The sequence below is a fragment of the Clarias gariepinus genome, chromosome 19 (assembly GCF_024256425.1).
Source record: "Clarias gariepinus isolate MV-2021 ecotype Netherlands chromosome 19, CGAR_prim_01v2, whole genome shotgun sequence".
NCBI lineage: Eukaryota > Metazoa > Chordata > Actinopteri > Siluriformes > Clariidae > Clarias > Clarias gariepinus.
In genome coordinates, this window is record NC_071118.1 from 17,819,563 (window position 1) to 18,076,379 (window position 256,817).

The 256,817-nt window shown below is 38.9% G+C and overlaps 2 protein-coding genes across 8 annotated transcripts; both read right to left on the reverse strand.

The window, feature by feature from the left end:
* Positions 1–5,806: 5,806 nt before the first annotated feature.
* dennd1a (DENN/MADD domain containing 1A) lies at positions 5,807–205,105 on the reverse strand. 6 transcript variants are annotated; one of them, XM_053478386.1, is made up of 23 exons: positions 204,967–205,105; positions 178,532–178,590; positions 163,327–163,370; positions 158,460–158,509; positions 158,266–158,385; positions 158,112–158,181; positions 156,758–156,838; positions 144,138–144,191; positions 143,701–143,811; positions 126,969–127,069; positions 124,300–124,345; positions 97,402–97,500; positions 97,169–97,294; positions 95,570–95,671; positions 72,113–72,200; positions 65,520–65,560; positions 65,379–65,450; positions 63,161–63,217; positions 62,954–63,079; positions 32,790–32,860; positions 11,375–11,503; positions 10,677–10,944; positions 5,807–10,556 (listed from the first exon to the last, which is right to left on the reverse strand). In XM_053478386.1, the coding sequence occupies exons 1-23, from the start codon at positions 204,987–204,989 to the stop codon at positions 9,627–9,629; spliced, it is 2,868 nt and encodes a 955-aa protein (XP_053334361.1). In that variant the 5' UTR covers positions 204,990–205,105; the 3' UTR covers positions 5,807–9,626. The 6 variants fall into 6 exon arrangements, with proteins under 6 accessions (XP_053334361.1, XP_053334360.1, XP_053334362.1 ...); XM_053478385.1 differs by having other exon boundaries at positions 97,402–97,503; XM_053478387.1 differs by lacking the exon at positions 156,758–156,838 and having other exon boundaries at positions 97,402–97,503.
* Positions 205,106–214,760: 9,655 nt separating this feature from the next.
* irf1b (interferon regulatory factor 1b) lies at positions 214,761–217,729 on the reverse strand. Of its 2 annotated transcripts, XM_053479173.1 has the most exons (9): positions 217,585–217,729; positions 216,994–217,085; positions 216,758–216,857; positions 216,448–216,659; positions 216,197–216,305; positions 215,952–216,071; positions 215,838–215,863; positions 215,523–215,655; positions 214,761–215,354 (listed from the first exon to the last, which is right to left on the reverse strand). In XM_053479173.1, the coding sequence occupies exons 2-9, from the start codon at positions 217,078–217,080 to the stop codon at positions 215,221–215,223; spliced, it is 921 nt and encodes a 306-aa protein (XP_053335148.1). In that variant the 5' UTR covers positions 217,081–217,085; positions 217,585–217,729; the 3' UTR covers positions 214,761–215,220. The 2 variants fall into 2 exon arrangements, with proteins under 2 accessions (XP_053335148.1, XP_053335149.1); XM_053479174.1 differs by lacking the exon at positions 215,523–215,655.
* Between the last annotated feature and the right edge of the window lie 39,088 nt (positions 217,730–256,817).

Sequence of the window (256,817 nt, forward strand, 5' to 3'; positions counted from 1 at the left end):
GTGTGTCTGTGTGCACGAACGTCATTGGATACCATGCCCCCCCCCAACACACACACACACACACAGACCCCTCCTACATTCGCCTTCACAGACACACACACACACACACAATCTCTCTGCTCTACACAGAAACACAGCTCTGGCGCAATTCTTTTCAAAGGTAAAGTGCAGGTTAACTTGTTTTATTTTTACTTTACAGCAGTGATTCCGCTAATGTGCCACTCAATCAAGTGTCATTTGAGATATTTTTTGTTTTTTGTCCAATAAAACAGTGTTTCAATTGTGTGTGCCCGTGTGTGAAAAAAGTGGAGGAAGAGTAACTGTGTAAGACGAGAAGGGAGAGAGGAGCTTACTTTAGCTTGTCACACACACACACACACACACATACATACACAGCGCCTGCGCGCACAAAACAGAAACACTTATTTGTCTGAATTTATTTGTACTTTTTTTTTTACAGGTAAAGTGCAGGTTAATTTTTTTTTTACTTAATATTTTTTGTTATTTATTTTTATGTATTTATTTTTTGGGGCTGTGGAGTGAATCATTTGAGTTTCCATTATTTCTTATGGGATAATTAACTTTGGTTTATGATTGTTTTGGAATACAAGCCCACTTCTGGAACAAATTATGCTCGTAATCCAAGGTTCCACTGTATTGTTTTAGTTTTTTTAGTGAATGGTGTAAAATATGCATTTTCCTTTTCTTCCACCTTTTTTTCGGGATTGTTTTGCATACTGTTTGGTTAATAATATTAGGTATTCTGTTTTTAAGTTCTTCTATTTCTGTTATACTTTAAATGAATTCTTCCGCATATCTCGTGTCTATATTTTTTTTTTACATTTTTTTTAATTTTTCCACTTAGCTTTCCCCAATATTCATCTTTGTATTTTACTTTCCTTCTTTTGTCTGTTGCTTACTCCTATTTTAATTAATAATGGTCACTACCCACTGTATAGTACTTTTGGGTTTTCCATGTACATATTCCTGCGATTTCATTCAATTCAATTCAATTCAGTTTTATTTGTATAGCGCTTTTACCAATTTACATTGTCACAAAGCAGCTTTACACAATAAAAACTTTTCGACACCATTGTTAAGTCTGTTGCACTCTCTGTGTTATGTGTTCTGTTGTATCCAGTTCCCTCATCGTTGTTTATACATACTTATATGTACTATTTATTATAAATTTCTCTACTACCTCCCCATTTGTGTGTTTCTCTGCTTCCCAGAGTGCACATTGAAGTCACCACACCATATAACGTGTTCTTCCCATTTTCCTGTTATATCTTCCAGTGTGCTGTATTTAAATTTTTTACATGGATTGTAGTAGTTTACTATTTTTATGCCTCTTTCCTCTGTCCATATTTTGACTGTTATTGTTTCATGTTCTTTCTTGCTTTCTATTACTTTATATTTAGTTTCTTCTTTTAATAATATTGCTACTTCCCCTCCATTACCTTTTTCTCTATCCTTCCAAATTGTTGTTTAACCTAGTATCTTGTATTTCCATTTTGTTTTTAGCCATGTTTCTTGTATGCATATAATTCCAATGTAATACCTTTATTTCAGGTTTATGTATTGATTGCACTCTCATTTAATTTTTTATGGACTTTTTCCCAACTTAGTCCGTCTATCCCCAGGTGTTTTTTGGCTGCGGTTACTATGATTTTTATTTTCTCTGTTGACTTGTTTCTTGATTATGTCTACCATTAAGAGCACAAAGTGTTTACTATCAGAGTGTCCTCTTTAATGTGGCTACATCTAATGTGTATCTCTTCACTCTTTTCCGAAACCTTATAATTTTTTCTTGTTTGTAACTTTTAGTGCCTCAGCATATGTTATTTCTTGCTCTGTTCTAGTCTTCTGTGCTTCCATCACTTATTTGCTAGCTTCACATTCACTGTGTTCTCCTGCGCATTTAAAGCATTTAAGTTTGGTTTCTGTCTTGCATTTTCCATATTAGTGCTTCCCTGCACAACTCCCACACTTTTGTTTTCCTCTACATACCGCTGCAATATGCCCATATTTTTGGCATTTGTACCATTTTAGTAGAGGGGAAATGTAGGGCTTTACCTTATAGCTCATAAACCCCACTAATACTCTATATGGTAATTTACTTTCCTCAAATTTTGTCACTGACAGGCTATCGCATCTCATCCCATTTCTTGTGGTTTTTAATGTTCCTTCCTGATTAGTTTCGCTTAATTTTTTTAATTGTTACCATTGTTGGTGTCCCCCGATAACTCCCCAGGCCCTTCTTTCTTCTATCTGCACTTTTTTTTTTGTTTTTAAATTTTTTTTTTCAGATTTTCTTCCCAATTTAGTCGTATCCAATTCCTCCCCGTCACTAGGGGGCTCCCACATTAAGGTTCCTACTACCACTCAGTCAGGAGGGCCGAAGACTATCACTTGTTTCCTCTGAACCATGTGACGCCAGCCAACCGCATCTTTTCGAACTGCTTGCTCACGCACCTTTGGGGGCAGTGTAACACATTCGGAAGACAGTGCGTGAGCTCACAGATGCCCCCAATTGGCTGTTGAGCCATGATTAATGTGGGAGCACGATCCCTCATTTCTCATCCCTCCCCTCTGGGAGAGCTCGGCCAATCAGCTCTCTCTAGACCTCCGGCTGTGAGAGGTTACAGCATCACCCGGAAGGCAAACCAGCGTTCTCCGGATGATAGGCTATCTGCACACTTTTGACTCTTTTCCTCTTAATTTAATTTTCTCGCTTTTCCTTGCTGAGCTTTGTTCTTGCATATTATTATTAGAGAGCCATTTCTTAATATTTTGCCGCTTTTATTATCTCCTATTAGTGTTGTTATTGTTCCTGTGATTTGTATTGGCTTCCAGTCTCTAAACGACACTCCTTTGTGTGTTCATTTCAGGATTACTTTATATTCTTCTTTTTGTACTGCACTTCCTGTTTTACCTTGTCCTGCATCAGTTTCTTCCGAGTTAGATACTTCACTTAGCTGGAAATTGTGGGAAATTATGTCTTTATTAGAATCCATATGTACTGTAATCTTAATTGGGTTGGCCCCCAAAAATGTTAAACAGTCATAAATGTATAATTAATCATAGGATTGGCCTTAAATAACTTGTAGACAGAAATCACTGAACACAAACATTATCTCATTGCTTCACTTTTTAATAAAAAATATTCTGTATATTGTATTTTAGTTCTTTATTGGTAATAAAAATTATACACATCATTAAATTTTTATAATGTAAAGTAAGTTTGCAATTTTTTTTGCAAAAATTTGCCAGTTAATTTTTTTTTTATAAATTTAATACTATTTAATAAATAAGGTTCAATAATAATTTCAATAAAACAATTATAAGTATAAATATAATGTTTTTGTCTGCATTGCAATATAAATATATATATATATATATATATATATATATATATATATATGGTCCATTCATATATTGCAATATATTAATACATATATGCACTAGTTTCCTATATATGGAAATGTATTATTTAATATATAAATTATAAAAAAAATATTTTATAATATATTTCCATTTTTTCCCATAAGGCCACAATGTTGTCCTCCTTCTCTTCTTCTTGATTTACCGGGAGTTGGCATCTATTATGTTGCATTATTGCCACCTTCTGGGCCCATATTCACAAAGTGACTCCTAGAAATCACACCAAAAGATAATTATGGGTATTAGGATATAAAAGTTATTTATGAAACTTCCTACTCTGACTACTAATGACTTTGACTTTAATGACTTCTGGCCTAACTTATTCTGGTTAGGCCAGAGGATCTCATGCACATTGGCTATGTCCTTCCTGGCCAAGCATCAGGGTGAAAAAAAACAACTGGCATGGCAGATCCATACCTGGCATTGGAATGAATCTGCCATTCGTCTGCGCAGACGACAGAACATGCATCCCCCAATACCTGGAGTAGTGCTACATATTCTTGGGGTCTGCATTCGTATACGTTTCACTGCTATGCCTAAAAGTACTCTTCTATTGAATTTAAAAAAAGGAAAGGTGGTAGAAAGTACAACGTTACAAAACATGGGTTGTTGATGAAACAATCATGACCTGGTGGTGATTTTATTCCAAATGACAACATGCTCTTGTTCCACTTCATGTGGGGGGATGAGGATATTTAAATTCATAGATTATAGATCTTTTTTGTGAGGTAATAAAAATGGTGACTCTGGGGTATTGCAGTATTTAGGTCTCTCCCTTTTTTTTCTTTTCCTGCCAAAACTAATGTCAATGTCAACAGAAAATTTAAACAGCTTCAAAACATTTCCATGTAAAGAAAGAAAAACGGGATCTTATGGGTCTTATGCTTATGCCAGCGGTTTAGGACACAAAACACACACAGGTCTCTCTTCTGCCCTTACCATCCCCACCATGAATCCAAGCACAACATAGGCTTCATCATAGGCTTTTTGGTTAATTAGGCTGATGATGCTGAATCACCTGCTTTTTTGTGGTCCATGTAACAAATGTATCCATTGACGTTATTATGCTCACTACATACAGTACGCTACTGACCCGGTGTTATGCTCTAAAATGCCCCCCCCCCCCATATAATATTTGATGGGGGGGGCAATCCGTGGCAGGGTTGCATTTTAGCGCATAACACCGGTTTGTGTCCGCGGTAAAGTTAGTTTGATATTTGCATCTCCGAATTCAATAGATGCGTAAATAAACCCGCGAATAAGATACCCGCATATATTTCCTCTCTACATTGTCTTTAAGCTACATCCGCCTTAAATTATACAAGTTTAAAAGCATAAACACCATTATTCTCTACGGTGCACAAATGATTTAGGGATCATCGCAAAATGCCGACAGCAACAAAAAGCGTAGAACGACATTGATCTTCCCTTCTGTTCAGCGCCTAAAGGATCAAAATGCAAACAAAAATACAGAAACATCAGCATACACAAATACAAATCTGAAAAGTGTGCCATGCATTTGTATTCAGCTCCCCTGTGTCAATACTTTGTAGGACAAACTTTTGCTAAAATTACTGCTGATTCTAATTAGCACAACTCTTTAGCAGAGCTTGCTCAGGTATGGCAGCAGGCATGTGAGTGCATCTGCATGCACAATGAGGCAAAGACTGTTGGAGGATGACCTAGTGTTGAGGAGGGCAGCAAAGAAGCCACTTCTTACCAGGAACATTAGGGACATACATTCTCATCAGGGGCAGACTGATATTCTATCTATAAAGGGATTGGACTGCTGCGGACTTTCTCTGATTAGCATCCAGAGACCATTAATGTGTTGTGTTGCTTTTCTTACAAAGAAGTGGGCTCACTCAAAATTTTTGCCCAAGCACATAAATAAATACAACATGATCCTCCAATAACAACTTCTCCCAACCACCCAAGAACAGTTTGGTGATTAACAATGCCTTTTCCAGTATAATGGAGCACTTTGCCATCTGGTAAAAGTGATAACCTAAGTGTCTCGGGGAGTGAAACATTTAACTTTTGAGTCAATGGTCAGGAAACTCTCAAGACCTTAATCCCATTGAGAACTTATGGTCAATCCTCAGGAGGCGGGATAACAAACAAAACCCACAAATTCCAAGCATTGCTTATATGAGAATATGGCCTATGGCTTATATGGCCCAAAAGTTGATTGACAGCATGCCAGGACAAATTGCAGAGGTCTTAAAAAGGAGTCAATACTGCAAATATTGCCTCTTAGTATAAAATTAACGTAATAGTCAATAAAATCCTTTGACACTTAATGAAATCTTATACAGTAGACCATAGTAACATCATAGACAAATAACAAACACTGAAGCACTTTTGGGAAATTTATATTTGTCATTCTCAAAACTTTTGACCATGGCTGTAAACTACTGTCTGAACAAGACCACTGAGGAACTTGTCATATACATTTCTAAGTGGAATATTTTATTTAATTAAACATAAGGTGGTAATTCTAGCTATTACACAGACTCTGAAAACAGGGCAAAAGGTAAAATTATAGAAATATGCCTGAGTAACAACTAAGCAATAAAACATCTAACAATACATTTTATAATTTAACGTCTGTGTTTGATTGCAAACTACTAACATACAACATGAAATTTGCTTTATGTTTATATAAAAAAGAAGGCTATAAAATAATAGTCCTCAAGTAGGGACAAGGGTTGCTAAATTCTTAATAACACCGGTCTGACGTGACACCACCACCGGCCATGTTGACAGCTACGCAGTGGAGAAAGATTTTTGATGCTCATCATCCCCTGGAGAATAGACCAAGGTTAACCAGGAACAGTATTTTTTAGAAAAGACTGTTGTTGCATTTGAAGTTACAGTGTCGTGTTTTTGTGTTATTCATTCATTTAAATTCTGTGCCTGCTTTATTCTGGTCATGGTTGTGGTTGATCCAGAGTCTATCCTGGGAACACTGTGGGTGGTGTGTATGAAACAACTGGAATATTTGACTTCTGTCCAGTCATATGTCAATTACTTGCTCTGTGACTGAGGAGTGCTAAGCCCATCCTCATAAAAACAGGTTTGGGTTTGTAAATGCAAAGACTGAATTGTGAACCCAAGGACAGAAAGCAAAGCAACAAAATAAATGTAAATGTAAGTCAGGTATATAAAGCATAATACTAATCACCTGTTTACTTGAAAGTTTTTTTTTCTTCCTGACAATCAGTTACATTGATTATAATGTTTAAGGTTTAAGGGTTACGCTTATGATTTAAATGGCATTTATGGATTTATGCCATATAGTATCATAATTTAATTATGGTACTTACGTTGGTGCTATAAAGAGTATTATTATAAAATAATTGCTAAGAAAAGATTTTTCATTATCTTAAATTTAAAGTCTGTCTTAAAATTTAAAATAATGTGGACATTAAGAACGTCCACATTATTTTTTTTCATACTTTGGTGACTTTTCCTTTTAATTTTCGGAAGTTTAATCAAACTCCAGTTGGCATCCACAAGCATTTTACAATACATGGCTGGACTTTTTTTTTTTTTTTTTTTTAACCACCTCTCTTAGCAGAATTAATATAACTCTGCTTTATCTATATGTCTTTGCACATGACCTTTGCATGGCTTTTTAGGCACAACATTGTCCCTCTTAATTTTTTCCTTAGTGTGATTATCACACTAATCGCAATCAAAAATTAAGTTTAAAGTTTAACTATATATGGCTTCCATTCTAATTATTAGGAGGCATATAAAACAGCACTTGATTCAGAATGCCCTATAGCATTTCATTAATTAATTAATTAGTTTTGTGTACTGACAGCTGATGGTGTGCACAACTCAAAGTCATAGACATGCCAAATTATGTTTTATTTCACTATTTTTAGTTGTTAAACAATGATTTGGCTTATATTAATCTCATTAAAGAATTCAGGGATAAGCTGTTCATGCAATCATTTATAATGCTTGCAGAACACTTTACGTGTGTACTGCAAAAAAACAGCAAGTAAAACTATATTAAATATAGTTATATTCATCTACTATTTCCTCATATAAGATTACAATAAAGCAAACATGAGCAAAAATCTATTATAAGACAATGCCCTTCCTAAAGACCAAGTTTTATGGACATAACAAAAGACATCATAGGGACACCTGATTAAGGTCGCTCAGAGTTTAATCTAGATTATTAAAATTTAATCATCTATATGATTAAAATTTAACTGTTGTTTTTTTTGTTAATAACTTAGTGACTAGCAAAAGAAAATGTACACATAAGCAATATCGTGAAATTAGCATGTTATTGCCTTAACTTTTTAATTAATTAAAATAAGTAAAGAGCAACATGCTTTCAGCAAAAGTTATACAATATTTCTCTCAAACAATAAAGAGAAAAACCACTGTCTCATCTGATCTGTATGAATTTTACTGTACAGTTTATATACAGTACTTTGGGTAAAATTTTAAAACAAATACTAAAAAGGCCACACAGTGCATACCCACAGGTGACATTGGTAGTAGTTGCCCTTAAATGCTAAGTACATGTTGGTTTGCCTAACTTTATTTTTGTTCACCATGGCCTTATGCTATAGAACAAAGGTAGTTCAACTGGCGAACTGTTTATACTCCTCATATGGTGAATGTCACCAACTGTCTCAGGAACTAAGAGTATGAATGAATATCTGGAACCAGAAAACAATGGAATTAATTTCTGAAACAAGAATATTATGTTTCAAAGTAAAGGAAATAAACTGTATCTACATGTCTCAATTCCATTTGATAGTCACCACATTGCTTACACTGATAACTGTGCATTATGGCACATCACACCTTAGTGTGTGAGCTTGGGGTAACCAGGGAAAACAGTTTTTTAAATTATATAAATTGAATAATAATTTTAAATACAGTAACAATATATTTTTTCTTCACCAAAATGTTGACTAGGCCCATCAAGGTCTCTGACATAAATGTTGGGATTATTTAATAAATTTGACAACTTAATATAGGGATCTAAAAAAGTATCTAAAAAGCATACATCTCACACACATTAGAATTTTATGATCTAATTTGTAGTGTTTAATTTAATAATTACCACTAGGACAACTCAAGCAGCAGTACATTCTGCAAATATACCAGATTTATTATGTTTATATATATATTATATTTATTAAAATATATATATATTTTTTTTACTTTTATTACAAGGTATTATGTGTGGCAGAGGGAAATTTTTTTTATTTTTATTAAATACTTATGTTTCTTCTTGATTTCAAAATGTCATATGGATTTTGGAGCGCAGTTTTCCATAAATATTGACATACATTTTGGACCAAGTAACTGATTTAAATCACCATCTCTGAACATTAATTTTCAATATTTCATGTGACAGGGACTCAAAAGCAAAATGCTTTGCTTGCAAGTTATTTGCTTGTCGATCTGTGTTAAATTCTCTTGAATATTTGCACTTTAAACCTAATCAATGGAACAACTTTTGATTAGGGTTAGAAGAGTTGTTGCTGGCCTTTATATAGCTTTGCTTTATAGGGGAAGCAGGGATTTAGTCCCCAAATTTAATTGAAAACTGACTGCATTTTAATCTAAAAACCATTAATGTCAGGGTCAGGGGTAGCTCAGTGGTTAAGGCATTGGACTACGGTTCGGAAGATCCCCTGTTCAAACCCCACAACCACCAAGTTGCCACTGTTGGGCCCTTGAGCAAGGCCCTTAACCCTCAACTGCTCAGATGTGTAATGAGATAAAAATGTAAGTCGCTCTGGATAAGAGCGTCTGCCAAATGACTAAATGTAAATTAATGAACAGTAATGTTTTCTGTAACATATTGGTGTATTTTTTTGTCTGAGCTGTTTAATTAACAGTGTATTTACTTATTTCAAATGATTACTTGTACTATCATTTAAATCAGAATAAAACTTTTGTGCACTTCAAATGTAGTACTTAGCAGAAAAACAAGTATTAACAAGCAAGATCACTGTTGTCCAGATAGGATAATGTGGTTAATATTTGGACTGCCCAGTGTCAAAACACCTGGCTCATTGATATACTAGCTGAAACTTTAATCTAAGAGTACAAAGTAAATCTTTAACCTGGTTGAGATATAGATTGTCAATTTAAATATCACTTATGTTTACTGGTTAGGAGAGAAGTCAGATCACTTAGTCAAAAGTCTCCCATTTTCTATGAAGTTCTTCCATTTTCCTTTTTGTTTGTGTAGTGATAACAGTGGATGATGTTGCCATGGTGAGAAGGTCACTGAAGGGGTCATTAGATTTTTCTGGCAGGTGACTGGGGGATAGAGCCTGGGATAGACAGGGTGGGGTTGGAGAATCAATCAGACTGTATAGAGAGGTGCTACTCCTTGAAGCTGGTGAGGCTCTGTCAACAGGCCATGCCCCATTCATTGTGGTTCTACCGACAGGAGAAGTCTGATTAAACATCAGTGGAGTATGAAAAATTGTGGCAGTAGATTGTGGTGAAAAGCAGGCATTGCTAAAGGGGTCATCTGGAGGAACAGGGTTATAGATTTTTTGGAGGAAGTAGTGGGGGACCTGAGTAAATGGGTTAAGAGAGTGATGGCCTTGAAATGGAGTAAGAGTTGGCTGTGGTGGAAGGGATGCTTTAAAGGGCTCTCGTTCTCCATTTAGAGGGTCTAGCAGGTGGAGCAGGTCAGGTTCTGAATCTGTACTTAGTGGTTGAGACTCTGTCAGAGAAGATGAATGGAGAGTCTGTTGAATCAGGTGCCTTTTTATACTTTCCTCCACCTCTTTTTCACCCTGTCTCAGACCTTGCAGCAAAGTCACTGTTGGTGAAAGCACAGGTCCTGGTTCCGATATTTTTTCCTGTGCGTGTGGCCGTGGAACACTTGTACTCATTTTCTTGGTCATCCCTGGGGCAGGGGAAGCTCTATCCTTGCTGGGAGTGCAGGGTTGCAGTGGTAGCACCGGCAATGGTGTATTAAAGGAGGACGAATCTTTGTTGGAAAAGGCCACACTGTCTGGTAGCTTCTGGCTCCAAGATTTGTTGTAACTAGAGTGTTTTAGGCCCAGAAAAGTCTGATTATTTTCATCACCACTATACTCCATGTGCTACAGACACACAATACACAAATAAAAAGTGTAAGAACATTTAAACAAACACATTTCAGATTGTATGTAGAAAGGAGAAGCAGGTGTTAATCTAACTGAACATTTCAATGTAGAAAGCACCTGGTAGCTGATGTTACCATGCTGTTCAACTGGCTTGCAGACCAAATTTAGTTCCTCTTGGCGTTGTCCTGAGTGTGTGTTTAAAGTATGTAGTGAATATGGAGCCTTCTTCTGCTGGTTGCTGAAGGAATCATCTAAAAGACTTAGCTCAGAAAACTTGGAATGTATTGGCCCATGCATGGTTGTGTTACCACGGAAACACTCAGTTTCCACTTCCACTTTCTTTTCCACAAACTCTTTGTCCTTCAGAGATTGGTATGACTGAGACCTAGTGCGTGCACACACACACACACACACACACACACACACACACACACACACACACACACACACACACAGTAATTTACATGGCACTAACCATTTTTATACTGTATATTTTTAACGTTATTTTCTAACACAGTTATTTATTATTGGTGCTCTACTTTTAAGCCCCTTTTAAGTAACAGCATTCTCATGTAAGTAACATACTCAATAGTTCACATTTATATTTAGACTATAATTATTTTGGGGAACCTAATTGTCCTAAGCCCCCTTGATACATTCTGTAACTATTGCTTGTTTTATACCAATCAGTGTTAATTTTTTTCAGGCATCACAAGCTCATTTAATTAAATTTGAATAATTACATCAGGTTAACTACTGGCAGAAAATAGGGGTGGGTGTAAGTGAGTGGTTTAAAGGCAGATTAAACAATACACCATTCAAAGGGTGAGGAGAGAAGGAAGTGGTCAGGAAAAGCAGACATGAAGTCATCATCTTGTGACAGCTCATCACCAGAGGAGTCTTCACACAGAAACACAGTGTAGTGACGTGCAGGGTGCACAGAACTAAATGCATTGAGAGAAAGAAAAAGAGAGAAAGACAAATAGACAGACTGTGCAGGAACATGTATATGCACACAAAAAATAAGAAGCTAGGTGTTACCTGTGAATTCTTTAAAACAAACCACAGACACACCAAGCCAAGAGGAAAAAAGAGAATGCAATGCAGAGAGAAGAGATTATGAAAGTTGTTTGCCTAAAATTATGCCTGATTAATTATTATACATAAATACATATTCTAAAAACAATTCTATATAAAATACTGTACATAAGCGTGCAAGTTTTAATTTTTTATAAAGGTAAATCCACATTTTCAACACAGTGGCCAACTGATTTCAAAAAGAATAATTCCTAAAATCAATAAATAAACATAAACACTGAGTGCATATGCATATGTTGACTTCATGCAAGTTAAAATGATCAAAGCATTAAATCTGTAAATTTCTCTATAAAAACAACTTTAAATAAATTGGTATTTTGCTGCAACAACGTCTGCTGTTAAAAATGCTTTACAATACCATCATTTCACTGAACAAAATTAGCTATGAACCTCTTCTAACATCCCGATTTGAAATTGGCTCCCAAGTCGTTGCGGTCAATATGAATTCAGTTAATTTTAAATGTCAAAAACCAGTAATGATTTAAATAATTCCGTAAGAATATGAAAATGACTCTACAGTGCATTTTGACACATACTGAGACAATAATAAAGCGTTACATTCTCGATAATGAGCTATTAAGGATTTGAACAACGTTCAACAAAGCCATAAATTTTTTTTATAATAAAAGCATACCGTCGTAATAGACATTAGGCAAATTAAAAACAATGCTTCAGACTACTACGTACAAATTATTAAAAAGGTGTTAACAATATGGTACTAACCTCATATCGTCCCGTTAATGGATAGACGTCGACCTATAGACCTTGGAGGAACTAGACATATGTCCCATACTGCCACCTGTACTCTCTCACATACAGTACATGGCCGGAACGCACAGGCAAAAGGCTCCACTAATATTCGAGTAATCCAGTAATGAGACATCACATGTAACTGAGTTACAGTCACACAAGCAGCATAATCCCAATTTGTATTATGTATCTTTATTTTTCCATTTATTTTCTTCTCTCCTTCTTTTGTATTAAGAACGATTCTTCTTTGACGGTACTTTCTACATTCATTATTATAAGTAGTAGTAGAAGTAATGCTTCTTACTTAATGATTATTAATTTTATTACCTTTGCTTTTTGCTTTCCTTATTTTTCACCCCTGTTCTGGCTGGATATATATATATATATATATATATATATATATATATATATATATATATACACATACAGGTCCTTCTCAAAAAAAATTGCATATTGTGATAAAGTTCATTTTCTGTAATGTACTGATAAACATTAGACTTTCATATATTTTAGATTCATTACACACAACTGAAGTAGTTCAAGCCTTTTGGCATACAGCTCATAAAAACCCAAAATTCCTATCTTAAAAAATTAGCATATCATGAAAAGGTTCTCTAAACGAGCTATTAACCTAATCATCTGAATCAACTAATTAACTCTAAACACCTGCAAAAGATTTTTGAGGCTTTTAAAAACTCCCAGCCTGGTTCATTACTGAAAACCGCAATCATGGGTAAGACTGCCGACCTGACTGCTGTTCAGAAGGCTATCATTGACACCCTCAAGCAAGAGGGTAAGACACAAAGAAATTTCTGAACGAATAGGCTGTTCCCAGAGTGCTGTATCAAGGCACCTCACTGGGAAGTCTGTGGGAAGGAAAAAGTGTGGCAGAAAACGCTGCACAACGAGAATAGGTGACCGGACCCCGAGGAAGATTGTGGAGAAGGACCGATTCCAGACCTTGGTGGACCTGCGGAAGCAGTGGACTGAGTCTGGACTAGAAACATCCAGAGCCACCGTGTACAGGCGTGTGCAGGAAATGGGCTACAGGTGCCGCATTCCCCAGGTCAAGCCACTTTTGAACCAGAAACAGCGGCAGAAGCGCCTGACCTGGGCTACAGAGAAGCAGCACTGAACTGTTGCTCAGTGGTCCAAAGTACTTTTTCGGATGAAAGCAAATTTTGCATGTCATTCGGAAATCAAGGTGCCAGAGTCTGGAGGAAGACTGGGGAGAGGGAAATGCCAAAATGCCTGAAGTCCAGTGTCAAGTACCTACAGTCAGTAATGGTCTGGGGTGCCATGACAGCTGCTGGTGTTGGTCCACTGTGTTTTATCAAGGGCAGGGTCAATGCAGCTAGCTATCAGGAGGTTTTGGAGCACTTTATGCTTCCATCTGCTGAAAAGCTTTATGGAGATGAAGATTTCATTTTTCAGCACAACCTGGAACCTGCTCACAGTGCCAAACCACTGGTAAATGGTTTACTGAGCATGGTGTTACTCTGCTCAATAGCTGTGCTCAACTCTCCTGACCTGAACCCCATAGAGAATCTGTGAGATATTGTGAAGAGAAAGTTGAGAGACGCAAGACCCAACACTCTGGATGAGCTTAAGGCCGCTATCGAAGCATCCTGGGCCTCAATAACACCCCAGCAGTGCATTTACATTTACATTTAGGCATTTGGCAGACGCTCTTATCCAGAGCGACTTACAAAAAGTGCTTTAATGTTTACATAAAAAGTGCCACAGGCTGATTGCCTCCATGCCACGCCGCATTGAAGCAGTCATTTCTGCAAAAGGATTCCCGACCTATTAAGTATTGAGTGCATAACTGAACATAATTATTTGAAGGTTGACTTTTTTTGTATTAAAAACACTTTTCTTTTATTGGTCAGATGAAATATGCTAATTCTTTGAGATAGGAATTTTGGGTTTAATATTAAAACAATTAAAAGGCTTTACCTACTTCAGTTGTGTGTAATGAATCTGAAATATATGAAAGTCTAATGTTTATCAGTACATTACAGAAAATAATGAACTTTATCACAATATGCTAATTTTTTGAGAAGGACCAGTATATATATATATATATATATATATATATATATAATATTTTTTTTTTCAGTTGACTGGACAACTACAGCCAATGTGATCAGGGAGGGTACTTGGTGTATCATCAGGTAAGAGAAAAGTGGACAAGGATACTTGGTGGTGGAACGAGGAAGTCCAGGAGTGTGTACAGGGAAAGAGGCTAGCTAAGAAGAAGGAGGACTCTGAGAGGACTCAAAAGAGTAGACAGGATTACAGGGAGATGCAGCGTAAGGTGAAGGTAGAGGTGGCAAAGGCCAAAAAAAGAGCATATGAGGACTTGTATGCTAGATTGGATAGTAAGGAGGGTGAGGTGGATTTGTACAGGTTGTGAGGCAGAGAGATGGAGATGGGAAGGATGTGCAGCAGGTTAGAGTGATTAAAGATAGAGATGGGAATGAACTGACAGATGCCAGGAGAGTAATACTGTAGGAAGATGGAAGGAGTACTTTGAAAAGTTGATGAATGAGGAAAATAAAAGAGAACGTAGAGTAGAAGACATGACTGTTGTGGAGCAGGAAGTAGCAAATATTACTAAAAGTGAGGTGAGAAGGGCGTTGAAGAGGATGAAGACTGGAAAGGCTGTTGGTCCTGATGACATACCTGTGGAGGTATGGAGGTGCTTGGGAGAGGTGGCAGTAGAGTTTCTGACTAGTTTGTTTAACAAGATCTTGGAGAGTGAAAGGATTCCAGAGGAATGTAGGGGAAGTGTATCGGTGCCGATTTTTAAGAACAAGGTAGATGTGCAGAGCTGTAGCAATTACGGAGGCATAAAGCTAATGAGCCATACAATGAAGCTGTGGGAAAGAGTAGTGGAAGCTAGATTAAGGGCAGAGGTGAGCATTTGTGAGCAGTAATATGGTTTCATGCCTAGAAAGAGTACATCAGATGCAGTATTTGCTTTGAGGATGCTAATGGTAAAGTACAGAGAAGGTAATAAAGGGTTTCATTGTGTCGTTGTAGATCTAGAGAAAGTGTATGACAGGGTGCCGAGAGAGGAGCTGTGGTGTTATATGCGGAAGTCTGGTGTGGCAGAGAAGTATGTTAGAAGTGAAGCGGAAATGCTGTAGGTGACGTCAGACGCCATAGACTTGGCGGAAAAACTGAATGAACAGCCAGGACAACGAGGAAAATTTGGAAACTCTTCAGGAATACATTCACTGGTGCTTCGACGTTATAGTCATGAAGAAAAACCAAAATGCATGTTCCCCAGCCAAAAGCGAGACGTGCGTCCTCGAAAAGAAGTCGCCCGGCAGAGTAAATGCTTACCGACATCCTGGATTCAATCGACAACAGTTTTTCAGCTTCGACGCGAGGTTGTCCCTGGTCGAGATCCTGCACTGGGAATTCAAATCCCTGAGGGAATTACTGGAATTCAGCCAGCAGCAGGTGGAAACACTCGCTGCTGAAAATGCTACACTACGGAACTCGGTCAAGTCTCTTACTGAGAATGTGACCCATCTATGTGAAGAAAATAAAAAAATAAAAGAGACTGTCATCGATCTCCAGGCCTGTAGCATAAGAGATAACCTGGTGTTTTCAGGCATCCCGGAATCTGCCGAAGAGGACGCAGACATACCTGAAGCTTCCGGAAGACACCGTGGAAAACATCTGCTTCGAAAGAGGTCATCGGATGGGAGCGAAGAAACCTGGAGCCCCGAGGCCGCGTCCTATTGTGGCCAAATTCGGTTACTTTAAGCAGAAAGAGCAGGTAAAGAGTCGCTGCAGAGAGCTGAAAGGAACAGACTTCAGCGTAAACGACCAGTTCCCCAAAGAGATCCTGGAGCGACGCAAAATTCTGTTTCCAATCCGACGCAGTCTCATCGAAAAGGGCTCCTGAGCTGTCATCGCCGTGGACGGGCAGCTCTACCGCAACCTCAGTAGCGCTCCCTGGTTATACTAACACCACTTAGTGTTATACTAACACTTCAGATAAGAATCAGTTATTTTTTTCTTTTTTTTCTTTCCTCGCTTGGTCTTTCATTAACCTAAATTTAACTATTTATGTCAATTCGCTAATTTAATACGATATCATAAACACGATACCGTCAGTCTCCGCAGCGTTTAAATGTTGTTTTTCCCTACATTCCTCTCTGCTTGCTTCTTTGTATGTCTTTCTTACTTTCAACTCCTTTCACTGCACCGATCACCTGCTTTACTACTCACACACATACAACACCCAATATCACACATCAATACGGCACGACCATGTACATATATACTCAGCATCAACGCAACCATTCCGACCTTACAGCGCACAGAGCAAACAGCAGACATACTCGCACACAAGCGCGTACACGCCCGCTCATATCTTATTTATTTGAGCATCACACGCAGCGAGCAGCATTAGCTACACACACATATCTATGGGCGCACTGAGGTTTGTCACATGGAATGTGAATGGAGCTAGCTTCAGAAAGAAGAGGTTAAAATTATTTAGCCAGCTTAAAAAACTACAGGCAGACGTTGTTTTATTACAAGGGACACATAGACCTGCCACAACTACAGATGAACTTAAAACAACTGAGTTTCCTAATGTGTTCTCAGCCTGCTATAACTCTAGGCAAAGGGGGGGTAGCAGTTTTAATACATAAAAATCTTAATTTCACGATACTTAACACAGTTATAGATCCAGAACGTCGATTTCTAATCATTAAATTATCTATATTTAACAAAAAGTTATGTATTGTTAGTATATATGGTGCAAACGTTGATGACCCATCTTTTTTCACGTTTTATTTACCGCACTCTCTGAACACCTAGATTGTGCACTTGTTCTTGCGGAAGACCTCAACTTTGGACTACATAAAGAAATAGACAGGCTCAGTACAGCTGGAACTCAGCGCAATTGGAAATCCACAAATATAGTTAAACAGTACATGAGCAACTACGGACTTTGCGATGCATGGCGTTCTTTTCACCCACATCTGTTCTCTGGGAAGCAGGCAAAGCTGTGATGAGAGGTAGAATAATCTCATTCTCATCGCATAAAAAGAAAAGGGAAAATAAATGTATTCAGGAATTAGAAGAAACCATAAAGACTTTAGAAGAAGCCTACGTATCCTCCCAGGAACAGGAAATGCTGAAAAAAATAGAATTAAATGAAATTATTAATTTAAAAAAACTTAATTCTTAGCCCAAAGACTTCGCTGGCAAAAATTTGAATATGGTAACAAATCAGGGCAATTCCTAGCGAACCAGTTAAAAACAAATAAAGAAAAACTATGTGCGCTTTTAAGGTTTAACTGGGGATACAGTATATGATGCTGAAAGAATAAACGACACTTTCAGGGACTTTTACAAATCTTTATATTCTCCACAGATAAACCCATCTAAAGACAAAATTGACCAATTTATTGACAATATAACTCTTCCGAAATTATCAGACAATCAAATGATGGCATTAGATTCCCCACTGACATTAGATGAACTTCAGAAAGCCCTGAACAGTATGCCCAATAAAAAGGCTCCAGGTCCAGATGACTTTCCAGCAGAATTCTATAAAGAATTCTGGGCAATTCTGGCATTCTACAGAATGTTGCAGGAAACCAAGGAAAATGGTAGACTTCCACCAAATATGAATTCTGCCAACATTAGTCTCTTGCTAAAACCGGGAAAAGACCCTGTATTGCCTACCAGCTATTGTCCAATATCACTTATTAATGTAGACATTAAAATAATCTGCAAAGCTCTCTCAAAAAGAATTGAGAAGATAACTCCTCTCATAATTCATCCTGACCAAACTGGTTTCATAAAAGGGAGGCACTCCTCAACAAATACATGTAAATTACTTAACTTGATAAGATTATTCATGCAATAAAAACCTTCAAATGACAATATTGTCTCTAGATGCGGAAAAAGCTTTTGATAGGGTCAACTGGAATTTTCTATTTGCAACTTTACACAAATTTGGTTTTGGAAACTCCTTTATAAACTGGCTAAAAATATTATATAACTCTCCAACAGCATATGTCAGGACAAATGACCAGAAAGAGGGGCACCAAGCAGGGATGCCCCCTCTCCCCCTCACTGTTTGCAATTTTTATTGAACCACTAGCCGCAGCAATTAGACAGGCTACAGTGATTAAAGGCATTAAATGCAAAAATGTAGAGCATAAAATTAGTCCTTATGCAGATGATGTGTTACTTTTTCTTCAGCATTCACAAACCACTCTCTCTGAGATAATTACATTAATAAACTCTCTCTCAAGAGATTATTTAATAAACTGGTTAAAATCTACGGTTCTTCCAATTAATTGCTCCTTCCAGAACTCTTCCACTCCACTGCAATCTGGAAACATTAAATATTTAGGTATTAATGTTTCACCTAGACTGGAAGATTTGATTAAATTAAACCACATCCCACTTTTAAAAACGGTAGAAGATGATCTAATCAGATGGAAGTCTCTACCCATATCAATTATGGGAAGACTCGTTTTAATAAAAATGATGGTTTTGCCAAGAATTAATTATTTATTTGCAATGATCCCGAGCAAACCATCACCTGAATGGTTTAGATCTCTGGACTCCTCCATCTCTAAATTCCTTTGGAAAGGTAAACCCCGCGTACTAGCTTAAAAACACTGCAAAAGACCAAGGATAAAGGAGGACTAGATCTACGTAACTTTCACCACTATTTCTTAGCCAACAGGCTTCAACACATTTCAGGGTGGTTAAAACACACCATCTTAGATGAGCCTTGGCTTGATGTAGAACAGGCATTATGCAATAATATAGAGATTTCAGATCTGCTGATCATTCTTCAGCTCGATCATCAAACGACACGCATGCTTCAAAAGCATCAGTATCAGCTCTTCTCTGACAGCATGGTGGGAGTTTCTAAAAATTACTGAGTCTTCACTAATCCCATGCAAACGTACTCCCATCTGGAATAATCCTAACATATTGCTAAACAATAATATGATAAACTTCACAGATTGAAGTTGTAAAGGTATCAAATACCTGGAACATATATTTGAAGGGACAGACTTTATTCCCTTTGACATATTAGTTAAACAATATGGGATTAACAAAAACAGATTTTTAGAATATCAACAAATTAAATCTATAGTAAAAAGGAAATTTAAGTCTAATCATATCAAATTACAAATACCACCAAGTGTGGCAGATTTTATTAATCTCAAAATCACCAAATTAACGTCTAAAATATACAGGACACTTTCCAAAATAGATGAATTAGTATCACTTTCTATTGCAAAATGGGAGGCAGATCTATCAGTAAGCTGGGACCATAATTTCTGGTCTCAGATATGTTTAAAAACCTTCGAACTGACTAGAAATCCTGGTTTACAATTAATACAATACAAAATCCTGCATAGAGTGCACTACACAGGTCATAAGATGTTCAGGATGGGTTTTACAGCTTCTAAAAACTGCTCACACTGTCAAGGCAATACACCTGACAATTACATCCATGCTCTATGGTTCTGTCCACCTGTTCAGAGTGTTACGTTCCCTCGTGTATTTGTTGTTTTTTTGTATCTGTTTCTTTGTCTCCTCTCTCTAAAGTATACTGCAGGTTCAGCACAGTGGTTGTCCGGGGTTCGCCAATCCTCCAATGAAACAAGACCAGTCGTTATAAAAGAGGCAGGGCTCCCTTGACTTGCCGTCAGTCGTCCTGCTTTCCGGCCAGCGGGCGGCTGTCCATTTTGTGTTGACTGCGCTTTGGTTTTGTGGTGAATTTAAGCTTGCCGTGTTTAGTCTGTATTCTGTCTTCGGTGGCTATCAGTTAGCCTGATTTTGCTTTAGCTTGTTTAAACCTTCGAACACTCGAGACGTATGAAACACCTGCTACTGAATGACGTTTGTAACGAACCTTAAGCACTGCTTTGCCTTGATTAATCCAGCTTTATTGTTATTTAAGTCTGGCTAAAATACCCAAGAGAAAGGAGACAGGTAAACTGGTAACTTAGAATTTAGTTTTTTGTTAATAGCAGGTAAGGAGTGACCACCACCTTTGTATTTTTGTTTTATTAGTTAGAGTAGTTTAGTTTGGGTGCCGCATGCGCTGAAGCTTCCGGTTTCTTTTCTACATTTTTTGTTTGGTAATTAGAGTATTTGGGTTGGGGTTTAGTTATCAGAATTTCTTTTGCTTTTGATAATTTCTTTGTTTTGGTGTCACTCAGTTTTCTCCTTTCCCTTTAATTTCTTTTGTTTTACATTTTTGAAATTGGTTAAAATAAAACTGCTTTTATCTTTATTCACTTGCCTCACGACTTTCCTTCATGGTTTACCCCTGTGGCAAAACATCTCACTTAAATGTTACAGATCATCCCCATTAACATCTAACACGTAACAAGAGGTACTGGTACAGGATTTGTGAAGATTTGTCAACGTGTCTTAAATGTTCTATTCCAGCCTCTCCTTCAATCTGCTTGTTGGGAGACCTAGATGGTGTCACTACAGAAGCTAACACAATCCACATGGCTTTCACTGCCCTATGCATAGCTAAGAAGACTGTCCTCATAAACTGGAAAAATAAAAATAATCTTAATATCAACCAATATAGAGATCTTTTGTTGGATTACATTAGTCATGACACGGCTTCGGCTGCCACATTAGATCAATCTCTCTGGGCTCCTTTGATCAGCTCCATCACGTAGTGTGGGTGGGGGTCCCGATTCTGTCTGGCTGTGGTTTTTGATGTTGGCGTGGGGTGGCCATATGGGCTGGGGGCATCTGGGGATTCCTTGGGGGTGAATGATGATAGCATAGCTACCACATACGCATTGTCATGTGTTATCTGTGTTACTGACAGGCCGGGAAAGAAAAAAAAAAAAAGAGAAGTATGTTAGAGTGGTGCAGGACATTTATGAGAGCTGTAAGACCGTGGTGAGATGTGCTGTAGGTGTGACAGAAGAGTTCAAGGTGGAGGTGGGTCTGCATCAAGGATCAGCTCTGAGCCCCTTTTTGTTTGCTTTGGCGATAGGCAGGTTGACAAATGAGGTTAGACAGGAGTCTCCATGGACTATGATGTTTGCAGATGACATTGTGCTTTGTAGCGAGAGCAGTGAACAGGTCAAGGAAAATTTGGAGAGGTGGAGGTACGCTTTGGAAAGCAGAGGAATGAAGGTTAGCTGCAGCAAGACGGAATACATGTGTGTGAATGAGAGGAACCTAAGAGGAACAGTGAGGCTTCAGGGAGCAGAGGTAAAGAAGGTGCAGGACTTTTAGTGCTTAGGGTCAACAGTCCAGAGCAATGGAGAGTGTGGAAAGGAGGTGAAGAGGCGGGTGCAGGCAGGTTTGAATGGGTGGAGAAAACTGTCAGGTGTGTTGTGCGATAAAAGAGTATCAAGCGAGAATGAAAGGAAAGGTGTACAGAACAGTGGTGAGACCAGCGATGCTCTACGGCTTAGAGACAGTGCCACTTAAGAAAAGTGTTGGAGATAAGAGTTGGAGATAGCTGAAGATGTTGAGGTTCTTCTTGGGAGTGACAAGGATGGATAGGATCAAGAATGAGTTTATCAGAGGGACAACCCATGTTACATGTTTTGGAGATAAAGTCAAAGAGGCTAGACTGAGGTGGTTTGGACATGTTCAAAGGAGAGATGGTGAATACATCGGTAGAAGGATGCTGAGGTTGGAACTGCCAGGGAGGAGATCTAGAGGAAGACCAAAAAGGCGATTTATGGATGCAGTGAGAGAGGACATGAAGTTAGTTGGTATGAGAAGAAGATGCAGAGGATAGGGTTAGATGGTGGCAGATGATTCGCTGTGGCGACCCCTGAAAGGGAACAGCCGAAAGACAAAGAAGAATATATATATTTTTACCGTTATATTTCTGTAGTTATTTTGTGACTTGATTCTGAGCCATCATATATTACACGTAAAATTGTGTGTTTTGTTGGATTCTCTCTTAATCAATTGTGTTATCGTCTGAATATTCTTATAAATATAAAGATGCACTCTTGTGTACGATAAAACTCAATGCAGATATTGTAATTTTCTCTGTCCTCCTAAAATATACAGAACCTGAGCCATTTGGAGTAACATGTATGGTAAGTGTTAGACAAAATGCCTGGGCTTGCGCAGTGGTGGCATCGCATTTCCCTTATTTTTAGGACATGCTCCAACTTCATTTTTTCTCCAAATTTGAATCTGTGTAGATTCGGTAGAAAATTCTGCTAAGTGGAATAGGGTATAAATGAAAAAAAAATATATATATATATTCAGAGTCGGTTACTTCACACGGGGAGTATTTTGACTTTAGTTATGTTAGGACTCAAGTTGATATAAGTTGTCCCAACATATATATATATATACTGTACAGCTCTGGAAAAAAAAATATTTTTTTTGCAAATTACTTCAGAAAACACATGGAATGTTGTCAAGAGGAGGATGGATGGTCACAAACTATCAACCGTCAAAGCCAGAGGTCAGTAGTAATGAAAATATTTTTTACTTTTACTTGAGTAGAGTAGTGAGGAAGAAACGTTCCTCTTACGCCGCTACATTTGGTCACACTTGACTCGTTACTTTTCTACATTTTTATTATACACATGCAGCCTTTAGATATACTGCATGACTGTCACCAATCAGCCGAAATATCAATAACCACATGTCGTCAGGCGGCATAGTGGGAAAAGATTTTTAGCCGGCATCCCTATATATATATATATATATATATATATACACACACGTATATGTGCATTTTGCAAATTATATTTTTTTATGAAATTTTGTATCTGATCTTTTGATATGCATAGTGCAAATTGTTCAGCTCAAAAACAATTGTGTGTTGTATGTGTAGTGTTAAAACTCAATGCAGATATTGTAATTTTCTCTGTCCTCCTAAAATATACAGAACCTGAGCCATGTAGACCCGCGGCGCAATATTGTGATAAAATATGTATGGAAAGCACACAATGATCATTGGTGTGATGGCTAATCTCCCGCTCACCCTCATTCTTAGATGGGATTGGCCTGGATTTAAAGATACAGAAAGAGCCGGGTGACAGAAATCTAAACTGTCCGGCAGAGGCTCTCAACAGGGTGCAGATGCCAAAACCGAAGGTGAGCCCCTTTCCTTTGCTTATCCCATGTCCTCTCTGTCTCAACAGGTAATGCAGAATGGAAACTTTGCACAGCTACAGAAGGAGGATGAGCACTAATTAAAACACTGCCGTAGTCAGGTGTACGAAATAGAAGAAGAACAAAACCCTGGAAGTAAACATATCTCTTACTTTTTTATATATATAAGACCATGCCGTGTTTCCTACAAGACACGTGATGCCAGCTGACCGCATCTTTTCAAACTTTTTGCTCACGCACCGTTGGGGGTGGTGTAACACACTCGGAGGACAGCGCTATCCGCTCCTTTCACTTGCGTGAGCTTACAGACGCCCCTAATTGGCTGTGGAGCCGTGATTAATGTGGGAGCACGAAGTACCTCTCAGCTCCCCCTCTGAGAGAGCTCGGCTCAGCTCTCTCTAGACCTCCGGCTGCAAGAGGCTACAGCATCACCCGGGAACTGAACCAGCAATCTCTGGATGATAGGGCGAGCACTTTACTACTGCGCCACTCGGAGACAAATCTCTTACTTTTTAATAAAAAACGGACTAATATATTTCCACACAGAAAGTACCATAAGGGAAGGCGGAAACTGTGATGCACCAAGCACCCACCTTGAAGCAAAGAACACTGCGGAGAAGATCAGAGATCGCTTCCACTGGCCAGGACTCGACACGAAGATAAAAAATTTCTGTCATCGAATGTCTAAAAATTGTGCCTCAAAATCTTGCCCTTGCCCCTCACATTCCACTACCCATTATCGGCGTCCTTTATTAACGGATTGGAATGGATTTAGTGTGGCTAGTCCCCAAGTCTGCAAAAGGCCACAAGTACATTCTGGTTATTGTGGATTAGACACCCGATACCCCGAAGCTACCTCAAAAAACATTGCAAGTTCAGTTCAGTTTAGCCTTTTCTCATCACACATACATTACGGCACAGTGAAATTCTTTATTTTTCGCATATCCTAGCTTTTTGTTAGTAGGCAGGGGTCAGAGCGCAGGGTCAGCTGTTTTACGGCGCCCCTAGAGCAGGCAGGACTTAGGGCCTTGCTCAAAGGGGCCAACAGCGGCAATCTGGGGGCCCTGGGGCTCTAACCGCCGATCTTCCGATCTGTAACTTAAAACCTTAAAAAACTGAGCCACCACTGCCTCAAGAGAGCTTTTCTGGTACTCCTCTTCAGGCACATGAAATGCCTTACGGACCAAGGTGTCTCTAAATTGTTGTCTGACGCACCTGATTGGCTGTGGAGCCGTGATTAATGTGGGAGCACAAAGTACCGGCTGTGGCAGGTCAACCAGATCCATACCTCTGTCTACCATCCCCAGATCGACGGTCTGGGAGAATGCTTTAACCAAACACTGAAGAGGATGTTATGACGAGTGATCCACGAAAGTGGCCAAAACTGGGACCAGCTCCTCCTGTACAGGTTTTCTTTGTGGTGCAAAAACACCCACAAATTTTAACTGGATTCATGCCAGGAAAATTTTCTACACCATGATAGAATGTGTGGGGCCAGTGAGTTATAAACTGCAACAACAGGATAAGTGAAAAAGCACTGAACTTTATCATATAAACGTGATAAAAAAATTGGATTGAACCATTGCCACGCATCTCAGCTCGTTCAAGAACTCCTGTTGCTTTAGAACAGGAACCGCGGCGACAGCTACAGAAGTGTCCCACCTGCTCCAGACACAAACATTGAAATTAAGTCCTGTGAAATGTCTACTTAGAGCAAGAAGGCTCCAACTAAGTAATTTTCTTTTTCTTGCACATCTTTGCATAGACGGAGCTGCTAAAGTAAAACTAAAAATAATGCATTTTTACTGCACTGCCATGTCCTGGCACCCTTGGTCCACCTTAGTGCCCAATACAGTGTGTATAGTGTGATTAGGATGTGTGTGTGTGTGTGTGTGTGTGTATGTGTGTGTGTATAGGATGAGTGTGTAGGATGCGTAGTGTGTCATTGTGCATTTTGCAAAATATCTGACCTCTTGTTGAGTTGAGCCCATGACATGCAAAATTATTCAGCGCAATGAGATCTAGAAGTGTACCAAGTTTGACATGTACAATATACATGATTTTGCAAGTGTATATGAGTTATGCAGCAAAAACTTTTGTGAATGCCCTGATCCTTCGCACATTTATGACAACAGCACTAATAAAATAGCATTATCAGAGTGATGGCCTGAATATCATAGCCATGTCATCTTCATGCTGATGTCATAGTGCTTTGGACCTAATTAACTTGCACTTTGAAAAGAAGCAGATTGTGTGAAGGAGACGACAGGGGAGGGGGAGGAGGGTGGTTATGATGTAGAACGAATTTTACACATGTGCAAACACGCAAACACACACACACACACACACACACACACACACACACACACACACACACATAGTGAGGTCAATAAGTATTTGATCACCCTGTGATTTTGCAAGTTCTCTTACTTAAAAATCATGGAGGGGTCTACAATTTCAGCATAGGTGCATTTCCACTGTGAGAGACAGAATCTAAAAAGAAAAATCCGGAAATCACATTGTATGCATTAAAGATGAGTCGTGGCTGGGTCTTCCAACATGACAATGACCCAAATCTTGCTCATCAGCCAGATTTCTGACCCTCAAAGACCTGTTATTTTGCTTTTAAATAGTCAAGCTACACTCTGCTCATGATTCTAAATTAGTAGCACCTTTGTAAAGGCCCCTAGCGGTCATAAAGACACCTGTGCACCCTACAATCAGTCAAAGTCTAAGTAGATACATGGGGTATCAATTATGCTAAGAATAGTAAAGAATGTCCAGGCCCGTCTAAAGTTTGCCAGGGACTATCTGGATGATCCAGAGGAGTCATGAGAGAAGGTCCTATGGTCAGATGAGACCAAAGGTAACTTTTTGGTCTTAACTCAATTCACCGTGTTTGGAGGAAGAAGAATGATGAGTATTATCCCAATATCATACCTACAGTGAATCCTGGGGCTGGAAGCATCATGCTCTGAGTGTGTCTGCACAGGGGACAGGACGACTGCGCTGTATTAAGGAGAGGATGAAGGGGGCCATGTATTGTGAAAATAGGTTATAGAAAATGGCGCCGGCACCTTTTCTTTGTTTTTGTTCTTTAAGTTAGTTTTTACCGTTTTAAAACCAGTCAAATTACCACCATGGAGTACATTAGTTATGATAGAGACACTCTTGTTTCTATTGGTATACAATGTACTCACACTTCGACGTTTTTAACTCCAGATCCAAACTGGCCGAGTGAGATCCTGAGGGAAAACAAAGGACGCAACGCGAAGCGGCGGCCTCGAGGGAAACGAGCCGGCGTCAGGAACAGGCTGAGAGCCCGTGCACACCGCACACCTCTGCCTAGCATCCTGCTCGCCAACGTCCAGTCACTGGAAAACAAGCTCGATGACCTCAGGGCCAGGATAAAGTTCCAGAGAGACATTCGGGACTGCAATCTCCTCTGCTTCACCGAGACATGGCTGAACCCAGCGGTGCCGGACCACGCCATCCAGCCGGCCGAGTTCTTCTTGGTTCACCGCATGGACAGGACACGGGACTCGGGGAAGTCAAGAGGAGGCGGCGTGTGTTTAATGGTGAACAGCAGCTGGTACAACAGCGCGCACGTTGTTCCTCCACACCGCTCCTGCACACAAAATCTGGAACTACTGTCCATCATGTGTCGTCCTTTTTATCTACCTCGGGAGTTCACATCGGTCAATCAGTGCCGTTTATATTCCACCACAAGCGGACACGGACACTGCCTTATGCGAGCTGCATGAGGCTCACACAACAACAAACACAACACCGGGACGCTGCGCTTATTGTGCCGGGGGACTTTAACAGTGCCAACCTCAAACGAGCAGCGAACTTTTATCAGCATATCACTTGCCCCACCAGGGGCGAAAGGACACTGGACCACTGCTATACAACTGTCAAGGACGGCTACAAGGCACAATCTCGTCCACCGTTTGGTAAATCCGACCACGCCGCCATCTTCCTCATGCCAAAATACAAACAAAGGCTGAAACAGGAAGTTCTGGTTCAGAGGGAGGTCGCGCGCTGGACGGACCAATCGGTGGCCGCGTTACAGGACGCACTCGATGACGCAGACTGGGACATGTTCAGAAACAGCTCCGATGACGTCAGCGTGTTTACGGAAGTGGTTGTGGGATTCATCGGGAAACTAGCGGATGATACCGTGGAAAAAAAGACTATTAGAACGTTTCCCAACCAGAAGCCGTGGGTGGATAAAACCATCCGCGACGCTCTAAAATGTAGCACCGCTGCCTACAACACGGGACTCGCGTCGGGGGACATGGAACCGTACAAGGCTGCGTCATACTGCGTCCGGAAGGCGGTGAAAGAGGCGAAGCAGCGCTACGGGAGGAAACTAGAGTTACAACTCCAACACAGTGACTCTAGGAGCTTGTGGCAGGGATTAAGGACAATTACTGATTATAAAGCAACAACATCCGGTATGACGAACGCAGACGTGACTCTGGCAGATGAGCTGAACACTTTCTATGCTCGCTTCGAGGCTGCAGCTAAAGACGCTAGCGATGCTAATGCTAGCGGCGCTAACGGCTGCAGACAGGAAGTCACTGCGCGTTCATCATCGCCGAGCATGACGTGAGGAGAGCCTTCAAGAGAGTGAACACCAGGAAAGCAGCAGGACCAGACGGCATCTCAGGTTGTATTCTCAGAGCCTGCGCTAGCAGCTAGCACCTGTGTTCACTGAGATATTCAACATCTCTTTATCTCAGTCGGTGATCCCCACATGCTTCAAAGAGTCCATTATTGTTCCTGTCCCAAAGAAACCTCATCCTGCTTCCCTCAATGACTATCGCCCTGTAGCCCTTACTTCAGTAGTGATGAAGTGCTTTGAACGCCTGGTCAGAGACTTCATCATTTCTTCACTACCAGACACACTGGACCCACTACAGTTTGCATACTGTCCAAACCGTTCCACGGACGATGCAATCTCACATCTCCTCCATACATCTCTCACTCACCTGGACACTCGGAGGGGGAATTATGTGAAAATGCTCTTCATCGACTACAGCTCTGCATTTAATACCATAATTCCCTCCACACTTACCACCAAGCTGGAGCACCTGGGACTCAGCTCATCCATGTGTCAGTGGATCTCCAATTTTCTGACTGGCAGACCACAGGCAGTAAGGATGGGCGGACATGTCTCAGCCTTCATCACTCTCAGTACTGGAGCCCCCCAGGGTTGTGTTCTGAGCCCCCTGTTGTACTCTCTGTACACCTCTGACTGCGTGGCCACTACCAACTCCACCACCGTCATCAAGTTTGCTGACGTCGTGGTGGGCCTGATTACCAACAACGATGAGACGCCTACCTGGAGGAGGTTGGAAATCTGGAGAACTGGTGCCAGAGAAACAATCTCCTCCTGAACGTCAGCAAGACAAAGGAGCTGATAGTGGACTTTAGTAGTAGGTGAGGAACTACCAGACCCCCATCATCAACAGGAGCCCAGTGGAGAGAGTGGACAGCTTCAGATACCTCGGTGTTCACATCACGCAGGACCTGACATGGTCCTGTCACATCAACACCGTGGTAAAAAAGGCCCGGCAGCGTCTGTACCACCTCAGACGCTTGAGAGACTTTAGACTGCCCTCCAAGGTGCTCAGGAATTTCTACTCCTGCACCATAGAGAGCATCCTGACGGGAAACATCACGACCTGGTTTGGGAACAGCACCATGCAGGACAGACGAGCTCTACAGAGGGTTGCAGTCTGGGAAGCGATTCCGCTCCCTGAGGGCCAACGCAGAGAGACTGAGGAGGAGCTTCTTCCCGCAGGCGATAAGGTCTCTCAACCACACCACTATGCAAAACTAACACAATATTTTCACCATTTTTTACAATCAATCAATCAATCAATCTTTATACATCCATGGACACTATGGACAACTCCATGCACATCACATCTACACTACATGTTTAGGTTTACATTCTGGACCATTGCACAAAGACACTTTAATAACCATTGCACAAAGTCACTTTTTCTATGCATATTTGCACACCATTATAGTTTGTACAGTATATTTCTATTTTCAGTTCTATTTTTTCTAGTTAAATTTTATTTAAATTTTTTTATTTTAATTTTCTATCATATTTCTTCTATTGATATTTATTACTTATTATAAGCTTTAATTCTCTTTTTAAGGTCACTGGCGGTCGTGTAAGCATTTCACTACATTTCGTACTGTGTATGACTGTGTATGAGACAAATAAAAAAAAAAAAAAAAAAAAAAAAAAAAAATTTTTTTTTGACATATTGGGCAAAAAACCTCCTTCTCTCAGTTAGAGTATTAAAGATTTTTAAACATCATGCTTCAAGACTGATTCATTAAAACCGGTAAGGCTGACCTATTTCTCCTGCACCCGCACACGTATATACAATATACCGGACTTTAGACATTTGATACATTCACTTACACCCTGAAAATATTGTATACTGTACAAGCCAAATTCTCAAAATGTTGGTACATTTGTAAAATTGGAATAAAATAAAAACTGTAAGACTTATAGTTTATTCAAAATAAAACTAAAAGGACATAAATGTTTAAACTAAGCAATTTTACAATTTTATGCAAAAATGAGCTTATTTTAAATCTGATGCAAGTTGGGACGGGGGCATCTTTATCAAGGTCATTGGTATTGAGGTCATGAGTTTCTGGAGCTTTTTTGTTGGAATTTGGTCCCATTATTGTAATGGGAAGTAAACGTATATTATCACAAGTGTAAAATATCTCTATTTAAACATTTGTGTTCTCTATGTTATATTGTAAATAAAATTTTGGCTCACATGATTTAAAAGTCTTTTAGTTTTCATTTTATTTATATTTAAAAAACGTCCCAACTTTTCTGGAATTCAGTTTGTAATTGTAAATATACAGTAGGAATTTGGTGCATTGCAGTGTCAATTTTTTGTAAAATACATGGGAGCTACTTTTGTGATTTGTTCAATTGTTCAATTCAATCTATGAATTTTTGTAGAACCGTGGTCCATTCATATTTGCAGAAACTCGGATCTTCATAAGTTGGGGACTACCAGTATATAGGCATTTTAAGCAAATATTATAGATTAAAATTAATTAGTAGGGTTATATGTAAAGTAAATGACCAAAATAATGTACATATTTATGTCTTTGTACATATATACTTTTAGCACATACTTCTATATCTTGACCGAGACACAATTCAAGACCAAAGTCCGACACTAATATATACCTTTGTTTGACATAAGTTTTTTTCAGCATTGTTATTTTTTAATATTTGAGCTTTATCATCTCAGTTATTTAAGTCAAGGATGTCTGCAGTAGCAGGCAGGATATAATGGAATTTCTTTGGGAGCAGGCAAAAGTGGGACTTAAAAAACACCAATCCCATACAGTGGGTACAGAGAGTGTTCAGACCCAACTTATATTTTTCACTCTTTGTTATATTGCAGCCTTTTCTAAAATCATTTAAGTTAATTTTTTTCCTCATTAATTATCATACAGCACCCATATTGACAAAAAAACCCAAAATTGTTGACATTTTTGCAGATTTACTAAAAAAGAAAAACTGAAATATCACATGTGCCTAAGTATTCAAACCCTTTGCTCAGTATTTAGTAGAAGCATCCTTTTGACCTAATACAGCCATGAGTCTTTTTGGGAAAAATGCAACAAGTTTTTCACATCAGGATTTGTGGATCCTCTGCCATTACCCCTTGCAGATCCTCTCCAGTTTTGACAGGTAAAATGGTAAACGTTCGTAAACAGCCATTGTTCGGGCTCTCCAGAGATGCTCAATTGGGTTTAAGTCAAGGGTTTGGCTGGGCCATTCAATAACAGTCACAGAGTTGCTGTGAAGCCACTCCTTCGTTATTTTAGCTATCGTCCAGGATATCCCTGTACTTGGCCGCCGTCATCTTTCCATCGATTGCAACCAGTGGTCCTGTCCCTGCAGCTGAAAAACACCACCACATCATGATGCTGCCACGACCATGCTTTACCAGTACCTGTTTTTTTCCACACATAGCGCTTAGAATTAAAGCCAAAAAGTTCTATCTGGTCTCATCAGGCCAGAGAATCTTATTTGTCACCATCTTTTTTTAACATGTTTTTTAATGTGTCTTGCACTGAGGAGAGGCTTCCGTCGGGACACTTTGCTAAAAAGCCCTGACTGGTGGAGGGCTGCAGTGATGGTTGACTTTGTACAACTTTCTCCCATCTCCCAACTGCATCTCTGAAGCTTAGCCACAGTGATCTTTGGGTTCTTTTTTACCTCTGTCACCAAGGCTCATCTCTCCCCGATAGCTCAGTTTGGCCGGACAGCAAGCTCTAGGAAGGGTTCTGGTCGTCCAAAACGTCTTCCATTTAATGATTATGGGGGCCACTGTGCTCTTAGGAAGTTTAAGTGCAGCAGATTTTTTTTGTAACCGTGGCCAGATCTGCGCCTTGCCACAATTCTGTCTCTAAGCTCTTTAGGCAGTTCCTTTGATCTCATGTCATCTGACATGCATTGTGAGCTGTAAGGTCTTATATAGACAGGTGTGTGGCTTTCCTAATCAAATCCAATCAGTATAATCAAACATAGCTGGACTCAAATAAAGGCATAGAACCATCTCAAGGATGATCAGAAGCAATGGACAGCACCTGAGTTAAATATATGAGTGTCACAGCAAAGGGTCTGAATATTTAGGCCCATGTGATATTTCAGTTTTTCTTTTTTAACAAATCTGCAAAAATTCCAAAAATCTGGAAAAAAGGATTTTAGCAAATCGCTGCAATATAACAAAGAGTAAAAAAAGTTAAGGGTCTGAATACTTTCCGTACCCACTGTATATACCCCAAGTACAGAGAACAGTTAATTCAGAAAACCTCTGCCATACCAACTAAACCCAAATACATTTACTATCATATGGTGTCTCTAAACAGTAAACATGGTTTATATTAAGCAAAATTAACTTTGTTGGATTTAACAATTACAAAATTACTATGTAGCCCTTTAGAATATGCCATCTATTCAACCTCTAAAACATAATTCATTTTTACTGTGAAGTGCTAAACCAGAATAAATAGTAACAACATTTGCTTTAGAAATCTGTTAGTTTCATCAGTTTATGTTCCTGTGGGAGGCCCTCTAGTGGCACAACGCCCAACCATGTGTGAGACGTGACACTGGATTAAAAAAGAAAAACACCCTGATGAGTGAAACCACGTAAGTGGGCGTGATTGTCTTACTGTTCATGGCTGCCCTCAAAATCCAAATTGCTGTGTGGTCTCTTTGCTGCTAGCAGCCAAGGATGGAAAGACTACACAGAGAAAGTAAGAGAGAGAGAGAGGGGGGGGGAGACATAAACAGATAAAATGGTACAGCACAATACAAGATCTTTTTAGAATATGAATACATAGAGAAGTTGTTAAATAAATAAATAAATAATTAAATATATATATATATATATATATATATATATGCATTTCATAGTCTGATAAGGGACCATCAGTACAGCAGAATTAGCCAGAACTACTGAAAGGAGATCTCCATGTGCCACTAGGATATCTAAATAGGTGACTGCTTCCATATGCTTCTTCAAATCAAAAGAAGTAAAAGACTACATTTAAGCAAAAATTCAGGTAACAGAGTATTATGTCCTTGTGTACATAACATACATTATGATGTATAACAATATATACATTGGTTACCCAATTGGAATGTTGGTTTTACCGTTGCGACGCTCGGCGGCAGCATTTGGGTTTGCACGTTTGCTGGCTTTTACCGGTGAGTGGCGCTATATAACTACCGACTGACCCTTATGTCTTAGTTCATTCTCTGCAGGATTAATGAGCTGCAGCTCCTTTAAAACTGCACGTAGTAGTGGATAAAATCAAGTGCAACATTTTAGTTTTTTTTTTTTTATATTATATTTTTATTTTTTGACCAACACAGAACAATACAAAAAAGCAACAACAACTATAAGGACAAAGAAGGAAAGACAAAAAAAAAAAGGATTTTAAAACCATTGTTACATTAGTTCCTCCAGCTTTATACATAGGTTAACAATGTTATACATATATTTCTGGGCCAGTGGGCACGGGCAATTTAATGATCTTACAAGCCATGAAAAGGTCATAACTTCAAACTACTATCCTTGACACTTGACAGGTAATTGAAAAAGGGTTCCCAGGTGGATTCGAAGCCAGCAATGCTATCAGAAAGATCTGAAGAGACAAGAAGTCTCTCTAAATGCAAAGTGCTAGAGAGTTCAGAAAGCCAGGATTTAAAAAGTGGTTTTGATGCCTTTTTCCATAGACAAAGAATAATTTTTTTAGCTACCACCATTCCATATTGGACAGCTTTTTTAATTTGATGACTGAACCCACGAAGTGAGTCAGACCAACCAAAAACAGCAATTGCTGGATCAGGGGCAAAAGTACAAGAATAAGCCTTAGAGTAGAATCTGAAAATTTCGCTCCAAAACTCAAAGTTTTGGGCATGACCAGAAAAGATGTCCCAAGGATCTCTCTGCAGATTCACATTTGTTACAGTTAGAGGAGATGGAGGCGTAGAATTTGTTAAGCTTAACCCGGGAATAATGAAGCCGATGTACTACTTTATATTGGATAAGTTGGTGTCTTGAGTTAATAGAGCATTTATTTATGACCTTGATAGACTTTTTCCAATCCTCATTAGTAATTTGAATACCTAAATCCTTTTCCCAGGAATCTTTCAAAAACAGGGTAGATATGTCTAACTGACCAGTAAAAACATCCAGAAGATGGGAAATCAAATTAGAGGCATCAGGGGAGGCAGAAAGTAATTTATATATATCATGTTCGTCTGCTAATTGTTCAAAGTGGGAGATAGATGTACGGACATACAGTGGTTACTCAATCGGAATGTAGGTTCTACCGTCGCGGCGCTGGGCGGTACCGTTTGGCTTTGTGCGTTTGCTGGCTTTTACCGCTAAGTGGCGCTATATAACTACAGGCTGATGCCTCATGCCTTAGTTCATTCTCTGCTGAATTAATGAGACACAGAGTTTTAGAACTGCACGTAGTAGCGGATAAAATCAAGTAAAACATTGTAGTTAAACAAATTTATAATCACAGAACTAAAATTACAGTACAAATGTAGAATTCAAATTAAATTAAATCTTATTAGGATCAAATTTAAACAAAATAAATGTTTATACAGTATGCCTTTGGATTTTATCACGTGTAATTAGAAAAGTTCTCGCTGACGTAAAAACTTAACACAAACGTCCTCGCAGCCTTTTCCTCTTCGGCAGCGGGGCTGCGAGGGCGGGCACGGTGCGGGAGTGAAGATGCCGCGAGCTCTTTCTCGCGCTGTCCTCAGCGCGGAGATCAAAGGGCGTAATTCTAGTGTCCTTGTTTAAAGTTCCTGGGTCGCGTCACATTGCCCCACTGACATGCTTCTTTCATATTCTCCATCACATCACGTACTTCCCAGACCTCGGACAAAACTCCGCGCCTTGCTTTTATAATGCGGAGCAAGCCCGAGATCATATTAACGTTAATTATCGCCAGCCGGCACGAATAGGCGGCTCCCGTCCCTTTGCTGCCTATTCAGGGAGCCTACGGAGTGACCGAGTAGCGATAGTAGATTTGGGCGCACGCCTATAACAGACGCAAGCTGTGGCAGGTCATCATAATTGTCTTTAACTTGTATTTCATAAGGTTTTCCGAGCGGTGGTACAGCGCAACGGGGGTCATTATTTACTATTAAACATTAAACGAATTTACAAAACTTTATACGTGAGATTAAGCGCTGATTCTACGTAGGAAAGTAAAGAAGAGGATCCTGATGCTCAACATTCCGGAGACCGAACCCCATTTAAATTAAATGAACAAATATTGCAAGTAAATAACAATAGCCCACGTTTAAAAAAGCATTTTTATTTAGATTATAAAAAATAATCCTGCATCTATTTTAGGTGTTCCAGCTGCCACTGTTCTAGAATTCAAATTAAATCAAATCTTATTAGGATAAAATTTTAGCACAATAAATGTTAACACGGTGAGCCTTTAGATTTTATCACTTGTAATTAGAAAAGAAGCGTGTAGGGTTTTGTGTCATTTTATTTTTTGTGTTTTTTAAATTTATAGTTGATTTATTAACTGAAATAAATGACCATAAAATTAAAACAGTGTTAGGACGTTCTACTGCGTCAGCAGATGTCGGTCTTTCAGCCCCGCTTGTGTTTTTGCGTTATTATAAGAATGAAATGCAGTAGACTGTTATGATTTGTAATGGGTTCGACCCATGTTACTCAAACAACTCAGTTCAGGTGTAAGTAAATGGATAGAAAGTAAATGGCTGTGCTGGGGGAGGGAGGTGCTAATGATTTGGTCGGCTCTGTGTGTGTGTGTGTGTGTGTGTGTGTGAGAGAGAGGGGGTGTCGCGGTGGTTGATTATTCAGTGAAACAAAGGCTCAGCTGAAAAATGTTAGGCACATCAGTCACTTAATTTAGTTGTAATATAACAGATGCGCAATAAATACCAAACCTAAACCAGGCACAAGGATTAATAAAACAAGATAGCCCCCATACCCGTTTATTTTTTAATAAAAAAACCAATGAAGATTATTGTGTATAGACTGATTAAAAACAATGCAATTTACGCTATTATAAGGAAAATCTCAAGTTCTTCCATTCTAAGGATTAAAAAGGCAAAAATGTTAACTTTAGAATCTAGAATCCAGAAGATTAAAATTTAAATCACTGAAAGTCTCCAGAAGAGCCTCAGATTCAAGAGGTTTTTAAAGTGGGGAGAAGTGCATTTCAGTTCCTCTGAATGTATAGGTGAGAACAGCCGATTCACACCTGGGGAGGGTGAATCATTTGTATTTGAATGTTGTCTGGCATTGTAAAGCACTATAGTGACACTAAAAGAACAACCCAGGATTAATAGGAATTATTATACTGCATAAACATTATTTAGCACAAAAAAATCCTCGTGCTCGGGAAAACTATGCGTGTGGTTGAGCGCCGATTAGACTATGGGAAATTAAATCAAATAAGGCACGGCGGTGTGAGTGCAATGGCCATCCGTCTGCTCGCGCTGACTCTGCTCTCCGCGGATGGCCGTTCCCCACCTCTCGCTCCTTTGAAGTCCCCGGGGCGCGTTCCATTTGCCCTGCTTGCAAGCCGCACTTCCGCGTTGTTGCACGCGCGTTGCATACACAGCGCATAGTAAAATCCACTGTAGCCCAACAAACCCCGAGTATTTTATAGCGCGGGGTGCAAGCCCGGGCAACGATAGCAACGATAGCTCACCAGTCATGTGTAATTCTGCGGTCCCGCTGCTTCGCATGTCTGAAGGGGAGGCCGCCTAACTAGTGAGCGAGGAGCGATATTGATTTGGGCGCACGCCGTGACAGGCTGAACAAACTGTTGTCAGATTAATGTGCAAAAACTATATAATAAAACTATATAAGACTACATGCCTTTATAAGACTTAACTTTTATTTAAGCGCACTCACAATAACGAAAAAACGTTGTGATTTTGTAAGTGTTGTAAGCTGCGCTGTTCTGTATTGTTTTTGGTGAACTTGAGCGCGTCAGAAAATGAACTCAAACCTTTTTTTTAAATGGTCAGAGTCAGTCTGCTTGCTGTTTTCCCGACGCATCCATAATCAAACTTCATGGAAAACTTCATGAGTGCTGATTTAGACTATGGAGTAAATTAAAGAGAAAAATCACGATGCCGAATCGAAGTCCTGAGCCCAAACCTCATTTAAATTAAATTAAATTAACAAATATTATAAGTAAAAAAAACAATAGCCCACATTTAGAAACGTATATAAATTCTTTTCGACATGAGTTGGCCCGGTGTTATGCGTAGAGCGCCAGGAGATTTCCTGAAGTTTTGAAATCGCGGGGCATTTTTTCTAAATAGACGCTATCTTTAATAACTGATGGAGGTTTTGAGCTGTATACACACGCATTCCTGCCTAAACAACTCTTAAAACTACACCTGTGACACAATAACAGTAATATTTCTAACATTCTGCAGGCTGATATTTGGAGAAACGAAAGAATAATGAATAAACCAGTTGTTGGGTCAAAATAACCCAACCAGGTGTTCATTTGTAAACTACATCTCATATGAGCCAACATGAGCAACCCAACAATGTGTTTAAAGTACCTGAAATAATACAGAATTTAAATAACAATAAACAGATACAGAGATAGGCTGTATAACAGTCACTATTGTATTTACTGCAACGAGAGAAAATGTCACTTTGCGCCACCTGGCGGCCATTTTACGAATGACTTTAAAATGCAACTGATTTATTTTGGCCGCTGACGTTTTTAGCGACGGTAATAACCATTCCAATTGATCAACTACTGTAGTTTCTCAGCTGTAGATATCTAAAAAAATGTGATGGCGAAAGGTCAAATTTCTGTTTCAGCTGAGGGAATGTGGCAAATTTACCATCCATGTACAAGTCTCTTACAGTGACCATTCCTTTGCTGGACCAAATCGAAAACGTGGAGTCAATGAGTGATGGCTTAAAGGCGTGGTTATAAGCAATGGGGGTGGACAATGAGGTTGATGGCAACTTAAATACCTTCCAGACCTGACACCATATTTTGAGAGAGCTGCTTACTATAAAGTTTGTGTTGACCACTTTTATGGATGATACAGGCGCCGCAAAAAGCAGAGAGGAAAGAGAGTAATTTGTAGCACTTTGTTCGATGGCGAGCCAAGAAGGAATGTCACCTGAAGACCCTGCTGGATAAGATTTTTTCCAATATGATAAGGCTCTGCAGTTTGCAGCCCAATAATAATACTGGAAGTTTGGCAGGCCTAGTCCACCCTGCGACCTTGGTTTACACACATGTAGTTTAGAGATATGGTGCGCTTTAAAGCCCCACACAAATTGAATCCAGAGTTTGAAAAAAAATTTTGGGCAAAAAGATTGGCAGGTTTTGAAAAAGATACAGAAATCTTGGCAGTGTCACCATCTTGATTGCATTCACGCGCCCTACCATAGACAGTGGAAAGGTCCTCCAACTTTCTATATTAAGCTTTAAGCTCTCTAACATAGCTAAATAATTTAATTTATAGATATCCTTTGTATTTTTCGGAATGGTAACCCCCAAGTATTTTAAACTATCTGTTGCAATTTTAAAAGGTAGGTTTTGTATAAAGCTTGGGTCAATTTTTTGCCAATTTGCACAGTAACCAGAGAGCTTTCCAAAAGTCTTCAGTAAATTTAATAGGGGTGGGATGGATCGCTCTGGATTGAGTAGGTGGAGAATAATATCGTCGGTGTAGAGAGATATGTGGTGGTCTAATTGGCCTATCTTGGGTGAAAAAATAAGTGGGTTATTTCTAATAGCAGTCGCAAGTGGTTCTATAGCTATGGCAAAAAGCAAGGGTGAGAGTGGGCACCCCTGTCTAGTGCCCCTATGCAATGCGAATTGTGAAGACTTGTCAAAATTGGTGAGCACCGAAGCCTTAGGTTTGGCATAAAGCATTTTCACCCAGCAGGTAAACGATTCTCCTAGATCGAATTCCTGGAGCACTGCAATAATATAACTCCACTCAATTTGGTCGAACGCCTTTTCGGCATCCAGAGATAAGATGGTTACATTTTAAGCAGAATCTTGTTTTGAGTATAATATGTTCATTAAGCGTCTCACATTTAAGAAGAAAAAGCGCCCAGGGATGAAACTGGTCTGATCAGGAAAAATAATTTTTGCTATACATTTATTTAATCTGTTTGCAAGAATCTTAGTAAAGATTTTCAGATCTGAATTTAGAAGGGCTATGGGACGATATGATGCCGGATCTGTGTCATCTTTTCCTTTTTTAAGAATTAGAGAAATGTTTGCATCGTACATTGACTGAGGAAATTCCTTCTTATCAAAGAATGATTAAATAATCTGAGCATCAGAGGAGCAAGGTTTTGAGAATATTTCTTATAAAATTCAATTCCGAAGCCGTCAGGTCCGGCGGGAAAAGATGCAATGGCTTTAAGTATTTTCATTTAATGTTATCAAGGGCGTCTCGATCTGCTTCATCCAATTTAGGGAGGTGTAGTGATGGAAGAAAGTGGGAAAGGGTTGTAGGGACAGTGGGAGATCGAGATTCATACAAAGCCTCGTAAAATTCCTTAAAACTTTTGTTGATGTCACTGGGGTTTGTCGTAAGGGTTCCATCCTTTTTCCTAATTTGGTGAATACCTCTATTAGCTTGAATACTTCTTAATTGACACGCGAGCAGCCTATCTGGTTTGTCTTCTAGCTCAAATTGCTTTTGTTTTATTTTTAATAGCATATTACTAATTTGGTCTGAAAAAATTGTATTATATTCTAATTTTCATGCTGCAATCTCTTTGAGAACCTCAGGGTCCGCTGAGTCTACATGTAAATGTTCAAGTTGATTAAGACGTGCTTCAATTGCTAACAGGGATTTTTTCCTTTGTTTTTTTAGGCTGGATTCATATGAAATTATGTATCCTCTTAATACCGCCTTAAGTGACTCCCACAGTGTTGAATCAGATACTTCGCCTGTGTCGTTAAACATAAGATACTCATCTAACCATTTTGTTACACGTTGGGAAAAATGAGAATCAAAGAGTAATGTACGATTGAATCGCCAGCTATAGCTGGGCTTAATTTCAAAAAGGTCAAGAGAAATGGTCACTGCAGAGTGGTCTGAGATTATTCTGTTGTGATGCTTAATTGCAGTTACACATGAGACAACCTTGAAATCGGCCAGGAAAAAATCTATTCTGGAATATGAGCTATGAACGTTAGAAAAAAATGTATATTGTGTATCAGTTGGGTGGTTCAGCCTCCAAATATCAACTAAATCATATAAGTTAATTAATTCGTTTAAGGTGGAAGTGGAGTTGGGCAAGTGACCCACAGAACGGGCAGGAGTCCTGTCCAGAGTGGGATCTAGAACCAGGTTAAAGTCACCACCAATTATTAAATGTGTGTTAGACAAATTGGGGAGAAGATTAAAAACTTTACGGAAAAAGGATGGGTCGTCATGATTTGGTCCATATAGATTCAATAGTGTAATATGTACAGAAAAAATTAAACCCGAGACTATCACATATCGACCATTTGGATCACTAATGGTAGATATATTCTTAAAAGGTATTGTTCTGCGGAACAGAATGGCAACTCCTCTAGCCCTGCATGAAAAGGTAGACTGAAACACCTGCGAAACCCAGCTACACCTAAGTAGTCTTTGTTTATTATGCTTGATATGTGTCTCTTGCAAGAATATGATATCAGCAGATATTGACTTCAAATAAGAAAAGACTTTGAACCTTTTAACCCGGTTATTAATGCCTCGTACATTCCAGCTGGCTAAGGTGACATTACAATTTGAGGATTGCATATTATATGGCAGTACAATTGAGCTTTAATTTTATGATAACTGTATGGAACTGGAGTTATTACAGTAAACAGGACAAAACATATAACACTTAACACACACTCATGAAAAAAGAGAACCCCCAGTGCCCTCCCCCCCCTCCCTCTCTACCATCCGCTTCCCAAAACAAAGTGGAATACAAAATACAAACCCCATATGAACCGTGGAGCTACAAGGCTTCCTAAGGAGCAATAAGGACACTTATCCGCGGCGGTAAACTTAACCGTCGAGGAAAAAAATAGATTAAAAAAACAAACAAACAAACGGCTCCTTCTCTAGCCTCGACGCATAAAATTAACAAAACTAGTGATTTTGAGCATTAGCATGAAGCCAAAAGCATTACCGAACATTAGTATACCAAAATACCGGAACCATAATCACGCAAAAGGATACTTTCAATGTAGTCAAAAGTCTTGGTTATACTAGTGGGCGCGGACGGGCGCATTTGAGGAAGCCAACGGCTTCCTACATCCGAGAGCCCGGGTCACCGCTCAGTATAGCGGCGCATAAACAAGACCACACTCACAGGCTTGATATACTTAGCACAATTGAGAAAATTGTCAAGTGTACGTGTGTAGGAAGAAGTCAAGAAGCTGTGATAATTGCATTGGCAAATGCTTTGGCGTCCTCGACTGAATTAAGGATTCTCTTTTCCGATCCCTGAGTGACAATCAGACGCGCGGGGAACGCTAGTCCATACCTGACACCAGCCTCCTTCAATTTATTCTTAACTCTGTCAAATTTTCGGCGCTGCGACAGAACCTCCGCTGTCAGATCAGAATATATAGAGATCCGCGTACCCTCAAACTGTAGGGGTGACTGTTGTCTGGACAACCTCAGGATTAATTCTTTCACTGGGTAATGGTGGATTCTTGCTATTAGCATCCGGGGCGCCCTCCTTTGGCTGGCAGGGGTCCAATGCGATATGCGCGATCCACTTTTACTCCAGATGGAAAATTTTGGTCTCCCAGGATGGCCGGTATTTTAATATTTTAATATTAAATTCAATTTTAATATTTTGCCGACGGGAGCGACCCTCCAGGTCATCAAGCTTGACGTGAAGGGCTTTATTGGCGGCAACAATATCCTTGCAAAGAACCTCTAACTCAGAAATGCGACCGTCATGCTCGACTCTCGCGCCCTCGAGATCGGATATACGAGAGTTAGTTTCGTTAAGCGATGCTTGCATTTGCGACAAGGTGTTTTCGATGGAGTTAAATCTGTCGTTCATCGACTTATCCATAGTTTGGATAGACGCTTGGATTGCCGCTAAGATTGGGGATAAGGCCATGGTCTCGTCGTTGACAGTAGCACTAGCCGCATGTTCAGCCAGTGTTTGCTTCTCCATCGACTGTTCGTCTACATTAGCCGATTGGTCACATTTCTTCGCTCTAGGTTTCGTCATCTTGACTTCAGGCTTCAAATTATATTGTTTCGTTTTGATCATAATTAAATGAAACTAGTTTTTCCGAGGTTAATGGAGGAGCTCCTCAAAACTACTTCTACTCCATTTGGTGCTCTCGAGCGCCCCCGCAACATTTTAGTTAAACGAATTCATAATCACAGTACTAAAATTAGAGTACAAATATAGAGTTTAAATTAAATGAACAAGGCACAGTGACCTTTAGTTTTTATCACGTGTAATTAAAAAAGCTATGCATGGCCTATGAGTGGTGCAGTGGTAAAGCGCTCACCCTATCATCCGGAGATCGCTGGTTCGATCCCCGGGCGATGCTGCTCACAGCCGGAGGCCTAGAGAGAGCTGATTGGCCGAGCTGCTCCCACATTAATGACGGCTCTACTAGACGCCAATTAGGGGCGTCTGTGAGCTCGCGCAGACAAAGGGAGCGGATAGCGTTGTTCCTCTGAGTGTGTTACGGCGCCCCCAAGCAAGCAGTTAAAAAAAAAAAAAAAAGGTCTGTGACGTCACGTGGATCTAAGGAAACACGTGGGCGGTCTGCGGCCCTCCCGACTAAGTGACAGTGGAAGCTTAATGTGGAAGCCCTCAGCGACTGGGACAAATTGGACACGACTAAATTAGGGGAGAAAAATCTAAAAAAAAAAAAATTCGGAAAAAAAGGGGAAAAAAAGAACGGCTACGCGTGTAGGGTTTTGTGTCGTCTTTAAATTTATAATAGATTTATTAACTGAAATAAATGACCATAAAATTAAAACATTGTTAGGGCGTTCTACTGCGGCAGCAGATGTCGGTCATTCAGCCCTGCTTGTGTTTTTATGTTATTATAAGAATGAAATGCAGTAGGCTGTTATGATCTCTGCCACTCTCCTATTCGTCACCACATCACGTACTTCCAGGACCTCGGACTAAACCCTGCGCCTTGCTTTTATAATGCGGAGCAAGCCTGAGATCATATTAACGTTATTTATCACCAGCTGGCACGAATAGGTGGCTCCGTCCCTTTGCCACTTATTCAGGGAGCCTACTGAGTGAGCGACAAGCGATAGTAGATTTAGGCGCACGCCCATCACAGGCGCACGCCGTGACGGATCCTCATAATTTTCTTTAATAGTAAATAATGACTCCCGTTGCGCTGTACCACCGCTGGCAAAACCTTATGAAATACAAGTTAAACATTAAACGAATTTACAAAACTTTTTCAGTTCAGATGTACAGTAAGTAAATGCTCATTGCTGCGCTGTTTGGGGGAGGGACGTGCTAATGACAATAATTACAATAACAGCAATATTTCGAACATTTTACAGGCTGTCGTTTGGAGAAACGAGAGAATAGTGAATAAAACAGTTGTTGGGTCAAAATAACCCAACCAGGTGTTCATTTATAAATGACCCACTACATCTCATATGACCCAACATGAGCGACCCAACAATGTGTTTAAAGTACCTGAAATAACCCAGAACTTAAATAACAACGAACAGATACAGAGATACGCTATATAACAGTTTATACTTTGTACAAATACAATTTTCAGCTAGTGAACTTGATCTAAACAACATTTAACCAATGTTTTTTTTTTTTTACTCATTATTGTACAGTACATATCAATAGCTCTGGTTCAGATTTTTCATGTTTGTTGTGTAAAGTATTCATGTGAAAATTATCACTATTGTATTTACTGCAACAAGTGAAAATGTCACTTTGCGGCACCTGGCAGCCATTTTACGCATGATTTTAAAATGCAACCCTTTTTTTTTGCCCGCTGTCGTTTTTAGGCGGTTGTGAGCGCGACGGTAATAACCATTCCAATTGGGTACCTAGTGTAAGGTTTGTACTTTTTTGTTGTTGGCCATGGTTTAAGAAAATATAAATTTAATGGATCATCAAGCAATACGCCCAGCACCTCCTCGGCCCTCAGCCCCATTAGTGAGGCGAGGTTCAGCCACACTGCTACTTCACCTACCCTGTAATTAGATACTATAGATGCCGCAGACCTCAAATCCCAAATTCTTTTATTCCTCAAGAGTTTTTCAGACTCCGTTTTGGAATCCTTAAAGACAGATCTAAGTGGGCAGATTAGTTAATTTTGTGCAAAACAAAATAAGGAAACCACAGGTTTACAAAACTAGAAGATAAAGGAAATGGATTCATTATGCAGTAGGTCACCTACACCAATTATACTAACAAATATAATAACAATGCTTACTAATACAAGAAAAATATAATTTTATATCAACAAAACAAGTGGAGCATCTGGTTTAAAAATCATGCTCATTATTTTATGAGCACAAGGTAAAAATGGGTAGATTTTTAGCTGTTGTGGCAGCGATTGGCTAAACAAGCTATAACGGAAATAAAACATTTTCATGGTACAAAGTCAACAATCAATGTCTGTTTCCTTCGCTATTATAAATCACTATATAGGTTATAGTGTATGTTCTTATGAACAAGTTCCATTCCAGAAGCCTTCTCAACCAGTGGGTGCTCACTGGGAGCTGTTGATAGATTGGATCTGTAACTTTTTTTCTAAAGGTTTTTCCTTTTATTTACTGTTTGATGAATGTTTGTCGATTTATATTTTTTCTTATATATTTTTTATATTAATCTGGCAATGTTTTTGTAATGGAGGGAGGGGGAGGGGGAATAAAATCTACCATGTACAGTGCATCCAGAAAGTATTCACAGTGGATCACTCTTTCCACATTTTCTTATGTTACAGCCTTATTCTAAAATTTATTAAATTCATTTTTCCCCTCAGAATTCTACACACAACACCCCATAATGACAACATAAAAAAAGTTTACTTAAGATTTTTGCAAATTTATTTTATTTTTTTAAATTGAGAAAGCACATGTACATAAGTATTCACAGCCTTTGCCATGAAGCTCAAAATGCATCCTGTTTCCCCTAATCATCCTTGAGATATTTCTGCAGCTTAATTGGAGTCCACCTGTGGTAAATTCAGTTGATTGGACATAATTTGCAATGGCACACACCTGTCCATTTGGGGCAGTGGTAGCTCAAAGGGTTAAGGCTCACTGAGTTACTGATCAGAAGATCGGCGGTTCGATCCCCAGCTCCACCAGGTTGCCACTGTTGGGCGCTTGAGCAAGGTCCTTAATCCTAACTGCTCCAGGGGCGCCGTATCATGGCTGACCCTGCGCTCTGACCCCAGTTACGCTGGGATATGCGAAGAAGCAATTTCCCTCTGGGATTAATAAAGTTCTAATTATTATTATTATTATTATTATATAAGGTCCCACAGTTGACAGTTCATGTCAGAGCACAAACCAAGCATGAAGTCAAAAGAAATTGTTTGTAGACCTCCGAGACAGTACTGTCTCGAAGCACAAACCTGGGGAAGGTTACAGAAAGATTTCTGCTGCTTTGAAGGTCCCAATAAGCACAGTGGCCTCCATCATCCGTAAGTGGGAGAAGTTCAAAATCACCAGGGGCCTCATGTATCAACGCTGCGTACGCACAAAAACTTAGCTTACGCCAGTTTTCACGCTCATGGTCGGATTTACTAACATTCTTCCACGCCAACTTCATGTCTGCCGTACATGTATTTCTTGTGTGTGTTTGTTTTATTTCCGTTGGCGACTTCTAGAGGAAATTATGTTAAATTGCACACTACAAAGTATCGCACCAACACAGGTGAAAAACATTGCTATTAATTTGTAATTGATAAAATGGGTTAATTGACAATATTTTTCACCAATTATGTGATTTAGAACATATAAAAGCATTTGCAAATGTATACAACCCTTAGTCTATGGCAATGGCAGTGTTGGCCTTATTAGAGGACATTGTCAATGGCCGAATCCGAAGGGAACGCGTTTTTAGGGATCACAGTAATTTTTTTGGCCCACGATGTTGACTGGCTTATTAGCCGTTTTAGATTTCCAAGAGCTATCCTCTTGGAGCTCTGTGCTGAGTTGGGTCCAAATTTGGAAAGAGAGACAGCAAGGAGCCACGCATTACCCATTCCCTTAAAGGTGCTGACAACGCTTGGTTTCCCGGCAACTGTTTTTTTTCCAAAGGGAACTGGCAGACCGCTCTGGGTTAAGCCAGACATCTTTGAGCCGTGCAATGCCAGCTGTATGGGACGGGATCATCTGCATGTCTAGCAGGTATATAAGGTTTTCATACCATGCAGTTGCCTGGCCAAACATTAAAGCGCAATTTGCAGCGATCGCCGGTTTTCCTATTGTAATTGGAGCGATCGACTGCACGCACATTGCTATATAGGCACCATCTGAAGATGAATTTGCATACGTGAATCGGAAACATTTCCATTCGATAAATGTGCAAATAATATGTGATGCTTAAATGCGCCTAACAAATATTGTGGCAAGGAGACCTGGGTCAACCCACGATTCATTCATCCTCAAAAACAACATAGTTGGGATAAGGCTCCAAGGTGGCAGGGTGCGTGATCGGTGGCTCCTTGGTGAGTGATGTATTTAAAAATATTCCAGCCAAGTTTTTTTTTTTTATTATTTTATTGAGCATAATTATGTAACCGCATATCAGGAGACCGCGGTTATCCATTAAAGACGTGGCTTTAACCCCCTCCAACAACCCACAAACTGACCAAGAGCGCAGATACAACGATGCCCATTCTTGTACTCGATCAGTTGTAGAGCGGGCGATTGGGCAGCTGAAATGCCAGTGGCGCTGCCTTGATAAGAGCGGAGGGGTGCCGCTATACCGCCCTAACAAGGTGTGCCGCATCGTGCTGGCCTGTGGTGTGCTGAAAAATGTCACGCACAGACATGGCATACCTCTTGGTAAGGCAGTGGCACCGCCAGATGACCCAGACCCAGGACCAGCATGTATACAACCCAACCAACAAGCCATTCAAACCTGCCAACGTGTGGTTGCGGCAATATAAAAGGTAATCAGAGACAAAGTTTATTTTTTGACCAATTCCTTTAATGACTGGCTTTTGTTTGTAAGTGCATTAGTTATATTTTTCAGGTGACTTTTAATTTCTCTGATGGCCCTAACAATTTGCTGTTGTGACTCCAGAACAGCATGCATCAAGACGCGGCCTGACGGACGGGCCTCAGCACTGGGGGGAGCACTGGAAATGCAGGAGACACTGGGTCCTGGCTGCTCAGGAGGGACGTACTCCGAGTGCGTGCCAGTGGATGTTCCTGCACCATCTAAGTCTAAATAAAAACAAGCATGTTAACTGATATTTGAGTCCATTTCTTATGGGTACATGCATATTTATAAATGCAATGGATACAGAAATTAAAGTCTCCTATGTACCGCTACATTGCATGTATTGGAAACTTGCAATGCAAACTGGTATGTTTACCAAAGTTAAGACATTAAAATGAGAAGTTACCTTCGTTGGGTTCCTCTAATACATCCGTGTCTCCCACAGACACGGATAGTACTCCAGACAGTAAAGTGTTGCCCACAATTGTGTCAACTCTCTCCTCAAAGCGTGTTAATTCAGCATCCCCTGTTCCCCCGCCTGTTACCGAACCGTGTGCTTTTTCGTTTGGTTTTGCCAAAGTGGAGTCATTACCATATTTATACGGGGGAGGAGGCAGGGAGGGGTTTTGCGCTCGTGCACGTGCGCTCAATTTCACGTTAATTCGGATGTACAAAGAGAATATGCGTGGGATTCCGCATACGCAGTGTTTCATACATCAGATTTTTTTAATGCGTACGCACATTTACAGCTTTGGCCATACGCAAGGTTTTAGTATGAATTCAACGCAAGTCTTTGTACATGAGGCCCCAGGACTCTTCCTAAAGCTGGCCACCATCTAAACTGAGCGATCGGGGGAGAAGGGCCTTAGTCAGGGAGGTGACCAAGAACCCGATGGTCACCTTCAGGGCTCCAGAGGCCCTGAAGAGTGAAGAGAGTAGAACCTTTCAGAAGGACAACCATCTCTGCAGCAATCCACAAATCAGGCCTATATGGTAGAGTGGCCAAAGAGTCTCATCAGACCTGAGAATTTTGTTTCTCCTGGTATGAGAGTCCTTCAGGTGCCTTTTGGCACACTCCAGATGGACTGCCATGTGCCTTTTACTAAGGAGTGGCTTCCGTCTGGCCACTCTACCATATAGGCCTGAAAAATGAATTCAATCCATTTTAGAATAAGGCTGTGACAACAAAATGTGGAAAAAGTACTTTCCGGGCGCTTTTTAAAATAAATGTTAACTTTCTTAACTTTAATTTTAAATAGTAGGCATTTAATTTTTGAATAGTATGCATGTGCTTTGTCTGCCAAGAGTCATGTAATCACATCTGAGCAAATGGTTCTTTTCTCTTGCGTGCTGCACCCCCATGATTGTGGGTAATCGTCTCCCATGCTCAGTCACAGTGTGCGTGCATCACTCGTATACAGATGTCGCTATTAAAAACGCTTGTTTCGAGAAAAGGGATCCCGCGACAAGCTGTGAAAATGCCCATTATTACCTGTGGGGGCAGTCGTGTTTTAGTCTGAAGTATTGTGTGTCTACTGGGTCGAAAATGTGTTATGACATCAAATGCCCATTGACATCAAGCGACAGAGCTCATAAACGTGTCAAGCTCAAACTGTAAATACTGATATGTATTTGTTTTTCATTTTCTTCTCTCCTTCAATGATAATACTTCTTTGACTGCGCTTTCTCCATTTGGTATTATTATTATTATTAGTAGTAGTGCCTTGAATTTACTATTGTTCTTCTTCTTCTTATTATTATTATTGTAACGCACCCGCGCGTGTGCAAAAAGACTACAAAGATGTATATTTATTGTTTGTGCGCTTTAAGTATACACTAAACAATAAACACTGCCTTGTGCGAAGTAAAAGTGAGTTGCGAGTGCGGCTTTTTGATCAAAAGGCTGATAAACGCGTGCGCAGATATGACCAGATTTATTGATAAAACTGCAGACATAAAATAAAACAAACATTAAAATATATGCTACTCGCTGAATAAAACGCGACAACACGCAGAATTCCCGGGCTTTGACTGCGCTGCCTCCATTCATTAGTAAAAATGCTGGGGTTTTGTAAACACGTGGTTGGGTTGTTTATGCTGGGTCAAAAATCTGTGTTATTTCGGGTACTTTAATCACACTGTTGGGTTGCGTTTGCTATGAATACTAAAGGTGCTGCATGATTAAACTCAATACAAAAAACGGAGAAAAAAAAACATTTATGGGAGGTTTTATGGGGTATATGCAGTAAACCCATGGGTGAACACGATGATTTAAGAATTTAATTAAACAAGAATATATATATAAGTGGCATTTTAATGGTTAGTAATTGGTGCATGGGCCATCAACTCGCACCTTCTGTAATATTCCATTGTCATTCATACTGCCATTGTTTTAAAGCCCTTTACCAAAGCATTCTCTGGTTAGTAAGTAAGTAAGCAAATACAAGAGAAATGGATAAATAGCTTTAAATGGTACTTCACCATAGTAAAAGTACCCTAGCATGAGTTTATATATAATGAAAATATTATGAAAGAAAATCTAATTTATATATTTTTGTTTAATTAAATTCTTACCATTTAAATGATTAGTGCTTGTTGCAGACATTTACACTATTTTGGGGGAAGAGCTTGGCTTGTACAGGCTACTTTACACTGATCAGCAGTCGACGCCCCGCTGTAACCAGCAGATCAAAGGAGCAGTTATTGGCTATGACACGTAGCCTTCTGAATTTGGAGGCCAGGGTTGGCTGGTTGGAAGAATGTTTGAAGGAGAAGATAACGTCACAAATGCACACAAACTCTCCATGCATACACACCTACTGTAAAGTATAAGACGCGCGCGCGGACACACACAAACTCTCCGTGCACACGCACACAAACTCTCTGTGCACACGCACACAAACTCTCCGTGCAGATTGACCATGCAGAGAACAACTGAACAGGTCTTTATTTTGTAATACACCTGGCCATTAATAAAAATTAATATTAAGGCCTAAAAAAGATGCTTTCAAATCCATCTAAAATTCATTTATCGGCAAGTATAAACCCGCGGCTCGCATAAAAATGCAGACATAAACCCCCCCAGAAAAACAACAAACACAAATTTATAAACTACTCACTAGATAAATGCTGGCTTTTCCAACACGCCAGCGCACTCCGATGTTAGCCGATTTATTTAAGTTATAATTAGAGAATATATAGAGAGATAAATAACATAGAGAAAGCATAATACGACTGTCCATACAGTAAATAAAAAGAAAAGTATCAAATCCAACTATTAAGTCTGATTCAATTGCTATCATTAGCCATTTTTTTAAATAATTTTTTAAAATCTATTTATGGCAGAGACCTACAACCTTAAACCTCCCTACAGTATTTGCCAACAGCGCACACAGTTTGATAAATTCACACCTATCATGAATGAAAACTAGGAAGAGATTCCGCAAAATCTTGACACAATGCTTGCTCGGAAGGACCATATTTCATTCTTGTGATTTGTTGTCTATTTTATTTCAGTCTATTAGTTAAGCATTAAGCATCATACTCATAATTTGTATTGTGACATCATTTCATGAGTTGCTCTGTGACATCATCTCACAGTTATGTAGCTGCATGTCTATCACGCACGTTAGTTGTTTAGTTGTTATTAAGACATGGAAGAATACAGAAAGGTGTGGAGCACACAAGCTTTTAGACCGTGAGACAGTAAGCTACAAGGATACAGTAAAATGAGTTGTTTTAACTGTAATCTATCGAAGCTACAGAACACAGCAAATGACTTGTCGTGACTACAGTGGATTTATGCAAGAAACTGTAACAACCGTTGTTCCCTTTCAAAGGCTACACTCGATGCTGCGTGAAAACGCTATGGGAACATCTTGTCATGTTGCTGGTTGTGAAGCATGTGTGTACCAAACACGCCAAATTTTTGGCTTTTATAACCTCGGTCAGGTGACGTCATCTGATAGGACGCACCTGCAGGTTATAAATAGGAGTGAACCGGAAACATTTCTCAGATTCTTGTCTTTACCTGTGAGCGTTGTGAGCGTGTGTGTCTAACCAGCAAAATAAGTGTTTAACTCACCGATAATGGCAGAGTTTAAACGAGATGTCCCTCCGTGTGTGTAATCCATATCGGAGGGCGATCTCTACACTTTACTGCTTTGATTAAGTGCTACGCGCGCGCCTCGCATTCCTTGAGAATCTTCGAGCCGCCGCGCATTCCTGGGGCTTAAACACGTGCATCCGGCAGAGCAGTGAGAGACGGATTTAAAACTCCTTTCTTTCGCGTTCTCATCGGATCGGGAAATTCCTCTGTCCGCTCGCAAGCGCGCGCAGCGCTTCTTGTGAACGGGCAAGGATAAACATTCTCTCCTGCTTCCGCGGAGATGGTAATAGCCTCTAAGCACTTAAAAATAAATTAATTAAAATAAATAAATAAAAACATAGACGGCAGGTTCTGTCGGGTGGCCGGGGGGCGGAGTCTCAACGACGCTCTCTCCCCTTTTCTTAGCAATCTCCATATGAGTTAACCCTTTCATGGAGTAAGCTGTATTCATCCCGTGTTTTCCTGCCATCAACTTATTTATTTATTTAAATATAGTTGAGGTAGAAACGCAGAGTTATATGATGACACCCAGATAGAAGAGACGCTTCCAGGCTATCTCTCTTCTGGGACATCATCCTTCCTGAAAAGCTATTACTTCCTTTCAAGCTGTGTAGACTTTTTATCTTCCCTGGAGGGAAAAGCTTTTCAGGCAGCAGGTCAGGTTGGCGCATTGCACATCATGGCGGTTTTGCACGCCTACCAGGCTGACCTGCTGAGAGACTTGAGCACTGGCGGGGCTCTGCAAGGTAGGCGTAGTGGACTTACGCCGGGCCACAGACTTGTCTCTTCATGCAACAAAGCAGACGGCTCGTGCTATCGGCCGTTTTATGGCTGCTGTGGTCTCTGCGGAGAGGCACTTGTGGTTAAATCTCAGGGGCATTAAGGAGAAGGATCGTGTATTCCTCCTCGATGCCCCATCTCGCCTCCCGGCCTACTTGGCGATGTCGTTAACTTGGTCGCCACTAGGTTCATGAGGCAAAGTTATATAAAAAGCCTTCGGTAAATTCCTTCCCCGCCTTGCTCAAGAGTCGGGACTGTCGGCCACCCAGTCTCGACCGGGTCTGACTGTTGCGAGGCGTGAAACACACAAGAAGAGTGTTTTTGAGCTGGGCACCCCCTCGCAAGATTGGGGTGCGTCACGCAATCCGCCTCAAAAGAGGTCAGACTGGCATATTGTCTTCACAAAGAAGCCCTGAGGTTCATGTGCCCAGGACCGTGGGAGGTGGCCCCCCAATGGGGAGAGGCACGCAGAATTCCTTTTAAAGAATGAAGTGTTCTCCCTGGCACCCCAGGAGGTTGGTGTTCTTGCTCTGCCACCACTGGTGTTTCGGGCAACTCCAGTCTCCAATAAAATGTTAGTTCTTCGGGTTTTTCCTACCGTGTTTCAGGATGCCGAACATCTAACATCCCCCCCGTTTAACCAAGCCGCTGAGCTTTGCCCCTTTCTGAGAAACTGGCAGCGAGGAAGCTACTGCCAAGTATATCTCCTTGGGTACTAAGCACTGTACAGAGAAACTACAGGATTCAGTTCTCACATCACCCTCCGCGTTTCAAAGGCGTGGTCTCCACTTCCATGAAACCGGAAAGTGCAAGAGGAACGGGGGGCTGCGTCCAATGTTTTAGATTTTGCGAGCTTTACCGCTATCTAAAAATAAATCAATGGAAATATTGCCACAACACAGGAGGTTCCTGAGGTTCGCTTTCGGGGGCGAAGCTTACCAGTATCGGGTCCTTCCATTTGGTCTAGCTTTTTCACCCGCACATACACAAAATACATGGATGTAGTTCTGGCTCTTACGACTCCAGAGCATCCGTATTGAATTACATGACTGGCTGGCCCAGTCTCAGTAGCTAGCGCTTCGACATCAGCATGTCGTTCTAGCTAATCTTTGTTTCCTAGGATTGAGATCCAATGTCATGAAAGCATGCTCTTTCCTGTTTAGAGGACAAAATTTTTGTGTGTCACATGGAATTTGAGCGTAAGCGGGCACAGCTGTCTCCCGCTCGTGTCGAATCCATTCTCAACACCGTCAAGGAAATCAAGCTAGACCAGAAAGTGACCATCACTTTCAGAGATCTTAGCTCTCATGGCAGCTGTATCCACGGTGACACCTTTGGACCTTCTGCACATGAGAGCATTTCAGTTGTGGCTAAGAACCAGGGGATTTTACTCTAGGGCCAATCCCCAATAAGGGCTACGCGCCAGGTGCTTCGTACCCTTCCTATGTGGTTCAGACCCCGGTTTCTGACTCTGGGTCCCACTCTAAGTTCATCTTGTCGTCGCAGATGCTAACGACAGACGCTTCCCTCATGGGCTGGGGTGCGGTCTTAAATGACCGTCCAGCCCAAGGGAGCTGGAGAGGCCATCTTTTTGCGCGGCACATCAATTGCCTCAAAATCATGGCTCTATTTCAGGCCCTAAAGCACTTCCTCCAGCAGTTGAGACTACCATGTCCTAGTGCGGGTGGACAACACTATGGCAGTCTCATATATTAATTGCCAGGGCGGACTGTGCTCGCGCCGCTAAATAGCTAGCGCACCAGATTCCTGTCCCTCAGGGCGATTTACATTCTGGGAAAATTTCATGTAGCGGAGGTGGACCTCTTTGCCTCGCAAGATCAGCAAATGTCCCCTTTACTACTCTCTGACTCTAAGTCAAGCTGGTCTTCCAGCCAGCGTAATTTAGACTGTTCTAAGTATCAGGGCTGCCTCCCCTCAAATAGAATGTATTTGAAAGTTGGTGCATGACGAAGCAGTTAGACCCAGTCCACTGCCGAATTGTTTCAGTGCTGGAGTTTCTGCAGAAAAAAATTGTCCTCTGGCTTGTGCTCCCTTGTTGAACCACTAGAGTCAGCGCCTCAGGTTTCTGACCCTTAAGATGTTTTTTCTAAATGGTGTTACCTCTCTAAGAGGATCGGACATCCCTATTGTTTTTGAAGCCTTCTGTCCTCCGCCTTTACTGCTTCCGAGCAGGAGACACAAGCTGCGTGAGAGATGCTATTGCCCTCTCCTATGAGGCGCGTGGGCTCACTTCGCCTCTAGGAATCAGGGCTCATTCAACCAGGGGAATCGCCTCATCTATTGCACTAGCAAGAGGTTTTCCCTTGCAGCAAGTATGTGACGCGAAGGGTTGGTCCTCTCCGCACACATTTGCCAACATGCATCCTATTGTTTTGAAGCCTTCTGTCCTCCGCCTTTACAGCTTTAGAGCAGGAGAGACTTCACTTACTGTGTCCAGTACGTGCTCTTCAGATTTACATCCACCGCATTAGCCAGTGGCGTAAGTCAGAGCAGCTTTTACATGTTTTGAAGCCGCAACCTGTGTGAGAGATGCTATTGCCCTCTCCTATGAGGCGCGTGGGTTTACTTCGCCTCTAGGAATCATGGTTCATTCAACCAGGGGAATCGCCTCATCAATTGCACTAGCAAGAGGTATTCCTTTGGAGCAAGTCTGTGATGCGGAGGGTTGGTCCTCTCCGCACACATTTGCCAATATGCATCCCATTGTTTTGAAGCCTCCTGTACTCCGCCTTTATAGCTTCCAAGCAGGAAAGACTTCACTTACTTTGTCCAGTCATGCTCTTCAGATTTACGTCCACCGCATCAGCTAGTGGCGTAAGTCAGAGCAGCTTTTACATGGTCTGGGGCCGCAACGGGGGGTGGCCCCCACTACACTGGGCTATTGCCCTCTCCTATGAGGCGCGTGGGCTCACTTCGCCTCTAGGAATCAGGGCTCATTTAACCAGGGGGATCGCCTCATCTATTGCACTAGCAAGAGGTATTCCCCTGCAGCAAGTGTGTGACATGGAGGGTTGTCCTCTCCGCACACATTTATTACATTTAAAGTTTGGATGTTCATGCTACTCCGGGCCCACGGGTCCTCGAGTCAGCTACCCAGACATAGTTCTGAGACCTTCTCGGCCTTGTGCGCACACGCTACACAACCTTGGAGTCCAGACACTTGCAATGCGGCGGCGTTGGTACTCTCATTCCCATAGCGTTTTCACGCAGCATCGAGTGTAGCCTTTGAAAGGGAACGTCTCGGGTTACTTTGCTGTAACCCTGTTCCCTGAAAAGGTGGGAACGAGATGATGCGTCCCAATGCCGCACTGCCTATGTGACCGGACGTCCGTTCAGACAGATCAATCTGAGGAATGTTTCCGGTTAACTCCTATTTATAACCTGCAGGTGCGTCCTGCAGGTGCGTCCATCAGATGACGTCACCTGACCGAGGTTATAAAAGCCAAAAACTTGGCGTGTTTGGTACACACATGCTTCACAACCGGCAACATGACAAGATGTTCCCATAGCGCTTTTCACGCAGCATCTCGTTCCCGCCTTTTCAGGGAACAGGGTTACAGCAAAGTAACCCGAGACGTACTTTGACGTTGAAAATAAACAAGAGACAAAGAAATCAACGAAACATCTGGAGTCGTGAGTGACACTGTGTAACAAAAAGGACATGCATCAGAACTTGTGAATAACATACACGTACGAGGCCAGCTCTACGCAGGGGCAGGAGAGGGCAGCGCCCCCTCAAATAAATGTCTTGCCCCCTCAAATCAAATTTTTGAAATGTTGAGAAATCACATGTTAATATACTCACAAAATGAATATATTGCAAGTTAATAAAATGATCTGCGGTAGCAGAAAAATCCACCGAAAAAGGGACACTACATAATACAGTATTAGATTTCCCTCAAGTCTCTCCGCTGCATGTATTCATTCACAGGCTGCAGCGTATGCACGGTGAAATAGGAGACTGTTGTTTTAGAGTGGATTGGAGAGAAGAAAGCTGTTTATTTACTATAAAAAAATATAGAAAAACTATAGAAAAACATATGATATGTTCTATAGCCCATCTGCTTTAACCTAGTTTTATTTATTATTCATAAGACAACCTTTCAGTTTTGTAAATATACTAGTTATAGTGTGTTAAGTCTTACTTTAGGTTAAACATTTTTAAGAATTAAACCATCCAGCTAAGATAAATGTTATGTCGTTGATTGATAAAATCTGGATGAAGGATATTTTATTTTGTTTAATTTATTTAATTTGTATTTTTCAGTTTCCCCCCTGAGGGACTGCCACCTTATTGTGGTCAGGGGATTTGCGTGCCTCGGTGACCTTAAGATCTATACCAGCAGGAGTTTAGTCTTCAATTGGGACACCCAAGTTGGACAGGTCTGAAGGTAGAGGCCTGACAAAGTGCAATCCATTTCTCCAGGCTTTGGACGCAGCTAACACCACAATTCAGCAAGGACAATACTGTTACTATAAGCACAGGGGAAAAAACAGTGCTCGAACATGATGCGTATATGCCTGTCTAGATCTGGCCCTGGTGGTGAGTGCTTATGACAGACACGGGAAGACATTTCCGTTTGGAGATAGCGTGGGATTATTAATTGAGAAACTTTAAAGGAAACCAAAAGAAAACTGAAAACACAAAATACCCAGAGCTAAACTAAAAACTAAAACTCATCTCGGGGCTTATGCCTTTACCGAGGATTTATAGGAAGAGAGAGAGTTTGTGCTTGGTGCACTTTAACCCGAGAGCGCACGCTAAACTGATGCGTGTTGCTCTCCCTTACTCTCTTGAGTTTTAAACAGTTTATGTGCGGCTCTGCCCCTCGCGTGAGCCGCATCGTTACATACATATCCACAAATACTTGAACAACATACACTTATCACGAATTGCATTTTATATGAATGTTACATATGAGACGCGTGCACAAACACATACCTATATAATATATTCACATATAAACACATACTGTATACACATAAAAACACAATATATTCAGTAAATTTGTGAATTACACTCAAAGTAATTCTGAAGTCTGACTTAATTGGTACCATTAAACATTTCATTTCTATTTATTCTATGTTTTGCTGGCGAAATACATTTTAGGAAAGTTTTTAGGAAAAAAAAAAATGAAAATAATATGAAGCACATATACACACGTTCATTATGAAATACCTGTTGTAAAACTAAAAAAAATCATGTTTGCTTCAGCATTGGAAACAATATTGTTTTAGGCTTACTAATTATACAAAATTCCTTGTTGTACTTGTTCAGGCTTTTGAAAAAAGTCCTTTCATGCGCCATCTGGCAGATATTCAGTAAAGCACAAAACATTTATTTAAATTCCAGAATGTTGCTTGCGACAAGTCGCCGGCACGCCGCACGCCAAGTTGCGGCATCTCGCGAGAAAACATGCGCAGTCTTATTGCCGACATCTGTACATATACAGAGGGGCAAAAAAGTATTTAGTCAGCCAACAATTGTGCAAGTTCTCCTACTTAAAAAAATGAGAGATGCCTGTAATTTTCAGCATACAGTAGTTGGACAAGCGGTATGTTACTTTTACCGTCGCAGTGCATGGCGACAGCATTTGGGTTTGTGTGTTTGCTGGCTTTTACCGCTGAGTGGCGCTATATAACTATAGACTGACGCCTCAGGCATCAGTTCGTTCTCTCCAGAATTAATGAGCCACAGCTCGTCTAGAGCTGCACGTAGTTGCAGAAAAAATCAAGTAAAACATTGTAATTAAACAAATTCATAATCACAGTATTAACATTACAGTACAAATTTATAATTAAAATTAAATTCAGTATTTTTAGGATCGAATTTAAGCAACGTAAACGTTAACACACTGAGCCTTTATTTTATTATGTGTAATTAGAAAAGCTACACGTGTAGGGTCTTGTGTCATCTTATATTTTGTGTTCTTTAAATTTGTAGTAGATTTATTAACTGAAATAAATGAAACTAAATGACCATAAAATTTAAACACTGTCAGATTAATGTGCAAAAACTATAGAGTAAAACCATATAGGCTACATAGCCTTTTTAAGACTCTACTTTTATTTAGGTGCACTTAAATTAGATCCTAATAAGATTTAATTTAATTTGAATTCTACATTTGTACTGTAGTTTTAATTCTGTGATTATAAATTTGTTTAACTACAATGTTTTACTTGATTTTATCCGCTACTACGTGCAGTTCGTGCAGTGTCTCATTAATCCAGCAGAAAATGAACTAAGGCATGAGGCGTCAGTCTGTAGTTATATAGCGGCACTTAGCGGTAAAAGCCAGCAAACGCACAAAGCCAAATGCTACCGCCTAGCGCCGCGATGGTAGAACCTACATTCCGATTAAGTAACCACTGTAAATTACTCCCTATATCTCATTTGACCCAACATAAGCAACACAACGTGTTTAAAGTACCCGAAATAACCTAGAATTTTGACCCAGCATAAACTACCGAATGATGTGTTTACAGAAACACCACAGTGCATCTTTTTTGAGTTATTGTAATGTTTTATTCTGAAAGTCTATTTTACCTATAGTAATTTCTATATTTAAAGTTTGATGTATTTTTAAATGTATTTTTTAAAATAATAAACAGATACGAACAGAGATAGGCTTTATAACAGTTCATTCTTTGTACAAATAAAATTTTCAGCTAGTGAACTTGATCGTCTGTCCAAATAACATTTAACCAATGTTCGTTTTTTTGACTCATTATTATACAATAAATATCAATATCTCTGGTTCAGATTTTTCATTTTTGTTGTATAAAGTTCTCAGATGTGAAAATTACAATCACTGTAATATTTCTTGGATACAGCATATTGTTAAGACTTTTTAAATTACTTAATGCTATTTAAAACTGCATAGAGTGAAAAATGTCACTTTGCGCCACCTAGTGGTCATTTCATGAATGATTTTAAAATGCGACTGATTTATTTTGGCTGCTGCCATTTTCCCATGGCAGTGAGTGCGACGGTAATAACCATTCTGGTTGTCCACCTACTGTAGGTATACCTTAACTATGAGAGACAAAATAAATAAAAAAAAATCCAGAAAATCACATTGTAGGATTTTTAATAAATTAATTGGTAAATTCCTCGGTAAAATAAATATTTGATCACCTACAAACAAGCAAAATTTCTGGCTCTTACAGACCTGTAACAACTTCTTTAAGAGACTCCTCTGTCCTCCACTCGTTACCTGTATTAATGGCATCTTTTTGAACTCGTTATCAGTGAAAAAGACCCCTGTCCACAACCTTAAACAGTCACACTCCAAACTCCACTATGGCCAAGAACAAAGAGCTGTCAAAAGACACCAGAAACAAAATTGTAGACCTGCACCAGGCTGGGAAAACTAGAGTGAACTTGCAATAGGTAAGCAGCTTGATGTAAAGGAAATAAAATGTGGCAGCAATTATTAGAAAATGGAAGACATACAAGACCACTGATAATCTCCCTCGGCGAGCTCCCTCTGGGGCTCCACGCTAAATCTCACCCCGTGGAGTCAAAATGATCACAAGAACTGTGACCAAAAATCCCAGAACCACACAGAGGGACCTAGTGAATAAGCTGCAGAGAGTTGGATCATCTAGAAGAGGATCGGAAGAATTTCATATGGTCAGATAAAAATAAAATAGTACTTTTTGGTAATAACTCAACTTCTTGTGGTTGGAGGAGAAAGAATGCTGAGTTGCATCCAAAGAACACCATACCTACTGTAAAGCATGGGGGTGGAAACATCATGCTTTGGAGCTGTTTTTTTTGCAAAGGGACCAGGACGACAGCTCCGTGTAAAGGAAAGAATAAATGGGGTCATGTATAGTGAGATTCTGAGTGAAAACCTCCTTTTATCAGCAAGGGCATTGAAGATGAAACGTGGCTGGGTCTTTCAGCATGACAGTGATCCTAAACACACCACCCGGGCAACAAAAAAGTGGCTTTGTAGTTAGCATTTCAAGGTCCTGAAGTGGACTAGCCAGTCAAAAGAACTTAACCCCACAGAAAATCTTTGAAGAGAGTTGAAAGTCTGTGTTAACCAGCGACAGCCCCAAAACATTACTGCTCTAGAGGAGATCTGCATGGAGGAATGGGCCAAAAATACCAGCAAGTGTGTGAAAACCTTGTGAAGACTTACAAAAAAACGTTTGACCACTGTCATTGCCAGAAAAGGGTATAAAACTGAATATTAAGATACAATTTTATAAAAAAAAAAAATAAATTCATAAAAAAATCCTACAATGTGATTTTCTGGATTTTTTTCCTTATTTTGTCCCTCATAGTTGAGGTATACCTATGATAAAAAGATGAGAGAGACCGGTAATTTTTAAGTGGGAGAACTTGCACAATTTGTGGCTGACTAAATGTAGAATAGCCCCAGTGTAGATTCTTATACTTTTCCACAATGTAGAAATAGTAGAATAAATGTAGAATAGCCCTAGTGTAGATTCTTATATACTTTTCCACAATTTCTCCCACACATGCTCTAAGCCTGCAAATGTTTAAGTGGCCAGTGTGTTAGAGTAATGTGCAGAGCATCGCCAGGCCTCGGGGTCAAGTCAGCCAAAAACTGTTTATCCATCACACCACCTACTTTGTCGGCTGCAAATCAAATAAAGAAGACGACCAAAAAGACAAAGCGGACGGTGAAGGTGGGTTTTACGTTTTCGCGCTGAATTTAAAATGAAATATTATTGACAAGAAGTCAGACTGTAAGTTAAAACAACAGAGTCTGTGGTAAAAAAATAATTAATAAACTGTTATATACATGCCTAAAAATTAAACAGCTTACTTTTGTAATTAGAAACATTTTACTTTAACTGAGTTCTTTTCAGAAGCATGGCACCTCAGGAGACCAAAAATTCTCAACAAAGAAAACACAGGAAAATGTTCCCCAAAGCACCACATCATCTGTTATAATAATAATAAAATAAAATAAAAATGGACTAACAAAAAAAACAAACATGTATGCTTTACATCTGCCAAATATAAACAGTGGAACCTAAGACTACGAGCATAAATCGTTCCAGAAGTGGGCTCTTATTTCAAAACACTCGTAAACCAAATTTAACTTTTAAAAACACACTGCTGAATCACGGCTGTAAAGTAAAAAAAAAATTAACCTGCACTTTACCTTTGAAAAGAATCGCGACAGAGCAGTGTTTCTCTGTAGAGCAGAGAGAAAGTGTGTGTGTGTGTGTCACACACATACACAGCAGGCAAAGAGCAGGCAGAAAATGGATTTTTAACGTCTCTAATGAGACTTGCTTCTGCTTTACATGCGCGCTGTACACACACGCATACAGGCACAAAACAAAATATATTTTATGTGCACACACGTGGTCACAGTGTTATAGTAAACGGTACACATGTGCACGGATGTTAATTATACCAGTAAGAGACTCGCAGTAAGACCCAACAGGAGAGATGACTACCCGATTACGGATTTCTCTGCCTCCGCCATGTATCCTTCCTCTACTTCCGCTCGTTTTTTTTTTGCTCCGCCCTGTCTATAAGCGCCGAAATCAGTGCGCGAGATCAAGTGTGTTCACTCCGCTCCACTAGTTTTTGTTTAATTATCAAATGTCTCCGCATCGCGCGACACAACGAATCGATTATGAGCAGTGTTTCATGCATCTCATTTATACATAGCTTTATTCTCATTATGGTCTTATATATGGCTCATTTGCTTCTCCTTCAAATGCAGTTGTTTTTCATGTACATCTCAGATTTCTCAAATGTTTCTCAAGTATGTCTTGGGTTGTGTCTCAGTTATCTCTCTTTGTTTCTCCTAAGTGGGGGTTAAGAGAAATAGAAAAGACAAAGTCGAGCTTGTAATGAGACAGCCCAATTCAGTCTCACGAGACAAGAAAAAAGCTCATCCTGGGCAACAAACTTTTGCTCTGGGAAGGGATGTTAGTAATTTAGCCTGGAGCCTGTTGCCTCTTCCAGGAGGTTAAGAGCAAACATTGTATCCTCTTAAACACTCCCTTGAACATCTGTTGTTGTTGTTGGTCTTTCGGCTGCTCCCGGCAAGGGGAGCCACAGCGGAATACCCAGTCCGCACAACAACTTGGCACAGCCCTTGTTGACGCAAGCCCATTTTATCCGGGCTTAGGACTGGCATTGCCTCCAGTGGCTGGGGTTTGGGCACTGGTTGGGAATCGCGAAACACCTACCATGGCCTTCATGTACAAGACTAAGACATAAGGGAGAGTAAACAGTATGCCAAATATTAATTGGTAATGTATTGAAAATTTTGAAGCCATAAAACATCCAGTACTAAATTATGCACTCCTAAAAAAGTGCATTATACTATGATACTTACACAGTCACATAAAATGCTCATATTGCCCATGAAAAATATAAATTAGAACTGCCTGATCTAGTTAGAACTAGTATTTAAATCATTTTTTTTACTTTATTGTTTATATGGTGTCCATATTTTTTTCTGCTGGCCATAACCAGAGAAAGATTTAATGATCCAGCTGGCAAAACACACAAACACACACCGCAAAGCATGAATTTAAATGGATTTTTCCTTGTCTTTTCTGTTGAGCTTTGGGAATTGTGTTAATTGTCATAATAATAAAATACTGGCTGCTTGCTGAATTTTTTGGTCACAGGAGCATTAAACACCAGGTTTTATGAGATAATTGACTGAAATATAGAACACGCAAACACCTACCTGTCCACAGTGAACTGTAATTGGTCGTTTCTGCTCCCATGTGTGTGGATCTTTTCTTTGTGTAGAACCTGAATGGGTGGACGTAAAGTCATCTTTGCTGCTGGACGTGCTGTTCTCAGTCATCTCCTACAAAAAGTCACACCAGGCTCAAAGGATTATGGTGTGATCGTGTGTCTGTTTCTGTCAAGTCAAAACGTAGGCGTATACCTTTTGCTTAAGACGACTTCTTACTTCTTTGATGCCCATTTTGGCATGGTCTTTTGCCTGCAAAAGACAGACAACAGGAAGAAATAGAAACATTGACATGTGAAATATAAAACAAAACCCACCAAGGAGCGAAATGAATTTCAGGAATTAATAAGCCATCATACAATGTTTAAAAATTAGCTGACAGCATGTATCCTGAAAATAAAGTATACAGTATTAGAATAAAGTTAGGGACTTCTTTACTAAATGACTACAAATTTGCCAAAAAAACAGTACAGCAAATCTTATGGTAATTTTCATATTTTTAAAATCATTACAAATTCTGTAAATACTATTTTAACACAAATTACTTTTTATGTAGGTAAAAAGATGACTAATTGTATTGCTCAGCCTTTTGAAAAGAAATTATGAGGATGTGTCAACATAATGCAAATGAAATAGCTGTTGCACAAATATGTATCCTAATAAAGGTGCTGTAAAAGTTCAATCAATGAATGGTACAAGAAGAACTGTAAATAGTGTATGAAAATGATGGATGACAAAGACGCATAGTGATCCCTATGTGTCGCCTCTGCTTCGCACAAAGGCAACACAATGAAATATCTAGTGTGCATCTATAGTATTTAACATCAACTATACAAGCCAGCTGTATTAGTTAGGAAGGCAGGGATGTTAGAGAGGAATGGGTGAAGTGGGAAGTTAACCCAAATAGCTAAAATAGTTAAGACTACATTCAGTGGTTGTCTTTTACAGCAAAAAGAAAATTCCACCTTGTGGCACATAACTAATCCTTCAACTGGTAAAAAAGAAAAAAAAAAACACACACAAAAAAACATTTATATAAAAAACTTTAAACACGTTTAAAGATTTTTTTTCAGTTAAGTTCAGATTAAATTTTGATGAATGGGTTGAAACAGACAGACAAAAACAATCCCTTTCATGTGTCAACCTATGCTTCACATAGAAATATATGATATACACTCACCTAAAGGATTATTAGGAACACCATACTAATACGGTGTTTGACCCCCTTTCGCCCTCAGAACTGCCTTAATTCTACATGGCATTGATTCAATAAGGTGCTAAAAGCATTCTTTAAAAATGTTGGCCCATTTTGATAGGATAGCATCTAACAGTTGATGGAGACACATCCAGGGCATTAAGCTTCTGTTCCACCACATCCCAAAGATGCTCTATTGGGTTGAGATCTGGTGACTGTGGGGGCCATTTTAGTACAGTGAACTCATTGTCATGTTCAAAAAACCAATTTGAAATGATTCGAGCCTTGTGACATGGTGCATTATCCTGCTGAAAGTAGCCATCAGAGGATGGGTACATGGTGGTCATGGTCAGAAACAATGCTCAGGTAGCACTTGGCACTAAGGGGCCTAAAATGTGCCAAGAAAACATTCCCCACACCATTACACCACAACCCTGCACAGTGGTAACAATGCATGATGGATCCATGTTCTCATTCTGTTTATGCCAAATTCTGACTCTACCATTTGAATGTCTCAACAGAAATCGAGACTCATCAGACCAGGCAACATTTTTCCAGTTTTCAACTGTCCAATTTTGGTGAGCTAATTGTAGCCTCTTTTTCCTATTTGTAGTGGAGATGAGTGGTAACTACTGTTGTAGCCCATCCGCCTTAAGATTGTGCGTGTTGTGGCTTCACAAATGCTTTGCTGCATACCTCGGTTGTAACGAGTGGTTATTTCAGTCAAAGTTGCTCTTCTATCAGCTTAAATCAGTCGGCCCATTCTCCTTTGACCTCTAGCATCAACAAGGCATTTTCGCCCACAGGACTGCCGCATACTGGATGTTTTTTTCATTTTCACACCATTCTTTGTAAACCCTAGAAATGGTTATGAAAATCCCAGAAGATCCAATTGTGAAATACTCAGACCGGCCAGTCTGGCATCAACAACCATGCCATGTTCAAAATTGCTTAAATCACCTTTCTTTCCCATTCTGACATTTAGTTTGGAGTTCAGGAGATTGTCTTGACCAGGACCACACCCCTAAATGCATTGAAGCAACTGCCATGTGATTGGTTGATTAAATAATTGCATTAATGAGAAATTCAACAGGTGTTCCTAATAATCCTTTAGGTGAGTGTAGCTACCTGCCACCATTTTAATATTTAGACTATTTATTAACAATGTATTACATTGTGCTTGAACGGTAAAGCTATCTACAAAAATACTAGACTTACAAACTTGTAGACAGTTTTCATAGCAGGATTTGCTTTTGTCTTCACAGTGTTAAAGATGGCTCCCCCTCCTTTCTGTAAAAGAAGCCAGTTATCAACATAGAAGTACAGAAAATAGAGACATAAATAAAGATGTACACCAACCTTAAATGTGAGAAGCCACTGATGGTATACTTTATCACTACCTGTATAAAACAAAACACACATATTGTGTGTGTGTGTATATATACCATGTGTATATATGTATATATATATATATATATATATATATATACACACACACACACACACACACAAACAGATACACACATTCAACTTGCGCTGGAAAAAATTTCCATTGAAATGTTTTATTGAATATCAATCCAAAGGAAAAAAAAAAAAAAAAACACAGCCACAATGTAAAAAATACAGCAACAATGTAAATTACATTGCCTTATATATAAGTGCTAGCCCTAGCATCCTGGGATTGCTGGTTTAATAGTTACTGTACCCACTGTATATGACAATAAAACCCACTTTCTTTTTGATACGATGTTGTTACTATATATGCACCTAGACAACTTGACATAGTTATGCTTTTAGGAAAGGTGCACTATTAAAACTTTAACTAGCAAAATGTCGGCAAAATGAGTATTTTTCAGTAATCTGTACAATAAGACATGAAAAAGCTGACTGAACTAATAAAAACAAGTGCATAAAAAATTCTTAGGTTAACTAAGTTTTAATTGCTGAACAGGCGCATACATGGTGGGTGCTGCGGGCATTTTAAACATCATGTAGATTAGCAGCGTGTTTAACGGACAACTTCATCTTTCTACGGAGCCCTGGAAGTCACCTGGAGGAGAAAAAAAAACAGTGGCAACGGTTTTGTAATTTGTGCCCTCCATTTTAATAATCCGTTCCCACGACTTCTTAAGTTGTTCCCTCAGTTTACCTATCCGTATGCTCAGATTTTGTATTCCGTGCGCACGCTTTCGCAATCCGTTTCCACAGGTTTGTACACAGACTCCTTTTAAAAGAACAGGAAGCTCCCTGCTATGTGTTAATGAATCGTATTATATATTGTTTTATTGTGGATTATTAAGTGTAGTTACTTAATAAGCTGTCTTAACTGCATGCTTACAGTGATTTTCTAGAGATCTATTGTAGCAGCTTTGAGATAGAATACTACAATGTAATAAGAATAATTTGCATTAAAATCTTGTAATAATCAGCACATTATTATTATTATTATTATTAATAAAATAATAATAATAATAATAATATTGAATAAACCTGGCATTGTATATTATGACCAGCTTTTGACTAATTGCTTTGCTTTCTTCCTCTTTAGTATTTTGGATAAAAGCTTACTTTAAATGCATACCCTAAATGTAACAATAACTGTACTAGCAGTACAAGTAGTAGTAGAAAACTTCTTTTAGTAATTTTATTATGCTTTTAAGCTTTTCATGAAGACTTCTTTTAGTAATTTTATTATGCTATTAAGCTCCCCCCCCCAAAAAAAAGATAAAAGTAAATAAGACAGGTTATTAAAAATAAAGCATTTCTGAATTATTTTATGATAAGTGTACTTAAATGATGGCGCCGGTGAAGTCGGCTGCCGTCACGACTGCTCCGACCACCTTTTCTTTGTTTTTGTTTTTTAAGTTAGTTTTCAGTGTTTTAAAATCGGCAAAATTACCACCATTGACACCCTTGTTTCTATTGGCGTACAATGTACTCACAATTCGACGATTTTAACTCCGGATCCAAGCTGGCCGAGTGAGATCCTGAGGAAGAACAATGGACGTGACGTGAAGCAGCGGCCACGAGGGAAACGAGCCGGCGTCAGGAATAGGCTGAGACATGTTCCGAAACAGCTCCGATAATGACGTCAGCGTGTTTACGGAAGCGGTTGTGGGATTCATCAGGAAACTAGCAGATGATACCGTGGAGAAAAAGACTATTAAAAAGACTATTAGAACGTTTCCCAACCAGAAGCTGTGGGTGGATAAAACCATCTGCGACGCTCTGAGATCTCGCACCGCTGCCTACAACTTGCGTCGGGGGACATGGAACCATACAAGGCTGCGTCATACAACGGCCGGAGGGCGGTGAAAGAAGCGAAGCAGCGCTACGGTAGAAAAATAGAGTCACAACTCCAACAGAGTGACTCTAGGAGCCTGTGGCAGGGATTAAGGACAATTAAGGACTATAAAACACCAACAACCGGTATGACGAACGCGGACGCGACTCTGGCAGATGAGGTGAACACCTCTATGCTCGCTTCGAGGCTGCAGCTAAAGACGCTAGCAATGCTAATGCTAGCGGCGCTAGGACACTAGAAAAGGGAATTATGTTAAAATGCTTTTCGTCGACTACAGCTCTGCATTTAATACCATAATTCCCTTCACACTCATCATCAAGCTGGAGCACCTGGGACTCAGCTCATCAATGTGTCAGTGGATCTCCAATTTTCTGACTGGCAGACCACAGGCAGTAAGGATGGGCGGACATGTCTCAGCCTCACTCACTCTCAGCACTGGAGCCCCCCAGAGTTGTGTTCTGAGCCCCCTGCTGTACTCTTTGTACACCCACGACTGCGTGGCCACTACCAACTCCACCACCATCATCAAGTTTGCTGACGACACTGTCGTGGTCGGCCTGATCACAAACAACGATGAGACGGCCTACCTGGAGGAGATTGGAAATCTGGAGAACTGGTGCCAGAGGAACAATCTCCTCCTGAACGTCAGCAAGACAAAGGAGCTGATAGTGGACTTTAGTACAAAGCAGGAGAGGAACTACCAGACCCACATCATTAACAGGAGCCCAATGGTAAGAGTGGACAGCTTCCGATACCTCTGTGTTCACATCACACAGGACCTGTCATGGTCCTGTCACATCAACGCCGTTGTGAAAAAGGCCCGGCAGCATCTCTACCACCTCAGATGCTTGAGAGACTTCAGACTGCCGTCTAAGGTGCACAGGAATATCTACTCCTGTACCATAGAGAGCATCCTGACGTGAGACACCACGACATGGTTTAGAAACAGCACCATGCAGGAAGGACGAGCTCTACAGAGGGTGGTGCGGTTAGCTGAGCGCATCATCCGCACCGAGCTCCCTGACCTGCACTCGATCTACAGCAAGCGGTGCTGGACCAAGACCAGGAAGATTGTGAAGGACCTTAGCCATCCCAACAATGGACTGTTCTCTTTCTATTCTGCTCCCTGAAGGCCAACACAGAGAGACTGAGGAGGAGCTTCTTCCCGCAGGCGATAAGGTCTCTCAATCACACCACCACACAGGAGTAATATTTTTTTAAACATTGACATTGACTGGACAATCATGGACACACTCATGCAATACATTTTCATATATCTGACCATTGCACATGACACTTTCTCAAGTCACTTTTCATGCATATTTGCACGGCCATTGCCACTTAAAAAAAAAAAAAAAAAAAAAAAAATATATATATATATATATATATATATAGTTCCCCCCCCATATTCCTATACTGTATTTCTATATTTTGTAATATTTTTATTATGCCCTTACTTGTACAGTTTATTTTACTAGTTAAATTTTCTTTCATATTTCTTTTTTTAGTTCACTGGCGGTCGTACAAGCATTTTACTGCATTTTACTGCATATCGTACTGTGTATGACTGTGTATGTGACAAATAAAATTTGAATTTGAATATATTAAAGCATAGTATTCTATTTCAAAGCTGCTACAACTGATAGCTAGAGATATCTCATTGTAAGCATGCAGTTAAGTCAGTTTGATGTATTACACGTTTTTAATAAATGGGGTTTAATTAATCCACAATAAAACAATATATAATAAAATGCATTAACACGTAGCAGGGAGCTTCCTGTTCTTCTAAAAGTAGTCTGCATAAACCTGTGGGAACGGATTGCGAAAGTGTGTGCACACACTTATGAATTTGTGGGTACAGATTACAAAATTTGAGCGCACGGATAGTTAAACTAAGGGAACAGCTTAAAAAGTCGTGGGAAAGGATGACTGGCATAGACCGTTGGCATAGATTGTTTTTTTTCTCCTCTAGGTGACTTCCAGGGCTCTGTACCTTTTAAACTTTGGTAAGTGCATATATTTATAGCGAAATCCTTAGTAGAAATTCTCTTAACATAAATGAGTGTTATTATATGGCACTGTTCTGCTTTTCCTATAGTTTTATCAGGACTTTTATCCTGAAGTAATTGTTTTAGGAACACTGCCCTCTAGTGGCTATTTAGCCATTTTGTTGAGTTAAAAAACAAGCAGTAGTAGTGATGGAATTTATGGCTCTTTGAGGGGATCGGAATCTTGGTGATCCGTTCCTTACAAAGAGCTGTTCAAAAAAACGGCTCTTTTTATTTATTTATTTTTTTTTTTTTTCATATTTAGTCAGTTTTAAGAAGCCAGCTTGGGGGCATATCAGTTTATTCTGGAAATAATCACTGGGAGGAATGATGGTGAGATTTGTAGTCAAATAATTAAAACTCAGATAACACACACCAATATCGGAGTTTAAATTATTCTGAAATATTGATTATTACCTCATTCGTCATGTGTGGACTATATTCCATAGGGTTGCACAACATCCCTCTGCTTAGACAGTGACATCACTATTTTGGATTTACCTTTAGTACAAAGTGTGTGTATGTGTAAAGCTACGTTGACGTATGTTATTAAAAAAAATTTAATAATCAAGTTAAGCCTTGAAGAATTATTGGAGTTTCATCTCTTATGTTAGCTTGCTGTCTAGCTTTGCAGAGTAACGCATTGTGAGGACAGTATAGGAATTCTTTGCGAGGTACATAGAGCTTGGTGCAATTGTTTATTTAACGTTAGACAGTGAAAAAGCTTGAAGACTTCCTAATAACTCTTATTCAAAATATACAGTATTTGTGATACAAATGCGTTTGTAATCTTTGAATTTTACGTTTCAGAACACATTCTCTCAATATCTTCACGGATAAACGCATTTCCAGATTACCTCACATGACCTCAAAAAAACCTTTGCAATTTTATGTAAGTTAACATTTGAAGTTACTGTAGATGGATCTCATTGAGTCTTAATTAAGACAATTAAGTAAAAAAGACTAATGAATATTTCTTTGCAAACCTGCAATTTCTGAGAATCATGTGACACTGAAGACTGGAGTAATGATGCAGAAAATACAGCTATACATTACAGCAATAATTTTTTTTTTAAATATATTCCAATTAAAAAAAAGCCGTTTTAAATTGTGATATTTCACATTATTCATATTTTTACTGTATTTCTGATCAAATAAATTTAGCCTGCATGAACAAACTTGTGCTATTTTAATGAAATCTGCTATAAAGTACAGTTCTTCTCTCACCTTGGAAAACATAAGAAATAAAGACATCGTATTTTGCCCCCTACAGAAATGTAGATTCAAGCTTTAGCATCCATAGAACAAGAAAACAAAAATAACATCAAAGATTTCAGATTAGCGCATAAGGAATCAGAGAAAATCGTGGATTGAAACAGAACCTGTCCTGAACAGTAAACCTGAAGCTGGGACTTGTGCGTATGTAGAATTGAGAGAACAAGATATAGAAAGATTTGATGCTGAGACAATTAAGCGCAAACTTGGACATCTTTTTTTCTATGCAAACAGTATTGCATGTTCTAAAATCTTTCTCCCATCATTAGAGGCTTCCTGCAAGTTTATCAAAAGTGACGATGCATAACAAGTCAAAGCATGTAATCTTACAATTCACTTTACATGATTTCCTAGTTTTGAAAAGCTGCAATCTATTTACCTATTTGTCTATCTATTATTATTTTGTACTTATTTCCCCTTTTTTGTGCAGTTTTGACTGTGATAGGCATTTTGCCATGTTTCAGCATTTTGAATACAAATGCAACATTACATGATTCCCTGGTTCTGGAGAGGCTGCTCTCGCTGTTTTTTTTTTTTTTTTAATCATCATCATCATCATCATTATTATTATTATTATTAATATTATTATTTTGTTCCCTTTTACTTGTGTTGTGAAGACTGGAAAATCCTTTTTGCCATGTTTCTTCTAGTTTAATTTTATTTGACAATTAAGAAATGTGGCTGCAATTTTACTTTTGGTTTAAAACAAAATTTCAAAGAAACTTTTATGCATGCAGTTACAGCTTTTTTATTGTGTTAAATGGTAATTAAAAACAAAAAACCTGCTTCAGTAAATTTAAACATCTTTTAAACTTGGGATGTAAAAAAATTACAAGTTCACATTTATTAAATTAATAAGTCTTTTAAACTATCAAAACAATTTAAACTTAATAAAAGAATACAAGTTGAGAGGCATGTGACCTTACACAGTAAATTGACTTAACTTAAAAAAGCTGTGCAGAAAGTTGTCTTAAAATTTTGAGTTAAGTCAGCATTAAATTTTTTACAGTGTATGTGCCTTTTTGCCATTTCTTTTATGTTCCGGAAATTATGGCCAATTTTCCACTTTTTCCACTAAACCGTAACCCCTAAGACACGTGTGCGCGCGCGCACACACACACACACACACATATACACACACACAATGTATGTAGAAGTTAGATGTTTAAATATCAGAGTAAATTCCTCGAAATGCTGACCACAAAAAAGAACACAAAATCCAGCTAGGCATCAGATAACATTCCAGTGTAAACAGCCAGTATAATGTAAGAATACCTAATGGACCAGCACAAATGTCTAAAATGTATATTTAAAAGTGTCCTTACCAGCATATTCACCCATATTAATCTCCTCCTCAAACACATCATTGAAGCCTTCACCGGAGTTCAGCAATTCCAAACGTCCATCTATAAACTTGACATTTACATGATAACATGAAAAACAAAACAACATATAAGTCCAACACTCTCTTTTAAGACTAAGGTTTTACCAATTCTATATAGCTGTTGTGTCCCTTAAGTTTTCTTTTGCATTGTGTGTGCAGAAATGTTCTGCAATTGTTTTTTGTTTATTTATTTCTAATCATGATCATTTAAGATTTGTTTTTGATGAGGCTCATGTTTTATCACTATCCTCACAAGTTTGAATAATGCACTTTACAGTTCTTAACCAAATTTCAGTAGTTTTAGCAATTTCCTTATTTATTTGCGCTACCTGGCCAAAAATAAATACAGCAGATGGGTCAAGTCAAACCTTTAAGGATAGTACTGAACCATCAACATTGTGGAAAAAATGAGGTCAGGAAAAAATAATGACGGAGATCAATGAATGGAGATCACTTAGACACTTGGTGAGGTTGCATGATTAAAAGAAAATCAATAGTAAAAACCATGGCTATGTAAGGAAGAGCATTTCAGTGCATACAATGTGAAGAGAACTCAGGATTGTGATTGTTGCCTGAAGAAAACCACTTGTTACAGTAGTAAGTCTAATGAGAAAAAAAACTTGGATTTGCTATGAAGCATCATGATTGCACTTTGAAGCAAAAGAAAAAGGCCATGTGGTCTGATGATTTAAGGCAAAGACGGGAAGCATATAAAGCAATACACCCACCATGCTTTAGAGGCAGTGTTTTGATCTGAGATTGCTTTAGTTGGTTTAGGCTTAGCATTCTTAGGTGGCAATAAAATTAAATCAGCTGATGACCTGAATGCACTGAAGGTCTTGAGTATCACTTTAATGGACCTTTTATTTCCTGATAGAACAGGCATATTCCAGGGCTCAAATGGTAAAAGAGTAGTTCTGGAAGCATGAGGAATAATTTTCACATATGAACTGGCCACCACATTGTGTGGTGTAATCAAAACTAAAAGTGATTGAATGAAATTAGATTTTGGAAGTTTTTTGGCCAGGCAGTATATGACTGGTGAAGGGATCATGGGCCCCCAGGGCTTACCCATGCCTCCATGCCACAGAAATGTATACAGTCATGGCCTAAAGTTTTGAGAATTACATAAATATTGGAAATTGGAAAGGTTGCTGCTTAAGTTTTTTTAATATCAATTTGCATATACTCCAGAATGTTATGAAGAGTGATCAGATGAATTGCATAGTCCTTCTTTGCCATGAAAATAACTTAATCCCAAAAAAACCTTTCCACTGCATTTCATTGCTGTGATTAAAAGACCTGCTGAGATCATTTCAGTAATCGTCTTGTTAACTCAGATGAGAATGTTGACGAGCACAAGGCTGGAGATCATTATGTCAGGCTGATTGGGTTAGAATGCTTGAAATCATTGTTCTTCCATTGTTAACGATGGTGACCTGCAAAGAAACGCATGCAGCCATCATTGCGTTGCATAAAAATGGCTTCACAGGCAAGGATATTGTGGCTACTAAGATTGCACCTAAATCAACAATTTATAGGATCATCAAGAACTTCAAGGAAAAAGATTCAATTCTTGTTAAGAAGGCTTCAGGGCGTCCAAGAAAGTCCAGCAAGCGCCAGGATCGTCCCCTAAAGAGGATTCAGCTGCGAGATCGGAGTGCCACCAGTGCAGAGCTTGCTCAGGAATGGCAGCAGGCAGGTGTGAGCGCATCTGCAGGCACAGTGAGGCGAAGACTTTTGGAAGATGGCCTGGTGTCAAAAAGGGCAGCAAAGAAGCCACCTCTCTTCAAAAAAAAAAACATCAGGGACAGATTGATCTTCTGCAGAAAGTATGGTGAATGGACTGCTGAGAACTGGGGCAAAGTCATATTCTCAGCCTCTTTCTGATTGTTTGGGGCATCTGGAAAAAGGCCTGTCCGGAGAAGAAAAGGCAGAAACGCTCTTCCCTCTCGGCTCTTGACGAAGGCGGTCGCATCTGCTCTCCCTCCCTTATCTCTCCCCGCTTGCTTCTCTTGTCTGTCTTGTGAATACTATTTAGAGACTCTCCTCGTCTTGCTCTTGAAAATTAAAAAGGAATATGGATTTGATCAACTGGTCTCTGAATGCAATTGACACGATCTTCTCGACGAGAAATGTGGGTTCTGGGGAACCTACTTGTCCTGCTGGGACGTTTGCTGCTGGATTCACGATGGACAGTTGGGAGAAGTGGCGCATTGTGTGCCTGGCCGCACTGTCTCTGGAGGACGTTGAAGATATCTACCTATTCGGAACTCTGATAACTGGGATTCTGCTGATTGGATTAGGTGGGATACTTGGATATCGAAAAATCTTAAAAGCAGTCAGTCTCAACCCCAAGAGACTGGCTGGCTGGGAAATAGTGGTGACGAGAGCTGTCGGTAATCAGACTGTGGTTCTGGACCGCAAATTGGATAACATCTTGGAGAGACTAGCAGCTATGCAACGTGATTTGGACAGACCTGCAGACCAGTGATGGACATTAAATATCTGTGAAATTGGCAGATATTGTTCGAAACCTGGAAAATATGATTTTCTTTTTCGGCTGCCCCTTTTTTCTTTCCAGCTACTGCATTCAAGGCCATGGCTGGAGTCATAAACTCCCCGAAGACCAAGATAACGAGACGCTCTGGAATCCTACTCCCTCCCCCTTCAAGGACACCTGGCGCAGACTATTACGGGATGTTACAGGCTTACAAACTGATACGCACGCACTCACGCACACACATAACAGCTACAGATAGACACTCTACCTTCCCCATATCCAACGCCTTCGTGTGCTTATTCCCTTCAGTGTGGGCAGGCGGAATCGGGACCAGCGCTCTCTAGCTGCAGGGACTGGAGCTGTTTGCCTACACTGGACATTTCCTATCCCCTGTGCCCTAATCGTTGCAATGTTTATGTCTTGTGTTTACATGTTTTTATGTGCTTGTTGCTGAGGTATTTTTGTACCCCTGATCGCACACTGCCCTTTTCGAAGGACAGTCTGGGAGGGGATTTTTTACAATCATTAACCTAATGTATCTATTTCTTATCTTCTATGATGGCGCCGGTTAGGTGGCTGCCGTCGCGACTCTGTGGTCGCACAAAATCATTTCACTGCATATTGTACTCTGTATGATGGTGTATGTGACAAATAAAATTTGAATTTGAATTTGAATTTGAAAAGGTGAGCGCTACCATCAGTCCTGTGTCATGCCAACAGTAAAGCATCCTGGGACCATTTATGTGTGCGGTTACTTCTCATCCAAGGGAGTGGGCTCACTCACAATTTTGCCCAAAAACACAGCCATGAATAAAGAATAAAGGAAAAACATCCTCCAACAGCAACTTTTTCCAACAATCCAACAACAGTTTGGTAAAGAACAATGTATTTCGGCACCGTGCCATAAGGCAAAAGTGATAACTAAGTGGCTTAGGACCAAAACGTTGAAATTTTTAGTCCATGGCCTGGAAACTCCCTAGATCTTAATCCCATTGAGAACTTGTGGTCAATCCTCAAGAAGCGGGTGGACAAACAAAAACCCACAAAAACCCACTGACCCAATTCTGACAAACTCCAAGAAGTGATTATGAAAAAATGGGTTGCTATCAGTCAGGATTTGGCCCAGACGTTGATTGAGATCTAAAAGCAGTTTAGCAGCAAACTTTGTGAAAACTAATATTTGTGTCATTCTCAAAACTTTAAACTAACTAAAAAGCACATGCTGTGAGTCCCCATGGGATGCACAAGAGGCTCCCCATCTCACAGCCTACAGACCCCTAGGAATCCACTGCCAACGTCCTGGTGTCAGACACCTCAGTACCCCTGAGTGTGTTGTGGAGTCATGCCCCAAGGGACCAGAGTTGCCCAGGCAGCATAAGGGAAACTTACACAATACTGGGAAAAATGTTTTACAGTATACTGTACAGATATGGTTGATCGGTATGTGTGTGTCTAAGTATATACACTGCCTAAAAAAGTAGAACGTAAATGGTGTCAAACTAAACTGTTAGTATTTCAAATAGCATAGAAGGAAAGCATTTTGAAAAAAGCTATTAGTGTTTCAATGCATTCATTTACTCTTTCAGAAATTAACAAATATAATCCTAGATTTTTATTTAATAATGTAGCAAAATTAACCACATCAATAACATCCAGTAGTGAGGATTTCATGACCTTTTGCAATAACAAAATTGTAAACATTAGGCAAAAGATTTTGGCCTAAAACCAAACATTTTAATAAACCTTGATGCAGATAACAAGATAACCATATCGGATTAGAGCCTTAAATATTTTACTCCACTTGACTAGAATGAACTATTTTCACTCATCTCTTCTGCAAAATCATTATCTGATCCTACAGTATACCAACATGTTTTCTTAAGCAGATAGTACCAGCATTAACCGAATCCCTGTTAAAAATAGTCAACTATTGATTTAGCAGTGGGTATGTTCCAAAATCGTTTAAATTAGCAGTTATTAAATTACTAGGGATTATAATTATTAGGGAACGGCCCTCTTCTGGCTCAGATACTATGTGACTGATCCTCATCAGTTGGTAGATTTAAGTGGTGACTATTCTGCATGTTCTCAAGTGAAGCTTAGTGTTCCACAGTTTGGTTTAAGGCCCACTGCTATTTTATCTTTACATGCTTCCTCTGGGCAGCATAATTCGCATAACAATAATCACATGACTCTGTTTGACCAATCAGCAACATGTAGTCACATGACCACACACAAATAGTGGCGAAGTAATGACTACTTTTTACTTCTACTTGAGTAATATTATTTTGAAGTACAGCTACTCTTACTTGAGTACATTTTTTGGCTACTTTACCAACTTCGCTTTTAAAATACTAGTTTTGACCTGTAAAACATTAAATGGTCTTACACCACAGTACCTAAGCGAACTGCTAGTGTCTTAAAAACCGTCATGCCTACTTTGATCAAAGGATGCAGGCTGCTTGTTAGTACCCCGTATTATGAAAATGACAGCAGGGGACAGAACTTATTCTATAAAGCCCCAAAGTTATTGACAGCCTTTCATTAATGTTCGGGACTCAGACACAGTCTCAGTGTTTAAATCTAGGCTAAAATCCTATTTTTTTGGCCAAGCAGTTTTGAATAGATTTGTCTTGGGTAAATATATTTTATATTATATAGCTTAATATACAGTAGATACACATAAGGTGGACTGATATTTTTAGATGCTGTCTTCCTGACTCTCATTGATCACTCAAGTGTGTTGGCGGTGAAGTGACTGGTTGCTTTACATCCCAGGGGGCCCTCATGTCTGTGTTTCCTTTTGGCTCTCCCTTTTTGTTATGCTGTCATAGTTAGTCCTGCCAGACTCCCTACTTGCACTCTTCACTAACTATACATTCACCCTATACACTATGTGACTATGACCATACCTCACTGTTATCTCTTCTTCTCTTCTATCTTGCCTTCTCCCTAGTTCTCTTTGGCATGAGTGATCCAGACCCCCTCTGTCCTCTTGACCTGTCTGACTCACCCTGGTTCCCCGCGTCTGGTTGGAGAACTTGTCGTATTGCAGTCTGTGTGATCTGCTATCATGAACATTTTTTTGGCCTCAGATGATGCAGGCAAGCTGCTTTTATGGAATTAATACTGGAATTTTCTACAGTTTGGTACCCGAGACTCTAATAATGAACTGGACTCCACATTAACTTAAAGATAACAGATGATGATCTGTTATAACAGATGATGATCTGTTATAACAGATGATGATCTGTTATAACAGATGATGATCTGTTATAACAGATGATGATCTGTTATATTTAACTTTCAGCTTCCTAACACACTGCTACTCGTTATCACCCAAAAGAGGATGGGTTCCTGACATATTTCCACTTTTCTAGATTTCATTCAGTCATGCAAGAAAAATCTGTGCAATCTTAATTTCTTTTAAACAGTCATTATCACTTGACTTTTCATATATACTTGACTACATATTTTATTTTCTCCCCATCAAGCTGTATGTCTGCTTTTTTGTTTCCCATCACCATAACTCTGGTCCTTGTTCATGTGTAAACCTTATTTTTTTCAGCATTTATAGAACACATTTAGTTGCTCTTGACAATCCAGTGCATTTGTTGTCAGTATATTAATGTAATCTGCAAATTTCAAATCTTTGACTATTTGTTTTCTAATATTTATTTTTTCCTCTTGCGTCTGTTTCCATTTTTTCATTATTCTTTGTAACAACGCTAAGAACAACAGCGAAGGCAATGGGACTCCCTGTCTAGTACCCATTGCTGTTTTTATCCATATAAATAGATGTTTTTATCCATTTACTTGTCTTATTTACAACTATGACACTAAAGGACACTTCTTACAGTACTTTTAATGTTTCAACCAGCCTGGATGGTACTGCCACGCTTTCTAATGTTGCCCACAGCCCTTCAAACCAAACTGAATCAAATGCTTTTCTAAAATCTACAAAGCAATTCTAGATATTTTGGCAGCTTTATTGTGCATCTTCTGCTATCAGTATTAATATTGTAGCGTTTTTACGCCGGGAAGAATGCTGGAGAGACGAGTGAGCTTATTTGCTACCCAATGCAATGGCTGGGAGTACTTTATTAAGCACACAGCATGTAAGGCATGAGCAGCACCTTCACTCAGGAGCCTACATCCAATTCAGCACTAGCTTGAACTGGAGCACATTTCACACGTCACCCCGCCTCACACACAACAGGGCCTAAGCCACTAACCAGAACACCTTTCCCCAACATGGTGAACACACACCGACATCCCCGCAAGGCATGCTGGTCGTCAGCCGCCGCCCCGCCCACGCCACAATATCATGATCAGCTAAATAGAGCTCCTGCCTTTCTTAAAGCTCGCCTGTTGCTTACTCCATCCTCCAGAAAGACTAACCGTAACTGCTCTTAACACTAGAAGTCCCAGACTTTTCTAACCCTCCTTTAGCCAAGAGGCTGCTAACTTGGCTAGTTTTTTTTTTTTAGCATCAATTCATGTGTAAATTAGGTCATTACCCTGAGTAATCTGCAGAGGAGTGGGGGGGGGGGATGGTTGAATGGTTGCTGTTGACCTGTTTGTTTGTGTGGGGGAGGGAGGGAGAGCTGCTAAAAGCAGAGAACTTCCTTTTGTGCTGAGGTGGATAAAATCTCACTGCACATACAGATGTCGCCATTAAGACTGCGCGTGTTTTCCTGCGAGATGCCGCAATTTAGCACGCGGTGCGCCACGACTTGAGGCACAATTCGGGAATTTAAAATAAATGTTTTGTGCTTCACTGAACATCCGCCAGATGGCGCATGGAAGGACTTTATGAATGCTGAAGCAAACATGAATTTTATTTTGTTTTACAACAGATATTTCTTAATGAACATTTTCATATGTGCTTTATGTTATTTTCATAATGATGAAATGAGATGCCCAAATTCGTGCTTTAAAAGTTTTTTATATAGTTTTTGTAATGTCTTAACAGGGACAAAATAATGAAAGACATGGCAATGCCTCGGTTTAAATTGTATTAAAATTAATTAAATTTCCTGATAGTACGCTACCTAATATGTGATGTTAACTATGCGAATGTCCTGATTCGTGAATTTGCCAACATATCTTATTTATGATATTTATTTCACCCAAGATGGCGCCGGTGAGGTCGGCTGCCGTCACGACTGCTCCGACCAGATTTTCTTTGTTTTTGTTCTTTAAGTTAGTTTTTAAAACCAGTCAAATTACCACCATGCAGTACATTAGTTATGATAGAGACACTCTTGTTTCTATTGGTATACAATGTACTCACAATTCGACGTTTTTAACTCCGGATCCGAGCTGGCCGAGTGAGATCCTGAAAGAGAACAAAGGACGCGACGCGAAGCGGCGGCCTCGAGGGAAACGAGCCGGCGTCAGGAACAGGCTGAGAGCCCGTGCACACCGCACACCTCTGACTAGCATCCTGCTCGCCAACGTCCAGTCATTGGAAAACAAGCTCGATGACCTCAGGGCCAGGATAAAGTTCCAGAGAGACATTCGGGACTGCAATCTGCTCTGCTTTACCGAGACATGGCTGAACCCAGCGGTGCCGGACCACGCCATCCAGCCGGCCGAGTTCTTCTCGGTTCACCGCATGGACAGGACACGGGACTCGGGGAAGTCAAGAGGAGGCGGCGTGTGTTTAATGGTAAACAGCAGCTGGTGCAACAGCGCGAGCGTTGTTCCTCTCACACGCTCCTGCACACCAAACCTGGAACTACTGTCCATCATGTGTCGTCCTTTTTATTTACCTCGGGAGTTTACATCGGTCATAATCAGCGCCGTTTATATTCCACCACAAGCGGACACGGACACTGCCTTATGCGAGCTGCATGAGGCACTCACACAGCACCAAACAACACCGGGACGCTGCGCTTATTGTGGCGGGGGACTTTAACAGTGCCAACCTCAAACGTGCAACGCCAAACTTTTATCAGCACATCACTTGCCCCACCAGGGGCGAAAGGACACTGGATCATTGCTACACCACAGTCAAGGACGGCTACAAGGCACAATCTCGCCCTCCGTTTGGTAAATCCGACCACGCCGCCATCTTCCTCATGCCAAAGTACAAACAAAGGCTGAAACAGGAAGTTCCGGTTCAGAGGGAGGTTGCGCGCTGGACGGACCAATCGGTGGCCGCGTTACAGGACACACTCGATGACGCAGACTGGGACATGTTCAGAAACAGCTCCGATGGTGACGTCAGCGTGTTTACGGAAGCGGTTGTGGGATTCATCGGGAAACTAGCGGACGATACCGTAGAAAAAAAGACTATTAAAACGTTTCCCAACCAGAAGCCGTGGGTGGATAAAACCATCCGCGACGCTCTAAAATCTCGCACCGCTGCCTACAACACGGGACTGGGGACATGGAACCATACAAGGCTGCGTCATACAGCGTCCAGAAGGCGGTGAAAGAGGCGAAGCAGCGCTACAGGAGGAAACTAGAGTCACAGCTCCAACAGAGTGACTCTAGGAGCCTGTGGCAGGGATTAAGGACAATTACTGATTATAAAGCACCAACATCAGGTATGATAAACGCAGACGTGACTCTGGCAGATGAGCTGAACACTTTCTATGCTCGCTTCGAGGCTGCAGCTAAAGACGCTAGCGATGCTAATGCTTGCGGCGCTAATGGCTGCAGACAGGAAGTCACTACCAGCACCGGAAGCGCGTTCATCATCACCGAGCATGACGTGAGGAGAGCCTTCAAGAGAGTGAACACCAGGAAAGCAGGAGGACCAGACGGCATCTCAGGCCGTATTCTCAGAGCCTGCGCAGACCAGCTAGCACCTGTGTTCACTGAGATATTCAACATCTCTTTATCTCAGTCGGTGATCCCCACATGCTTCAAAGAGTCCATTATTGTTCCTGTCCCCAAGAAACCTCATCCTGCTTCCCTCAATGATTATCGCCCTGTAGCCCTTACTTCAGTAGTGATGAAGTGCTTTGAACGCCTGGTCAGAGACTTCATCATTTCTTCACTACCAGACACACTGGACCCACTACAGTTTGCATACCGTCCAAACCGTTCCACGGACGATGCAATCTCACATCTCCTCCATACATCTCTCACTCACCTGGACACTCGGAGGGGGAATTATGTGAAAATGCTCTTTATCAACTACAGCTCTGCATTTAATACCATAATTCCCTCCACACTCACCACCAAGCTGGAGCACGTGGGACTCAGATCATCCATGTGTCAGTGGATCTCCAATTTTCTGACTGGCAGACCACAGGCAGTAAGGATGGACGGCCATGTCTCAGCCTCCATCACTCTCAGTACTGGAGCCCCCCAGGGTTGTGTTCTGAGCCCCCTGCTGTACTCTCTGTACACCTCTGACTGCGTGGCCACTACCAACTCCACCACCGTCATCAAGTTTGCTGACGACACTGTCGTGGTGGGCCTGATCACCAACAACGATGAGACGGCCTACCTGGAGGAGGTTGGAAATCTGGAGAACTGGTGCCAGAGAAACAATCTCCTCCTGAACGTCAGCAAGACAAAGGAGCTGATAGTGGACATCAGTACAAAGCAGGTGAGGAACTACCAGACCCCCATCATCAACAGGAGCCCAGTGGAGAGAGTGGACAGCTTCAGATACCTCGGTGTTCACATCACGCAGGACCTGACATGGTCCTGTCACATCAACACCGTGGTAAAAAAGGCCCGGCAGCGTCTGTACCACCTCAGACGCTTGAGAGACTTTAGACTGCCCTCCAAGGTGCTCAGGAATTTCTACTCCTGCACCATAGAGAGCATCCTGACGGGAAACATCACGACCTGGTTCGGGAACAGCACCATGCAGGACAGACGAGCTCTACAGAGGGTCGTGCGATCAGCTGAGCGCATCATCCGCACCGAGCTCCCTGACCTGCACTCAATCTACACCAAGCGGTGCTGGACCAAGGCCAGGAAGGTCGTGAAGGACCTCAGCCATCCCAACAATGGACTGTTTACTCTGTTGCGGTCTGGGAAGCGATTCCGCTCCCTGAGGGCCAACACAGAGAGACTGAGGAGGAGCTTCTTCCCGCAGGCGATAAGGTCTCTCAACCACACCACTAGGCAAACTAACACAATATTTTCACAATTCTCACAATCAATCAATCAATCAATCTTTATACATCCATGGACACTATGGACAACTCCACGCACATCACATCTACACTACATGTTTACGTTTACATTCTGGACCATTGCACAAAGACACTTTAATAACCATTGCACAAAGTCACTTTTTCTATGCATACTTGCACACCATTATAGTTCTATGTGTACAGTATATTTCTATTTTTAGGTTCTATTTTTTCTAGTTAAATTTTTATTTAAATTTTCTATCATATTTTTTCTATTGATATTTATTACTTATAACTTTTACTTCTCTTTTTAAGGTCACTGGCGGTCATGTAAGCATTTCACTACATTTCGTACTGTGTATGACTGTGTATGTGACAAATAAAATTTGAATTTGAATTTGAATTAAAACTTTAAATATTGGCAGGGGGAATTGGCAGAATTGTGGGGTTTAAAACTGAGCAGAAAGGTCTCTGCCCAAAATGTATTTCGCCAGCAAAACATAGAATAAATAGAAATAAAATGTTTAATGGTACCAATCAAATCAGACTTCATAATTACTTTAAGTGTAATTCACAAATTTACTAAATATATTATGTTTTTATGTGTATACAGTATGTGTTTGTATGTGAATATATTATATAAGTCCTCTGGCTCCCCGGCTGCTAGCTCTCTGGCTCCCGGCTGCTAGCTCTCTGGCTCCCCAGCTGCTAGCTCTCTGGCTCCCCAGCTGCTAGCTCTCTGGCTCTGGCTCTCCGGCTCCCCGGCTGCTAGCTCTCCGGCTACGTCTCTCCGGCTGCTAGCTCTCCGGTTCCCCGGCTGTTAGCTCTCCGGCTCCCTGGCTGCTAGCTCTTCGGCTCCCCAGCTACTAGCTCTCTAGCTCTCCAGCTGCTAGCTCTCTGGCTCCCCGGCTGCTAGCTCTCTGGGCTCTAATTGTTCTTTTACTCATGATTTCAGGTAATGTGCATGTTAATCCTGGTCCTGACCCAGCCTTAAACGACCTGTCCTTTAATGACTTTTTTGTGCCAGAAAGAGCCTGGGGTTTCTTCATATAAATTCGAGAAGCCTCTTACCAAAGATGGCAAACATAAAAATTTGGGTTGAGAGCTCAAATCCTGAATTCCTGATAATTACTGAAACTTGGTTAAAAAAGTCTGTCTCCTATCCTGATTTAAATTTATCTGGCTACAATCTGTTTAGACAGGACAGGTCCTCCAAAGGTGGTGGCGTGGCAATTTATACCAAAGAACATTTTAGTTTTTTAGGGCTGTTGTTGATAAACATGCCCCGATTAAAAGACTCAGAGTAAAGGATCGACATAGTCCTTGGTTTACAACAAAAAAACACTCTTTGGCGCAAGGCTCGACATTCTAGATCCCCAGCAAATATTTTGGTTTTCAAGCAACTTAGAAATAAATCTTCACAAGCTGTTCGCAAGGCTAAAACGGATTATTTAAAGATGCAGTTTTCTCTTAGTAGCTCTGATCCTAAAAAATTCTGGAATACGGTAAAGGAGATGGAAAATAAACCATCTTGTAAGCTACCTCCCTCTCTCTACTTAGAGAACACTGTAGTATTAGACAAGAAGCATATGTTGGAGCTTCTCAATAAACATTTTATAACTTCTGGTTTAACCATTGATTCATCTTATTTTATTTCATCATCTATAAATCCTATTAATTGCTCTATTGAATCTCCTCCAACTCTCATCCTACACCACTTCTCTCCTCCTGCCATAGTTTCATTTTGCGGTCCTTTTCAGAGGAGGAGGTTCTGGATGAATTTCTCAGGCTAGATTCCAATAAATCTGCTGGGTCTGATGAGGTGGATCCTTTTTTTTAAATTGCTGCCTCTATTATTGCTGTTCCTATCACAGATATATTAAATTTATCTTCACACACAGGGCAAATCCCTCGTGCTTGGAAGTCAGCGTTAGTGTTCCCTCTTTTTAAGGGTGGTGATTGGTCAGATCCCAATTGTTACAGGCCTATTTCTGTTTTGCCATGTATCTCTAAGGTTTAAGAAAAACTTATAAATGTCAACTCACGTAAGTATACGAGTGTATGTATGTGTGTGTGTATATGTATATATATACATATATGTACATGTATGTGTATGTATGTATGTATATATATAATTTTTTATTTACTTATTTATTTATTTTAAATATGTAACTTATTTACTGTTTTTGCTTTCATTTTCTTTTTTCGTAATTTCGTTTATATTTCTTAAAATGTTTTTATGAGTTCCCCTACTTCCCCCAAAATGTTTAGCCTTTGCCAGGCCACAGTTGTAAAAAGAAACCTGTTCTTAATCTGCCTTGCCTGGTTGAATAGGTAAAACAAAAACAAACAAAAAAATGTGTTTGTGCACGCCTCTCATATGTAACATTCATATAAAATGCAATTCATTATAACACAGAGTTTCTGTTGATAAGTGTATGTGGGCAAGTTGATAAGTGTTGTCACAGTATTTGTGGACATATAATTAGGAGAAAAATCTCAATTAAGGATGTCTTAAAACATAATGCAGTAACTATATATAAGCCCGCAATCTTATTAACGTTAATTATCGCCAGCCGGCACGAATAGGCGGCTCCGTGTTTTAGGTGTTCCAACTGCCACTGTTCTGGTGGCTCTGTCAGAGTAAATCATTTTGTAACAAACCTGTAAATTTCCATGTAAAACAGGAACATCTGTATGAATAAATTGATATGATGAGCTATTGATCAGTGACTTATGTAAACGACTCAGTTCAGATGTAAGTAAATGGAAAGAAAGTAAATGGCTGCGCTGTTTGGAGGAGGGATGTGCTAATGACGATTTGGTCTGCTGTGTGTGTGTGAGAGAGAGAGGTGTCAAGAGGTCTTACATACTCATGAAAAGTCAAGAATTTTTTAGTGAAACAAAGGATCTGCTGAAATAAATAAACAAATAAAAGGTCTTTCTGAGTGTTATGATATAGTTAAAATAACAGATGTACAAACGGTGCGCACTGAATACTAAACCTAAGCCAGGCACGAGGATTAATAAACCAAGATAGCCCCTTTTAGTAACACTAAAAGAACAACAACCCAGGATTATTAGGAATAAGAGGCCCTTACTGCATAAATATTATTTAGTACAACAACATTCCTTGGGAAACGTTTTGATGCGGTTAAGCGCTGATTAGACTGTAGGAAATTATGATGTAGGAAATTAATAAGGAGAATTTTCATTTAGACTATTAAAAAATTTAACCTGCGTCTATTTTTAGGCGTGTCAGCTGCCACTTTTTAGTTAGAAGTTTTCAATACAAATCTTATAATGCCCACATGACATCAAACATTCCCCTTGTTAATATTTTAACTATTAATTTTACAATTTTAGCTATTACTATTTTGTTTACTTCCAAATAACATTAAAACAAGAATAAAACGTTTTATATATACAGTGGAACCTCGGATTACGAGTAAAGCGGTTTACGAGTGTTCCGGAAGACGAGCAAAGATTTGTAATAAATTTTGACTTAAAAAAACGAGCGTTGTCGTGGTTTACGAGCTCCGTATGACGCATGCGCTTCTTGTTTTGACACCGAGCGTCGCGTCATCACAACTGAGCCAACGTTTTTTCTCTCTTTTGCGCTGCGGGTATTCATCTCCCCTGCTGGGTCTTACTTCTCGTCTCTTACTGGTATAATCAACATCTGTGCACGCGTGTACTGTTTACTATAACACTGTGACTACGTGTGTGTGAAACATATTTTATTATGTGTTCGGAAGCGCGTGTGTACAGTGCGTGTACTGTTTCTTATAACACACGTGTGTGCGCGCGAGTAAGGCAAAAGAAATTCTCAATACAGAGGTTAAAAATCTATTTTCTTCCTCATCGCGGTGTGTGTGTGTGTATGTGTGTGTGCGCGCGCGAGCGTAATTAGACACTGTGCCAGCTGTGTGTGTGTGTGTGTGAAACCCTCATTCACAAACACACACGCGCGCACAGAAATGAAGGCAAGAGACACACACTCTGCTCTCCGGAGAAACTCTGTCACAAATCTTTTAAGAGGTAAGGTGCTGGGTCATTTGTTTGCTTGTTTTACTTTACAGCAGTGATTCTGTTAGTTTGCGCTAACACAAATGTCATTAGCGATGTTTATTCCGTTTTTTTTTTTAGATATAACAGTGTAGCGGGAGAGAGACAATGATTTATGACCTCTGTTTACGGAAGTGTAGTCCAGTGCGGGAGATGCATTGTGGGTAATGCAGTCCGGTGTGTGTGAACGCGAATGTGAGATTTAAGTTAGGATATTGAGCCTGAGTTTTGTTCTTCAGTAGTTTTTTTTTGTTGGATTTAAGTGCAGGATCCACCCGAAAGTTTGTAATATTACCTGACAATGCAGAAAATAAAAGAACGGGCATCGACCAGTTTGTCCATCTCATCATTACACAAGCATGAATTAACGGGCTTTTACGCTGTCGCGAGCAACATTAAAATTATGCGGAGAAGCTTTAACAATTTAGATGAGAACAACAGTCTTTCCGTTAATGTGTGTGTGTGTTTAAACGAGAAAAGAAAGTTTTAATGTATAAGATGAGGAAAGAGAGACAGGAGGGGCTGAAAGCAAGAGTCTCCACTTACTCTAGCCTCACACACACACCCCGGCACACACATACGGGAAACGCTTATCTGCCAGGATTTATTTTTAACTTTTTTGCAAAGTGCAGGTTAATTTGTTTTATTTTTACTTAATATTTTGTATAAATCATTTTTATGTATTTAATTTTTTGGGCTGTAAAACGAATAATTTAAGTTTCCATTATTTCTTATGGGAAAATTTAATTTGCTTTATGAGCGTTTTGGAACACGAGCTCACTTTCGGAACGAATTATGCTCGTAATCCGAGGTTCCACTGTATATATATATTGTTGACTACATTTGGGCCGTGTAACGGGTTTGACTCCAAGTGCACGGGCGGCACCATGAAGCACGGACTTGAGGCGAGGTCTTACGAAAAAAAAAAATGGGAAGAAAAGGGTTAAAGGAGTGAGGATGAAAAGTAAGTAATGTGCATGTGCCGGTTTGTGCCCCGCTTCTTCACATATCTGATGGGGAGGCCGCCTAACTAGAGGGCGAGGAGTGATATTGATTTGGGCGCACGCTGTGACAGGCTAAAAAACCTATTGTCCTCAAAAATGTAACAGATGAGGACTCTGATTAATGTGCAAAAACTATAATAAAACTATATAAGACTACATAGCCTTTATAAGACTTTTATTTTAGCGCACTCACGATAACGAAAAAACTTTTTTTTTTTACTGATTTTGTAAATGTTTGAAAGCAAATAAGCCTTGGAGGAATGGCGTCACTGGCTCCAGGGCGCCAGTGAGCCGTTCATGGTCTGGACGGATCATCAGAACCTCATCACCACTCGGAATCTAAAATAACTTAATCCACGACAGGCACGGTGGGCATTGTTTTTCAAGCACTTCAACTTACATCTGTCATACTGCCCAGGGTTCCAAGAACACCGAGGCCGAAGCCCTCTCCCGTAAACAAGAAGATGAGGCGCCCCAGGCGGAACCTGTGCCTGTCATCCCCACCTCACAGATCATCGCACCTCTCCACTGGGACAACAAGGGTTCGCCAGGCACAGGCTGCGGAGCCCTGCCTGGCAGGTGCACCGCCTGGACGACTGTATGTACCTTAGCGTAGGTCCACTCAGTGGGGCCACTCCTCGCCCGTCGCAGGGCACCCCGGGACCCGGCGAACTCTACAATTTTTAAAACGGGCGTTCTGGTGGCCCACCATGAGGAAAGACATTGAGAAGTTTGTCCAGGCGTGCCGGTGTGCGCCAGGGGCAAGGACCTAAACCAACCTACCCCCGGAGAGCTCCAGCCACTGCCTGTTCCCCAATGGCCCTGGAAGCACATCGCCCTAGACTTCATCACGGGCCTGCCGGTTTCCGGAGGAAAGAACACCATTTTAACCATTATCGACCGGTTCTCCAAAGCCGTACACCTGGTGGCCCTCACCGGACTCCCATTAGCCAAGGACACCGCCGAGCTGATATCGGAACACGTAGTCCGTCTGCATGGGTTCCCCAAGGACATCGTCTCGGACAGGGGGCCCCAGTTTACCGCCCGGTTCTGGAAGGCCATCTGCCGTCTGATCAATTCCACCTGCAGTCTGTCCTCCGGTTATTACCCCCAGACTAATGGTCAGACGGAACGGACCAACCAACAACTGGAGCACTACCTGAGGTATTTTGTTTCAGATCGCCAGCGCTCCTGGGCCCACTACCTCAAATCGGCCGAGCTGTCTTACAATCTCCACGTCTCCTCGGCCACCAACCTAAGCCCATTTGAGATATGTTATGGTTTCCAACCTCCAATGTTCAGCCATCAAGAACCGGAGGTTGACGTACTATCGGCCCAACAGTTGGTCTGTAGGTGTCGGCGATTGTGGAACCAAGCAAACCTCGCCATTCAACGTGCCAATACCACCTACGTCGCCCAGCATCGCTGCGACACCCCCCGGGACGATTGTACCACGTAGGTGACAAGGTATGGCTTATGTAAAAAAATCACCATCTTTAAACAGAATCCCGAAAACTATCTCCCAGGTTCATCGGCCCTTACCGCATCACCCATCGAATAAATCCTGTCACCTACCGGCTCCAGCTGCCTGCGGCGCTCCGGATCCATCCAGTTTTCCACACCTCCCAACTAAAACACTTCACCACTTCTCCAACGATTCAACGCTCAGTCATTGAGTTTGGCCCATGTCGGTTCTGGCTGTCCGTCCACCGATTCGTGAGTACTCACTTTCTTGGTTTCGCTTTCTGATATTGAGTGTGTGTTTATAGGACGCGGGTTAAATTTGTGTTTTTCCCTTGCTTCCTTTTTGTGAGAGTCCTTAAACTAAATCGTGTGGTTATCCTACCTACCTGTCTTTTTTTGTGCATCATTTTAATGCTATTTTACAAGGGTAAATACAAATGGAATAATTTAATTTAAATTTATTTTTAAATAAAATCTAAAATTAAAACATTGTAGAGTAATTAAAAGCATGCATGTTATGATAAGAAAAATCGCATTCCAGGGATTAAAAACGGTAACAATGTCAATTTTAGAATGTAGAATCCAGAAGATTTTAAATTTACACAAATTTAAGAAGAGGCCTGAAGCAAGATCCAAGATCCTCCTTGCTGAAACCATGCACAGTGGGGAGGGGTGCATTTTAGTTTCTCCGAGTGTAAAGGTGAGAAAAGCTGATTCACACCTGGGGAGGGTGTATTATTTGCATTTGAATGTGTCTGACATTGCAAAGCACACACAGTAACACTTGGACAATGGAATATCGCAGAACGTGCGAGTTGACGCCCTTGCACCGGTCACTAACCATTAAAATGTTGGATTTGAATTGAAATGCCACTTATATTTGTGTTTAATTAAATTCTTAAAATCATGTTTACCCATGGGTTTACTGCATAAACACTAGAACAAAAGGTCTAGGGACAAAACCGATAAGTTTCTTTTTTTTTTTTTTTGCATTGAGTTTAATCATGCAGCACTTTTAGTATTCATAGCAAAAGCAACCCAACAGTGTGATTACAGTACCTGAAATAACACAGAATTTTGACCCAGCATAAACAACCCAATGATGTGTTTACAGAAACCCAGCATTTTTTTTTGTGTACTACTACAGTACTAACGAATCGAGAAAGTGCAGTTAAAGCCTGGGGATTCTGCGTGCTGTTGCGTTGTATTTAGAGAGTAGTACATATTTTTGTGGTTATTTTTTTCATTTTATGTCTGTTGTTTTATCGATAAATCTGCTTATATCTGCGCACGCCTTTTGATCAAAAAGCCGCACGCGCAACTCACTTTCCCTTTGCACAAGACAGTGTTTATTGTTAAGTGTATATTTAAAGCGCATAAACACAATAAAACAATTGTTTTAGGCTAACATATCATACATCATTGTAGTCTTTTTGCACACGGGTGCATTACAATAATAATAAGAATAATAACAATAACAAATTCGGAGCACTACTAATAATAATTATAATACTGAATGAAAAAAGCGCAGTCAAAGAAGTATCATCATTAAAGGAGAGAAGAAAATGAAGACTAAATACATATTAGTATTTACAGTTTGAGCTCAACACGTTTATGAGCTCTGTCGCTTGCTGTCAATGGGAGCCTAAGAGGAAGAACACATTTTCGGCTTCAGTAGACACACAATACTTCAGACTGAAACACGACTGCCCCCTACAGGTAATGAAGGGCATTTTCACAGCTTGCCGTGCAAAGCCGCGGCAAGTCACAGGATTCCTTTTCTCGAAACATGCGTTTTTAATGGAGACATCTGTAGCCTACAACTTCAGTGCCTTCAAGAATTTTGTGGTGTACTAACCTCTCCAAGGAAATAAATGCAGATAGCGAGTAACCCTAACCCTAATTGTATATTTTTATTTAGGAAGATATTTCATTTCATATTATTTCCTATTCCATTTTAAACAAGTAAGTGAAAAATACTAAAAAAGCAGAGCGAAGTGACAGAAATATCTACTCTACCTTTTTTACAATTTCCACTTTTTGTGTATGCAGGTTAGTTAGGATAGGCTAGTTGTATCTTTTTATTTAGGAAGATATTTCATTTTATATTATTTTCTATTTCATTTTAAACAAGTAAGTGGATAAAGTAAGTAAGATATTTCAGACATTATTCGGATACAGAGGAAGAGATACTGGAATTATAATTAGTATCTATGCATGCATTTGTGATTTCGTTTGACTTTTCCATTGCTCACAATTTTAATTTGTTCACAGTGCAGATGAGAAGACTGCTTCTCAACCTAAAAAGAGAGCTTGTTTGGGGACTAACCTGACCGAGACAGCGAAAGATGGCAGTGTGGCGTTAAGAACAGGTGGGGACCCAACTTCTTTCACTCCAATAAAAGCGTACGCCGCAGATGGAGAGCCAACAGCTAAGGCCAGGAAAAGTATCTCGAGTCGCCTTCAGGGCTTCCTGTGTTTCATCACTCTTGACATGCTTCATAGCATTCAAGAATAGACTATTCAACATGCACAGCAAACGGAGCATGTTCATTGGTTCATGGACCTCCCTGAACTAATGGCATTTATTGCAATTGTCATCTTGCGGGGCCTTACTAAGGTTCCATCACTCATGACTGCTGGTCAGCAAACCTGGGAAACCCACAGATCATTGGAACTATGCCACGAAACCGCTTCCAAGACATCATGTGACACCTACGCTTAGATGACAGGTCCACCCGCAGTGATCGAGCAAAGACTGACAAGTTCGCTGCAATTTCCAGTGTGTGGGGATCATTTGTCACCAACTGCATCATGTCCTACAACCCTGGTCCACATATTACCATTAATGAACAGTTTTTCCCGTCAAAGACTCGCTGCTTTTTCCTGCAGTATATTGCAACTAAAGTTTGGGATCAAGTTTTGAGTGGCTTGTGACCTAAAATCCAAGTAAATTTGCAATGTCCTCCCATTTCTTGACCAGGACCCTAGTCATCCCAATGGGGAGAGACTGTCTGAAAATGTAGTGAAGAGGCTGATGGAACCATTCCTAGGCAAGGGCAGAAATGTTACCACAAACAATTTCTTTCCATCACTGTCACTTGCGCAAAAACTGCTTAGACGGAAAACCACCATCCTCGGCACAGTCAACAAGATTCGCCGAGAAATTCCTCAATCTGCTAGACAAAAGATGGCAATGAATTCACCACTCTGGTATGTTGCAGGTCTTTTGTGGTTCTATGTTTGTGTTTAAAATTTTTAGAATCAACACCCCCAAGTGTGTCATTGTGTGTAAAAGTGCTATGAAACTAACAATTTATCTTATTTCTTAGGTGTTTTCAACCACTGCTGCCACGCTGACGGCGTATGCGGCCAAACGGAAGAAGACCATCTATATTCTTAGCAGCATTCACAGCGTGGTTCAGACTGATAATACCACCAAAAGGAAGCCAAACACTGTCACCCTTTACAACACCACAAAGTGTGGCGTGGATGTGATGGACCAGATGGTGCGGGAGTACACTGTCCGCACAGAAACACGACGCTGGTCAGTTGCCGTGTTCTATAACATGATCGACGAGGCAGCAATAAATGCACATGTGCTGTATCAAGCATGCACCAGGACGCAGAAAAGACCGCGTCAGTCACAGTGAAAATAACCGAAACTCCGTGTATACTCGCCTGACAGACGTGAAAAATATATACTTTTAAAAAGCGAAATGTCTGCTTTTATATAAATTAATGAAAAACAGTCAGTCTGCTTGCTGTTTTTCCCGACGCATTTATAATCATTAGTCTACTTCTGCCTCTGCGCTCTGGAAAACTTTATGCATGCGGTTGAGTACTGATTAGACTACGTAGAAAATTAAAGAGCGGGATCACGATGCTCAACGCCCCAAGCCCAAACCTAATTTAAACTAAATTAACAAATATTTGAAGTAGATAACAATAGCCCCCATTTATTAAAAGCATTTTTTATTTAGCCTTAAAAAAATAATCCTGCATTTATTTGTAGGTGTGCCAGCTGCCACAGTTCTTATACGGCTCTTTATCGGAGCAAATCATTCAGCAACAAGCCCGTTACTTTCCATGTAAAACAAGTACATCTGTATGAATTAATTGTTTAAATGTATATATTATGAGCTATTAATCCATGATTTATGTTAACAACTCAGTTTAGATGTAAGTAAAGCACACTGGAAAAGTAGCCAAAGCTTTCCTTATTGCTGCGCTGTTTGGGGAAGGGACATGCTGACGTTTGGTCTACTTTCTTTGTGTTTCTTTGGTGTGTGTGTGTCTGTTTGTGTTGAGAGGTGGAGTTAATAGGTAATGGATTATTCAGTTAAACAGAAGCTCTGCTAAAAAAAGTTAGGCACATCAGTCACTTTACTCCAAATAAAAAGGGAAAAAAATAAAATTAAAATAAAAAACGAGATGCGTGTTTCTTAGCCCCACCCCCGTGAACACAGCGTATTCAGGGAAAAGCGCGCCCGCGAGAGATTCTGCTCGGACAACTGAGCTCCTGCGGATTCTAAAATTGACATTGGTACTGTTGACATACGTAATTTCTGTTCCATCAATTGCAACAGTAAAAGACCTCGGTGCGATTACAGATTCCAGCCTTTCATTTGAAGCTCATGTAGATAATATTACCAGGATAGCATTCTTTCACCTCAGAAATATAGCCAAGATAAGAAATATATTGTCGCTAAACGATGCAGAAAAACTAGTTCATGCTTTTATCACCTCTAGGTTGGACTACTGTAATGCCTTACTGTCTGGATGTTCAACTAGGTGCATAAACAAGCTTCAGCTAGTCCAGAATGCAGCAGCGAGAGTCCTCACTAGAACCAGAGGATACGAGCACATCACACCTATTCTATCTTCACTTCATTGGCTCCCTGTGAAATTTGAGATAAATAACGTTAATAAGATCTCGAGCTCCGCATTATAAAAGCAAGGCGCGGAGTTGAGTCCGGGAAGTACTTGATGCGGTGAAGCAGGAAACAGTGGCATGCGAATGGGGCGATGTGACGCGCCCTAGGGACTTTAAACAGGACACTGCAATTCCGCCCTTTGATCCCCGCGCTCCTGGGCGCCTTCACTCAGTGCAGGAGTGCTGCCTCCGCGTGCTCCGTTCTGCCACGCCGTATGCCCGCATGCCAGCATGGCACTGCCCCCTGACCTGCACGTGCACTTCATCCCTTCCCCTTTTTTCCATCCTCCCTCCTTTAACCCTTTCCTTCCCTATTTTACCTAAATAAATTATCCTTTTTTCAGTAAGACCTTGACTCGTGTCCGTGCTTCATGGTGCCGCCCATGCAGATAGGGTCGAACTCGTTAAAAAATGCTGAAAAAATGAAGCTCAAATTTCCGAAAACTACGCTTGTGACACAAAATTTCAATTTCGATATTGTAACAGTAATATTTCAAACATTTTGCAGGCTGCCGTTTGGAGAAACCAGAGAATAAAGAATAAACCAGTTGCTGGGTTAAAATAACCCAACCAGGTGTTCATTTGTAAATGACTCACTACATCTCATATGACCCAACATGAGCAACACAACAATGTGTTTAAAGTACCCAAAATAAACCAGAATTTTTATCCAGCATAAAGCACCCTACGATGTGTTTACAGAAACAACACAACATTTTTAGTGCATCTTTTTTGATTTATTGTAATGTTTTATTCTGAAAGTCTATTTTACCACTTATTTCTATGTTAAAAGTTTGATGTATTTTTGAATGTGTTTTGTAAAATAACAAACAGATACAAATAAAGATAGGCTATAGATACAGTTCATTCTTTGTACAAATAAAATTATCAGCTAGTGAACTTGATCGTCTGTCCAAACAACATTTAACCAATGTTTGTTTTTTTGACTCATTATTATACAATAAATATCAATAGCCCTGGTTAAGATATTTTATTTTTGTTGTATAAAGTCCTCAGATGTAAAAATTACAATCACTGTAGTATTTCTTCGATACAACATAAGACTTTTTTATGACTTATACAGTATTGAAAACTGCGGCGAGTGAAAAATGTCACTTTGCGCCACATGGGTCATTTCACTAATGACTTTAAAATGCAACTAATTTATTTTGGCTGCTGCCGTTTTTCCACGGCGGTGAGCGGGACGGTAATACCCATTCTGGTTCTCTACCTTCTGTGTGTATATATATATATATATATATATACACATACATACATACACACACAAACAAACACACACCATGAATTTGCTTACTTGTTTGAAGAGTTGAAGCTGTGTGGCATTCTGGAGAAAATGTCTCATTGTGTTAGATCTGTGAGTAATAAATGCATCCTCATTGAATGTAATTGGCTCATCCTGAAAGCGGAAATGAATGGTGTCACACTTAGTTTACAGACACAGAGACAGGATACATTTACAGAAAATCTCTACTTGGAAAATAAAACAAAATATTGGTGAAACTAAAAATATCATCCCAAGCATGTCACAAATACATCTTTAAACACATTAAGTTTTCCTATACTAGTTGCAAAAAAGTGTGCAGAACTATTATACCTTGAGTGTCCGATTTAGCTGATAAACACTTAATATTCTAATGCTGTGATAAATTATTTGCCATAAAAAGTTTGATGTAAAATTATTAAAGCATTAAGAAGATACAGAACCACATTATAATTGGCAAATTTGGTGCTATGATTGTTAATGCACCTCTGACATTTGAATTGACAAAAAAAGTGGTACTTTTGTCAGGCTTAGTCCAAATATATTCTCTGATATTTGGTAGAATTTGCAGTTTGTAGAATAACTCCAAAATGGCAGAATAAATAAATGGTAGACAACCCATGTTCCAGAGCAAATAGAAATGTATAAAACCAGGATAAACATATATGTTGTCCAAGCTTCATGACTGTTACTTAGACCAGCATAATGTGTTAATTTGGAAATTAAAAATTTAGCTAGACATTTTGATAACATTTTATAGACTTGTACACCCTAGACTAGTTCACTTTTCAAGTTTGACTTAAAACTGACAACTGCAATCCAAAATACAGTACCAGTCAAACGTTGTACACACCAATCCAAAGGCTGGACAAAGGCTGGATTTGTTTTCTACATTCTAGAACAAGAATGTATTTTTTTTCAAACTAGGTAATAACATTAGGTAATTAAATAACAACAATAGCAGTAACAGTTAGTTGTTATTTTAAGACATGAAGGTCAGCTATTCTGTAGTAGTTTCTGCAAAAACAGTTCTCTTAACAGTGTCAAGTGCATTTGCATACCACATCAAGCACCATGATGAAACTGGCTTTCGTGAAGACCAACCCAGGAAAGCAACATCAAAACTTAACTTTTCTGCACAGAAGAAGTTAATTTAGAGTAACCAGCCTTAAAAATCACTAATTAATAGCATCTCAGATTGGAGCAATTAGAAATGTTTTGCATGAATTTAGCTTTTCTTTTACAATTTAGAAAAAAGTAGAAAATCAGAAAAGACAATAAAATTAGAAGTTGTGTCTAAACATTCGACTGGTAGTGTATGTGTACTGAAAATGTATTGCCTCCTCACAGTAACATTGGTTTCGAGGCACATACCAGTTAGCTGCACACTGCACAAATTCCCTAAATATACCTTAAGTCCTTGTGGAGTTATTTGTGATTTAATGTTGGTTTTGCAGTAGTCATTTTTTGTTTAGATTAGAACTACTGCCAGTTCTTCATACATTTATCAGTTTTATGAAAAAATGAATTTAAGTACTTAGTTTAGACATCTGGAATAATTTGCTGGGTCTGCAGACTGCTACATGACCACCCGTGCTGCAGATATTGGGAGTTCAGGTGTGCGTTTTTTACCAGTTCTATGCGCAGAGCACTTCTGTAGCTGCCAAATAGAGCTGCCTGAGATTTTAAAAACGCTCGTGCTGCCCCATCTCCTATTGTAGTGGAACTTTTTTTGAGACGATTCTTTAAAGCTGACACCTTTGAAACATGCGCACACAAAAATCAGGAAACAGTATATGCACCAGCTTTTATTCTAAGTTAAATTATGGCAGAGACAGTGTGTGTTTGTGCATGTGTACTCTCACCACATCATTAGGAAGGTTCTGGAGATCATCAAATGGAGTCTCTATTGTGTTGGTATCCACATTTAGAATTACAATATCATCCAAAGCCATAGCCTGCACCTTCTGCAAACACACAGATTATGTTCAACACATCCAGTATGTGGTCTCTCATTTTATGAATGAGTTCAAGTGAGAGTCATGGTAAGGGTTAACTAACACTCAACATCAGTAAGTAAACATAATTATCTCGGTTTAACAGCACACCTTGTCAGTGACAAATGCCAAAAGCACTTATTCACTCTGGGCGTATTAAAAATAGAAGAAAGAAATTTTCTCTATTTCGGGAGCATGGACTAGGCAATTGCACTAGCCAAGTTGTAAAGGAGATACCAAGTCAAACTGCGCTAAATATGGGCTATAGTTATAGCTTTCATTCACTTATAACAGGGCATAAGTAATTAAGAGTGTTAAAACATAAACTACTGTACAGTAGAAGCCACTTAATCCTTAGGGGTCGAAGGGACTGTTAACGATGCCAACCACTTTTTATATGCGGTCTACAGTTTTCTTTCCAAAAGGTTTCTTGCCGAATAATGTTTGTCATAAAATGAATGTAAAAAAAAATAAAAAACAGACGTATGTGGTGGAGACCCGTCCCCGCACTTAGCGCTCCATTCGCATGCAAGATTTATGTAAAGGACTCTATTCAGATGTAAGTAAATGCTAATTGCTGTGTTGTTTGGGGGTGGAAGTAAGGGAGTGATGTGCTGATGTATGCCCGTGTCCAACAGAAACAACCTGAATAAAGAAAAAAATATATATTTTTTTGTATTTTCATGTAAATATTTTTATACGCACGTAAGAGTCTTTTTTGATAAAATGACTCGTGGCATGAAGCACTATAGTTTCAAATAATCATTCAACGCTAGACACAAACAGCAAAAAAGCATGATAATAATAATCAGAACAATAATAATCATCATGCTTTGAATGACTAAAGTAAAGCTGCTTACATCACATGCGCTTTAATTTTTAAAAAATGCAGTGTTTATTTAGCAAGTATATATTTGAGCTGTTGTTTTTCTGGGGAACTGATTTTACATTTGTCTGCTTTGTAAAAGCTGTCCCCTTTGTGATCTAAGTATATTATTACTGAAACAAAGCTGCTCATATAGGCAATGTTTTAATCAAAAGGGGAATGAAAAGTGAAAATGTGCACCAAAAACAGCAGCTTTATTTAATCTATTAAATACTCAAATCACTAACAACATAGTACAATGGATTTTGTCTGTGAATGGCTAAAATGTGGTTGTGAATATGCCTTTTAGTGAAGGAAAAATGTTCACAGGAGCCTTTTTGATCATAAGGCTGATGAATGTGCAGCCTTATGATCAACCTTATGATCAGTGGTTAATCAATCGGAATGTAGGTCCTACCGTCGCCGCGCTCGGCGGTACCGTTTGGCTTTGTGCGTTTGCTGGCTTTTACCGTTGAGTGGCGCTATATAACAACAGGCTGACGCCTCATGCCTTAGTTCATTCTCTGCTGGATTAATGAGACACAGAGTTTTAGAACTGCACGTAGTAGCGGATAAAATCAAGTAAAACATTGTAGTTAAACAAATTTATAATCACAGAACTAAAATGACGATACAAATGTAGAATTTAAATAAAATTAAATCTTATTAGGATCAAATTTAAACAAAATAAATGTTAACACAGTGAGCCTTTAAATTTGATCACGTGTAATTAGAAAAGACGCGTGTAGGGTTTTGTGTCGTCTTATATCTTGTGTTCTTTAAATTTATAGTAGATTTATTAACTAAAATAAATGACCATAAAAATTATAACATTGTCAGGACGTTCTACTGCGTCAGCTGATGTTGGTCATTCAGCCCCGCTTGTGTTTGTGCGTTATTATAAGAATGAAATGCAGTAGACTGTTATGATCTGTAAACGGGTTCAACCCATGTTGCACAGACAGCACCATAAAGCACGGACATGAGGCGAGGTCTTACGGGAAAAGGCTAATTTATTTAGGCAAAATGGGGAAGGAAAGTGTTGAAGGAGGGAGAAAGGAAAGAATGGGATAAAGGTTGTGCATGTGCAGTTCCGGGGGCTGTGCCACACTGGCATGCGGGCACACAGCTGATGCTAAGTGTTGGTGCGAGTGGCAGAACTGAGCACTCCTGCACGCTCCCTCGTGACGGCGCTTCTCCCGCTGTCGATGGCCAGCGCGAGTTCTCGCTGACGCAAAAACCTAACTACACTTTTCCTCTTCGGCAGCGGGGCTGCGAGGGCGGGCACGGTGCGAGAGTGAAGATGCCGCGGGAGCTCGCGCAGCTCTTTCTCGCGCTGTCCTCAGCGCGGAGATCAAAGGGCGGAATTCTAGTGTCCTTGTTTAAAGTCCCTGGGGCGCGTCACATCTCCCCACTGACATGCTTTTTTTATATTCTCCATTACATCACGTACTTCCCAGACCTCAGACAAACCTCCGCGCCTTGCTTTTATAATGCGGAGCAAGCCCGAGATCATATTAACGTTAATTATCGCCAGCCGGCACAAATAGGCGGCCCCGTCCCTTTGCCGCCTATTCAGGGAGCCTACAGAGTGAGGGAGTAGTTATAGTAGACCCATCACACGCGCACGCCGTGGCAGATCATCATAATTGTCCTAAACTTGTATTTCATAAGGTTTTCCGAACGGGGTTCATTATTTACTATTATACATTAAACGAATTTATCAAAACTTAATGCGTGCGATTAAGCGCTGATTGGAGCATGATAGGTCCATGACAGGACCGTGACAGGACCATGATCGATCCGTGCACGGAATGTGATCCCCCGCGATGACGTAGTTAACGATGCCCCACCCCATAAACGCCCCCATGCGCTTTCTAAAAAGATAGTTGCAATGCTGTATAATTCCGCCAGATGGAGCATTGACTGCTTCAGTTAACTGCAGTGTCCAAGCAGCCGGTTACTATATTTGATATATATAACATAACTTACGTCAACATAGTTTCATAAAAAGATGATGTGGTAAAAAAGAGGGATAAAAAACGATTCATAAAACAGATTTAAATCACTCAATACACAATCCATGATGCTTATGCTATTTTAATTAATGATTAAATTAATTAATAAAACTACTTATTGCAATATTTTTCACGACATCCTTAATAATACTTAAAGACGGTAACATCTGTAATTTATCTATACCAGTCGTTATAGGTACGGAATACAAATGCGGGCTACAGTATTTTACATTATGGTGTTTTTATCTATTTCCGTTTAATACACTGGTAGATAATATTTTACTGCAAAGTAAAGCTTGAAATTTAACTTCTGCTTGAGTTTGTTTTCGTTATATTTTTGATGTTTTCGCTGATGTTTTTTTCGCTGATAGTCAAAAATTGGCATAACAAATCGATTAATGGCGCATAATATCTAGAACAAATATCTGTTTATACGGATCAGTATGTCTTTAGTCATTTAACCAGAATAACGTCCCCCATCAAAGATCTGATGAGACATTAATCACTTATCACTACGGTGAATAGATGCGGCACCAGAAACAGATTAAATCCCCATAAACATTCACACTTGAACACAATACTAACAGAACTAAACAGTTCCAGAGGGTCAGCGCCTGTTATCAGGACAGGAATCACCTACAGGATACTACTGTAATTTTTACTGCTTATATATTTTTGCCATAGTTTCATTTGGTTTTACGCGATTTCATGTTTTACTTGTTCGTGTGTGTACGTGTGTGTACGTGTGTGTGTGTGTGTGTGTGTGTGTGTGTGTGTGTGTGTGTGTGTGTGTGTGTGTGTGAGAGAGAGAGAGAGAGAGAGAGAGAGAGAGAGAGAGAGAGAGAGAGAGAGAGAGAGAGCGTGCGCGAGAGAGGGCTTATATTGTGATTTATCCAGGGTTACTAAAGCCTGGCTTACTACTACTAATAAAAAATATTTCAATGTAACCCAAGGGTCTCAATCACAAAATCAGCCAACGCTGTAAACAGATGACAAGACAAATTATATAGGCTACCCTGAAACGTTAATTCGAACATAAAAAAAAAAAAAATATATATATATATATATATATATATATATATAAACATAAATATAAGATCGACTATTATTGTCAGGGTCAAGTTTACGGGGCTTCTCAGTCTTTCGTTAATTTTACTACTGACTCGAAACCAATGTGGCTTATTAAAGATGCACTGTTTTATTGGACATTGCTGTTTTGTAATGTTCTGCAAAATAAACACTGTCTACGGTTTGAATATACTGTGAACGTCTCAAAGTCACGTCTCTAGATCCTTCTGCAGTAATGTTATCGTGGTGTAAATTATTAACGTATCGATGTATTTCACTTGCAGACAAAATAGACCATGTCTAGTAACGAAAGTAATGAATTTGTCACTACTCTTCTCTTACGCAGCACGGCTAAAAAGATAAGAAAAGTTACACCAATCCTGCCAGGATGCTACCCTGTCCCAACACTGGCTGGGAAAATGAACTCATACCAAAACTCTAAAACTTACTATTATTTCATGAGATGAAATTAAGCTAGGATGAAGAAAACAAAAATTAACTCCCCTCTGTGCAGTATCTAAGTAGAGTGTAACTGGAGCAGCCACAAAATTAACTCTGATTAGGAAAAGCTCACGGACACCAAACCTGCAGCACTTCGGTGTAATTTTTATTATCTTTTTAGCCGTGCTGCATAAGAGAAGAGTAGTGACAAATTCGTTAATTTTAATAACGTGATGTTTGATTTGATATTATATCATTTCCAAGTTTGATAGTGTCGATTTTAGAGTGCATTATACGTGCGATGCGAAAAGGAAGTAAATAAACACGTAGCAATGCAAAGAGGACAGAGCTGCGAAATATTTAAGCAATATAAATTCAACAAAGTGTGATCATAATGGTTGTTGTTGCTGCTGTTTAGGTAATTGGTTCCGTCGTGTTACTGAACGCAACTGTGTTCACAAAACCGAGCGTAGGGAAAGAAAAACACTCGCTATAGCATTTAAATGAAAAGGGGCGGCGGCTTTTCTTTGAAGATAGCGAGTGCGTAATGGGGGGCAATCCGTGCCGGGGGGGGTAGGGGGGCGTTTTAGGGCATAACACACCTCTGAACGTCTTTTGTCTTGTAAATGATTATCTTCGTTCACCTTCCAATCCCCCACAGCGCACACACTCTCTACACTGTTGCTATGTCTGTTGGGGCACTTAGTTATACACAGCACCTTAATGTATGAAACACTTACTTCCTGGTTTGTTTTATTTTAAATATTGCTTATTACCTTTTCCCGCAAAATAAACATTAAACATAAACAACATGTTATAATTGTGTAAATTATTAACATATTGGTGTCTTTTAATTAAGGACAAAAACATACCCTGCGCTTGTGTTTAGGACTGATGCTAAACAGCTGTTCATAGGTTTAATCAACGATTTACAAGACAACAGTTAAAGCGTTTGTGGATGAGAGGTGTGTGTGTGTGTGTGTGCGCGCTCCGGCATTTCTCCGTTGCTTTAACACAAACATTTGGGCAGAGACAAGTAAGTCTGAAGTACCCCTCCCCCCGCCAAACACACACACACACACACACACACACACAGAGAGAGAGCAATTAGCAGCATGTCACTGTCAGTATTCTCCACTGAGGTTTCTTACCTTCCACTCCTTCTAAGTTTGTCTTTGCTTTTTTAATGGAGTTCTTAAAAACCCCCAAAACTTTTATACTGAGAAAACATTATTATGGGTCACATAGTCACAAACTAGCACAGATACATATGATCAAGTGTTTAACTGTTGTTTTAATTTGTTTCTATAACCAGTAATAATAATAATAATAATTATTATTATTATTATTATTATTGTCATTATTATTAGCCTAACTCTTTGACTATTTAAAACAACGTCGGGTCCCATTTTTGCACATTGAAGTTGTTGGTTTAAGTAAATGTATTTTTAAATACACAAACAATCCCCCAACAATTAAAACACGCACACATGACTTTAAAAATAAAATTTATTCTTCCAAAACTAAAAGGTAAAACAATAATTTGTATAAAACAGGTAAAAACATGTAAAATTTTTGCTTAAAGGTCATTAAAATACCCGGATAACACCAGCTGCTTATCAGTCTCTATCTGGTTCTTTTATATTAAAATATCATTTTTAAAAAAATATATAAAAGATGGAACTGTTTAATTCTTTGTTTTCCCCCTAAAGTATCAGACGTTTTGCAATTCTATGTTCAGAACATACAGTAGACCTGACCAAACATCATTCTAAAGCTGTTGCACTGTGACGTCATCCCTCCTACAGCTCCCTCAACAGCTTGTTCTGGCTCCTCCAGTAGCTCCAAAAGGCCAACCGTCATCCGTCTGACCCCCAAATCCTCCAGCGCGGAGCTCTGATTAAAGAAAACAGGAGTATTTAGTGAAGACAGAGATAAATAAACTTTACAGAATATCTAGTTGTAATAAATATAAAAGATATTAGTAAACCTACACCACAGAGTGTGTAAAATACTGTTTTGGGGAATTCTGGAATGTAAATAAACTGGGATAACTTTAACCATTGAACTTTGTTAGTGTTAACCCTTAATTCCTGTACAATTTCCTGCTGTTGAGAACTGCATTTATGTCTATACTGGACTCGGTAGGAGTAAATCAGTGTGTAGTAGGACCCACTCATAAAGCAGGTCACACTTTAGATTTAATAATATTATTTGGATTAAGTATAAGAAATTTATTCACAATACCACTATCTGAAGTTATCTCAGATCACTATCTTGTCTCAATTCAAGTGTGTCACAATAATAATGTACACACAGCGCCGCGCTACCGTATGAAACGTACATTCACATCAACTACCAAACAGAGTTTTATCAGTAATCTACCAGAGTTCCCAACTTCGATTAGATCACCGTCTGACCCCACAGAACTCGATCAGGTGACTAAATATTTAGAGTCGACATTTCGCTATACCCTAGATAATGTAGCTCCAGTCAAAAGAAAAATTATTAGAGATAAAAAACTTGCTCCCTGGTATAACGATCACACGCGCACTTTAAAACAGACCGCTCGGAAATTAGAACGTAAATGGCGTCAAACTAAATTACTAGTATTTCAAATAGCATGGAAGGAGAGCATCCTGAACTATAGAAAAGCTCTTAGTGTAGCTAGATCAACATATTTCTCCACTCTTATAGAAAATAACAAAAATAATCCTAGATTCTTATTTAATGCTGTAGCCAAATTAACCAGAAATAAGACCACTGCAGAAATCTCCACAACAACATCATGCAATAGTGAGGACTTCATGAACTTTTTTAATAATAAAATTGTAAATATTAGGCATAAAATTGAGGTTTTGAAACCGAACAATGTAATTGATGCAGATGGTAATCTAGCCATGTCAGACCAGAACCTAGAATACTTTACTCCCCTTGAAGAGAATGAACTAATTTCACTCATCTCTTCTTCAAATTCATCAACCTGTATATTAGATCCTGTACCGACACATTTTCTTAAACAGATAGTACCAGCAATAATAGAACCCCTGTTGAGAATAATTAATTCTTCACTCAGCATTGGATATGTTCCAAAATCTTTTAAATTAGCAGTTATCAAACCAATAATTAAGAAACCTGACCTCGACCCCTGTCAGCTGTCCAGTTACAGACCGATATCAAACCTCCCCTTTATCTCTAAGATCCTGGAAAAGATAGTAGCGGAGCAGCTATGCTCATATATACATAGAAATGGCATACATGAACTGTATCAGTCAGGATTTAGGCCTCATCACAGTACAGAGACAGCGCTCGTTAAAGTAGTAAATGACATTCTATTGGCCTCTGATCAGGGTTGTGTAACTATGCTTGTATTACTTGACCTCAGTGCAGCTTTTGACACTGTTGATCACGCTATTCTTCTTCACAGATTAGAAAATGTAGTGGGAATTAAGGGTACAGCCCTCTCCTGGCTCAGATCCTATCTGACCCATCGTTATCAGTATGTAGACTTAAATGGTGATTATTCTGCATGTTCTCTAGTGGAGTTTGGCGTTCCGCAGGGTTCAGTTTTAGGTCCACTGCTTTTTTCCCTTTACATGCTTCCTCTGGGCAACATAATCCGTAAGCATGGTATTAGTTTTCATTGTTATGCTGACGATACACAGTTATATGTCTCAGCAAAACCTGATGAGAAAAAACAGCTTACTAAAATTGAGCAATGTGTGCAGGATATAAGAAATTGGATGCTAATTAACTTCCTTCTGCTAAATCCGGATAAGACAGAAGTTCTAGTCATAGGACCGCATACAGCTAGGAGTAAAATTTTAGATCACACCGTAACTTTAGATGGCCTTTCTGTTCCATCAAATGCAACAGTGAAAGACCTTGGTGTGATTATTGATTCCAGCCTTTCATTTGAAGCACATGTAGATAATATTACCAGGATAGCATTCTTTCACCTCAGAAATATTGCCAGAATAAGAAATTTATTGTCGCTAAACGACGCAGAAAAACTAGTTCATGCTTTTATCACCTCTAGGTTGGACTATTGTAATGCCTTACTGTCTGGTTGTTCAGCTAGATGCATAAATAAGCTTCAGCTTGTCCAGAATGCAGCAGCGAGAGTCCTCACCAGAACCAGAAGATATGAGCACATCACCCCTATCTTATCTTCACTCCATTGGCTCCCTGTGAAATTTCGCATTGATTTTAAAATACTACTCTTGACATATAAAGCATTAAATGGTCTCGCGCCGCAGTACCTGAGCGAACTGCTAGTGTCTTACGATCCGCCACGCCTACTTCGATCAAAGGATGCAGGCTGCTTGTCAGTACCGCTTATTATGAAAAATACAGCTGGGGGCAGAGCTTTTTCTTACAAAGCCCCAAAGTTATGGAATAGTCTTCCAAATAGTGTTCGGGACTCAGACACAGTCTCAGTGTTTAAGTCCAGGCTAAAAACCAATTTATTTAGCCAAGCATTTTTATAAATAGATTTGCCATAGGTAAAGGAGCAGATCTGGGGGACTCATGGGCGTAGAGTATTATGGTGAACTGGTATGTTTGGATGCTGTCTTCCTCACTCTCATTGATCACTCAGGTTTGCTGACGGTGAGGTGATTGTTTGCTTTACATGTCAGGAAGCCCTCATGTTTGTGTTTCCTTCTGGCTCTCCCTTTTAGTTATGCTGTCATAGTTAGTCCTGCCGGAGTCTCTGCTTGCACTCTACAGTTAATATACATTCACATTATACATTGTGTGACTGTGACCATACCTAACTGCCATCTCTCCTCTTCTTCTCTTTCCCCCCCTCTTTCTTTTTCCTCTCTCCTCCTGTCCCCCCCTTTCACTCTTTCTCTCTCTCTCTGTCGAGCTACACATGTCGTTCCTGAGCTGCCAGTGATCCAGACTCCCTCTGCCCTCCGGACCTGTCTGACCCATCCTGGTGCCCCGCTTCTGGCTGAAGATCTCGTCACATGGATGCCCCGTGTGTCTCTCTGGGATGCGTCTGGTGTCTGGGAATGATTCTCTCTACCTAGAAAATGGTTCTGGCCTTGACTGGTGTTGGCAACTGTTTCTCTGGGAACTTGACAGTTCGATAGTTCATGACTGGAACTTCTTACAAGTCTACCTGGGTCTTCAATAACTAACTGGACTCCATATTAACATCAATTAACATCAGCTATTATAGCTGAACTGCCTCCCACCCTACACACTGTATAAATGCAGATCATTTACTGCTTTCTGTTTCACCCAAATGAGGATGGGTTCCCTGTTGAGTCTGGTTTCTTCCTATTACCATCTCAGGGAGTTTTTCCTTGCCACTGTCGCCCTCGGCTTGCTCACCAGGGACAAACTGACCATTTTGATTCATACAAATTCACATTTCATACAAACTTAAATAATTCTTTTGACTATGTAAAGCTGCTTTGCGGCATTGAAAATTGCTAAAAGCGCTATACAAATAAAATTGAATTGAATTGAATTGAATTAACCCCGGTTTGTCTGTATTCTCGTCTGCATTAAATTAAAATGCGCTTTTCATACAAATAAGTTAGGCGATATAACACTCGTATATATTAGTTCATCTCTGAAGCCAAACTATAACTTACCCAGTACTGAAGCCCCCCACACCTCCTCACACACCTCCCCCCACACACACCTCCCCCTCCTCACACTCCTTAACTGATAAACACTTCAGAGTTTTTATCCATCTCGGTAACTAAGCGCTAAGTCACGGCCAAACTGAGAAAAATATAAACCGGGTTATGAGCGTTTAGCTCGCGAGCTCCTGTACATCTATCCTCAGCTTGTGTCCTTCATGAACTGCATCACATTATATTCACAGATATAACCTGCAGATTAACTCTTAACCAAAGAATAAATAAATGCTGAATTTATCCAGACAACACGCGGTCAGATTCTAAAGGCATTTTTATAAAGCACAAACACTCTTCATCCGGTAGTGCAGCTTTTGTAATAGGGACATTAAGAGTATTTTCGAAGCTTTAGTGTCTTTTTAGTTGAAGAGGAGTGACATTGTGAGTTTGTGACACTGACAGTAAGCTGTAATGTTAACTCCAGACTTGGTAAACAGATCATTAAGTTATCTAAAGTTACATCTGACCGCTGCTGGTGCTGCCAGTGATTTTCAAAATGGCCGATAAAAAAAACTAAACTGGGAAATAAACTTTAAACTAATCCCAAACAAATTTTATAAATTAAAACACCACTTACCGCGAATAGTCCATTAAGCCGCCATCTTCATCTCTAGTGCAGTTTGGTAGCGTCAGTTCGGCGGGGGTGGGAGCGGGTTGTTGAAATCACGTGATTGCAACTCAGCGCAGCAAAATTGCTGGCTTGTGTTAACGTGTCCTTGAGAACGAACCAGGTAAATGCATAACGTGTCCTTGAGTGGTGGAACCAGGTAAATGCATAAATAGGGCTTGAATGGACGTGTTTACTGTGAAATCTTGACACGCCTTTCTCGAAGAAAAAGGAGGGGGGATTACGGCGTGCATAGGGCAGCCGTACGCCATTCGTACGCAATTCACACGGCCGCGGCTATTTGGCGTGGCTCCATCTGTAACAAATATTGAATGCAAATAACAATAGCCCACGTTTAAAAAAGCATTTTTATTTAGATTATAAAAAAATAATCCTGCATCTGTTTTAGGTGTTCCAGCTGCCACTGTTCCAAAATTCAAATTAAATCAAATCTTATTATGATCAAATTTAAGCACAATAAATGTTAACACAGTGAGCCTTTTGATTTTATCACTTGTAATTAGAAAAAAAGCGTGTATGGATTTGTGTCATCTTATTTCTTGTGTTCTTTAAATTTATAGTAGATTTATTAACTGAAATAAATTACCATAAAATTAAAACAGTGTTAGGACGTTCTACTACTGTCTTTCTACGTCTTTCAGCCCCGCTTGTGTTTTTGCGTTATTATAAGAATGAAATGCAGTAGACTGTTATGATTTGTAACGGGTTCGACCCATGTTACTCAAACAACTCAGTTCAGGTGTAAGTAAATGGATAGAAAGTAAATGTCTGTGCTGTTTGGGGGAGGGACGTGCTAATGATTTGGTCGGCTCTGTGTGTGTGTGTGTGTGTGTGTGTGTGTGTGAGAGAGAGAGAGGGGTGTCGCGGTCGTTTTCAGTGAAACAAAGGCTCAGCTGAAAAATGTTAGGCACATCAGTCACTTAACCCCCAATAAAAGGTATTTGAGTGTTATGATAGTTGTAATATAACAGATGCGCACTGAATACTAAACCTAAACCAACCACGGAGATTAATGAACCAAGATAGCCCCCATACCCGTTTAAAAAAAAAAATATATATATATATATACCAAAGAATATTATTGTGTATAGACTGATTAAAAACAATGCAATTTATGCTATCATAAGGAAAATAACAAGTTCTTCCATTCCAATGATTAAAAAAGGTAACAATGTCAACTTTAGAATCTAGAATCCAGGAGATTAAAATTACACAAATTGAAATCACTGAAAGTCTCCAGAAGAGCCTCAGATTCAAGAGGTTTTTAAAGTGGGGAGAAGTGCATTTTAGTTCCTCTGAATGTATAGGTGAGAACAGCCGATTCACACCTGGGGAGGGTGAATAATTTGTATTTGAATGTTGTCTGGCATTGTAAAGCACTATAGTGACACTAAAAGAACAACCCAGGATTAATAGGAATTCTTATACTGCATAAACATTATTTAGCACAAAAAAATTCCTCGCGCTCGGGAAAACTATGCTTGCGGTTGCGCGCTGGTTAGACTATAGGAAATTAACTCGGAGGATTTTTATTTAGACTATTAAAAAAATAACCTTTTTTGCCACTTTTTAGTTAGAAGTTTTCAATACAAAGCTTATAATGCCCACATGACATGACGGAATAAGGCACGGCTGGTGATGATTGGGGTTTGTTGGGTTACAGTGGATTTTACTACGCGGTGTGAGTGCAATGGCCATCCGTTTGCTCGCGCTGACTCTGCTCTCCGCGGATGGCCGGACCGCCCTCCTCCCACCTCTCGCTCCTTTAAAGTCCCTGGGGCGCGTTCCATTTGCCCTGCTTGCATGCCGCACTTCCGCGTTGTTGCACGCGCGCTGCATACACAGCGCGTAGTAAAATCCACTGTAGCCCAACAAACCCCGAGTATTTTATAGCGCTGGGTGCAAGCCCGGGCAACGATAGCAACGATAGCTCACCAGTCATGTGTAATTCTGCGGTCCCGCTGCTTCGCATGTCTGAAGGGGAGGCCGCCTAACTAGTGAGCGAGGAGCGATATTGATTTGGGCGCACGCCGTGACAGGCTGAAAAAACTGTGTCAGATTAATGTGCAAAAACTATATAATAAAACTATATAAGACTACATGCCTTTATAAGACTCAACTTTTATTTAAGCGCACTCACAATAACGAAAAAACATTGTGATTTTGTAAGTGTTGTGATTTTGTAAGTGTTGTAAGCTGCGCTGTTCTGTATTGTTTTTGGTGAACTTGAGCGCGTCAGAAAATGAACGCAAACGTTTTTTTAAATGGTCAGAGTCAGTCTGCTTGCTGTTTTCCCGACGCGTTCATAATCATTAGTCTACTTCTGCCGGTGCGCTCTGGAAAACTTCATGCATGCGGCTGAGCGCTGATTAAAACTATGGAGTAAATTAAAGAGGAGAATCACGATGCCGAGTCGAAGTCCTGAGCCCAAACCTCATTTAAATTAAATTAACATATATTATAAGTAAAAAAACAATAGCCCATGTTTAGAAACTGTTTATAAATTCTTTCCGACATGAGTTGGCCCGGTGTTATGCGCAGAGCGCCGGGAGATTTCCTGAAGCTCAGAAATCACTGGGCACGTTTTCTAAATAGACGCTATCTTTAATAACTGATGGAGGTTTTGAGCTGTATACACACGCATTCCTGCCTAAACAAATCTTAAAACTACACCTGTGACACAATAACAGTAATATTTCAAACATTCTGCAGGCTGATATTTGGAGAAAGGAAAGAATAATGAATAAACCAGTTGTTGGGTCAAAATAACCCAACCAGGTGTTCATTTGTAAACTACATCTCATATGAGCCAATATGAGCAACCCAACAATGTGTTTAAAGTACCTGAAATAATCCAGAACTTAAATAACAATAAACCGATACAGAGATACGCTGTATAACGGTCACTGTTGTATTTACGGCAACGAGCGAAAATGTCACTTTGCGCCACCTGGCGGCCATTTTACGAATGACTTTGAAATGCAACTGATTTATTTTGGCCGCTGACGTTTTTACGCGGCGGTGAGCGCGACGGTAATAACCATTCCAATTGATCAACTACTGTATATAAAGATTAATGAGAGATTTATTTTTTTTAAATGCCGATGTGAGCTGCTTAATTTCAGTCATAATATACTAACACATTTTTGCTGTGTAGTTTTGTGTGTGTGTGTGTGTGTGTGTGTGTGTGTGTGCGCATAAAAATTGTATTTCAATGAATGTTTTAGATTTATTTTTGTTAATCTCAAAAGAAGCCCTGTTTGTGTGAGGTATTTGAGTGTATACAGTAAATGTGAACAGCTGAGACAATAGGAGTCTTGGTAAAACCTGGGGTTACATGAGCCAGGTGTCTATGACTTTTTAAGAATATGTGAGACCCATTGATTATTCAGTAAAACAGAGGCTCTGCTGAAAAAAATTTGGCACATCAGTCACTTTATCCCAAATAAAAGGACTTTCGGAGTGTTATAATTGAGTTGTTTTGATATGGGCACACACCCTACACTTTCATTAACTCCGTTCTGTGATTAAAATAATCTGCTAGGTTTGTTTATTCTCCTTTTCTCTGCTTTTCTGCTAAAGTTTGAAATTGTATTTTTTGTGTGTGCGATGTGACTTAAGTTTAGAATTTGCACATGAATCGGACATTTTCACATAATCAGCCACATTATAAAAGCCCAGTTTGTGCTCTACATAAATAATGGAAAATGTATTATAATGCTACTATATTGGTAAAGATTAGAAATTTACAAAATTTACAAAATTTAAGAAGAGCGCTGAATCACTGCAAGTCTTCAGAAAGGCCTCAGACCCCTAAGAGTTAACACTAGAGACCCCTAAGGGTTAACACTAACAGCTTGCCATAATATCTTCTTTATTGTCTTTCGGCTGTTCCCTTTCAGGGGTCGCCACAGCGAATCATCTGCCTCCATCTAACCCTATCCTCTACATCCTCTTCTCTCACACCAACTAACTTCATGTCCTCTCTCACTGCATCCATAAATCTCCTCTTTGGTCTTCCTCTAGACCTCCTGCCTGGCAGTTCAAACCTCAGCATCCTTCTACCGATATAATTACCATCCCTCCTCTGAACATGTCCAAACCACCTCAATCTGGCCTCTCTGACTTTATCTCCAAAACATCTAACATGGGTTGTCCCTCTGATGAACTCATTCTTGATCCTATCCATCCTTGTCACCCCCAAGGAGAACCTCAACATCATCAGCTCTGCTACCTTCAACTCTGCCTCCTGTCTTTTCTTTAGTGCCACTGTCTCTAAGCCGTAGAGCATCGCTGGTCTCACCACTGTCCTGTACACCTTTCCTTTTATTCTTGCTTATACTCTTTTATCGCACAACACACCTGCAACTTTTTTCCACCCATTCCAACCTGCCTGTACCCGCCTCTTCACCTCCTTTCCACACTCTCCGTTGCTATGGACCTAAGTACTTAAAGTCCTGCAACTTCCTTACATTTGCTCCCTGTATCCTCACCGTTTCTCTTGGGTTTCTCTCATTTACACACATGCATTCCGTCTTACTGCGGCTAACCTTCATTTCTCTGCTTTCCAGAGCATACCTCCACCTTTTCAAATTTTCTTCAACCTGTTCGCTGCTCTCGCTACAAAGCACAATGTCATCTGCAAACATTATAGTCCATGGAGACTTTTGTCTAACCTCCTCTGTCATCCTGTCCATCACCAGAGCAAACAAAAAGGGGCTTAGAGCCAATCCTTGATGCAGACCCACCTCCACTTTGAACTACACTTTCGGTGTTCGTGCCATAATATATATTAGGAAAATATTCATGAGAGAATCAAGTAAAAACTCTATATATATTGGATGAAAAGTCTGAATATATTAAATGGATTCCAAATATATTGAATGAAACGTTTTAGAGCCGTTTACTAAAGCATTCGCTAGTTAGTAAGTAAGCAAATAAAAGATAAATGAATAAATAGCTTTAAATAGTACTTTACACACACATTGTATATATATATATATATATATATATATATATATATATATATATATATATATATTCTTCAAATTTTAATGGTTAGTGATTGGTGCAGACATTCACACTTTTTATGGGGAAAAGGAGGGTCCTAAGCGAAATTAAACGAAACAACTGTAGGCATTTGCAGCTCCTACAGATATTAGTAGCAACAGAAATGGAGGCAAAGAAGTTTTATTCCACGAAGAATGTTGCCGTTTGTGCAGGCAAAAAACAAAGGGGAAGAAAGCCTTTTAATAATATATTGTAGTTATTCAGTTATCGATTTTTACACTAACACTTTGACATTCTGATTTTGTTGTATTTGTATCCTAACTTTTTACTGTCTGTACAGCGTTATGAAAAAGAGAACAAGTTGCCTCTAAGCACAAAAAAAATTGAGAACACCCAGCTTGTAAAAAAGAAAACGGTATGTATTTTTTTTGCAACATTATTAAACAATCTGTACATGTCAGTGGTGTGCTAAAGGTATTAAATGATTCTTATGTTGGCTTTTACAGGCTACTTTACACTGATCAACAGTCAGTGCCCCGCTGTAACCAGCAGATCAAAGGAGCAGTTATTGGCTATAACACATAGCCAGCTGAGATTGGGCGCTAAGGTTGGTTGGTTGGAAGCATGTTTAGCTGAGAAGATAACGAAAAACTCTCTGTGCATACACACTTACAGTATGAGATGCGCGCGTGGACAAACAATTTCTCAGTGCAGATACAACATCAACAACAGGTCTTCAGTTTGTAATACACCTGGCCATAAATAAAAATGAATATTTAGGCCTAAAAAGATGCTTTAAAATACATCTAAAATTAATTAATCGGCTTGTATAAAGCCACAGCCTTAACAAAAGGCAGCGTTTTGATCAAAAGGATGATAGACGCGTGCAATTTATCGATAAAATGCCCCCACCCCCCAGAAATACAACAAATATATAGGCTACTCGCTAGATAAACACTGCCTTTTCCAACACGCCAGCGCGCTCCAAAGCGAGCCGATTTGTTCAAGTCATAATATAACATTTTTGCTGTGTATAAGAATTGCATTTTAATTAATGTTTCATAGTGTACCAGGTGGCCAGTCCTCTACTGCTCAAGAGTATAGTATATACTATATAAGAATATAAAATGAAAAAGCTATTTACACGAATGCTCAAATGTAAAGCAAATGCAATTATTAATTTATTGTGTATATTTAACTTCATTAAGTCGTTAATTTGGACAGGTGTATTATTTTTGATCTGCATTATTGCGAGAGGTAAATGACTTTCTGGTGGAATATGTCTGGATTTTATCGACAAATCGCACGTGTTTATCAACCTTTTGATAAAAACGCTGCCTTTTGTAAAGTGGAATGTAAGAAACATTAACACTCTTACCGTGTTCAAATGAAGGGGGTCAGTGAAATATGAGTTGTGAAAGTGATTATGACAGACACGGGAAGACATTTCCATTTGGAGATAGCGTGGGATTATTAATTTAGAAACATAAAAGGAAACCTAAAAAAAACTAAAAACACAAAAACAGAGCTCCACCGTCTACGTAAGAACAGACGCGATTCTGGAAACTAAAACAAAAACCAAAGATCCCTTATGCCCTAACTGAGGATTTATAGGAAGAGAGAGTGGAGTTTTCTGCTTTGTGCACTTTAACCCGAGAGCGTACGCTAAACTGATGCGTGTCACTCTCCCTCATTTTCTCTCTCTCTCTCTTGTTTTTTCTTCTTAGACAGACAGAGGCTTCGGCTTTGCCTGTGTCTTCTTCAGCGCGCTTTGTCTTTGACCCTTTATATAAACACGCTGCCAGGTGCGGCTAATTCAGGCTGACGGCGGCGTTGCCTGGCAACCGCGTGTATAAATGTCCAAACCATTGCCTGTTCAGAACTCTGCGTGGTAGCAGCCTGCAAAACTGAATAGTTTATGCGCGGCTCTGCCCCTCGTGCGAGCCACGTCATTACATACATGTCCACAAATACTTTGACAACATACACTTATAATAAAGCTTTATATCCTCAGGCGGGGTCATTACATTGTTTCAGCGATGATTTCACGGAAGCGAGTTCAAAACTAAATCACTGCTCCTGCTCGATCTAAAGCACTGTCAAACTAAACACACATCCGAGAAGCTTCAAATAGAATGAACGAACTAAACGAGCTTTCGTTTTTGTTATAGTATGAAGCCCCTAGATGGACAAAGGAAGAGAAAAAATGGCAGAAAAAAGTCAAAAGTTTTGGGTTATAGCGCAAAAGATTTGGGTTATATCGCAAAAGTTTTGGGTTATAATGCAAAACATGACTTGTTTTTTCTTCTGACTTTTTTTCTCTTCCTTTGTCCCCTTAGAGACTCTGTAGTAGGTTTTCTCAGTTAAATATGAAAAAACAATTTCGCTGATTATCAACGCGGGAATGAATGGCGCATTGTCCAAGTGCAAGTTGATCTTGTAGCTAAACTATTTGCTTTGGGTGAAAGCGCCATCTAGTGATCATTGTGTGTCAACGACAGCTTCCCATTCAAAACAATAGGCGGTCGAATGACCGGTGAATCACGTTTAAAAGTAGATGACACTGGCGCGGCGCTTCTAGTGTTAAAACAACCTCTTCTAGCTGAATGCCCTGTGAATGGGTGTGGGGTAATGTTTTTTCTTATTCAGGTTTTTTTTTATATATGTCATATTACAACACTCAGAAAAACGTTTTATTTGGGGTCAAGTAACTCCTAACGTTTTTCCAGTAGAGCCTCTGTTTCACTGAATAATCCATGACTTTTTATGAATATGTAAGACCTATTGACACCTCTCAGATGACACCACACACACAGAGACTAGCAACTCCAGAAAAGACCAAGCGTCATCAACACGTCCCTTCCCCCAAACAGCTCAACAATGTGTATTTACTTACATCTGAACAGAGTACAGAGTACAGAACAGAGATTTACAAGTCAATGATCAGTAACTCAGGATACATACATTTAAACAATTTATTCATACAGATGTACATGGAAATACTGTTTTACATGGAAATTTACAGGGTTGTCATGGAACGATTTACCCTGACAAAGAGCCATATAAATACAGTGGCAGCTGGCACACCTAAAACAGATATTAGGATATAGATAGCAGGATAATTTTTTATAGTCTAAATAGAAATGTTTTTCTAAATGTGGTCTATTGTTGTTTACTTACAATAATTGTTCATTTCAATTAAATGAGGTTTGGGCTCGGGATGTTGAGCAGACATAGTGATCCTCCTCTTTAATTTCCTGTAGTCTAGTTAGCTTTCAACTGCACGCATAGTTTTCCAGAGCACGCCGGCAAAAGTAGACTAATGATTATGAATGCGTCAGGGAAAAACAGCAAGGAGACTGACTCTGACCATTTTAGTAATTCATTGATAAATTAATGATGTCTTTGATTTCGGCTGTAGTAATGAAGGTAATCATGTCATCTTGTCATGTCAGCGGATGCATCTATTTTCACGCTTCATACAAATTACATAATCTGAAATTTGTTTTCCATTAGTTTATATAAAAGCAGACATCTCGCTTTCTATTAGTATATATTTTTCATGTCTGTAAGGCAAATATACACAGAGTTTCTGTTCATTTTCTGATGTGCTCAAGTTCACAGAAACCAATACAGAATAGCGCACCCTGTTTGATTTAATCAATTTACAAAATCATAACGTTTTGTCATTGTGAGTGCACTTGAATAAAGGTAGAGTCTTATAAAGGCTTTGTACAGATCTGGCCATTAGGAACGCACGTTTCGAGAAAAGGAATCCTGCGAGCTGCCGCGGCATTTGCCGCTGGTTCCTCTCAAGGTTTCTTCCTATTACCATCTCAGGGAGTTTTTCCTTGCCACTGTCGCCCTCGGCTTGCTCACCAGGGACAAACTGACCATTTTGATTCATACAAATTCACATTTCATACAAACTTAAATAATTCTTTTGTTTGTGTAAAGCTGCTTTGCGGCAATGATAATTGCTAAAAGCGCTATACAAATAAAATTGAACTGAATTGAAATATAGGCGTTTCAAAGTTGCATCAAATTTAAGCAAAGTAAATGTTAACACAGTGAGCCTTTATATTTTATCATGTGTAACACCCGCGCAGCCAGAAAACCCTGGCTGTATGTATCAGAAAACGTGAGTGAGTCACAGGTGTTGTCAGATTAAAGGGAAAAAACTATATATATAAGCTATATAAGCTACATAGCCTTTATAAGACTCAACGTTTTCTCGTCATTGTGTGTGCACTTAAATAAAAGTAATGATGTTGTGAAATAATAAAGGCAAACAGGGATACAGCGCTATTCTGTATCGGTTTCTGTGAACTTGAGCGAGTCAGAAAATGAACCGAAACTCCATGTACAGTATACTCGCCTCACAGACGTGAAAAATATATACTTACAGAAAGCATATTATATATATATATATATATACAGGTCCTTCTCAAAAAATTAGCATATTGTGATAAAGTTCATTATTTTCTGTAATGTACTGATAAACATTAGACTTTCATATATTTCAGAATCATTACACACAACTGAAGTAGTTCAAGCCTTTTAATTGTTTTAATATTGATGACTTTGGCATACAGCTCATGAAGACCCAAAATTCCTATCTCAAAAAATTTGCATATTTCATCCGATCAATAAAAGAAAAGTGTTTTTAATACAAAAAAAGTCAACCTTCAAATAATTAATCATCAGTTATGCACTCAATACTTGGTCGGGAATACCTTTGCAGAAATGACTGCTTCAATGCGGCGTGGCATGGAGGCAATCAGCCTGTGGCACTGCTGAGGTGTTATGGACGCCCAGGATGCTTCGATAGCGGCCTTAAGCTCATCCAGAGTGTTGGGTCTTGCATCTCTCAACTTTCTCTTTACAATATTCCACATATTCTCTATGGGGTTTAGGTCAGGAGAGTTGGTAGGCCAATTGAGCACAGTAATACCATGGTCAGTAAATTATTTACCAGTGGTTTTGGCACTGTGAGCAGGTGCCAGGTCGTGCTGAAAAATGAAATCTTCATCTCTATAAAGCTTTTAAGCAGATGGAAGCATAAAGTGCTCCAAAATCTCCTGATAGCTAGCTGCATTGACCCTGCCCTTGATAAAACACAGTGGACCAACACCAGCAGGTGACATGGCACCCCAGATCATCACTGACTGTGGGTACTTGACACTGGACTTCAGGCATTTTGGCATTTCCCTCTCCCCAGTCTTCCTCCAGACAAATGACATGCAAAATTTGCTTTCATCCGAAAAAAGTACTTTGGACCACTGAGCAACAGACCAGTGCTGCTTCTCTGTAGCCCAGGTCAGGCGCTTCTGCCGCTGTTTCTGGTTCAAAAGTGGCTTGACCTGGGGAATGCGGCACCTGTAGCCCATTTCCTGCACACGCGTGTACACGGTGGCTCTGGATGTTTCTACTCCAGACTCAGTCCACTGCTTCCGCAGGTCCCCCAAGGTCTGGAATCGGTCCTTCTTCACAATCTTCCTCAGGGTCCGGTCATCTCTTCTCGTTGTGCAGCATTTTCTGCCACACTTTTTCCTTCCCACAGACTTCCCACTGAGGTGCCTTGATACAGCACTCTGGGAACAGCCTATTCGTTCAGAAATTTCTTTCTGTGTCTTACCCTCTTGCTTGAGGGTGTCAATGATGGCCTTCTGGACAGCAGTCAGGTCGGCAGTCTTACCCATGATTGCGGTTTTGAGTAATGAATCAGGCTGGGAGTTTTTAAAAGCCTCAGGAATCTTTTGCAGGTGTTTAGAGTTAATTAGTTGATTCAGATGATTAGGTTAATAGCTCGTTTAGAGAACCTTTTCATGATATGCTAATTTTTTGAGATAGGAATTTTGGGTTTTCATAAGCTGTATGCCAAAATCATCAAAACAATTAAAAGGCTTGAACTACTTCAGTTGTGTGTAATGAATCTAAAATATATGAAAGTCTAATGTTTATCAGTACATTACAGAAAATAATGAACGTTATCACAATATGCAAATTTTTTGAGAAGGACCTGTATATATACATATATACACTCGCCTAAATGATTATTAGAAACACCTGTTCAATTTCTCATTAATGCAATTATCTAATCAACCAATTACATGGCAGTTGCTTCAATGCATTTAAAGGTGTGGCCCTGGTCAAGACAATCTCCTGAACTCCAAACTGAATGTTAGAATGGGAAAGAAAGGTGATTTAAGCAATTTTTAGCATGGCATGGTTGTTGGTGCCAGACGGGCCGGTCTGAGTATTTCACAATCTGCTCAGTTACTGGGATTTTCACGCACAACCATTTCTAGGGTTCACAAAGAATGGTGTGAAAAGAAAAAAACATCCAGTGCTAGAGATCAGAGGAGAATGGGCCGACTGATTTAAGCTGATAGAAGAGCAACTTTGACTGAAATAACCACTCGTTACAACCGAGGTATTCAGCAAAGCATTTGTGAAGCCACAACATGCACAACCTTGAGGCGGATGGGCTACAACAGCAGAAGACCCCACAGAGTACCACTCATCTCCACTACAAATAAGAAAAAGAGGCTACAATTTGCACGAGCTCACCAAAATTGAGTTCACTGTACTAAAATGGCCCCCACAGTCACCAGATCTCATGTGGTGGAACGGGAGCTTCGTGCCCTGGATGTGCATCCACAAATTTCCATCAACTGCAAGATGCTATCCTATCAATATGGGCCAACATTTCTAAAGAATGCTTTCAGCACCTTGTTAAATCAATGCCACGTAGAATTAAGGCAGTTCTGAAGGCGAAAGGGGGTCAAACACCGTATTAGTATGGTGTTCCTAATAATCCTTTAGGTGAGTGTATATATAATAAATTTAGGTGAATTATTATATAGTTTATATAGTTTTATTACATAGTTTTTACACATTAATCTGACAATAACTGTGGCACACCCACTTTTTCTGATGCACACCCTTACTCTGTTTTCTTGCTAGGCTGGATTTTTTCATGGTACACATCGATTTTATCATGGTCTACCGGCGGTAGTACAGCGCAACTGGGGTGCTACTGGGGTGCAAAATGTCATTTTTAAAATGTTTTCACTATTTATTGAAGAAATTATGATAATCATAACAGCCTACTGCATTTTATTCTGAGAGTAACGCAAAAACACAAGCACTGCTAAATTACATCTGCTGACGCAGTAGCACGTCCGGACAGCGTTTGAATTTTAGTTATTTAGTTTCCGTTAATAAATCTACTACAAATTTAAGTAACACAAAATATAAGATGGCACAAAACCCTACATAAATAGCTTTTCTAATTACACATAAAATCTGAAGGTTCATTGTGTTAACGTTTACTTTGCTTAAATTCGATCCTAATTAAAGATTGATTTTATCTGCTACTACATGCAGCTGTAAAGGAGCTGTGACTCAGTAATCCTTGAGAGAATGATCAAAGGCCTGAGGCCACCACGCAGCGGTAAAGCCAGGAAACGCGAAAACCCAAATGCTGTCGCCAGGAGACGCAGCGGTAAACCAATATTCCGATTGACTGCCATCTGTATATATAAAACTGCTGCTCCGCCATTAAGATCATAACGATTACAGTGGAACCTCGGATTAGGAGCATACGTTGTTCCGGAAGCGGGCTCGTATTCCAAAATACTTGTAAGCCAACTTTAACTTTCCCATAAGAAATATTGGAAACTCAAATTATTCGTTCTACAGCCCAAAAAAAAGGTCTACATAAAAATAATTAATACAAAATATAAAGTAAAAGTAAAAAAAAAATCAACTTGCACTTTACCTTTAAAAAAAGTAAAAATAAATCCTGACAGATAAGTGTTTCCTATTGTGAGTGTGAATCTAAAGTAAGCTCCCCTCTCCCCCTTGAGCAGAGCAAGAAAATAGATTTTTAACCTCAACCTAAAATGACAACCTAATCATTTAGATTCATACATTTCCTCACACATTTCACATTCATTCCCCTAATTGTCTTCCGTTAGTGGAAATAGTTGTGTGTGTGTGTGTGTGTGTGCTTGTGTTAGAGAATTGTCCCACACATTAGCCCTCCCTCCTCTCAAATAAGAGAAGAGGAAGGGCTACTCTGTAAGTCAAGAGGTGGGAGGAAGGGAGTCATCGTCTTACTTACGCAAACAAACAGAGCACACACAAATACACTAACAAAAACACTTATCTGTCAGAATTTATTTACTGTAAAGTGCAGGTTAATTTGTTTTATTTTTACTTCATATTTTGTGCTAATTATTTTTCCATATTATTTTTTTTGGGTTGTTGAACGAATCAGTTTTCATTATTTCTTATGGGGGAAATTCGCTTTGATATATGAGTATTTTGATATACAAGTAAGCTTCTGGAACAAATCATGCTCATAATCCAAGGTTCCACTGTACCGTACTTTCATTAGCACAGATGGAGTTGGACGTATTCTAAACTTGCTAATAACTAATACAGAACATCAAAAAAAACACAAAATCATAAAAAATTATTAGTTCATCCAAAAATTAAACAGATGGCGCTGTATATTTTTAAAAGGGTGCTCATGAGTGTGTAATTAAAATCTAATTAATAAATGCAATCTCACACCTTCATTTTGTGCACTTCACGGTAACAGATAAAAAAAAATTGTTAATCTGAGTATGCAGTCTACTTAATGAACGTGATCTCGCGGCTTTGCGCCACGTTCTCTATAGGAAAGTTCAAACAAACGCTTTACTTAATTGACTTGCAAAGTTAATCTTGCAAAAAATCTGATTTTGCTTGGTGATATCTATAATACTGAAGTTGGGAATTTTGGTTGCTCTTATTTGACTGGGCTTGAAATGCAGATTTTCAGAGATTTTGCTTTGTGGCTTGGATCTTTGTTGTACTATACCTACTTATTATTTGACTTTGGCTTGCGGATTTGAAACACCTATTTCAGTTTGTGAGGTCTTTTTTTGGGGTATTTCACGCAAATGAAGTCGCGGGCACAGCTAGTATGCAATAAAAGCGCTGATGGATCAGTTATTTAAGCAAATCAAGAAAACTAAATAAAGCACAATAAACAAAATCTTGTTTGCGTGCATGTGTTATTGTTTCTATTGTCATTATTCATACATATTATAATTAACCAAAGCTTGCTAAAGTAAATCTTTCACTGGTACTTGATTTTAATCATATTCTGCTTCTTATTAAGACCAAGAGAAAAAAAACCTTATTAAAGTCCTTGTACATTTACATTTAGGCATTTGGCAGACGCTCTTATCCAGAGCGACTTACATTTTTATCTCATTACACATCTGAGCAGTTGAGGGTTAAGGGCCTTGCTCAAGGGCCCAACAGTGGCAACTTGGTGGTTGTGGGCTTTGAACCTGGGATCTTTCGAACCATAGTCCAATGCCTTCACCACTGAGCTACTCCTGGCCAAAGAAAAGGGGCTCTTGTCATGAGTGTGATGACCTTGTACCTCAGTCATCACAAAAAGCAGTCAACATTGTAAACAGATAACATAAAATGTACAAAATATGCAATGCACGATAAAATAAAAATATAAATTACAACAATTTAACATAATTCTTAACAATAAATTTTTTCTGGTAGGTTTGTGTATAATAGAATTTGACACTTGGTTTCTATTAGTTGACCCTATTTAACATCTACAAAGATTACTTAAAACTATTATACACTATATACTATATGATGCTGGGAAAACATTATTTCCTTCCTACCTAAAAAGTGTACTTTTTGGTATTGTATATTATTTAGGTTAAAATTTTGGCTTTTGTATTAGACATCCATCCACCAAAAATACACAACTGGACTGTCACAAAGAGTCAATCTCCCACACACTGCACTGGTGTGGGGGTGGACAAACAACAGACATAAAGCCATCACAAATTTTTTTTTTTTTTACAGAATTAATCGTCTATGCACTAACCCTTATGCCTGCCATTTAAAACAAATACAGTGGAACCTCGGATTACGAGTAACACAGTTTATGAGTGTTCCGCAAGACGAGCAAAAATTTTTAATAAATGTTGATTAAAAAAACGAGCATTGTCGTGGTTTACGAGCACCGAGTATCATGTAAAACGCATGCGCTTCTTGCTTTGACACCAAGCGTTGCGTCATTACAACTGAGCCAACGGTTTTTCTCTCTCTTGCACTGCGGGTATTCATCTCCACTGCTGGGTCTTAGTGGTCATCTCTTACTGGTATAATCAACATCCGTGTGTGTGTATGTGTGTGTGTGTTTTTCTTTCTCTTGCGCTGCAGAGTGTGTGCGTTATGTGTGCGCGCGCATAATTTGACACCGCGCCGTTCTCACTCTCTCACTCACTCTCTCACTCACACACACACACACACACACACACACACACACACACACACACACACACACTCTTTCTCTCTCGCCTTTACTGTGTGTCAGTGTTTGAGTGTGTGTGTTATGTGTGCGTGTTTTTCTTTCTCTTGCGCTGCAGAGTGTGTGTGTTATGTTCGCACACACTCTCTCTCGTCGTTAGTGTGTGTCAGTGTTTGAGTGTGTGTGTGTTATGTGTGTGCACGCGTAATTTGGCACCGTGCCGGTTCACTCTCTCTTGCCTTTAATGTGTTTGTGTGTTTGTGTGTGTGTATGTGTGTATGTGTGAAACAGAGAGGGGGTGCGTCACTCACACACAACCGGCAAGGTGTCAAATTACGCTCGCGCACACACAAACCACACTCGGCAGCGCAGGAGAGAGAAAAAAAACACACAGCACCTGTGCGCATAAATAGAAACACTTATCTGTCTGTATCAGGTAACGTGCAGGATAATTTGGTTTATTTTTAATTTATATTTTGTGTTAATTATTTTTATGTATTTATTTCTTTGGGCTGTGGAACGAATAATTTTAATTTCCATTATTTCTTATGGGGAAATGTGCTTTGAAATACAAGTCTGCTTCCTGAACGAATTATGCTCGTAATCCGAGGTTCCACTGTACCCTGTCATCTAACTGCCCCAAAGAACCAAATAAAAATGTCCCTCTGACTGCAGTTTGCCCGCAAACATAAAATCCTCCTACAATGCTTATTGGTTAGGAATTTTCTTACCTCCATCAGGCTTGCATGAACTCCTATAAGGTATGGCATAGGAGCACTAGCATGAAAAGAGAGAAAGTAAAACAATTATGAACACACAGTAACACCATGCTGACTAATTGTTCTACATACATTCTTATGTTTTGTAACAACTCTGCCACTATCACTCAGGACAGTGACCCGATACTTGTGGCACCTATACAGCCTTACAATGACCAAAAGCTGCTTTCCTCATATTGTTAGAGACAATTAGATCAGTTTAATTAATGGTCAGAACTGTAACAATGTAAGGAAACTCCTTACTGTCATTCAGCTTTAAACAAGCACTAACGACACTGTCCGCATGTTTACATTTGGTACTGAAAACGTATCTGTCCAGATTGTGTGCTCCAGGTTCTAAAGACGTTCTTTACAATACACCAGCAGAAGCAGTTTTTAATAATAGAATGTAACCCTTTTCATAGTGGAAATGGGCAAGGTAAACCATTGCTTTTTGATGTTGTGATAGAACCACTGGTCCAGGCAATGAGGTAGAATGCAGTATTTTAGTTGGGAAAAGGGAATACAAAGTTATTGTCTACTAGGGCAAAATCTTCTGCCTTAAAGCTTCTTTTAATAAATTTTTTAAATCTTTCGGTATGTTTTTGTGCAATTATTTGTTTGGCGTGACATAGCGAAGATGATGCATAACACAGACGAAAAAGAAGCGATTGCGCCACCCAAAAAAGCAGAAGAAGACGCAAACAGTTAGCTGTATATTGATTTAATAAGGCGTTCTGTTGCGGGCTGCAAAATGGAAGGGAGCGTTAAAAATATCAGCGGGATAAGAGATGAATAAAGCAGAAGGAGAAATCTATAAAAATTGTCAGTAAAGCCTTACTGTATGTTATGCCTGAGCTGTACATTTTTTAACTTTCAGTTCTGAAAGTTAAGTTGCACAACTTAATACACGAAAATTAAGACACGTAATACAAATTCTCTTATAATGTTTATTTTGTGGCACATTTATTTTGCAGGGGTTTGTCATGTAATACAAAAACGTTTACACTAAATAAATATTGTTTATGATGAAAAAATAGATGAAACGATTATTATTATAAAATAAGTAATACATAAATATACATGCTGTATATGAAAATAATATATATATTTTTGGCCTATTCAATATGTTTTAAAAGAAAATCAATGAATCTTTGTTTCTGTTTTATATATTTTGCATTGCTGTTTAATTAAGCAAAATTGCGTTTTATCCAATTACTCGATTAATCGCTAAAGTTTTTTGGTAGAATACGTGATTACTAAAATATTCGATAGCTACAGCACTACTGTCTACACAGAACCTACCAAAACTGGTCAAGAGAAGAATAAAGAGTGAATCTGTGACTGAGTCATGGGCAACAAAAGCATGTGAAAAATGAATGCTATACAGTTCGTCCAAACCCACAAAACAGTAACCATAGAAAAAACAGTATTAAAAAAAAAAGGTCTAAAAACATAGTGCATTTGCACTACTGTGTTATAGGCAGGGTTGCGGGAACTGGTCGCTGTCCATTTTGACCCCAGCCTACAGTGGGCATAAGACCCAGCCCAAAGAAAATGATAAAAGATGGCCTGATCTGATGGAATGTTTTACTTATTTTTTTGTTTGTTTCACATTTTGTGAATGGCAAACACCTCTGTCGGCCTGGGTGCAAGATTGCGTAATCTGTTAATTTAGCACTTTACTTTAGGTTCAGTTTAAATTTTTTTTTTTTCCATTCAACAAAAAGTTTTTTTTCATGTTCTGTTATTGTGCGGGTGTTTTGTTTGTGCAAATTATTTTTCTTTCTCAATAGCATCCTGAAAACTGTTTATATAATAATAGCTGCAATTTTACAGACATGACCAAGCAAAGTGCATTTTGCTTTGGTGACTATAGCTCAGTTTAGTGACTATAGTTCAAAACTGTCATGGTTGATGGTGTGCAGCATTTTCCAAAATACCAGGCTTGCTTTTTTTTTCTTTTTCTTTTACAAAGTTTTTTTTAGACATAATTTCAACATTATACATTTTATTATTTAAGGACTGCATCTTGAAGTTCAGGCAGCTGTTCAAATATAACTTTTGCTGCATCAGCAAGATCACACCACGTCATTTCTGACAGAGTGATGTGTAGATGACCCTAAAGAATTATTCTATCCCTGGACATAGCATAGACAATTGCAGCCTCAACCTGCAGGGCACTCTGAGGGGAAGGGGCAAAAAGTGAACTGCCAATGGTAATTAGATATTTTGTAGCTTGCTTTCTGAGTCAGCCATAAAAGCAAAACATTACAGATGCTCATGAAAATTTATGCAAAGTAATTTTATTTTTTGGGCCTCTAACTATGCCAAGTTACATCTACATCCCTTGCACCCCCTTTTGCTGGCCCTAGACAGCCGGGTACAGATGTGTTTTTTACCTGGGGAAAAGATGGCATCACGGTGGTGAGGCAAGCTGGTGTAGGTAATGTGATGCTCTCACCAATTTTCTGGACAGAAATCGTGAGTTCTGGCATTTATGTTGCCCACACAATAATAGGCAGATATTGTTCATACTGATGGGTCTATTTCCATGTTTGTTCTTTGGGTCCTGTTATCTGTAAAGTCTCACTGTGTTCTCACTTACAATGATCTATTCATAAATATATTCAATAACTTACCAGCAGTAGTCTAGCAGATGCTGTGGTAGAACTGGGATATAAACATGCTGCCAATACATGGGATACAGCAGGGCTGCCGCACCATGTACACATGAAGTTAACTAAGAGAAAAAGAGAAAAGAAAACAAAGTGATCTAACTATCAGTCTATCTATCTATGAGTAATTCCATCTCAAATCAACAAATGAAAGAGAAATTTTCCACCATCACCTCTCAGATTTTGCTGATTTTTTCACCAATTGTTGATCTTGCCATGAAAATAAAAACCCCCAATTTTTTTGTCCCAACTCCCACTCGTTAAAAAATGGCAGCCATCTCAATTTTTGGCCTCAAAGTGCTTTTAGACATGCCACGCCCCTTTTTGAAATCCTCTTTTCCTTGATAACTCGCTTGCTTTATGTCATATGGAGATGAAACTGGGTATATTTATGTAAGTTTTTATGTAGATTCAGATTCTGCAATCGGAATTTGGCTATCTGCTGTGGTTATGGAGATATTTCTGAAAAACCATTTTTTGGGGTACCCCTTTTCGACCCCCCAGAACCCAAGGTCTGTATGTATATATGTTACTCAAAAAAATAGGGGTTACTTCACATCACCTTATCTTGAAAATAAATAAAAACCAGGGGTGTGTTATGCCCTGTTTTATAGAAATCATCAAAAATTAATTGTCCAGGTTTTGCAAATGTTTTACGATTTGATACACATTTTATATACAGAGAATGTACATGGATGTACACAATAGGCCTTATCTACCAGTAAATGTGTCATTTTATGGTGGTACATGTAAGATACATGTATCACTGTCAAACAGTATCCTGTAACTGAACCATTCGGGTTTATACTGATCAGAAAGTTGAATTATCTCCTACCAACTCCATGAGTGACCTCGCACTTAAGGAACTTGGTGATTGAATCATCTTTTTCTTGGTGCTAATTAAGTGCAGAAAAACAGAAGCAGGTGAGTGTGTTTTATTTATGTTAATTTATTAACTGAAGCTTTCCAATGTAGTTTGTTATCTTAATCACAATCTGATTACAAAGACCTGATGGCAAAGCTTGTCTGTTCTTTGGATTCTCGTGACTATATGTTGCACAGGTGTGAGCAGTGCCCCCTCTAAATCAAAACCATCTGATTATCTTGATTAGGGCAGGGCAATATGGGCAAAAATATTTATCACGATATATATTTAAATATTTGCGATAATGGTATAACTGACGATATGATTGACACGAGACAAAGCAGCTGTTTGTATGTGCATTAAAGCTATATAACATTTTAACAGTGCAAATGCAAATTCCACACCACTGAAGTTGCACCATTTTTACAAACCAATTCTGGTTCATCTGTTTCATTCAACGATCCGCTTTCGCCTTTCTTATTCTCCGCCGCCGCCAAGCTTTTTCCGCCATAAGCGTTTGGAAACAAAGGCACTGCACATGCGTGTTTTACCCATATTCTATCGCGATATTTTATTTTCTTATCATTGCCTAACATTGTACCGGTATTACCGTGGAAGGTATGATATGGCCCAGCCCTAATCTTGATGGTATATTTGAAAATGCTGATTTGGACCCAGATGACACTGTTCAGTTCAAGCAGTGGATTTCATTATGAGACTTTGTGAAAAATGTAACCCCTGCACAGCTCATCACTATACAGCCAAGGCCCAAGCTGCTTATTTGAAAAAACTGAAAAAGAAACTTCCCATTGGAGAGGAGGCTGTTATCCTCATGGATTTTGCTGAATGTTATTTTTTATTTGTCAGGATGCTGTTCAAGGTTTTCATTGGGATACATCCCAGGTGATTCTGCATCCTTTCGTGGTTTACTATAGGGGTGGTAGTGAAAACAATGGTTCACTAAGTTGCAAAAGTTTTTGTGTCGTCAGTAATGAAAGGGAACACAATGCTATTGTTGTTCACAAGTTTATTAAGGTTCTCATGAATCCACTAAAAGTTCTTCTACCAAATTTAAATCATGTGCATTACTTCTCAGATGGTGCAGCCAGCCAGTACAAGAATTATAATTTTTTTTTTTACAAATTTGTGGAGGCATTTCCTATCAAAATGACTTTGGTAGCTACAAAGTGCATGCCTTTCCTAGTTGATATTATTTGTGTCACTGCAACTTGACAGGTCTCGTACATGTACCTTTTTGTCTTATTCCATGAACACTTTTTTGTGGGCTTTGTTCTTTCAGAATCAGATACCCAGGGTGATGAAAAAAAACTGTGATTAGTCCTTTTAGTGTAGAGAGATGAATAACGTCATTATCAGTCTTTGACTAGACATGATTACAGAAGAATTTGAGGTAACTTTTACTTTGAAAGGAGCAGATTTTATGAGTATGCATTAAGTATTCTACAGATATTGCAGTACATTTCTGTGTGTCAAATCATTTAATGTTGCAAAACCTGGACAATTAATTTTTGATGATTTCTATAAAACAGGGCATAACACACCCCTGGTTTTTATTTATTTTCAAGATAAGGTGATGTGAAGTAACCCCTATTTTTTTGAGTAACATATATACATACAGACCTTGGGTTCTGGGGGGTCGAAAAGGGGAAAAGAGGATTTCAAAAAGGGGCGTGGCATGTCTAAAAGCACTTTGAGGCCAAAAATTTAGATGGCTGCCATTTTTTAACGAGTGGGAGTTGGGACAAAAAAATTGGGGGTTTTTATTTTCATGGCAATATCAACAATTGGTGAAAAAATCAGCAAAATCTGTGATCATGTGGTGGAACCCACTGGTTGATTTGAGATGGAATCACCCCTATCTCTATCTCTCTCTTTCTCTAACTGAAATCCTGTTTCTGCTGTTGTGTGTTTCACAGGCGTTTATGGTCACAATGTATGCCATGAACTTCTACATCATTCTGTATACAAATATGTATAATAATAATACAGTGCTCTGCCACATACAAATATTTAGTTGGACTGCCTTTTGCTTTGATTATGGCAATGGCATTATTTTGATAAGCTTAACAGAAGACCAACATTTATTTCAGTTACACTCATTGCTGTCAAAGATTTTGTATTGATACTAGGAGAATCAGACCGCTGTAAAGCCTTTTTCATTACATCCCAAAAATTCTCAGTTAGGTTATTGTCTGGTCTCTGGACTTATGCTCCCTGGACTACTCTTTCACAATTTGTGCCTGATGAACCACCCAAGTATTTTGTCCGGAAGAACAACGCCATCCGCGATCAAATAATTAGTAGACAGAACACCGCTCTTACACTAACAGAATAAACTGGTGCAGGAGTGGTAACGTGAGAGTGGTCTACTAAGAGGCTGCAAATGCAGCGGTGCCAGCGGCTGTATAAAGAATAAGAAGGTATACTGACGGTTGTACATGCTCTGCAGAGAAACACAGTTTTGCACGTTAAACAGAATTCTTCTTAAAAAAAAAACAGGGAATATTAAAACCCTTTAAAGGTTTCTGTTTTCAAATCTTTGTATCTTTGTATATACAAATTATTTGGAATATAAATTATACTGTTTTCACTTTATCGTTTATATTAGAAAATTAACATTATTTGCAAATCTTTTTTTATTGCACCTTCCACTTTTGCCCCGCTTTTTCACTTTTTAAAAAACACTAGCTTCTCCGTCTGAGAACAACAAGAAGAATCCATCCACTAACAACAATCTCGGACTCAGGAACGTTATTATGGTTAATATTTAGCTAGTTCAATGTGTGGAGAGCAAGATGTTTAGACGTTCTTCCTCCATCGTTAGTGATAACTTTATTTGTGTACGTTAGTTAGCACTCTGACAGAGAAGATAGTACCAATACAGGAGCGCATCCAGACTTTAAAGATAGTTAGAGAACAAAAGAGCAGCATTATTTCTATAGTGGAAAGTCAAGATAGCCAGCCCCACCGAATCTGGCATTAAAGCGGCATCTCGCTCAGCCAAAGTTAGGGCTAGCTCACTGGTGAGAGTACGCCTCCTCAGTGCTTTGTGTGTTTAACAAGTTTGCTCTCTAAAGCATCCACTAGGAACCTGAAAGAGATCTGGTTATGGGGCGTTTTTTCTTTTTTCTTACCCGGGTCCAGGAGAACCAAAGAGAAACAAACTCTCTCTCTACCACTACCTACTGTGCCCAGGATCGGAAGCGGTGTTAAATGTGCACAAGGATCTGCAAGGGGATTAGGGAGGGGGAGAAATCGTGCTCGGGAACGAAACGGAACAATCGTTTCCAGTGAGAAAACGACCTAGCGCTACATGTGTTCAAACAGGTTTGCTCTCCTCAATGAAGCATCTGCTCAAAAACCTAAAAGAGATCTGGGTATAGGAGACTCTCCTGTACAATTCAGGTACTATGGAAGTAAATTTTATTTGATTTTATTTGGTTTTATGTAACTTTACTTCCTTTTAAGGAATAAATGGTAGCCCATAGGAAAGTACTCAGAAATGTGTGTGCGAAGCTGCACGTATAGGTCTGAGATTCTGCTTGCATAAACAGTCTGATATATACATTGAGGCCCCTAGACTGGGGAAGCTTGAAGAACCCCAGATGTTTAGGATGACATCTTTGCATGTAGAATGAATTCTTTTGTCCTGGTTGACTATATAAGTGGGGAGCCGACGGGACAGTGTTGCGATTCTGCAGTCTCTCCCGGCCGTTATTGCATGATAAATAAAGGTCGTGATCTTCTGAAACCAAAGCCTGGGTCTTCAATCAATTTCCACAACATCTTGGCGCTGCGAGCAAGGGTGGTGAAGGGGCAAAGGTGTGGCTGATCACCGTGGGCATCCTTGGCGGGCAGCACAAACAGGTGGCCACCTAAAAAAGGTAAGCAACTTTTGCTTATATACTTAGTTTGTGTTGTTTGCTGGGATAACCCGTGGTGGTAAGGACACCTGATAAAGACCTCTCCAAATTAAGTAGTCTCTACATGGGCTTTGGTTCCAGAAAGAAATGCATGCATCAGCTTACTAACTGTTGTACTGATAGTAAATTGATAAAATAAGCATTGCATTTGTCTGTTTTGTTGTCAAGAGGGCATTGATTGATGGCAGCAATAACAGGTGGTATGAGAGAGCGCATTTGAGTATCTATTTAAGTTGCTAAGAGGGCAATATAAAAAGATAGATAGTTTTGATATTAATTTGTACTTATTGTCAAGTGGGCCTTGATTGGATGGCAATAGGGGAAAGCAGGTTAATACGGAGTAGCGCTTAATTATTAATATTGTTTGTGTGAGGATACACAACAATTAATAAAATAATACCCTTTCGTATGAGGAACACTTTTTGGTGTCGTAAGCATTTTGTAGCCACCTTAAAATTTGCATTGTATGGGATTTTGTGGCATTTATTGATATCTTTTCCTATGCGGAATGTACGGGTGTACATCATAAGCATTGTGTCATAACTTTCTATGTGGAGCACTATTTTGTGCCATTAAGTTGAATGCAACTGCAATTGTTTGTGTCTAATTGATGTTGTGTCTGTCTATTACTGTTTAAGTGTGTGAGAGCTCTATGTGTGCCTGAGTGTGCCTGAGAGAGAGAGAGAGAGAGAGAGGCTGATTGAGTGAAATCATAAGCTTCGTGTCGAGTAAACAGGCCTGGACCTCCCGAGGGAATTGTGTGTACAACCCTCAGAGGGGGGGCAGCTTGTTGCCAGACCGGAGTCGTGTGTGTGTATGAGCCCTTATTAGTTTAATAACTAAATAAAGAGTTAAATAGTTAAACATTACTCAATAAAAGGGACACGTGTGAGTGTATTAATGAGCCCCAATTAGTGAAGGGGACAAGTATGTAAAGAATAAGCCCTATTTTCCAGGAAAAGAGGGATAAAGTATGAATGCTTAAGCCTATGACTGAATAAATAAATAAATAAATAAATAAATAGTTTGAAGTGGTGAGTGTGTTTGAACCCTATATTAATACTGTGCCATTACTCGATTATTGATAAAAGTGTTTACTGTGTATAAAATATACTGTGATTTTGGCAATATTGTACATTAAGAAGTGATTATCATTTTAAAGCTTGTTAAGGAAGGTGGATATTTCTGGCAGTATACAATATTGGATGTTGTTGTAAGTAAAAGTTTATTCATTAAAATAAGTGCATAGGCACAAGTTAACGTACGACTAAGTTGTGGTGAAGTAGGCTATAAAGCATAATGGCAGCCTCTCCAGAGGAGATATTAGTGCTGAAACATCCTTTGTGTGCAGATCTCATAACTAAGGTCTCTAATAAATGGCAAAAGCGGACTAAAGATCTGTTTACTAAATGGCCAAAGGGAGGGTCATTTGATGTGACACTGTGTTCGGAGATGGAAGTTTTGATCAGAAATTATAAAACGGCATCAAGGGGGAAAAAGCGTGTACAGAGAGAGTTAAAAAGACAGCAGGAGAGAGAGGTCCTAGCGTTGTTTAAGAAGGAGGGGGAGGAAGTGGTAAAACAGAAAAAGCAAGCTAGGAAAAAGTCTAAAAAATCAGGAAGTGAGGCCCAGAGTAATGGAGGGGACATTTTAGTCACCCCTCCCCCTATGTGCAGACTGAAGGACAGTTCCCCATGCTTAAAGGCGTGGTGGAAGTTTCTGGTGAAATGCAAATGGAAGGTCATGTAGATTTAGACGGAGACTACAGAGAGTCGTGTGTGAAGTCAAGAAAGAGGCAGGATAGGAAAACGGATAGAGAAGAAAGCACACCATTAGATTGTTACAAGGAAGTAAGGGCAGATCTACAGAGAGTGAAAAGGTTGTAAGGGAAGGAAGATAAGTTAGAAGAATGGGAAGAGGTGCAAGCAAGTGCAAGCAAAAGAACAGACAGGAGTGCTAAAACACCAGTAAAAAGTCAGATACAGTTAGATACAACATTAAGGACTGGGCGTGGGCCTTTGTGCAGTGGAGAGGAAGGGGGTGAAGAGGATTTGTCAGTTAATATGGGTAGTTGAAAACTGGGAAGGGACACGGGGAGACTCAGAGACCTGGCTCCACAATTTCCAATTTTAATTAAAGGTGCACGGGGACAATATGTACCATGGGCAACTCAGGATCTCGAGGGGCTTGTCAACCGCCTCCCTAACATTCACGAGGGTGCAGGGAAATGGATTAAGGTCTTAGGAGACCTCAGGCAAGCTGTTGTCGGTGGGGGACATAAAAGCTCTGTTGGCAAAAATTTTAGGCGGAGGGAAATTGGAGGAGATCCTCCAGGCTTCTGACCTGAGCGAGGCCATAGATACATACCATATGGATGGAACTGTGTTTGATGCTTATCGTCCTTCTGTGTGGCAAGCTTTGCGTACTGAATATCCAACTAGAGTGGACCCAAAAGCTTTAAAGGGGGACGAGTTGGAAGAAACAGAGAATCCAACTCTGTACATCCAGAAGCAGCTAAAGAGATGGAAGCAAGAGACTGAAAGTGATCCAGAAGGAGATGCATTGTTGTCTACGCTGTTCAGACAAACCATAGTAAATGCCATGCCTCAACCAGTAAAAAGTAAACTGGAAGATGTGGTCGGCTTAACTTCTAAATCACACAAAGAATTCTGTGATCACGCCACACATGCTGTTGAACAGTATAGAAAAAATGAGCAGAAGTTGAAAGCTCAAGAAAAAGAACTGCAAAGAAAACTGGCTCAGTTACAGCTTGAAGAATTAACAAAGAAAAACAAGAGAAAAGTCCAAGCTACTCTAAGAACAGAGGAAGCAGAGCAAATGTCCATGAGGGCCCCAAGCAATCCATCACCCACAGTCCAGCCAGCGGCAGTTACTGCGATGACAGCACCAGCCGCATTCTCTCCAAACTCAAACCAGACGCCTGCGCTTGTCATTAACGTCTTCACTCAAAAGCCAGGGCCTAGGGAGTGGAGAGCCAATCAACAACAGAGAGGTCAAAGGAACCCTCAGTCTAGCTTTCCCCCAGGCGTATGTTGGGTGTGTGGACAAGCTGGACACAACCGATCACACTGCTTTTCCCATCCATGGCCTTAAGCCCAAAGGAGTGCGGTGGGAGGGGGGTGGCAACAGCCTCCTCGAGATCAGGTTCAAGGCCCAGTAAACCCATGGGGGGGTCCAAAACTGGGATATTAGGGGTGCCCAGAGAATCCTACAGGGGAGAATCAGTTACCTATTTTAACAACTAGTGCAGAACAAAAACCCATGTTACACATTGAGGTAGACGGTAAAAGTACACCCATGTTAGTTGATACAGGAGCGGTTTATACATGCTTAAACTTAAGTCATGCCTCACATCTCCCCATGTCTGGAAAATTTGCCAAGACAGTAGGATTCTCGAGAAAAAAGCAGTCAATTCCTATGACCGCTCCAGTCCGTCTACAAACTAACAACAAAAGTGTGACCCTACCTGTATTAGTTTCAAGTCAGACACCGGTAAATTTATTAGGAAGAGATGCTTTATGTAAATTAGGACTGCAAATATTGTGTTCCCCAGAAGGTGTGTATGTTGACATGAAAGGTATTAAAAATCAAATGGTAATGTTTGAGCCACAAGCAAATGTGTATTGGGTGGGACAGCTGGAAAAAGACGTTAGTCCAATAATCCATAAATGGGGAAAGTTTATTGAAGCACAAATTCCTGAAGCACAACTGCCTTGTTCGGCTTTCCACTGCACAATGATTTATGACCCAGCTAAGGACACTGACTTGGAACAGACATGGCAGAAAGAGACAAGAGAGAACAAGGTTGAGTTAATCACACAGTACATCATCATAGGCCAGCAAGGAGCAGCTATCAGTGTAGATGAGTGTGATTTTGTAAAAAGGTGGTTTAATGTAACTGATTCTGTTCCTCATGTGACGTTGTATGTAGGAAAAAACTACAGCTCAAAGGACTTAGGACCAATGATGAAAAAAGCTAAAGAGGTCCAGTGGGAATCAACCATAAACCCATTGATTTTTCATTCTGCAGATAAAAACTATATAAAAAATCTTGTGTGGTAATAACTTGATTGGTACTCCTCAGGAAGTAGTAATTAGCAGCAACTCACAAACCCAAATGACTTCAGCCTCTGAAGTAATTGATACTGCCGAGGAGGAATTGTATAGGGACATGGAGAGTCACGTCCCACCTGAATTATGGTCTCGGCATGATACAGATGTAGGTCTAATTAAGTCAGCCAGCCCAATTCAAGTACAACTTAAACCAAATATAAAACTGCCCAGGATAAGACAATATCCTTTGCGACCTGAGGCAGAAGCTGGCATAAAAAACACTATTGAAGGCCTTGTAAAAGCATCTGTGCTAGAAGAGACAACGAGTTGTTGTAATACTCCAATTTTCCCTGTGATCAAGCCAGGTACAAATAAATGGCGTCTTGTGCATGATTTGCGTGCAATTAATAATATAACTGAGGATTACCCAGCTGATGTTCCAAATCCACACACACTGCTGACTAATGTCCCTCCCGATGCCAAGTACTTTACTGTGATTGATCTTTGTTCAGCTTTTTTCAGTATTCCGGTGGCGGAAGAGAGTAGGTATTTGTTTGCGTTTACATATGCAGGTAAACAATATACATATTGTAGGATGGCACAAGGATTCAAACACTCTCCAAATATCTTTAATCAGGTGTTAAAAGCTGATTTATCAGATTTAATAATGGAGAGTAACCTGCTGCAATATATGGATGATCTCGTAATCTGCTCATCCTCTTTAGAAGCATGCCATAGAGATTCCATTTAAGTGCTCAACAAGCTTGCACAGGGAGGTCATAAAGTGTCTAAAGCTAAGTTGCAATACTTCAAGCCCCGAGTTGAATATTTAGGGCGGCAAATTTCTCATGGTTCAATAGCCATAGCGCCTACCCAGTTAGAAGGCATAAGTAAAGCACCGTTACCACAAACAGTTAAACAGTTGATGACCTTCCTAGGCTTAACAGGTTTCAGTGCTAACTGGATTGAGGAGTATGCAGTGAAAACAGCTCCCATGAGGGAGATAATGAAAGAAGAAGGAGTGCAAAATCTAAGTGCTCCCTTAAAGTGGAACACAGATGCATTGTTAGCTTTCGAATCCATCAAAAAAGAAATGCAGACAGCACCTACCTTAGGTATACCTGATTATACCAAACCGTTCTATCTGTATGTGGCTAACTGAGCTGATGGATATGCCTCAGCTGTGTTGATGCAGGAAACCTGCAGTGGTAGGAGGAAACAACCCCTAGCTTATTACAGCACTAAGCTAGATAATGTAGCACGAGGTTATCCGCCTTGCTACCAACAGGGTCTTGCAGCAGTACATTATGCATATGACAAAGCATCCACTTTGACTATGGGTTACCCAGTAACTATTTACACACATCATAAGGTGGTAGAATTAATAGAACAAGGGAAATTTGTTCTTACTCAAGCTCGCATTCTAGCATATTCTTCACTGCTCACATATCCTGACATTACTATAAAGAGGTGTGACACAGTTAATCCAGCTGAATTGATTCCTTTATCTTTTGAAGGAGTAGCTCATGATTGTGTGGCGAATTCATTGTCATTTACCAGGTTACGGCCTGATCTTGAGTCTAAACCTATAGCTGAAGCAGAAGTCACTTACTTCGTTGATGGATCTAGCTTTAGAGACCATGTAGGAAGTCACACTGGGTATTCAGTAGTAATGAAGGATGGAGAAGGTTTTAAACCTATTTTGTCTCAGCACTGTTCACAACCGTGTTCGGCTCAGTTAGCCGAGCTAAAAGCACTCACCGCTGCTTGCCAATTAGCCAAAGGACTAGTGGCAAATATTTTTACAGACTCAGCCTATTCGCATGGTGTATGTCATCTGTTTGGAGCAGTGTGGAAGCAAAGAGGGTTTAAAAGAAGCGATGGAACTCCAATTCAGCATGCTGAGCAAATAAGTAAGCTAATGTCTGCTATGATGCTACCAAAAAGATTGGCTATCATTAAATGTCAGGCCCATAAAAAGGGAAATGATTATATCACTAAGGGTAACAACATAGCAGACTTAGAAGCAAAGCAAGCATCTAAGTGTCAACTAGCTGTACAAGTGCCAATAGTCCTTATAGAACCGCAGCCTCAGTTGGAGGATATTATTCGGATTCAACAGCAAGCAGGACCGTATGAGCATTCTATGTGGCTCCAGAGGGGAGCTCAGAAGGATGCACAGAGTATTTGGCGTTCACATGAAGGTCTGATCATAGCTCCTACAGCGTTGTTGAACATTTTGATTTCAGATGCTCATGGATTTGATCATTGTGCTAGAGGAGAGGTTGTGAGGAAAATCAAGCAACAAGGATATTGGTCTCCATATCTGCATGCTGTGGTTGATGAGTTTCTAGCTTCATGTGAGATATGTGCTAAGCATAACGTTAGAAAGGGAACAGCGACACCTATTGGCCATATACCGGTACCAGAGGGACCTTTTAAGCATTTGGTTATGGATTATGTGGACATGATAAAGTGTGTTCGAGGCAAGAGATACATGCTTGTAGTAATTGACAGATTTAGTAGATGGGTAGAAGCAATGCCATCTGCTGATGAAGGGGCAGGAACAGTTGTGAAATTCCTCACAAGAGAGGTGATACCTAGGTTTGGAATTCCGTCAGAAATCAGTTCAGACAACGGATCCGCGTTCATTCAGAAAACGGTAAAGCAGGTATTACAACAGTTGAGAATAAAGCAAAGATTTGGGTGTGTCTATCATCCGCAGTCTCAAGGTATGGTAGAGAGAATAAATGGAACACTCAAAGCTAAACTTAACAAGATTTGTGCTAGTACAAAACTTAACTGGGTTGATGCTTTACCTCTAGCACTAATGAGTTATCGCATGCAAATTAACAGAAATACCCATTTAACCCCGCATGAAATGCTTACGGGTCGACCCATGCCTGTGCCATTCTGTAGAGGGCCCTATAAAGGCCCACCTCTAGAACAATTACAACTGGAACTCAGATCCTATATAAAGAAACTAACTGCCATACATAAAGCCATTTATGTGCAGGAAAAAAGCAAGGAGCCGGAGGAAGAGAAAGACGCGCCGTGTCCCATCACTCCAGGAGACCAGGTCTATCTACGTGTGTTCAGGAGGAAGTGGCACGAACCCAGAAGGGAGGGGCCATACAAGGTCGTAGCAGCCACCCCCACAGCGGTCCAAGTGGAAGGCAAAACCACCTGGTATCACTTAAACCATTGCACAAGAATCCCTAAAGTAAGTAAGGGAAAGAGTGCAGAAGAAGAAGAAGAAGACCCACCACCCGACCGTGATAACGTATAAGGTTTTGAAATCTGGGTAACGGGGTGGAGGAAATAAAGAAGAAAAATGGGGAAAATAGAGTGGGCAGCCTACCTAATGATCATTATTTTCCAGGTATTAATTCAAGCTGTGGTCAGCTCACCTCTACCAAGATCCAACCAGACTTCCCAAGAATTAACCTTACAGCAAGTAAATGTTGGTCAAAAGGTTCTTAGTTATCAATCTATGGGCAGGAAAAAGGAAAAACTCTTAAGCATGGCACAAAGTAATGAGTGGTATAAATGGGCTGCCTACACAGCCCAGGAAAATAAAATAACTAGTTGTTTGGTTTGCACTCCATCACCATTAGAAAAGGTTATAGTGGTACCCAATCCATATGACTTTACCCAAAATTTACCCAACAGTTTTGTCATATACATGTCTTCCAAAGACCTCTGTGTCCAGCTGAATGTTTAGCAATATTGAGTAGTCCAGATTACTTTAATAACTTCCATACACCTGAATGGGGGGAATGGTGCCAGCAGCTAGACGTAAGAATTGAGGAAAAAAAGATAGAAATCCCCTCTGAGTATGAAATAGATTATACCCTTGAGTATGAAAGTTTCAATAAAACAGTGGGAAATAACAGTGTGGGGGAATTTCAAGGTAATTGTATGATAATGTGGCATCTGGACACTGGCTCCTTTACACGAATGGACGTTCATAAGAAAACTACACTTCATGCAACAGTCACATTGCAGGGTAATATAACTATAACACATAGCTGCATGAATCAAACATTATTGTTTCCCTTAAAGTTCCGTTATGATGACCAATCAATACCAGTAGCTGATTTTTTCTGGCTTTGTGGAGGAACATTATTGAGAGCAACATTACCAAAAAGTTGGAGAGGAATCTGTGCTAGAATCCGGATGCTTCAAGAAATGTCAATAGCGGGCTGGAATATAGACCAGCCTGTACAGCGTAACTCAAAAGACCATCATAGAATGAGAAGGGCTTATCAGGCAGATCCCAACGTGTACATAGATTCAGTAGGCCAACCCAGGGGTATACCTAATGAATTTAAAGCCAGAGATTAGGTAAAATCTGGATTTGAGTCTATTATTTTATGGATAACACCTAATAAAAATGCTGAATGGATTAACTATATTTACTACAATCAACAGAGATTTATTAATTATACAGAGGATGCTTTGGCTGCTTTAGGAGAACAATTAGTAGCTACTAGTACAATGACCTGGCAAAATAGACAAGCATTAAATTGGTTATTAGCTGAAAAAGGAGGTGTATGCATTCTGTTTGGTGATCAATGTTGTACATATATTCCTAATAACACAGCACCCGAGGGAAGTTTTACTAAAGCCATGAACCAACTAAAAAATCTGAGACGGGAAGTAACTGAAAATGCTGGGAGAGATAGTAAAATATGGGACTGGTTAGATCTAAAACTGGGAGCTTGGGGAGCATGGTTTGCTAAATTTGGTATGTTCTTGGGATTTGCTATATTAATAGGAGGATTGTTGTTCTGTAGGTGCTTCCTATATTAAAATCTTTGGTCATAAAAGCTACAGTTCAACAAATGGAAGTATTAAAATGGCAAGATGAAAAAATACCCTTAACCAATGACAAAGACATTTATGACCCTGACTGTGATTCACAAGAATCAGAAGAAGATTCAGGCACCTCGGACGAGAACGAAGAAGATGATTAACGATGAGCCATGCCTTGGGTGAAAGCACTGGCCGGGCCTCTCCCCAAAAGGCGACCCTCTACGATGCGCAAAGTATCTGGGTTGAAGATCCAAATATTAGGACACAGCTGTTTGAAATTATATTTGCTTTTAAAATTTTACTGTATTATGCATGGATCAGTTTAAACTATATATATGTTATCCAGGTTATTTAGCTTAATGTAATCCTAGGAAATCACTGTATTACTCATATATGCATGTCATGTTATTGTGTTATGGAAAGTACTGTATAAGGTAAAGGAGGTCAAGTCTTTTACTCTGTCCTAGTCAAATGAGGGCGAAGAAGTTTGGCTCGATCTTCGCTAGAGTACAAATACATGGGTTGGTCATTGATAAAAGTCCAGTGATCTAAATTAATCACTAGCTAGTGTAAGAGGGGCTAGCACATGGATTTGCACTCTAGATAACCAGTGATATGGGACTTATAAGCCCCAGGGGGGGATATGGAAGTAAATTTTATTTGGTTTTATGTAACTTTACTTCCTTTTAAGGAATAAATGGTAGCCCATAGGAAAGTACTCAGAAATGTGTGTGCGAAGCTGCACGTATAGGTCTGAGATTCTGCTTGCATAAACAGTCTGATATATACATTGAGGCCCCTAGACTGGGGAAGCTTGAAGAACCCCAGATGTTTAGGATGACATCTTTGCATGTAGAATGAATTCTTTTGTCCTGGTTGACTATATAAGTGGGGAGCCGACGGGACAGTGTTGCGATTCTGCAGTCTCCCCCGGCCGTTATTGCATGATAAATAAAGGTCGTGATCTTCTGAAACCAAAGCCTGGGTCTTCAATCAATTTCCACAACAGTACATGAAATTTAGGCCTTTAAGGGCGGCCAACCCCTTTAGGCCAACGTAGGTTCTCAAAGATAGCGATATATGCTGCAGCTAATAATACATATCTTCGTCAGTCAGAGGTTAGCAAAGAGGTGAGTAAATTAGCAGAGGCGATGTCTGATAAAGTAGTATACTCTGGTCCTATCCCAATGCCTTATTTATTTAGTTAGTTATTTATGATAATTTGACCATTGTACAAAAACAAATTTAACAACAAATAATAAGTCTGCTCAGTCGATTCCCCCAACTATTACTTACAGACCCCCAGGGCCGTACTCTAAATTTCTTTGCGCATTTACAGATTTCCTTTAAAACCTGGTTATTTCTGTAGACAAAGCATTTTGCTGAGACTGTTGAGATTCAGAAGACCCTCTGAGAACAGCATCTATGTCCATTCTGGACTCAGTAGGAGTAAATAATTGTGTATTAGGAACCACTCATAAAGTGGGTCACACTCTAGATTTAATAATATCCTTCGAATAAAGTATAAGAAATACAGAGACATTTCCACAGTCCAACATTATCTCAGATCACCATTTTATGTCGTTTCATGTGTGTCATAGTAATAATGTATGCATAGGCTACCGAAATTAAAAGTACATTCACATCAACTCAACTACCACACAGGGCTTTATCAGTAATAGTGTGTGTGTGTGTGTGTGCCATTCTACAAAGGTCTTTATGTATCTAGACATGATAGGATTGTGGACATTATATCGGAGAATTTATCATCTTTATTTTTCCCAACGTGTCAATACATAAAAATTGTGTTGTTAGACAGCAAATGTTTTCTAGGTGTTCTACAAAAATGGCTGTGTTCTCTGATTTAAATGCCACCAGGCCTAATATTTTGGTCTTTGATAAGAACAATAGGGATGTTTTAATCCTGGAAGTAGGATGCTGTTTTGATTCATGCTTAGAGGAGGCTTACTTAACAAAGCTAGTAAAATATCACCCTCTTCCACAGCAAATAACTGGCCTTGGCTACAAATGTCAATATCTGGTACTTATCTTTGGCAGCCTGGGCCACGTGCATAGGCTCGACATTAGGGGTCTCAGGATAGTTGGCTTTACAAAAGCAAGGGCAAAGCAAATTGCCAAATACTGTTCAATATCCTCCATTATTGGAAGTTGCCATATATGGAGGAGAAGGTGTGTATCCATAAAACTGCTGTTCTGAATCGTCATCAGACCCACATTGATGGATCATGCCTGAGAAATGTTTTAGATATGTAACATTTATGTCCTTATGTACGATTTATTAAGAATTGTGGACATAAATAAAGTAGTTAAAATGTGTGTGTGAGTAAATGTGTCTGTGTGGGTGCTCACACGCTGCTCTGTGTGTGTGCTGGGGGGTTCTGTTGAGCAGTCTACGTAAGGGAAGAAACTGTTCTTCGTGCATGTAGTCTGTGCTTTTTGTGACTCATATCTCCTGCCTGAGGGCAGGAGGTTGAACAGGACGGGGTGTGTGTGATCTCTGATAAGACTGAGGGAACAGCAAAGGCCTCGTATGTGGTGCAAGATAACCTTTTTCAATTTTATAATGTAGAAAATACCTTTCCAATCACTCAGGTAGCGTTTATGCCACAGGACAGTTCCTCACTGTCCATAAGGCACAAAAACTTAAACGTACTGACCCTCTCTACTGCCACGCCATTTATATTTAGCTTGGTGTGTTGCCCTGTTATTTGAAAACTTAATACTATCTTTCTTTGTTTTCTTGGTGTTAAGAGCCAAGTTGCACCAACAACCATTTTTGCACCAACAACTCCTGAATCTCACTCCTATATTCAGACTCATCACTGTTAGCGATGAGGCCAAGCACGATGGTGTCATCAGCATAAGAATGGAATTACATGGATGTGAGGCTAAGCACACAACTTTGCATGATACCAATACTAACAAATGTTGCAGTATAGATAAAATTCACAGATAACACAAAGTTTACACTCACAGTACTCAAACTGCTGGAGCTGATTAGAATTCGCCGTTCAAACAGCATACTTGCATAAAGATGAAGCATGTTGTTTACATCTACTGCTACAAAATACTCTGTCAGGTTTCTCTGAAATCCAAAGAAAAAACAAAGAAACAAAGATAATAAACAAATATCAGTTTCAAAAACAAGACAGATAAATATTAGTTTCAGTTACTGAAAGATTAATAATAATTAGCTAAACCTAACATTCAGAGGGGAAATTTGTAGAAGGTTAACACCTGGAGGAACTGAGAAAAGTGACAGCAGGGAAAGACACTTTTGCCTAATTAAGTGATTTTGCGAGTGCCATGTAATAAGTTTTTCCTAAAAGTGTCTGATGTGCTGTTCAGCAAGTTATTTTGTATATGGTGGGCATGACCTTTCACATTTACACTGCGTTAAAAGTAACTCACATTTTCAGGTATTCTTGGCAACTCCCTCAGATTAGGCACGGTAAAACAGACATGCTAGAGATTGAGAGAAAGCAGAATAGAAAGAACAACAATTTGTGAACTTGTGTGCATTGTATTTTTGTTCACAACCCCATAAGATACATTAACTCTTCTACCCGACTTCTGTTGGACAGCATGAACTGTGACACAGTTGACAAAAAACAAATAAAATTAAATAAATAACACCTGCAAGTTTTTAGTCCACCTTGATTATAGTTATAGATGGGGAAAAAAACGATTCAGTTATGAATCGCGATTCTTTGGTCTGGCGATTCATGTATCACCACACTGATTCCAAAATCTTTTTTTTCTTCTTATTTATAATAGAGACGCAAGCAAATTGATCTTAAAACACACTAACTACACACGCTTACACCCATCTGCACTGCGAGTGCAAATTAGTCTTGAAGATCATGCAAGTTAGAAGCCCAGCATGCTCCATCCATGCACTTATTGTCAGGTCCAATTTTGAGACTTTAAATGCATTTAAGGATGCATTTTGAACTCACTGCTGTTATAATTCTGCAGGTAGCACTGTCTAAACTATTTACAAATTTTTATGCCATGTGTTAGGAGTAAATTACTGTATTAGCTAGGTTTTTTAAAAAAAAAAAAAGGTAAATAATTTGACAGATAAGTGCTCTCAGCAAAAATTGTACTTTTTTGTTTTTATTTAATTTTAGTTAAAAGGTGAACTTGTATTTGATGTTAGCTTGTATTGTTTAACTACATGCTGATGTTGGTTTAAGTGAGAAAACTAATGTTACAAGGAATGATGCATTTACTCGTATTCAGTTAAGTTGTAAAGCTCTTAAATAAAACTTAGGTATAAATCTTTTGACTTATGACAAATTTTTTTAAGGTTCAAAAACTTAATATAGTTGCAAGTAATAATAAGTGGGCCCAAGCACCTTGCGCCATCACCTCCCGGGTACACCGCACAACCTGTGTGTTTTTTGAGCATGTAAAGACCTACAAAAAGCCATTGCCACCCAGGTGCACTGCACAACTTGCACACATAACCAACTATATGCTGATGTCAGTTTGGGTCCAAAATATTTGTTGAGTGTATGTGTGTGATAAATGAGTGTGTTCATGCATGTGTGTATGAGTGTGAAAATGTTAACATTTGTGATGTACGAGTGTGTTTGTGTGTGCGTACATGTGAATGTTAATCTGTGATGTGCACGTATGTAGAATAGGCAGCAGATGCTGTTAAAAAAAGCATCACAATATGATGTTACTCAATGTAATGTCACTAAACGTGTCACTCAATATAATGTCACACAAAGTTAGACACTTTTTCGGAGTAAGTTTAATGCATCGTCATGGCTGACCCCTTTGTGAAATTTTGCACCTTTAATCACATGTCTTTAGATCACATAGGCCCAATTTAGTGGCGATTATATAAATCCTGTAGGAGGAATATATCAAAATCCATTGGGTGCGTTTTGCAAACAACCCAAAATAACTGACTTTCAGGTCAATTTGAGTCCAGAACATGCAATGAGAAAATTGTTTAGCTCAATGAGCTCTAAATGTGTACCAGGTTTCGTGTGCATACGTGTAAGTGCAGCATGCAAAATTGCAGAGGGATTTTCGATATCAAAAAATGGGTCAGCTGTTGTCGTGACAATGCCTTAAACTTATCTCGAAAAGTGTTAATAACTTTGTGTGGCATTATATTGAGTGACAAGTTAGTGACATTACACTGAGTAACATCATAGTTTAATACTTTTTCTTCAGCATCCTTGGCTTTTTGGATATCTTAACATAAAATTCTCCCTATTCTACACACATCACAAATGTTAACACTCACACCTCTCTCTCACACACATACAGATAGTACTCATCCAGAAAGTTTTACCACCGTGTCTATCGCGGCGACAGAATTAGGGAAGTGCGTTTCCTTTCTTTACCCCTAAGTGGCATTATAACTATAAACTATAGACTTGGATCATTCTCTCAAGGATTAATGAGCCGCAGCTCGTTGACAGCTGCTTGTAGTAGCAGATAAATTCTAATAAAATCATTGTAATTAAACAAATTCATAATCACAGTACTAAAATAACAGTATAAATTTAGAATTTAAATTAAATGTAAGCATTTCTTATTTGCAAGCCAAGTAAACGTTAACACAATGTGCCTCTAGATTTTATTATGTGTAACACTAGCGTAACCAGAAACTCTGGTCTGGAAAAAGTGAGTGCTACATTTATTGTCAGATTAATGTGCAAAAACTATATAATAAAACTATACTTTAACTATTTTAATTTAAGTGCACTCACAATGACAACAAAACGTTATGATTTTTAAAAATAATAAAAGCAAACAGGGTCACTATTATGTATTAATTACAGTATCCTTGAGCGCGACAAAAAATTAACCAAAACTCTATATTGTATATTTGCCTCACAGACGTGAAAAATATATACTTATGGAAAAAAAGGTCTGCTTTTACCTAAACTAATGGAAAACAAATTTCAGATGAGGTAATTTGTATAAAATTTTAATATAGGCACATCCACTGCTGCAGAGATGACATGATTATCACTACAGTAAAAAACTAAGAAATAACTAATTTATCAATGGATTATTTAAATTGTCCAAGTTAGTCTCCTTGCTGTTCTTTCACGATGTATTATAATCATTAGTATACTTTTGTCGGTGCGCTCTGGAAAACAGGGCAGTTAAGCACTGATTAGACCATGTAGGAAATTACAGAGGATGATCACGATGCCGGCTTAAACTCCTGGAGCATAAACCTAATTTAAATTACATTTTAAAATTAACAAATCTTGTAAGTAAACAACTATAGCCCAAGTTTAGAAAAACATTTTTATTTAGACGATTCTTCATTTATTTTATTTATCTATTTTCAGGTTTGCCAGCTGCGACTAGTCTTATCCTAACTGATTTTTGTCAGAGAAAATCATTCAATGACAACCCTGTAAATCTCCATGTAAAAAAGGTACATCTGTATGAATAAATTGTATAAATGTATGTCTAATGAGCTATTGAGCATTGAGTTATGTAAACAACACTGTTAGGATGTAAGTACAGTAAATGCTCATTGCCGCGCTGTTTGGGGAGTGACAAACTCAAAAGTACAAAATCTGTCCATGTTGTTTTTCTGGGGTACTGTTGTTGATTTTGCATTTGATCAGGTTTGCGGGAGTTGCCACTCTGAGTGTGTGTGATTGAGGCGGGTCTGCTCGCGCCGACACAATGTATGCATCCTTGTTTAACTCATGGGTTGCTGGCTTTTGAGGTAAACACAAAGTGTGGGATCAGTGGTAGTATAGTTGTATATATGGTTTATACGATCTAATTTGGCGCTGCCTTTTGCAAGGTAAAAGTAAAATAAACGTCAATAAGTACCGCAGAAATGCAACAAAACACAAATATATACTTGCATACTGTGCTGCCTTTTGTGATGTGTGTGTGTGGGGGGGGGGGGTGTATGTGTGAGGAATTTGAATGTATAGGTGTAAACAGCTGACACAATACAGTAGGTGTCCTGGAGAAAACCTGGTGTCACCGGATCCATGTGTCAATAGGTCTTAAACATTCATGAAAAGTCATGGATTATTCAATGGAACAGAGGCTCGGCTAAAAAAAAAAAAAAGGTCACTTTATCCCTAATAAAAGGTCTTTATAAGTGTTATAATTTAGTTGCAAAATAACAGATATACAAACCGAAGTCCTGTATACATTTACACAAATGTAAGACAATTTATTTAAGTTATTCTAATGTTCTAAAGTCTATTTTTCCAGTTATTTCTATATTTAAAGTTTGATGTCTTTTTTTTTTTAAGTAATAACAATAAATGGATATAGAGATAGGTTATATAACAGTTTATTCTTTGTACAGATAAAATTGTCAGCTAGTAAACTTGATTGTCTGTCTAAACAACATTTAACCAATGTTTGTTTTTAACTCATTAGTGTCAAGTAAATGTAAAAATCTCTGGTTCAGATTTTTCATGATTGTTGTATAAAGTACTGGGATGTGAAAATTACCATCAATATAGTATTTCTTCCATACAACATATTACTTTTTTTATGACTTAAGCTCCAATTACTTAAAAAAAAAACTTTGCGCCACCTGGTCGTCATTTTACAAATAACTTTAAAATGCGACTGATTTACTTTGGCTGCTATCGTTTTGCAGGTAGTAAGAACAGCGGTAATGGGCCATCCGGTTGACTACCTACTGAATACACACATGCACAAACACACACAAACAAGTCACAAGTCTCACACACATACTAATACACACATCTCAAACGTTAACACACAGACTTACACACCACACACAAACACATTTACTCATCACACACACACAAAATAACACTCATGTCAAACACACAAACAAGTTACATAACTCATACACACAGGAGGGGCAGGGTGCTTGGGCTTGCTCATCATTGCTTGCAACGATATTTAGGGCCCAAGCACTATTATATCAGTCATGGCCCTATGTCATCATAGTTTGTAAAGGGCCCTATTGTTTTACTAAGGATTTTGTTTTCCACCATGTTGGGCTTTTTTGGCATGCTGAAAAACTGAAAATTGGCAGCCAGGTTGGAATCTGCCGCCATTAGAATGCCTGCGTGGCTTAGGGCCCTCACACAAGATTTTGCTGCATAGCTCATACACACTTGTGCACATGTGCACGCGTAACCCATTTAGAGCTCACTGAGCTGAACAACTTTCGCACTTTATGTCCTGGGCTCAACTAAACAGGAAGTAAGTTATTTTGTGTTATTTACCAAAACGCACCCGAAGGAATTTGATATACAGTAAAACCTCGGATTGCGAGTAACGCGGTAAGCGAGTTTTCCACAGGACGAGCAAAGATTTTTTATAAATTTTGACTTGGAAAACGAACAAGTCTTGGTTTACGAGCACCGAGTATCATGTATCACACATGTGCTTCTTTTTGACATCGAGCATCACGTAATCACAAGGGTGTCCGTGTGTGCGTGTGCGCAAAACATATTTTATTTTGTGTCTGTAAGCGTGTGTGCAGCGCGCATGTACTGTTTTTTATGACACGTGTGTGCGTGTGTAAAGCAAAAAAAAGTCTCATTAGAAGATTAAAAATAAATTTTCTCCCTCTCTGTCATGTGTGCGCGCATAATTTGACACCATGCTGGGTCACACACTCTCTCTCGCCTTTAGTGTGTGTGTGTGTGTGTGTGTGTGTGTCTGTGAAACATCCCCTCTCTGCTTCACACACACACACACACAGGCAAGAGAGAGCGTGTGTGACCCGGCACAGTGTCAATTTACGTACGCACATTCTCTATTCTACACAGAAACACTGCTCTGTCGCGAATCTTTTTAAAGATAAAGAGCAGGTTAATTTGTTTGTTTGTTTTACTTTACAGCAGTGATTATGTGCTCACACGAGTGTCATTAGCGATGTTCCTTGCTAATTTTTCCGACAAAACAGTCTTTCCGTTAATGTCTGTGTACGTGTGTATAAGGAGAAAGGTTTACTGGGTAAGATAAGAAGGGGGAGACGGGAGGGGCTGAAAGCAAGAGTCTCCTCTTACTTAAGCTTCACACACATAGCGCCTGCACACAAACAAACACTTATCTCTCGAGATTTAGTTTTACTTTTTTTAAAGGTAAAGTGCAGGTTAATTTGTTTTATTTTTACTTTATATTTTGCATTAATTATTTTTATGTATTTATTTTATTGGGCTGTGAAAGGAATATTTTAAGTTTCCATTATTTCTTATGGGAAAATTAAATTTGGTTTACAAGTGTTTTGGAATACGAGCCCGCTTCCGGAACAAATTATGCTCGTAATCCAAGGTTCCACTGTACTCTTCCTAAGGAATTTATACAATATTGGTATACCATTGGTAACGCTATTAAACTGGGCCTATGTCATCAAAAGACATTAAGTTTTAGAGGGATTTTTGATTTCTCAAACGGGTCAGCCGTGACGATGTCTTAAACGTATGCCAAAAAGTGGTTAATAAGTTTCTGTGTGGCATTATATTAAGGGCCATTACATTTAGTGACATCACATTTAATAACATCACAGTGTGATGCTTTTTTTCCCCAGAACTCACAAACCACACACAGTGCATAAACATTCACTCACCACACACACTGAGAAACACACACACACACACACACACACACACATATCTGGGGGTTCAATAATTGCGATCAAACTATTTCTTACATTATAAAAACATACCCAAATAAACAGTGAGCAAGTTGTGCGTTGATCCGAGCAGCTATGGCTTTTTGAAAGTTTTATCATGCTCAAAAAACACACAGGTTGTGCGGTGCACACAGGAGGCGATGGTGCAAGAGGCTCAGGTCCACTCATTGTTGCTTGTAACTATATTTATTACTATTTCTTCTGTTTTTTTTTCATTTATTAATTAAATATTAAATATTAAATATTAGTAAAAAGGTCAAAATAAAGGTCTCATATTGGCCTTTAACAATTACATATTGAATATACAGTGGAACCTTGCATTGCAAGTAATTTGGTCTGGGAGCATTTTGCAAGAGGAGCAAAAAGTTTTATTGAATTTTAACTTGATGGTATATAAAGTGTTGTAATTTCTTGTTTCTTTGCATGTTTGTCACACTTTAATGTTTCAGATCAAACACATTTAAATAGTCAAAGATAACACAAGTAAACACATGATGCAGTTTTTATATGAAGGTTTTTATTATTAAGGGAAAACAAAATCCCAAACTACATAGCCCTGTGTGAAACAGTTCCGTTCAGTGCCATATGGTCTTAGAAATGCTGCGGCTTTAGTCCTGAGGCTTATGGAAAAGGTGCTAGCGGATCTGAGGGGAAAGTGCTGCTTTGTTATATCGATGATACCATCTATTTGCACAGCCTGGAGGGCCATAGGGGGCTAAATGACATACTCCAGAGGCTGACTCAGGCCCACCTATCATTTAACATGAAAAAATACTACTTTTTTTAAAAAAAGACTCGGAATAAGGGGGTGAAATAGGAGTGGACAACTAAATGCCAGACGAGCCTGGACACCCTTGCATGATCCTCTGATTCTGGTACAGCCCGGCCTCAGAGAAGGACTCGGAAAAAAGCCAGTGAGACCGAGACTATACACAGGCTGGCTGATGCTCACATACATACACCCTCCCACCCAGCCACCAACACACATGTACACACACACACACAAACTCACTCTTTCTCCCTCTTCTGCTCTCTTACATACAGTGGGGGGAATAAGTATTTGATTCCCTACAGATTTTCTAAGTTTGCACACTTACAAAGAAATGAAGGGTCTATAATTTTTATCTTAGGTTAATGGTAAAGGATGGAGACAGAATATTGACCAAAAATCCAGAAAAAGCACATGATACAAATGTTATGAATTAAGTTGTCTACCAACCAACAGTAATTCTGCCTCTCACAGACTGGTTATGTGCTCTTGTGGTACACATATTAATTTAAAAAGGTGTCTTCTAACAACAATGTGGTATGTGTATAAATGGAACTTGTCCACAAAATCTCTATCTTCCATTCAAACCTCACCACCCTCGGCAAGACCAAAGAGCTGTCAAAGCAAGTCAGGAACAAGATTTTAGACCTGCACAAGGCTGGAATGGGCTACAAGACCATCAGTTAGAAGCTTGGTGAGAAGGAGACCATTGCTAGAGTAAATATTTACAAATGGAAGAAATACAAAGTAACCATTAATCGCCCTATATGCAAGATTTCACCTCATGGAGTAAGAATAATCATGGAAAAAATGAGGGACCAGCCCAGGACTACACGGGAGAAGCTTGTGAATGATCTTAAGGCAGTTGGGAGCACAGTCACCAAACAAACCATTGGTAACACAATACGCCTGCATGGATTGAAATCCTTCAGCACAGCAAGGCATTCTGAAGCAGACACATGTACAGACCCGTCTGAGGTTTGCCAATTAACAGAAAAAGATTGGGATAAACTGCTGTGGTCAGATGAGACAAAAATTGAGCTTTTTGTCATCAACTCGACTTGCTGTTTTTCAGAGGAAGAAAAATGCTGACTATGAGAGGAACACAACAGTCCCTACAGTCAAACATTGTGCTTTGGGGCCGTTTCCCTGCTAACTAAGCTACTAGGCAACTGAGGAGTGGCTCAAGAATAAGCGCATTAGGGTCATGGAATGGTCTAGCCAGTCTTCAGACCTTAATCCAATGGAAATACAGATTAAATTTTTTCTCGTCCGAGAATAAAACTTTCTTCCATCTTTTAATGTCCCATGTTTGGTGCTCCCTTACAAATTTTAAATGGGCAAGTTTGTGTTGTGGAAGGAGACGTGGCTTTCAAAGACATTTTTTGTTTTTATGCCCTTCTCTCACAGTTGGTTATTGGGCTGCAGTCTGCATCAGTAAGAGCCTTAATTTGGATATTTTTTGTTCCATAACTCTCAGGATCTTTTAAGAAATTAAAAATGAAAAAATGATCACAACTGAGCCAATGGTTCTTCTCTCGCACATGCTGTGGAATTATAGGTAATTGTTTCCCATGCTTAGTGTCAGTGCGTGTGTCACTCATATACTAATCACTAAAACATTGTGACCACGTGTGTGTGGGTGTGTAGTGTGCATAAAGCAAAAACAAGTGTTTTTAAAGAAGTTATTTTTTAAAGATCCAGAGTCTCTACTGTATATACACTGTATATATACACTATATATATATACACTATATATATATACTATATATATACACTATATATACACACAGTGGTGTGAAAAACTATTTGCCCCCTTCCTGATTTCTTATTCTTTTGCATGTTTGTCACAAAAAATGTTTCTGATCATCAAACACATTTAACTATTAGTCAAAGATAACACAAGTAAACACAAAATGCAGTTTTTAAATGATGGTTTTTATTCTTTAGGGAGAGAAAAAATCCAAACCTACATGGCCCTGTGTGAAAAAGTAATTGCCCTCTGAACCTAATAACTGGTTGGGCCACCCTTTGCGATAACTTGCAACGAGTCTTTTACAGCGCTCTGGAGGAATTTTGGCCCACTCATATTTGCAGAATTGTTGTAATTCAGCTTTATTTGAGGGTTTTCTAGCATGAATCGCCTTTTTAAGGTCATGCCACCACATCTCAATAGGATTCAGGTCAGGACTTTGACTAGGCCACTCCAAAGTCTTCATTTTGTTTTTCTTCAGCCATTCAGAGGTGGATTTGCTGGTGTGTTTTGGGTCATTGTCCTGCTGCAGCACCCAAGATCGCTTCAGCTTGAGTTGACGAACAGACGGCCGGACATTCTCCTTCAGGATTTTTTAGTAGACAGTAGAATTCATGGTTCCATCTATCACAGCAAGCCTTCCAGGTCCTGAAGCAGCAAAACAACCCCAGACCATCACACTACCACCACCATATTTTACTGTTGGTATGATGTTCTTTTTCTGAAAAGCTGTGTTACTTTTACGCCAGATGTAACGGTACACGCACCTTCCAAAAAGTTCAACTTTTGTCTCGTCGGTCCACAAGGTATTTTCCCAAAAGTCTTGGCAATCATTGAGATGTTTTTTAGCAAAATTGAGATGAGCCTTAATGTTCTTTTTGCTTAAAAGTGGTTTGCGCCTTGGAAATCTGCCATGCAGGCTGTTTTTGCCCAGTCTCTTTCTTATGGTGGAGTCATGAACACTGACCTTAATTGAGGCACATAAGGCCTGCAGTTCTTTAGATGTTGTCCTGGGGTCTTTTGTGGCCTCTCGGATGAGTTGTCTTTGCGCACTTGGGGTAATTTTGGTCGGCCGGCCACTCCTGGGAAGGTTCACCACTGTTCCATGTTTTTGCCATTTGTGGATAATGGCTCTCACTGTGGTTCGCTGGAGTCCCAAAGCTTTAGAAATGGCTTTATAATCTTTGACAGACTGATAGATCTCAATTACTTTTGTTCTCATTTGTTCCTGAATTTCTTTGGATCTTGGCATGATGTCTAGCTTTTGAGGTGCTTTTGGTCTACTTCTCTGTGTCAGGTAGCTCCTATTTAAGTGATTTCTTGATTGAAACAGGTGTGGCAGTAATCAGGCCTGGGGGTGACTACAGAAATTGAACTCAGGTGTGATAAACCACAGTTAAGTTATTTTTAACAAGGGGGCAATCACTTTTTTACACAGGGCCATGTAGATTTGGAGTTTTTTTCTCCCTTAATAACGTAAACCTTCATTTAAAAACTGTATTTTGTGTTCAATTATGTTATCTTTGACTAATAGTTAACGGTTTTTGATGAGCAGAAACATTTAAGTGTGACAAACATGCAAAAGAATAAAAAATCAGGAAGGGGGCAAATAGTTTTTCACACCACTGTGTATATATATATATATATATATATATATATATATATACACACACACACAATATATATATGTGTGCGTGTGTGTGCGTGCGTGCGTGTGTGTGTGTGTGTGTGTGTGTGTGTGTGTGTGTGTGTGTGTGTGTACATGTGTAAAATCCACCCCAAATTGAAGCCCTGCCCCCCTTCTCTTCACTCTCGTCTTACCTCAGTTTCACATACACACACGGAAACACTGCTCTGTCAGGATGCTTTTTAAAGGTACAGTGCAGGTTAATTTGTTTTATTTTTACTTTATATTTTGTATTAATTATTTCTATATAGTTTTTTTAGGATGTGGAACAAATCATCCGAGTTTCCATTGGTTCTTATGGGGAAATTCACCTTGATATACGAGCACACATCCGAAACAAATTATGCCTGCAATCGAAAGCTTAACTGTATTTAAGGATTTTTTTTAAAACTTATTGACGGTTCTTTAAAGTGTTTTATATGTTATATAAACAATTAACAGAAAGCAAAATTATTAGGCTTGCTTTTTTTCTTGATTTCAAAATAATTCAGTACATGACACAAAGATTGCAATCTGAACAAGTTTTGTGATCTGTTGAATTTAAAGTTTAAGCAAATTAGGCATTAAAAAAAAAGCTTAAAAAGAAAAATATGGGCATTATGTTTCCAAAGTCAATGAATAATGATAAATAATCGTGATTTCACTGTGACCAAAACAATCATGATTATGATTTTGCCATAAAAGAGCAGTCCTTATAAAGGACTTATCCTGGAAGTCACAAAAAAAACACCCAAATGAACAACTAATGAACTGCAGGCCTCATTCACATAGGGCCATCATTTATAATTTCACAATTAAACAATGAAGCCTTTGGGAGTACAGTATGTGGACTGATCAGTGTAACTCTTTGGAAGACATGTCTTGTTATGATTCAATTGAACTGAATCGATCATGACTAATTAAATTGCAAAATTAAAGTGCAAACTGATTACATCACACAGCTCTAATAGAAATGTATTCTGAAATATTATGTACTGTACAGTGGGACCTTGGATTACAAACATAATTCGGGCTGATTCGGAAGCGGCTTGTAGATTAAAACACTTGTAAACTAAATCTCCCCATAAGAAATAATGGAAACTCAAATTTATTCGTTTCACAGCCCAAAAAAATAAATACATAAAAATAATTCATACAAAATATAAAGTAAAATAAATCAATTTAACCTGCAGTTTACCTTTTTAAAAAGTAAAAAATAAATCCTGACAGATACATTTTTTCCGTGTGTGTGTTTGTGTCTGAAACTAAAGTAAGAGGGGAGAATGAATGATTCTTCCTTTTCTCATATTCGAATTTCACACACATGCGCACACACACTGGAAACACTTTCTTATAAAAAAAATAAATAAGAAATCTCTCTATCGACACTTGAATGAGCGCACACTAATGGAATCATTTCTGTAAAGTAAGAACAAAAACAAATTAACCTGCACTTTACCTTTGAAAAAAAATCGCGACAGAGCAGTGTTTCTGTGTGGAGCAGAGAGTGTGTGTACGCGCGCGCGTGTGTGAAGACAAGAGGAGGGGGGGTGTGTGTGAAGGGCCACAGTGTCCAACAACGCGTGCACACAAAGTCTTTAACCTCTCTAATGACACTTGCTTTTGCTTCACACGTACGCACACGTGTTACAATAAACAGTACATCCGCACTGTACACACATTTTATACAAACACAAAATAAAATATATTTCACGTGCACACACATGATCACAGTGTTATAGTAAACCATATACGTGTGCACAGGTGTTGATTACACCAGTGAGAGATGCACACTAAGACCAAGCAGGGCAGACAATTTCCCACAATTTCGCAGCGCAAGAGAGAGAGAAACCATTGGCTCAATTGTGATCACGTGATGCCCAGCGTCAAAACAAGAATCGCATGGGTGTTACATGGTACTCGGTATTCGTAAACCAAGACTTGTTTTTCAAGTCAAATAAATATATATATATTTTAAAGTTAATTTGTGCTGTTTATTTTGGACATATATTTGGGCCAAAATGCATAAAAAAGATGTGTATTTAAAAACTGTTTATCAAAAATGTGTGGCCAGATATTTAAAGTAACGCTCACTTTGCTTCGAGAGAGACTGCTCAGACATTAGTATAGTATATACTATATGGTATATAGTATATCAGTATATCTTCCTGTGCATGATTAGTAAGTAAACTTAAATTATTACCATATTCAAGTATACAGACATTCCAGGGTCAGGAATGGGTAATGCATGTAGAGACTCCAACAATTGCTTCTTTAAGCTATCCTGTATAAAAAATAAAAAATAAATAAATAAATAAATAAATAGTATAAAAAAAAAACAGATGCCATGTACGCATAAATATAACAGTAATAACATGTTATTAATTCCTATGAAAAATCCTGTAGTAATCACGATGTAGCAAACGGATAAAAAAAGAACTTTTTATTATATTTGTTACAAAAGCAGCATCAAATTACCTGTTACTTTCGTTCTTCACTTTTGCTACTCAGAGATTTTTTTGGATCAAAACCATTCCACCCTTCATGCTTTCAGCACAATACCCCCCAATTGACCTATGTTTTACGGTACATGCAGTCAGCTTTGCATGCATTTACATTGGCAATTTTTTTGTGGATTTGTGATCCACAATACATATTGCAAATCACAACACATATCTTATAGCGATAACAGCATGCAAAAGTCATAGTTTGTTACGATGAAAAAATAAAACTCTGTTCATTTATTACATTTAACTTATAAACACAAATTTTTAAAGACACATAAAGGATGCGCAAAGGGAACACACAATTCACCACAATGGCTGTAAAACCTCTGTGGTGGTGTAGTAACATCATTATCTTTGGAAAACAGTACCAACAAAGATTCTTTTTAAATAAGGAATATTTAAAGGCCTTTTAAACATGTTTTGCACTATTTGCTACTGGTGATGGTGCTTTTACAATTTTTGCTTAGCTTAGTGGACCAAATTCTTTTAATATTATAAATGGGAAGTAAATGTCTTTTATTACATAAAACCAAAACAAAATAGTGATACTCTTAAATCTTATTCCCCCCGTTTATGGAGTGACATTAATGCAACATGACTTCTCACGGCATGAAACCAAAGTAAAACTGCATACCCCTAAATAAGTCATGGTGCATTTATGAGTATTATCGTTAGACTAATCAACATACAAACATTAATATATGAAATCTAAAACAGTGCCTATAAAGTACACAATTTGAGAAAGAAAATATATATCACTCATCTGAGTTGCCTAGCATGTTGCTTAAAAAAAAACATCCTCAGCATTGTGTTTGATTAATTTGAATTAATAAAATTAACAGAGAAATTACCCTAGCACTAGTTAAAGTAAGACTGTATTCATTCAGATTACAACATTTGCAGAACCGAATGTCCTGTACTGAACGATACAAATTTGAATAAGCATACTGTTATACCCCTAATATTTGACGAAAATACATACTTACACCATGCCCCCAAACACAAATAGTCACAATAACACAAGCTACACAATGGTGGAACTATGCTTACCTGTCCATTATTAATGTAGCTAACCAGAACATTCAGCAGCTTGTAGAACACTTCAAACCATGGCAGATAACTGTATAAACAAACAAACACATCCACACATTTATAACACTGTACAAACAAATGAAACCACAATACATCTCACAGCAAATCTCACCTGAGAAAACAATAGACACTCTGAGCCCCATCTGAAAGTTGGCAGAAGCCAAATCGCTGGTTACTCTCAACATCAGTCAGGACAAATGTGAAGTTTTGCCCCACCTGTCTTACTGCAAGACTGAGACAGAGAACGGGTATGTAGATCTGCATCTAGAAACAGACTTAGGATAAAAATATTTATGTGTGCTATACCTGTCCATACTGAAAGGGTAACAAAACTTGGGCATAGTCTGCAACATTTCCTGAAGAGGAAAGAAAGAAACACAATATTTTCCATATTTTATATTAGGGATGGTAATCACCAGTCATCACAAAAAGGTTTGGCCTCCAATGTATGAAATATAGACATACCATTGAAAAAGTTCTGACCAATGTACAAACAATACCTTTTCTTTTATTTATAAAGATTATAAAATTTTATTTTTATAGCAGTTATGTAAGGGGGCCAATCTGTGCTAGGGAAACATTTTAGGGCATAACACTGGGCTCTCAGTTTTACTTGACCTTACCTCGAACCGCTGCGGATAAGTTTGCTTTAATGACCCCTTTTATCTCAGAGCGGTGCTTCACATTACTGCTTGCTTTTTACAATTATAAATAACAATTACTGCTTGTTATTAGTGCCACAGTTTGAAAACATATGAGACAAACTGGTTTTAAACTTTCTGCAAAATAAATAACTAAATATATATATATATATATCGATCTGTCCATTTATCTCTGAAAATTGTTTTTATGGTCTACCTTCCCTTTGTGGAATGCGCCAAGCTATGTCTCGCTTTCATTTCTGTTTCTTTTGCCATCTCAGGGAGGTTTTCCTTGCCACTTTCACCATCGCCTTGGGTTTGCTTATCAGGCACAATCTTATCATTTTGAATCATACGAATGAACATTTCATACAAGCTACTATAATTTCATTTGATAATTAACTAATTTCACTCATCTCTTCTGCAAATTCATTAACTTGTATATTAGATTCTATACCGACATATTTTCCTTAACAGATAGTACCAGCAATAACAAAACCCTTGTTGAGAATAATTAATTCCTCACTCAGCATAGGGTATATTCCAAAATCTTTTAAATCAGAAGTTATTAAACCGATTATTAAGGAACCTGACCCCGACCCCAGTCAGCTGAAGACTTCTAATCATAGGACCACATACAGATAGAATTAAGATTTTAGATCACAGTGTAACTTTAAATGGCCTTAAATTGCAGCAGCGAGAGTCCTCACTAGAACCAGAAGATACAAACACATTACCTACCTCATCTTCACTTCATTGGCTCCCAGTAAAATTTCGCATTGATTTTAAAATACTACTCTTGACATATAAAGCATTAAATGGTCTTGCGCCGTAGTATTTGAGTTAACTGCTTACGATCCGCCACGCCTACAGATGTTACTCATGCGGTATTCTGGTTTTACCGTCTCGCGTCACGGTGGCGGCATTTGGGTTTGTGCGTTTGCTGGCTTCTACCGCTGAGTGGCGCTATATAACTATAGACTGATGCCTCGGGCATCAGTTCATTCTCTCAAGAATTAATAAGCCGCGCTCCGTTAGAGCTGCACATAGTAGCGGATAAAATCAAGTGAATCATTGTAGTTGAACGAATTCATAATCACAGTACTAAAATTACAGTACAAATGTAGAATTTAAATTCAATTAAATCTTATTAGGATCGAATTTAAGCAAAGTAAACGTTAACACAGTGAGCCTTTAGATTTTATCATGTGTAATTAGAAAAGCTACGCATGTATGTTTTTCGTCATCTTATATTTTGTGTTCTTTAAATTTGTAGTAGATTTATTAACTGAAATAAACGAAAATTAATTACCATAAAAATTAAAACATTGTCAGGCCGTGCTACTGCGTCAGCAGATGTCGATGTGTTTTTGCGTTATTATAAGAATTAAATGCAGTAGGCTGTTATGATCATCATAATGTTCTTTAATAAATAATTAAAACATTTTAACAAATTACATTTTCACATCCCAGCACCCCCGTTGCGCTGTATCACTGCCGGCAAAAACCTTTTAAAATACAAGTGAAACATTAAACGAATTTATCATCACAGTACTAAAATTACAATACAATTTTAGAACTTAAATATAGGGGTTTCTTAGTTTTATCGAATTTAAGCAAAGTAAATATTAACACAGTGAGCCTTTATATTTTATCATGTGTAACACTGTATCAGAAAACATAGGTGAGTCACAGGTGTTGTCAGATTAATGGGCAAAAACTATATAATAAACCTATACAAGCTACATAGCCCTTATAAGACTTTACTTTTATTTAAGTGCACGCACAATGACGACAAAACGTTATGATGTTGTAAAATAATGAAAGCAAACAGGGATACAGCGCTATTCTGTATCAGTTTCTGTGAACTTCAGTGCGTCAGAAAATAAACCAAAACTCCGTGTATACTCGCCTCACAGATGAGAAAAATATATACTTACTGAAAGCAAAATGTCTGCTTTTATATGACCTAATGGGGGGAAAAAACAGCTTATGTAATTCGTATGAAACGTGGATTAGTACAGCGCATCCACTTACAGCCGAAACGAAAAGACATCAACTTATCAATGAATTATTAAAATGGCCAATCGGGTTTCCTTGCTGTTTTCCCCGACTCATTCATAATCATTAGTCTAGTTCTGCCGGTGCGGTGTTTCTTATCCCCACCCCCGTTAAAACGGTGTGTTCAGAGAAAGGCTCGCCTGCGAGAGGTTGTGCGCGCGGTCTACTACACAGCTAAAACACATTTGTATATTATGACTGAGATAAGGCGGCTCACATCGGCGTGCGTTTCGCACAGCGCCGCAAAGACAGCGCTTATTTAACACGTATAAATGTGTGTTTGTTATATATTTGGAAAAGAGAAATCTCTTGTAAAGAGCGCGCGCGTTCATCTGACATCAAAACTCGGCAAAGTGAAAGAGCGCACGCGCGCGCCGCGGGTTTATGCGAACATTTTACTTTCACTAAAAGATTAATGCATGTCGTTCTTGAGCTGGACTCCATGTTAACATCCATTAAGATCAACTATTATAGCTGAACTGGCTGCCACCTAACACACAGTATAAATGCAGATCAATTCCTTCTTTCTGTTTCACCCAAATGAGGATGGGTTCCCTGTTGAGTCTGGTTCCTCCTATTACCATCTCAGGAAGTTTTTCCTTGCCACTGTCGCCCTCGGCTTGCTCATTAGAGACTATCTGACCATTTTGATTCATACACATTTACATGCCATACATATTTAAATAATTATTTTAATTGTGTAAAGCTGCTTTGCGACAATGACAACTGTTAAAATTCCCTATACAAATAAAATTAAATTGAATTTACCATAATGGTATATACACTTTGGCCTTGAAATATTATATGTGTATTTAGGTGTTAGGGTTGCAAATGTAGCACATTTTTTATGACGATGATTAAACACACATACGGCATCAATAACACTGCACAACAAAGATTTTGCCTCTTGAACACCGTTTGGTGTACATTATAGATTTTTTGCTGCTAATCATGAAAATCACACCCAAATTTGCCTATCATGTAATTTTTTTTTTATTTCCTGTTTTGTCCTGTTTTTTTATGCTAATTAATTTTGTTACTGTGATAACCCTATCCACAATGTAATTTCCACCCCAGAGTACCCCGGTACAGATTGAGGCCAGGTTGGCTTGCAGTTCACTGGTAGCTTGTACTCATGTCTAAGTCGCTATGCAGCAAGTAAGCTAGAGGCTGTAGACATTTTACAGGACTTTGGTCAGTATGTTTCATTGTTGTCACACCTGCCGCAATACATTCTGTCACATTTGTACATCTGTATACACTTACTCCTCAGAGAAGCTTAATGACTGCTTTTGTAAAGAAAGCATAGCAACTGTACGGGAATGTTACTTTGGAAGTAAAACTGGTGCTCAAGACAAGGAATAAGTGCCAAGAGACTTCGGTTTATCAAAAGTAAAAGCTGAATTGCTGGGTTTAAGATAACAAGTTAACTTTGTAGTGGACTATAAAAAACTGTAGAAATGCAAAAAGCTAATAGTCACAAATGTACTGTTATTTGCATTCGCTGAAAACCACAGCAATCACTAAATGTAATATCCTACTGTTATTCGCACCGTGTAATTTAAGCTAATCTAAAATAGCGCCATTAAATTAATCACTATTGCTCATGAGGTGATTGCGCAATGTGATGCAAGCGAGTAGCGCGTGAACAGATCTAGCGAGACTGTCCCGAAGTTAGCAAATAGTTTAAACAAAAGCACTTAAACTATACAACTTTTACACGATAAAGAGATACAGTTTTACTGACCCTGCTGACGTTTCGCCATCCGTAACACCAACATGTTTTCTTTTTAAGTGTTCGTGCATGACTGTGATACTGCCATGGCATGAAAGCTCGGTCTTGCATAGTGTGCAGGTTACCGTCTTCTTAGAGGCGTTTAATGTAAATTGCTATCAAACCTTGGAAGACTCGGGGCACGCGCTTTTTCCTGCATACGCTCCTGTAACATCCATTGCGCAAGCAGCTGTCTATCTTTGTGTATTTGTGAATCTTGTGGTCGCGCTCCTCAGTGACGTGAACAGCCCAACTAATCGATAACGGCATTCGTTGACAGCGAATTTCATTATCGATAATTATCGATTTTATCGATTATTTGTTGCAGCCCTAAATAATATTAATAAAATAAAAACACAGTACTGCTCTTCACACAAGTTAACAAATATTGTAAGCTCAAAGAAATATTATGTGATTAATAATTAACATCCTAAGCAGGTGTTCCCATAAGATAGAACAGAAATAAGAAAGGAAAAAAAAGTGGTCTTCCATATGTATAATTCATGATGCATGTTCTATTCTAGGAGCTGTGTGTGTCATTTTCATAATGGCAGTGATATGTATGAGAAGAAATGCATGATACAAGAACAAGTGTGCCAGGAAACCAGCTATGCACATTTATACTATCACCATATAAACACATTAGAATGTTTGAGGGCAGAAACAAAAGAGTAAAGAATAATAATGATATTCAGACCTGGTCAGCATAGTTCTCTGGGAAAATCCAACATATCTCTGGTCCTAAACAGCACAGAAACAATATGAATGAGTGACAGAAGGGCTATAACTAATGATTATTTTAATAATCGATTACGTTTTTCTATTAATAGATGAATCTGATAGAAAACTAAAAACAAGAAAAGCATTCATTTCCAACCCTTTATTTAAAAACAGAACTAAAATCTTAAGAAAGTTTACAAACATGTTGCTCCTTGAGCTTTTATAATAATGATAAAATAAAAATAAAAATGGACTAACAAAAAACATACACATGTATGCTTTACATCTGCCAAATATATACAGTGGAACCTTGGACTACGAGCATAATTCGTCCCGGAAGCAGGCTAGTATTCCAAAACACTCGTAAAAACCAAATTTAATTTTCCCATAAAAAATAATGGAAACTCAAATTATTAAAAAATAATTAATAAAAAAAAAAAATTAACCTGCTCTTTACTTAAAAAAAAAAGGAAAAATAAATCCAGACTGATAAGTGTTTCCGTTTGTATGCCTGGATGTGTGAATCTAAAGTAAGCTCTCCTCTCCCCCTTTACATCTTACGCAATTACCCTACCTCTATGGAATAAGATCACTGAAAAAAATATTCCTGCGTAAAAAAAGATTTGTGTTTAATTCTGTCTTTTGTCTGAGTTGGATTCCAAAATCTACGGCCCCGACAGCTTACAGATACGAGATTTGGCGAGTTTGTTACAATACAACTCTAAAATATACAAAACTCGTTTTTACAACTCCTCTGTTTCATGCACAGGCATTACTATCCGAGGGAAGAGGAATCGATTCGGCTTATGCTCCCCGCCACCGTTTTAAACCACTGGTGCCAAAATGGCAGATCAGCAGCCGAGCGCTCTCTCATCGTCTCAGGTAAGTTTTTTCTTTTTTTTACAGATTTGGACATGTTTAAGAGAAGTAAAATTACAGAGATGTTTTAACAATAGTAGGTAAGATTTTAGGAGTTAAAAACGGTGGCGGGGCATATGCGCTAAATCGATTCCTCTTCCCTCGGATAGTAATGCCTGTGCATGTGGCCTTGATGACGTATTTTTGACAGTGGTTTCACGCACAGCATTCGTAGGCGTTATTTTGCAATTCGTCTATGAAACAGTGGAGTTGTAAAAACGAGTTTTGTGTCTGTAAACGATCAGAGTCGTATATTTCAGAGTTGTATTGTAACAAACATACAAAATCTTGTATCTGTAAGCTGTCGTGACCGTAGATTTTGAAATCCAATTCAGACAAAAGACAGAATTGCACACAAATCTTTTTTTTGCGCACAAATATTTTTGACAGTGATCTTATTCCATATCCTCCACTCTTTTCACACACACACACACACACACACACACACACACACACACACACACACACGTGTGTGCACACCATGGTAACACTGTTTTGTCAGAAAAATAAACAAGAAATCTCTTTAATGGCACTCGATTGAGCGACACACATGGAATCACTGCTGTAAAGTAAAAATTTAACAAATTAACCTGCACATTTTCTTTGAAAAGAATCACGACACAGCAGTGTTTCTGTGTAGAGCAGAGAGAAAGAGTGTGTGTCTGTCTGTGTCTGTGAAGGCAAAAGTAGGAGGGGTCTGTGTGTGCGCGTCATTGGACACCGTGCCACACACAGAACCCTCACAAACAAAAACAAAGAAAAAGGGGTCGGAGCATTCGTGATGGCAGCTGACCTCACTTGCGCCATCTTGGTAAAGGTAGGATGTTCTTCCTAAGGAGACTAGGATCTTTCAACATCTAATAAACTTCTGCTGAGGTTTTATCAATCCGTCATCGCCAGTGTACTTTTCTACGCGGCAATGTGCCAGGGAGGTAGCCTCAAAAGCAGGGATGCCACACGATTAGAAAAGGTGGTCAGGAAAGCTAGTTTGGTGGTTGGTTTGGAGCGGGACTCACTTGACAAAGTTGTGAAGAGGAGGACACAAAATGACCAACGCCGACCACCTAATGCACATAGTTTTCTGCAAACAGAAGTGTGTTCAGTAGAAAAATTCTGTCATAGAGCTGTTCAACTGACAGACTTGTCAGTCCTCTGTCCCCAGAGCCATTCGGCTCTTCAACACCTCACTACAAGGGCATGGGAAAATGGCCTGGGAGATCTCAGCATATCTTATACGCATAACTTTCTCTCTTTATCTGTTAGCTGTTGGCTTCAGGGTCTGCTCACTATTTCTTTTTTTACTATTACAAACGGTCTGATTGTCACTTTCATGCTGCTCTTTGCACAATTACTAAGGTACTTGCACAATTCATACTATTTGCACTGTTGTCACTTTGCCACATATGAAATTCCATCTAATGGCTGTACTGCAATTAACTTCATTTCAACTTGCAGTTTTGTTCTTAGCATTGCACTCGTAATTCCTGGTCAGTTTTTTCTTGTTTTTACCACGTGAATACTGACTACATGTGAGATACCCAGCGTGCAATCACATCTAAAACCTGTCTTTATGTTACTATCGCTATTGTTGCTGGATATCTGGAATTTCTTTCCAGATCTATCTATCTATCTATCTATCTATCTAGTGTAACGGGTTAGACGCACGGGTGGCACCACAAACACGGACATGAGGCGAAGTCTTAAAGAAAAGGGATAATTTTAAGTTATGCGTATAAGATATGCTGAGATCTCCCAGCATTAGGTATAATGGGGAGGAAAAGGATTTAAAGGAGGGAGGAAAGGGGATAAAAGAAGAAAATAGGATGCACATGCAAGTCCGTGGGCAGTGCCCCATTGGCATGCAGGCACAAGCTGGTGAGAGGTGGCGGCAAGCAAAGTGGCAGAGTGGGCCTGCGTGGGCAGGGGCTTCTGCAAGCGTTCTCATATGGCTCCTCTTGTGATTGGCCGAACCAGCTCCTCCTGTGATCGGCTTAATCGGCTCCTCCTGTGAATGGCCGAATTAGCTCCTTCTTGGTGCGGCTGCAGGCGGGTATCTCTCAGACACCCCTGGTCTGGGCGACTTTCCCTGGGAACGGAAGCCTTGTCGTGGAACACGCAGCACTCTGTTTGAAAGTTCATCTGTTTTATAGCATGCAGAGATGCCAGAGATCCAAAAGTACAAAGTACGATTAATCACCAGCCAGTGCCCATTCCCGTATCCCCACCCCTCGCACACCTAATAATCTAGTGAACTCCGAAGTGAGCTAGGAGTGATAGAAGATTTAGCCGCATACCGCACTAGTTGTGGGAAAGAAGATAAAAATGAACCTACTGGTTCTGGAGCGAGTGTTCCTGTACCTTCTCTTAGATGGAAGGAGGTCAAAAAATTTGTAATTTGGGTGGGAGGAGTCTTCAATGATGTCAAATTTGGACACAGTCTAATTCCACAGTCTTTCCTGATTTATATATTTTTCTACATTGTACACTGCTGAACGCATCCAAAATATGCAATAATCTCCTTTGAACAGTTGCTATTAAGATGGTTCTGCTACCTATGCTCTGTAAAGCCTTCATAAAGGCCATAATGTCAGGTGCTGTAGATTGGTGATTCTTTAAAGCTGGTAATTCCAAATTTACCTCTCCTCCAAGCAGAGATCATTTTTGGTCTTGCTTTCCTTTGATGCTCTTCATTAGAGCCATTTTCATCATGGTTCTTGATGGGTTGTGCAAACACATATGACAATGCTGTTTATCCAGAACAGCTGACCTTCGTGTCTTAAAATACTAATTGACTGTCGCTTTTTTGATGTTGACAATATATTTATATACCTAATGTTCAACTACAGTTCTCCTGGCAACTGCCACACTCAGTACCTATTCTTGTCACAGTACCACACTATATTTCACTAAACTCCTAAGAGAGACCCATTCTTTTACAAATGTTTGTAGAAGCGGTCTGCAAGCATTGGTGCTTGATTTTATACACCTACAAATATCAAATGAATTGGCACACCTTAATTCAATTATTTGGATGGGTGAGTGAATATTTTTGGCAACAGTGAATGTTATTTTATAGTTCTGAAAAAATAAGGTTGTTCTAGAATGTAGAAATAAATCCTAACTTGTGTTCAAACTTTTGATTGGTGTGTCCAGACTTTGTCCAGACTACTGCATTTGTTTACAAAATGTTTAAGCTATTCAATGTAGGTCTAATATTTCAAGTAACAGCATTATTTAATTTAACAAAATCATTATGCTGAATCCCAGCTTTTTTAGAATTGCTTACATAACTGACAATATAATTTTACAACAATATAATTAAGAATCTATTACAGAACATTTGCAGATTTTATATGACCATGGGAAACCCTCACTGATAGAAGTACAGTAGCTTTATACAGGGCTAGGTATATAGGACTGGGTATTGTATATAAAACTTTTAATATTGGTACAATTACAATTTCCAAACAATATCTTTATCAATACCAATTTTGTGAAATTTGAAAAAAAAAAAAATGTACAAAACCCCTTACATTTTCTTTAGCTCCTTGGCATGCTTACACTAAAGATGAGCCAGATCCAATCACTCATCGGATATTGGACAGACAGCGCTGATTCAGCTAACAATGGGGCTAACACTGCCGTCGTTGCTAAAACTGTTAGCTACAGATAAACAACACAAGATGCGCCAACAAACAGCAAAATATTTATGGCCATTCAGTCATTTAAATAGGAGTTAAAAAGAAATAAAAATAAATCACCTGATATGTTGGAAGCAATAACTGGCATCAAGGGAGACTTACTGTCACACTCCAAGAGGGGAGGTTGAGAAAAGAATTTTAAAATAGAAGAGGATGTTGTAGTACTTCTGTAAAAAGTTAAACAACCAGAGCGAATGGTAAAGTCCCTTAGCGATAAAGTTAAAAAATCAGGAGGATGGAAAAAGAAGCTCCAATCAACAGTTAGTTGGCATTCCCAGGAAGTCAGAGGGATCAGATTTGTGTAACTTTATGGAGAGTTGGATATCTGAAGTCTTTCGCTAGGACTTTTCCTCAGCTCCGTTCATTAAGAGGGCGCCCAGGATCAGACAGTTTACCCGAATCCCAGAATAATAATTATTAAATTCATGCACTAAAAAAACATCAGAATACCTTGCACACTGCCAGGAGAATGACAGAAGTGAGATGCGGAAATCAACTAATGGGTTTCTTTCCGGACCTGTCCGGACTTTTGTGCTGAGAAGCCGAGTACGGGCTTGCACAGTTTTATATCCAGAGCATTCTTCAAAAGGTATGTCCCTGGATATAAAAATAAACAATAGAAAAAGTGCCCTGTTATTATTGAATGACCAGAAGAGAAAATGGCCCGCAAATAAACACGCAGTTCCCCTACACCCTTGAGGGTTTTACTCACCTGGGAATTAGAATAGCTCCCAACATAGATAAGATCATATCCATCAATTATGAGCCTATAGTGCAAAAAATATCTGAGAGGTGAAAAAAATGAAGGCGCTCAATGACGTCAGGGCCAGGGTAAAATTCCAGAGATTTTGACCGGTCAAAAATCAGTGTCGTACTCAGGCGAACATGGTCATTGCCTTATGCGAGCTGCATGAGGCACTCACACAGCACCAGTCACAACACCGGGAGAACCAAAATGTTATCAGCACATTACCTGCCCCACCAGGGGGCGAAAGGCCACTGGACCATTTCTACAAGACACACAATCTCACCCCCATTTGGGAAGTTTGACCACGGCGCCATCTTCCTCATGGCAAAATATAAACAAAGGCTTAAACAGAAAGCCCCGGTTTAATGGAAGGTCACGCTCTGGACAGACCAACCGCAGGCTCCATGAGTGCGTAAAACGTGCATGACTGTGTTAATCTTTTTTCACGGAAGTGGTTGTGAGATTCGTACAAAAAAACAACAAATGATGCTGTACAAAAAAATAACATCAGGACGTTTCCCAATTAGAAGCTGTGGGTAAATAAAACCATCCACAACGCTGAGACCTCGCACCACTGCCTATGGCGCGGAACTTGCGTCGGGTGACATGGACAACGTCCCGAAAGCAGTGAAGGAAGCAAAGCAGCACTACAGAAGAAAACTATTGACACAGCTTCAACGGAGTGAGTCTAGGAGCCTGTGGCAGAAACTAAGGACAATAACAGACTATCCACTATCCAAAAGCACCGACATCCAGTATGACGAACGAGGACATGTCTCTAGCAAATGAGCTGAACACCTTCAATGCTGGCTTCAAGGCTGCAGCTAACGATGCTAATGCTAGCGGCGCCATCGGCTGCAGACAGGAAGACACTGCCAACACCAAAAACGTGTTCATCATCTCCGAGGAGAGTAGACCCCAGGAAAGCAGCAGGACAAGGCAGCATCACTTCTTTAACAGTTTTGATTCTTCTAGGATGTCTAACATTGGCACCTCAAACGGATTCAGCCTGTCTCTTTCAACCATTCAGGTCAAGAGGAAACTGAGGAGGATCAAAGCCAAGAAGGCAGCAGGTCCAGATGGAATCAGCTCAAGAGTTGTCAGGTCCTGTGCAGATCAGCTGTGTGGAGCTCATTTTCAACCTGAGCGTAAAGCTTGGGAGAGTTCCACAGCTCTCAAAAACCTCTCGTGTGGTAACAGTGCCGAAGACCCCACATCCTAAGGACCTAAACAGCTACAGGCCGGTGGCTCTGACATCCCACTTGATGAAGACCCTGGAGCGTCTGGTACTCGCTTAGCTTCGGCCCCTGATGAGCTCATCACTAGACTTACTTAAGTTTGCTTAACAGTCTGGCACTGGAGTGGAGGATGCCATCATTCACTTTCTGCATTGTTCCCTTTTTCACCTGGAGACTGTTGGGAGCACTTTGAGAATCATGTTCTTTGATTTCTCCAGTGCCTTCAACACCATCCTTCCCACAATCCTGAGGGACAAGCTGGAGTACACAGGAGTGAATCATCACCTCACAACATAGATCCTGGACTACCTAACTAACCAACCACAGTACATGAGAACTCAGGGCGGTGTGTTGAACAGGGTGATCTGCAGTACGGGGGCCTCACAGGAACCGGTTCTGGCTTCGTTCCTCTTCACCATCTACACTTCAGACTTCACTCACAACTTCACCAACTGCTTCCTGCAGAAGTTCTCCGATGACTCCGCAATAGTCGGCCTCATCACTGACGGGGATGACAAGGATTACAGGAAACTTAACAAGGACTGGTGCCAAAGGAACTACCTTCAGATCAACACTCGAAAAACCAAGAAGCTGGTGGTAGACTTCCGCAGGCACAAACATTCTCCACTACAACCACTAAACATCCAAGGTATGGTCATTGAGGCTGTGGAGAGTCATAGGTACCTTGGTGTTCATCTGAAAGATAAACTGGACTGGGCTCACAATTCAAATGCACTCTACAAAAAAAGACAGAGCAGGCTGTACCTGCTGCGGAAACTCAGGTCTTTTGGAGTGCAGGGCCCACTCCTAAAGTCCTTTTATGACTCTGTGATGGCATCAGCCATCTTTTAAAGTGTGGTCTGCTGGGGTAGCAGCATCTCTGCTGGGGAAAGAAAGAGACTGAACAGACTAATCCGGAGGAACCACCATAACGGGGCAAAGTGTGCAATTTAAAACATTATTGTAAATGCCTGTCACTTACTATGTATCTGTATGTATAAATATACTCATTGTGTACAGACATACAGTAGGTGGACAAGCGGTATTCAACTTTTACTGTCGCGGCGTATGGTGACAGCATTTGTGCGTTTGCTGGCTGTTACCGCTGCGTGGCGCTATATAACTATAGACTGACGCCTCAGGCATCAGGTCGTTCTCTCCAGGCTTAATAAGCCGCAGCTTGTCTAGAGCCGCACGTAGCAGATAAAATCAAGTGAAACATTGTAATTAAACAAATTCATAATCACAGTACTAACATTACAGAACAAATTTATTAAACAAAATAAAATTAAATATTTTTAGGATCGAATTTAAGCAACGTAAACGTTAACACACTGAGGCTTCAGATTTTATGTGTAATTAGAAAAGCTAAAAAAACTTTATGACTTGAGCGCGTCAGAAAATGAACTAAAACTCTGTGTTTACTCGCCTCACAGACGTGAAAAATATATACTTATAGAAAGCGAAATATCTGCTTTTATATAAAAAAAAAAAAAAAAAATTATTAGATTATGTTATTCGTATAAAAAGTTAATTGTAGGCGCGTCCACTGGTGCGGAGACGACGAGATGACATGATCACCATCAGCACAGCCGAAACCAAAGAAATCACTAATCAATTAATTATTAAAATTATTATTATATATATATATATAAAATTATTAAAATGGTCAGAGTGAGTTTCATTGCTGTTTTTCCCGACGCATTCATAATCATTACTCTACTTCTGCCGGTGCACCCTGGAAAATTTTATGCGTGTTGTTGAGCGCTGATTAAACTAGGATCACGATGCTCAACGCCTAGAGCCCAAACCTAATTTAAACTAAATGAACAAATATTTGAAGTAGATAACAATAGCCCACATTTATAAAAGCATTTTTATTTAGACTATAAAAAATAATCCTGGGTAAAGTGTTTGCCCTATCATCCGGAGATGGCAAGTTCGAACCCCAGGTGATGCTGTTACCTCTCACAGCCAGAGGCCTAGAGAGAGCTGATTGGCCGAGCTCTCTCACAGGGGAGGGATGAGAGGTACTTCGAAAAAAGTTATGCACATCAGTCACTTTACCCCAAATAAAAGGAGGTAAAATGAATAAACTGAGATGCGTGTTTCTTAGCCCCACCCCCGTGAACACAGCGTATTCAGAGAAAAGCGCCACCGCCGAGAGGTTGTGCTCAACCCACTCAGCTTTTGCGGATTCTAAAATTGACATTGTTACGTTTTTTTAATTGCTGGGATAGAAGAGATAGAAAGTTTCCTCATCATAACATGCCTTGTATTGTTTAATCACTCTATACACAACCCGTGATTTTTTTTATGCTATTTTAGAGATGGGAAATACAAATGGAATATTTTTTTGTTTTTTATTTAAATTTTTTTATAAAATGGTAATTTTTAATATTCTATAAAAATACCAAAGAAAATTATAGTGTATAGAGTAATTACAACCAATACAATTTATGTTATGATAAGTAAAATCTTCATGTCTTCTATTTTAGTAAAACATTAATAATGTCAATTTTTGAATCTAAAATCCAGAAGATAAAATTTGCACAAATTTAAAAAGAGATTTTATGTGTAATTGGAAAAGCTACACTTGTAGGGTCTTGTGTCATCTTATATTTTGTGTTCTTTAAATTTATAGTAGATTTATTAACTGAATGAAATTAAACTAAAGGACCATAAATTTAAAACATTGTCAGATTAATGTGAAAAATCTATATAGTAAAACTATATAAGCTACATAGCCTTTATAAGATTTCATTTTATTTAGGTGCGTTCACAATGACGAACAAACTTCATGATTTTGTCAAAATCCAGGTCTTAAAGTGGGGAGAGGTGCATTTCAGTCTAAATGTATAGGTAAGAACCGCTGATTCACACCAGGGGAGGGCCGAATAATTTGCATTTGAATGTTGTCTGCCATTGTAAAGCACCCTCAGCAACACTAAAAGAACAAAATCCCAGGACAAATAGAAATAAGAGCCCCTGATTATACTGCATAAATATTATTAAATATTACAACAAAATTCCTCTTTGCTCTGGAAAACCTTGTGTGTGTGGTTGAGCGCTGATTAGACTTTGTAGAATATTAAAGAAGAGGATATAAACAACTAAAGCCCACATTTAAAAAAGCAGTTTTATTTAGACTATATAAAATAATCCTGCATCTAGTTTTAGGGGTCACAATGACAAAAAAAAATATTATTTTGTAAAATAATTAAAGCAAACGCTATTCTGTATTGTTTTAGGTGAACTTTAGCGCGTCAGAAAATTACCCGAAACTCTGTGTATGCGTGAATTATTAAAATGGTCAGAGCCAGTCTCCTTGCTGTTTTTCCCTCAACGCATTTTTTTTTACTTTATGCGTGCAGCTGAGCGCTGATTAGACTACGTAGGAAGTTAACACTAGAAGCGTCGAGCAGCGGTCATTTGCCTGCAAGGGGGTAAAAAAAAATAATAATACTTTACACTCGATCAAAATCCAGGACCCTCCTTTCATGACTTTTCCTAGTTCTGTGAGCTTAATCACCCTGTATGCTTACATTTTTTAAATCGCACCAGTAAAACCCAGTATAAAGCTATTTTGCTCTTATTTATGTGAAATCGCTGACAGCTGCGTCATTCAGTGCGTATATGTATCTCAGGTTTCATTCCATATATGCAGTTTATATATATATATATATATATATATATATATATATATATATATATATATATATATGCTTCCGTAAATTATCGACAATAAGCCATTAATTCTGGCGTTGATAATCAGCGATATTTTAAAAGGACATTTAGGGGATTTCGCTTTACTTAGAAAATTCATTAGTCTGTTCATTCTGTTAGAAACTTCCGTAAAATTATCTCTAAAACAATATTGTTTTACATATTACATATGTAATGACCACTCCTGAGGATATAAAGCCTCATTATTGAATTTGAATAAATCAGATCTACCACAGTAGATAATAAACTATGCTATGTCATAACCGAAGCAAACACCACGATTATACCTCGTTTCGTTCAGGGTTGCTCGGCAACGGACCACGCGCCTAATCGGCGGGAACGTGGTTCACTTTGCCGCGGTGTATTATAAACCTGCGGGATGTTTCACTGCTTATGTTCATGTAATAAAAGCGAGGGAAATGTGGAAGTGATGTGTGGCCACTGAATGAGAACTAAATCAAAGATTTCGGTAACTACACTGAGTGTAACATCTGCATAGTGTTACGAGTGGTTGTAAGTTGTTGCTTGGTTACGGTGTAGCTTGTGTGTAGTGTTTTCTTGTTCTACCTCTAATTGTTTACAGGTGGAGTGGCTCATGAGGACAGATTCGTTTGGCGACCAGCGTGATGGCCGCAGTATTTAAGCCGCTGCGATGGAGGATTCTTCGGCTACCCCGCTTTCCTGGTTTCCCTTTTCATCTTTGATGTGTTCTTTCGATTAGGTTGAGTGATTGCGAAAGGATCGCTAAGCAAGACATTTGTTGTTATTTTGTGAATTAAGTATAACTGAGTTGTGATGGTAGCTGTTATGTTTGTCACCTTACTTCCTGATTCTTGTTAAGTGGACTACGGCTGGGAGGTGGGTGCCTGTTTGTTATGTTCGTTTTTCTCTTGTTTTTGTTAGTAGGGAGGGAAGATTTTGTATCCTTTTATTTATAATTTCTTTTCTAGGTTAGTTTTTGCGATCGGTAGTTAGTTTTGTTCATTGTATTTTCTTTTGGCGTTTCCCCTCCCGAAGGCTATGCTGTTTTTGTCCATTTTAATTAATGAATTTCTTTTCTTGCATTCTAACTGTGTTTTGTGGTCGTGAAACTTTTGGGGAGTGAGAGCGGGGACCCCAGGGATCTTCTAAAGAGGATCCCTGTTTACTTGTTACGGGTAATTTATTTCTCTTTGAGTAGGGATTTAATTTTATTCGTAACAATAGTGACACTAAACAGCTGAACAACTTCACTTTTCCGTTTACCTCTGAGAAAAAAAAACTATTTTGTTTGTTTATATTTAGAATGTTTATAAAAGTGCACGAATAGGCGCGCGCACACACACATCCACACCCACACACACACACCTCCCCTGAGCCCTCGGTCAACATCTAATCACCGTCGATATGCAAATGAGTCAAGATGTAGCCTAACGTGGTGTCGGGTCGGATTTCAGCGGTCACGGAGTGGAAAGACTTTGAAGCAGTTTTAGCGTTTTTTCAGTTACAACAAGCACAGCGAAACGTTGTTTTACTGTTTATGACATAGTGACACTAAACAGCTGAACACTTTTCCGTTTACCTTCGAGAAAAAAAGCTGTGTTTTAGTTTGTATATATTTAAAGTAACACCTTCCAACCACCTCTTATAGTCTATTGTTAGTTTTAATGATTTGGCAGAAACTAATCATCACTACATAAGTACCCCAACACCATTGATCATGAGTTTTAGCTGAAACTAATTCTATACATGCAACAGAAAATGTAGATGCAGATTCCAAATGTATAAAGACGCACTCTCTCTCTCTCTCTATATATATATATATATATATATATATATATATATATATATATATATATATATAGACCATATATATATATATATATATATATATATATATACAGTGGTGTGAAAAACTATTTGCCCCCTTCCTGATTTCTTATTCTTTTGCATGTTTGTCACACTTAAATGTTTCTGCTCATCAAAAACCGTTAACTATTAGTCAAAGATAACATAATTGAACACAAAATGCAGTTTTTAAATGAAGATTATGTTATTAAGGGAGAAAAAAAACTCCAAATCTACATAAGTGGTTTGCGCCTTGGAAATCTGCCATGCAGGCCGTTTTTGCCCAGTCTCTTTCTTATGGTGGAGTCGTGAACACTGACCTTAATTGAGGCAAGTGAGGCCTGCAGTTCTTTAGATGTTGTCCTGGGGTCTTTTGTGGCCTCTCGGATGAGTTGTCTCTGCGCACTTGGGGTAATTTTGGTCGGCCGGCCACTCCTGGGGAGGTGCACCACTGTTCCATGTTTTTGCCATTTGTGGATAATGGCTCTCACTGTGGTTCGCTGGAGTCCCAAAGCTTTAGAAATGGCTTTATAACCTTTACCAGACTGATAGATCTCAATTACTTTTGTCAATCTTGGCATGATGTCTAGCTTTTGAGGTGCTTTTGGTCTACTTCTCTGTGTTAGGTAGCTCCTATTTAAGTGATTTTTTGATTGAAACAGGTGTGGCAGTAATCAGGCCTGGGGGTGACTACAGAAATTGAATTCGGGTGTGATAAACCACAGTTAAGTTATTTTTTAACAAGGGGGGCAATCACTTTTTCACACAGGATTTTTTTTTCTCCCTAAATAATAAAAAACATCATTTAAAAACTGCATTTTGTGCTCAATTATGTTATCTTTGACTAATAGTTAACGGTTTTTGATGAGCAGAAACATTTAAGCGTGACAAACATGCAAAAGAATAAGAAATCAGGAAGGGGGCAAATAGTTTTTCACACCACTGTATATAAAAACTACTCATATATCAAAGTGAACTTCCCCCACAAGAAATAAAGAAAAATCTGACTATTCATTCACCACAACCCAAAAAAATAAATATCCCTAAATAATTAATAAAAAATAACAAATTAACTTGCACTTTACCTTTGAAAATAGTAAAAATAAATCCAGACGGATAAGTTTTTCCGTTAGTGTGTTCCTGTGCGCACATGTTGTGTGTATCTGTGTGCATATGTGGGAAGCTAAAGTGAAATAAGAGGAAAAATGACTCCCTCCCCCCTCTCGTCTTATACAGTAGCCCTCCCTCCTTGCTTATTTGAGAGGAGGGGGGCTATTGTGTGGGATGACTTTTACACACAACATAATAGTGTAAATACTGTTTTATCTGAAAACTTCTTCAACAAGCATCAAGATTGTAAAGTCCTGCTGTAAAGCTAAAATAAAACAATTTAACCTGCACTTTACCTTTAAAAAGAATCTTGACAGAGCAGTCTTTCCGTTAGAGAGTGTGTGTGTGTGTGTGTGTGCGCGTGCGAGTGTAAGAAAAAACGAGAGGAGGAGGGAGGAGGCACACACTCCTGTGTGTGCACACAGTAACGGAATCATTGCTTTTTGACAGAGTAAGGAAGATCTCTACAAAACAAACACAAAATGAAAGATGATTTACACGCACACTGTCACAGTGTTATAGTAAACAGTACATGCGCACACGAATGTTAACAATACGGGTGTCGCATACGCACTTAGACCAAGCATGGGAGATGATTACCCACAATTCCACAGCACGAGAGAAAGAATAACATTGACTCAGTTCTAAACACGTGTAGCTCGACTTCGAAACAAGAAGTGCATGTGTGCCACATGATACACGATAATACTTGGTACTCGTAAATCAAGACTCTTGTTTACCAAGGCAAAACGTATTAAAAATTTTTGCTCGTCTTGCAGAACACTTGCAAATCGAGTAACTTGCAATCCGAGGTTCCACTGTACACTGTTTCTGTATGTGGAAATGCGAGAAAATTAAGAAAGTCTGGAAGAAAATCGTGTACTTGGTAATCTTGTACTTAGAACTTCTAGCATCATAGAAAGTGGTGTTCCTGTAGATGCTAAATTGTGTATTCTGCATATTTGGTATTGCCTTAACATCGAAAGACATTCAAGGACTTAGTTCAGGTCAATGGATCAAGGAAATGTCTCATAACCTGGCTTTGTAAAAACTTATCTTGCTAAAGGAAGAATAGGGGGCTTCTATGACATCGGGGCACCCTTTGTACAATTCATGATGTCTGTTTAAAAACTGAACTATCTCGGTCAGAAATTCTTTTTTGGTAATTAAAGTAGGATGCTGTTGGGTATGTGTGTATGTGTAGGGGACGGGAGTTTTATTGTGCTTTTTATAAATATAATGTAAAAAACAATAAAAAATATTTGTGGGGAAAAAAGTGTTGCTGGAAAATATTTTTTGTCTGGAAAGGCTAAAAAGCAAGTACTTGTAATGTGTGTTAAGAAGTATGGCTGCGTCATACAATATAACCAATTTACTCAAGCACCTGCAGTGGTTAAAAATGAAAGTGTAGCCTAGAAGTTCATGATGACCAATGAACAGAAGACACCAACATGCCGGCAGACCTTATTTCTACTTTAAAGATTTAATTTTAAATCCTATGAGGCCATTCACAAATTTATCTTGCAGGCTCGAGTATATTATTTGTAGGTGTGGGACAGGTGTGTGAATTAGCCCTGTGATGAATTGGCACCCGATCCCCACCTTATGCCCCAAGCCTCCAGGGATAGGCTCCAGTATACAAGATAAAGCGGTACAGACAATGAGTTTTTTTTTTATTTATAATTCAGTCCCATTCTGCCTTAATCAATATTTGTACCTCATTAATAATTTCTCTCTCTCACGTTTAAAAACAATCAAATTGTCTACAATGGTAACTGGCTATCCAAATAGGCTAAAATATTTGTGTCTACCCTTATCAAAGCAATTGACACTCATCTCATGTCTATACGTTGTGTATATATGGATATTTGCATGAAGTGATGGTGGAATGTGTATGTATAGATAAAGCTTTACCTTTTGTCTTAGAGTACGTCACCTCTATGTAAGCCTCAAAGATCTTCTTAGGCTTGTCCCTGAAATGCACAGGTGTCAAAAATTTAATTATCTACCCACAATCAGCAAATGATTTGCAAACATAAGCTAGTCTGGTATGTTAATTCAGTGTAATGTGTAAAACACTGCTTATTTCAGGCCTGGTTTTATAGTTCTACAGCCAAATATCTTCTAACATCCAAGCCTTGTGCTTAAGGACAATCAAAATTCAAAATAAAATTTTTATTTGTCACATACACCAGTCTTACACAGTACGAAATGCATTGAAATGCTTATATGACCACTTGACCTTAAAATCTAAATTATCAATAAAAAATAAATTAGGGAATTGAATAAGAATGAAATTTAGTAAAACTTCTGAAGCTGCAGAAAAAATAATTAACAACTAAATATAAAACATAGGATATAAAAAATATATTTTTTAAAACTTAGCTGTACAAATATACAATAATGGGAAAGAAGAAACTCCTCCTCAGTCTCTCTGTGTTGGACTTCAGTAAGCAGAATTGCTTTCCTGACCACAACAGAGAAACACAACAGTGGCCTTGGTCAGGCACGCTTGCTGTTGATTGAGTGCAGGTCAGGGAGCTCGGTGCGGCTGGTGCATCCGGCTGATCTCACCACCCTCTGAAGAGCTCATTTATCCTGCATGGTGCTGTTCCCGAACAAGGTAGTGATGTTTCCCATCAGGATGCTCTCTATGGTGCAGGAGTACAAGTTTGTAAGCACCCTGGAGGGCAGTCTACCATCTCAGAAGCTTAAGAGACTTTAGAGACGCTGCCTGGCCTTTTTAACCACGGTGTTGATGTGACAGGACTATGACAGGCCCTGTGTGATGTGGACACCGAGGTATCTGAAGCTGTCCACTCTCTCCACTGGGCTCTTGTTGATGACAGGGGTCTGGTAGTTCCTCTCCTGCTTTGTACTGGAGTCCACTTTCAACTCCCTTGTTTTGCTGACATTTAGAAGGAGATTGTTCCTCTTGCACCAGTTCTCCAAATTTCCAATCTCCTCCAGGTAGGTCGTCTCGTCGTTGTCAAAGATCAGGGCCACCACCATTTGCCGTCAGCAAACTTGATGACGGTGATGAAGTTGGTAGTGGCCACGCAGTCGTAAGTGTACAATAAGTACAGCAGGGGGCTCAGAACTCAACCCTGGGGGGCTCCAGTGCCAAGAGTGATAAAGGATGGGACATTTCTGCCCATCTTTACTGCCTTGTGATCTGCCAGTCAGAAAATTGGAAATCCACTGACACAGAGATGGGCCGAGTCCCAGGTGCTCTAGCTTCACCAGTCGCTCAAGGCACTACATCAATACTGAAGTCAGGGCTACAGGGCGATAGTCATTGAGGGAAGGAGGATGGGGTTTCTTGGGAACAGGAATAATGATGGACCCTTTAAAGCATGTGGGGATTACCCACCGGGATAAGGAGATGTTGAATATCTCTGTGAACACAGGGTCTGGTGTCTCGCAATCTTCATTTTCACAAAAACCCCATGAACTTTTTATGGTTGTCCATTTAACTTTCCAATAATTTGCTTAGATACAGCACTCTGAACAGCCAGCCTACTGAACCAGGCTGAGACCATTTAAAGGTATTTTGAACTTATTAGCTGGTTAGAGCGGGACACCATGAGTCTAACTCATCAATATTCTAACCTGAACCCTCCAGAAAGTCGCCTGGAGGATGAGCAGGAGCATTATCCATAACCAGTAAAAAACAATATATGAGTGAACCAAGCCTTGCTTTTGGACCTCCACATAACATTTAACTAGCATTGCACCTCGCAATTCTTGAGGGCTTATGGATTTTCAGAATGAGACAAGTTACCTAGGCAGATACGTTACCTAAACACCGGTGAGTTGCTCCTCGTTTATCCACACAAGAAGCAACTTTTCTATATCATCCAGGAGACGCAGCCACTGCTTTGATATTCGTGACTCCTTTTGCTGCATCTAGTTCCATTATTTATTTTTTTTATTTTTTTGCTTTAATACTGTGCATATCATTGACGTAGACTTTTTATAAAACCTTGTGATGTCAAGAGCCACGGTATCCAGTGTAATGTCAGCATACCACCAAAAAGGACGAACCACATCCAACAGGAGTAACTGTGGGTGCAAAAAGAAGCTGCCTGAAAGGGATGTCCTGGTGCTAAATTGGATTGCATCCATGAAACATAAAACCACAGCTGCCCAACTCACTGCAGAATTAAAATGTGCACCTCTACTCTCCTGTTTCCACCAAAACTGTTGGGAGCTTCACAGAGTCAATGTACATGGCCGAGCTGCCATAGCCAAATTTTTGGTCACTCATGCCTAGGGGTGGGCGATATAAACAAAATCTTCTATAACGGTAGAAGCAATTTTCTACCTCGATAACGATATACATCACAATATAGCAGTTTGTACCTGAAAATAAAAATTCAAACACAAAGAAACTGTTTTACATAATGTAATTTTATTTAAACTGTAAATTGCAGCATTACATTAAGTAAAAAACACAACCATACTGTTTACTGCAATGTATTGTAAGTTTAATGTTTTTTTTTCTCAGAACAACAGGTACTAACATAGTGCCTGACAGTATACCAGCTCCACCTGTGGTAGTTTCATACCTTTCTCTATCAGAAAAAAAAAAAAAAAAAATGCTTGATTTATTTTAAGAAAAAATATTATGACTCAACAAGAGACTTGTTATAAGGGCTCCTCTAGAATAGCTGTCTGCCCTGCTATAACAAAAAAATGTAAAAAACTATAACTGTATAGTGCAATATAAATGGTTACTTTAGCAATCACTATTGCAATAAAACAATGATAACAGCATATTTCTACTAATTATTTAATTAATATACTCATTTTAATTATGTTACCATCCTTAGATTTTTAAATACACACCAATTGCCAGAAGAAGGCGATGGCCAAAACATTGTAGCCTGGTCCGGTTGTTAAGCTGAAGCGCTCGGATGTTATTTGTCGCGTTGTCAATAGTAACACAGACTTGCCGGTTTTCTTGTAATCTCCAAGACTGCAATGACTCTAAGACCTTGCACAATAAGATTGCCCGTGTGGTCCGCTGGGAAATACGACATTTGTAAACATCTGTTGCACAGGGTCCAGTTGCGTTTAATGAAGTGTATGGTCAGACTCATATACAGCTGCATTGAGCGGCTCGTCCACAGATCTGTAGTCATTGCGAAGTGAGCGACCTCATGAAGCTCATTTTCCACTTCGCTACAGCAAGACATGTATAAACTTGGCAACACATGTACACTTGGCGAAAACATTTGCAGCTTGGCATTACGTATCTCGCATCCAGTGTTTTCACCAAAGCTTTAAACCCCTCCCTTTCAACTGTGTGAATGGGTGCCGTGTCTTTGAAAATGTGCATTGTAATATAACACGTTATGTCTAACCATCTCCGAGATTTCTTGTCGTAGGGAATTGCATTTGCGAAAGACACCGTTAAGGAAGTTTGTAACGTTACGGGATTTTTGGGCTTGCAAGCGCTCTGTGATGATGTAGATGAGTGGGCTGAGGTTTGTCGCATTTTGTGACTTAGGCCATATTCGTTTGGATGCTTGGATTTCGGATGATAGAAAAGGTTTGACGTGTTTCCACCGCTTGCTAAAACGGTGCACTTGCATACCTTGCAAATCACATTCATCTCATTCGTATCACTTTTCTTATACCCAAACAAATTCCACACCACAGACAATGCACCTTTTTTCTTTACAATCTCCTCGTTGTTGGTTTTGTCACATGTAAGCAAACTCACTGCTACTGCACCGTCTTCTTCCATTGTCGAAGTGAATGTGTATTGCGTGGTTACGTAACGTGGAACATCACGTGATCTCAATCGCGATTAAGACGATAGACCAAAATCTCTATCGGCTGACAAATTTGACAAACTCTATCGGATGACAAACCGAATCGGTTAATCGTGTCTACCGGTATATTGCCCACCCCTACTCATGCCGATGCCAAACGTTGGTTTTAATAGTGCCAGCAGAGCACTGGCCATTCCCTAGGCCCAATACTTGTGCTAAATGGGTGCATCACTGCCAAGGACTACCAAATCATTCTGGAGGACCATGTGCACCCAATGGTTTAAACATTGTATCCTAAAGGAGGTGCCTTGTATCAGGATGATAATGCACCAATACACACAGCAGGACGGTGATGGAGTGGTTTGATGAACATAAAAGTAAAGTTAAACATCTCCCAAGGCCTGCACATTTACAAGATCTAAATATTCAGCCACTTTGGGGTGTTTTGGCGGAGCGAGTCAGGAAACATTTTCCTCCATCAGCATCACAAAGTGACCTGGACACTATTTTGCAAGAAGAATTCTTAAAATCCCTCTGGGCACTGTGCAGGACTTGTATCGGTCACTTCCAAGACGAATTGATGCTGTTTTGGCCACAAAAGGAGGCCCCACACCATACTAATGAAATATTGTGGTCTAAAACCAGGCATTTCAGTTTCATTGATCAACCCCTGTGTATGCCGTACATACTGTATAGTACCAGTCAAAAGTTTGGACACAAGTTTGGATTTCTTTTTCACATTCTATAATTACTACTTCCTTTGGGTGCTCCCATTATTGGTCACCACAGCAGACCATTTGGCTCCATCTGTCTGCCACATCTTCCCTTGTCACTACAATCTTCTGCATGTCTTCCCTCACCACATTTATAAACCTTCTCTTGAACCTTCATCTTCTCCTCCTGCCTGGCTGGGTGCTCCATCTCTAAGATTCTTCTCCAATTATACTCCTCATCTCTTCTACACACAAACCATCGTAATCTGGCCTGCCTAACTTTGTCCTCAAACGTCCTACCTGCAGTGTCCCTCTAGTGATCTTCTTCTTCTTTGTCTTTCGGCTGTTCCCTTTCAGGGGTCGCCACAGCGAATCATCTGCCTCCATCTAACCCTATCCTCTGCATCCTCTTCTCTCACACCAACTAACTTCATGTCCTCTCTCACTGCATCCATAAATCTCCTCTTTGGTCTTCCTCTAGACCTCCTGCCTGGCAGTTCCAACCTCAGCATCCTTTTACCGATATATTCACAATCTCTCCTCTGAACATGCCCAAACCAATCTGGCCTCTCTGACTTTATCTCCAAAACATCTAACGTGGGTTGTCCCTCTGATAAACTCATTCTTAATCCTATCCATCCTTGTCACTCCCAAAGAGAACCTCAACATCTTTAGCTCTGCTACTTCCAACTCTGCCTCCTGTCTTTTCTTCAGCGCCACTGTCTCTAAGCCGTAGAGCATCGCTGGTCTCACCACTGTCCTGTACACCTTTCCTTTCATTCTCGCTGATACTCTTTTATCGCACAACACACCTGACACTTTTCTCCACCCATTCCAACCTGCCTGTACCCGCCTCTTCACCTCCTTTCCACACTCCCCGTTGCTCTGGACCGTTGACCCCAAGTACTTAAAATCCTGCACCTTCTTTACCTCTGCTCCCTGTAGCCTCACCGATCCTCCTGGGTCACTCTCATTTACACACATGTATTCCGTCTTGCTGCGGCTAACCTTCATTCCTCTGCTTTCCAGAGCATACCTCCACCTCTCCAAATTTTCCTCCACCTGTTCCCTGCTCTCGCTACAGAGCACAATGTCATCTGCAAACATCATAGTCCATGGGGACTCCTGTCTTACCTCATCTGTCATCCTGTCCATCACCAGAGCAAACAAAAAGGGGCTTAGAGCTGATCCTTGATGCAGACCCACCTCCACCTTAAACTCTTCTGACACACCTACAGCACATCTTACCACTGTCTTACAGCTCTCATACATGTCCTGCACCACTCTAACATACTTCTCTGCCACTCCAGACTTCCTCATACAATACCACAGCTCCTCTCTTGGCACCCTGTCATACGCTTTCTCTAAATCTAAAAAGACACAATGCAACTCCCTGTTACCTTCTCTGTACTTCTCCGCCAGCATCCTCAAAGCAAATACTGCATCTGATGTACTCTTTCTAGGCATAAAACCATATTGCTGCTCACAAATGCTTACCTCTGCCCTTAACCTAGCTTCCACTACTCTTTCCCACAGCTTCATTGTCTGGCTCATTAGCTTTATACCTCTATAATTGTATAAAGTTGTTTTTCATCAGTAACTCAATTATGAAATTGAAACTCATATTATATAGAATCATTACACACAGATATATTTCAAGCATTTATTTTATTAAATTTTGATGATTATGCCTTACAACTAATACAAATCCAAAATTTAAAAATCAGAATATTGTAACAAAAAAAGGTCTCTTAATCTAGTTTAGTATGCTACACAATCATGTAGAAGACTATTGACTTGACAGTTGTCCAGAAGACAATCATTGACACCCCGCACATGAAGGGTGACACACAAAACGTCAATGCTAAAGAAGCTGGCTGTTCACAAAGTGCTGTATCCAAGCACATTAATGGCAAGATAAATGAAAGGAAAAATGTGGTAGAAAAAAGTGCACAAGAAACACGGATAAAGCTCATTCATGAATTTGGAGATTCACAAGAAGTAAACTGCAGCAGCAGTCACTGATTTAAGAGCCACCCTGCACAGACATATCCAGAATATGAACTACAACTGTTGTATTCCTTGCCCCAAGCAACTTGGATTCTGTTCTTCTGTTACTTCCCCCAGACTCTGAAATGCAAAATTTACTTTCATCCGACTTAAAGCCCATAAAGAATCTCTGGGGTAATGTTATGAGGAAGATTAAAGCACTCTAGACCCAACAACACAAAAGAGCTGAAGGGCGCTCTAAGAGCAACCTGGGCCTCCATAACACCTCAGCAGTGCCACAGATTGATCGGCATGCCATGCCATTGCTGCAGTAATTTCTGCAAAGGGAACCCAGACCAAGTTTTGAATGCTGTACATGTTCATACTTTTCAGGAGTCCAACATTTCTGTGTTAATTATTTTTTTTTATTGTTTTTAAGCACAATTGCAAGTATTCTAATTTTCCGAGATACTGAATTTTGGGTGACGTTTGCATGTTCTTCCTGAGCTTAGTGGGTTTGCTCTGACGAAAAGACATTTACATCACATGAGGCAATATTTTATTCACAGTAAAACAGAGAAAACATAAATGTTTAAACAGGAATATTTTACAATTTTATCCACTAAAATAGCATTTTAAATTTGATGCCTGCTCAGGTCTCCAAAAAGTTGGGACAGGGGTAACAAAGAGCTAAAAATCAAGACATTGAACAGATTCAGCTGAAAGAACATCTAGCATCAGTTCTGTATCATGATTAGCTATAAAAGACATGTCCTAGAGAGGCAGAATCTCTCAAAAGTAATGATGGGCAGATCCTCTCCAATCTGTGAAAGAGTGCATAAAAAGATTATGGAACACTTTAAAAACAACATTCCTCAATGTCAAATTGCAAAGGCTTTGCAAATCTCCTTCAAAGATGGACTTCCGGTTAGCAGTCACATGGAGTAAACATGATAGTTAGGTGCTCCGACAATTGAAATTTTTCTAAAACCCCTTATCCGTCTCTAAATGTTAAATAAAATATTTAGGATACAATAACATTGTACCCTACCCCACGGTTATCTATTTTTTTTAATTTATAATGGCTACCAGGAGTGTTAAAACCAGGAAACAAGACGACACTGCAACCTCTCTAACAGTCAAGGCTATTTCTGCGCTGTTAGACAAACACCGTGAAGTGTTAGCAACTCCAAGTTATCATGTATCAAGTATCAAGATGGCGCCGGTGAGGACGGCTGCCATCACAACTGCTCCGACCTACTTTTCTTTGTTTTTGTATTTTAAAGTACTTTCCAGTCACTTTAAACCGGCAAACTCAACACCATTGAGAACATTAAGTATGATGGAGACACTCTTGTTTCTATTGGTATACAATTTACTCACAAGTCGACGTTTTTAACTCCGGATCCGAGCTGGCCGAGTGAGATCCTGAGGGAGAACAATGGACGCGGCGCGAAGCAGCGGCCCCGAGGGAAACGGGCCGACGTCAGGAACAGGCTGAGAGCCCGTGCACACCGCACACCTATGCTTAGCATCCTGCTCGCAAACGTCCAGTCACTGGAAAACAAGCTCGATGACCTCAGGGCCAGGATAAAGTTCCAGAGAGACATTCAGGACTGCAATCTCCTCTGCACACTTGATGACGCATACTGGGACATGTTAAGAAACAGCTCCGATGATGACGTTAGCATGTTCACGGAAGCGGTTGTGGGATTCATCGGGAAACTAGCAGATAATACCGTGGAGAAAAAGTCTATTAAAACGTTTCCCAACCAGAAGCCATGAGTGGATAAAACTATTCACGATGCTCTGAGATCTCTCACCGCTGCCTACACCGTGGGACTTGCGTCGGGGGACATGGAACCGTACAAGGGTGCGTCGTATAACGTGCGGAAGGTGGTGAAGGAGGCGCAGCGCTATGGAAGGAAACTAGAGTCACAGCTCCAACACAGTGACTCTAGGGACTAAGTACAATAACGGACTATAAAGCACCAACAACTGGTATGACGAACAAGGACGTGACTCTGACACTTTTTACGCTCGCTTTGAGGCTGCAGCTAAAGATGCTAGCGATGACAATGCAAGCGGCGGTAACAGCTGCAGACAGAAAGACACTGCCAGCACTGGAAACGCGTTCATCATCTTCTAACATGATGTGAGGAAAGCCTTCAAGAGAGTGAACACAAGGAAAGCAGCAGGACCAGACGGCATTTCAGGCCGTATCCTCAGAGCCTGCGCAGATCAGCTAGCACCTGTGTTCACAGGGAAATTCAACCTCTCTTTATCTCAGTCGGTGATCCCTACATGCTTCAAAGAGTCCATCATTGTTCCTGTCCCGAAGAAACCCCATCCTGCTTCCCTCAACGATTATCGCCCTGTAGCCCTCACCTCAGTAGTGATGAAGTGCTTTAAGCGACTGGTCAAGGACTTCATCATCTCTTCACTACCAGAAACACTTGACTTACTACAGTTTGCATAGCGCCCAAATCGCTCCACAGACGATGCAATCTCCAATCTCCTCCACACATCACTCACTCACCTGTACACTCGGAAAGGGAATTATGTTAAAAGGCTCTTCATCGACTACAGCTCTGCATTTAATACTATAATTTCCTTTACACTCACCACCAAGCTGAAGCACCTGGGACTCTGTGTCAGTGGATCTTCAACTTCCTAACTGGCAGACCACAGGCAGTAAGGATGGGCGGACATGTCTGAGCCTCACTCACTCTTAGCACTGGAGCCCCCCAGAGTTGTGTGCTGTACTCATTGTACACCTATGACTGCATAGCCACTTCGAACTCCACCACTATCATTAAGTTTGCTGACGACACTGTCGTGGTGGGCCTGATCTCTGATAATGACGAGACAGTCTACCTGGAAGAGGTTGGAAATCTATAGAACTGGTGCCAGAAGAACAATCTCCTCCTGAACGTCAGCATGACAAATGAGTTGATAGTGGACTTTAGCACAAAGTAGGAGAAGAACTACCAGACCCCCGTCATGAACAGGAGCCCAGTGGAGAGAGTGGACAACTTCCGATACCTCGGTGTTCACATCACGCAGGACCTGACATGGTCTTGCCACTTTTTCAACACACCGTGGTGAAAAAGGCCAGGCAGTGTCTCTACCACCTCAGGCGCTTAAGAGACTTTAGACTGCCTTCCAAGGTGCTCAGGAACTTTTACTCCTGCACCAGAGAGAGCATCCTCTTGGACGTAGCTTTCTGTTTTTGTATCGTTGCTAAAGATGCTAGCGATGACAATGCAAGCGGCGGTAACAGCTGCAGACAGAAAGACACTGCCAGCACTGGAAACGCGTTCATCATCTTCTAACATGATGTGAGGAAAGCCTTCAAGAGAGTGAACACAAGGAAAGCAGCAGGACCAGACGGCATTTCAGGCCGTATCCTCAGAGCCTGCGCAGATCAGCTAGCACCTGTGTTCACAGGGAAATTCAACCTCTCTTTATCTCAGTCGGTGATCCCTACATGCTTCAAAGAGTCCATCATTGTTCCTGTCCCGAAGAAACCCCATCCTGCTTCCCTCAACGATTATCGCCCTGTAGCCCTCACCTCAGTAGTGATGAAGTGCTTTAAGCGACTGGTCAAGGACTTCATCATCTCTTCACTACCAGAAACACTTGACTTACTACAGTTTGCATAGCGCCCAAATCGCTCCACAGACGATGCAATCTCCAATCTCCTCCACACATCACTCACTCACCTGTACACTCGGAAAGGGAATTATGTTAAAAGGCTCTTCATCGACTACAGCTCTGCATTTAATACTATAATTTCCTTTACACTCACCACCAAGCTGAAGCACCTGGGACTCTGTGTCAGTGGATCTTCAACTTCCTAACTGGCAGACCACAGGCAGTAAGGATGGGCGGACATGTCTGAGCCTCACTCACTCTTAGCACTGGAGCCCCCCAGAGTTGTGTGCTGTACTCATTGTACACCTATGACTGCATAGCCACTTCAAACTGCACCACTATCATTAAGTTTGCTGACGACACTGTCGTGGTGGGCCTGATCTCTGATAATGACGAGACAGTCTACCTGGAAGAGGTTCGAAATCTATAGAACTGGTGCCAGAAGAACAATCTCCTCCTGAACGTCAGCATGACAAATGAGTTGATAGTGGACTTTAGCACAAAGTAGGAGAAGAACTACCAGACCCCCGTCATGAACAGGAGCCCAGTGGAGAGAGTGGACAACTTCCGATACCTCGGTGTTCACATCACGCAGGCCCTGACATGGTCTTGCCACTTTTTCAACACACCGTGGTGAAAAAGGCCAGGCAGTGTCTCTACCACCTCAGGCGCTTAAGAGACTTTAGACTGCCTTCCAAGGTGCTCAGGAACTTTTACTCCTGCACCAGAGAGAGCATCCTCTTGGACGTAGCTTTCTGTTTTTGTATCGTTGCCGCACAAGTTTCGCGTATGTATCAGTGTTTAAACTAAACAGCTTTTCAGTTTATACAATAATAATATTAACAGCAACTATTTTAATAATAAGTTTTTCATACTATTGTGCTTCGCTTTTTTCCGTTTTTTGCGCTTTTTGGAGAATGCGTGAATATCTTCATCTAAGAACAACAAACGGAATTCAGCTCCAAACAACTAAACTCACACTCAGGTACGATATTATGGATAATGTTCAGCTTGTCCAGTGTGTGGAGTGCAGGATGTTTAGACATTCTTCCTCAGTCGTTAGTGGTAATTTTATTTGTGATAGGTGTGTGTTAGTGAGCAAGCTGACGAAGAAGATATTAGCATTAGAAGAGCGCATCCAGGCTTTAGAGAGGGTTAGAGAGTGTGAGAGCAGCGTGAGATAACCAGCCCCCGACTGCGGCACACACCTTCTGCGCTTCACGTGTCCAACAGGTTTGCTCTCCACAGTGATGCACCCACTGAGAAACCTGAAAGAGCTCTAGTTATAGGAGACTCTATACCGAGGCACGTGAAATTAGCCAGTCCTTTAGGGGCGCCAGCGGCAGGGGTTAGGTGTATCCCGGGAGCCAGAGCACTGGACATAGCAAGAAATCTTAGGGCTCTAGGACAGCATAGGTTCTCAAAGATAGTAGTACATGCTGGAGCTTACAGCAGGTTATGGTCGCTGAACCGCTGGATGTCCAGGTGGTGCTCTGAAAACAACGTGGGCTTCATAGACAATTGGAAGACCTTTGAGGGCAAAGCTGGCCTGTTAAAGCGGGGCGGTGTCCATCCCACTCGGGAAGGTGCTGCTCTCATTTCTTGTGATATAGCTCAGTCTCAGAAGAGGCCTAGTTAATCTGTGACAATCCAGAGCCCAGGCCAGGGAGCAGACAGACAGGCTAAACCAACCGTCTGCTAGCTGCATAGAGTCGTCACTCAGGGTTCACTGTATTGAGACTGTGTCTGTTCTCCGAGCTAAACACAAATTTAGAAAGACTCAAAAAGTCTGTTTTAGTAACTTAATTAACATAGATACCACAAACTCGCATCACACTGAATGCGCAGCGGGCACCTCTGATCTGAAGCTAGGACTGTTAAATATTAGATCTCTCGCATGTAAAGCAGTTATAGTTAATGAAATTATCACGGATCAGGAATTTGATATTCTCTGTTTAACTGAAACCTAAATTAAACAGGACGAGTATGTAGCTTTAAATTAAGCTAGTCCTCCTGGCTCCCAGGCTACATCAGCCTCGGTTAACTGGTAGAGGAGGAGGCGTCGCAATTATTTACAATGATAATCTAATTATCGTACAAAAACAGGGACACAAAGTTATTTGAAGTTCTCTATAGTAACATAAGTGTAGCTACAAATATTAAGTCAGCTCAGTCGATCCCGATAATCATCATTTACAGACCTCCAGGGCCGTATTCTGAATTTCTTTGTGAATTTGCAGATTTCCTCTCAAACCTAGTCGTTTCTGTAGACAAAGCGTTAATTTGAGAATCCAGAAGACCCTCTGCATAGAGCATTTATTTCCATACTGGACTCAGTAGGAGTAAATCAGTGTGTAGTAGGACCCACTCATAAAGCAAGTCACACTTTAGATTTAATTTCGATTTAAGCATAAATTTATTCACAATTCCACTGTCTGAAGTTATATCAGATCACGATCTTGTGTCAATTAAGGTATGTTATAGTGATAATGTATGCATAGCACCATACTACCGTACTAAAGGTACATTCACATCAAATACCACACAGAGCTTCACCAGTAATCTCCCAGAGTTAACAACTTTGATTGGATCGGCGTCTGACCCCACAAAACTCGATCGGGCGACTGAATATTTAGAGTCGATGTTCCGTTATACCTTAGATAATGTAGCTCCAGTTAAAAGAAAAATTATTAAAGATAAGAAACTAGCTCCCTGATATAACGACGACACAGATACTTTAAAACAGACAGCTCGAAAATTAGAGCGTAAATGGCGTCAAACTAAATTGTTAGTATTTCAAATAGAAACCAATTTGAAATGATTCAAGCTTTGTGACATGGTGCATTATCCTGATGGAAGTAGCCATCAAAGGATGGGTACATGGTGGTCAGAAACAATGCTTAGGTAGCCCTTGGCATTTAAACAATGCCCAATTGGCACTAAGGGGCCTAAAGAAAACATCCCCCACACCATTACACCACCACCACCAGCCTGCACAGTGGTAATAAGGCATGATGGATCCATGTTCTCATTCTGTTTACGCCAAATTCTGACTCTACCATTTGAATGTCTCAACAGAAATCGAGACTCATCAGACCAGGCAATATTTTTCCAGTCTTCAACTGTCCAATTTTGGTGAGCTTGTGAAAACTGTAGCCTCTTTTTTCCTATTTGTAGTGGGGATAAGTGGTACCCGGTGGGGCCATCCGCCTCAAGGTTGTGCGTGTTGTGGCTTCACAAATGCTTTGCTGCATACCTCGGTTGTAACAAGTGGTTATTTCAGTCAAAGTTATTCTTCTATCAGCTTGAATCAGCCGGCCCACTCTCCTCTGACCTCTAGTATCAAAAAGGCATTTTCACCCACAGGAAGGCCACATACTGGATGTTTTTCCCTTTTCACACCATTCTTTGTAAACCCTAGACATGGTTCTGCATGAAAATCCCAGTAACTGAGCAGATTGTGAAATACTCACACCGGCTCAACTGCCACCAACAACCATGCCACGCTCAAAATTGCTTAAATCACCTTTCTTTTAGATTCTGACATTCAGTTTGGAGTTCAGGAGATTGTTTCGACCAGGACCACACCCCTAAATGCATTAAAGCAACTGCCATGTGATTGGTTAATTAGATAATTGCATTAATGAGAAATGGATACTAATAATCCTTTAGGTGAGTGTATCTCTCCACTCTTACAGAAAATAACAAAAATAATCCTAGATTTTTATTTAATACCATAGCCAAATTAACTAGAATTAGACCACTTCAGAAATCTCCACAACATCCTTTAATAGTGAGGATTTTATGAACTATGTTAATAATAAAATTGTAAATATCAGGCATAAAATTGAGGCTTTGAAACCGGACAATGCAAATGATGCACATATTAATCTATGTCAGATCGGAACCGAAAATACTTTACCCCCCTTGAAAAGAATAAACTAATTTCACTCATCTCCTTAGCAAATTCATCAACTTGTATATTAGATATATATATCTATATATATATAGATATGTATATCTATACTGACACATTTTCTTAAACAGATAGTACCAGCAATAACAGTACCCCTGTTGAGAATAATTAATTCCTCACTCAGCATTGGGTATGTTCCAAAATCTTTTAAATTAGCAGTTATTAAACCGATTATTGAGAAACCTGACCTCGACCCCTGTCAGCTGTCCAATTACAGGCCAATATCAAACCTCCTGTTCATCTCTAAGATTCTTGAAAAGATAGTAGCGGAGCAGCTATGCTCATATCTACATAGAAATAGCATACATTAACTGTATCAGTCAGAATTTAGGCCTCATCACAATACAGAAACCGCACTCGTTAAAGTAGTAAATGACCTCCTCTGATCAGGGTTGTGTAACTATGCTTGTGTTACTCGACCTCAGTGCAGAGTTTGACACCATTCATCATGGTATTCTTCTTCACAGATTAGAAAATGTAGTAGGAATTAAGAATAGAGCACTCTCCTGGCTCAGATCCTATTTGACAAATCGTTATCAGTATGTAGACTTAAATGGTGATTATTCTGCATGCTCTCTAGTGGAGTTTGGTGTCCAGGCACACTGCTTTTTCCCTATACATGCTTCCTCTAGGCAACATAATCCGTAAACATGGTATTAGTTTTCATTGTTATGCTGACGATACACAGTTATATGTCTCAGCAAAAACAGATGAGATAAACCAGCTTACCAAAGTTGAGCAATGTGTGCAGGACATAAGAGATTGAATGCTAATTAAACTCCCTTCTGCTTAATCCTGATAAGACAGAACTTCTAATCATAGGACCGCATTCAGCTAGAAGTAAGATTTTAGATCACATTGTAACTTTAGATGGCCTTTCTGTTCCATCGAGTGCAACAGTAAAAGACCTCAAAGTGATTATAGATTCCAGCCTTTCATTTGAAGCACATGTAGATAATATTACCAGGATAGCATTCTTTCACCCCAGAAATATTGCCAAGATAGGAAATATACTGTCGCTAAACGATGCAGAAAAACCAGTTCATGCTTTTATCACCTCTAAGTTGGACTACTTCAGTGCCTTACTGTCTGGTTGTTTAACTAGATGCATAAACAAGCTTCAGCTAGTCCAGAATGCAGCAGCGATAGAACCAGAAGATACGAGCACATCACACCTACCTTATCTTCACTTCATTGCCTCCCCGTGAAATTTTGCATTGAATTTAAAACATATTCTTGAAATATGAAGCATTAAATGGTCTCGCGCCGCAGTATCTGAGCGAACTGCTAGTGTATTCGATCCGCCATGCCTACTTTGATCAAAGGATGCAGGATGCTTGTCAGTACCGCGTGTTATGAAAAGTACTGCTGGGGGCAGAGCTTTTTCTTACAAAGCCCCAAAATTATGGAATAGTCTTCCAAATAATGTTCGGGACTCAGACACAGTCTCAGTGTTTAAGTCCAGGCTAAAAACCTATTTATTTTATCAAGCATTTTTATAAATTTGTCTTGGGTTAAGGGGCAGATCTAGGGGACTCATGGACAGAGTATTATGGTATGTTTAGATAACTGGTATGTTTAGATGCGGTCTTCCCCACTCTCATTGATAACTCAGGTTTGTTGACGGTGAGGTGATTGTTTGCTTTACATCTTAGGGAGCCCTTATGTCTGTTGGCTCTCCCATTTTAGTTATGCTGTTATAGTTAGTCCTGCCGAAGTCTCTGCTTGCACTTTACACTAAATATACATTCACATTATACATTATGTGACTGCGACCATACCTAACTAGTATCTCTCCTCTTCTGCTCTCCCCTCTTCTGTTCTCTCTCCCCCTCTCTCTCTTCACCCATCCTGGTGCCCCGCTTCTGGTTGGAGATCTTATCACCTGGATGCCAAATGAGGATAGGTTCCCTGTTAAGTCTGGTTCCTCTCAAGGTTTCTTCCTATTACCATCTCAGGGAGCTTTTCCTTGCCATTGTCGTTTGCGGCTTGCTCATTAGGGACGATCTGCTCATCTTGATTTATGCACACTTACATTCCATACAGACTTAAATAATTCTTCTGATTGTGTAAAGCTGCTTTGCAACAATGACAATTGTTAAAAGTGCTATACAAATAAAATTTAATTGAATTGAATCCTGACGGGAAACATCCTAACCTGGTTCAGGAACAGCACCATGCAGGACAGACGAGCTCTACAGAGGGTCGTGCGTTCAGCTGAGCGCACCATCCGCACCGAGCTCCCTGATCTGCACTCGATCTACAGCAAGCGGTGCTGGACCAAGGCCAGGAAGATCGTGAAGGCCCTCAGCCATCCCAACAATGGACTGTTCTCTCTGTTGCGGTCAGGAAAGCGCTTCCGCTCCCTGAAGGCCAACACAGAGGGACTGAGGAGGAGCTTCGGAGAGCGATACGGTCTCTCGACCAGATTAACACACAAGACTAATCATCTCCGCGGTTTTGCAACATTAGACAGAAATGGACACTCATGGATATTATTCATCTGTGCACACACCCCTATGCACTGTAGACCGGACAATCTTGGACATAGCACATTTGCACACACAATGCACACATATTGCACATTTGACTGTGTATGTGTCAAATAAAATTAGAAAAAAATGTAAAGTTACTGGCCAAAGTCGTAGACCTAGAAGGCCGGAGCAGGAGACAAAATCTGCGCGTCCTAGGTCTTCCAGAAAATACTGAAGGCGGACTTCCTACCGAGTTCTTCTCGAAAATTCTATGCAAGGTGTTTGGGAGTGAAACGCTGCCATCCACATCTGAGACTGATAGAGCCCACCGTATACCTGCATCCAAACCCGCTTTGGGACAGAGACCTCGGCCCATCATTCTCCGTGTACACCGGTACCAGGTTAAAGACCTTCTGATTCGGAAAGCACGGCAGAGAGGGAAGCTGGAATACCGCGGTCAGCAGATTCGTATTGTGGAAGACTACGCTCCCGAAGTTTTAAGACAACGAACCAAATATAAAGAAGTTATGACTGAGTTATACAACCGTAGACTCCGGCCATCTCTCCTGCTACTTGCACAGACCAAACTGTTATCTTCTTATACTGTTATAAAAATTCTAAATATAAACAAACAAACAAAATACAGCTTTTTCTCCTCAAAGGTAAATGGAAAAGTGAAGATTACCAATTAGGCGCGTGGTCCGTTGCCTAGCAACACTGAACGAAACGAGGCATAATCGTGGTGTTTGCTTCGGTTATGACATAGCATAGTTTATCATCTGCTGTGGTAGATCTAATTTATTTAAACGCAATAATAAAGCTTTATATCCTCAGGAGGGGCCCTTACATTGTTTTAGCGATAATTTCATGGAAGCGAGTTCAAAACTAAATCGCTGCTCCTGCTCCACCAAAAGCACTGTCACACTAAAAAAACATCCAAGCCGTTTAGAAGCTTTAAATTGAATGAACAAACTAATAAATTTTCTCGTTATAAAATTTTTTTTTCCCTTTTTTCTCTTTCTTTGTCCCCTTAGAGACTCTGTAGTAGGTTTTCTCAGTTAAAGATAAAAAATATATATATATCGCTGATTATCAATGCGGGAATAATTGGCGCATTGTCCAAGTGCAAGTTGATCTTGTAGCTAAACTATTTGCGTTGGGTGAAAGCGCCATCTAGCGATCATTGTGTGTCAGCGACAGCTTTCCATTTAAAACAACAGGCGGTCAAATGACCGGTGAATCGCGTTAAAAGTAGGTGACACTGGCGCGGCACTTCTGGTGTTAAAGAACTATTAATTCTTCCTGAGAGAAGATGCAGGTAGATATACATAAATAATACTGAAATGCCTAGCGTCAGCTTTAAAATAAAAGTGTAAAACAGAGCAACATATTAAAAATATACCATGTACACAGAACTTCTGCACAGAACACTTACCCCCCACGCCCCTCCCCCACACACCCCATTGCCCCCAAACAAACCAAGATACAGTATATTCTACTTTGTACAGCATATTTTACTAGTTAATTTTATTTTTAAAGTATTTCTTTTATTTCTTATTTTACTTTGTACAGCATATTTTACTAGTCAATTTTATTTTTTAAAGTATTTCCTTCATTCCTATTATTTCTTATGTATAAGCTTTTACTATTCTTTTCCTTTAAGGTCACTAGCAGTCGTATAAGCATTTCACTGCATATCGTACTGTGTATGACTGTGTATGTGACAAATAAAATTAGAATTTTTGAATTTGAGATAGCTGCTAGTAAACAAAGCAGGGAGCTCTTCCATTTTTACCTAACAAATCTTCCTGCCGCTAACCACACCATCTTCAGCAATTTACATAAACTAAGAATTAAATGTATAAATAAAACATTTCAACACTTCAATACTGAAATCTCCTAATTAAGAAAAAAAACACAAAACAACCCTCCCCCCACATCACATAGTAACTCTAAAAAACGAACAAAAGTAAGTCACACGTGATTAGAAATAAAGAAAATAATAATAGAAAAATAATAACAACCATTTTACAAGTTTAACGCAATAAACATAGGAAAACATTAATATGGCTAGATTTTTAGTTTAAAAGGGTACTTTCCTGAGAATTGTAGTTGCGTATTAAAAATTAAATGTATAGTGTACTTTATTGCTTTCGGCAAGCTGTCTATGTATTTTTGCGCCTCTTCTACTGAGCTCTTTCCACTTCTTCTGTCCGGTAGATAGAATGATCTGGGGTCGTTCTGAATACAGGAGCGTTGTATAAAGTATTCAGATGTGGAAATTACCATCGCTGTAGTATTTCTTTGACACATATTGCAACATATTGTTATGACTTCTTCATGACATAAAACTGCAGCGAGTGAAAATGTTACTTGGCGTCCAAATTTGAAATCACAGACGCATTGTACTTCAGGCTAAAGAGCCTTCACTTCTCTAACATCTTCCAGTGTGTTATCAGCGTTCAGTTAAAAAGAAATCAGCATGTCTGATGGTATTGGGGTGCATACGTGGACACAGTATGGGCAGCTTTCATGTTTTGGAAGGCACTATGGATGCTAAAAAGTTTCAGACAACGTTTATTTTAGAAAAGGCCTTGTGTATTTCAGCAGGACAATGCAAAACCAAATACTTCATCTGTTACAACAGCATGGCTTTGTTGTAGAATTCGGATTTAATGTCATGTGAGCGCATACTAATGGAATCACTGCTGTAACGTTAAACAAACAAACAAATTAACTGGCACTTTACCTTTGAAAAGAATAACGACAGAGTAATGTTTCTGTGAAGATCAGAGTGTGTGTGTGTGGGTGTGTGTGAAGCAGAGAGGGAATGCTTCACACACACACACACACACACACACACACAATAGCGAGAGAAGAAGAAGAAGAGAGGAAGAGCGAGAGAGAGAGAGAGAGAGAGAGAGAGAGAGAGATTTTGTCAAATTACACGCGTGCACATCCATAACGCGCACACAGAGGCCGAGGGAGAAAATAGATTTTTAACCTTCTAATGAGACTTTCTTTGCTTTACATGCGTGCAAACACGTTTTATAAGAAACAGTACACGCACACTGTACACACGCGCATACAAACACACAAAAAAAATTTACACACACAGGTGGTCACAGTGTTAAAGTAAACAGTACGCGCGTGTATGAATGTTTATTATACCAGTAAGGGATGGGCACTAAGATCCAGCAGGGGAGACGATTTAACCACAATTCCACATACATATATACATATACATATGTATATATATACACACACACTCAACAAAAATATAAACGCAACACCTTTGTTTCTGTTCTGACTTAAAGTTCTAAAATTCATTCCAGATACACAATATTACCATTTCTCTCAAACATTGTTCACAAATCAGTCTAAATGTGTGATAGTGAGCACTTCTGCTTTGCTGAGATAATCCATCCCACCTCACAGGTGTGCCACATCAAGATGCTGATCTGACATCATGAGTAGTGCACAGGTGTACCTTATACTGCCCACAATAAAAGGCCACCCTTATCTGTATCAGTATCTGGTGTGACCACCATTTGCCTCATGCAGTGCAACATATCTTCTTTTCTTAGAGTTTCTCAGATTGTCAGTTGTGGCCTGTGGAATGTTGGTCCACTCCTCTTCAATGGCTGTGCGAAGTTGTTGGATATTAGTGGGAACTGGTACACGCTGTCGTATACGCCGGTCAAGCACATCCCAAACATGCTCAAAGGGTGACATGTCCGGTGAGTATGCTGGCCATGCAAGAACTGGGACATTTTCAGCTTCCAAGAACTGTGTACAGATCCTTGCAACATGGGGCCGTGCATTATCTGGCTGAAACATGAGGTGATGTTCATGGATGTATGGCACAACAATGGGCCTCAGGATCTCATCACGGTGTCTCTGTGCATTCAAAATGCCATCAATAAAATGTACCTATGTTCTTCGTCCATAACAGATGCCTGCCCATACCATAACCCCACCACCACCATGGGCCACTCGATCCACAACATTGACATCAGCAAAGCGCTCACCCACACGACGCCACACACGCTGTCTGCCATCTGCCCTGAACAATGTAAACCGAGATTCATCCGTGAAGAGAACACCTCTCCAACGTGCCAGATGCCATCGAATGTGAGCATTTGCCCACTCAAGTCTGTTACGGCGACGAGCTGGAGTCAAGACTCCGATGAGGACGACGAGCATGCAGTTGAGCTTCCCTGAGACGGTTTCTGACAGTTTGTGCAGAAATTGTTTGGTTATGCAAACCAATTGTTTCAGCAGCTGTCTGAGTGGCTGGTCTCAGACGATCTTGGAGGTGAACCTGCTGGATGTGGAGGTCCTGGGCTGGTGTGGTTACACGTGGTCTGCGGTTGTGAGGCCGGTTGGATGTACTGCCATATTCTCTGAAACGCCTTTGGAGATGGCTTATGGTGGAGAAATAAACATTCAATGCACGAGCAACAGATCTGGTTGACATTCCTGCTGTCAGCATGCCAATTGCACGATCCCTCGTGCTTGTGGCATCTGTGGCATTTTGCTGTAAAACAAAACTGCACATTCCAGGGTGGCCTTTTATTGTGGGCAGTATAAGGTACACCTGTGCACTACTCATGATGTCAGATCAGCATCTTGATGTGGCACACCTGTGAGGTGGGATGGATTATCTCAGCAAAGCAGAAGTGCTCACTATCACACATTTAGACTGATTTGTGAACAATGTTTGGGAGAAATGGTAATATTGTGTATCTGGAATTAATTTTAGATCTTTAAGTCCATCTCATGAAAAATCGGAGCAGAAACAAAGGTGTTGCGTTTATATTGTTGTTGAGTGTATATGGGTCATTGACGGATAAGACTTTTTAATAGGCCAATTTTAAAATACCAAAAATATGGATATGTTTGGCCATTTTCTAAACATTTGGAATGTAGTGTACACATGCCTTTATAAAGAAAAGTAAAAAAATTGTCATTTTAGTGTTTTTACACTTAAGTTAATAAAACATAGCCTTAAAAAAGTCATCTGGGGCGACCGTAATATATCTCAGAATTCACATTTTTATGTATCATTAAGACTAGTTGAACTTATATCAGTAAGTAGATAAACTAATGAAGAAAGATAAACTTTGGTGCCCTTTCATTTTATGAAAACCATTATTTCACAAGTTTATTCTATAATATCAGAGTCTCCCTCATTATCCAGTTAAAATAAATGTTAATTATTAATGGCTGAATTTAGGAAAAAAAAGATAAAATATACAAATAATTATACTTAAACAATTAACTCTATGTATATAATTGATGTATAGAATATGAAAACTACAATATAGGACATATATCTATCATTTAAAACATTTAGCAGTGGTCGCCCCACATGATACTCGGTCGCCCCATATGATGTTTTCAAGTTTACTCAAGTATAACAGGCTAACAGTTAGCCTCAGAAACAAAACTAGCTTCTTCTAGTGACAAAGCACTATTAAATTTATCATCAAAATATAGATTTGTGGAAAAAAAATTATAATTCACAGTTTTGGGGTGGTCGCCCCACATGATGACTAAAAGTGCCTACGACATTACAGCAGTTAAAAAAGATATTTTTCTTATTATATGAGAGAGACTGATTTACTATACAGTTGTTTCCAGGGGGTCTTCACTTGCGTCTGGCTGATGCAGTATCCCATCCTTGAGATGTTTTTTAAAATAAAGGTCCCAAAATTGTGGTTTGTTGATGGTCGCCCCGGATGAAATGGATAGAATCAACATAATTCGGACAACATTCGTTTGTATATCATAATAGAAATATATGAGCAAATGCTTTATAGTTTTGTCAATGGATGTAAAACATGTTTAAAATTATGTCAACTAGGAAAAGAGATATCTTTAAGTTGATTTAAAGTGTTTTTAAACCAGTTTACTGAGGTGAGCTTAGTTAATGTTGGGCTTCATGTTACCACACTACCGGATGGCCTTTTGGAGGAGCATGACCTGTTGAAGTTGCTGTGGTGTTGAAGAGGCCTGTAGGCCTTGAGGGCCTGGTGACTATGCAGCAGTTTCAGAAGTGATGTTTGGTCTGGTCTGTGCTCTGTATTCCAAAAGATCTGGACGTACACTTTTGAAGACTTCCTAACAATTTTTATTAGACTTGGAGAGACACGCTTCCCTTAGATTCACATATTAAGAAACAAACTTCTGTTGCCATGGATTCTTTTTTGTGTCTGACACATCAGGGAAAAAAATCATGTATTCTCCTGTTTGCTGCAAATCGCTGTTTTAACTTTAACAAGTTTTGAAAGAATGTTTTTGGAGTTTCAATTGTTAGGCCAACTTATTTTTAAAGAAAAACAAATAACTTGAACCAACGACATCGATGGGATACAAAGGGAGAAAACTTACTTTTTTGAATAGATGAAGCTTTGGGCTAAGTAAGTCAGCCCAAGAGATATATAATTAATTGAGCCCACAATCCTGTCTACTGCCATAGAGGGCAAGTGTGTGCAGGTAGTCAGCAACTCCAAATACCATTGGGTGCATTTGGATGAAAAACTGGAATGAAGCACAAAAGGGAAAACTGTATTCAAGAAGGGACAAAGTTGCCTCTATTTCCTGAGATGACTCTATTCCTTTGGTGTCTGCTGGCCTCTTCTGAATGCGTTTTATCAGTCTTGTGGCTGTGTGATTTTGAAATCGGAGCATGAAATTGTCCAAAATGTCTTGGTATGCTAAAACATTAAGAGTTCCTTTCAATGAAACTAAAGAGCACAGCTTCTTAAAAACAACCCTACATCATAATCCCCTCTCCACCAAACTTTGCACAACACAGTCAGACAAGTACCATTCGGCTGGCAACCACCAAACCCAGTCCATCGGATTGCCAGACAGAGAAGCGTGATTCGTCACTCCAGAAAATACATCCCTAGAGTCCAGTGGTGACGTGCATTACACCACTGCGTCCGATGCTGTGGATTGCAATTGATAATGTTGGACTCACCTGCTCGATCATGAAAACCGACTTCATGAAACTCACTACTCTAGCTAATCTGAAGGCCACATAAAGTTTGGCGACCTCTGTGCACTATGCGCCTCATATAAATAACATGTTAATCTTATTAAGATGCATGAAGAGGTGGGTAGAGTGGGTCAAAGACGTAGCTTTACAGTAGTGTGCATCCCAAGGGTCTAGTAAGACTTAATCAAACAGACACCCTCCTTTATTTTAAAATATGTAGTCATAAATGTTTGTCTAAATACAAGTGCATAGTCATAAAATGTAACTTAATGATTAAAATGGTTATTTTTCAAAAGTATGAACTTTTTTTGTACATATGAATTTCCCCATGCTGCTCTAACAGTGCAGGAGTTTGATTGTTAGGGCTCTCAAGGGCAATGTTGATGTTGCACACCCCTTAACAAATGGCTAGTTGTGTCCCTGAATCAGGGTGCACAGGTTTCTGTGCATTTAAAGGCAATATTTAAAGTGCCCCAATTATGCCATTTTAAAGGTTGCTAATATTGCTTAATGAGTATCTTAAAACAGGTTTACATGTATGCAAAGTCAAAAAACACTTTAGTTTTCACCAAAAATAGATTTAATTTTACGTCATTTCTAAATGATTCGTAAATGACTCGTGTAAAGCAGTTTGAAGATTCAGTCTGTCCAAACACCTCCTTTCCCTGAGCCCTCACTGCTGTGATTAGTCAGATGGCACGGTGATTTATGATTGGTCTACCGCTACAGCGTGTGTTGAAAAACGAAGCCCATAACCATAACTGAACGACGGCTCTGGAGACCCGTCAATACATAAAAAAGAAGGCGTCAGTTTTACCGTGTAACGACCAGATAATTTTATATTAACTGTGGCTACAAAAATCAAAGGTCTTTTATCTTTGTGTCGGTGTTGCGTTAAAAGGCCGGTGAGCAAAAAGGACAAACAAGTAGATAAAGCAAACATGTATTATACAAAACTAAATAAAGTAAATTAAAAAAGTGCACAACAACCAAACAAAGATATAAACAATATTTACAAACTACATATAATAAACTGTATGTGTTTATTATATGTGTGCGAGTGTGTGGAAAATGTCCAAAGTCCGCGTTTATTATAAGTGTGTACATACCAAAAATAAGGCAAAAAGGACAAACACAAACAAGTAGATGAAGCAAACGTGTTTTATACAAAACTAAATTAAGTAAATGAAAAAGGTGAACCACAACCGAACAAAGATATAAACAATATTTACTAATTATATATAATAAATTTTATGCGTATGTGTGCGAGTGGAAAATGTCAGAATGTCAGAAGTCCGTGTTTATTGTATACGTGTTAGAGAAGCATGGTTCGGTCTCACCGGGGTTAATGAAGTCCGAGAGGCCGATGACGGAGGGTGAGAAGTCCGGGGAATATGTCCAGTCAAAAAATAATAATAATAATAATAATCTTCAAAAGAAAATGATCCACAACAATCTCTCCTTCTCTCGTCCAAACAAATAACGGCAGCGCTAGTCCACCATTACTACTCATGCATTTTCCCGTGGACTTACACTTCGCGTGCGCGCGTGTGTGCGTGTGTGATGCGCAAAGTGCGAATGCTCTGTGTCCTTACTCTTCGCGTGTATGTGCGTGTGTGATGCGCAAAGTGCGCATGCTCCGTTTCCTTATTCTTCGCGCACACGCGTGTGTGTGAAGCGCAAAGTGCGCATTCTCTGTGCCCTTACTCTTGCGAAGTGCGTATGTTCCGTGCCCTTACTCTACGGCATTTTTTCCCTCTGGGCTTGCCATAGATAGGCATGCGCACTTCGCGAGTGTTAGAGTTCAGTTTTGGTGAATGGTGGAGAATAAACAGTTAAAAAGGATTTAATGTGCTCTTATTTTTTATTGTTTTTTTTATATTACAAAGTGTGTAATCTAACCCAGCAAGAATGCTCGGTCACATAATAAGAGTGTGGTAACGTTAATTAAAAGATGGTAGGCAAGTTGTTTGTGACATAGAACGTGGGCGCGCAAGTTGTTCACGACGTAGAACGTTGGCAGACATTATGCAAATATGTTACGGAGTGACGTGGATCCGTAACAGAGTAAAAATAGATTTGCTAACGACTTGTTTAGGCAAATGTGAGCCGATTCTTTTTTTTAATAGACAAAAACTCCATTTATTGCGCACTGTCAGTGTCACAGTTAGTGCAGTTTCAATCTGTTTGTATATAAATGCTAAACTCCTGGGCTAGATGAGTTATTATATAACCAGTGAGCTATAGTATGCACGTTTAGACAGTTCCTTAATAACTCCATTAGCATAAATTCCTGGTGTCCTGCTCTTCAAACAATTGCTTCAGCGCGATTCTACGGCAAAACTATTCAAAATATGGCAGAATGTAGCGGTTCCCTGTACACTCCTGAGTATAGCACACATGTAATACACACCGTTTTCCAAATGCGCCTGTTTTATAATGTAACGGGAAAACTTGAATATCCAGTCAATGTCCCATAAACATGACCGAGGTGTATATTACAGAACGTGCTATTACGATACATAGAATGCTCGGCTCGTTGTGAGTAACACAAACAGACATAACCCTTAAAATGATCATAAACGTTGACAGAATTAAACACGTAAACATACTACAATATAACGAAAAATACTGCACACTAAAATTGCATCCTGTAGGAACAAGAAGAATCGGGCCTAGAGGGGTCTAGACCCGCACTGGGAAACTCAATAACCTGAGAAAGATAACGTTAGATAGCAAAGAGCTTACTTGATCCGAGACCCCATTCTCATCTCCTTTTAATCCTCGGACTAACAGTGAAGCCTTATTCTGCTGCAGGAATAATATCCATTTGACAGCTCCGTCAGACCGCATACACGAAAACACAGCACGCGACACTCACTTGGGGGTGCGAGCAGGAATTCTGGGAGATGTAGTTTTATAAATACCCACTGGAGAATCTGAAAGCAGACCCACGGCGCTATTGAACTTCATTTACCAAGTAGCTCATTCGAAATTACGCGCGAGTCGCGTGATTAAAATATTTGGGTATTCTAGTTTGATCAAATGTATTTGAACACCTTTTCACCATTAAGAGACCGAGCAAAGTAAACCTTGTTTTTCTGTTTTGTCACGAGATTCCAAATTCTTGTAATATGACTTCCTGAATTAAGAACTAAAAAACGCCAGTTTTTAGGAGTCAATAACAAACAGGACAAAATATCCTTATGCTTTTGGCAAGACTGTTTAGGGCCCAGCTTGCTTTTGAAAATACTTTTTGATTTGTGAGACGTGCCACTGCATTTAAATTCTTCTTGTTGTGGATGTTCTTCTTTCGTATGTTACCATTTTATTATTATTATTATTATTATTATTATTATTATGCTTCTACAATGACAGGCCACACATATGTCTGGAAGATTTTGGGAAAATGTGGAAGTTTTTTTTTTTTTATCTAGAATATCTAAGAACGATTGCAATTCATATTAAGCTGCTTATGGAATAAGGTCTCTCTCTCTCTCTCTGTACTAATTAAATAGCCTATGGTTGTGCATTAATAATAAATGAAGTTGTATACAAAATTTTGTATAATATATAGTATAATAACTATTGTATAATGTCAGTGTGATATAAAATATTTTTGGTTTTTTTTGTCTGTAGGAATATGATTTTAAAAGTTACATAATGAGAAAAGTACAAATGTGCTGTTATATTTTACGTTTGTGAACACAAATTGATGGCTGTGTCTTGACTGTCAAAAATACGTCACACATAACTCCAAAATGCCAACATAAAATAATACAACATTTACAAGGCCTTATCCATCCCTATCAATCTTTCACAGATGTTTCCTGGCATGCAGCATTCATTGCATGTGGAAGGTGGTTTTATACCTTCCACCCTTACGAGGAAAAGAATTTCTGTATAAGGTTGACAAATGGTGAACAAGATGGAAGGGAATGTAAGATCATCCTTGCATGTGCATTAAACCCCTTTGTGAGGACATGGGTGTGAGTAACACATACAGTAGCACACACTGTTCTATATAATTACAAATGATGGGCCACAAGAATTTTTGGAGGCTTTGCTTAATTTACAGCAAGATTGTAAAATTCAGTCTAGTCAGATAAGTACCTTTGCATAATGCCAATTCTTACCTGCAGGTATATATTTGCACAATACATTCACAATATATGACGGGTAGGAATCTTCCATCACCCCTACACCTACCTCCCCATCTACCACTCCCTACACTGTCCCACTGTCCACTCTAGCACCAACTCCTTTGTCTTTGGAAAGCTCTGTGTATGGATTAAAAAAAACTAAAGACTTATAAAAAACATAATATAAAATTATCATAATTAATCACACACACACACACACACACATATATATATATATATATATATATATATTTATATATATATATATATATTTATATATATATATATATATTTATATATATATATATATATATATATATTTATATATATATATATATATATATATATATATATATATATATATTGACACACACACACACACAGCCGCTGCTCAGCTCCTTAGCTTCTCCTCAGTCAACCTCAACCACTGGGTACTGCTGAGCCATCGACCTAAACAAAAGCATGACCTGCATGACCTGCACCTTGATACGTTAAGTGCAGCAAGGTCAAGCAGCTTAGGTCCCACTACCCAGCCCCACTTATATATATATACTCATCCTGCATGATGACATTGAGGCCTAACTAAAGATGTAAAAAAAAAAACAGTGGAAAATGAGTCATGGCCACAGAGAGAATGTCAAACCATCCTTATTCTGTTCCTTATGGGGAAGCATAGCAGGCCTCTCATTTACCTCCAAAGAAGTGGAGAATTGTGCATGACTGAAGATCTTCGCCTAATGTGGTCTCTCAAGCAAGCAAGCAAGCAGCTGGTAAGTTCCAGTTTGTGCTCGACTACTTCCCATGCTTCCTCTCAGAAGAAGAGAAGAATTTGTCATGTAAACAACCATACATAATATGATAATCAGTAAAAAGCTTAAACAACTGTTGGTGACCTAAAAAGGAAAGATAGGACAGAATAAGAAAATAGAAAGATTTTTCTGCAATAAAAGAAGAATGAAATTACACTAAGAAAAGATTATAAAAGGGTATCAGAGGGTAAAGATATGGCATGTAGGTATGGCAGCAGCAGTAGGAGTGAAACACTCACTTACTCACTAATTATCTATACTGCTTTATCCTGTATACAAGGTCATGGGGGTCTTGGAGCCTATCCCAGGAGACTTAGGGCATGAGCTAGAATACACCCTGGACAGTATGCCAATCAATCGCTGGGCACACACACATACACTTAAGAAGTGAAACGCAGGGTATGAAATGAAATGGTGTGTATGACAGCAGTAGTAGTGGTGGTTCATGTCTTAATGTGCAAAGTTAGTCCTCATTTATGTGTAAATAAGATCCAGCAATATGCGCAATAGTCATGTGAAAATGTGCAATGTGGTAAGGAATAATGTGATGTGCTTCAGTACTGGTGTGGAAGATTGTGAGTGTGAATATAGTGTTTTGATTGACTGCACAAATAGCCTTTGGAAAAAAGATCTTCTCCAGTCTCCCTGTGTCGGCCAAGAGGGAATTTTAGTGCTTTCCTGACTGCAAAAGAGAACAGTCCATTGTTGGGGCAGTTGAGGTCCTTCATTATCTTCCAGGCCTTGGTCCAGCACTGGTTGCTGTAGATTGAGTGCATGTATGGGAGCTCAGTATAGATTATGTGCTTAGCTGATCACACCACCCGAGTAGTTCATAGAAATATGATCTGATACTACCCTGTGGAGGAGATGGTCCTCCTGCTGGATCCACGCTACCTCTGGGGCAAGAAAAAAAGGCATCCACACTATGCTGAGATAACTTAATTATTGCTAATTAACCTTCTTCTACTTACTCCTGACGAGACCGTAGTTCTGGTACTAGGACCATATACAGGGACCCTGTGTGGTCTGCTTCAGATGCATATGGTAGCTGGGGATGGTTCCACTTTACCATGACCTAAGCTGATACATACAGCTGTTCTCTGACTGCCGTCACTTATTTTTGTACCTGAGCTTCTAATAACAAACTAGACTGCCTATTACTTATACATATCTCCTGTTACATTAAACTTCAAGCCACCTAACATATACTAGGCCTACAAATCAATTCCAGGTATCAATTATCACAGAAATGAGGATGGGTTCCTCTTAAGGTATCACTATTGCCATCTCATGGAGTTTTTCTTTGCCACTGTTGACCCTAAAACTTCCTCATCAGAGACAATCTGATAATTTTTATTTATACATATTTTCTCACACATTTCATACTCATTTCCCTAGTTTTTATTCTGTGAAGCTGCTTTGTGACAATGACAACTTTTAAAAGTGTTATACAAATACAATTGAATTTTATTGAATAACCAAGGTTCTTTATTTATATCAAAATTGATGACAGCCATATGCTGGTTGCTGCAGGTCAAGCAAATCTGCACTTTCGTGTACCACCACAAGATGGATGGCCTGGTGGAGCGCTTCAACCAAATGCTCAGCCGGATGCTCTTTGGCTCTTAGCAGCCATTGCCCTTTCACTCTATAGTGAAATATGTTTGTGAGATGCAAGATAAAGCCCTACCTATCCTCTGCACGCACATGGGGTGAGCCCAAGCCAAACACTGCCAGACCTACTACTGGCCTGCACAGCCAGGAGTGTTCCAGCTGAGGGAGCGCATGCTTCTGCAGCTTCCTTGTGTTAACTGAAAATTGGTGGCAAGGACTCTTTTTCATCAAAGAACAAGTCAGGTTGTAAATTACAACCAGGTAAGAAAAAGAGTACCAAACTCTATTAATGTATGTATAATGTTTATGTATAAGGTGAATGTATATTTAGTGCAGAGTGTAAGCATTAGAGCCAGAAGGAAAACCAGAAGACAGAGGGCTTCCTGGGATGTAAGCAACCAATCACTTCACCATCAACAAACCTGAGTGATCAACGAGAATGTGGAAAACAGCATCTTAACATACCAGTTACCAACATGTTAAAAAAAAAATCACTTTATTTTGTATAGGTTGTAAGGGAGCAGGGAGACAGGAGCTATAGTGCAGACATGAACAAAAATGAGTCATAAAGACTGATTTTCTACAAATATTTTGTCAAAATGTAGTCATTATTGTTCAAATTTTTACATTTTGGAAAAATGTGTCTGCCCATTTGTAAGGATTAAAACTTCTTTTTCTCTTTTTTTAAACAAAGGTGGAGACAGCCAACCTAGCACTAGCTCTAGTGCAGTGACCACATATACGATGCAGCATAGGTCTAAAAGAAAAGAGGTTAAAAGAAAATAAGAAAAAGTAATTTGTTTTAACATATTGGATAAAATTTATTGCTTGCTAATTTGGGTGCCTGTGTCATTTAAAGATAAGTAAGTAAATACATTTTAAAAAATTATTTAGATTCTGAACAGTTAATGTCACGGTTTCTCAGTTGGTGTCTGTGTGTGCGTGGCATAATTTGCAGGAGGCGAGCTGGCGGTTTAGTATTGGCTTTTTATTAAATAAACACCAACATAAATCATACAAGGACAACAAAAGCTAGACGCCTGACTGCGCTCCAGTCAGGCTATTTATAATTAACTTAAATATCTTACCTCGGTTCAGGTGAATTCCCACGTCACCTGACCGAGGTGCAGTCTGGGACACGCAGTCCAACTTAAACATAAACTCCAACATAAAACAAACAAACACAGGCGCTTTGGCGCCCTCTAGGGGTTAACCGTTACAGTTAACTTTAACTTTAAATGGAAGTTTTAGTGAAAGTCCACACGTACTGTGCAAACTGAATAGATTGGGACTAAACAGCTGTGTAGTGTTAATAAAGAACTTGTAAGTGAGGCTAATAGGATTTTTATTAATTATTTTTTATTTTAATTTGGGTTTTTTTGCTCAGATATTTGTTTGTTGGTGCAATTTACTTGCTCATTCTCTATACCGCATATTTAATATAGGGTTGAGGGGGATGTAACCTGTCATAGGGTACTCAAAACATAAGGCGTGGTACACCCTGGATGAGGTGTCAAACTCTGTTTAATTTGATAACACCAGTTTGGATGGTTGGAGAAAAGCAGAGTATCTGGAGAAAACCAACCAAGTATGGGCAAAACATGCAAACTCCAAGTACACAACACCAAGGCAGAAATAGAACCCTCGACCTTGGAGGTGTGAGTCCACAGTGCTGCTCGGAATTGGATGGATGGATAGATTGATAAATAGAAAGATGGAGAGATAGAGAGATAGAGCCATTCTTCTTACAAGGCCAGAAGAATAACCCTGGTAATAAGGAAAAAAATATTACTAAAGAAGAAAATCTGTACAAAATCTGTATTATATCCACCTTTCAGTTAAAACACTGGTCAAAATGTGCTTGTAAACCACAGTAATTCACATTGAGCAATAGTAGTAGAGTCGAGTGAAATTTTACATTGAAAACAAAAAAGCATTGCATTTTAATTTTATTAAGTTTGATTTATGTTTAAAACTTAAGTCTCTTAAGACCTAAATGTCTTTAAACTTGTACCTTTCTAGTTTTTCCATTCCAAAATTGTTTTTCATTCTTTGATCGTTCCTCTAAGTGAAAGTAAGTGAAAGTAAAAGTAAAAATGACTCCTTGATTTAAAGAAAATTAATCCAGACATAAATGTTTGTTGAATAATTTATGCTTTTATTCATTTATTTGGACTGACCTTTTTTGATTAAAGTTATGAAAATGAGCATTATAAATGTGAGGTAAGTCAAACATATGTGATTGTATAAGCTTTTTGTTTAAAGCTTGTTAAAGTTGATTAGAAAGAGAAGTGTGTAAAAATGCATGCTTTTCATTTATTTCTGCTACAACAATCCTGCTGAAAAATTTTACTTGGTCTAACCAACTACTATCTTCCAAAACACAGACTGAGCTGGTCAAACTGGAAGATGAGACATTAATCAACCAAAACTAAATTATTTACTGCTATTGCTGCTATTGCTGCATCTTTATAGACAATTTATAATAATACAACAGGATTAACAAAAAATCTCAAATGTTTATTAAACAGTTCAGTCAAGTAGTAAAAATAGAAAGATGAAAAATTATCTGCTGAAAAAAACTGGTTTACCAGCTTAACATCAGCCTGTCTTTTGACAGCAAACTGGTCAGATTGGATTTTTCGGTAGGGAAATAATTTTGATGATGTTTAGAATGTATCATAATAATATAATGGCTTCAACTTCAACAATGTTAACGATAGCGACAACTACATGTAAGCACTGACCAAATTTACTTGTTCATACAATTGACATTGATAAAACAAAGAGGCTGTCAGGCATCAGATCTGTGTTTAATTGTAGATTACCTATAATTTAATTTCTGAAAATTCTCTGAAATATACACACAAATTGCACCCCTTGCAAGAAAAACAAGTTTTTGTTTAAATACCTCCTTGATTAATTAAAGTTGCATTATGAACATGATATGCAAACCAGTAATATTCATGTTACTTTTTATTTATATTACATTAAATAGAAAAAGACCAAATACAACGATTGCAGGCAAAAGAAGCCACATTAAATATGTGTTACAGTAATGTTCAAAGCTACTTTATGCCACAAGATGTCAGTAGCCTACATTTGTTTGTAGGCATCCAAACAAACGCTTACTTTACAATAGAGTGCAGCATGCTCACACAGTTGATTAATGTCATTAGTGTCATTAGAGTACTCATTGTATTAATACTGTATTCATTCTATTCATTATCTGTAATTCACTTTAATTTGGAATCAAGAAACGAATCAAAGATTTCTACTATTTCATTACCACATCTTTAGAGTAGAAACAAGGATGCAAGGTATTTCATATTATAGAGGAGGAAATGCTCGTATCATAGTATGCAAAAGGGAGAAACCACTGCACAAAGATTACTTAACAGGTTCTTAGGGCAGGTTAGACTGAAATGGCTGAATTATGTAGGAAGCACTTATCCCCTTTTTACACTTGTTTAATAATGTCATTGCTTTTATTATTATGATTAAAATTTCTGCTGTTTAAGAGCCAGAATTATAGTTCAGCTAGGCATGATACAACAAAAGCATCTATGACTAAACAAACAAACAAAAAGTTTGACACCCATTTCTCCCTACTCCCCATGTTAGAAAACTATTAAATATTTTTGTAGCTTTGTATAGAGACATATTTCAAATTATCTTTATATATACAGACTCAACTGATATATATAACATATGCAGATCATAGGTTTGTTAACAAATTAGAGAGCAAAATGTCAAAATGAGAGCAAAATCTCTTTGAAATAAGCAATTATGATAATATAAGAATGATATTAAAATTATAATAATTAATAACTTCTACACAATTATATATACCACATAAAGGTAGATGAGTGAGCTATTATGTTTACTTTGCTACTGTACCAAACCCAAATAAGACATTAATAACAAATAAAGGATTTCATGCATTGTCATGGGAAAACGTCCAGGAAACCTGGGTGCTTTCCAGCTCTGCCAAGGGAGTTTCTTGTAAATGCACACATTTCTCCTCAGTGGCGACGCCACTTGATCATGTGGCAGTACTGCTGCTTGCAAAAAAGTCACATGATTTACAAGAAATCCAGGCAGTGTTTAGAGTAGCCACTAGTCTGGGTGCATGTGAGTCTGTGACAATTGGGAAGAGCAGCTTTACAGCTGCAGCTGATTTTTTTAGGATCGTTATTTAAAAGTAGAACAAAGATTTGGACAAATTGCAACTGTTCTATGTATGCTTTATCTATTTGTATTTTTGTTTATAAAGATTGTTGGCAGGTCAAACTCTGCCAATTATATTATTTAAAAATAAGTATATATAAGCCGCTATTAAAAAAAGAAAAGAAAAAAGGTACATTTTAGTATTGAGGTTTTTTATGAAAATACTGAGGTCAAAGAGACAAATGTTCATGGAGTGACACATTCCTAGAATAATAATTGACCAAAATATTGATATCAGGTCACTGAGGTTTCTCACAGAAGCAATAAAAAGATTAGGCAGGGGTAATTCAGCAGTTAAAGCATTGGACTACTGAGGGTCCCAGTACAAACCTCAGCACTACCAAGTTGCCAGTGTTGGGCCGTTGAGCAAGGGCCTTAACCCTTAACTTTCAGATGTATAATGTGATAAAATGCAAGTCGCTCTGTATAAGGGCATCTGCCAAATGTCATAAATAAGTTTTTTACCTTAATTTTAACCTTGAAGTTACGTTTGACCCCTGTGGTTGTGTGCCTGAGGTAAGAGCAGGTGGTAACAACAACAATGAATTTTTTCATGGTGCAAACCCAGGAAATGAATAAAGTGTGTAAACTGTCACTTTGGCAGTTGGGTTGTGCTTACACATAGTTGAGCATGTTGTGGTTATAGTAATAGCCAGCACATAGTATGCTAATTTGAAAATAAACTACTGTTGACAGGATATTCCATCTAAAACCTAATGTATTAAATTAAACATAATTTTTGTGACAAATTTTTCATGTGTTTTTTAAATAATACTTAAATGCAAATATATAAAAAATTTTATTGCTGTGTAAGAATAAATTATCCCATAGAAAATTAATCTGTATTGCCTCTTTGGTTTAGCTTTGACATAAGTGAGTATGTGTGACTGCACCCCAGCATAGAGACACATAATATTATCCAAGTCAGTCAAGCAATGTTTTCTGGTGATTATGCCCTTTACCCCTCTAAGAACAATTAGACCACCAAGATTATTTTAGTGACCATTTCTGGCTTATGATTGCTTTATTACAATTATGCAACCCAACATTGCTGACAGATGAATAATGTTTTGTATTGACCACAATACTCTGGTATTTTACTCTGGTCTTATACTTTTTCCTTTTTCCTTGTATAGTTTATAGTAGTCAAACACTACTATTTGTACTAAAACTGCACAAAACTACTGTACTTAGTAAGTACATTTACAACTAATACTCTATTTACATTTAGTCCGTAGGCATTTACTAATGTAACTTTTATAGAAAATTTTATAAATACCAAGCACAAAATGGGAATGTTTTTGGGATGAAACTGAAAGCTTAGAGGAAAGCCACAAGGACATGGGAAAACATGCAATCTCCATATAGACAGTAACCATGTTTAGGATTGAGCCTGGGCCTGTGAGGTGGCAATTGAACCAACTGTGTTAATAATTGTAAAGTTTTATGTGTGTGTTTTTTTAAATAAATCCGATATGTTTTTAAACATTAGTTAGTTTAAATACACAAGAGAATATTCTGACTGTAGTTTCCAGTGGAATATGTGTAGGCATGCACACTCTTCTCTTAGAAGATTCCTGTTACACTATAATGTAGAGAATGTCCTTCAAGTTGAATTTAGCCATATACTGATGTTATCACATTCTAACGAACACAAAGGAGTCCATGTTAGGCTTCCAACAAAATCAAATATATTGGCGATATATAAAATCGGCGTATAAATACTACGAAATCAAGGAAAAAAATCTTACAATTTTCAGCTGTTTTATTATAAACTCATTTATACATTATATACAAATGACATGAAGAGTTTTCACCCAAAGCACAGAAGAGCTTAAAAAAATCATTTTAGATTTCCTATAAAGTTTTAAGAGGAAAATGCATTAAAACCCTGACATGTAATAACGGAACCTGCCAAATATCACAGTAAATTACATATTTATATACAAGCCACTGTCCTTTACAAATGAGAACAACACATCAGGAAACTGCTAAAGCCGAATCTGTCTACAGTGTTCTCTGTTAATGACCATAAAATCTCCAACATAATTCTCCAGCTTAAAAATTCATACTTTATACCTGACCACAGTAAAGTGACTCTCAAAAGGCTGTTTGGTTTTGGTGATCTTATTTCATGGTCAAAGAAGAAAGACCTAGAACATGAGGTAATATCACTATGTACAAAATGAGAATCAAAGAATTAGGTCTTAGAGTAGACAACTGATTTGTGGAAGGCCAGTTGTGTGAGGGTTGCTGTTCCACATATCTGTGTAGCTTAAAAGATCTTCACTGGGCAGTCCTGGTATCAGTTCTGTGTAGAAACGCAGCTCAAGCTCCTCTCCTGCAAAAAAAAGAAAAACACGAGATAGTTTTGAGGGAATGGCATGTAAACTAGTTTGATGAAAGAATGGTAGACAAGATATATTTGACTAGCAAATTAAGAATCCTGCTGGCAAAAACCTGGCTATATATATACTATACTCATAAACTAAATGCATCATTTATTTACCTGAGGTATCACTCCATTGGCTCTCTGGACATTGGTAAGATTCTGTCATGGCTACTTCATTGCACAGGAACCCCTTTCCGCTGCTATTGCTTTGTAGCCACTGTGAACTATCAAGTTCCAATTGCCGTGTGATCTGCAGGAGCAAAACACAGATTTTGTAACTGCCTGGGTTTTGCTTGCCCATTATGCAGTGGTGTTTACAAATAATTGCAGAAATGCCAATAATGGATAATTTGATAAATTACAGGGTATTCCTGAGAATGAAAAAGCACAACAGAGAGCAAAAAGTAGTTATGTTAGTTAAGACAGACTCACCTCAACAATAGCTTTTTCCTCATACTCTGCAAAAAAAAAAAATACACAATGAATGTCATGCCACTAAATAATATTAAGTAATAAAATAAAAAAAGAATGTTTTACTTTCATTACCTGTCGTGTGTACTGGTGAAACCTGGAACCTGCCAGTGTAGATATCGTTTGTGCTGTCAGGGCCAATTTCAACTTCATAACCTGAGCAGTCAGGCACATCGTAGGTGGGGCTTGCTGTGTCTTGAATGAAAAGTCACACGGAAAAAGTAAGATACCAAGAATCAACTAACCGGAAACAGGGGATTATGCATAAAATTATTTAATAAAACAAATTTATTGGGGCATTGGCTGTTAAGGTAACTTACTTGTGCTTTCAGTGCTGTCTATAGTGTTCTCCTGGGTGATCATGTCTTGCTGCTTGTGTGTGTAAAGGTGCTCTTCAGTTGATTCCATGTCTGCATCAATCTTCCTTACCTTTTCCACATGACAAAAATGAGTGTGCTTTGATTTAAATCGTGAATTCTTAAATTTGTCTTTTGATGCCTTTTTTCTTTAATCTTTCATGCTTTGGCCTTAATGACATGAAAAAAATTATGCTATGACATGGTATCGCTACCTTTTTTCTCCTCCTACTGTCCTGGCTTTTAGATGACCTCTTGTTTTTGTTCTTTTCAACCTGAAGCATGCGGTAGACACGAACAGCTTCACAACCTTTGTTGATGCTTTTGTCCTTCACTTCTTCAATATCTGGCAGTGAGTTCATTGCACAGCGGAAGTTGGCTTTCCATGTTTTAGGGTCAGGTTCAGAGATTCCTGGCTTAAATTTGCCTGCAAGCACAATCCGTGTTATGAGGGACTTAACATATAAAAGGCTATTTTTTGCTTGCAAAACAAGGATTTGTAAGACATTACGACTGGCTCCTCACCAGTGTGGATTGCCCACTGTTTGAACAGACAGGCATCTTTGTCCATCTCCCATCCATGGCGTGCAGCATGCTTCCAAGGAATAGAGAACATCTTTTTTTCCTAAGCAGCCCAAAACGACACAAGACACTCTGATTGCAATTCAGGTGATTTTATAGAATGCATCACATATGGTTGGCAACATCAAAATTATGCCGATGTAATACATTACTCAAATAAAACTGTGCCTCCAACTTACCTTATCTACCCATACAAGTCCAGCAATTGAGTTTGAGTCAATCATATCCTCTAACCAGGGCCGCATGCGCATTCTGGACACAGGCATGATTCCTGGACAAATAGGGTGAAAAGCTTGAGCTCTTTAAGTTCTTTACAGTGGCATACAAGCTGTTTATATTTTATTTTGATGGATGAGCTCGCACATTAACTTAGTTTCTTATGCTAGCCCATAGTCCTTTAAAATTCTGCTTAGTTTGAAGTAAAAAATAATGTTCGTGGTTTACAAAATACAGCAAGTCCAGTCCATGTTTACCACACGCGCGCCCTGTCGCACTGCACGAGTTTAAACAAACTATCAAATCACAATAAAAGAAGTACTGTACAATAAGGATACAAAGCCCTCTAAAATATATAATATACGTAATTAGGGACACATAAACTTTAAATAAGCAGCCTAAACGTGCCTAACTGTAAATAAATAAATAAACACTGCATGTCAATATATATATATATATATATATATATAAAAACAGAAATTCGTGTCTTTCTTGTGATATAACAAATTAACACACACAAATACAAGAAACGATTATGAAAGCAGAATACTTACTGAGTGTCCGGAATGTTTAATTAAACGAAAAAGAAGCGATTATAAAGTTATTCCTCTTGTTTTGTAGAAAGCTGTTGTCCGGTTGCAAACTGTGTTTGTGTCTGCTGTGCATGTCTTTATATTTATAGGCGTGGGGGTTTTCCCAACGCAAGGCTTTGGCAGGATTCGGCGCACGCGCAGTGTGACCGAAGTGCAGGCGCGCTCAAACTTAAGTGGGGTGATTTCCGAGAAATCACGCCGTTGTGAGCTATGCATGCTACGTGAGGTTGTAAGGACAGTGTTGTGGTTTCGGCATAAGCAGACATGCACTCTATTCCAACAGCAACAGGAGGCTTATGGTTTTGTGTGTTTGTTAAAATAAAAATAGATTTATTGCTCATCATCTCTGTTTGAAAAATAAAGCCTGATAAAAGATTGGATTCATTACAGTGCTAAATAAAATTAATAACAAAAAAAATTTATCACCCCTTAAAAGTTTCTTTGTCTGATAAAATTTTACAATATAAATAACATGTTGATAAATGCTTAAATGCACCACACACCTCAATATTTATAAAAAAAAAATGTAGTTTACTACTTGAGTAAGTAGTTTTTACTACATGATTACATTACAGCGTCAAAGGGTTCCCAGTGAGAGTCAGAGCAAGAAACTACTGTCTTTCCGAGAAATGGTATGCAATTCAGAAGCGCTGTAGGGGGAGCTCGTTTACATTTAAAGGCTTCTTAGTTTTTCTTAGTAGAAGTCTTTTCGGGGCCCACAAGGGTCCCAAATGCAGATAAGCTCAGTCCCACTATTTTTGTTTGTATTTTTCATGGTTACAAGATATGGGATGATGAAGCCAGGCAGACACAATGTAATCTTAAATTGTTAAATTAACACTTTTAAGGATATTAAGTCTTTACATAAATTTAACAGATGTTATTTTGTATTTATTATAATATTTATAATAAACATAAAATTTTTAACAATAATGTAACTGGTTAATCACTTTGTTTAGAAAACTGTTTACTTATATTTAATACTCTCACTCTTACTCATTGTCTATACTGCTTTATCCTGTATACAGGGGGGTCTGGAGCCTATGCATGGCACACACATATACACACATTCACACACTACGGGCAATTTGGTAACGCTTATTAGCCAAGTATAATAGCTGCATTTAAATATTTATATTTAAGTCTTATTGCCTTAAATTTAACAACTGCACAGGAATGGCTATCAAAATAAAAGGTAGGACATGTGCCATGTGGTTAATAAAGCTTTTATTTTTATTATTTTAAATAGAGTGTGAGTGTTAAGAGTGTTCAAGTGTAAATGCACAAAGATGATTATGTGTGTTATAATGTAAAATAAAATTCTGCAGTTTAAAATAATGTAAGATCATTCTTTATATTATTTGGCAGATGATAATCTTCTTGTTAGCAAGGAAACACAGTTGTGTAGCTATTAGCTTATACGAAGCAGGTACTAATGATCAATTTCATGTATTGTCGTTGAAATACCGTCATTAACTCAATCCTGACAGGAACAGCCAAATGATGCTACTAACAAGAGGTTGTAGAAGACAGTTTTATGTCATGGGTTATACACCATGACAAAACTGAGCACAGCAACACGGTAGTTATACTGCATCAGCTAGGCAACAGACTACGGTCTCAAGATGTGCTGTTCACATGACTTTTAGGGTCAAGTGTACTTGGATCCATGTCTGAGTCCCTAGTGTAAAAGCATTCTTAGAGTGCACCAAAATGTAGACAATAAGAAAATGAACCTGGTTTTTATTGTGTGTACATTTTGAGTTTTATTGGAAGCAGTGGTCCACTTCAGCTCTGATTAGATTAGATTCAACTTTATTGTCATAGTGCAAAGTACATGTATTTAGAGAATGAAATGCATTTAGCATTTAAACAGGAGTACATGAGTGGCATATTTACAATAATTTACAAATAAGGATATACAGATATTAAATGATATATACTTAAGGTGCAGTGTGTGTTTACAAAAGCTGTGCAGCGGTGAAGACATGTTAAGAATATGAAATGCTTAACAGGATATGTTTATACAGTAAATATATAGACAGTGGATTATGAAATATAAAGTAGTGTAAAGACAGACATTTGAGGTTCTGTGTGGTAAAATACATGGATAGTAAGATAAGCAGTGCAGTATAAGTAATCGTAAATGTAAACAGATACATTGAGATCAGCTGTTCATTATAAAAAAAACTACAAGGAAGCAGTTCTCCATCTGTTTGTGTGGGTGTCGAGGCATTGGTAGCACCTTTCTGTTGGGAGGAGGCTAAACACTCCATGATTAGGGTGAGAGGCGCCCTTCATAATGCCTTTTTCCCTCTGCAGGCAGCATTTCTTGTCAAATGTGATGTGGTCTTATTCCCTGTGTGTTCTGTTCACATACATTTGCTGCTTTTATTGGCCAGTGGTCATGGTTAACCTAATTGACATACTGGTTTGCAAAGGAGCTGTGTGGAGCAGCTGAGTTTTTCATTTAGATAAAGCAGTATAATGTTAGCAGCTCTCAAACTATTTTAGCGAGACATTTTTATATTCTAGGGTTTGGGATCTACATTAAGTTAAAAAAAAAAATCCTGTTGTATTTTTATATATATATCCCTTAGGTATCATAAGCTCCCCTCTTTCCTGGAGATTACGGCTTGTTTCTGTCTTTCCTGGGTTATTCCTCGGAAGTTACCTCATGTGACTTGGACGCAGCGGCGCGGCCAGCGAGTTTATTAGGGATCTCCCCATTTGAATATTCCCAGTATTGTAATGCTCCTTGTCCACTCAGAAATCAATAAATTGTTCGACCAGTGATAACTTTTAAATAATGTAGCTTATTTATCGTTACCAAAGAAAACATTTTATGTCTAAACGACGCCTAAAGCACGTCAACACTGGGTGTCCCCTACCCTGCCTGGCTACTGTGTATTATTTTCTACGAACAAGACAGGACCCCTAAAGGACATCCAGATGACGTTTACAATACATTATAAGGAATAAACTGTCGCCCCTATTTCCCTCCAGCTTTACTTAGCCCTAAATTTATTTTCTGGTAATCAGATTTGTGCAGGCACTCACTTCAAACATGAATACCGTAAGGAGAAGAGACAGGGCTGTACCATTCAAGCTGAAACAGAGGGGAGTATACACACACACACACACACAGGAAGAGAGAGAGTAGGCAGTTAAAATGGCAGAACGGGAAATGAAGTTGGGGAAGCAGTATTTAGGAACAGCAATCTAGTAGCAAAAGAAAAGCATAGATGCGTTCCGATTGGTCTAAAGTACCCTGCGAAGTATACTTTACAGGGTAATGTTCACATTAAGTGTAATTCCAAACCGCAGTGTTCAGTTTCAATCAAAGGGCACTGTGAACGGTGTACTGTAGGGAACAACTGAACAACGTTTTTTGGTATCTTTTGGGGAAATATGTCTTATTGGTTGCAGCCAAAGATACAATCACTGTCCGCTTTTGATAGAGAACATATCATGTTTGGAATACTGGTGGATGACAAAAATAATTCATATAATAGTTATTGTAGGCAGGGGCGTAGCAAGCTTTTTAAAAGTGTGGGGGGTAAATGTGGTTTGTTTGTTAACAATAAAAATGATGAATACAATGGCAGAAGGGTACAAAAGGTATTAACATACAAGATATAAAAAGCTTTCAATTTAAATGTTTGATAGTGATACTAGATTGATACTAAAAACACACTTAGAACACACTTGACACTAGACTTGTTAAAGATTTAGAATCAGAAATGCTTTAATAATCTCGGAGAAATAATTTTGTTACTTTAAATATACAGACAACATTTCACACAAACAACATACTGTATATTCATAAACAATCATTATAAACAACTATGCACATATATAAATGCAACCAACAACAACAACTGACCAAATATTATATGACCAACTATCTCTCATTTAAAAAAACCAAAATGCTCTTTCTGCTCTCCTTACAAGAGACAAACTGCCCAGCAACCTTTTTTTCTGTTTCCCCTGTCCAGCTTGTCTTTATGTACATGGCACACAGCAACACTGTTGAGGCGAGTTTGGGTCAGGGAATATTGAAAAGTAAGACAATGAAATAAATGCAAACAGCATCTAATGGTAATAGGCTACTGTTGTTTAATGTCAACATTTTTCAACTTTCATCTCTCAACTTCACTCACAGGATTTCTCTTGAAAAAGGCGTCAATCTTCTCCTGCCTCTTTCTTTTCTGCATCTTAATGATACTGTGTGACAAAAGGACAGTGGTAAGCTTGATAGTGGCATGGGTCTGACAGGACTGATACTGCTACATTTTGCTTGCTTGCAGATAAGCAATAAGCAATGAAGATATAAAACAAAAAAAAGTCCTCACAAAAAGCTTTTTCTAAATAATAATACTAATATAAACAAAAGTATAATAATATAAATAATAGTATAAATGATAGTATTAACAATTTACTGTTTTTTAAACATTAAAATAATACTCTTCCATAGTCAACAGGTATGCAAACTGACATTATTTCTCATTTTTTTTCTCCTCAACAGATCCAATCAAACGCAACAGGCAAGTCAGCTAATGAACAAACAATGCTCAAAATATCAAAATCAATTGCACTGGCAATAAACCCATAAATACATTGCTTAACATTGTCAATTTGTCCCTCCTCATCAATTTCCTGCCTTCTTCATCACAGTTACTTTATGCATTGCATGCCACACACATAACCGAATTTAGCTAAGTTAGCTACTGAACACTATCCCAATTAGCAATTGCCATTAGTCTAAAAAACGAAATATAATACAGAAAACATTCGACATGTCAACAAAACATAAACAGAACATCTTCCCAAACATATATCAAGCTTATTTAAAAACCTCAAAAGCATAAACATTCAAAGTACCGGAGATTAAACAGATGATTATTTACGGGGATGTAAATAATCATAACAACCATAAGTTCCCGCCTCCTCTGCACGAGCTGACCGATAAATCTAACACACCAAGAGAGGCGGGACTTAAGGCAGAACAGCCAATCATCAGCCGGTGTCATGTTTGAGAGGGAGGGGAGAGAAGAGCTGAAGCGAGCGTAGACACAGAGCGGCCAGAGAAACGGAGGAGCGAATGCGAAGGTGGTTGTTCAAAACTGCGGGAAAACTGTAGAAAAAGTGTGTGTGTTGAACCCTCTCACCGGGAAAAGTGTGGGTGTTAAAACATCCACATCCCCCACGGGTGCGACGCCCATGATTGTAGGTAAATTGTTCATTCATAAATGCAAATATATGAAAACTAAACCTTATTTTTCAGTCTTCAAAAATATTTTATTTGTAAATATTTTCCATATTTGAAGCATATGAAAGGTAAAAAAAAAAAGCCAAAAATTGTTGGAATAATAAGTGATTTATTAATAGAGGAATAAAGAGACCCCTTTGTATTTGTATTTACTTATCTTTTTAATTAAATTTCCTTTTTATTGTATTTATTTTGTTTCAGTGTTTTTTCGCTATTTTTCTTTGTTTAACTAGTGTGTGTCCTGTTTTGATACATGTTTATTTTAATTTATTATAAATGTATATTTTGTTTCAGTTTTATTCAATTAAAAAATCAACTGAACAACGGTCTTCACTTCGGAAGAGGAAATGAAAGGGCATTGCGTCTCGCTGGAGCGTGAAAAAAATGGAGCTCGAAAAAGATTTATTTATTCATTAATCTTATCGAGACATATTAATAGGATACAAAAATTATAATTTTAATTTAATAAAGAAATCCGTAGTATTATATACACGAGTAATCTGTAAAAAAATAAATACATCTCCATACCTATTTAATTAAGTGTTATTATTATTATTATTATTTATAAATATCATTAATCAATAATTTATTTACAAGTTATTCATATTTCAATAGCATATGTTTTATAATGGTATCAGTTTTTGTTTCAATAAATCTTTAATCTTTAATATCTGTAGTGTGAAATTATTATTATTAACAGGGTAATGCACCAAGGAAGTAACGTCTGCGCTGGTGACTTCGCAGAGTGTTCCGAATGGTGGAATTTTGTCGAGGGAAGTTTCCTTCACCCACATTCCCTGCAAATGGAGAAGGAAGTAGGGAGCACCCTGTGAAGTACGCTTCGGAATGTAGCTCAAGATATGAAAAACGCCTAGTTATAGCAGAAGAAGCTAGTGACCAAATCTAAAACGGAATCCCTGCAGCAGGGATTCACATGATTCTAATGGTTAAAAAAAAAGACAGTGAGATAACTCACCACTTTCCTGTCGTGCTGAGAGTGCAAGACCTGAGTAGATAAATAAATTAATCTTTATAAATTGCATTTGTCTTTTGTTAGTATTTTTTATTTTTTTTATTAAAATGTTACCAACACTTCTGCTGCTGTTTATCCATTGATAGCCTACACATAATGAGAAACACATTTGACATCATGTATAGCAAAGGATTTGTTTTTAGATTTGGTAAAGGTGCAACCTTATCAGGATGCACAGTGCAGTCACATACTGTTTACAGAGATTCCCTGTTCATCACCTTGCAGCTTGTCTGAGCTGCTGTCCCAGTCATAATGTCATAAACCCTTACAAATTGTTCTGCTATGCATTTTACTTGGAAAATTTTGTAACAAACATCTGCCTGACAAAAAACCCCAGCACTGAATATCAGACAGCTGCAAGACATATAGATACAGTACATAGAAAAGATAAATAATATAATATAAACATAATTATTTGCCATTGCTCTTTGCTTTACAATAGTCCATCTGTCAACAAGCTAGAAAATGTTTTAGGCTGAGGTGCGAGCCACACCGCTGTCTTAATTTTTTTTATCAAAGTTGAATCTTCATCCTCGTAGGGCCTTAAGGGGATCAAACACATTAAAGTCTGATGGAGCAAGATCAGGACTATACTATACTTTGAGGGAAAGCTTTGCAGAGTATCGACAGTGTGGGCAGAAGTGTATGTTGTCCTGCAAGATTACAATGCAGTAAGCATTTCACTGTTTATCAACAAGCACTGTCGTAGGGTGTTACAAATGGTGATTATTTTTTTTGTTGTTGAGGGAACATTCACTGCAAATGGAGCAGGTGTGGAACGGAATTGAACGCAGCCACTGTATCGTTATGGCACAATGAAGGAGAACCATACCTGTAGGTGGCTAACCATGCCAATATGCCAACATGCCAACCGCAGTTAAACATCGGAGGAGTAGAACAAGACAGGAATCACTCCGTATTGGACGGGTAGACGTTGTTTGCCAATTGGCGTTCTACATTTTCCTGCCCTGTTCTTTCAATATTTCCAACCATTAATTTTGAATGGCGTAAGCACTGCAAACATATAGTAAGCAGTTCTCTTTATATAGCAACGTTAGTCAGAGGTAAAATTTTCTGACTGCGGTGAAGTTGGTTTAAAGTTTGATATCCGCGCTCCGGCTTTTAGATTCGGATTGGCGTCTGGCGACTGACTTTGCATATTATCACCGCATATTTATTAGTTTTAATTATTTTATTTCAATAGTTTTCAGGTCATGTGACTTATTGCCTCAAAATCAATTGTACAATGTGTGGCCACCTGTTCTGCAGAGGGCACAATTTTTTTAATTTATTAAATATTATGACTTTGTATGTTTATTAATCATTTTAATAGAAAATTTAATTATTTTATTTCAATAACTTCCAGGTCAAGTGATCTGTTGGCACAACATTTTTCTAAAATCTGTAGTCACATGTTCTGCAGAGGGAGTCTTTCTATTGTTAGTAATAAATTTTATAAAAATAGTTTTACATAGTTTCCATATCAGTCATGGAACATGACTTTTGCAGTGCTTATTGTTTTCTGATTGATATATATTATTATAATTTATTTATCAGTGATTATAAGCAATATTTGTTGTTGATGATGATGTTGCTGTTGTTTTTACTTCTCTTTACATCATAATTTTTTACTAAAATCCGGACAAATCCTGAAGTGTTTTTTATTTTTATTTTTGAAATATATGCAATAATCGAACATCATTGTTCAAAAAGACAATAAACTACACTCTACTGTGTAGACAAGATATAGATTTTGTGTCTTTATCAAATATTAGGTAATCATTTACAGAACAGTAGCATTTATTTCTCAAAACTGTAGCACTTGTTGTTAGTCTTTCGGGTGCTCCCGGCAAGGGGTCGCACAGCAGAATACCCAGTCTGCACTACAGCTTGGCACAGGTTTTACGCCGGATGCCCTTCCTGACGCAACCCTCCCATTTTATTTGGGCTTGGGACCGGCACTGCAGTGGCTGGGGTTTGGGCACTGGCTGGGAATCGAACCCGGGACTTCTGCATGGCAGGCAAAACACCTACCTGTTCTCAATAATAATGATAAATATATAAATCCTTTTTGAGCACATTTTTTTCACACTCCAGCAAGACGCAATGACTTATGGGAAATAAAAAAAAGAGGTGACCAAATTAAATTATGGGATTAATTCAAATTAAATTATTTAATACAGAACAGAACATTTATGGTGCAAAGGTGTTAATCCCTAAATTAGATAAATTTAATTTTATTTATTTATTTAATCTGATTCTGATTCTACGTCATAAAAGCCGTACTACACATATACATATACAAGCACTACACAATTAAATAAACAATTCCATTATTTTTCTTTTATACACACATTACCAAAAATGTCGTTATGTACAGTACAAAAATATAAATAATTATTTATAGGGACATTGTCAAATTTCATTTTTGGGGGGGGGGGGGGGGGGGGGGGGGGGCGCTCTTGCGTGGCTATGGGGTAGGACGAGTTTGGCTCGTGCTCTCGCCGAACTCTTGTTTTTTTAATATAAATAAGCGCTTTATTTTACGAAAACACTATATAAAATTTTATATGATTTTACTTTAAATTAAGGGGGAAATTAACATGCGGGTCAATGGCGGAAAAACGACGCAAATATAAATACGACGCATCATCCAATACTAGGCCCAACGTCGCCTCGTCTTCGTACTCCACCGTCACCCGGTCCCGAGCAACACCACCCCCTCCGGGCAGTCCGGAGAAAATGGATCCTGAGGCCTTGAAATCCAAGATTCTTCGCTCATTAAAAAAAGACATCTCGGCAGTAATTAAGGCTGAACTAAAAAATGCGCTTGCCGATGATTTCAGCGCCCTTAGGAACGAAATACAATCCGTTAAAAGGGAAATTATAAACAATGCGGCGGCCTTTCACTCTGAAATACAGGAGATGAAGACCGTGATACAGGAGGTGGAAGGCGGCCTATCAACGTGCTCAGACGAGGTGACAACTTTAAAATCTGTGGTCACTTGTTTGAAAACAGAGGTAGCCGAGCTAAGAGGGAAATGCGAGGACATGGAGGGAAGGATGAGAAGATGCAATATCAGGATAGTGGGGGTGGCTGAGACGGAAGGATCAACCTCTAGTGTGTTTGTTTCGAGGCTGCTGAAAGAAACACTACAACTGGAGAAGGATGTGCTTGTGGACCACTCGCATAGAATTCAGGCTAAAAGAAGATCGGATGGAAAACCGCGTGTCATCATGGCTAAACTTCACTATCACCAAGACTGTGTCGAGGTTTTGAGCCGTGCGCGCGCTCGGGCTCCGCTGAGATTTAACGGAGAATCAGTCGCCATCTTTCCGGATTATACTGCGAGTGTTGCCAAGGCCAGAGCTGCGTTTACCGAGGCTCGGAATCTACTGCGCAATCGTCAGGGTGTCCGGTATGGCATTCTATACCCAGCCCGTTTACGTGTTTCACACGACGGGAGAGAAAAGGTGTTTACAGATGCAGAGGAAGCCATGAGGTATATCAGGAAAAACATTATCCCCACAGAGGCTTGAAAACTATGAAAACACTTAACTTATCCGTCTATACTGTTTTCCAGCCTAGACCGCGTTTCAGTGGAGCAGTGACCTTTTAGTTCGCGTTGTTTTTAGCTCCTTCCAGAGGACGTACAGGGTACTGTTCAGTCATGAGCAGGAGACTTTCCACAGATAATTCTGACATGACAATATTTGCTTAATAGTCTCGCTGCTGATGGAAACATCACTAATTTTACTATTGATATATCGTTAAGGTTTCCTTCTCTACTTTTTTTTTTTGTTGTTGTTTGTTTTATTTATTTTATTGGTATTATTATTATTATCATCATTATTATTGTTGTTATTACTATTTTATTATATCTTTTAATTAATAATATAGCTCTTCTTTAATTCTGAGCTTGTATTGATTAGTTGCAGTTTAAGAGAAGCGTCTAATATTATTGCCTTTGCCGGTGTCAATAGGCTTACTTTAACTGTTTTTCTTATTGTTATTACCATTATTATTACTATCTTATTCCGCAGATTTTACGACATATCATAATGCGCTATTTGAGTAACTTTAGTATGGTGGGTTTGGCGGGAGCGTGAGCTGTTGGCTCTGTAGAGCTCCCAACACAAACACTTAATGTGTGGATTTGTTTTTGCAGGGTATTTTGTTCACCATGTTCTTGTAGGTGATGGGGGGGAGGGGGGTGGGGTTTTATCCAGGGGTTTTTTTTCTACCAGACTTATTCTGTCAGATGTCCATGTTAATTTTCACTCACTTTCAAGTTGCTTTTATGGATTTCATACATATAGATACTTCCCCTTAAGATGACAGCTATCCAAACTTTTAAAGGGCTCAAGGGCTGTTCAGTTAATTTCGTGAGCTGGAATGTTAAGTCACTTAACCATCCCGTGAAACGTAAAAAGGTATTTGCACATTTAAAACAACTTGATGCGGACATCGCATTTCTTCAGGAGACTCATTTACGTACAACGGATCATTTCCAGCTCAGAGGGATTTGGGCGGAACAGATATATCACTCCAATTTCCATTCAAAAGCTAGAGGTGTGGCCATACTCATCAAGAAAAATACACCATTCACTATGACTAGTATAGAGGCTGATTCCTTGGGGCGATATGTTATTGTGGTGGGCCAGCTTTATTCCCTCCCAGTCATTCTGGCCAATATTTATGCACCAAACTGGGATAACCCTGCATTCTTCTCAAATATTTTCTCTCGGTTACCAGATATATCATCACACCACCTTATTCTTGGTGGCGACACAAATTGTGTACTCTCCCCCGTTTTAGCTCCCCTTTCTAAGCTCCCCTTTCTAAATCGGCACATTCAATTAAACTTTTTCTTAAATCATATGGTATAGCTGACGTTTGGCGGTTTCGTAACCCAATTTCCAGAGAATATTCCTTCTTTTCTTCTGTTCATAAGACCTTTTCCCGTATAGATGCTTTTTTCCTAGACAAGAGACTTCTTCCTTTTATTACCAAATGTCATTATGGAGCTATAGTTATATCTGATCATGGTCTCCTAATTATGAAAATGCGTATCCCCAATACACAATCCAGCTACCGTCCCTGGAGGTTAAACTCCTTGCTTCTATCAGAGGAAGCTTTCACTGAATTCATTTCCTCTGAGATTGCATTATTTCTTGAGATCAATCAAACACCAGGGATGTCCTCTTCAACTATATGGGAGTCACTTAAGGCATATTTACGAGGCCAGATAATTTCATATTGCGCAAAGAAGAATAAAAATGACACTGCACGCTTTAAAGAACTGGCTGATGAGATACTGGAGCTAGATAGACTATATAGTTATGTACCCTCTGCAGACATAATGAAAAAGCGTATACTTTTGCAGACTGAGTTTGATCTCCTGTCAACAAGGCAGGCTGAATATCTTCTCATCAGCTAAAACAAAGAACTGCCAATCAGTCTATCCCTGTAATTAACAATGAGCAAGGTTTAAAAAATACTGATAGCCTTAAAATTAATGCATGTTTCCGAAATTATTATCAGTCACTATATACTTCCGATTCATGTGTCGATCCTCTTTTCCTGGAGGACTTTTTCAATAATATACATATCCCTTCTATAGATCCAGTGAATGTTGCTGAATTGGAAGAAAATCTCACGGTGGAAGAAATAGCCTCAGCAATTGCATCTATGCAGAGTGGCAAGTCACCAGGACCGGATGGTTTCCCAACAGATTTCTTTAAAAAATTTTCAGAGCAGCTTTCACCTTTACTGTTATCAGTTTTTGAAGAGTCATTTTCAGTAAAATCCCTACCACCAACCATGCATCAGGCAGTTATCTCATTAATCCTTAAAAAAGACAAGAACCCTCTCGAGTGTAGCTCATACCGTCCAATCTCCCTACTTAATACCGATGCCAAAGTGCTTGCTAAAGTCCTTGCGCGACGTTTAGAGGGGGTGTTTCCCTCCATTATATCACCTGACCAAACGGGGTTTATTAAGAATCGTTATTCTTTTTTTAACATCAGACGACTTTTGAATATTCTTTATGGCCCCTCCCCACCTGGCACACCGGAGGTAGTTCTCTCATTGGATGCAGAAAAGGCATTTGACCGTGTGGAATGGGGTTATCTTTTTAATACTCTGGAGAGGTTTGGATTTGGTCAAAAGCTTATATCATGGATAAAACTTTTATACACATCTCCATTAGCCGCTGTGCGTACTAATAACAGCATATCTGCTTATTTTGAGCTTCAACGTGGCACGAGGCAGGGATGCCCTCTGTCTCCACTTCTATTTGCAGTCGCAATGGAACCACTTGCTTTAACTCTGAGACAAAGAGCCGATATCCATGGTATTCAACGGGCAGGATTGGAACATAAGGTGTCGCTTTATGCAGACGACATGTTATTGTATTTGTCACAACCCCTGACAAACTTACCTAAGTTAGTGACTCTACTTACAGAGTTTGGCAAAATATCTGGCTATAAAGTTAATATCCAGAAAAGTGAACTAATGCCTGTTGGTGATGGGGTCAGTCTGTCATCTTTAAGCTCAATTCCCTTTAAGATTAGCCCTAAAAAATTTAAATACCTTGGGATTTGGGTTACGCATGATCATAAAGACTTGTTCGGAGCCAATTATCCACCTCTCTTATCCAATCTTGAACAGGATCTTGAGCGTTGGGACCACCTCCATCTTTCATTGGGTGGAAGAATTAATACAATAAAAATGAATGTATTGCCCAAATTTTTGTATATTTTTCAGTGCCTTCCGTTATTTTTAACAAAATCTTTCTTTTCCAAATTAAATAATCAGATCTCAACCTTTATTTGGAACAAAAAAACACCAAGAATTAAAAGAATTATACTGCAGAGACCTCGTGCAAAAGGAGGGATGGCACTTCCAAATTTCATGTATTATTACTGGGCAGCCAATATAAGAGCGCTGTTATTCTGGTTAAATAATGACATTAATCCCCCTGTTTGGACAATTCTGGAGGGGGCCTCAGTTAGGCCCACTTCTCTAATAGCATTATTGTGTTCTAAAATACCATTTATTCAACCAATCTCTAGTTTGACCTCTAATCCAGTTGTTATACATTCAGTTAAAATCTGGAATCAATTCAGACTATCGTTTTTCCTTAAGGAGTTACCACAGGCTGCCCCAATTGCTAAAAATTACATGTTTGTTCCGTCTATGATGGATGATGCCTTTGGGCTAGAAAGGGTTTGGTCTCATTGTCTGAACTCTATATTGATGGAAATTTTGCATCCTTCGAACAGTTGGTGCAGAAATACGACATTCCCAAATCACATTTTTATAGGTACTTGCAGCTTCGGAACTTTGTGGCATTGAATTCTAATAATTTCCCATCATGCCCTCCACTTTCTTTATTAGATTCAATATTTGAATGTAAATCAGTCCAAAAACAAACTATACGCAGGATTTACGAAATACTCAATATGTATGATTTAACACCCTTAGACTTACTTAGGAATAAATGGGAGACAGATTTAGATGAACCAATTTCAGAGGAAATCTGGCACAAAATAATACAGGGAATCTTCTCATCATCCATTTGCCTTAGACATGCTGTAATACAATTTAGGATTGTGCATCGTCTACATTTGTCAAAAGTCAGACTCTCTAAGATTAAAGCTGATATAGACACCACGTGTGACAGATGCAGACAGGCTCCTGCAACTCTGCTGCATATGTTCTGGACTTGTCCAAGACTCTACATGTTCTGGACCAATATTTTTAAAACTTTTTCTGGAATATTTGGAGAGATAGTAGAGCCAACTCCATTTGTTGCATTGTTTGGTGTGCCTCCAGAAAATACCAGTTTTAACCAAAGGGAAATTAAAATATTGGCCTTCTGTTCCCTTTTGGCTAGGAGATTAATCTTGACTAAATGGAAAGATCCTGATCCACCAACATTTAGCCACTGGATAAGGGAGGTGATGTACTGTCTTAAACTAGAGAAAATTAGGTATACAGTTAGAGGGTCTACTGACACATTTTATAGTATTTGGCAGCCTTTCTTAACTTTTGCTGAGGTTATAAACGCAGATAAGATAGTACCGTAAAGGAAGTGTGTGTGAAGATTACTTATTATTATTTTATTTATGGACATCTGATTGTTATGGCATCCTTGTGTTTGTCTGGTTTGGGGTGGGGGGGGGGTTGATTTTGTGTTCTCTTTTGTTGTGGTTTGTTGTGTTTTTTTTTTCCTGTAAAGTTTGAAAATAAATAAAAAAACTTTGATCAAAAAATTTCTTGTTTGGTGTTAAAAGAACCAACAAGAACATGTTTTTTTACTTTTTTAATAGAAACATTAAAGTAATATTTTAAGATATGGTTGCTCCTAACCAGGGAAGTCTTTTATGCTTACTTTGTACTATTCAAATAATAACCTAATAGATCAACTATATACATGCATAGTGAATAACAATCTTAACAGCCCTTATACTGTACATAATTACTTTATTTCTAACTTCGAACCAACTTCCCAGTGGTCATTAGGACATCCATATTTGGGTTAAAAGAGTAAATAAAAGCTTTGCGGTAATCCTGTGGGCAACTAGTCACGACACAAGCTGAGATGGAGAAACCTCCAAAGAACCTGTCAAGGGCACTCAAGAAAAAAAAAAAAAACGTAAGAAGGCCAGTAAGGGATTGAGGAAAAAGGTGGATGACGAACTGCAGGTAGGATGTATATAAAGATCTACTTAAGTGCGAAAATCTTAAATAAACGCTTGAAGTTTACATTTTCAATTTTTTTCTAGTTCTAATTTTCTAGAACCCTTTCATGGATGCCATTTTTGCCCAGTCTCTTTTTTATTTTTAACTCATAAACACTGGACTTACCTAAGTGTTAAAAAACTATAAAGATACCAAACTTAAAAATGTGTAAGGCTGCTTCGCGACAATGACAATTGTTAAAAGTGCTATACAAGTAAAATTGAACTGAATTGATTTGAACTTTGTTCTTTATATGTTACATCTTTTATGAGTTCTTTTAGTTGGAGTGCTCTTGGAGTAATTATGGTAGGCCGACCACTCTTTCAATGGTGAAAACAAAGGTTCAACATTGTTTCAAGTTTTATCCATTTGTGGATAATGGCTCTCACTGAGGTTTGCTGGAGTACTTGAATCTCTAAATATTGTGTTGCTTTTCGAAATGTCAAAATGTATCTAACTTTGTCAGATACTTTTTGTCCAACACAAAAGGGATTTCTTGATATGGTACAACAAGTCTGGCGATAATAAGGCCTGGGTGTGGTTAATAAAAATTAACTCAGCCTTCCACAAAATCACAGTTAGTTCATGATTTAGGAAGTGGGCAATTTACAATTTCACATAGGGCCAGGTAGGTTTGGACAGTTTTTTTCCCCTAAATAAATGAAATCATTTAAAACGAAAAAGGGTCGACAGTATGTTACCCAATATTTCAGAAGAAAAGGTGGGTTTGTTAGTAGGACTAAATTGTTAGTGGACACAATAACAATGATCGTAGCCTACGGTTTAAATATTTATTTACACAAATATTTAAACTAGTTTTAATGAAAATTCATGTAGTTTTAGGAAAAGTCAGGGAGCAGCAAGGCTTTGTGATTTATTTAGACAAAGTTATTAAATATGCAAATTTAAAAAATGGTCAAAATGACGCCTTGTTCGTTCTAGTGTTAAAGATAATTACCGTTTAAATGTTGCGGTTAAAATGACTGCTGGTGGCCGTTCTAGTGTTAAAAGTGCATGATAAGGGAACTAAATTTTCTCCCCATGTTTGATCAAGAAAACGCTAAAAAAAAAAAACAATACACAGTTTTAGTTAAACAGTCAATGCAGTCAAACGCACTTTGTGAAAATCATGCCTCGTTCCAAACAGAGTCAAATGAACCAGCAGCAGCAACTGGTCCGGCTGTCTCCCAACCCCTAACCTCAGCATCCCCTGAATCAGCCCCTGCGCTCCCACATGAAGAAGAAGGTGAGCGGCTATTAGTATTAGTTTAATGTGCAGTATTACAGAGGACAAATTACGGGTGTGGACATGGGATGGCATTCAATTGTCTAATTGACTTAAATATATGAGAATGATAGTCAAAATACCATAAAAGCGCATTGATTTTATGTAAATGAATCTGAAAAAAGTCTCAGCTGTGTTGGGGGCCCTGTCAAGATTCTTTTCATGGGGCCCAAAACCCTTAGCAGCGCCCCTGCCCAGGGTCCCTGCTCATCAGTGCATTAGGCATGCTGCAGGGAGGCATGAGGACTGCTGATGTGGCTAGGGCAATAAATTGCCATGTCCGCACTGTGAGACGCCTAAGACAGCGCTACAGGGAGACAGGAAGGACAGCTGATCATCCTCGCAGTGGAAGACCACGTGTAACAACACCTGCACAGGATCGGTACATCCGAATATCACACCTGCGTGACAGGTACAGGATGGCCACAACAACTGCTCAAGTCACACCAGGAACACACAATCCCTCCATCAGTGCTCAGACTGTCCGCAATATGCAGTCCATGAGGAGGAGATGCACTGCAGTACTTCAAGCAGCTGGTGGCCACACCAGATACTGACTGGTACTTTTGATTTTGAGCCTGTTTTTTGAGTAAAAACAGTTGAAAGTCAGAGGATGTTTCTTTTTTTGCTGAATATATATATATAATGTAGAAAGATAGAGAGTTAAATGAAAAAATTATTAGACCTATATTGCCTTTTTTTTTTTTTTTACAAATTCATAAACAAGCAAGAGATAACACTTTTTTTTTATTCATCAGCTTTATTTTAATGGACAATTAGCTTAACAATGTTTCTCTTAAATATAACACCATGTTGTTGTTGGAATTACCTACCACACGTGCCCCTTCTTTTAAATATAACACCATATCAACACTAATCAGAATGCATGAAAAAGCTAAAAAAAATAGTCAGCCACCCCAAAGCAAAAAGGCACTGGAGCCATGATCGGACTGTTTGCTTTGCCTCTGAAATGCCGGCTTTCCATGAACTTCTTTAATGGGCCACATATGTGGAAATAGCTTTGAGTGAGGTTCCAGCTAAGTTCCTGTAATGTGTAAGTGGTGTTTATGAATGATTCTGTGTACAGTTCCCTCAGATAGGTGCATCTCTTCAGCAAGTTGGTGACAAATTATCCACCAATTTTTTTTTATTCTAGATATTCTAGACTTGGTAAATGTACACAGGAACAACTGCAGTTGACTCCAAGCTACCTCGGCTAAGATACAGAAGTGCTGCCTTCTTTAAAATGTTTGCACAATTTACTGCAGCCAAGAGTCTTTCACCATTACTGTATTTGAAGTCTTCTGTAACTGTCAACCAGCTTTATACTTTAAATTACAAGAAATTACATAATTTCTTCAAATTTGTCTTGATATTCAAATTCTTATATTATATTCAAAAAACTTGGAATACGTCCTATTCGTCTTGAACATCTTTTGTATAAGCTCAGTGTGTGTATTTTTCTGTCAAAAATTATCCCAGTCCACTAGGGGGACTGGTATAAATACATTACATTGGTGAATTTTGGATAGATCTCTTTATGATAATTTGGGTCCTAAATCTTTGACTAAAATACATGTCAAAGATTAGCAACAAAGTCTGGAGTATTTGTGAATATTAATTTAATAACCTTTACTTACCATTTAACACTTTTTCATCATGTCCAAAACAAGTCCCTAAAAATATCATTACCGCAACCCTTATTACTGCAGAAACATCAACAATGTTAAAAAAGCAAATACATTTTTACATTTTTAAAAATGGATTATTATCATGCAAAGTTACAGGAAGTTCTAAAATTATATTTATTTTTAATGTAACAGTTTTTTTATGGATTTCTCTCATTACCGCAACACTTTCCACAATTTACAACTGTTTTTTTAATTTATATTTCCAAGAAACCTGACATTTATCAAAATGATGTGACAAACCTAAAAGAACATATTTGTAGATTCTGCACATGCATTTAAAATCAAAGGACTATTTTCTATTAATTAAATTAACATCTAATGAATGTCTGTTGCAGTAATGATATATAGGTCTTAGAAATTAGGATAATTATTTCGGTAATCATAAGTATACTAGTCTGAGATAATGCAGAGAAAAACTTATAATATTATTATTTGCACAATTTTATTGTGTAATGCTTAAAAAATACAGAAGCAAAGAAAAATTTAAACAAGAACAAACAGGGCAACATATTAACATGTAACTAAAAAAACATGAACTATTTTACCATGGCATTTAAAAATAAACTGACAAAATACCACAGTATAATTTGTCAGAACTTCTCAAATGTATATTAATTCTTAACAACTATGCAGAGCTGAAGGTGTTAAGGTTCTCTTTGGGCGTGCCTTGGTTGGATTAGAAACACGTACATCAGAGGGATAGCTCATGTTGGACATTTGGGGGACAGAGTTAGGAAGGCCAGATTAAGATGGTTTGGACATGTTCAGAAGAGGGAGAGTGAGTATATTGGTAGGTGAATATTGGACATGGAGCTGCCAGGTATGTGGCAAAGAGGAGGCCAAAGAAGAGGTATATGGGTGTAATAAAGGAGGATACAGTATGAAACTAGTGGGTGCACGTGTTGAGGATGCAGAAGATAGGGACAGGTGAAGAGAGATGATCAATCTAGCAATATAACGTGTTTTTGATTTTTTGCTTTATAACTTCATATTTTTAATCATAAAGCAAAATATTAACAGTTAGTCAATTTTAAATTAATAAAATGTAAGTTCTTTTTACCGCAACTGGCCTAAAATGTGGCGTTATATGAGAATAGTGTTGTGAGGAAGAGGTGCCTTAGTATTTTTTGCTAACTATAGAGAAGCCATGATTATATCAGCAATTTGTAATAAATTTCAATTCAGAAGAGTGCCACCAGATGGAGCTTGGCCGCCGGGTGAAATTGCACATAGAAATGCTTAACAGAAAGTTGTGCTATGGTTTATCATTTTACATCAAAATTTGTCCATATTGTGCCCACAGCTTCATCCTTCTATGTAGACCTGGAATTAACACTACTGTAGGCATGTTTGCTTCATACAATGCTTAGCATTGTTTCAAATTTGTTTTAGCAAATACTGGACAAGACATTTTACATAAAAGTAGAACTTAAAGATTATACAGTATTCTGTAGATTTCACAGTGCCTCAAGAAGCAATTTACTGTAAAACAAACAGACCATAAGATAGCTTTATTATCAGTTGTATTTTAACTTTTTTTTAATCCACTTAACAGGTGAATTAACTTTTATAGAAATTATTGAAATTTTATATCCACACACAAAAGCTGTTTTGCAACTAGTTACTAATACAATCACACCAAATTATATTTCCAAAAAATTTATTGTACTTCACCTACTTTTGATGTAAAATGATAAACCATAGCACAACTTTCTGTTAAGCATTTCTATTTAAGCTACTGCCCCATTAGCCTTACAGAGTAGCAAAATTTGGCAAACTAGCTTACCAATCTAGAACATTTATTGTTTCTTGCTTTTGGCTACAATGCTATAATTCTGTGCTGCTGTAGTTTAAAACAAAGAATTTTGCTCTTAGCAAATTAAAACTCTTTTGTCAGCAGAAACAGACAAATCAGAAGTGCATATGTATGTTATTAAAAATATAAATTTTTATAGAAAAAAATCACTTTATAATCCAATTTCATAAGCATATTATGAGTTTTTTTTTATTATGTCTTGAATATACATAATAGCTCTTCAAAAAACTGTATATTAACTCAACTCAATTTTATTTGTATTCTTTTAACAACTGTCATTGTTGCAAAACAGCTTTACACAATCACAAGAAATTATGGAAGTTTGTATGGAATGTGAATGTGTATGAATTGAAGTGATAAGATTGTCCTTGATGAGCAATCCAAGGGTGACTGCGACAGTGGCTAGGGAAAACTCCCTGAGATGGCAATAGGAAGAAACCTTGAGAGGAACTGGACTCAACAGGGAACCGATTCTCATTTGGGTGATAACAGATAGCAGGAAGGAATTTCCTGGAGTCATACTGCGTGTAAGAAGGCTGGAAGTTCAATATAACAGGAGAGATGTTTAAGTTTAAATGGAGTCCACTTTATTATTGAAGGCTCAGGTGTACTGTAGGAAATTCCAGTCCTGAACTATTGAGTGACAGTCACATGTCCTCAGAGACCAACTGTCAGCATCAGCCGAAGCCAGGACTGTCTTCGTGGTAAAGTGGAACCGTCCTTAGACACCACACGCATCCCAGGCACACCACACAGGGCATCCATGCAATGAGATCTCCAACCAGAAGCGGGGCACCAGGACCAGGACGGGTCGAACAGGTCCAGAGGGCAGATGGGGTCTGGATTACTGGCAGCTCAAGAATGACATGTGTAGCTTGACAGAGAGACAGGGAGAGTTAAAGAGAAAGAGAGAGAGAAAAAGAGAGAAGAGGAGAGAGCAGAGGGGAAGGAGAGATAACAGTTAGGTATTGTCACAGTCACACAAGGTGAATGTACTGTATATGTATGCAAGCAGGTACTAACTATGGCAGCATAACTAAAAGAGAAAGCCAGAAGGAAACACAGACATGAGGGCTCCCTGAGATGTAAAGCAACCACTCTACCATCAATCACTTTACCATCAACAAACCTGAGTGATCAATGAGAGTGGGAAAGAGAGCATCTAAACATACCAGTTCACCTACCTGGCAAATATTTTTACCAAAATGCTTAACTAAATAAATAGGTTTTTACCCTAGACTTAAATACTGAGACTGTGTTTGAGTCCCAAACATTAATTGGAAGACTATTTCATAACTTTGGGGGTTTGTAAGAAAAGACTCCCTGCTGTAGTTTTCATAATACATGGTACTGACAAGCAGCCTGCATCCTTTGATCGAAGTAGGCATGGCAGATCAAAAGATACTAGCAGTTCACTAGGGTACTGCGGTGCGAGAACATTTAGTGCTTTATACGTCAAAAGTAGTATTTTAAAATCAGTGCGAAATTTGTGATGTGTGATCAGTGCGAAAAAGGGGTGATGTGCTCATATTTTCTTGTTCTAGTGAGGACTCTTGCTGCTGCATTCTGGATTAACTGAAGCTTGTTTATGCACCTAGTTGAACAACCAGACAGTAAGGCGTTACAGTAGTCTAGAGGTGATAAAAGCATGAATTAGTTTTTCTGCATTGTTTATTGACAATATATTCCTTATCTTGGCAATATTTCTGAGGGGAAAGAATGCTGTCCTTGTAATATTGTCTAAATGTGCGTCAAATAAAAGACCGACATCTATAATGACACAGAGGTCTTTTACTGTTGCACTTGATGGAACAGAAAGGCCATCTAAAGTTACAGTGTGATTAAAAAGCTTGGTTCTAGCTGCATGTGGTCCTATGACTAGATCTTCTGTCTTATCAGGACTAAGCAGAAAGCAAGTTAATTAACATCCAGTCTCTACTGTCCTTCACACATTGCTCAACTTTATCAAGCTGGTTTTTCTTATCTGGTTTTGCTGAGACGTATAACTGTGTCTTCAGCGTAATAATGAAATCTAATACCATGCTTACGAATTATTTTGCCCAGAGGAAGCATGTGAAGAGAAAAAAAGCAATGGGCCTAAAACCTAACCCTGCGGAACACCAAACTCCACTTGAAAACATCCAGAATATTCACGATTTAAATACAAACGATCAGTCAAATAGAATCTGATAAAGGAGAGTGCTGTTTCCTTAATTCCTACTATATTTTCCAATATCTGAAGGAGAATACTATAATCAATGGTGTCAAAAACCGCGAGTAACACAAGCATAGTCACACAACCCTGATCAGAAGCCAATAGGAAGCCATTTACTACTTTAACAAGTGCTGTCTCTATGCTATAATGAGGCCTAACTCCTGACTAACACAGTTTGTGTATGCTATTTCTACTATCTTTTCCAGAATCTTAGAGATAAAGGGGAGGTTTGATATTATCCTGTAATTAGACAACTGATGGGGGTTGAGGTCAGGTTTTTTAATTAGTGATTTAATAACTGCTAATTTAAAAGATTTTGGAACAAACCCACTGCTGAGTGAAAAGTTAATTATTTTCAGCAGGGGTTCTGTTATTGCTGTGTCAGTATATATAACCGTTATATAGGTTGATAATTTTGCAGAAGAGAATGAACAAATTTTACTTTTTCTTTTCAAGGGGAGGAAAGTATTCTAGGTTCTGATGTGATGTGCTTAGTTTATCATCTGCAGCAATTAAATAGTTGGGTTTCAAAGCCCTTTTTTTTTTTTTTGCCTAATATTTACGATTTTGTTGTTGAAAAAGTCCTCACTCTTGTATGTTGTTATGGAGATTTTTGTAGTGGTCTTATTTCTAGTTAAAACTAGAATTAGTATGAAAAATTATCCAAATTATATGTGCCTTGGTTATTGCTCATGATCGGTAAGCTTGGAATAGCATGGTGATTAACTGATGCAAAAAGCTGAAAAGTCCTTTGGTGTAGCAGAAAATGTAAGATGTGACAAAAATTAAACTGGCAATTCTATCTGTAATACTAAAAGATGACACACAAGAAAACAATATCTCTTTAGGAACCATATTAAATAAGATTTTATTTTTACTTTTTTACCACTTTGAGGTTTTTTTTATGTGTAATTACATTCATTAAAATATTTTTTGGTGTTTTTGCAAACAAAATTATGTAACGACAAAATTATGTATTGAATGACAATCCATGCATTACTGTTTTCTTGGTAATGAATGTGGATTTTCTGTTTCTAATTTAATTAATTAATTAATTAATTAATTAATTAAAAAAATTTCTTATATGTAACATGTATAATCTTTGAACAGGTGTCACGAGAAAATGAAAACCATCAGTATCAATTTCCTGCCCAGGGAAAAAGAATTTAATAAACTGTGCAAAGGGTGGAAAGAATCGCAAAAAGATGCAGCTGGCTGAACTACCAGTTGAACCTCCAGTGGAGCTTCTCATGTATAAAAACATTCCCCTTTTACCATTGGACACAGCAGCCAGATGAAAGGACCACAATTAAAGAAAAAGTAGCAAGACTTCAGAGGAAAATTAATTTTGAAATGACCAAGATAAAGAAAAAAAGACTTACTTAATACAAACAATTTAAAAAGCCAGCATATGGTAGAGTTCAAATAGTTTGCTAATGCTAGCAGCAGAAAACAGTGACAACCAACTTTGCAGCAAATACTTCAGAAAAATAACAAATAATGCCCAGCCATTCTTAGTTGTGGAAATTATTGGATAATATTTTCTTCTAAGCATGCAAGAAATTGCAATAGTTTTTCATAGAAACTGTACTAACAAAACTGTACAAACATCAACAGTCTGTTGCAGAAAATTTCAGCATTTAGCCTGACGACAGACATTTGGACTAGCAGTGTCAATCCAATGTCTCTTATTAGTTTAACTGTAAAGTGGATTGAGGAGGATTTAATGTCGCAGAGTTGTTCTCAATTCAAAGCAGTTTTGGGGTTCACACACTAACCAAGTAAGCAGAATCAGGCTTTGGGAATATTTGGGTGTAAATATGGTCTCCCTGATAATATCCCCCAGGGAGAGGTGATTCCTGCTGTGACCAACGTTAAGTAACATTTAAGCAATGTTAGGTGCAGCTGTCAAGAGACAGTTTACTGACACAGAAAAACAAACTAATGCATTGCCACTGTACTTAACCCCAGGTGAAGTGTGAGTGTGTCATCACAGACACATCTGGACTGGAGAAAAACAGATAAAACACATCTGGACTACACATACACCAATCAGAAACACACACTAAAGAGACATCTCAGACACTATCGATTAAAAAAATGTAAGTTTGCTATGTTTGAGGTTCAATGAATTTGTTCTAGCACTCTTTTGAATTCATCAGCATAATTGCATAACACAAAGTTTTAAAGAAGGGTTTCTCTTGTTTCCGATAATTTGTCCTGCAACTGTATTACTTTCGTCAACTGTGTTAATTTGTCTGTCAGCTGTGGTATGTGTGGTTTTTATGTTATAAATCTTTTAATTGTTGGATAAACTGTAAGAAAAATGTTGAGTATTCCTGGAGAGGGAAGTAACTCTAAATTCAGCACTATGTGGATTTATGATGAAAAAAAAAATTCATCTGTCATGATCGTAGTATCTCACAGAATGTCCATTACAAGGTTTAAAATTCATATTTTCAGTTTAGACAGAAAATCACAAAACCAATGGAGAATAGACTGAAAAAAACTTTAAAACAAATGATTTACCAAATGTGTAGTACTTTATGCATGTTTTATATAACACGAACATTTGTCCATAACACAGTTGACAAAATATTGAATCAAATGTTTATTTTTAATAAAATATTTAAAAAGGCACTAGAGATTAAGCTTGGCAAAAAAAAGACTTTAGCACATTAGGGGTATATTACAGAAATATCTAGTTTATTTATATAAAAAACTATACTTACTTTTTTACTTCTTGGTTAATATGAAATGTCCCTGTTAGAATGAGCCGTGTGTGTGTGTGTTGTGTGTTTGCGCATGTGCTTAGTATTTGAGAATGATTAAAAAACTAAATTTGTAATTATAATCTTTGATTTGGATATTAGACTCTTTTTTTTTTTAAAGGTTGTTTTTACAGAAGTTGTGAACTAGGCAAGCAGGAAGATCTGGGATAACCTTCCAAAAAAGCTATGCGGGGTGTCTCTAATAAAACTTGTGTCAAAACTCTAATACTTCTCCCCTCTCCCCTAAGTTCTTCTCTCATCATCATATAGACTGATTTGCAATAATAAAACTTAATCAACCATGAAATAAAGAAATTTAAAATACATGTACTGACTGATTTGACAAACATTTTTAAAAATTTTCTTTTTAATTTTAGTATTACATAAATATAATTCTGGAAGTGTAAATCATTCACATTTGGTAATATTTAAAATATTATGTTGTAGGTAGTTTTGGTTTGTGAATCATATCACAGAAAAAAGAGTTGTAATTGGGCTTTCAGGATGTGTCATGTTGGCTATAGTATATTCTATGCAGTGGTTTTCAAATGAAAAGGTTTTGTTAAGACTTTTTGTGCCAAAAAAAACAACAACTTGCAACTTGTTAAGCTGTCAATTTATTTAATTATACATGTATTTATTTGTGGATCTATTTTATGAGTTATTTATTATTGATTTGTGGATCTATTTTAGGAGTTATTTATGATTGCTAGTTTAACATGCACAATAACATTTTAAAATTAAATCTATTGATTTATTACTTGTTAGTGAGACTTACAGTACCAGACAAATCTAGAATTTGCTAGGCAGCATAAAGATTGGATTTTAGAGCAATTGAAAAGTTCATGTAGTCCGTTGAGTTCAGATTGATCCCATTCCAGAGCGATAGGCACACATGGCCTGTAAATTTTGCAATAACAAAAAGGTTATGTTTTTTTTGTAATTTCAAAAAAATCACAAAACAACTATTAATTTTGCACTATGATTAATCACAAATAGAAATTAGAATTTGACTAACTGAATTATATTTTTAACATATTCTTAACCCTTAGGAGTCTGATCGTGTTTTGCAACTGAAGAGATTCTGACATGTCCTGGCATTTGTGGATTTTTCAGTTACTTATAAACATATAAATGTCTAAAGTCTAATAATGTTTCATTCAGCACAAACTGGGCAACAATAATACATGAGCAGCATGTATGTACAAGTTTGTATATTGGAGAAAAAACAGTTATGCATAATTTTTGAAAACAACAACAAAAAAAAAGTCACTAAAATAAGACCACATAACACATCCATGACATTTGTGTACAAGACTTTTGTGACCTGGATCTTGTAGTGTAGAGGTTTTACTTCAAAATGATGTGACAATCACCTCGCTCACTCATTTACAGAAAACAATACTATCATTTAAATTTTCTAAGACACTTTTTGTTTAGAAAGGCCATATGCTAGGAGGTGTAAATGTTCATGAATAATGCTATAATTCATACCAGAGAAGACAAAGACTTGCATAATGATCTGTATAATTACCCCTTTCAGTCAGGTATGGGACAGAGGAAAGTGTTACAAGAAAATAATTTGAGGACAAAAACATATTTCTTTGTTTGTGGTTTATTTAGAATAACTTAAGATTCACTTGCAAAAATTCCAGGAACAGTTCAAAATAAAAAAGTGCAAACAACATTCAGGGTAAAATGGTGCAAACCAAAAACAGTGTAGAATATAAACTGTGCAAAAACATACATGCAGGGTAAAATAAAAACTGAAAAAAGACGGACATTCAGGGTAAAACAGTGCAAGATGAAAAAAACTATGAAAAAACATACATGCAGGGTAAGCATTCGTGGCACCACTTCATTTTGTGCTGTGCAGTGTAGTACTGTAATAGCTGATCAGAGAGATCAACGCCCCCCATGTGCTGGTTGTACGCAGTCACAGGACATGGAAATGCCTTTGTAGTCCATGTACCTTGTAATTTCACCTTCACCTTCAACGTGTGTACTGTATAAGCAGAATGGATGGTAGAACACACAGATACTTCTTGTTTGTCCATCCACTTCACAAATACAAGAGGTCCATCTGAACGGTGCTTGCGTGTCCTCATGTGAGGTGCTGGTGAGGGCAAGGGTGATGCAGACACATTTCTAAAAACAAATAAATTTAAAAATGTTAGCCTATACTGTTCAGAATAAATAGATGTACAATTAATAGGTATCAACACACAATATATACAGAGTGACCCAAAAAATGTATCCTCACTTCAACATGAAATATTTACACCTGTCTTTTGTAGGTCACATGACAGCATCAATGGTGGTGATACAATTGACATTTTTAGAGGAAAGATAATACTACACACTGCTGCCATAAATTAATTTATGATATTAATTGAGTTTTAAAAAAGGCTTTAAATTAACAATTGTGAAAGTGTGTAAAATTTTTGTGCCTCTGCGTATTTGTTGATGGACAATAGGACAAATATCGGTTGATGGGCCATAGACCATGTAGTGCATCTCAAACATTTTTACATTTCAATCAAAATATTAGAATGGAATAATAATACTGATTAGTTTCAAGAATTACAATCATTAATTAAATCAATTAAATCAATTAGTGCAAAGAGGAGGTGCTTAAGGGAAGTCTACAACATCAGAGAATTGAAGCGAGGACACACTACTGTGAGATCGGGCAAGAAGCACCTAAAACACTCCTTACGAATCGTGGTAAGTAAGCAGCTAGCAAAAATTAGTGAAATAATAACTGTCTGTATGCATACCTAACTATAAAGCGTGTACGTTACTTTTTAAATACAGTCACAGCTGTGCTTGGTAGCTAACATCCACAATAGCTACCTAGCAATAGGCAAGTCCTGATGATCATTGTAATTTTTCTTGTTTGTTACAACCACCAAACTGCTAAGCTAAAGCACAGTTAATACAGATACTTAAAATTTGGTGTAACAGGAGAGATTTTGGCCTTGCAGTATTTAATTTTTTACAAACAGAAACAATGACTAATTAAAGACATCTACATAATTATCAGGCCAAATGTTAAATTTGTGAATATAGCAACATCTAATGGTCTGGATGTTTTCTCAAAAAATTTGAATATCAGGGAAAAAGTTAGTTTTTTTGAGGAATTTATTTTTAAATGTGAAACTGTTATATATTCTAAGTTAATTGCATGTAAAGTGACATTTTCAAGCCTTTCATTTTTGTTTTATTTTTATTGATAACCGCTCATGAAAAAAAAATCCAGTATCTCAAAATATTAGAATATTTTCTAAGATCATTTAAAGAATGACCTTACAGAAATTCATGCTCACAGTATTTGTTCGGGACTCTTTTAGCACAGATTACTGCATCAGTGTGGAATGGCGTGGAAGTGAACAGCCTGTGGAACTGTGTTACTGGAAATCAGGATGCTTTGATGGCTACCTTCTGTATTGTCGGGTTAGGTATTTCTCGTCTACCTCTTAAAAAAAACATCCCATGGATTGTCTATAGGGTTCAGGTAAGGTGGTTTGGCTGGTCAATCAAGTATCATCATGGTCAGCAGACTATTCAGTGGTAGTTCTGGAATTTAATCCTTTAGGTCCAATATGAGAATTTATTTTGGACTAATTAGCAATGGAAATCCAGTTCTTTTACTTCAGGTACTACTGTACAATGGTGTTCAAAATAATAGTTTATATAAGTTTTTCTTCACTTACATTTAACTAACATTTATCACATTTTCTTCATGTAGTAATTCAGAATAGAATGTGCAGGGTGTCCAATGCATTTATGTGATTTAAATTAAAAGTTATTATATGGATATGGAGCTTTACTCACTTTTTTCAACACACTGCTATTATTTTAAACACCACTGTATGCTTCTCATGTTGTCTCTGGTTCAGGAGTTGTTTGCTATAGGGATGCAGTAATTGCAATCAAACTCAAAATTAAATATTCTAATATTTTGAGATATTTTTGACTTTCATGAGCTGTAAGCTGTAATCATAGGAATTAAAATAAACAAGGCTTGTAAGATTTCACTTTTTTCCAATAATAAATCTTATTAAATTCTAAAAGAAAATAAACTTTTTCATGATATTCCAATTTTTCCAAAATTTTCCATTAGCTAAAGTTGGAAATTGATATAGTTGATATTAATGCATGAATAAAGTTGGGTATAATTTTTTATACAAAACGTTCAAGTCAAAGCGGGACTTTTGTATGTGCAGAATAACAAAACACACTTTAAAAAAGCTCCCTAATTTCTTTCTATATTCAGTATATTTCTCTATATACAGTATGAGGTCAGGTCGTGCACTGTACTACAAGAGCAAAATGCCTTTGGTGATCAAACCAGACTGTTTTTTCCTACGAGTATTCCACTGGAATGTTCACTGAATGACTGCAGTGAGCTCAAAGCAACATCAGCCATAATCTTCATTCATGGACAGTTTTTCTTAAAACGTTTGCACCATTCAAATGTTTTATTCTGGGTAAGAGTCTCATCACCTTACTATGCATGGAGAGAAATGTCAGAATCAAATTGGTTTTACGTCTTTGTTTCAGAGAATTCTCATCACAAGTCCCACATTGACTTGACTGACACTCGTGGATCAGTATGATAATATATTAGTCCAAAAAGTATGTATTTGAATGGAAGTACTATTTTACCAATCTGGTCACACTTGTTCTTACTTGTGGACTATCATTCCTTTTTTAGGTGACAGCAGTGTATGCTCTGCTCATTTGTTGTCTAATCTAAAATATGTTCAATCATTATCAAGTGAAGCATGGTACCTTTGATCATGGATATGTAGTGTCCTGTCTTCACTTAGACTGTCATTGCTCTTTTAAGACCTTGGGGGGCCTGAACACACATTTGTATAAATCACACCGTTTGCAGGAAACTCAAGAGTGTGTAGATGTGCAATCTTTAAAATGTGTGCTACTTTTTACATATTAACTGTAGAAGGTTTGTGGAATATGTATTGTTTGAGATACTACACTCAACAAAAATATAAACGCAACACCTTTGTTTCTGCTCCGATTTTTCATGAGATGGACTTAAAGATCTAAAATTCATTCCAGATACACAATATTACCATTTCTCATAAACATTGTTCACAAATCAGTCTAAATGTGTGATAGTGAGCACTTCTGTTTTGCTGAGATAATCCATGCCACCTCACAGGTGTGCCACATCAAGATGCTGATCTGACATCATGAGTAGTGCACAGGTGTACCTTATACTGCCCACAATAAAAGGCCACCCTGGAATGTGCAGTTTTGTCTCACAGCAAAATGCCACAGATGCCACAAGCATTGAGGGAGCGTGCAATTGGCATGCTGACAGCAGGAATGTCAACCAGATCTGTTGCTCGCGCATTGAATGTTCATTTCTCCACCATAAGCCGTCTCCAAAGGCGTTTCAGAGAATATGGCAGTACATCCAACCGGCCTCACAACCGCAGACCACGTGTAACCACACCAGCCCAGGACCTCCACATCCAGCAGGTTCACCTCCAAGATCGTCTGAGACCAGCCACTCAGACAGCTGCTGAAACAATTGGTTTGCATAACCAAACAATTTCTGCACAAACTGTCAGAAACCGTCTCAGGGAAGCTCAACTGCATGCTCGTCGTCCTCATCGGGGTCTTGACCTGACTGCAGCTCGTCGCCGTAACAGACTTGAGTGGGCAAATGCTCACATTTGATGGCGTCTGGCACGTTGGAGAGGTGTTCTATTCACGGATGAATCTCGGTTTACATTGTTCAGGGCAGATGGCAGACAGCGTGTGTGGCGTCGTGTGGGTGAGCGCTTTGCTGATGTCAATGTTGTGGATCGAGTGGCCCATGGTGGTGGTGGGGTTATGGTATGGGCAGGCATCTGTTATGGATGAAGAACAAAGGTACATTTTATTGATGGCATTTTGAATGCACAGAGATACCGTGATGAGATCCTGAGGCCCATTGTTGTGCCATACATCCATGAACATCATCTCATGTTTCAGCAAAATAATGCACGGCCCCATGTTGCAAGGATTTGTACACAGTTCTTGGAAGCTGAAAATGTCCCAGTTCTTGCATGGCCAGCATACTCACCGGACATGTCACCCTTTGAGCATGTTTGGGATGTGCTTGACCGGCGTATACGACAGCGTGTACCAGTTCCCACTAATATCCAACAACTTCGCACAGCCATTGAAGAGGAGTGGACCAACATTCCACAGGCCACAATTGACAATCTGATAAACTCTATGCAAAGAAGATATGTTGCAGGAGAGTCAGCGGATGCAGCGGATGAGTACAGACGTGTGTTCGTGAGCTCTCGGTAGTGGCACCTAGCATCTGCCTTTATCCTGATTTAACCTCTCAACAATTTAATTTGTTTGCATGAGGCAAAGCTATTAAGATCACCTTTGTATGGCAAGCTACAACTTAAGACATAAAAAGCAAAAGAAAGCCACAACTCAAACTCCACGGCACCTGCACGCGGTAACCGCAATGGCGGACGGGGAAAAAGAAACATCCTTCAGTAAACTTCTCCTTGCCATTCAAGAAACTAAAGACGACCTCACAAAGCATATTGACAAGAAAACAGCCGATATACAAACAACATTAACAAAAATCGAGTCTTCACTCTCTACGCTGGCGGAACAGGTTGAGGAGATACAGACACGAGTGAGTACAAATGAAGATAATATCAAAGATGCGCGCGACCGTGTTGGCGAAATGGAGAAATTGATAACAAACCTCAAAGACAAAACTGACGACTTGGAAAACCGCAGCAGGAGGTCTAACATTAGGATAATAAATGTGCCAGAACAAGCTGAGGGTCGTGATGCTGTGGGATTCTTGGAAAAGTTTATACCGGTGCTGTGTCGAAGTTGGTTCCCCCATCAGGATGCGTTTTTTTAGCCCCACCCCCGTAAAAAAGGGCACAGGGTACGCGCATTTAGGAGAAGGCTCGCCCGCGAAGGGTTGTGCGCGAACCACTGAGATTCTACAGAGCGCGGTAAAGAATAAAAAGGACAGTTAGTGTTTTTTAATCCCCTGACGAACTCTAGCCATCAGGATGTGTTTCCCTTGTTATCTTGGACATATTTAGAATGATGAACCTCGGCTGAGTCACGTGTAGGCTGTAAACATGTCAGTATTTAGTCTGATATTTCATATCAAATATGCCTTTTCAGCAAAACCATAATGCCAAAATAGAGACCCGTCAGATACAGTCTCAAGACATTAATAATAATAATAATAATAACAATAATTATAATAATAATAATTATTATTATTATTATGCGAGATAATTAGCATTTTATCCGTGTGATGTCAATTTCACTAGGTCACATTATTTGAATAAACCCAAACTGCATATGAAAGAAATCAGCACTCGTAGTGGTCCATTTCTTTATATTAAATATATTGTAGCGTTTTTACGCCGGGAAGAATGCTGGAGAGACGAGTGAGCTTCCTGGCTGCCCAATGCAAAGGGCTGGGAGGACTTTATTGAGCACCAACACAAAACAGCACATTCCACAGTCACTAAAACATACATCAAACACACACACAACCTGGCCGAAGCCACTACCCCAAACACCTTTCCCCAACACGGTGAACACATAACAATCCCTCCCGCAAAGCATGATGGTTGTTACTCAAAACCCCACCCACGCCACAATATACTGTATTTTAAAAAAATCCCTTGATAAAATAGCATAAACAAATCATGGGTAGTGTATACCCGTGATTAAATATAAACAATACAACGCATGTACTGACATGTTTACAGCCTACAAGTGACTCAGCCGAGGTTCATCATTCTAAATATGTCCAAGATAACAAGGGAAGCACATCCTGATGGCTAGAGTTCGTCAGGGGATTAAAAAACGCCCACTGTCCTTTTTGGCCTTTACTGCGTTCCGTAGAGCTCAGTGGTCCGCGCATAACCCTTCGCGGGCGAGCCTTCTCCTAAATGCGCGTTCCCTGTGCCCTTTTTTACGGGGGTGGGGCTAAAAAAACGCATCCTGATGGGGGAACCAACTTCGACACAGCACCGGAAATGCTGGGGAAGGATAACTTCACCTCACCTGTCACTTTGGAAAGAGCACATCGCATCGGGAAGAAGTTGGATAGACCGCGGCCCATCATCGCCAAATTCCTGAACTTCAGAGACAAAGAAAAAACCCTTCGACTGGCCAGAAGTAAAGGAGAATTGACATACGAGAACAAAAGGATATCATTCTACCCAGATTACAGCGCAGACCTGCAGCGAAGGAGAGATGAGTTCCGTGACGTGAAGAGGATATTGCGAGAGAAGGGAGTGGAATACGCGCTGATCTACCCAGCCCAGCTTCGCATCAAGTATCTGGAAACAGTTAAGTTCTTCTCCACCCCAGCAGAAGTGCAAAGGTTTTTGAAAGACATTCCAAGTGAGTAATAAAACTAATTAAAGTGACAGCAGTACACAGCCCATCGGTATAAACGCTGATAAGAAGTGTTGTGATAATAATTGAATACGGTCAGCTTCAAATGTTTAAAACAACGGAGACATTGACTGATGATAAACTGTGGAACCTACGTGCAAACTAATCTACATGATGTTAGGGTTTATATCAGAATGGTAGAATTGGATTATAGTTTTCATCATTTTTTTTTTCTTTTTTCTTTTCTTTCTATAACTTGCATATTTCTGCCTTATTTCAACTATTGTAAAATTGCAAACGTTCCTATACAAATTGTTATGAGTGGCCAGTGTTTAATTAACAGCAGTTGCTGGAGCCACACCAGTTGCTTAAGAGAGTTAACGTTACCTACCTAATGTGTTTTAGTTACAAGGGTTTTATTAGGCGGGTTTTTACTTTAATGTTTTGGGGTTTTGTATGGTTTCTCACTAAAACTCAAATTTCTACTTACTCACATAATCCAGATTATTCTCAGGTTCAGATTCAGATTATCCTTCTGAGACATCTACATGAAAAACGGCAGATATTTACTTGTAGATTGTGAAATAAATAGGAACAAGATATCCTTAGTGAATATATATGGGCCCAATTACGATGACCCGTCGTTCTTTAACAATTTGATTATGAAACTGGCTACAATTGGGGGTCAATGTGTTGTGGGAGGAGACTTCAATCTGGTTTTAAATCCTCTTTTGGATCGATCACTACCCAAAACATCTTTACTATCAAAGGCAGCAACAGCACTAAACCAGGGTTTGAAAGATATAGGCATAACTGACGTGTGGCGAAATCTTAACCCAAACCAGAGGGATTTCTCTTTCTTTTCACCTACCCATAATATACACTCTAGAATTGACATGTTCTTAATGCCACAAGGTATGATAGCTACAGTTACAGAATGCTCCTATCTACCAGCTACCTTCTCAGATCATAATCCTATAAAACTCTCATGAATGGCTGATATTCCGCAACCCACAACCCGCAGATGGAGATTTAAAAATTACATGTTGAAAGATCCTGAGTTTATTTCATATATGACTACCAATATTGAAATATTTCTTGATGCCAATGCAAACTCCTCCTCGCATGCCAACATTTGGGAAGCTCTTAAAGCCTACATGAGAGGCCATATTTTATCATACAGTGCCCACAAGGTAAAACAAATTAGAGAGAGACTCACCAAATTGGAAAGAGATATTAAAAAGCAGGAACAGGAATACATTGCCACCAAAAAGGAAGAACATCTTAATACACTAAAAAAAACAAGGATGCAGTATAATAATCTATGTACCAGCAAAGAGGAAGCAGCTATGGCCAGAACTAGATATCACTATTATGAATTTGGAAACAAAACAAGTAAACTCTTGGCATGGCAAATTAAAAAGGAAACATCTGATAAATGTATACATTCAATATTAACCGAGGACGGCTGACTCCTTGATAATTCACCATCCATTAATGCAGAATTCAAACAATTTTACGAAAATTTATATAAAACTGGCCAGGATGCTGAAAATATTGGAGCAAAAAGGTTCATGGATGGAATAACTCTTCCCAAATTACAAGATGAGGACAGGGATCTGCTGGATGCAGATATATCAGAAATGGAGGTATTCGAAGCGATTAATTCTTTACAAAATAACAAGACTCCCGGACCAGATGTCTTCCCTGTCGAGTATTACAAGGCCTTTTCAAAAAAATTATTAACCCCACTCGCGAACATGATTACAGAAGCTCTAGAAAATAAAAAATTACCAGACTCATTGGAAATTGCAACAATCACACTGCTTCCAAAACTGGGCAAGGACAAACAGAAATGTGACTCATACAGACCCCTCAGCCTCTTAAATGTTGATTATAAGATATTATCTAAATTAATTGCTCTAAGACTGGAAGATGTTATTCCAAAGATAATTCATGCTGACCAAACAGGCTTCATTAAAAACAGATACGGAGCAGACAATGTGCGGCGACTGCTACACATACTGAACACTGCTCAAAAAAATCAAAATCCTATGTTAATAATGTCTATGGATGCAAACAAAGCATTTGACAGGATTGAACCAAGCTTTTTATTTCGGACTCTAGAGGCTATGGGCTTTGGGGAGAAATTTATTCAATATGTTAAAACACTTTTTAATGCCCCCATAGCCAATATTTTAACAAATGACATTCTGTCTAACACTTTCTCACTATCTAGAGGGTGCAGGCAAGGCTGTCCAAGCTCCCCCCTGCTCTTTGCACTCGCTATCGAACCATTAGCCATCGCCATACGCTCTAACACCTCCATAGCAGGAATTAAATTTGGCACAAATGAACATAAACTTTCTCTGTATGCAGATGATCTCTTATTATATATAACTGATCCACAAGCATCGGTCCTTCCTTTGTTGAAATGCCTCAAAGAATATAGTGCAGTCTCAGGATATACATTAAATTATGGTAAAAGTGAGATTTTACCACTGAATATACAGGACATTTATATTAGAGCACTCACTGGCCCATTAAAATGGTGCAGCACTGGTTTCAAATATTTGGGTATACAAATTGGTAAAACAAATGAGCATACATTTAAACATAACTATATAAAGCTATTGGAACAAACTAAACTTAACCTTCAAAGATGGACTGATATTCTTCTGTCTCTCATAGGAAGAATTAATACTATTAAAATGAGCATTTTACCCAAGTTTACGTACTTATGTCAATGTCTTCCGATTAATGTTTCCAAAAGTTTTTTCAAAGAACTTAACAAACTTTTAACTCCTTTTCTATGGCAAAGAAAAAACCCCAGGGTCAAACTCATCTCTCTACAGGCTCCATATTCAAGGGGAGGACTCAACTTACCAAATTTTAGGAATTATTACCTTGCTTCTCAGTACAAAGCGATTTGGGTCTGGCTGCATGCAGAGAACAGTGAAGTTAGATGGGTCCCAATAGAACAACATGAGATGAAATCGATGGCTTTAAAGGATATTCCATTCATAGGCACAAAAAATGCTTAACTGCACTCACAAATAACTTAATAATATTGAATACATTTGCTGCTTGGCAAGAAGCTCATTCACTTCTCGACACAAATATTTCTTTTCTTAGAAGAGCACCTTTGTGGGGTAATCCCAACCTCTCACACCATCTAGCTGACTCAATGTTGCGGGGGTGGAAGGAAAGAGAAATCCACACAGTGGCTGACTTATACATTGATGATACTTTTGCTAACTTCCAACAACTAAATGAAAAATTCAACCTTCCCAAAGAAAATTTCTTCAAATTCTTACAAATTACAGTAGAGACTGGGTTAAGGAGAAATCCAAAGAAACATTCCCATATATCCCGAAAGAATCTCCTCTTGAATTCCACCTATGTAATAATTTACACAGATCAACAAAAGGAGTAATATCTTCTATATATGGTATCATCAATGGAAACTTACCGATTTATGATAAAACATCTACAAAAGGGAAATGGGAGAAAGACCTAGACTGTACTTATGAGGAGGCAGATTGGTGTCATCTATTGGAACAATCACAGACTGTACTAACCTCCACAAAACACAGGCAAATTCAATTTAATATATTCCATAGGACATACTACACTCCTTACAGGTTACATAAAATTGACAGCAACATTTCTTCCAAATGTCAGAGATGTAAAATGATTGACGGTGATCTTATACACATGCTATGGAGTTGCCCAGTGATAGAAGAATTATGGAAACATGTCATTGACTTAACATCAAGGGTAATAGGAAGTCAAATTGAAGAGGACCCAAAACTATGGATCCTGGGGGATACAAGCTCTATTAATGTGAATTACTACAAAAAATACTTTATCTTATTGGCGAGCACAGCAGTTAAAAAATGTATTCTGATCAATTGGAAATCTGAAAATTCACCGCTAGTAAAACATTGGATTAATGAGCTTGTATCTTACTGCACACCCGAAAAAATATTGTATAATGTGAGAGGGAAACATGCAGCCTTTAGAGAAATCTGGGGCCCTTTCATGGACATTTTGCCTTCTTTAGACTTGACTGCCCAGGTCAGTATGAGCCCTCCTGGATCGACTTCAAATTAGCCCTCTGCAGTTCTATCTTGTATAACCTCCTCATTGATGCATTTATTGTGAATAATTTGTAGATTTAAGTATGTGAGTATACAGATGGATATATGTATAAACTGTATAGACTACTTAGATATATAAACGAAAAGAAACTGACAACCATACAAGGGAAGAGGGTGGGAAATGTTTGTGTACTGTAACATTTGTTTTTGTTTAGTATTGATTTTGTTTATTTTATTTATTTTATTATTTTTTTGTTCAAAATTTGAAAATGTTAATTCTTTGTACTTAGGATGTAAGTAATGTAACAAACTGTAGTAAATTCTGTTCACATCCTGTAAGTAATTATGTTAATAAAAACAAATCTTTAAAAAAAAAAAGAAGATGTGTTGCACTGCATGAGGCAAATAGTGGTCACACCAGATACTGACAGGTTCTGAGTCCCCAGACCCCCAATAAAGCAAAAAAACTGCACATTCCAGGGTGGCCTTTTATTGTGGGCAGTATAAGGTACACCTGTGCACTACTCATGATGTCAGATCAGCATCTTGATGTGGCACACCTGTGAGGTGGGATGGGTTATCTCAGCAAAGCAGAAGTGCTCACTATCACACATTTAGACTGATTTGTGAACAATGTTTGAGAGAAATGGTAATATTGTGTATCTGGAATGAATTTGAGATCTTTAAGTCTATTTCATGAAAAATCGGAGCAGAAACAAAGGTGTTGCGTTTATATTTTTGTTGAGTGTATTATGATACTAATACGAATAAGACTCCAAAAGGATCAATGCAGCTCACTGTTTTTATGATCTTGTTACATATCTCTTGTCAAATCTGCAAATAAATGTTAGATTAAAATGGTAATATGTGTATTATTTCTTTGTTTATAATTTGGTGTCATTAGATTTATTGACCTGAATTAAAATTCTACTGAAGTAAATGGCTAATATAGTTTTAAAAAATTAAGTAAGTGTAATATACTAATTCTGTGATAGACAAATTAAATTCAGTTAAAATTATTTGTTAAATAATGGTCTAGTTTTCAGTTCCTTCTACCCTGCATTTTAATTACTGCCTATCTTCTCTATTCTTTTTACTCATGTTCACCTAGGCTAACCGTAGCATTAACTTGTGATTTATTACATTTATTACATTTTATATGTAATTGTTACTTACTTTCAAGTTCAAGTAGGCTTTATTGTCACTTCAACCATATACAGTTAGTACACAGTGAAATGAAACAACGTTCCTCCAGGACCAAGGTGCTACATGCAACATAAACTTACAACATAAATTACCAGAGAAGCTCAACTAGCTAACTAAGAGGCCTAGTTCGCTGGCTAGCAGAGACAAGACAGATAGTCCTAACATAAATTAACAACATAAATTAACAAAAACTACCTAAAACTAACTAACTAAGGAAGACTATCTACAGGTTTTACAGACATTACTTAATTCAAGTATATTTCTATGTTTTTGCAACTTTTATATTTACTCAGTATTTTTAAGTGTAAAAATGTTTCACCAAAAAATTGAGTAAACCACAGTTTTATTTTTTAGAGTAATGTAAGAAGGAAATGCATGAAGTAATGCACACATCATGCATAGTGGCTACTGTATAAGGTTCTGAAGGCAGGCTTATGATCTGGAGTTGCTTTACTTTGTCAGGTCTAGGCACAAGAATGGTATCTGGCAATAAAATAAAGTCAGCCGATGACCTGAAAGTACTGAATAACGAGGATATAATATCAATACATTTTTTCTTCCCTGATGGCACAGGCATATTCCAGGACACAATGTGTGTGTGAAGAGAGTAATTCTGGGAGCATGGC

Excerpts from the sequence above, each read along its gene's own strand:
- dennd1a (XM_053478385.1), bottom strand. The coding sequence starts at position 204,989 with ATGAGAATGGGGTCTCGGATCAA. Across the intron at positions 65,451-65,519 it reads AGTGGCTTCTCACATTTAAG|AAAGGAGGGGGAGCCATCTT; the intron begins GTTGGTGTACAT and ends CTTCTTTTACAG. Across the intron at positions 32,861-62,953 it reads TTACAGTTCACTGTGGACAG|TCTTTCCATCCTTGGCTGCT; the intron begins GTAGGTGTTTGC and ends TTCTCTGTGTAG.
- irf1b (XM_053479173.1), bottom strand. The coding sequence starts at position 217,080 with ATGCCTGTGTCCAGAATGCGCATGCGGCCCTGGTTAGAGGATATGATT. Across the intron at positions 216,660-216,757 it reads ACAGTGGGCAATCCACACTG|GCAAATTTAAGCCAGGAATC; the intron begins GTGAGGAGCCAG and ends TTGTGCTTGCAG. Across the intron at positions 216,072-216,196 it reads AGACAGCACTGAAAGCACAA|ACACAGCAAGCCCCACCTAC; the intron begins GTAAGTTACCTT and ends TTTTCATTCAAG.